The sequence below is a fragment of the Larimichthys crocea genome, chromosome XXIV (genome assembly GCF_000972845.2).
Source record: "Larimichthys crocea isolate SSNF chromosome XXIV, L_crocea_2.0, whole genome shotgun sequence".
Taxonomy (NCBI): Eukaryota; Metazoa; Chordata; class Actinopteri; family Sciaenidae; genus Larimichthys; species Larimichthys crocea.
In genome coordinates this window covers 4742123-4999904 of record NC_040034.1, presented here as the reverse complement: position 1 = coordinate 4999904, position 257782 = coordinate 4742123, and the positions used below count along the sequence as shown (strand labels likewise).

Genomic DNA, 257782 nt, shown 5'->3' with positions numbered 1-257782 from the left:
GGGGGGGCGGGGAAACAAGGGTGAGTGTCAAGGGTGTAGGAGAGAAACAGAAACAAGAAGAAGGAGGAGGGAATCGGGGAACCATGTGCGGGAAGCACAGGGAAGGAAGTCAACGAAAAAAAGAGGAAAAAGAAGGGGGGGGCGGGGGGGAAGAAGGGAGCGGGGCAGAAAAAAGAGAGAAAAAAAGAAGGACAGCAATGGTAAAAATCACAGAGGGCAATGAAGTTACACAAAAAAGGGGGAGCTAGTGAGAGCGAAGGAGAAAAAGCAGAGCGGGGGGGAAAAATGGCAGGAGACAAACAAAACGGAGCGAAACAGGGCTCTCCCTTCTCCTCCACGGTCTGCACCGTGTGTGATTATTTACTTTCCGCGTTGGTCAGCTGACCGCGCTCATCTCGCGCCACTGCAACCACGAGGTGGCGCCTGACACTGTTTAATATAATTAATTATATAATTATAATGTTTAAATTAATTACTATTAACCAGGCTCTGACACTGTTTAATAATAATTAATTAAATAATGTTTAAATTCAAATTATATATTAACCAGGCTCTGACACTGTTTATGAATATAATTAATTAATAATGTTTAAATTAATATATATATTAACCAGACTTGAACCACTGTTTAATAATAATTAATTATATAATTATTTGTTTAAATTATTATTACATATTAACCAGGCTGTAAGCTGTTATTATATTAATGATGTTTAAATATTAAATTATATAATGACACACTCCTGATCTTTAACTTAATATTACATAGTAACCAGGCTGTGGGAGAGCTGCAACATGCAGAAAGAAGAAACGAGCGGAGAGTCAGCAGAAGAGTCAGCAGTTTATTGAAGGATATTTAAGACCACAAATAATAACCAACAACAACTGTTTGTGTTTATCATCAGAAATTAATTAGTAGGAGAAGGTTGGTGAGAGCAGGCTTCAAGAAGACCACCCATCTGAACTGACTCAACTTATATTATATTATATTATATTATATTGTATTATATTATATTATATTAGATTGATTAGATTAGATTAGATTAGATTAGATTATAGTGTTGATTTGACGTCAGTGAGAGTGGAGATCACATCGGTTTGATTAATTGATTATTTTTATAAAAGTATAAAATATTCTTCAGACTTTTTAACGGAACCGACAGCTGAGCCCGGAGGAGGCGCGAGCCCTGCAGAAGGAGAAGACTGCTGTGGTGGCCAGGTGAGTCACGTGACACTCAGACAGCTGTGGTGGCCAGGTGAGTCACGTGACACTCAGACAGCTGCGGTGGCCAGGTGAGTCACGTGATACTCAGACAGCTGTGGTGGCCAGGTGAATCACGTGATACTCAGACAGCTGTGATGGCCAGGTGAGTCACGTGACACTCAGAAAATAGAGTCTTAGATCAGTCTCAGGTCAGTCTTAGGTCAGTCATGTTAGTCTCAGATCAGTCTTAGGTCAGTCTTAGGTTAGTCTCAGATCAGTCTCAGGTCAGTCTTAGGTCAGTCATGTTAGTCTCAGATCAGTCTCAGGTCAGTCTTAGGTTAGTCTCAGGTCAGTCTCAGATCAGTCTCAGATCAGTCTTAGGTCAGTCTTAGATCAGTCTTAGGTCAGTCTCAGGTCAGTCTCAGATCAGTCTTAGGTCAGTCTTAGATCAGTCTCAGATCAGTCTTAGATCAGTCTCAGGTCAGTCTCAGGTCAGTCTTAGGTCAGTCTCAGATCAGTCTCAGATCAGTCTCAGGTCAGTCTTAGGTCAGTCTTAGATCAGTCTTAGATCAGTCTCAGATGAGTCTCAGATCAGTCTCAGGTCAGTCTCAGGTCAGTCTTAGGTCAGTCTTAGATGAGTCTCAGATGAGTCTCAGATCAGTCTCAGATGAGTCTCAGATCAGTCTCAGGTCAGTCTTAGGTCAGTCTTAGGTCAGTCTTAGATCAGTCTCAGATGAGTCTCAGATGAGTCTCAGGTCAGTCTTAGGTCAGTCTTAGATCAGTCTCAGATCAGTCTCAGGTCAGTCTCTGATCAGTCTTAGATCAGTCTCAGGTCAGTCTTAGGTTGGGGTGGTCACATATATGTGTGTATATGTGTGTATATGTGTGTATACACACATATATAACTGCAGTTATACTGACGTCACATCAGAGAGTCACACACACACACACACAGATCACAGATCTCTCTGACCTCTGACCTCTGTGGTTCAGGCAGGTCCGCGGTGCCGTCTCTCTGTCCCGGGAAGCTTCGGGTCGGCAGCTGGTGGAGGCGGTGCCCGGCGAGGAGGCGCTGGCCCTGCAGGAGGCCGACAGCGGGGCGGTGCGTCTGAGAGCCGGAGACCCGTTCACGGAGGAGACGAGCGCCCTGTGGCTGGGAGTCCAGAGTCTGGGCTTCACGCTGGTCTGCGAGCCTCACGAGAACCTCCTGCTGGCTGAGGGGACCCTCCGCAACCTGACCCGGCACTGCCTGGAGCACCTGCACATGCTGGGCCAGGGCAGCGAGGTGAGGCCCGGTTCATGCTTTCAGATCACTGTGTACGGTACTGTCTGTTCAGATGGTTCTAGACCTGCTACTGACATGGAACCTTCACCAGATGTTGGTAAGAACCCAGATCAGGTGATGTGTAACCATGAGAGGTGATGACCACGTGAAGAGACGGCGCTGACAGAGGAGAAGGATGATCAGAGGATTGTTTCTACCACCGTGTCCTGTGTGCACGCTCACCATGAAGTCTGCTGCACCATGAAGTCTGCTGCAGAACATCTGGACACAACCCCAGGTCTGGGTCAGTCTCAGTCTGGACCTGGTCTGATGGGGTCTAAATGAATCACATCATCTTTTCCAGCTGTGAAGATGCTGTTGATGATGTGTAGTAACTGATTACATCCTGTGCAGAGGACAAAGAATGTGTGTGGTCGTTCTTACTGAGACCTCTGAGGAGCTTCAGCTTCATCTAGAGCTGAAGAACGAGCTCAGTGTGTTTGTAACAGGATGGATCTCTGATGATCCTCCTCCTCTGTGCCACAGAGCCATGAACACACACACTGTAGTTTATTCAGAAAACACTCCCTGCACCAAATGTGGATTAATCCGCCGCTGAAAGTAGTCCCCAGCAGATCCACTGTTTACTGTCTGTTAAAGGACAGTGTGAGGATTTTACAGTGGGCTTGCTGTCAGACACTAAGTGATACTCCTGATCCACGTCTCTGCCTCATATTTCTCGTTTGGAGCCATGACAGAGTTTGAACCGTTAGTTTGACCTCACCTTACTTTCTTTGTCACATCTGAGATTGTGTGTGTGCTGTGAGCAGAAGTCCTGATCCATGACCAGTTCACCTTCTCTGGTCCTGTTGGTCACCTGGCTCAACATGCTGCCCAGCTCCTGATCCAGGCTGTGTTCCTCTCTAACCTCCTTCAGATGATCCAGAACGTGGAGGCTCGCTGCTCACGGAGCTCCTCAGTCGACCTGCAGCAGCCACGTTAAACTCAGATCTCTGACACTGACTACAAAGCAGTCTCTGGTTCCTGAGCGTCCTCACACAGACAGATGTTACCTCCTCCTGGCTCTGCCACCTGTCCTCTCAGGACAGTCCAAACTTTTCTGTCTGTTGTCCCCCGTTGGTGGAACGTCCTACCAGTTCCTACAGATCAGGGGCGTCCCTCTCTACCTTCACAGACCTCCTGAAGACCTCCAGCTCTGCAGAGAGGACCTCCTCTACAACACTACCAACAGCTGGACATGACACATCTGTCCTCTACAGCTGGACATGACACATCTGTATTTGTACCTGATAGATCCACATGTGGATTCTCAGCTGTCCGTTGCAGCTTTAATGAACCTGTTGCAGGTGTGTGGAGTCTCCACACGTTCAGAGACAGTTCAGCTCGTTACATTTCGTCGTCTCTAACGACTCTAACTCTCCCTTCAGGTTCTGCTGAGGAGCAACCGCATCGACGCTCTGCTCAGCCGCTTGCTTCCTCACGGGCAGCTTCTGTTCCTCAACCACCGCTTCGCCCAAAGCCTGGAGAAGGAAGTAGCAGCTTACATGGCCAAGTGAAGTGTGTGTGTGTGTGTGTGTGTGTGTGTGTGTGTGTGTGTGAGAGATCAACTCAATGACTGCTAACTTTCAAACTCCCAGGCTGATGTTTGTTTACCCTGGGTGACATTTGTGTGGCGGCAGGAGAAGATGGTGGAGGACGAGCGAGCTGCAGCTGCAGCTTCAGATTGCACGAGGCGGTGAACACATGGAGAGGTAAATATCTCTGCAGCTCCTGCTGACTGTTTACTGTGTGGGAGGCTGCACTTCAAATCCTGTTTGTCAAACTGAAGAGTGGAAAGAGAAATGTGGCAGATTTTAAAAAGTGCAGCTGAAAAGCTTCTCGCCAACACCAGAGACGGACGTTCATCTGATTCACTGCAGACCAGAGGTCACACCGTGACCCTGAGGAGTCAGGCTCGACCTTGTTTTTGAGGTGAAGGGGGCGTTATCACCTCGACGGGGCTCCTCATGGACCTTTGTTCCCGAGGAGGACACCAGGAGGAGATGGAGGACAGAGTGTGATTCATTTCACAGTGACAAACAGCAAAGTCAAATCTGCTTCATGTTGTTCTGAACCCAGAGTGTCTCAGCAAGAAGACGCAAGAAGACACGGAACAAAACGGGACATGACGACGACCAAGTGGATGTAATGTAGCTCCCCATGAAGCCAGACTCTCCTGCTCCTCCAGAGCCAGACTCTCCTGCTCCTCCTCCTCCAGACTCTCCTGCTCCTCCTTCAGACTCTCCTGCTCCTAGTCCTCCAGACTCTCCTGCTCCTCCTCCAGAGCCAGACTCTCTTGCTCCTGCTCCTCCAGAGTCTCCTGCTCCTCCTCCTCCAGACTCTCCAGTCTCTCCTGCTCCTGCTCCTCCAGACTCTCCTGCTCCTCCTCCTCCAGACTCTCCAGACTCTCCTGCTCCTCCTCCTCCAGACTCTCCTGCTCGTCCTCCAGAGCCAGACTCTCCTTCTCCTCCTCTAGACTCTCCTGCTCCTCCTCCAGAGCCAGACTCTCCTGCTCCTCCTTCAGACTCTCCTGCTCCTCCTCCTCCAGACTCTCCTGCTCCTCCTCCTCTAGAGCCAGACTCTCCTGCTCCTCCTCCAGACTCTCCTGCTCCTCCTCCTCCAGACTCTCCTGCTCCTCCTCCTCCAGACTCTCCTGCTCCTCCTCCTCCAGACTCTCCTGCTCCTCCTCCTCTAGAGCCAGACTCTCCTGCTCCTCCTCCAGACTCTCCTGCTCCTCCTCCTCCAGACTCTCCTGCTCCTCCTCCTCCAGACTCTCCAGACTCTCCTGCTCCTCCTCCTTCAGACTCTCCTGCTCCTCCTCCTCCAGACTCTCCAGACTCTCCTGCTCCTCCTCCAGACTCTCCTGCTCCTCCTCCTCCAGACTCTCCTGCTCCTCCTCGTAAAAAGCCTGAAACATTTTAAATGTGTCAAAATCAACTTTTTTCACGTTTTCATCTGCTCCTTCTTTCTCTGTATTAAAAAATAAAACTATTCTCAGTGTTATCCAAGGACACACACACACACATACACACACACACACACACACACACACACACACACACACACACACACACACACACACACACTCTGACTGCATTGTCCTAACCTGTTTAATGTTGTAATGTTTTATTCTCTGATAAACTTCATGGTTCTTTGTGTTAGTTTTTTGGTATTTGCTACTTTTATTGTCAGGTGTCCTTGGGTGACAGAAAGACGCTTATGAAATAAAATGTATTACACACACACACACACACACACACACACACACACACACACACACACACAGACGCACACACACACACACACGGTGGGTTTTTCCAAAGACGAGGCACCGGGGATAGAAAGTGACGAAACACAGGAGAGAGGAGGATTTAGAGGGAATGAAGAAAAAACACAAACTCGACATCAGCTGGATTAAAAAAAAAAAACACCTGCAAAGGTGAGAAACAGAAACGATCAGCAGAGGGCGATGTTCTGCCAAAAGTGTGTGGACATCTGAAGCAGGTCACATGATTTCTTCTTCTAACTTCACATCTTTCCTTGACCTCGTGACTTTTTCCATCAAGGTCAAGGAAAGGTGTTTAGGAAAGGACGTAGGAGGTAAATGTGAGTATTCCACCGTGTGTTTGGACAGACTCAAACTCGACTGGGCTCGAACCAGGAACCTTCTGGTTGTGAGGCAGAACTTTGTACGCAGTGTACGCTGATCGTCAGTTCACTTAAATAAGAAACAATTAAAAGAACAATACAAGTTTCCCATATTTTCTAATATTTGTCCTGTCTCCTGGAGAAAGTTTTAAAGTTTTACCTTTAAGGCCTTCCTGCCACAGGTAACATTTCCTGAAGGCAGGTCACCCAAACAGTGAGACGTCCACCTGCACCAGAAAAGGAACCTAATAATGGACCAGAGCAGAAAACATGAAGATGATTGCATGAAGCAGTTTGTGGTCTCGCTGACCTCGAGCCCATCCAACACCTTCAGGATGAACTCGAAGACTTATCGTCCGACATTAGAGGCAGACTGCATGAATAAACCAAAGCCTGTGAGCTACTTCAGGCTCTGCAAGATACACCCACTGCAACCTTTCCATTAGGCTGATGGACTCAGGCTGTCAGTGCTCTGCTCATGCTTTCTGCTGCACACCTGCTGCTCCATCACTCACCTGAAATTTAAGCTGTCTCCTGGCTGCTACTTGCTTTTCATTAGCTGCAGCATCCACCTGTAGACTGCAGCAGGCGGGCAGAGATGTTCAGGACACACATGGATTAATGTTTGGGTGTCTGCATGTTCATGGTCATGATCGCACACATTTCATTCAAATATTCACGACCTGTCTGATGCCGTCGAGGTCCTGACCCATCGAGGCCTGGACTCTGTGGACTCCCTGTGGTATCTGGCACCAAGTCCTGGAAGTTGCGAGGTGGTCCTCCATGGATTTGGACCTGTTTGTCCAGCACGTCCCCAAAGATGCTCGGTTGGATAGAGATCAACACGATCAACACGTGATCTGGTTTTTGTGTTCATGGAGCATTTTCTGAAAGAGGCCGCCAGTGAAGCTGTTTCCATGAAAGGAACGGAGTCAACAATGCTCAGGTAGGTGGTACGTGTCAAAGTAACCACATGAAAGGCAGACCCTGAGGGTCCCACGTGACCCGAACCCAGAAAGAAAATGTGTGCAGCTCTGATGCTCACGTGTCCGCTGCCGATGGTCAGCATGTGACCCTGACTGCAGCAAACTGTGATGCACTGTGTTCTGACGCCTTTCTATCAGAACCAGCATGGACTTCTTCAGCTATTTGAGCTACAGCAGCTCGTGGGCTGGTCCCATGACCGAGTCGCTGGTTCACGTTCATGAAATACTTAATGTCAGTCGGATGTTTGAGCTTCGCTGTGCAGACAGACGTGTGGAGACATTAGAAGGTCTGTCTTCACATCTGTCTGCTGACGAGGGGACACCGATGTTTAATTCTTGGACTCTTTCGGCAGTCACCTCAGCAAATAGTCTCTATAACATGCATGAATATCTCTGCTGTCCAGTTACTCGGCTTCACTTGACTTCAACCTTCACATCAGATTGCAGCATCAGGCCTCTCCACCAGGGGGCACTATGCAGCCAGGAGTTGTGGAAGCTGCAGTGATAATGAGACAAACAGGGACAGAGTCAGAAATGCTGCTGATGCTGGTAGACATCAAACAAACAGCGGCGAGATCATTTCCATGTGTGTGAAATCAGTTTGTAATTACAATTAATTACTGATGCACAGACGCAGGAAGTCGATCTCTGCCTGCAAACAGCTGTCTGATAAAATGACTTCATGTCAAGTGCAGATTAAAATGACTGCTGCACACGTGTGTGTGTGTCTGTGTGTGTGTGTGTGTGCGTGTGTGTGTGTGTGTGTGTGTGCGTTTGGCTTTCATCCTCTGTGGTTGTAACCACGTTTCATCACGGCGTCGCCTGGTTTGTGGGCAGGATTATCAACAAGGACGTGTGACACAAACAAACACGAGTGGATTAGAAAGAGGGGAAGCCAGCAGGGTCGTCAGGATAATTGCAAATGGAGAATGGAGCGGTGCTGCAAAACGCTTAGTTTAGTCGTCTTCACTTTGAAAATGTGTCAGAGTTAAAAGATGAAATGAGATGAGGTGATGAAGAGGTTCTCACTGACGCCCGAGAATGTGTCCAAGTTTTCTATTCCAGCCGAACGCCGCAGCTGATTACTCCCTGATTAGCACGCGGTGGAAATCAGCTGCTTTAATGTGGAGTTGAAATGAAAACCTGAACACTCGCAGGCTTCAATAGCACTTACACAGGGAAGAAATTGGAGGCCATTAACTGAAGTGCATAAAATTCTCATAGCAAAAACAATCTTGTACCATTAGCCAACTTTGCAAAGTGGTTTTTAGCAGTCTGGAAAAAAGGAACCAGATGGAGAGTCGGGCCAGATCCTCGAGGGAACCCAAAGGTCAAACTGCACCAGTGGATCAGAGATGTTGAAGCTGCTGACTCACTGAGTGGAGAGGGAACGTTCCTGCAGAGATACTTCAGTGTAAGGCAGCGGAGGATCGAGATGTGAACCAGCAACCCTCAAGGCCGTAAACTGTCTCCTCCAACCACTTGGCAAACCATTTCCTGCCTCTTGTCCTCCTCCTCCTTTCTTCTTCTTCATGCCCTCATCTTCCCTTCATCGTCTGTGCAGGCTGACCGGACCGAAGCCGACATTGTCACAGCACATTTTAGTCACTCGCTCAATCTCCTCCCGTCAGCCCGGAGCGCCAACAAAAGATTTTCTCATTGAATTTAGAGAGCGGCCGTTGAATACGCCGACTCCTGAGTTTAAGGATTTTCCTCTTAATATTTTTTCTCCTGCTTCATTAGACGTCTCCCTGGCTATTGTAAGGCTCATGGTGAGAGCACTGTGGGGAAAATGGGCTCGGCTCCAGCCGGGGATACAATATGAATTTCAATGTAAGTTGACGACTTATTCACTTTAGCCTCTGTCAGGGCGTGCGGCGTGAAATACCTGAACACCACGGCTCCATTCATATACATTAGGCAGCGTTCCTATTCCCTTTCATGAGCACATCGCTAGGATTTCAAATATTCCCCTCACGGTTAAAAAGCTAAGTGTGATTTCTGAGCGGGGCGGAGGTTGAGGAATGTTCGGCGAGGACATCGAAATGCCACAACAGATCTTCATGATCCGTAAATTTCTACTTTCTCCACCGCCTCTGTAGGACGCTGATTATATGTTTGAAATACAGCATGTAGGCGGTGACATGCTTGAATGAATGGCTTGGATGGAATAATCATACTTTCTTCAGGCTGGTTCCTCGCCATAATTCTGCAAATTATACCTGGAATTCACTTAGAACACACACACACACACACACACACACACACACACACACACACACACACACACACACACACACACACACACACACACAGGGAGAGAATTGCCTTTTCCCGGCAGTCTATCAAACATCAGAAGAGAGATGTTCTCTCTTAGCATCTCAAATCGTGTTAGATTTCCAATTTCAAGCCATTTATTTCATCTTATTTCACATTTCAACCAATCAGCACGAGGCGCTCGCCGTCTAAAGGTAAAGCTGGCAGCGTGAGACTATCACAGCACTTTGAACAGCTTAATTATTTGAAAATATAAGTCAATTATTTCTTAATTAAGCTGTGTCTGCAGCGTGATGCCGTGGTTTACAACAGCGTTGGTTTCTGTGCTTCATATCTCTGATTTCTTTTTGTTTTCCACCCACAAATTGATTTGTTGATCTGTGAATAAGCGAAGTGATGAAGAAGTCTAGACTGGAAAAAGGCCACATGCTCCAGACTCAGAGGGGATTATAAGGCAAACGTGATCCCATCTGCCTCTGCACGTTGTTATTCCTCAGCATTATTTGTTCAAAGATTGACAGGAATAAACTTTCACGCTCTCCTGTCTCAAAAATACTGCGAGCAGCTTTGCCTAACGCAGCGAACTCCACGCTCATTAGTAAAACACACTCATATTTTTATCACGCAGGAAACCGTCTGCTTCTTTATTGGCTGCAATTGGTCATTAATTGCAATTTCTGACAGTAATTAAAATAATGGCGCAGAGGTTATGGCTTGTTTGCTGTAAAACACATCATCCAGGATCATAATCTTAACAGCTCTGAGCAAATGTGATCATATCCAGCACAGAGTACCGGCCGTAAAATGTTACGACCTCCACAGTAAATTTACATCCGAGCATGTCTGACTCTTTTATGGTGGAATTACAGTGAGACTGTGTCACTGTATTTTATTCAGGCCTTCAGGGTTTAATGGGTCATACCAGTTTATCACACAAACACTCCCTTCCTTCTCCTCCCTGCTCCTCACACACACACACACACACACACACACACACACACACACACACACACACTGGGTGGTGTGCTATAATAATATGTTCAGTTCATCGTGATTCTCTGATGTAATTACCTTCAGAGTGTAAAGACGTGTATGCTGATGCACAATAAATACATTTGCATGATTAAGGACTGAAGATCAACTCGTTATTCGTGTTTCTGTTGATGCATTTTGAAATGTCACATTAGAAAAGTTGTTTTGTTCTGACAAAACCCACAAACTCAGATCTCTGACACTGACTACAAAGCAGTCTCTGGTTCCTGATCGTCCTCACACAGACAGATGTTCCCTCCTCCTGGCTCTGCCACCTGTCCTCTCAGGACAGTCCAAACTTTTCTGTCTGTTGTTCCCCGTTGGTGGAACGTCCTACCAGTTCCTACAGATCAGGGGCGTCCCTCTCTACCTTCACAGACCTCCTGAAGACCTCCAGCTCTTCAGAGAGGACCTCCTCTACAACACTACCAACAGCTGGACATGACACATCTGTCCTCTACAGCTGGACATGACACATCTGTCCCCTACAGCTGGACATGACACATCTGTCCTCTACAGCTGGACATGACACATCTGTCCTCTACAGCTGGACATGACACATCTGTCCTCTACAGCTGGACATGACACATCTGTCCTCTACAGCTGGACATGACACATCTGTCCTCTACAGCTGGACATGACACATCTGTCCTCTACAGCTGGACATGACACATCTGTCCTCTACAGCTGGACATGACACATCTGTCCTCTACAGCTGGACATGACACATCTGTCCTCTACAGCTGGACATGACACATCTGTCCTCTACAGCTGGACATGACACATCTGTCCTCTACAGCTGGACATGACACATCTGTCCTCTACAGCTGGACATGACACATCTGTCCTCTACAGCTGGACATGACACATCTGTCCTCTACAACTGGACATGATACATCTGTCCTCTACAACTGGACATGACACATCTGTCCTCTACAGCTGGACATGACACATCTGTCCTCTACAACTGGACATGACACATGTGTCCTCTACAGCTGGACACGACACATCTGTCCTCTACAGCTGGACATGACACATCTGTCCTCTACAGCTGGACATGACACATCTGTCCTCTACAGCTGGACATGACACATCTGTCCTCTACAGCTGGACATGACACATCTGTCCTCTACAGCTGGACATGACACATCTGTCCCTCTACAACTGGACATGACACATGTGTCCTCTACAGCTGGACATGACACATCTGTCCCTCTACAGCTGGACATGACACATCTGTCCTCTACAGCTGGACATGACACATCTGTCCTCTACAGCTGGACCTTTGGTTCTGTGTGATGAATGTTGATCATAATAATAATGATATTCTGCTTTGGGCTCCACAGATTCACTCACTGTGTTCATTTTAACAGTTAAGCTCTGATTGGTCGATTGTTTCTCTAACTGGTCAATGAGCAGCACCAGACTGGTTTGAATCATTTTAAGATGTTTCTTCACCAGACATTTATTTCCGGTGGTGAACCGTCGTACATCAGTGAGCGTGATGATATAATAAATGTTAGAGGTGGATCAAATCTCCAAAGAGCTGCAGAGTTGGTGACAGATCTCTGGATCTCAGGTTCAAGCCTCAAATCTTCACGTCACATTTTTCTGACCATCAGGCTGCTGCTGAGTTAAACTCCTTCAGATTCTGAACATTCTGTATATCTGGAGCTTCTCTGCCCTCACGCCAGCAGCTTCACATTTGCATCACATTGGCACGTGAGAGCCCTGAGTGAGGAAATACTGAGCGAAAGTGCCTCATTACAGCTGCTTTCCAAATTAAATGGAGGAGATGTATTATTCATCTGTGGAGAATCCCCCTGTGTCGGAGGCCCAGCAGGAAAACAGGAAGCGTCTCTGCCAGCCACTTAGCAACTGGTTGATACACCCAGTTCTGCATCCTGGACCCAGGAGAAGGCATGCAGCATTCAGCTCACATAAATTACAGGATGTCCAGGAGGCGTCTTCTCTAACATCTTTTCTGTGTCCACAACATTGTTTTTTCCCACTAGCATGTCATGAATAACACTCGTGGCCTAATTCAGCGTCTGGATCCTCCAGCATCTCTAGGCTGGGATAACAAGTCAATATCTGCAGGAACATTTCAAAGGAACACGGCATTCTTTGGCTTGGTGGACGATATATGCAAACCCAGCATCCCTCAGTCCTTTGTGCACCTGCAAAGCTGAGTTACTATATCACATGATCACACTGTACAAGACCAATGAAAAATGATGAGTTCCCTGTTACTGACAGTACAACAGTAATACATGCATATATGTGGATAAATAGGAAACATACAGTTCATGGTTCTCCCCCCAAAAATGGTGGATTGTTCCCTCCAGGTTCGGAGCGAGTTGCTGCCCCACGCGAAGCAGTTCAAGTATCTCTGGCTCTCGATCTTCCAGTCCATCTACTACGTTCCATCTCTCACTGATGGTCACGAGCACTGGGTAGTGACTGAAAGAATGAGATCAAGCGGCCAAAACTCACTGGAGGGACTACGTATCCTGTCTAACCTGGGAACACCTCGAGGTCCTCCAGGAGGAGCTGGGATGTGTCGCTGAGGAGAAGAACGTCTGGAGCTCCCTGCTACACCTGCTGCCACCACGACCAGACCTGGATCAGAGGAAGAGGATGGATGGATGGATGGATGGATGGATGCCACAGTTCATACTGTTTTGGTAACTTGGACATTTTGTGGACATTTCCATTCTAGTCAAAGGGTTGCCTGTTCCATTCCCAGCTCCTCTAGTCCAGTGTGTCCTTGAGCAACACAATGAATCCCAGACTGCTCCTGATGTCTGTGACGTGAATGTGTCAGTGTATGGGGTGGAGCTCCATCAGCTCGCCGAGCACACCTGCTGTGTCTCCCTGCATGTCAGCCTCTGGCATCAGTGTGTAACGTGTGTGTGAATGTGTGGACGGCTGTAACATGCAAAGTCCATTCACCATTTTGACTTTACAAGAAGATGTCCCTGAATGCACCGTTAGTTTTGGTCCCCGGAGTCAGACGGTCTCATTTGGGGAGGTCTGACTTTGTCTGCAGAGCCCCAGAATTAGCACACAGACAGACACACACATATATCAGCATAGAATAACACTGTAAATGTGTATTTGATTGTGTTTTAGGGACTAATTCCCCGTGCATTGTGCGCACGCTGCAGTTGACTCGTCCTTTGTGCCAAGTAATACAGTTTTAAAGAGGGAATTGCAATTAGAAAGGAGAAAGTGGGTCACTCATGACACCGGGGACGTGCAGCAGAAAGTGCTATGAGCTTGTCGTGTCATCTCTCACTAAGCTGCAGTCACTCAGGGGCGGCCCCCGGTGTCAGAGCGTTAGTCTGTGCAGGTTGAATCCACTCTAAAAGCGAGCCTGTCCAATTTCCTCCTCACTGGCCGTCCCCGTCCTCAGCGAGAGCCTCAAATGTTTTGGCTGACAGCTGTCGTGTTTCATGCCGCCCGGCGGCTGCATACCTTTAAGGAGATTAGAGCTCTGTGAGATATGAACTCTCATCAGAACATGCAACATTTGGAAACTACACAGTGTTTTTAAGGATTAAAACATTTTTTATTGCATACATGTCATGGATGTGACGTCTGGTTATTTGAGGATACGCAGCTCCATTCATTTGCAGTGACAGCTTAATAATTACCTGCGTCTGTGTGTGTGTGTGTGTGTGTGTGTGTGTGTGTGTGTGATAGTAATTGCTTTGAAAATATCTTTGAAAGTAGCTGCGGCCTCATTTGAACACATCACAGGTTGACTGATGCCTCTTTCAGAGCCGGTCCAGTCTTTTATGATTCGTGTACAATTTATTCCAAATCAGCGAGCTGAATGGATGCAGCTGGATCTCTGCAGAGTTTCTCTGTTTCCCTTTTTCATTTCTGCACATTTTACAACAGAGGGGAACATCTGGGCACGCTGTGTGAAAACTCTCTGTCCTGTTAGTTACTGACCAATCACTGGCCAGCATCTTCAACAGAACATGTGGAACCTGGACTTTGATTCTGTTCATCATCTTACTCAAAACACAACACATATTTATAACTTTACATTTAATAACCACACATGGGAGCTCGTGGTGGAGGTCCTCCTCCATCATGTTGGGTCTGTAGAGGTTTACAGGGCGACACGGGGGAAATAAGTTCATCCCCTCCTGCCTGGTCCTGATTATTTTCTTTTTCGTCCCATCCCAGTGGAAAGACTTCAGCCTCCTCCTTCTGTCAGCTCGGGTCTGCAGGAAGGAAGGCGTGACCCAGGAGGGAGTTCCTCTTATTTTCAGGTGATTACACACCAATGAACACATATCTATGAATATTATATCCAAGTTCTGTCATGTTCTGTAAATAGAGCCCTCTGAATCTGTTTGGTCCTCTTCTGTCACTTTGAGTCTGAGCTGTCTCTGATGAGACCTCCACAGAGGTGTGAAACATTCCTCACTGGTCCCAGGATTCTGATATTTCTGATCCAGTGCGGTCACTATAACAAAACCCAGACGGTCAGACGGTCAGTTTTTGCTTCACCTCACATGATGCATGAACAGCGATGGATTCATAATTTGTGGAAACAATAAGGGCGGCATCCGTCAGCCCCGAACAACCTTTTCCTGACGGCGATATTTAATATCTCGTTGCTCTTTACTCTCAGTCCTAATGAGGAAGATTTCCACCGTTCAGCTCATTACAGCCTTCAGTGTGTTGACTCACTCTCAGACACGAGTGGCAGTCAGTGATCGTCACAGTTCCTCAAACACCACCGAGCGTTTCCACCGTTCACCTGCTGCTCGTGCTGTTTTCTTCATTTCATTAGGAAAGAGACGTTTCCTGCTGCTGCAGAAGCTCGAACTATCTTCAGACACGTTTTAGAAGATCAAAACAAATTCTGTGCCAAGCGTCGACGTTAATAATGAAATATTACAGGACCAGATAATGCAGCGTTTGACATGCGACTGAGAAAACTGTAAAATGTTTGAGCCTGTAGCACGGTGACACTGACTTCATCATTTATTTGCTTTGAGTTTATTGTATAGCTCTGTGAGACGGATTTTATCAAGGGAGACGCTTTAGTGCTTTGATTGCACAGAGACATCCCATAGTCCAAGTTTTCCTGTAAATTCTCAGCAGTCTAATTAGCTTCAATCAGCAATTTGGCGACAGCAATGCATTTCATTCCAACCTCCCTAATGAGGTGCCACAGATCTGCCCTAATTTTCATATTAAACACTGAGATCAGAGAAGAAGACAAAAACAGTTCGAGAGAATGCAATTCTAAAATAACGTGTTCAAACAAAGGAACAGAGCCAGCATGGTTACAAACCAGAGGATCTCATGCAGGGTTATCAGGTCAGAGGTGACGGAACATTGGACCCTGCGGACAGAACAACCAACCATTAAAAGGTTGCTGATGTGCACATTCAGCTTTGTGCGTGCACATTAATCCAGATTCCAGAAAAGCCGGGTTGATGATGAGGATGATGTAAAAAGTAAATGTAGCCCAGAGGACACGACGTCCATGAAGGATGGACAGACGGAGCATCAGTGCTCGGACCTGGAGAACTCGTCGATGTTCATGCGTGTCTTTGTTTTTGCAGATTGAACTGTGTCTACAACCTTTAATACACTGCAGGAATGTTCAACACGATACGACCATGAAACAAAGGTCGGTCACTGTTGTAACCGTGTGTGACGTCTCTCATGCTCTGTCCATTCTTTATGCTGGCAGTGGTTGCAGTAATGGAAATATAATTTTAGCCAAGAAGCGTCATAAAAATTCCTTTTTATTATCTCACATTTTATGAAGTGGCCTTTTGCTACATAACAGATAAGAATGGCTGCATGCAGCTCAGTGCAGGAGTCGCTCTCTCACACTGAGTGTATTTCTGTTATTGCATGAAGGCCTGAGTCAAACATTCATACATTTTATTATGTCATTATGTCAAAATATCAAATGTTGTTCTCCCTGTTATGTGCTTCAATAGTTTGTTATCCCCTGAGATAACGAGGCTTTGTTTTCTCAAGATAACGACATAATTAATGAGATGTTGAGAAAACAAAAGGATCATCTGCTGTTTTAAATCATTGTAGAAATGTCAGATGTTGCAGTGATTTCATATTTTAACTGTAACACAGTTTAAGCCTGTAATAACTTTTATATTTATTCAGTTATGTAATCTGTATGTGTTTATGTTGATAGAAAGTTCAGGCAGAATTATTATTATTATTATTCTCTATGATTCTTTTTCAGCTTCAGGATGTCAGACACTTCACTGATATGATGATGAGCGGTGCCTCTTCTGGACCCCGTCCGGGTCACGGGCCCCTGCTTGAAGACCCCTGGTTTAGACTAAGCTCAGTTTAATGACGTCGTTAACTCAGGATAAAGATATTTGTTATTTCCAATGAGACATTAAATAACTTGATGAATGTTTGTTATGTAAATACTTTGAATTTTATTTATTGTATTTTTTAAATGAACTCTGTCTGTTCATTTCTTCATTGAACCAGCTGCTGCTCTTGAACGCTCCCCTCCTGTCAGGTGTTTGCTTCACCTGGTCATCACCTGCTTGACCAATCAGCTCAGTTAGTAAACACGACGACGTCACATCCGTCATTTGAGAAGTCGGTTGGCTCGGTCGTGCGCGTGCTGCTCGTTTGTTGCTGAGGCTCGTGCGCCCACGTGGTGACCTGTCTGTCGGTGTCGATGATTGGACGCGGGACACCTGGAGGAGGGAAGTGACGTACAGATGACGGAGTTCCACCTGTGTACACCTGCGGGGTTTGTTTCCGGTGGGCCTCGTGAGGAAACCAGGTGGATGAACCTGCACGTGAGCATCATCCAGGTAAGATGCAGGTGTTACAGTAGACTTCCTGTGTGTGTGTGTTTAGGTCTGATGATTTTCACAAGTTGTTTCACCGTAAAATATTTAAAGCTCACAGAGGATTAAAGAAACTTTTGGAAACATTTGTGAGAATAAAATTTAATAATTTTGATTCAAAATGAATAAATTAAATTATATCTAGTAAATATATATATATATATATTATATATCTTATATTATATTATTATATATATATATATATATTATGGAAACTGGTTGCCAAGAACTGGGCAGTACTCCTGATCTCACTGCTCTTCTTAATATTTCCTGTTTGGAGCCACGATTCAGTTTTTGGACCTGAATGGACCTGGTCTGATCTGATCTGGTCTGACCTGGTTTGATCTGGTCTGGTCTGACCTGGTCTGACCTGGTGTGATCTCTGCTTCCTGTCCTTGTTTTAAATGGCGTCACAGTGACCTTGTAGTTTGTGTCTGTTGATGGTGTGTGTTCATTTTCAAAGTGCTGCTGCAGGAAGGTCACGTACCACCAGCAGGCCTCGTACCATAGTTTGAGAAGCAGTGGTGTAGTTCATACTGTGACTGTCCATCAATCAGTCAGCAAAGACACTTCATGTGCTTCTTCTCCACCTGAACTCACATTTTAAAGTCTCTGTCTAAATAAAGGTGTGTTGGCACACCTGCCTGACCTGACAGGGACACACACACACACACACACACACACACACACCTCTGGTCCCTGTGTCTGTGTCATGTACTGCAGGGTCCATCACTCGTGGACAAGACCCCGAGATGCATTTAACATGATAGAGCGTCTCCTCCAGTCTCATCTGACTGTACTCAGTCAGGTCTGTGTGTTGCGTGTTGTTGTATGTGTTGCGTGTTGCGTGTTGTTGTTGCGTGCTGTTGTTGTGTGTTGCGTGCTGTGTGTTGTTGTTGCGTGCTGCGTGTTGTTGTTGTTGTTGTTGTGTGTTGCGTGCTGTGTGTTGCGTGTTGCGTGCTGTGTGTTGTTGTGTGCTGGCCCGTGCACAGCCTGAATGAATGCAGTCTAAGTGCTGCTTATCCACAGTAATCACTGCTGCTCCTCCTCCAGCTGATCTCTGACCGCGGTGCACGTTCCATCAGTCGACCCTCCTTCACCCGACTGAGGGCCACAATTATCCAACAAAGGTAATCTCAATCAATTTCTATTTCACCTTTTGTAGAGACGATTGAGAACACAAGGGGTTAATTATTCCTCTGCAGTATTGATTGGTGTTTCTTGCCGGCCCGTTAATTAGGGTGACTGATTTGGCATCAGGGCTGGACTGAGAGATAAATAAGTGGCTGCAGAGACGAGCGTGGAGGAATTCCTGCCGCCGCTCGACACTCCCGAGCCTCTTTTCTCTCCTCGGGAATCCGGCTGTGCTTTCAGCTGAAGATGATTCAGTTTTATATTTTCTCCTCCTCGTTATGTTTGACGAACCTGGCTTGATGGAAGCATTTCTGCCACTCAGGTGCCAGACGATTTGCATATCACATGCTATTTACCGGAGAGGAGACGCGCTGCGATACATAGTTTGTGTCTTATGTATTTTTCATGACGTGCTGCTTGCAGAAGACGGCATAAAAGCTTGTTCTCTGATCCCTCTTCCAGCTGTCTCCTTGTCATGTCCCGTTGATGGGCACATGATGTGGAATGAATAGAAGCTTTCTGCAGACACCGGCCGGACTCCTGGCTATGCTCGGCTACACAGGTGACAGCGTGGCTTAGCTGTGAAGCGAGGCGGGCTGAGCTGCACGGCCAGCCTAATTGAAATCCCCTCCTATGTGAGGCAGAGGAGATGGAGCTGTAAAAGGGCCTGTAATTACTGAGGCCGCTAATGAGAGATAATTAGGTCATATGGCAATGTCTCTACCGGGGCGCTGCTGTGAGAGCGGTTAGGGAGAAAAAAGGTGGGCCAACTATGAACTCCTGTTGCTCATCAGCATCACAAATGAACACATCATTAGTGCTAATAAGTCATCACTGAGAAGGCCGCGTTTCATTAGAGATATTACAAAGGGACGTGAACACAGAGCCCAGTCCCTCGTCCCTTTTAATATCATATCTGAAGGTTTTTGTCTTTTATTATAGAGAGACGGACAGCAAAGGGCTCGAACCTGTGACACTGGACACACATGGGGTGTTATAGATGTGCCAGGCCTGTAATGTTTCATCATAATGTTTCAATGTACTCGTGAAATTTGATGATTTTTATTTGCACTTTCTGTAAAATGGTGACTATGCTTCATTTTCTATCAAATAAATGAGAACAGAATATTTATTGTCATTATGCAATGCACAATAAAGTATGAAACATAGAAAAGGAGCTTTAATAAACAGATCAAACAGCACCATGAGTTATTTCCTGAGGCTGTCTGGGTCTGAATAGGACGGTGATTATGTAACTATATTTGTATTTTCACATCTGCAGACTTCGTTTCAAAACTATTACCTAGTTTTGTTTTGGAGGGAAGAATAGACGAGTGGTTGCAAGATGTATTCTGAAATATTCCAAATATTCCATTTTAATGTTTTGTTGGGCGTTTTTTAATTATGCAGTTAATTCTGAGAACCAATCATAAAAAACTCTTTCACCTTACTAAACACCAAATCCAACCGCACACTAAATAAAAGTCACCAACACGTCTGGCTGGTCTCGTTTGGTCGATTCAGATAATAGACTTTGACTTTGTCCTGATGGGCAGTTTAATTTCTTATATTTGTAAGAATTCATAGTTTCACCAGATGTGCAAAGTAAGTTTTGAGAATATGTGACATAAACACAGTCAAAAGTATATTTGTAGAAATCTTCAGGTGCTACACCTCGAGCTCTGCAGCGTGCACGCTTGCATTCATCGCTGTGATTCTTCGCTCAGCGTGTTGGACATCATCGATTTCTCTTTCTGCATAAGTGGAGCAACTCGTTAGCATCGCTCCGATATTCAGTAATGCACAGACGCCGTGTTTGATGCACATTCATTCATTCTTCCTTGATTCCTCGTTAAAGCGTTTGGTTAAACAGCACTCATGCATAGATAGATGTAGACGTAACTGGGATGTTGGTGGAGTATGACGGATACAGGAGCTGCTGATACGAGGGTCCCGGTCACAGCTGCTGTGCATGAATGAATGAAAAAGACTTTGTTCCTCGTTACAGCTGTAGATATCGACGTTACAGTTCATGTTTCTCAGGAAACATTTGTTTGCTTCACGTCTCTTTACAGAGCTAACGTGAACGTCGATATTTGTTGGATTTGTTTTGTGTGCAGCTTCAGTTCGTGGAAACATTGATTTGTTCTTTGCTGTTTTTCTTTTAGCTTAGCCTCATGCTGGAGGATGAAGTTCCTCCATGGCTTAGACAATGTGCTCACACACACACACACACACACACACACACACACACATGCATGAGTGCACATGTTCTTCAGGCTGGATGGAGGTAAAGCGTTTAACAAAGAGGCCAGCAGCCTCCGTGGAGCAGAGTCAGTCATGTGTCTTCTCTCACTGGAGAAATCCACAGCGGACGAGTTGTGGGTCCGTCTTTGGAAAAGCCTAACGAGCTTCTTCACAGCTCTTCAGGATAATGACCTCTTCAGCTCGCCGACCGTTTAAGTGATCTCCAGTTAATTGGGCAGGAACCTCAATCATGTCGACGTTTTCCCCCCATCTGACCCTTTTTATCCATTAGCAGAATTTCTGCTCCGCACGAGTGCCTGAAGAGAAAATCATGTGCAGTGTTTAAGTGCAGTCTCCTGTCAGTGTGCAAATATCAAATATAGAAATAATATCTTTTTTTTTTTTTTTTTTTCAAAGCAGCACACAGATTCTTTTAATGCGACGTCCTTAAAGGAATGTTCAGGACTCGTTAATCTTTGTTTTCTAAAATCTAATTGTCACGTTCTGCCCAAACTTGAAAAATGTTCGATCAGCCATTGAAGGATTTTTATTTTCTTAACGATGGGTGTAGGTTTGATGATTTCAGTGAATAAATGATGGAATAGAAGAGAACAGGTTGATAACCTTCAAGAAACAGAAGACACATTCATTAGTCAATAAATAAATAACAGTAAATATTTTCCCTCAAAGTTTCTGGATTCTTGACCAAAGTAATTCAAGTTATCTTAGAATCTCAAACCAGTTACGTAAAGTATCATCATGTCTTCATACACTGAACTACAATTCCACAGAAGCTTCGAAGCTTTGTGCGAAAAAAAACACGTGACATGACGTCCGAAGCAGAAACTGCTTCGTTGGCAGAATGAATCACCTGACTGGTTCACGGTCCAATCAGGTCACTGCCTCGCCTGGATTCAGGTGACAGGTGGAGACGGTTTTGAATTCGAGCGCCTTCGACACTTTGGAACAATTTTTCTGCACGCCGGCCTCATCAGTTCCATGTGTGTGGAGAAACTGTGAGCAAAAACAGAAACCGACAGAAACCTGTTCATCGTTTTCATTTCATTCACATTCATCGTCTCATTGATCTTTATTTCTGAATAGAACGTAATAATCAGTGTGTGTAGTTAATTAATTGATTGAAAGCTTCCTGTCCACCAGCTAGCTTCACCAGGAGAGGTCCCTGTAACTGAAGCTTCGAGTCATGAACCCACTCCCAAACCAAAGCTTCACCTCCCCGTCACTACGTCACACATCCACATCAAACTTGTTTCTTTCCTGCCAGTTGCGTCTCTCAGATCGATCAGGTCCTTCCAGGACCAGGAGAAAAAGAAATATGGTCCCACTAAGAGTTCCTGCTGAGAGCACCAGCATCTCTTATGTGTGTTCACCCTCTGCAGGTTTGGAGTGCAGGTTCCCTCTTGAAATGAATAGAGATCTGACATAACACTCATTGATAAATTGAATCTATAACATGCCCGTCATAGTTTCCTTGAACTACGCTCACCTCCAACCAACAAAGAGAAGAAGGAAAGCAGCTGACCTGGCAGCATCGGAGATATTATGGCTACAACCTGCTTCTGTTGTTGATGAACGTCATTAATTCTGCAGGAATCAAAGATAATACATCATAATACTTCATCCTGTCGGGGATGTTTCACTCAAAGCTCATCTCTAGTTCGTCCTTCAGGGATTATGAATGTCTGTGCAACATTTCATGACGATCCATCAGGTAGTTTGAACCAAAGAGGTGGACGTGCAGACACACAGAGCCGCTGTATGATCCGAGCATTGATGTGCAAACTGTAATGGAGGTTAACGACAGATTGACTCTGTGTCTTAAAGCTGTGTTATTTCTAGTGGCCAGCAGGGGGCAGCTTCATTGGCTGCAATAAAAAGGTGTTCTGCAGAAATGATGTTTCCTCATCAGTTCACGGCCTCAGTCGTTAGTTTCTTGTATCAGACAGGTGATAAAGCAGGTATGCTGCATGCTGCAGGGCGGGGCTACACGACTCATCCTCAGCGAGTGTGTTCGGCTCCACACACCAGACTCACATCCAGTGTCAGTCGAGGTCGAGCTGATCAAATCTGAATCCAGATTGTGAGTTACTGTCGGCTCCAATGACTCTATATGTTTTTATATGTCTGCGTTTCTAATGTGAGTGTGTGAAGTGACGTGAACAGCATGCATGCTAAATATTTACTGAGCTGTTTGATTGACAGTCCTCTCTGTGGGCGGAGGTTAAACGGCTCCAACAGACTTCAGGTTTGATTGACAGCTGGTGTCACACGTCGTAGAACTTCCTGCTCGTATAAAATGGTAAATGATCTCACAGATCACACCGTGTACTGATTACATACACATGTTATTATATGCATGCAGTATTTGGAATAATTGAAAACCTGTTTCCTTTAAATCAGACATTTATTTTCTTATTTACTCTTCTTCTCTGCTGCTCGAGTCGTGCTCCGGTCTGCGACGGGCAGCCGGCGTGGACGCCGTCATCACTGTCCCGGAGTCCGAGCTCCTGTTTGACGTGGCTCAGACTCTGGTTCAGACTGAAAAAGCTCGGCGTGCTCGGTGTGTGTGGCTCCGTCCTCGGCCTTGGCTCAAGAAGCCTTCCTGTGGGTCCCGTCTCGCCCATGACAAATAGATGGTGGCATCTGTGGGCTGGAGGCCTCCGTGACACGCTGACTGGGGACAGGCTGGCGGGACGGCATGAATATTCATCACAGGAGCTATTTCACCCCATCAGCTCAGTGCCGGCTGTTCCCCGCCCGCCGATGGAGGCAGAAAGGCGGAATGTGGAAGAGAAAATGTGACGATAATGTGTGATGAGAGTCGTGGCCGAGGAGGAAGTGAAGCAGATTGAGGGGAGGAGAGGGTTTGGCTTTGAGAGATGCTCTGACCAGACGAGAGAGACAACTTGGGAGGGTGGACGTCGGAAAAAAGGGAGAGCCTTGAAAAGAGGCACGGCAAAGGATTGCTTTGGAAAGATAACGAGACAGCGGCAGACAAGGGAGAAAGGTGTAGGAGGTCTGAGAGAGAAAAATGGTGTGAAAAGGTGGGTGCTCGGAAAGGAACGTGGAGGGGATTGCTTTGGAAAGATGACTACATTAAAGCGGAGTGAGAAAGTGGCGAAGGATGTGGCGGCAATTGGAGAGGAGAAAAAGGATGACTCGAGAGAGACAAGTAGACGGCGTGAAAGGAGAGGAAGGTGTGGAAGTTTGGCGTCGGTGTAAAGAATGATTTATCCCCGGATGAAGACAGAAGCCGCCCTCCCTCCACGTCTCCACCCGGCTCGTCCTGAGCGCTGCTGCTCGCTCACCTGTGGACGGGCCGAGGGATGAGTAAACAAGGCTGCTGCTCGCAGATGGGACTGTCTGAGATGGATGGCCTTGTCTAACACACACACACACACACACACACACACACACACACACACACACACACACACACACACACACACACACACACACACACAGACGAAAAACGGAAAAATCACTCTAAGCAAAACAAGGCCGAGTTTTTTTGCCTGAGGTGGTCGGCAAGGCCGCAGAGACGGAGACGATACAGGTTTTGTTTTGTTAGCTGTGTGTGTGTGTGTGTGTGTGTGTGTGTGTTACCTTCACTCTCCCTTGTGTGTGTGTGTGTGTGTGTGTGTGTTACCTTCACTCTCCCTTTTAGCGTGTCAGCCTGTCTGTCTTGTGTCCGTCTTGTTTGCATGAGAACCTGTAATCTTCCTGGGATGTGGGCTGCAGTAATAATGAGCGGGTACCGAGCAGGGCGTCTCTAAATCACAGGAGGAAACGCAGAGAAACAAATAAAAGAAGTCGTCATCAGCCTTATATTTTTCATTTGTCAGCGAGGCAGGAGCGTGACGCCGCCGCTCCACATGAAGAGCAGAAACCTGAATGCAGAGCTTTGCCACTCCGAGGCGTCAGGCCAGCCGGCTCCACGAGAGGAATCCATTAAGTCTAATGTATTCTAATGCACCGAGTGCCAGGTTTCATCACAGTGAAGAGTATAATACTCCAGGTTTGTTAGCATTAGTATGTATGAAAGTTCCTGTACAGTGTGATCTCTGTGCAGCTGCTAAAGATACTGTGTGATGTCTGCAGCAGCGTGATCGTGTTTTACGGCTGACGGCTCCGTGACGGATGCCAGCTCATGGACACGTCTTTAGAAGTTCATGAAGATAATCAGCACTGCACAGAACTCCAACATGGAGCTGCAGGAGCCGTGTGCATGTTGATGCTGCACGGCACACCTGCAGAAAGAGAGGAGGGAATGTCAGGTAACAGCCAGCTGGAAATAAGAGAGATCAGCTGATTGATTTATCTAACAGTGAAGTGAATATCTTTAAACATTTGACGTCATCTTCATCAAACATCGATTAATGAGCAGATCAATCAATAAACAATCATCAGTTTGATGTATTAAGAAGAGAGACAGACCAGATCACCATGGCTGTCGTCTTTATCGTGTCATTCCTGGATGTCTGAAATATGAAGAACAACATTAGAACTGAAGATAACTGACTTTATTATGGATTAATCTTCTTAATGAAAGAAAATGGTTCCAATGATCCCTCACGAGTCCCTGAAGCCCGAGTTGAGATATAAATGTTTCTCACACCTTTCCAGTTGTCTTTATTTTGGTGACTTACAGGTGAGTTTCCACTCTGAGGTGATAATCTCCTCTGAAGACGCGTTGACGTTGGGTTATTATAGTTATTCCTCCTTTAAAGTGTGTGCAGTATTTATGTATTCACGCTGTGATCGTTCTGTTTTGGTGCTGCAGTAACTGATGCAGGAGTTCAGCACGCCGTGGCGTCCTCTCCTGCCAATCATCAGGTTATATTGAAAGCATGTCTGCTCCTTCACATGGACTCTTAGATCTCCACCCTGTTAAACTCACAGGTCAGAGTCTGCAGAGTCTGCAGAGTGCACCTCTGACTCTCTCTCTGCCTTTGACCCAGGTCTTCATCTGAAACGTCTGTATGATCTGTGCAGGTTTGAGCACTGATAGAACTCCAGATGTTACCCAGGTATCTTTGGGTCTTGCATCACAGAACTGGTACTGAATGGTGTGAGGTAAGATCCCAGTAACAGCCGTCACTTTCACATGATCCTAAAGAGCCTGAAGACGATTCACACGGCCTCGATCGGCAATAAATGGATGTAGACGCCTTCAGTCTGCAGAGAGGAGAGGCAGGACGTGTCTATATATTATAGATCAGTGATCGCTGCAGATTTCATCATCACAGCTGGTCATTTCATCTTTCATGCTCCCTCTCTGATGGAGACAGTTTCTGTCCTGATTTAAACTTTCCCTCCTCGTGTGACACAAACAAAGTTTTTCTGTATTAGCTGGATGCAATCGTCCTCAGAGGAAAACTCCACGCTGCTTTAATCAGTGCTGGTCGGGCCAGAAGTTTTCAAATCAAACATCTGTGGGAGCTCGCTAGACGAGCGCAGGCTGCTTTTAATCTCTGCCTGAGTAATGTTGTTACAGTACAACATGTCAGGCGGGTTCTGATCCAACAACATGCAGCGCTGTCAATCAGACAACCGTCGCAGCATCTCTGAGATTCCTCATGACGATTGAAAGTGACACAGAGAGTCGACCTGAGCTGAACTGTCAGTGTTTTACTTTATGTTACATGTTCTGTCACGCTGAGCTACAGGGACGCAGACTCAGCCCTCCATGGCTGCTGAGGGACTTCCATGTTCATCTCCATTCATAGAACCACATCATCATGCATGAACTTCTAGGTGGAACAGTGAGTTTGACACCTGAACACATCAGGCTCAAACATATTGGCTGATCTTCTCGGGATGATTTGATGACAGTGTTTCTGTATCGAGTAGATATTTGGAAAATGGATAAGAGACATCTGGCCCAAGACTTCCTTTTGTAGTCCAGGACATGAGATGTTTCGGCTGATCTGTCGTCAGCTGAAGACTTCTTGGCTTGTATTCCGGCCCATGCGTTCCGCCTCTTTGGGGACTGGTGAGTGCTACTCGGACTACAGACAGAAACCAGAGCTCTTGCAGTTGCCTGCAGAAATCTGTTAATTGTTCGTTAATATCTGAGTGGGCGCTTTGATCGCCCGCATGTTGAAGCGTCCTTGAGAAAACCCTGAACTCTAACCAATGAATGGCAGCTCCATCGTGTGTGAACAGGTGAATGAGGTCAGTTGTGAAGTGCTTTGTCTGTTCCTTAAGTGCAGTCCATTATTCCCTCTGGAGATCATGGGTCACATGTGAGATGTTGGTCGTGGTGCTCTTTGTCTTCTGTGTGTTGACTCCGGCTCTGTCCTTGATGAATATCCATCTATTCATCAGTGTTGATACACTCTGTCTGAACCACATGAATATACATTATAATTTACATGGGACTTGTGTATGAACACTTGAATTGGAATAATCAGTGTTTCCATGACAACAATAGGCTAACCACCTGTCTTCCTTCCCACAGTTTTGACACCGCTAGCAGCTTGAATGAGTCATGTTCTGCTTTATGGAGCTGACTGACATTCAGGGACTGAACGTGTACTGCACCTGAAGACTGTTTGAGAGAGTTCACAGGAAACGGACAGGTGTGTAGTCGAGCAGGTAGCTTTAAAAAAACAGGTGTTGTTTGTTTAGCTTACAGCGTCAGTCCGTATGTGACCAGGTGTGGGTTACACCGCCCAACAGAGATTCACGAGATCGTCACAAATCAGACGCCAACGAGACCGAACCTCAACGTGGTTTACCTGAAACCACAGACAGCCCCTGCTTCCTGCCTTCCTTCCTTCCTTCCTTCCTTCCCTCCCCTCAGACAGCTTGCGTTCGTGGGAGGCCGTCGCCTCGCAGCACACGCCCAGACTCGCCTGTTGTTGCTTTTTAATTTCAGGAGCCGGGGTGACGCCCGACGGGAACATGGCAAGCTGTGAAGTGACAGTTTACTGTGTGACGGCGGGGAGGTGTGTGTGTGTGTGTGTGTGTGTGTGTGTGTGTGTGTGTGTGTGTGTGTGTGTGTGTACTTATTTATCCTCAGTTTTAAGGCGTATTTCAAAGGATGCATGTAGAAGAATTCATTCGTTAGAATAACGTTAATGGTGGGAAATGAGACGCCATGACACAGACTGAGTCAGCAAACACTTTGGGAGCAGGCCTTCACTAACATGCAACATTTTCAGCCAATAATGTTGACACGAAAACATCTTGTGTTGTCAGACTGTTTCTCTGAGATGCAGCAGAACCCTGAGAAGCCCAAAGACAGAGCGCGGCGTCTTTCTGTTTGAGACTCAGTCACACTCGATGTTGGACGTTTACCTCACAGGAAGTGATGAATCATTATCATGGATGGAGCTGAGGCGGCTGGATGACGCCTGGTCGCTCAAACTTTGTACCAGGCTGTAAATGTTTATTTCTGCTGTGAAGTTGGACATTTGGACATTTGGACATTTGGACATGGGGACTTATGGACGTAGTGAAACATTTAGCAGCTGAAGACACAAAGATCAAATATTAAACTCCTGTTCATCACCAAAGGAATGCTGATGTCCATGCCAACACATCCACAATATAAACTTTCATAATAAATGAAGCGATGCATGTTCCCTCGTAGCCACAAGTAGCAGCTTTAAATCTATGGATTAGGTTTGGCAGCTCAGAAGATGGATTATTTCATCATTTCTCTGCAGACTGTCACAAAGTCCAGACTAATATCATCATGTTGCTTCATTTTATAAATCAAAAGCCCAAATATTGAAAGTGCACATGCTGACATCTGAGCTGGTTAAACAGCCACTTCTGGCTCCTTTGCTTGATAAATGACTTGCAGTGATTAATAGATGATCAAACTTACTTTTCTGTCTAGTTTGCAGGAAAGCTGTGAAGAATGAATGAATGCAGCACCGAGCCCATCGTGACCAAACTGTAGCAGCCGTACCATCACATCTGAGGCTTTTCTTGTAACCTGCAGCTTACCACAGTGAATCCATCTGAAATGAAATGTTGGACACATTTCAGGCGTCGTGCAGAAAGCTTTTGATCCTGATCCGTCCTGTTACTGCGGCTTCAGGCAGCGGCTGATATTTACTGTGTCTCCACTGCTGTAACAAAACGGCTGATGAATTATCACCAGTCCTGCTTAGTTATTTCTTATAATATGCATTTCATTGTTGATCTATAACCATCTATTCCCTAACAGGATTTGTTGTACCTAGAGATACATCGGCAGCGTACGTGCCGTGGTTTTGGTCCATGCGACTTCAAACCCACCGGGAGCTTTGCAGAAGCATTCAGCTCTCCAGACTTTGTTTACTGGCTCAGATTTGGCCATTTCCCGGTGTATGTTCTTCTAAACGTGCTTCTACATTCTAAATATGCTACGTAGCTTTGCACGAGGTATTTTATTTTGAAAATCTACTGGCTTTTCTTAGTTTCTGCCCGCTCAAGGTGCAGTTTGTAATACATGTAACAAAGAAAAAACATCGGGATCGGCCCAGAATTTCACATTGGTGCATTCCTAGTTGTACCCAACTGATCCATCAGGAACTTCACCGGTTACTACTACTACTACTACTACTGCTGATCCTAATACTGATCCCTAAACTATTACTACTATACTGTTTCTACTGCTTCTCCAATGGCCCGTGTTGCCACTCGCCCTTTTCTGCTGCCGTACACCGACAGACCCGTTACCTGACAGCAGTTGGCTCTTCCTGCTGTAAACACGTTACAGTTGAAATCTTTGCAGGTTTTTAGACTTCCTCTTTTTCTTTTTTTGCCGTAGCAGACGACGTTTCAACCGTTTTTCATCTTTTTCTAGATAACTATTTGATCCGTCTGCTCGTGTGCCGACAGGTTCGCATGAATTCTTAATCACAGCTTGCTGGATGTTTGTGTGAGACTGAGACAGACTGAGCTACCTTACAGTGTTTCTATACACCCACATACAGCATGTGACATGTAGCTGGAAACAAACTTATTATATATTATTATGTCTTTGTTTACAAGTGGATCATTTACATGCAGCATCATAATGAGCTCAGGCTCATGTTCAGGGTTTCTGTCTGACTCTTTCTTTCATTTCAGGTGATTTTTGCGACATATGGACGAATCGTGTAACTAAAATCTTTTTACTATTAAACACAGAAACCCTGCGAGCACATACTGTAACTGATGATATAAGATGGAAGGGTTGCTCAAATGAAGCCGTGTTAATTCAAACTTTTGGGATGGACTCCAGATTTCTTCCCTCGTGGACTCAGTGACATCTGTGCGTTGGCAACATAACAAGCATCAGCTTCATGAATATGTTCTTGTTCCTGCAGCATCATAGATCACTGCTGTCCAGACTGCAGGCGACTTCTACTGAATCTGCCTACAGACCAGTGAACGTTTGAAATGTTGACAGACCTCGGTCAGGGTCTCTCTGCAGTGAAACATTGTTCCTGATAACAAAGCTGCAGTTGTAGAGTCCATGCTAAAGCTCTGCTGCTTGGACTGAATGCCAAAACCTTCAGTGTATCACACGTAAACACACATGACCGTCGATTCATTCGTCCATCACACACACGGACGGACAGATTATAAGATGCTGAACCAAAGGAGAGGAAGAGGTTCTAGTCATGTGTGTCTTTGTAGTGACTGTGTGTCTCTTTGTTTGACTTCTCTTTGTGTGCCGCAACACACACACACACACACCATGCATGTCACTGCTCGTTCTCGGAGACGTTCCTGCCTTTAATAAATACGTCTGTAAAGTGGCCTGCATGTTCTTCAGTGCCTCGTACGTATCATTTAAATGCGGCTGTGATTGTTCTGTTAACACCCGCAGCCATTAGCTCACAGCCTCCTCAATTATGCACACTTACCATTATTAAAAGATTCTTTCAAACATCTTTTGTGGCATCTAATGGAACAGACTACACCTAATGCATTGCAGCGTGCGTATCAATCTGCTGTTAGGAAAGCATCTCATTTTCTCTCGGCGGCTCCACTCTGCCTCACGTAGAAGCATGAATACTAATTTCTTTAAAGTTCTATACGGCAGCCTGTTCTGATAATCGGTGCTTTGAGAATTTGTGCGTTTGTTATGCCCCAGTAACTTTCTGCTTAGAATAAGAGGTTCATTAGTGTCATGTGGAGAGTGTGCACCAAAAACGTGATAATAAAATAGTCAGGCTCCCTCATGCAGTGAATCTATTCTCCAGACTTCAGATCAGTCAGTTCATCCACAGGAACGCCAGCGTTGTTGATGGTAGCAGTGTTACCATGTTCTGTTCAGGAAATGTGGAACTGCACTTCCTCCAACTTCCACCTGACTCAGGATTAAGAGCGTGGACGCTTTGATTGACAGCTGGGCGTCATTACAGATGCCTTGTTGTCATTCAGCCGCCTCCGCTCCACCGATGATGCACGTCTTTGCTGAGATACATATTAGCCGAGAGGAGGAAGCCGTCTGTGCTGTCCATTCTTGCCTCTGTCATTGACGCTTTATAAACTGGATGATATCGAGCTCCTCTTGTTGTCACTGGTGCCGTCTCTCTCGGTCCATCCTGGTGGACTGTTGTGTTTCTGGTTCACTGACATGCTTTCTGTGGGCTCCTCCCTCTGTTATGCTCCTGAGTGAGCTGTATGACGACATGCATGTCTTTCTTCATATATGATCGATGCTTACTGCCTCGCTTTGGGCTGCATGTCACTAGTCCATGCAGATCCGGGTCTCCTCAGGAGGCCAGAACATGCTGAAGGGGTGTATAACCCGTCTGAACAGGGACAGCTCAGGATCCTTCAGGAGCAGCTACAGGACACGGATCAGGAAAAGGACGTCTGGACTACGTACTCGGAAGAATGGACGATATTGAAATCACCATGACATTTCTTGAGCACATTCTGCTGCTTGATTTTAGTGACTCATTAACACCTTACATCATGAAGCAGAACCATCAGTGTGTGTTTCAGCATTTTATATTGTACAGTGTAATCGTATAATTACTATATCGGCTTATTCTAACTTTACTCAGCATCTCTCTAACGTGTCCTCTCAGTTCTCACTAGTTTAGATTCAAACGCTCCATCTGAGAGTTGATCAGGAGTCAGCCAGTCAGAACTTTGGACTTCTGCAACGAGTTCATCTGCGTGTTTCATAAACGCAGCTTTCAGCAGGACGGATGAAACAAATCCCACGTTCTGTTGCAACTTCCTTCCTCCAAGTGAGCGAGATCTGTATCAGTGGTTTGCATCCTGAGTTTTACCTTTAATAACTTCCACATGCTCCCAGCTCCACACGTGGTTACTGAGTGCTGGCTATCCTGAATCCTGAGTGTTAAATCTCTTTCCCCATGTTGTTGTGTTTTCCTCCAAAGGATTTTATTGAAGGAGAGCAGCATGATGGATAAGGTCTATTCCCAGGATCCCCGTGCCCAGGGAACGTATCCTCAGTGTCAGACTTTGATAGCAACTCAAGGTGATGGGTGTCAGGAGCTGGAGCGGCAGTGGGAGGACGGAGGTGTGTGATCGGAGCCGTGATGGTGTCCTCATGATGAGCGAGTCAGCCTGTGGCTCGTCATTCGCTCTCTCTGTGGCCGGACATCGCTTAAAACTCCTTTTGTGTCGGCTGTAATTAAACCGAGAATCTGACGCCTTCGATCCAGAGTGACCTCCACGCAGACAGTTTGGTGTCTCATCTGAGGACACTTTGAAGGCTCACAGGCTGCAGCTGCTGACAGATGAACCTCATGCTGCTATGTAATGGTTTTTATGGACGCCTTGCAGATATGCTGAGTGCTAGAAAAACATGAGGAACTAAAGATAAACATAAGACGAGGACTGTGTCCAAGTCGATCACATGTTTCTGTCAGCAAAATAAAACTAAATAAAAACTCATTAATATTAACTAACTGATAAAAACTGGGAGGGAGCTTGGCCGGTTCAAAATACGGAGGGTGGACTGGTAGCTGCCGAGGTTCCCTTGAGCAAGGCACCGACCCCCCAACTGCTCGCAGGGTGTTTCTCAGGGGGGCTGCCCATCACTCCACCATCTCTCTCCACAATTGCATGTCTATGAGCCTTTGTACTGTGTGTGTTTGTGTGTGTGTGTGTGTGTGTGTGTGTGTTCTAACCTTGAAATAGATGAGGAAGACACCGGTATCCATGGCAACTGCACACAAACAATGATGCTTATGTAACCAGTGGAACTGATTAAATTAGAGTTATCAGGAGAAGGTGTAGGTTTGTTAGGAGCATGAATATCAGCACAGACTCAGGTTCAGAGTTCTGAATGTGGACCCGAGTGCAGACAAGAAGACACGGACACGAGAAGGATCTTTAATTATCTCTGCAGGCTTGAAACACAAAACACACTAAAGGTGGCCGATGGTCGCGGCAACGATACAAACGAATATCCAACGGGAACACAGTGAAGGCTAAAACACACAGAGCCGATACGTTTCCATGTTAGTCAGTGTGTCAGCTCTCACAGTCTCCGTCCTCGCTCTGGACCGCGGCGTCTGGCAGCCTCCGCAACACACACAGAGCTTCTATTGTTCACGGACGCCGGAGCACGGAGCATAAACTCAGCACAGAGCAGACCGTGAGGGGAAGGAAGTCAGCTACAAAATAAAAAAATGCAGAAAGAAGAAATACAAGACACAGAGAGGAGAGAACTACAAAATAAAACAGGAAGCACAAAACAAAACCACGACAGAAAAAACAAAGCTCACCTGCACTGACGCTTCCTCATGTGACTCCGATGGAAGTGATGATGGACAAAACGTGGTGACCTCTCTGTGCAGGAGTCAGAGCTGATGTCAGGCCTCAGCAGTCGGACAAAGCTCTGTCAGGGCATGTTTGTTGTTTCTATGACAACAATGTCTTGACAATTTGTCACAAAGAACAAGGAGACAGGAGAAGGTAGAGTCTGAGTGTGACCATGCTTCTGTCTGGCCTTCAGACCAACACGGTCAGAGCGATGGTGACACCGGCGCCTTCACGAGAAGTTGAGAGATTTTAACTCGCAGCATTTCTGAGCAGCGGCACCAAACCAGGCGGAGGGCTGAGAGAAGATGCTGGCTGCAGCCAGTCTCTGTGGGCGGCCACATGCTCTGTGCTCATTAAGAACAATTGAACAAAGATCGCTCAGACAAAAATGCTTCGTGGACACGAGCCCTCTGCCGAAAGAAAGATCTGTGCATGCTCACAAGTTGGACTTTTTGTGTTTAATTGCCTCTGTGTAACAATCGGACCATTGTGGCTCAGCAGGAATGTTCTGCTAAAACGCCTTTACTTTAACTTTATAGACGCCTACTTGATCTGAATGAGTCAGAGCGCTGAAGGCTCACATCACCTCCAGCTCTATTAAATATGTGTTTGAACAGAGCGAGGACTCATTCCCTACATTTCTTAAATTGGACCTGCTTTAAGAACCTTTGAGCCACTGAGAACTGTTTCCGTGCAGGTGTGAGGGTGTTAACTTAATATAGACCTAATATAGTCGGTGTTCAAAGTTCATTGGTGACCATGGAAACAAGTCCATTTGAATTAATTCAGCAGCTGTTGAATTAGAGCCAGCGGGAGAGGAGCGGCCTTCAAAGTGCTCGGAGGAAAAATTTAAATCTGAAGCTTGATGTCGTCCAACTCCAACCGACCAGCAACCAGAGCAACACAGAGACCTGCTGTTACAACTCTGTGACAACCTGACAACCTTCATCTGAGGATGAGGACCATGAGATGTGATCGAAAGCCTTCGACTACTCAAAGATTCATCAGGTTTCTGATGGTGGTCCTCCTCCTGTGCAGAGATGTTTGATTCATGGCTGATACCCAAACAGAAAGTTCAGCGAGTGGTCGGATGCTGCCCGTGACCTCCAGAGGATAAACCAATCCGCTCTTATTATTTTTACAGTTAACTTCCAAGACTGAGAGTTTTTGTTCAAAGCAGATGTTGAGAGAATGTAAAGTGAGAGAGGCTGAGGTCACCGACTACAACGTGAGTCCTCACCCTTCAGGATCTGTTTCACTTTGTCTTTCAGCTGCTCCCGCTAATTATCAGACTCGCGTTGTATTAACGAGGAAGTCGTTTGGAATAGTAGCAGCTGTTTAGACGAAGACGACGGACCTCCATCACATCCGTGTTTTATTTCCACACGTGAAGCTGCTGGACGTTCGTTTGCAAAGTGTAACTGATGTTGAAAGTTTCAGATTGAATTTTGGCGTCTTGGACACGTTTCAGGGAGTGAATGATAAACAGTCTGTTTTCAGAATTCAGATGCATCGTCTCTTATTGTGATTCAGACAGACATGTCCACTGTGATGCCGGCTTGTCTCAGTCAATCTGTATCAGGCTTCCGGCTCTTGGAAACTCTGTTAGCCTTAACTGATCAAACTGGCAAATTGCTCTTTAAGATCTTTTGACAGCAATGTCATTGAGCAACTTTCCGGAGCTGCAGCGGGGCTCACTCGGCTGCCCTCATTGATACTGTACTCTGTTGGTGGGATTAGCTTCAAATCCTCTCCCTCTCTGAAATCCTCTGTCGGGAGCTGCAGTCATTGAACCTGCTGTAACGAAGCTCTCTTCTATTTTTATGCCTTTTTGCTCTTAGTCAGCCTCGGTGCGAGAACATCAAAGCACATTTGTAGATCAGCAAAAGGAAAAACCAAACCTCTCATTTAGAACTGGTTCACAGCCCAATTAATTATTCATTCAGATTACCGTTCACCGACGCCAACAACAGGAAGAGAGGAGACACACAAACATGCACAAATTCCCTCAAAGTGCTTCAGAAAAGTGAAGGGCAGATAATGAAAAACTGCCCCGACAGAGCACAATGCAGAGGTTTACTCCAGTCCAGCTCTGAGGTGTGTTTAAGCAGATTAGTAGGTGTTTGTAGCAGATAAGCATCCAGATTAACAGAGTTCCTGTGCAGCGGAGTCGAGAGCTAAAGCCTTTAGTGTCTCTGACGGGTAATCGGGCTTCTGGCAAGACAAACAACATCATACAGAATCGCAATCAATGAAGTACCGATATGCAAACACATTTAAATGAGACAATGCAAAGTGCTACAGATGGAGTTAATGGGGTAGTATATCAGGGGCATTTAAACAGGATTAAAGCACAAACACACACACTCCTCAGTGACGTTTGACCTTTTCCTGCACAAGCAACTTCATTTAACTTCTGGATGCTGCCGCTGCAACATGAGATGTGGAAATGGTGAAATGTCATGGGAGCTGTGAGAAGAGCTGGAATAACTAGTCACCGCCTTGTAAAGAGACCAGGTTAACACTTCTTGCAGCTGTTTCACATTAAATTCTTTGCAGTGGTTTGTGGTTGGAGGGCTTCATGAGGACCCTAACCGAGCATGCATGGACCAGAGCAGTTGAAACTGACTGGAATAGACAACAAGGATAATTAGATCAGATCCACCAGGATGATGCGCCACAGATTTAAGAAGAGCTTCAGTCAAAAAGAGCAACACCACATGCAGCTTCACGGTTTATACTGAGCTTCAGAAACGACCCAATCACACACAGTGCAGACTGATCGCAGGTTTGCTGGGTCCACTCTGCTATTCCACCTACAGACTCAGACCTGAAACTAAAGCTCGACTTTCATTTGATAAATATTCTTTGGAGATCAGTATTAACTGAGTCCGTGTGCCGTGTAGAGTAATCACAGCCTGTAGTCTCATGATGCTCCTGGACAGCAGAGCTTCGGCTGTATTTATGTTTGCTGGTTAGAATAAAGATGTTTTAATGAAGCGTTAAAAACTTGTTTGTTTGAATGTGGAGGCTGTTTTAACTGTGCTGCTCTGAGGTGACTGCTGGTTACTTTGTGAGTGTTGAATATTTGTTTCACCTTGGAAACTATCGTCGACCATTCGTCTTCTCTGTGTGACACCATGAATAATTCAAATGCATTTATGTAAAACACTAAATACTACAAGTATATAGGAACACAGTCACTCAGTTATAAGTCAGCACTCACCCACCAGTTATCGCCATGTTCATCGAGCTGCATATGAAATGCATTGACTTTCCATGTCAAACATATAATCAGTCATAAACCACCAGTGAATTACAGTTTTCATGTAAAGTCTGTACCACGGGCACCATGGCGTCTTCCTTAACGTGATGTCCTTAATTCACGTCAGGGTAAGACAGAAGATAATTCTGAATAACAGCCGAGGTGACAGAGGATTCACCAAACTTTGTGATTCCACGAACATGTCGAACATGTGAGTGCAGGATGAGGCCACATGACGGCTGTACCACTGGATTTCTTTTGGGTTCGAATCTAAAATCAGAATCAGGTTTTTAACTTACTTAGATTCTGTGTCTGTGCTTCAGTACCAATAACTAAAACTTCATCTTGTCCTGTTTGACCTGTAGTAAAATTCTCTGCCATCCATAACTTGATGCCATCAGGAGACGTGGCAACGTAAAGCGCAGTATCATCAGCATAGCTATGAATATTAATGCCGTGTCTGCTATTGTAAAGGTTAAAAAGGCTAGGTCCTCAAATTGAGCCTTGGGGAACACCACAAATAATTTTCACCTACACAAAACAATTCAAAAAGAAAGGAAACAGTTTGAGTTCTGTTCAGTTCCCCACCAGCATCATTAGAGTCCTGCGCGGCTCTGACTCAGTTGACTGACTGGTTCTGGTTCTGATCACTTATTACTAATGACTCGAACTCGTGTATTTAACTGTTGTTTTGGCCAAAGCTGCTCAGTCAGCACCGGCCTGGCTGAACATGTGTAACCTTCACCAGCTTCCAGCTTCCTGCCAGCTCTGAGAATGAAATAAACATGTTTTGGTTATTATTCTGCCGCTCTATCTTGGCAACCTGCAGGCCATGTTACATAACCCAACACACCGGCACACCAGCACGAAGGCGGCAAAGACGTGCCCAGATGTGCATGGCGGGGGAGAAGCATGCATTATGTTTTCAGAGTGTTTCCAGCTGGTTTTTGGCCGTCGTTACCTTTAAATGCACCTCGACTGCCAGAGTTTGCATCTTATCAGCTGTTTGTCTGATATCCAATGACTGCAGAGCATCTAATGCAAGCACTGGACTGTTTCCACCTCTGTCTGTCTGTCTGTCTGTCTGTCTGTCTGTCTGTCTGTCTGTCTGTCTGTCTGTCTCAGTCCATCTGGGCTTTGATCATGTTCAGCTTTGGGATGATTCAGACACGAACACGCACCGATGCACAGCCCACACAGATCCCATACATGCATTCACACCACAAACACACACACACACACATGAAGCTCAGCACGGATGCTGCTTTGCTTCAGTGCTCTGCCTCCTAACGTGTCTCTCCACCTGGTGGGCAGGGATGTAAATATCTCCGGCTGTAAGTGTCTCGTTTTTTAATGAAATCCTTTAATCCGTCCGTCACACGTGTGCGCTGTGCCGTGTTACTAACACGGCCCGAACACTAAAAATACGTAACACTGCCAGCAAGACGCACTCCTGTGTGCGCACAGGACGTTGTTCTCCGATCATTTATTCTTAGTTCAGTTTGTAAAATGTCTCCAGCGCCGTGTCACCGAGCTCTCATTGAAATGTAGGAATACCGCCTGATATGAACACCGTCAGGAGGAGGTGGAGGAGGAGGTGGAGGAGGTGGAGGAGGTCACCACCTCGCTCCAAATAAAAGTCCCCAAAGCCCAGATGTGTGGCTCAGGGAGTTTAATCTGAATTAAGAAAAACCTTCAATTAAATTAAAGAATCCCGTTTTCATTTTCTCAGCTCACTGTACCTGAACAAATTCTACCATCATTTAATTACGATTAATTAATTAACACATTTTTTTTTTTATGCACTGATTTCTTTCATCCGTACATGAGTTCATTTCAACCGCTGATCTTTAAATAAAATGAATCAGATTAACTCTGCATGTTGGGTGATGCTGTGTCATGTGTTCAGGCTTTGTTAGGTTATTGTACTGGACTGTGCAGAAAGACTTTCTGCTTCTGCTCCACGACACGACATGACATGGAATATCAATCTTTTTATTTGTCTAACGTGTGCAGTTAGTTTGCACGTCATAAAACTCAGAATCTGTTTTCCCTTGTTTGTCCTACCCGGCGCTGGTGAAACATGAGGCACGTGTTTCTGCATGAAGGCTCAGGCTGGATGCTCAGGTTGTAGCCTCTATGGACATGATGGCAGAGGAGAAGAGAGTGAAGAGGACGCTGACGGAGGAAGCTAAGAAGAGAAAAGGAGAGAGTGAGCGAGCAAGAAGCCGCCGGACAAGAGTAAATGTGGGACTGACTTTTAGTGGTTGGTGAGAGCTTGGTGAAATAAAAGGCTGAAAGACAGACGCCGAGCTGGGCTGACTGCTGCTGGACTAGGCAGTGAGATCAGCTGCTGCTGGGGACCTGGATGATGATTGGCTGCTGGGGACCTGGATGATGATTGGCTGTTAGCACAGTTGTTTTACTAAATCACATTCTTCCAAAAAAGGTTTTCAACATCCAACAATGATGATTTTCACAGATTGTCTTCACGTGCAGCATTTAGAGCGAACTCGGCCCCTTCAGGTGTCTGCTTATTAAGTCGGGCTCTTGTGTAAAGGATGAGAAGTGGGCAGGCAAACCCACGGGGAGTTCTCTCTGGAAAAATCCCCTCCAAAGGCTTCTTGGCAGCAGGTGACGGGCTGCTGTGGTGGATCAGGAGCCAGAGATTGGCTCTGTGAAGTGGTTTAAACTGGCTCGCTCCCTCCATCTAAGAGGAGGCGTCTGCCATGCTAATGAGAACAGCCTGAGGTGAGGCGTGTTCGCAGTGTGACAGCTGACTCTTTAAAAAATAACTAAACATCATCATTAAAAGCCCATAAGTCTTCTTCATGTACTGCAACACGTCAAGCTGGAAATGAACCTGGCTGTTTATTACATTTTCTATTTGGAGCAGGAAGACTTGGTACATGGAGATCAGACATACTCGGACAATGAAAGTCAAAGCTGCATGAACCTTCTTCAGGTTTCAGGATTCAGACTTTCTGATTTAACGGTCCAGAGTTCAGGATTTAGTAGTTACTGACTGCATCCCCTTCGCTTCACCCTCTCTTTCCATGGGGCCCTGAAATATGAGTGAGTGAAATGTATTCAGCATGCAGAGCTCTGGTGTCATCTGTAGTGATGATTCAGTCTGCCTGTGCTGCTCATCCAGTGTCTGCCGTCATTATTTAGGAGAAAGGTGAATTAGTAATCACCTTTGGGCCAATTAAAGTGTGTTCTGTTTAAATATGAAGGTCTGGGTGTTGGTTGGTAACATGACGCTGACAGGAAGAACGAACACGCGGCGCTGTTCAAACTGCAGCCAGGCGCTTCCTGCATTAAAAAAGAAACAAGCCTGAAGTGTGTGTGTGTGTGTGTGGTAAACATCATTAGCACACCAATCACTACAGTGTCTCCCTCCGTGCTCTTCCTGTTTGATTGTGAACTGAGACAAACTGTCTCTCAGCGTCGGTTCACGTGGACGGGACGTCCCATTGTGATAAAGCTCTGAGCAGGACGAAACTTCTCATGATGAGTTCTGCCTCACAAACAGAACTGTTCTGAACAGTCTGTGTTCACGTGCACGGTAACAGACTGCAGGCAGAGATTACAACATGCAAACATCTTTGTGATGCTGCATCAAAGAGGAGGGAAGCTCACCTGAGTCCTTCTTCCTGCAATGAAGTGAAACACAACCTGCAGTTCCTCTAACGTCCACCTGAGGCTGGCTCCAGAAGTGAGTCAGTCTCCATAAGTCCCCATGTCCAAATGTCCAACTTCACAGCAGAAATAAACATGTTTACAGCCTGGTACAAAAAACAGTTTTGGTCTCTGTAGCTAATTTCCCCGTTCATGACAACTGTACTGAGGGTGAATTTATATACAACTCACCTGTTCACATTATATTAAGGCTTAAAGTTATGCAGGGTTAAGAGCGGGGACGCTTTGATTGACAGGTGGGTGTGGTCACAGGTGACTTGTTTGAACACCTTTACAGTGAATGGACATCGTGCTCTGTCCGTCCTTTACAGCCTCACTGAGACGTGCTGCTGTTTGGGGTCGGCTCTGTTTTTAAAATGTTTAGACGCATAATTTTAATATTAAAACTATCGCAATGTGAAATATTTCTTTGGGTGTTTGTTAGATCAGATGTTTGCTGAGGGACTGAAGCTTGGAGTCTTGAACACATCAGATCAGGTCTGTGGCCGTGTGGTTCGAGGCTGCTGACGTTTAGAAGGAAGTAGCTGCCTGTCGGGGAGCCGCGCTGGCTGGACGCCGGCTGCCTCGCGGCGTGAGCTTCATATTTTCCTCTGGGGCTCTGAGAAGCCGAGGCTGAATTAAATGGTTATGTGCGAGCTAATTAAATGCTGTGTGGGCGGCTGCAGGGCTGTGTGTGTTTACACTGTGATGGTGCAGGGACTCGGTGTGTGTCGCGAGCTCCAGGGGCAGAACTGTGAGAGCAGTGTGTGTTTGTAGAATATGAAGATTTCAGATGTTTGGGAGGATCAGTACGTGTGCTTCCTCTTTATGTCTGAAGGAGTCAACCAGCACCGGGCGTCTGACCTGGAAGATGTTACACATCTGTCAAACAAAAAGCATTTTCTTCTCCTGCTGCTCTTAATAAAGACAAATTATAGATTTAAAATCCATGACGGCTTCATGTGCAAAACTTTCCCATTTTTATTTGTGTATATCAGAGAAGCAGCCTGTGTGCTGAGCTGGTTCCTGGATCACCTTTTCCTGGCCCTCCGTGTTGAGGCCCCCTGCTGTGCAGTCTCGTTGTCTCGTTGCAGCCTCCTCGCTCATTTCAAAGTGTGAATAATGTTTGTTGCATACTGATCTGTGTAGTATCAGGATGTAACGAGCTGAACTCCACCTGCAGAGCCGACCCGATGCGTTCCTCTGAGTCCGATCCGTCGCACTGAGTGAAGAACACGACGCCACAGAGAGAAGACATGAAGCCGACAACCTGAGCTGAACTTCATCGTCTTCAGGCTGTCGACGCGCTCGCTATCAGCTGCTGAGCACAGACTACAGTCTGTGTGTGTGTGTGTGTGTGTGTGTGTGTGTGTGCATCATGTTTGTCTGTAGGTGTGTGTCCTTGTGTATGTGTACTTCCCTGCGAGTAAAACCTTTTAGGTGACCGTCTGTTACTCTTCACTTACATCTGTGTGTTTTCTGCTGCGTGTGCTTTTGTGTGTGTGTGTGTGTGTGTGTGTGTGTGTGTGTGTGTGTGTGTGTGTGTGTGTAGCTTCCCGTGTTGATTTGTGTGCTGCTCGATCGTGGTCTGATAACAGAGCCCGGCCTCTCAGAAAGCCGAGCCTGCAGCTGCTCCGTCTCTCAGCCCGTCCTCCGTCTTCTCTGTCGTACTCAGCAGCTTTTATGGAGCCGATAAATAACCTCACACTGTCGCCATGTTTAACTTGGTTTTAGCAGACGGTGCCTGGCAACAGCACACTTTGTAAAACTGGGGTTCATCGGGGGGTCATCAGAGATCTCCAGAGGATTGCTTCGACATTATGAGAAATCTGTTTTTCATATCTTTAGGTAAGAAGATCGATACAGATCCAGTTTGTGTGGATCTTGTTTAGCCTGGCTGTAAGAGCACAGACTGCTGCTGTAGGAAGAAACGATGATAAATAAACTGCATGCTTTCTCCAGTATTGGTCACATAGTCAGTGATTTAGACTTCTGTACATCCACGGCTGCAGGAATGGCAACAAATGCAGATGACACTGTAACTTTAAAACTGTTTCAAATGTCCTGAGAGATGAGGACTGCTGGTGGAATGGATGCTGCTGATTGGCTCAAACAGAAACAGGCTTGAACTTGATCAAGATGCATGGATGTGAAATGAAATGGAAACTCGGTCTGATTATAGGAAACCATCGTTGTGAAAACGTGGCAGTCCCAGCTGCATTGCTAATTCTTCATTTTTAAAATCAATCTGGTCATTTTTTCTGTTTAATTGGACGTTCGTCTGTAAATTGGTGAAAAATGTTCGTCACATTTTCTGAGCGCCCAATAAAACCTGTTCAAAATATCTCCCTGTCACATCGACTGAAACAGCTGATCTCGACCTGAGAGGCTGGAACTCTGCGATTGGCATTGTTCGCCTACCGGCTCAGCTCCATCTTCCCCACAACGGTCCGGTACAGCGTCCACAGTACTGCAGACACGCACCAACCCGCCGGTCCATCTCACGCTCCAAGACCCCGAGATACTTGAACTACTTCTCCTGGGGCAGCAACTCGCTCTCAGCCCGGAGGCAACAATCCACTGTTTCCCAGCAGAGAACCATGAAGCATAGACTCGGAGGTGCTGAAGGTCACGGTCCATGATGATGCCAACAGAACCACATCATCTGCAAACAGCAGAGCTGCAATCCTGATGTTCCCAAACCGGACACCGGAGTCAGGCAGGCCGTAACTTTGGATACGGTGCCAAAAAAAGGACATTTCCAAATATAAGTTAAAGTTAAAAAATCTGTTATTGCAAATGTGCTAACCTGAGAAATGTGCTTATCTCAGTCTTTCTACGTGTTGGCGGTTTGTAGAGGTCCCTCTGGATTTCATGAATCTTTAATGAAGTCCCTGTGTGGTTCCCCTCTGAAGAACCCCTAAAGGTTCCTCGAAGGCCTTTACCTTGTAAGAGACTCCATTAATCCAAAATCTAAAACAAACGTCCAGAGCGTCCCCGAGAGGGACCGGTTCATACGGACTCACCTGGGCTAAGTGGATGAAATGGGATTGAGAGAGATCAGAGGCGACTCCCATTAATTGTGATCTATGTGTGTTTTAGCGAGGATTAACGAGGCAGATGAAGGAAGCAGCGTTCGTGGATCTGAAAGGCAAACACAGTTACCACACTGACGGACCACGGCCCGGCGTCCACGGAGACCTTTCAGGACTCGGTCACACTGTGGACTGAAGCCGGATGAATAAAATGTATCGCAGCTCGATGAAGTGACAACGTTATTAGCCCAGGTTTTAAAGTGACACATTCATTTTGCATCACTTCACATAAATATTAATGTTACTGCTGCACTTCTATGAATCCAGCTCCTGCCCTCTGCACTCCTCTGTCCATGCAGACGGATCATTTCCATTCATTAGTTTCTCCTGTAGCCCTATGTAAATACACACACACACACACACACACACACACACACACACACACAGCAGCTGTATTAACTTACAGCGGTCTTAAACATCGGCCTTCTCACCTTTCTGCTGCCTTCAGATGTCCCGACTTGTTTTCCTCTTCTTTCCTTTCATTTCCTCTTTTTTTGGGAATCCACATTTATCTTTGATGTTGAGGAAACGGCATCGAGTTCACAGTCAGCACAATTATCCACGTCAGGTCCTGATCCAGCCCGGACAGGTGCAGACTGAACGCTTTGTGTCTTAATGAAGGAGATGCAGGGCTCCTCACTGTTTACTCCTCCATTTTAATTGCCTTGTGTTCCATACATATTAGTTTTTCTATCAAAGGAAAGTTTTAATTTAACATACTGAATAATAATTCACACGTGGGATGATGACCGTCGGGTAATCACATTTTTGTGAAGCGTGAGCTGTTTTTGGACCAAACCTCGTCCCCACGAGTCGCTCTGACTGGATCTGTTTATTTTCTGCAACATTCACACCAGGTACACACACACACACACACACACACACACACACACACACACACACACACAGACATAGTTCGTGGTGCAGGACGAGGCCGTCACATCCTCTGATGACATCAAGAATCCAAACCCTCCGCGCTCCTTGTCTTCTTCAGAGCGCTGGCAGTAACGTAGGCGGCTAATTATTTTCTCTCCCTCTTCAGAATCAATTGATTGCACGTCTTTGAGCTGGTCTGAAAGCAGCCGAGAGGATGTGCTGTCATATTCACATCATAAATGTTATTATTCAGCGCACATAGCGCGCAGACACAAGGTTGACATTTTCTAATTAAACGTTTCCTTAAGCTGTGTACATCTCTCTGGGAAGTCTGAGCGACGCCGACGCCCTCGCTGCCGAGATGAAAGAACTCATTATTTTCCCTTGCCCACTATCGTGCTCGTGTTTCTCCCCTTTTTATCCAGATAACAGAACTATTCCATTTAATCAGTGCTGCCTGCTAGAGTACAGCCGAGCGGCCGCGGTCAAGAAAATGCACCTCAACAAGTAAGCATAAAATTCAATTCTCCCCCCTGCACCCAAAACAAACAAGCACCGGAGCAGCGGGGCATTCATCATCGCTGTTTCTGCTCTGACAACTCGCTCTGTTTTAGTATTACAATCATAAGCCATGAATTGGATAAGGGCAGCAGGAGAGGTTGAAAAATGGAAGTGCAATGGATTTGGCCCGCCACCAACAGAAAGAAAACACCTTTCCTGTGCGGTTGGAAACGATAGCTCTGCACAGATTATATTCTAATCCTCAACTCACACTTTAGTGACTCTGCTGGGATGGAGCCCACAGGCATGGTGAAGGAATACGGAAATGATTTAACGAGCAGAAAAACGGGATTCAAACCTTTCCTTCCTGTTCGCCTTGATAATAAAGGTAGGATCGGTTATCTCGACGAGCCAAACACTGCTCAGCGTTCAAACACATGGAGGATAAATATTTCAGGGCTGAGTTTCATCAGAGATCACACTGACAGACAGACAATCAGCGATCTAAAGCCGTGTGCTTGATCTGTCGCTGCAAACTGTGCAGCTGCTCCCGCTCAGAGAATCACAAGAAAGAAAGTTGCATCGTGTTTTGCAGACGGCGAGCGTGCAGTTCTCAGATCAGTCACGTTTAATCTGAGCTCTCAGCAGGAGCAGCCGGGATTAAACAGATAGCTGTTATTGCAAACATGTTGGATATCATCGTCACATTTTATTTTAAAGAGCTGAATCTGTGAGCTGATTCTTACGTGGTTCACTTCAGTTCACTGACCTGTAACTGCAGAATTAAGAACAGATCTTACAGGTGGACACAGACAGCTGCAGGTGATGATGACACGAGGTGAGACAGGAAACCTTTATCAAAACTTTTCAGACTCACCTTCCAGCCTCTATGAACACTTTGTGCTGTACATGAAATATTGATTGCTCTGACGTTTCATGATGATGATTGAGACGTGGCTGTAATGACGGCGTGCAGCTGCATGATGGACACATGATTGGATTAATGGCACGGCTGCTATTAACAGCACGCCGTGTAATGAGAGCACGTCTTAGTTCGAATGGACGATGGAGCCATGCATGAAACAAACAGGTGAGAATCAGAAGTGGAAAGCAGGTGAACGTGCACGGGCTTGTGTGTGTGCACGTTAACTGAATTAGATATCAGCACTTCCTCTTTGTCCCTGTGCAAAGAACATTTTTCTTTCCTGTGATTTCTTAGTGGATTTCTGGACATGCTGAAATGTATTTGTGACAGTGTAAGTCACACTGAATCTAGAATAGTGTCTCTCACGTCTGTGTGTGACTCAGTTATTTCTCCGAGGAGTAGCCGACGATGATATTTGATGCAGAGTGCAGCTATCGGGCTCTGAGTGTTTTAAAGTACCTTTAACAGCGGCTCCACCTGCCAACCACGTCGATAAGCAGCCAAACTACTCGTGCACTCGTCGTGCACTCGTCCCTTCTTTGTTTCACTCGTCGAGCTGAAACTTTTGCCCAATCAGCTGAAGTGACGGCGCCACAACAGAATGCAGGAGGTGGGAAAAGTGTGAGGCGGCTGCAGGGATGCACAGTGTGCAGGAAACAGCTGATAAATGTGATCCAGGTTCAACCAGAAACCACAAACCCACATGAACACACTTCACTCTGTTATTGAAAAGGCCGATCGCAGCGGAGACACAATCAGGACTGACTCTGTCTGTCCTTAGTCTCATACGAGGTATTTCACTCAGTGACAGGGTTCTGCACTGTAATCTGTTTTTATGTTTCAACTCACAGAGCAAAAGAAGAACAGTCTCAATAAAACGCTGACTCAGCGCCAGCATGCGGCTCGCAGGTCAGTGTATCATCAGCTGACTATCTGTGATGTCGAAGACAGGACGTCATCTTTGGTGTGAATAAAAGCGTTCAGGGTCGATGCTCGTCAGCAGGGAAACTTAAAGATGTGATGCAAAACAAGGAGCTAAAAGAGGCTTAAAGGTTACGATAACTACAGCTCCTTTTTCACTTTTAATAAGACAGACAGAGATTTCATACTGTTTTAAAAAGAGATTAAAACTTTAATAATATGATCCAACCTTCACTTCTCTGAACGAAGGTCGCTCTGCTTCCTGTAATGAGTCTCTCGGCTCGCTGCAGACCTGATCTAACATGATCAGTTTACCTGAAGACAGGTGGAAATATTTTGTCAGGTCGTTTAGAGTAATGAAGCTTCACCGAGCTGCTGCTGATCTCAGTGCTGCGCTCATCCAGATGTTTCTGCAGGAGATGATGTCACACCTTCTGCAGGATCCTGTGATTTAATGAATGTTAAAATCTTTTAGCACCATAGCAGCACACTTTTTTTTTTCTTTGCACCTTTCTTGTCTTCAGCGTGAACCGAAGACTCGAGACTCGCACTCTGAAGGTGAAACTTGTTCCTGCAGCTCGGCTCACGAAAGATTTTCCCGCTCGCTGTGACTCACAGGACTCCACGATCACATGATGTCTGTGAGCTCTTTGTACTGAAGCAGGTGGCATTTAAGCCGTCAGGAGGTCTTAATTAGTGTCAGCCAGTCGATCACAGCGAAGACTGAAGTCATCTGGACACTCCTGAAATGTAAATGTTGAGCTGACGCCAGAGGAAGTGGACAGACCGCTCCCGTCTTTGTATAAAGGACTCTAGAGATCATTGAACTCGTTACATCAGTTTAGGCTCCTCAGTGAACTCACTCAGTGTTCTGCTGCTCCTAAAAACTTTTAGCTCGAGCAAAACTCCTCCTGAAAATAGTGCTGCTAACGAGCTAACACAGTTTAATGAGGAACCTGAAAGCATCCAGATATTTTAAATTAAAGAAGAGAGAACAGCGCTGAGCGATCACGTGCATTCAGTGCTCATATTCTTTTATAATGGGACAATTCAAATGGTTTGATTCATCGATTACTTAACAAATATTTTTATTAGCTTTCATACTTTTTCCAGCCTCTTGAATATGACGATTTTTCTTTGTCATACACGATGGTCGATCGTTACCAGACGTCTGTATGTTTGTACATCAGACATGTTTGAATCAGTTTCTCATTCACAGCATCGTGACCAGACGAATCTGTGATCTCGTGCTTTGTTGTCTCTGGCCTCCATCCAGCCAATCACAACCATCTCTCTAACGCGCACAGAGGAGAGCGATCTTATTGGCCGTTGATGCATTTTGTAAAGGACCAATGGTTGCCTCTGGTGTGGAACAGGTCTGAGTTCAGCGGTGAAACATGTTGTATGTAAATGTAGTGCACAGAAACACAGTGGACTGTCTGTGGGTCAGGAGCGGTCAGCACAGTTTGAAGTCATTTAGCTTCGCCGCCTGCTGCAGCGTCTCCGTGACCGATCCGTTCCAAAGGCAGTAAACGTTCACGCCTCCCTCCCATGGCGAGCTGCGAGGGACCTGCTGCTCTGGGATAGCTTCATTCAGTCTGTGTGTGTGTGCATCATGTATGTTTATGCACCCTGCCCACTCCTCATGGGTTATGTATGTTCTGTGTGCAGCTTCAAAAACCACAGTCATGAAATATGGGCCAAGGGAAGAAGCTGCACAGCTGACTGAGGCAGTCAGTGTCTTCCCTGTTGGAAGAATGCTTAAGACTAAAAATGATTCAGACCTGCCAGCATGGCCCACTCTGTGTGTGTGTGTGTGTGTGTGTGTGTGTGTGTGTGTGTGCAAACATGGCCTCACACACACAGCTCGGCACAATCCGGCCAGTGGAGCTGCCCCTGGAGAAATTAGCACATAATGTTCTCAAATTATAATTCATAATGTTCTTTTAAAGGCTCGTTAGCAGCGTGCTCGGCCTCCACAGAGAGTTCACATGCAGGCCGGTTAGTAAAGACGTACCTGAGGAGGAACTGATGTGGCTGTTACACAAACTGAATCTGGACTTCTATAATGTTCACGTGTCAGTGTGAACATGCAGACAAAACTTAATCAGTGTTGCTGATGGAAAAATGTCTGGGAACATTTCATACCTGAGTGTTCTTAAAGAGGAGAAACAATCATGCACTTATCACTGAGTCATAAATGTGTTAATGGACTGAAGGAGTCTGAGTCCATGCACAGTAATGTATTTCTCCAGCTCTTCCAGATTGCAATTATAATATGTAATGCCCATCCATAATATATAATGTGTTTTAATCAGGCTCTGAATTATGAATGTCCATCACGAGCACACCTCTCAGAGCTTTCACCTTTTAAAACTTCTGGACTGTCGCTCAGTGTGTATAATGTTCACACACACTGTGTGCACAGAGGTGTGTGTGTGTGTGTGTGTGACCCAGAGTCGAGCTAACCAGATCTGAGATCTGCTAAAAAAGAGACAGCGACCAGGTGAGCTTCAGGACAGGACGTGTGATAGAAACTGAAGAACTAGTTTCTTCTTCTGAACCTTTCTGCCTTCAACTTTCCAAAAACTTTTTGTGATGACTGAGATTGAATTCAATTAGATTACTCCTGCCCTCAGTATAGCTCTCGCTCCCTGAAGGATATTGTACATAACTGAAACTCCAGTCAGCAATATTATCATCTATTTTTACAGCCAAAACTGATAAAACGGAGTTCTCAAATAAATCTTAAAGCAGAGAGGCTCTGACAGAGCAGAGACGAGGGATGTTTCCTCCGTTCCTGACGGGTCAACTGTCAGCTTCTTTAACAAATGTATCTTCATGTGTGTTTGCAGAAATATTACTGTGAGAAATGAAATCAATATTCAGCAAACACAAACAATCCCCGTGCTAATAATGTTGTCAGCGAGTGGTTTCATTAACTCTGGAGGTCACCAAACCAAAGACACAGGCTGCCTGTGTGCTGCTGATACATGAAGTGAAAACTCGTCTTTGCCAGGAGAAGAGTTAAAAAATTCATCACCATCTGCCTCAGAAATTTTTAATCACTGGCATTGCAGTCGGGGAGGAGAACTTCCTCAGTGCTCTGCAGCTCTGCAGCCGAGGTCCAGAGGTCTTCACGAGAAGATGGAGACTTTCTCAGCACTCTAAATATCTCTGTGACATTTCTCTGCATGTCGAGTAAAGTTAAATACACAACGCGTGGAAAACACAGAGCGAGCTGAAGGAGTTTATTCTGGCTGTTGTCCACTTTAATTCAGACGCTCGTGTCTCACGGCGAAGTCTGCGAGGGATTCGTCTCGTTCACACAGTGAGGAAACGTTCAGAGGATCCAAGAGTTCATGGATCACCTTTGATATTAAATCAAAACACACAACCACGAGGCCACGGCAGTTGTGACAGCCAGACCAGCCCGTCCAATCAAAATGCTTCCATGAGTTCAATAAGTTTCAGGTTTGTCTCTCTAGTCTTTAACCTCCTCCTCCTCCCGCTGTCTCCTTTTCCCACCCCCGACTTATGAAATCAATGAAAGGATGACATGACATCCGAGCCGACACGAGCTCGTTGTTCTTGGCCCGTGTTTGGAGTCAGAGACACCAACAGAACCGTCGCCTCCCCTTCGCCTCCCACTCTTCAGGGTGAAAAATGTAGAAGCGTCTCTGAATCCTCGTATCTGCTGGAATGACGATGAATCAGGACGGTTGTTGGGACTGCAGGGACGGCGAGGACGCGGTCACGCTCCGGCAGGCTGGATATGTGGGTTACATCTGCTCAGTGATGTGGTCAGAGACAAATAAATAAAAAAACCCAGCCCAGCTCAGAATGTTATTCCATCTCTGGGTTTCTGATGTTTTTCAATTCCTTCCCTGCAGACAGAATAATACACTGTTTTCACATTCAATTATGCAGCAGCTGAAACCGCTCCGGAGAGGAAGAGGAGGACGGAGCATTATATATTAGACTGAGAGGACAGCACACTTATCTCTGCTGGTAATGACAACATGAAACTCCACTGATACCGTTTGTTAGCCTTTATTCTCTCCCTTCTGTGCGCCTGCCATGGCCCGTTACATCACATATATTTGAATGATGATGTTTCCCTCCTGCAGAATGTGTTGTTTCTCCCTCAAACCCACTAAGATGTATTATTTACTGTTTTCTGGGAATCCTTGAAGGCCCTGAGCTCCATGTGCTGTGTGCTGAGCGTCTCACTACAGAGCAGTGTTTAGGCAAAGCCCAGCTCCAGTTTGGATGACTTATTTATGAGGCAACGTACAAAATGCACAGAGCCTGCCGCGCTGCAGGACCAATGATGCTCTGAAGTCAGATGAATCCTGAATAATGAAGCCAGTAAAAAATAAAACAATAAGTTATGCTCTCTGTTATTTCACTTCATTTGGACGGCCCTCCTCCTGAAGCATGATCGGTAATATCATTGAACACTGACTTTAGTCGGCTCCAAAGAGCAGAGCAGAGTCCTCCTCCCGTAATGAGGCAACACAAAGTTTTCAGAATGTTTCGTGTGATCTGTCATCGACAGGAAACCGTGGGAAGTCTGCTGCGTCTCACCAGATCCATCTGAATGAACAAACTGAGAGCTGAACTGTCCCTGCAGAAACATTTCACTGCTGCTGCTTTCCTCTGTCAGAACGTCTCTGTGAATCTGCTGAAACAGAGCTGACTTTATGTTGTTTTATGTTTTTAATGAGTTTTTAATTTATGATATACTATGCAGTTTTTCTCTTATACAGCATCAAATCATAACTTCAGTCGTATAATATATAACATGGATTCAAGTTGTCCGACTTCACAGAGGTCACATGAGATCAAGTGTTGGCTGACTTTCATTGGCAGACTGTCACACTCTACAGCCAATGGTATCGTTTACAGCGTGTGTGTGACCAATCACAGTACAAAGACCCGCACAGGGCGGGATCTAAACACGGAGCATCGACCCTAAAGTTTAGCTGCTTAGCTTAGCACGGACTCTTCGTGCTGCGACGTCACCAATCAGTTTCAGACAGCGTCACACAGCTGTGATGTCACACAGCTGTGATGTCACAGCGCTGTGATGTCATTCAACACGTGAGAACTCGTCTGACACAGAAAGTCTCCATGACGTTTGAATCGACAGCTGTAGTCTGGAGATAATATTATCTACAGATATACATTATAATAATATTATCTACAGTTCCCACCAGGAACCGAGAGGTTCGAGACACTGATGCAGCAATAAAACAATAACTGTAACTATAACTTTAATGGTTATATGACTAAAGGTATTAATAATAATATTAATATTAAAAGTAGTGGACGTCAAGCAGGACCACAGCAGCAGGCTCGACTGATCGCCGTTCTCGTTGTAGCCACGATCCACAAGAACCTGGTTCAGATGGAGGGAAGAGCTCAGTGCATCATGGGAAGTCCAGCAGTCTGTAGACCTGCAGCAGCAGAACTAACGGACTCTTCAGGATCACCGGAGCCAGCTCAGACTGTAAACTTCAGACGACTCCTAAATGAGGAGAGCGGGTCTGAGCCGGGAGCTGGATTCACAGGAGAAGAGCTTGATAGCTCTGACTTGTGTTCTACTTTGAGAGACTACAGGAACCACAATGCAATGCGGGGTTCTTCATTCTGAGTGTGTGTGTGTGTGTGTGACATCAGTGACTCTCACAAAGTTCAGCTTTATGCAAATCAGGCGTGATGCATTGTGGTGAGTGACAGGTGAAGGGCGCTGTTAAGGACTCGGGCTGTAAAAACACTTTTTGACTTCAGAGTGTCAAAAATGTGAGAACAGGTGATTAATCAGCGAGACCTTCGTGGGTGTAACTTCATATAAATGTGTCTGATTTCCTTTAAAAGCTTTGCAGTGAGATCTGATCTGAGGACAGTCGGCTGGAGCAAACACACTGTGACTGTGCTGAGGATGGGATGTGATCATGTGACCATGTGGGCTGTGCAGCTGTTGGGTTCAAACTGTTTCAGTGTGCAGGAGCTGGAATCACCTCCTGATGTTTAATGACTGCGTTTGGAAGTCAGTGTGTCCAGATGTGCTGCACAGCAGAGTCAATGCAGGAATGTGTGGAGAGAGACATGCGGGAAAGATCCGCAGGTCGGATTCGAACCCAACATGTGCTGATGGACTCATTCCTGATCCTATCCATCTTGGTCCCTCCCAAAGAGAACCTCAGCATCTTCATCTCTGCTACCTCCAGCTCTGCCTCCTGTCTGTTCCTCAGTGTCTTTAGACCAAACAGCATCGCTGCTCTCACCTTTCCTTTCATTTCAGCTGAAACTCTTCTATCAACATCACACCTGACACTTTCCTCCACCCGTTCCAACCTGCCTGCGCACGCGTCTTCACCTCTTTACTGAATAAATACCTTTTAACAAACCGAGTAAGTGAAGATGTGTCAATGAAGTGACATGTATAAAAACAGTATCTAGTCTTTAGCAGGTCCAAGTTCTGCCCTGCATGGTCCGACATAACTCGTCCTGGCTTTAAAAAGCTTTAAACATGTCGCTCTCCTGTGTGCTCTTTCTAGATACTGTAATATTTGTTGACTCTCCTGACTCTGGTGTCTGGGTGTTATTGGCACATAGTGTTTAGTTGATGAAACGTTAAAGCAGACAGTCCCGCGCTGCCGTCCAGGCATCGACTGTCGGGGGCCGCCCCTCCTCCACGGTGGAGGTAACAAATGACATTTTCTCTCGTTAGTAAATGGCTTAATTCTTCCACCTGACTGCTCCTCCAACCTTCAGGAAATCAGCCTCGCCTTGAATAATTCACTCTTCCTGATCTTCTGGAATGGGCGAATGTAATTAGTTAACACCCGAATAAGATTGATTAACGAGCTCAAACCGAGAGACTTTGCTGGCAGATTAAAAGAGGGCCGCACATAATCTGTGCACAGTCAGTGAGGAAACACTTTAATGAAGCATACCTGCAGGGGCAGAGGAGGATCCAGCACTGAGTGTGTTCAGGTTTCATTGGATAACATTACTGCAGCTGAGAGGAGCGGCTCGCTTTCTCCAGGTGTCACATCAATTCATTTGCTGCTCGTGTGCTGGGAGCACACCGCCCTGTGAAGAATCCTCGGACCCTGCGAGATGTGATCATTAGCCAGGGAGACGTTCATCGCTGCTGCTAATTAAATATTTTCCATAACAACACCTCGCCACCTCGCCGCCTCGCCGCCTCGCCGCCTCGCCGCCTTCCTTCTGCAGGAACACACACGCTCAGTGAGTTGGCTCAGCGGCGGCAGCTCGTCGTGTTGACCGTGGGTTGTGTGCAGTCGCTGCTGATGCACTTCCTGCTGCTGCTTCCACTTCCTCAGGGAAACGTTGAAACTGAGTCAATATTTATGAGGATTGCTGCTGCAGGCTCTTCCCTAATGGCGCACAGTGTGTGTGTGTGCTTCATACTGAACATACTGACCTTTGTGATGTTACAAACCTGCTTCTGTTTGACCTGAAGCATCTTCCTCTTACACACCTGACCCATTCATACCACATGTGTGCAGTGACCCTGATCCCTCACTGGCTTCCCACACACAAACACTGCTGTCATATTCTCTCTGGGCTCCACACAAACATCACACATCAGTTTAAAGTGACACAATAAGCAACTGTCATGACCGTGCACATGAAACCGTGACCTGCAACAGAAACAAATCAATCCAAATGAATGCAGAGCATTAGTGACAGTGTGTGAATCACACCTTGATGTTTGGGTCTGTCCGGGTCTCTATCCTCTACAGTAGTTCTGTTGAAGGGCTCTGTGGCTCGCAGATGTGTCAGTAGAAGTTCTCCAGGTTCTGCAGTGTGAACTGTACTGAGCTCACACTCCCTCACTACAGAAGAAGTGCACACACACTGTGATGAAGGTTTCTTGTCTGTCGTCCTCGAGCTGTGGCTCAACGTTTAACTCACAACATGTTTATTTATGATCTGCTTACACTAATGTGTAACTAAGTGGAAGTGGAAGCTCGTTATCCATAATTATATCTTTGTTTTAGATGCTAATGCAGCAAACTAAATATGTATATAAGTCTTAAAATCCTCCAGAACCGTCTGATGTTTGATATAAAGTCTGAAGGTAAAGCTCTCGATCGTCGAGTCTATCGATGTTCCAACGCTCACCGATGGTCATGAACTTCTTGAATGAAATCGAGGATACAAACAAACAAAATAAGTTTCCTCCGCCTGGTAGAACTGTTGCTCCTTCATGTTGAACGGATCCATCTGGTTCAACATCTGGTCAGGATCCTCCACTGTACCTTCCTTTGGAGGTGTTCAGGACACTTCAGAATGGGAGGAGACCCCAGTGAGAGACCCCCAGTGCAGACCCAGAACCTGCTGAATGGACTACATAGACCATCTAACCTGAAAACACCTCGAGGCTCTCCAGGAGGAGCTGGGATGTCTTTCTGAGGACGCTCTGCTGAACCTGCTGCCACCACGACCAGACCTGGATCAGAGGAGGATGGATGTACAGTATAAACTGATATTGATGTACAGTATACACTGATATTGATGTACAGTATACACTGATATTGATGTACAGTAGCACTCATTCCAAACTGAGTTGAGCTGTAACTGTATTATGAAGACGTTCTTCATCCTGTAAACGCAGACTGGGGATTCAGGGAAGGTGCACGGAGAAGAGAAAAGCTCTGAATAGGTCAGAAACAGCAACAACATATCTGCCAGAAGCTGAAACGTGTTGCTCTGACAGGAAAGTTGTTGCTGGAGCTTTGACCTCTGAAGCAGATATCCTCACGATGATCACCAACTCAAACTTCACCTCGGAAAGCAGATATCCTCACGATGATCACCAACTCAAACTTCACCTCGGACCAGTTACTCCGTGTAAAGACACCTCGAAGAAGCTGTGTGTGTGTGTGTGTGTGTGTGTGTGTGTGTGTGTGTGGTTGTCAGGAAACAGAGACTGAAAGTTTCTCAGACGGACACCGTGGCTGTCGTCTCTCCATGTTCTGCTTGTCATGAAGCATCGTCGCTGCCTGATGGACTTGATTGCAGCCATTGTTTGATTCAGACGCCTGTAGAGTTCATGTTGTGTTGCGTTGCGTTGTGTTGTGTTGCGTTGCGTTGCGTTGTGTTGTGTTGTGTTGCGTTGCGTTGCGTTGCGTTGCGTTGTGTTGCGTTGCGTTGTGTTGCGTTGTGTTGTGTTGCGTTGCGTTGCGTTGCGTTGGGTTGCGTTGCGTTGCGTTGCGTTGTGTTGTGTTGTGTTGTGTTGCGTTGCGTTGTGTTGCGTTGCGTTGCGTTGGGTTGCGTTGGGTTGTGTTGCATTGTGTTGCGTTGTGTTGCGTTGCGTTGTGTTGCGTTGTGTTGTGTTGCGTTGCGTTGCGTTGTGTTGGGTTGCGTTGCGTTGTGTTGTGTTGTGTTGATCACAGCTGTTGTCTCGTGGATGCCTGTGCGTGCGTCTCCTGATTGCAAACCTTTTCCCCATATTGCTCGTTCATTAACTGCTCAGGCCTCGTTTGTGTTTGGCTTTAATTAGAGCTGCGTTGGTCTTACAGCCTCGTATCGATCGTGGCTATTTAGGGTTCGATCACACCTACAGTTTACATTTTTCAAACCACAGAAGAAGAAGCAGTGCACTTTTATAACGAGGTCCAAGTGAACAACACCTGTAATTATGGCGGCAGCAGCACGAGGGTGGAAACACATTTCACTGCCTGCAGCATGACGGCCTCGTCTGCATGCTCTTGTGTTCGTTCATCAGTCCTGACTGCACTTTGCTTCAGTGTGAGCCTAAACTAGAGCCAGGCTTTGGTTTGTCCATTCAGGGCTCCTGTAGAAACATGGTGTTAGTTATGAATATTATAATCTGTTCCTAACGAGCTCTACATTTGCTCACAGTGCAGTGCTGAAGTTTAGCTGGTGTAATGTTGACCATGTGTTAAATATCCTGCCTCTGTTCTCTCTCTGATAATCAGCCAATATATGAAATCAGTCTAACTTCAGTATTTGGTCATAAAGATAAAAGCTAGATTAACAAACCTAGTGCGAGTCTGCTCGGTGCATGATATAAATATTTTCTTTTTATTTATCTTTCACCATCAATAACTCGACCTGCTTCTCTCCAACATGCCAGCAGAGGGCAGCACACAGAGTGTTTGATTTATTATTCTTAAAGCTTGATGGACGGCTAACTGTGTCGTGACGTGATGAACGTGCGGCGCAGTGGTGCAGCGGTTAGTTTCCTGGTTTGAACCCCAGCTTGTTCTTTCTGTGTAGAGTTTGCATGCGGCTTCCTCCCACAGTCCAAACACGTGCAGGTTAATTGGTGGTGGCCTCTCACCCAGCATCAGCTGGGACTGGCTGCAGGGAAACATGATGCACGGACAGAAGTCTGAATAAATAATAGAATAATATCCAATCGCTCATCACTTCATCACTCACTCGTACTGAGTGTTACTGTGTGAGTGCTGACCTACACTTTGCTGCAGACTAGCAGGACTGATGACTCTCTCACACACACACACACACACACACACACACACACACACACTGACCGTGAGATCATGAAATTCACACTTTTTAACTGACAGAGAAGACGGAGCAGCGACTCGTTCGGACCATCAGGGAGAAAGTGAGAACCATCAACCGATCTGTTGCACTAATTTATTCCCATACATGCTGCTCGGGGTCAGCCGCTCGCCCTCTGCTCGTCCCTCCAGGCTCTCTGACAGACAGTTACTGTGCTCGGGTTCACAGAGTCTCTGCTCTGAGACTCTTTTTATGTTGGCTGTAGGGTTTGGTACAAATCTGTGTCTGAGACTCGATCATGACTCAGTGCTAAGATCCAGTAACATAATTCTACATTTTTGGTTTGCAGACACAATTATGTATGTTAAAGAAGTTCTCCTGTTTCCAGAGCTCTCTGCACACAGTGTGAGGCTTCATCTGACACACACACACACACACACACACACACACACACACACACATCATGTTTCTCTCTTTGATTTCACGTCTGTGACTTTAAGTGGAATGTTCATCATGAATCCGACATCTAATGCGATTAAGACAGGTTAGGTGAGATTAATTAGGCTCACTGATAACGTCGCCCTAGAACCGCCCGCGGAGGTGAGTACTACTGCTAATGTGAAAATCAAATTATCATCGTGCATTGATATTTCTCCTCGCTCGTATTAGTCAGACAGTGCCGCTGCTTAACAGCTTCATCCAGCTGCCGTGGTGTCAGCAGATGAACTGTCTTTGTATCCGTAATGTCTGAAAGAACCTCCGACTCAATCCATAATAAGAATGACCGATCCAGACAGAACTCCTTCCTTCTCTTCTAGTTTAGTGAAAATAAAAGAATCCTTCTCATTGACTCTCGCACTGTTTGTAGATACTGACACTGTCCAACCCTCCAGACTCTCCTGAGGGCCCCATGTTTCAATGTCACCTTCTCTTCTCTCTGTCCTCCACACTTCACATTCCTGCTCTGACGTCTGCAGGTTGCAGGTCAGCTGATCAACCATGATCAGATGATGATTGTTGACTTTTCATCTTAAATGACCTCATCTTAAGGAGAACTTAAATATCTGTATCACTGGTTGACACAAACGTCACTGTGCTGTTAGCACTAGAGGAGAAGGTCAGGAGAGCATTCATCATCATCATCATCATCATCATCATCGTTGATGCACGGTGCTGTAGTGTCATGGTCTGGTCTGACACAGTACAGCAGATCATCGTCTCGTGGTGTATGTCGTCACATCGTCCAACCCTGCTTTGAATATGTATTCATATTTCCTCCCCGCTCGCTCTCTGTGGTTTGTCTGTGGAAACATTCAGTCACTTTATACATGAGCTCTGCCTCAGCCCAGCGTTCTCTTTATTAAAGCGGCTGTGATGAGCCGGCTGAATCACAGACTCTGTCCCTCTCTCGTTAACAGCCAGCAGAACCTGATCCACACTGCTGCTGAATCACATGTTAATGAGCTGCTGCTGTTGACACAGAAGTATAGCGCACTTTAAATCTGTGTGTGTGTTTCATCTGCATGCTCTGTAGGCTTGTACATGTGTGTGTGTGTGTGTGTGAGATCATTAGCGGAGCACTGGCCTGATTCTCGGGCCGTCCTCGCCTCTTTTTATTTGTATTCATATTTTGGAGGAGTGAACCTGAAAGCTTATGTAAGCACAATGAGTCTACATGTATTGTGTAAAGCGAACCTCATTATCAGCTCGGGGGAAAGATGCACACGCAGAATTTTACATGCAGATAAAATGGATTTTTAATGTGCTGCACTTTTGAACTGTGAGTCTGTCATCAGCATTTTGCTTCTGCACTCCTCTCTGTCCACTCACACAGTTCACAGAGCTCTACACTCATTTATCATTCGACTGTTTCAGGATGTCGCTGTGAAGCCGCGGCACAAACTGCTAAAGTAACAAACACGAGGAAGAGAAAGCATCAGCCATGCTACTCTGATTACTTCATTTACTCACCAACATGGTCACAATTCATTCTTCAACATAAAAGAAAAGATCACTGCACCTTCAAAATAAACCATCACTGAGTATTTATCTGAATCATTTTATCAAACATCCAATATCCAATCAAATCTAAGAACCAATCCGGAGCTGCTGTCCAGGCTTCTTCCTCTTCATGGTACGTTCAGGCTCGACCTGTCGTGTTCTGATTTCTAAATCTGAGTCTGACTGAAATTTACGCTGCAAAACAGAAACATGAAGAAGTTTGATCTGGTTTGTGAGAGAGAGGAGCCGGTTACATTCAGACACAGAACACGACCCTGATGAAGGTACCCTGACTCTGTCTTTGATTACATGTCTAAGAAATAAACTTCAGATCTGTGTCTTTCTCCACAAAGAAAGAAAACTAGGTGAGAGATGCATTCATTCCAAATAACACAAGCTAAATCTGCTCATCTGCTCTTTATTTGAAGTGAGTGCTGCATCTCATCATTTCATTGTCTGTGAGAGAAAGAATGAAGATGAATGTTTAAGTAACTTTCCAGGTAACAGCTTCACAGGAAACCTGCAGACGGCGTCACGGATACGACGCCCAGTTTCAGTCAGTCTGAGGTTCAGAGCTCAGCTCGAGCGCTGAGGCCTCAGCTGGGATGTAAGTTATGAAGTGTGGCAGCTAACATGGCACCAGGCTGTGTTCTCCAGGGCTGACCCCAGTAAATGGAGGATAAGAGTCGAGTCTTGACGAGCAGATGAGGAGCAACAGCATGTCAGCCGTTACCGTCTCAAACTGAGTCTCAGAATGACCACAGAGCGACCTGTGATGGAAGAAACAACGAGAGGCCGTGCACGATGGACGTCAGTTAAAGAAACTTCCTCTGCGTCCGTCCATCCTGATCCAATCAGAGGCTGACAGCTCTGTCAGCAGCCGGCAGGAGAGGCGATCCACGGCGCGCTGGGATTCTCCAACACGGGTTTGAGCAGGATACTTCTACTGTGTGGAAGCCTGGTGTGTTCACATGAAGCAGGCTAAAGCCAACAGCTCACCAACTTGGACACAAACATGGATATGAGTCTGACAGCTCTTTCGGTGCCGTTTGTCACGTTCTCTGTAATTATTTTGAACGATGATTGTAGAATATGAAGTTTCACGAGTCTCCACTCACCTCCCGTTTATCCGAGCGTCAATAAAAACACATTTCCTGTCTCGCCATCCGTGTGCACACCTAATCTGCACAAACACTTTGACACGCATGTTTCATTTATCAAAGTGAGTCTCCAGCGCTGCATGGCTTTCATCAGTCTGATAAACAGCCTCCATCGTCCCTGAAGAAACTCCAGGATAGACGTGTTCTTCAAAGCGAGGCAGGAAGTCCTTTCTTTGAATCTGAACACGACCTTTGTCACATGTCACATTTTTAGCTTTTTCATCTTTCCACCAGAGATGATCAAAAAACTCTGCAGCTACTTCATCACTGAGGTTAATCTGCATCAGGGAGGAGATGACATTCTTCTCTCAGACTATTTGGTCTGGTGCTTCCTTCATATTTGAACATGTTGATGATACGTATACATTTACTCTAATGATAGTGGCCTACATACAGGAGCTGTGCTGCTGCATTAAAGCATAATTAGTATGAGAAACTGGAGCAGCAGGGGGATACAGGATCCTGGTGGGTTAATCGGGCGCTTACATCTTCCATCACTGATCTGTATGTGACTGGATGTCCTCATCGAACTGTGACGTTCAGTGTTGGGTGTCAGATAACTTCAGATTCAGAGTGTAATCTCACTGTGGTAACTATGTTCAGCTGTACTCGAGTATTTGACACAGCAGCAGCTGATATCAGTGACTAGTCCAGCAGCAGTCAGCCCAGAACCAGAACCAGAACCAGAACCAGACCCAGCAGCAGCTGATCTCACTGCCTAGTCCAGCAGCAGTCAGCCCAGAACCAGAACCAGACCCAGCAGCAGCTGATATCACTGCCTAGTCCAGCAGCAGTCAGCCCAGAACCAGAACCAGACCCAGCAGCAGCTGATATCACTGCCTAGTCCAGCAGCAGTCAGCCCAGAACCAGAACCAGACCCAGCAGCAGCTGATATCACTGCCTAGTCCAGCAGCAGTCAGCCCAGAACCAGAACCAGACCCAGCAGCAGCTGATATCACTGCCTAGTCCAGCAGCAGTCAGCCCAGAACCAGAACCAGACCCAGCAGCAGCTGATATCACTGCCTAGTCCAGCAGCAGTCAGCCCAGAACCAGAACCAGACCCAGCAGCAGCTGATATCACTGCCTAGTCCAGCAGCAGTCAGCCCAGAACCAGAACCAGACCCAGCAGCAGCTGATATCACTGCCTAGTCCAGCAGCAGTCAGCCCAGAACCAGAACCAGACCCAGCAGCAGCTGATATCACTGCCTAGTCCAGCAGCAGTCAGCCCAGAACCAGAACCAGACCCAGCAGCAGCTGATCTCACTGCCTAGTCCAGCAGCAGTCAGCCCAGAACCAGAACCAGACCCAGCAGCAGCTGATATCACTGCCTAGTCCAGCAGCAGTCAGCCCAGCTCGGCGTCTGTCTTTCAGCCTTTTATTTCACCAAGCTCTCACCAACCACTAAAAGTCAGTCCCACATTTACTCTTGTCCGGCGGCTTCTTGCTCGCTCACTCTCTCCTTTTCTCTTCTTAGCTTCCTCCGTCAGCGTCCTCTTCACTCTCTGCTCCTCTGCCATCATGTCCATAGAAGCTGCTGAGGCCCGGTACATTGCTAACGCTTGCACCCTGGCTCCAGTCCTTGTCTGCGTTACCATCCGCCCTGAGTCTGAAAGCCTGCTCTTCCTGGTGGTTCAGAAAGCTCGCAGTCTGGACTGCCTGGCTAACAAACTGAGCTAACAGCAACTACAGCCCATCCACAAGTCCTTAGCACGTTAATATATGCTACATTCCTCACTCTCCATAATCATCTAGGAAACACACAAACTCCCTCTGTCCTGCTGCACAGCATCCACCCACAGGCTGCTGGTGTTTAACATATTAACATCTCCATGTCAACATACCTGAGGTCAGAGTTCATAAACATTTCAATCATTAGCTCAAATACACGATGCACATAACTGGTACGTGTCCGATTGTTAGTGTGTTCAGACTAAACACAAAGAGACTGTGTGATTGTGTGCGAAGACATGTGTACCATTAAGCTCCGAACAAAGTGTTTACAGCGATCATACAGATGTGTGTGTGTGTGTGTGTGTGAAGGGGCCACAGAACAAAAACCTATAGGAGGAAATAAACTTAAAGTGCTCACAGTCGTGCTGAGAAACTCCTGACTGCTGCTGCTGCTTGTTGGTGAGAAACTTTCCCTTACAGAGGCAATATGTTCCTCTTTCACCAGTGCAATGATGGAACGCTCGGGCATTTTGAGTGTTTTCCATTAGTCTGAGAAATACTCAAGAGACATAATGTACCAGTTGAACACCTCCCCTTGGAGAGTGTGTGAGACGGAGAGTGTATTGCAATGTAAGTGTTCTGGAGAGTTGGAGGAATGAGATGGAGGCTGGGAGAAAGAGAGAGAGGAGAGGAAGACAAGAGGGCGAGAGTGGTGGAAGAGAGAGACAGAGAGAGAGAGAGAGAGAGATCAAGGGAGGACGGTGAAAGGATGGAGAGAGAAAACATCTCGGTGTGAGTGTGTTGGTTCAGACCAACAACCCGTCGGGCTCCACGGGGCTGACGTTTGATTCCTAACGCAGCCTAACAGTTTTATTTGAGGCTCCGGAGACGGAGGAAAGTTTTATGTAACGCAACTGCTTCAAGCTGTCCAAGTTCCCAGGACAAAGGTGCAGATGACAAGGTGTTATCTGCTGAGGCGAGCATGAATGAGGCGAGTGAGCAGAGATCTGTAGACAGGAAAGTCCAGAACGTTTATTTCATGAGTCCAGCATCACAAACCATCAATCACCTTCTGTCCTGGTTTACAGCGTCATGTGACACGTCATGATTGTGTCTCATCGACTGTGAAAACATCGTGGCTTGTTGTTATTTTTTATTAATTATTTTTTAGACTAATAAAACAAAATAACAGTTTAAAATTCAGTTTACGGGGCTTCGTTAATTTTACAGTTGATTTATTCCATTACAGATCAAAAAGGTCAAATATGTTTTAAAATTCATCATCGAACTGCAGCAAACAACCAAATAATTAACACATTTAAATAATTCAATTATTGTAGAAATTAATGAGAAAGAATATGACACACACACACACACACACACACACACACAGTCTGGTGTTATCTCTCCCTGAGGTCAAACGTCTTCGGTGTTCGTGGTTCTGTGGTTCATGTTTCCATGAAATCCATGGACTAAAACAAAAACACCACTATAATTCTGTGATTGTTTATTTAGCCACCCGATCCTCGGATATCTCAAGAAGTTGGGTTGAACACTTTCCTAGCCGTTAGCAGGCAACAGAACCGGGCTCAGCGACTGGACCAGGTTGACCAACAGGGAATAACGTTACAGTACCGAGGTGATTTACAGAAGTCATGATGGAAACATTGATCAGCAGAAGACTGGACACTGCTGGTTCAGAGGTTCTGTTGCTGTGTTCGCTGTTAGACTGGACACAGCTGGTTCAGAGGTTCTGTTGTTGTGTTCACTGTTAGACTGGACACAGCTGGTTCAGAGGTTCTGTCGCTGTGTTCGCTGTTAGACTGGACACTGCTGGTTCAGAGGTTCTGTTGCTGTGTTCACTGTTAGACCGGACACTTGCGTTTCTCCTCCAGACTTTGTGGACTGGCTCAGGTTTGGTCATTTTCCTGGTTCATGTTCTAAACATGCTTCCACATTGTAAATCTGCTACGTACTTCATTAGTTCCTCTGTGTGCACACGCTGTTTTAGTTCTCTGTGCTGTTTCTTTGTAAATTGACGCAGGCTGCTCGCAGCGTCCGTCAAAAATAGAACAGCCGCATATTCAACGCGTAGCCGAGCATCTGGGACGCTTCTGAACCGGATCCGGCGGAGCCAGTGGGCTTTGAAACATTGACTGGAACGTTGGCGTATCACTGTGCCCACCACGACGCGCATACAATGCTGCATGCCCGCGCACGCTGGAGTCTGGGGGTAACTCGTATTCACTACAGGCTGCTGTCAGTGTCAGTGTCCACGTCATGTCTCCTCATCTGCCGTGAAGCAAACACGACTCTGCTTCTTTGTTTCATGGAAATCTACAGCTGTTCAGTAAAAACACTAACAGCTTTCTGAAAGTGTGAGCTGCTTTCATTATTAATTATTCAGTAGATTATAAATAAATGAATATAGATTGAACAACACTTTCTTACAAACCTTACAAATGGTCCAATCAGACTTGAGCTGGGTTTCAGGAGTGATAGCTCTGCTCTGTGGTTTGTAGGTTTTACTGTTTGCTCCTGCACTGAGTTTTGCTGTTCGCAGTGGAAAAGCAGCAGCTCGTGGTTTGTGCAGGTATGAATGTAGTGTAACTCATCATTTTGAAGCAGGGTGTTTCTGAAAGGAGAATGTGTGCTCAGCAAACCTTTCCTGGATTCCAAACCCAGAATAAAAATGTGTCACAGTCTTGCTGATCTGATACGGAGCGTGCTTCACATTCTGTGTCGTCCTGACTCCACAACATAAATTGACTTCAACATAAAACCCACAGCGGCTCGGTGGACGTACGCGAGCTGCTGTGTGATCGCTGCTAAATATGCCATTCTTCAGATTCTTTTCTGATTGGATCAGAGAGACGCTGAGTCGAGCTGAGGCCTCCTGTCCTCACAGAGGCTCACCTGATGTTCAGGTGTGCTGCTGATATGCAGACGCTGCATTTCTCTTTGCCTCAGTGAGTTATCCATGATGAACTCGTCGTACATGGCCTGTCAGTCAGTCAGCAGGAGTTCATGTAGCTGAGCTCTGCAGCTGCTTGTAGCATGTTAGCCTCATTATGATGAGTGTGTTTACTAAATGCAGATTTACACATCAGCCGGCTCAGGGGGCCAAACTCTCAAAGGCCTCTAAAGCCCCAGATTCATTAGTTCACTTTAGTAATTTGATTAATTACATATTTGTTTAACATCCTCCCATTTTGTCTGACAGACAGTCAGAATCGGTACCAGCTCGGCTTGGGATCCTGATTATGTCACACAGTCCGGTATTTACGGCAACACGAATCAGACAAACTAAATTGTGCCTGATCTTCACGGACATACGTCTGTTATCTAGTTGCTGTTACTACAGCCAATCACAACTCTCCAATCTCTGCTGTCCATCAAGTCGTGCTCGCAATTCGTTGAAGTTTGTTTGACGTCAGACGCTGCCAGCTGGAAGTGTTGCATATTCAGCTAGTAGCTGCCGTAAGAGATGAAATATGATCGACACATTTTATCTGAATTACTGAAACAATATGCCTGTAACGTTTCGCCATGACACCAGATTAGTTAGTTCGTTTTTCTGTAATACCTGGCTCAGATGTATCGCTTCTCTAAAGCTCTGCTCAGGTTTATGCTGCAGCTCAGTTCAGTCAGTCTTCAGTTTAAAGCGAGCTCAGAGTTACTAATACATTTGTAAATGGTAATGGTAAATGGACTGTACTTATATAGCGCCTTTCTAGTCTTCCGACCACTCAAAGCGCTTTACACTACATATCTCATTCACCCCATTCATACACTGATGGCATTGGCTACCGTGCAAGGTGCCAACTGCTCATCAGTTTAAGGATCTAAGCATTCATACACATTCATACACCGATGGCACAGCCTTCGGGAGCAACTTGGGGTTCAGTATCTTGCCCAAGGACACTTCGGCATGCAGATCGAACCGCCGATCATCTGATTAGTGGACGACCCGCTCTGCCTGTGAGCCACAGCCGAGAAGCTATGTTGGTTAGAGTGAAAAGAGGGTTTCTGGTTTCCAATCACTGCTTTTGAACTAGTTCCTAATAAGTGAAGGACTTGATGTTCAGACTGATTCATACCAGACTCTCTGTGTTTGGATCAGCAGCGGTACAAACAGTAAAACATTTATTAAAGTCTGTGCACGCTGATGAGTCGGGCAGAAATAGCAATGAAACTTTAAATTGTTGATCTCGCACCACGGCTTTGTTGGTCTTTGAAACACCCAATTTCAGTTGAATGAAGACGGGCCGAATTGGATTCTTCGTTGTGCCGGTGCCGTGATCGATGGCGGGCCTACGTTGGCCGCTACAGCCTCTTCTGGTGCTGATCTGATCTCAGCAGACCCATGGGGGGAGAGTTAATGGCCGTGCTGTGGAATCAGTCCTGTACTGCCTCGCGCTCCTGAGGTGTTCAGTCATGAAGGTCATTACCGTAATGGAAAAGGTTTGTTAGGCTCCACTTGCTGTGTGCACTACATGAGTGGACACAACCAGAGAGGGGCCGGGCTGGGCCAGATGGGAGCAAGAAGCCGGGTCAACCTGAAGCCTCTCACTGCCTGAAGGCAACTTCATGTTCCCGTCTGCTGCTCGTCACCTTTCTCCTTCTCTGTGATACTTTGCTCTGTCTTTGTTAGTTTTTGATGTATCTACATTTGATTTCTTTCCAGCTGATGTTTGCAGCTGTTTTCTGTAAAATATATTTAATCTACATCAAATACACTGTGCACATGTTTCAGGGTGTTTCTGCTGCACCAGTGTGAACCACACTGAATTTATTGCCTCCTCAGAAGCATAAAATAAGTCCCAGTGAGCTTTGATAATAGCAGAAATCATTCTGCCCGCTTGGCTTTTATCTAATGGAAAAGCTCCAGCAATGCAAGACTATTTAAAAAAACCTGAACGTCTGCAAAGCAATAACCCAAACAGTATTTAGCAGGACTTAATTTGACAGTCAGGAGTCTTCAATCTCCACACAGCGTGCTCAGGCGTCTGCACTCGGCGACTCGATGAATCCTAATGAGTCACTTTCTACCAGCCACGACAGAAACAATGGCCTCCTCGCTGTTCATTTGTACCTACAACAGCAGCTCTGCTCCGCTCCTCCGATCACTTACAGACGCATGAATATTCCTTATTGCAGATTAGTGTCTCTAATCAGCATTTCATCTGAGACGTGCAGCGCCACTGTGATTCATCCACACATCCACCTTCAGGGAGGACTTCTGAAATCCATGTGATAATAAGAACCAGCTCCCTAAATAACAAACGCATCCTCAGAATTCAACAGTCTGTATATGTAGTGTGGATGTTTGTGATGGTTCGGTGGATTTCCCTCATGAATATCGCTGAACAAGAATCTATATCACTGGGAAATAGTGAAACATTAATAAGCGTATGTGCACTGTTAGGAGGCTGGGCTGAGCGCAGACCTTTACATGATGAAGACCATGAAACACACACACACACACACACACACACACACACGACTGTGGTTTCAACGCCGTCGTTAGTGTTGGATGAAAAAATCACAAGCCTTTCACAAACAACAAAAAAATCATTTCTGTTTGTTTCATTCAGCTCAGGACTTCAGTCCGACTGGAGTCGACTGGTTCTGGGTCGTGTGTCACACCAAGTGGTTTCCACTGTGAAAGACGAGGGTTCAAACTCACGGGACTGTTTCTTCAAGGCTTCCACGAGTCTTGTATTCTCTGCTTGGAGGGTAACACGAGCTTCATGTCTCCTTGCTGTGTATCGTCTGTCCATTGAGTTTGAATTTCAAGTCTTCAGCCTCCATGAGTTCCTGCCTCTCTGTGGTCTGTTTCTCTGCTTCAGCTCCTCCACCAGTTCATCGCGCTCTGACACCATGTTTTCATTTGAAGGGTGTCATTCGTCCTCCAGTGAGCTCTTGATAGGTCTCATGCAGCATCTCGAGCTTTCTGAATTTCACGATCTTCTTCTGCTTGAACCAGGTTCCTATGTAGTTCCTTTCCGTCTGTGTAAATCTGGTTCTTTAACTTTCTTGCTGCCTGAGAATTGTCCATTTCTTGCAGGAATGTAACTGTAACTCTTGTTTCATCTTGTTCTCACTGGACTCCTGTTCCAGGTTTCTGGAGATCTGAGAGGCTTCTGGCTCCTGACGGGAATCGTGGTGATTTGCTTCTCTGAGCTCAGTGTTGAGCTCCTTCACTTGGCTCTAAGGACTTCAGTTCTTTGTCTCTGGCCCAGTTGTACAGGACTTGAATTGTGTTGGTCGCAGTTTTCTGAATTTGTAGTCTGTCTCAAAATGACGTGTCACGTTAAACGTGTCGTGGTTTTTATTAGCAGGTGATTAAACCTTCCTTCCTGTTACACTCTGGACCTCTAAGTGAACTTTTACTGAGTTTGTTTTGGTACGTGACAGAAATCCATTGTTTCAGCATCAAACGACCTTGGCAAGAGTTCCCGGAAAGTGAACAAAAAAAATGAGAAAGTGGAGGCATCAAGAAAGGTTAGAACAGCCGGAGGAGACCACCTGTGACTCGCTGCACTACTTCCTTCAGTTTTACTCACTGCTGGCAGTGTTGTTAGTGTCAGCCGGCTCGCAGCCAAAGGAAGGAGCTACAGCCCGAAATACCCCCCGCAAGTATTTCACAAGCAATAAGAGAGCTTCATCCACAGGCGGTGAGAGCAGGACGCCCACTGCTGCTAACGAGGAAACTTCTTGTAGAGCAGTTTCTGTCTGTCTGTCTCTCTCTGTCTGTCTGTCTGTCTGTCTGTCTGTCTGTCTGTCGTCTACACATCCATGATTAGACTCATTTTTTATTGTTTTCTACACTTTCCATAACCCGACATAAATGATCAAACCGTCAGAGCTCCAGCAGGAAACCCCCCGTCACCTCCTGTGGATGTAAATGCCGTCAAATTAAAGCTGAGAGTCAGAACTTCAGTCTCATAGTTACTGTGGCATTTCAAAACCACTGTGTGGGAGTACACAACAGATATAAAAGTGAAAATATCACTGTCAAAATATTTCCAGTCTGCACTGAACCATCTCCCAGTGGCAGCACTGAAGCTGCATGTTTGACGCAGGGAGAGGTTCGGCCCTTCAGCACAGACACAGCTCTGTTCAGCCCCTCAAAGGAAACAGCATGAAGAGACTTCCACTGGATCCGAGGAACTAACGTCGTTACTGGAGCGATATGTATGTTTGTCCCTGTAGTCAGCACGCATGAGCGGCCCTCCCTGGTTCACTGCTCCTAATATCCTCGGTACCTGAGCTCCACACGAGGAGACGCTCTTCAGAACTTCTCCCCTGGTGGACGACAGGAAATGAAACGAATGGGAAAACAGACACACACACAGAGAGACAGACAGGCACACACAGACACACACACAGACACACACACAGACACACAGACAGACACACAGACAGACACACTGTCTGTCACGCATGCACACACATAAAAGCAGACAGACAGGCTGACATGTAAACAGGCACAAGCATCACAGCAGCATGAATGCACAAAAACACACACACACACACACACACACACACACACACACACACATTTAATCCCTCACCCAGCCAGCACTTGACAGTGACGCACAGCAGGCGGCACCAACAACCAAAAAAAATCAGCACAAAATGCTGCTAATATTAGACTTTGTAAATTCTTTTATAACACTCAGGAAAAAACACGATGAGGTTCTGATTCAGGGAAAAGATGCAGCAGCTGTGAAAGGCCACAGATGCTGTTTGCTCTTATTGTGCCAATCTGTTTCCACAAGTTTCTAATATTGACACATGTTTTGTGATTACGCCGCACACAATACGTTTGACAAGCTGCCACACACAGGTCCCATTAAGACATTTTTAAGGTTGAATAAAGTGTCAGTGCCGCGTGAATGTAGAAATGAGAAGCAGTGCATTCATCAGCTAAACGCAGCCACACTTACACAGGACTCACACAGGAGGCGTTACGGCAGCGTGACGGCTGCACCGCGGTGTAGCTGCATCCTCTGCCCGGCGCCAACTCACACCGGGCGCGTCAGCCGCGTTACGGCAGCGGAGCGAGCCGGCTGTATTCACACGAGAATCCTGGACGTACGCGAGATCCCGTGATAAACAGTGTATAAAGAAAACAACAAACAGCTGACGTAGAGGAGATTCTAAAAAGCATCTGTTGTGTCATAAAGGATTGTGTGTTGTTCCATGTCAACAATTAGTCTCTCTTCGTTCATGTTGAGACACTTTGATCGATCTTTGATCACCTGGTGCCACCGGTCATGACGTAACGTTGATGTGAAGTTGTGATAAGCTACATGGACTGCGTATTGTGTTTTATTTTGAAAGGGGGCGGAAGTTTATTACGTTGATTCTGTGTCGGATTTCCTGTCTGATGCGATCTGCTCTGTTGGAATTTCCGAGGTTCAGCAGCGGCTCGCGTCAAAAATAGAAATGCTACGGAAAGCTCGCGCCGTGGTGTAGAGAGTTGCTGCTGAGACGCTCCGCGACGCGTCCTGTGTGAGAACTCTCATTGACTAGACTGGCAGCGATCAGCTCCGGTGTTAGTCGGCCTTTACAGAAGAAAACTTATATTACATGGAAACCAGTGACAGTCAGGTGGCTACTTCATGACACAGGTGATGTTTGTGCTTAAAATTCATCAACCCACACGAGCAGATTTATTGCTGTGCTCATAGATGTCACCATGCGAGCAGCAAAAGTCTTGAAATGCAATGTAAGTTGAAATAACTTTTTTCTGTAATGAGTTTCCATTTCACGTAAGCATTCGCTGCAGCAGTGTCATTATTTTCCAACAGGGTGTTATCTCATTCTCCAGAAATTTTTATCTGCAGCCGGGCAATAATAATGAAACTGACATTAAACTTAGTCATAAAGGGCTCGCAGACAATGAAACATTAATAAATGAAAAGAGCAAAAAGATCCATAATGAAAAACAGAAACATGTAAATATACACACACACTGAAAACATCTCGGCTGTGATTGATGGAGTGTTTGCAGATATATGCACTGTTCATTAGTCATTAATCAGCAGGTTAATGATGGAACAAAACAAACAGATCAGTTTAAAGTCTCCGACATGAGTTTGAATTCTAGAGTCGGCTCCACTTTGCACACTTTGATTGATATCACATGCAAATGTATGCGAGGCTCGTTACGTGGCCGGGTAATGACGAGCATGTCTCACTGCTCCGTCAGGCGAACGTCCGTGTTGAAGGTGAAAGGTAACGCCTCCGTGGGGAGGAAGGTGAGGGAGAAGGTTATTAGATTAGTGTGAGAGAAGTGTTTCCCCAATGGTCCCCGCAGGGCAAAGTGATTGAGCTCTGAAGACAGATTGTGTGCAATTACAGTCCATTTGTTCCAGGCCGGCCTCCCCTCCCGTTACAGAGGACCTGCTAATGGAAACGGCTCGCTGGCTTTTGGTCTGCCTCCTGTTGTCTCTGACTTCTTTCCTCTTGTGTCTCTATCTCCTTCCTCTCGTTTCTCTCACAGTCACAATCACTTTATCCTCCAACTTCAATAAACACACTGAAGCTCCCGTTCTTTAATTCCTTTCTTTACCTCTTCTTCTTTATCTCCCCTCCTCCTCCTTTACCTGTCCTTTTTCTGTCTCCTTCTCCTTCTTTCTGTCTGGCTGAGGCAATTATTTGCCTCCCAGGTTCTAACTGAAGGCCTCTCCGAGGACCCCCTTGTCCCTGTTATCCCACTTGGTTTCCTCCAGAGGACCCAGGGGAGTCTGTCACTTGCAGGAGATATTGAGTGGACTCTAATTAGATGAAGCTTGTGACACCAGCAGATGCAGAAGGGCCTCACAAGCAGTGTCAGAAAAACATATTAACAGTACGATCCAGTCAACATGTAGTGAGTAACCTCTGTCCTTTGTCCTCGTCCTCTTCTTTATCTTTCTGTCTGGCCAAAGCAATTATCTGCCCTGCAGCTCTGCTGAAGCTCTTTCCTTCCAGCGGTAACCCTTCCCTCCTTCCTTGTATTTCTTTGCCCCCCCCACAAAGCACTTCCATTTTCTGCCTCGCTTACATCCTGCGAGGACTCGGTCTCCTGGGTGCACCATTGCAAGATCCAGAGTCAAGCACAATTAAAGGCAGTTGTGTTGAACAGTACAAAGCAGAGTGCAGCACTGTTGTTCATGTGCAGCGTGATATTTCTGTCTGTTTAAATATTGTCTCTGCTCTCGGCCAGTGCAAACACAGACTTCCTTCTTTGTCTCTATCTGCCCCTGTGCACGCTGCTTCATCTTCAGACCTCTTGACCCCCTTCAAAGTCCACGTCGTGCTATCAGGTGGAACTTGATTAAATAAGCTTGGTGACAAAAACATGCCAGTTTGATCTCTCAAAAGACAAATGAAATGTGCAGTTCCTTTGATAGATGTGCATAAATTTGAAGCTAATTAATCATCCATCCATCCATCCATCTCTCCATCTCCTGCTGCTTGTCTGGCTCAGGGTTCTGGTTTTAGCGTAACCCACACGCCATTTTCTTCAACTCTTCCTGGGATATGTAGTTCGGGGTCTGTCCTGGAGTCTCCTTCTAGTTGCCTGGAATTCCTCCTGGAAGCATCCTGATTGCCTCCACGAGCTCCTTGCAACGTGAAGAAGCAGCTGTTCTTTTCTGAGCTCCTTCTGTAACCTCGTCCCTGAGGCCAGCCATGCTGTGAAGGAAACGCTCATTACCCAAAGCTCACGACTACAGGAGTGGTGAGCGGAGCGAGGACCGGAGCTTAGATTGACTGTTAGAAACTATTCTTTGGTGCACCGCGACTTTTTCAATCCCAGGTGTTTTTGCTGCTATTAAAAATGTGCCATAACACGATTGTATAAAATATGAATCATGCAGAAACAATGGCTGGAATAGTTTTCAGTTGACTTCTGTCTTCAGTGTCTTTGCTCACACTTGAGTGATGTTGAAAACAAATAAGAATAATTAGGGTAATTATGTCCAGAACCCAAATAAGCAGTCATGTTGCTTTGTACGCATTTTGCAAACCGACTCAATAAACTGACAAAACAATATGTATCAGTTATTTGAATGTGGACCGCAGAGCAGCAGAGGTTTCTAGCTGTGCTGGACGGTGACGCTGTTTCAGCCTCATTGTTAAAGTTAGTTTGAAGTGATGTCATGTCAGTCACATGGTAACTTAGACTGTCCTGGCTGAAGGAAATAATGATCGAAGTCATGCTGACGTGAAGAGCGGTTCTTGTAAATTTCCAAAAGTTACTAATAAATATTCATTGGTGAGTCAGCGTTAAATCTAAATACACGAGCATGTTTAATGTGGAACTTTTCACCTTCACTGAAACTGAACTGGAAAAGTACTCGAGTACTTTGAAATAATGAATGTATGAGTTTGTCTGTGAAGAATTGTTCTGAGTGGATCACTGGGAAATAACTTTGGCAAGACATTCGAGGTGTTACGCAATAAAATTATTATATATTTTAATGCACATTTAAATTGAGCATCAGAGCATCATTTTTGAGAATATGTGCTCTGTATATTTTCTCACTTTGTGTCTTTCTCGTTGAACATTTATTGGCCTCGCTCTTCATGCATCTTGACCCGCTCCAAAGGACCTTATAGAGTTCACGTCTTCGGGTCACGCTCACAAGATATCGAATGGAACCTAATTAGATGAAGTGAGTGACATAAATTAGTGCAGAGGGAGTCCACGTGGTGTCAGGACGTGACCTGAGACAAACATCTAGAATTATCAGCGTTATGTTATGAAATGAAACCGCTCGGTGCTCCATGCACAGCCTCTCATGTCCTTTCTCACAGTCTTTGTCTTCCTTATCTTTTCTGACTGACCACAGCAATTACCTCGTATCCCAGCTAAAGTCTTTTCTTCTCATTAGCAGCACCACAAGTCCTTCCATCCTCTTCCTTTGGCGTCTCCAGAGCTTTCCTAATTCAGCACCTCTTGGCCCCTCGAGAGGACCCTGTGGATCGGGTCTCCTGGGTGCGCTGCTGAGTAGAGCACAATTACATGAACTTCCCCACAGGCTTGGCGGGTGTCAGAGATCACGCTGCTTCAGTTTTAGGAGGACAGGCGCTGTCAGAGCGGTGCCGTCAGAGGTAATTAGCTTCAGATTTCATGTTGTTCCTCTGATGCCGTGTTGTGACAGAATCATGTGATCTGTGTGTCTGAACACGGTGAGGAAGTTGAGGACCGAGGAGGAAAATATAACCTGTCAGAGATGAACGTCCACTCCCACACCACCACACGTTTCCCAGGCACTTATATTTCCAGACATAAATTTTCTGACAGCCTCATCCATCACATCAGAGTCGCCTGCTGGTTTTGGTATTAACGACCTCACTGCGCTGCTTTATGCAGAAACCTGAGGACTCACACACACACACACACACACACACGACCTGCTCACAACTTTCCTCGTAATACCTGAAGGGTCGGGACGTGGTTGGACTGGTGGACCAATCGTAACTCTGATTTGTTGTCTAACTGTAAATTTCAGCTGTGTGTAGTCGTGTACTGCGTTTGTGCCCAGTAAGTTACTGTAAAGTATTTCACAGAAGTACACAGTGTATTCAGTCAAAAACTGCAGTAATCAAAGAGTTACTGTGAAAATGTCAGTAAGCGAATAATGTCCTGTTAGTTACAGTAACAGTTTACAGTGTGTCGGCCTTCTGATCCAGTCTCAACACTTGTTGTAGTCATGTAGTCTGGTGTGTCGTACCTGTACGTACCCGCTGAGATCACACCTGGAAACAGGTTGTCACATGTGCAGTGATCAGCTTCTAACTAATCCAAAGTATTTTCCAGCCTTCTTTGTTCACCCTCTCTCTCTCTTCACGTCCTGCAGCCTCATAATACTCGGTCTGTTTGCACTGCCCATCTCTCCCTCCGCACTCCATTTTTATCTCTGAACACCTGCTCTCTGTTGGTTTTTCAATGTCTCTGTCGTCCTCGTCCTTCTTTGTTATGGACAGTGTGACATCACTCTCTCTCTCCTGAGCTTGTCCTCTGTCTCTGTCTCACCATTTCAACAATATATCGGCGCTCTCAGCGAATTTGTTAAAGTCTGTGTAAAGGCAATTCCATGTTTTCTTTCAAAACACAACAAATATGTTGGACAATAGTTTCTGAAAACACGTGAAAAGACTTTGAACGATATGTCACTGAAATGTGGAGTTGGAGGTTCAAACTGTTTTTCAGTCCAGGATTTTTTGGCCGGTCCTAAAACGAGACATTTTATACCAGACTTACCTTCTTCTTCTTCCCTGGACGCCGGAATGTGACAACACCTCCATCACTTTATTTAAATTTCCAGAAAACGAAGTGATGAAGAAGAAGTGGATTGTAATATTATTGGAGCCCTGAAAATAAATCAGTAATTAAACATGATTGTACACGGTGTAATCACGTTAGTGTTTCTCATCATGTTCATGTGTTATCTCATGTCAGTGCATGTAACGTGAGACTGCTCATGTCCTGAGAGGAAAACACAGCCACAGACACGGGACGTCTCCTACAGTATATGCAACAGCATCTATGAGGGAATACATGGAGTCAGATCTGAGTTCACGTGTGTCGGTAACAGCGCACATGGACGAGAGACACCTGCCCAGGTGTGAACACCTGCCAGGTGCCGTGGAGCTGAGAATTCCTTTTTACTTGATTTTACTTGACCCTAATTTAATAAATTTCTCGTTATTTTTAATCATTCAAATTTAGCTGGGTGGTTAATAACTTTCTTCTTTAGTCTGACAACATTTATTTAAACCAATAATCTGTGACATTGTCACATTTTTTTCCCTCATATGAGAAACTGGATTAACAGATTAATCAGCCTGTGTTCATCATGTGTCTGATGATACAAACATTAATGGTGCCCAGACGATAACTCCCTGAATAATAACCATCACTAGCAATATGCAAACATGCTAAACTCAGATACTTCCCCAGTGTGCAGCCTCAGATCCAACTCTTCCATGGCAGTTCATCTAGTATTTGTTCAGTCTGTTGGTTGGTCGATCCGCTGTTTTGGTCCACACTTGTTTTCATGGTAAAAACTATTCACACACATTCACACGCTGATGGTTCAGCCTTCAGGAGCAGTTTGGGGTTCAGTATTTTGCTCAAGGACATTGGACATGCAGACCGGAGGAGCCGGGGATCAGCGATGAGCCGCTCTGAGCCTGTAGTTGTGATGCTCCTATCACAACTTAAACCTCTGAAACAGCAAATGTAAAATGTTCCTTTGTTACAAACACGACGTAAAGAAGTTCAGACGAAACCAGTTTCATTCTGGCTTCACTGAGATTTGAACGCTCGCTCCGATCGTCTGCGGGAAAACAATCCTTCAGATGTCAGAGCTCACGCCGGCCAGCCGAGGCTGTTTACTGTTATTATAATGACACCTCACATTATTCTAGTGATGATGTATTGATGTGAAACTGGTACATGTGGCACCTCCAATTATGCATAAGTCATTTTATTTAGACTTTCATGCTCTGCTCTGTTTGCCGCCACATAAACACGTCTCTGCTTTTCTCTGGCTGCTTTGTTAAAGCTACGCTCACTGTTTTCTTCTAATCGCTCCTGTTTTCAGAGAAATACTCGAAACACTCGACTCTGACATTAAAGAACATTTCATTAAAACACTTCTCTGTCACAGCCCCACAGCTGAGTTCCTGGTGTGTTTTGATCGGACTGTGTTTGGGACGGTAATCTCCTCCACCACCGGTATAATCGGTCTGGAACAAGGTCCAGGTGCAGCTCGGCGGGAGACCTCTCCTTCCCCGGAAACCCAGTGATTACAGGACAATTAAAGTAAACATTAACAGCTGAGCTTCATCCCAAACACAGCCTTTATCAGGCAGCAGCCCGCCTCTCTCTGGGCTACCCTGGGCATTTATCTCCACAGACAGACGGACGGATGGACGGCCCCTCCGGGCTGCACACTGCGTGGTAACAGCTTCACTACACGCTCGTCTTAAAAAGCTGCTTCACTTCTTTTCTCTGCTTCGGTTTCAGCGTTGTGAGAATTGTAAACAAAGGTTTGTGAGTTTGTTTCCACGGCGAGCGGCCCGAAGAGTCCACAGGAGAAAAGAACGTATCCAAAGGAAATCTGAGTGAACCTGAACAATGAGTGTTAGCACTGGAGGCAGCCGTGCATGCAAGACTGGAAATGATTCATAAATCACTGACTGTGTGTGTGTGTGTGTGTGTGTGTGTGTGTGTGTAAACATGTTTACATTGGCATCCTGTGGATTATCAGACCCCTGACGGGGGAGGCAGCTTCTCACTGCAGATTTCTGATCAATAATTAATGCTGTATCAGTGTTTATCTCTGCAGATGTGCGACCATGCTCACAGAGCCATAGAGAATACAGAACCAAGCATATGTGTGTACAGTGTGCATGTTACTGTATGATATGACTGCCCTGAATAAGTGAGCGTGAGCTGCAGTCCAACCTGACAGAACTTTGAGCAAGAATGATAGAAAACAACAACCAAGGGGATAATAAGTAGATCTTCTTCTCGTCTATGAGGATTAATAGATGGACCATTAACCATCAAACTGACGTCATGTTGTGATGCGGTGCAGCTCGCAGGGGAACTTCAGACTCAACGTTTGGTTTAATCACTTTTTGTCTTTGTATCGCAGCGTTGGCCTCGTGTGTGTTGCTCATGTTTCTCCTGTTTCTCCTGTGAACCCCGACGCTGAAATCAAGGCTGCACAAATAAAACACAAATATTATATAAACAGCAAGCGTAAAAAAAATGTAATATTTACCACTTTGAGTCTGCCATAAGGAAATTTGCTCACAAGGGGAATCTTGTTTCACACCACAGTATCCAGGCTGCAACTACCAATCAAGTAGACTGCCTAAACTTCCTGTTTCAGAGCCACACACACACACACACACACACACACACACACACACACACACACACACACACACACACACACACACACACACATTTTTGAGCAGTCTGCAGGCAGCAGTGATTAATGTGCACCTGAACACATGTTTAGCATCAGGATTACATTGACATTCTCAGCGGGTCGTCCTGATGTTGTCCAGCTGTCCTGCTGCTGGCCAATCACTTCTAAAAACGAGCCACTGTAATTTAGGTTAATGACGCCCATTCACTCTGTACGTGCATGTGTGTGTGTGTGTGTGTGTGCATACTGTACATGTACTGCATGTGCTGCATAGCCATGAGCAAAGACGACCTGAAAAACAAGGACGACACACATCCACTGTGTGACTGCGGCTGTGTGCATACTGCCTGCACGCTGCTCACTGATTGTCACACTGCTGCCTTCTCACAATATGTGATGCTGCACACTGTGTGGCCCCGCCGGTGCTTTTCATTGCTGAAAAATCAGAGCATGAAAGTACGTGATTCCTTTCATTTCTCTGGACCAGAACAATAGATCCAGTGTTAACTTGTGCTGTGGTGCACCTTGTTATCTCAGCGTGTGTTTAGAAAAGGACAGATCTGTTTTCTCTGTTATTCACAGAAGGGGCTAAACGTCCTCACATTTTGTAGCTATACCAACACTTCAGTCATTGAATTAGAGAGATGCTGCTGTAAGTAGTACTACTGGATGTAGTTTGCATTCTGACCTGCACTCAGCCATCACACACCTTGAAAATAACAACACCTCCAACTGAACGTGGCATTCAACACGTTCTGCCCCATGAAACTGATTGGCAAACTTCTGGGTACTGCACTCTGCAGCGGGACATTGGACTTCCTCACACAAAGCCCACAGACAGTTTGGATTGGCAGTCGCACTCTCTTCACTCCAATGATCATCACCGGAGTCTCTCCAGGGGTATGAGCTCAGCCGAGGGGGTTGCAATCAGCAGCTACACTGTTAGATTCAACTCACACTGCTCCTTTAACCTCTCCCTTTACTGCAGAACAAGTTCTCACAGTTCTGGGCACACCCAGCATCTGTGCCTGTCAAACCACAGCGTGGTTTGGACGTGGATGCAGTCTCCGTGACGTCACCCACAGGTTTCCAAAGAGCTGCTGCGAAGCTCTGAGCGTCTCCATCTTGGCAGTCCTACCTCTGCTGGCTTCCAGCAGATATGACGTTAATAATAATAACGACGTTAATTATAATAGGTGACGTTATAGATCGTGGATGGACCTGAGGCGGCTGAATGACTCAAACAAGCCACCTGTCAGTCAAAGCGTCCACGCTCTTAATCCTGCATAACTTTAAGCCTTAATATAATGTGAACAGGTGAGTTGTATATAAATTCACCCTCAGTACAGTTGTCATGAACGGGGAAATTAGCTACAGAGACCAAAACTGTTTTTTGTACCAGGCTGTAAACATGTTTATTTCTGCTGTGAAGTTGGACATTTGGACATGGGGACTTATGGAGACTGACTCACTTCTGGAGCCAGCCTCAAGTGGACGTTAGAGGAACTGCAGCTTTTGAAGCTTCACTTCACAGACACAGAGGTTGCTTCTTGTGTCCTGTAGTAACTCTGAACAGAATCAGTGAGTACACTGTCCTACTTGTTAACCAATCACATATCCAGACTGGATCACCTCCAGAGGAAGTTGTGAAACCTGCTCACACATAGATTCTGACAGTTTGACTGGAATCCATGTGGAACCATTCCAATCTGCTCATGTATGCTTAACCCAGGGGAACAAGGCACTTTATTACATCCTGGGTGTGTTTTCCACGGCTCGCCCATCGGTCCATCACTTATGATAACGTGTTCTCAAAGCGTGGCTGCATCACTAATAACAGGTGTAACCGAGCATCCAGCATGAGTGGTCAGGCAGTAAACAAAGCCTCCGTCAGACTGACTTCCAGCCTCAGCTTTGACCTGCCTGCTGTAGGTGTGCCCTTGCACACCTTTCCTGTGCAGAATAGATGCATACAGGTTGTTTTAACAGCTTGTTGGATCTATTTTTAGCAACCGCATTGTGAGATCCCAGCAATTACTGTTTTTATAACTACCAACCCATGTTGACCGTGTGGACTGTGTAACGATGGACACCTTGCTTAGTTAATAACCACAGCTTGACTGCAGGCTGTCTACATCGGTGACTCGAGGCAGCCTTTAAGGCTTCCAGTCATCCTCTTTCCCTTTCGAGCTCCCTCAAAAAGCCTCTGAAAGCACAGCAGCATGGTGGCTGAACAGGCTGCGGCAGACAGTGAGCAGGAATAAATAAATGAAGGAGGAAAGAATCCACACATGGTCCAAACTGAAGACTGCTGCTGTCAGAATACACATGGAAAATAACAAGCTGACGTTTGTCGTCCGGCCGCAGCGTCCTCGTGGATTCATGCTCGTTACTCTGCCGTGCCCCGACCTTTCCCCTCAGGACTGAACCTCTTCCAGGGTAACAGGGACCTTCTGACCACAGTCTGCTCTCTGGTCCATGCATGTACTGTTCCCCTCAATTTTACTGGACAGACCTGTTTTACTTGCTCATGATCTTTGCTGCTGACTTGTATAAGATTCCTCAGAGGTGAGGACACTGCGTGCAGACCTCTGGGATGCTTCGTCTTCGCTGCTTGTTTGTAATTTCAAGTTGATTTTTAGCAGTGAACCCTTCATCGAGGCCGTCAGGACAGCAGCATCACTTTGCTGCTTTGCATGTCAATTTAAAATGTGCCAAAGCTTTCACTGCTTCCTTTGAATGCCTCGTTTTCTTTTGGGCATCACATTTGCATTTTGTACAAACAGAACGCCGCGGTGTGGATTGTGATTTCCTTTTGATCACAGTCAACTGGCCAGGCAAGAAAACAAATGGGGTGTCTTGAAACTGACACAGACAAACATTACAGCACAATCAAAGCTCTGATCTAAAGCGCTGTATTTAATGTCAGCCATTCATGTGCTGATTTGAAATTGCTAACAGCACCATGCTGAGCCAAGTGTCTATAATCACAGTGACAATATACAATATTCTGGCCCGTGGGCGAGAGCTCCCTCTCCAATTATGTTTCCCTTGGCCTGAGATTGAATCTATTACTGTGTAATTGCCTCTATATCTCCAACTATCACCCGGGGCAGTTTGACAGATTATTCACACGTATGGTGAGTAAATGTTTGGTGGAAATCAATGCTATTTTAAGGATGTTATTGATATTGAAGGAGCTGTGTCCTGATGGCCTGTGTTATCTCACATCATTTGGTGACCCAACATTTTCACTGCAGTGGAGTGGAAGTCATTCAGAAAAGTACAAGTGACCTAAAGAATTTTAAAAAAGCCAGAGTCCTGACAAACAAACTGACATTTTTGAGCATTTTCTCCAGTGGCTCCAATTCACGTCGATCAGGCATCAGTGAAGCTGGAGTTTGACTGAACGTTCCTGTCAGAGTAAAGATGCAGAACTTCATGCTGACCCACAGCCACTTTAATTAGATCAATGGTTAATTCATTAATTCCAAATGAATTAAGACATTTAACACAACTATGTGTTGCCGATTATTAATGCAAATATATATATTTTCCCTCTGGTAACACTTTGATCTGTTTGGCCCCCAGAGGATGAACCTGAATGTTTCTGACAGCCTATTTCCACGTCTTCACAAAACATCTGCCGTGTTGGAGCAATACATTCCCATCACAGTACATTAGTGACATTCACCATATGCTGATCTTTGATTCTCATTTAAGGATTTCACAGCTATGATCTTACACCCACATCACATCTGGCAGCGTCCTGCTCGGCAACATGTTTCACTTTTTGGATTTGACGTCACCGCGGTAGCTGAGTGAAGTTTTCGGTTTCACACTTTGCATAACGTCGCTTCAGGTTTAGGTTCATGTTTATAGAGATGTTCTGAACTTAGCACTCACAGACTGACTGACTGGATCACCTGTTCATTAAAAACACGGTAAGCACAGAAGGAAAGTGACGTCTGTGTGATTCTCTGCCATGCTTCCCCTGATGCCCACACAGAACAGCAGTAAATATTAAAGATGCATGATGTGCACTATGTAAACAGAGCAGCTCTTTGTGAAGAGTAGAAAACATCATTATGTGGATTCACAGCCTGAAAATAACGCAAATCAGCCCGCTACTCTAGGTCACAGCAATCCTACTAAATGATGTCTGGTCCTTCAGGAGCCTCGAGCGAGCTGGATCAGAGTCTTCTCTCATGGTTACGATGCTGTAGGTGATCATTTGTTTTTGAACAAGCACAAACACATGCTGCCTGATAATGATGGTGCAGTGTTTGTCGGCAACAGATCTTTTGAATGCACGGTGTGGGCGCGAATTCCTGAAAGATGCTTTCATGTCGTTGATGGAACGAAATGTATGAGAAGATGATGGTGTGTTGCATCCAACACTCACCTCTGGCCACTTACAGTAAAGAGGACACGTCTCAGAGGAAGACACAGCAGCAGCTAACTGAGGTCTTCTGAAGCCCTCCTTACAGGAAACGGCTCTGCTTTCAGTTTCATGGGGACTTTAATGTTAGAAGAAATATACTTGGTTGTCGATCAAACAGTGTGCAGAGTCCATTTAGTTTGCTATCTGATTGTCCTGGCTTTGGAAGTGGTCAAATTTGTCTGATGGACTTCTCGTCCACGTTGTCCTTCTTGACCTTGGAACACTCTCAGCACAAGGTGTGCTTCGTCCAAATGGACAGACAGACAGGAGATCATAGCGTCCCACTGACTGATGCCTTCAGGGCGGCGGTATATATGTGAGGAATCCCATTCTTTGTCCCACGCAGCATCCAGCTGCCTAACAAGCTCTGATCACAGAACAAATTTGGCACTTTGTTGTTGTTGATGTCCTCTATCAATTTCCCAAAAAGATGCTTTTTTTATGATGTCTTTGTGATATATTTTTATGCCATATTATGTTCTGTCATGTATGGGTGTTGATGCTCTTTTGATGTTCTATGTGCTTTTTTGTGCAAAGCAAATCCCCTCGGGTGCAATAAAAGAATTCATTTATCCACATGAAGTCTTTAAAGTGCTGAGAGGAATGGAAATTTGAGCATCGACAATCAATTGCAAAACAAGGTTGTTGAATTTTTAAAAATGCACAGCTTCATGTGCTTCTGTGTGGAAATACAGCTGACTGCTGCTGGATGCATTCGTGGGCTTTCCACTGATGTTTGTGACACCTGATTGATTTATTCGTCTTCACTGGTTGTGCCTTGGCCAGCAACTGAACGAACACTGCTGCCGTGATGTGGCATCCTGACAGAGGTTGGGGCTTCGTGGTGATAAATGCTACGAGAACCCTGCTGCAGTTTGAAAGCGTAGAAAACCTCCAAACTTCAGTCCTGGGAATTTTCATGTTTACACAGAAAGTGAAGCGTTATTTATTTATTTATTTCTGGGAACGTGTCATGACCTGTTCTATAACTTTATAAAAAATGTCTGTCTAAAAAGAAGACTTCTTGAAGAAGCAAGGATTGCATTTGAGAGCGGTGCACAGCTTGAAGGAGTGCTGCTGAGGTGCTTATCAGCTTCTTGATAGGCCGGCAGACTGTGTAACACTAAATCTGTGCTACCACCTTTCTCAACACACAACAAAGGAGAGAGAGTCAAAGCAGGCAGCAGGGGTTACGATTTTCTGTGGAGTAACAGACCTGGGTAAAAGCAGGTTAGAATATCTTTGTGCTTATTTTAGACTGGATTTAAGAGCCTAGATGGGGCAAATGGGACAATTAAAGCAAGAAAAGTGAGGCAGACTATAAACGTGACGAGTTCAGAAGACCTAATACACAATTGGATTTCCCACGTCCTTCACACAATACATTATTTGTCCATGTCCTTTTGAATGTCACGTAGAAGGTCAGCAGGATGTCTTCTGAAATTGTTACAAATCACAGTTGAAAAATAATAAATCAGTTTTTGAAGATCTGGTCAGACACAAACGCAGGTTCAGACAAACAGTTGAAGAATGGCGACTTTGTCAGGAAACCTTCATCGTCATGTTGAAGTTATGGAACCATGGTGATCCGTCGGTAGGAAAACGGGGAACAAGCAGCTGTCTTCCACACATCCATCCACCCAGGCCTTGTTTCTATGCAGACTGTCGCTCCACTACACCGTCGCCTGACTTCAATGTAAACACGTTGTCTGGGGACACTTGCTGAAACAGCGGCGCTGCCATTCTTCTCAGTAAGTCTGTCTCAGTTTGACAGCTGATTCGTGCCACGTCCTTCCAGGAGCTAATCTATTTTTCTGTGCTCCCGCATGCCATCGCAGCAGCATTCAATACATGAAACATTTCCCTCAGATGACACCAGGTGAACTCTGCAAACGACAGCCAGCACTGAATATGAAACTTCCATAGCGTCGGTTTAGATCATTTCACGTGAAACTGCTTACAGCATGTTTGTGTTTAGCGTGACTGCTGCGTGACGGTGTAGATTTATTGTGAAACCAGTTTTTTACGGATTTGTTTCAGCTTTTGATAGTTGGTACAATCCACAGTAGACCAAGCAGAAGCTAATGTTGCAGGTACAACACAGCAAATGATGATTTTTTGAAGATTGAGAGAGACCATGTGAGGAACCTTTGAAAGAAATAGTTTTTCAAGCATGTTCTCTTCCTCACTTCTTCACATTTACAAGAAAAACTATTTCCACTTTGTATTTTCGTAGCTCCAGGCTTCAGTTCTGTTCAGAGAAACTGAAGTTTCACGTTGTAAAGACTCATCTCAGTTTATAGACCAACTTCCCAGTTCAACTTTCACCTTCTGAACTTGCTGTCATCAACCTCGAGGTTTTCCTCCTCAATGATGGATCATTTTATTATAACTGTTGGCTTGTTTACCACCTGTACTGTTGTCTGGATGCCAGTGCTTCTTGCCTTGTTGGACTTGTGGTGTAGTTGCTGATTGCAACCCTGTTACCTCACCCTCTGCTTACTATGAATGAGAAAGTACAGTGGCCACAAACACATGTGAAGAACTTATCTAGAGCCAGAGTTTAGTGTAGTCTGTCCATATAGGCTCCTGTAGAAACATGGTGGACTCCATTACTGCCATGTGCTGTAACAGAGCCCCCTAAATCAGACACACCTTTAATATAACCAATATTACCAAAGACTGCAATCACAAACACAAAACCTAAGTTGTAATAAACTGTAGTTATTATTTCAATGAGTGTGTAACATCTGCACGTCTTCCAAACTCCAAACGCCCTCCAAAGTTTGTAGCACCAGCTTCCTGTTGGAAGTTCTCCAAGCACAGTATACAGCTGTTTCCACAGACTGGGTGGAACGCCCCACGACTAATAAACTGATGTTGATGAGTTGAATCTGTGGAATACTCCTTTGCTTTTACCTGAAGCGTGTCTGTTTCAGCGTGAGAACCTCCGACATCAACCTGTTGGAAATGCCGAGCAGTGGCCTGGTTGCCACTGTGATGAAGTAGCAACACGTCTGATTCAATAACAGTATTTTTCTAGAACAGTAGCTTTTCTGAAAGGTCCTTGTTTACCGTTATAAATGTGTGAATTTGCCTCGGCAGCATTGAGAAGCTGGAGCGACCCACAGCTGTTTGTGCCTAATGAGGTGTCTAATGTATCTGAGAGAGTCGCGCTTTGTGGTGCCAGCACAGGTTTTTCATGAATCTTTGTCTCCAACGCACGCCAAGTATCAGAGGATGCTGCAAGTAACCATGTGAAGCTTCTGGGAGGTAACAGATTACACGTCGAAGCATCAATCACAGTCTGAACGCCTGAAAACTGACTGTCAGTGTCTCTACAATGTGAGCCAAATATAGAGCCGTTTGACCAAACATAGTAACATGAACGGTCCGAACCCTGACCCGGCCACAGAAGTATTGTTTACATCTTCTGTGTGAATTCCCAATGGGAGGGACTCACAGCTACAGAGCCAGGAAAAGGCCGTTTGCTGTGTATAAGTGAGCGGAAAACTGTTTGATTCACTCTCCTTTTACAATATATGGCTGTTTTCTTTTATACTCCAGGTACAGTAGGTGGTAATACCCCCAGGAGTATATTTTCAAAGACACTAGCTATCACTTTGCTCTACAATTTATACAAGAAAGCACCAAGGAAGGAAATATATGGATGAAAACTGTCTCAGCTCCCAGTAAAAGCTCTTATTTCATTAGAGAGCCTCGGCTGCACTTGTCTGGGTAGCACTGCAGGGATCTGCAGGGCTCTTCAGTGCTTGCCATCTGCAGTACAGCAGTTTTACTGTCCATTGTTATGGACATTTTGTTTCTGAATGTTTCTGTGAAAAGAATACAGCCGACCTCCAGTTTATCAGTCTGTCAGACTACAGTAGCCTCAAAGACAGAAACAGCTTTGATGCCAGCTTGAAGCAGGGGAGCTGTGTGTGTGTTTGTGGTGACGGCAATGTCATGCCATTGGTCGGTCTCGCCATTTTAACCGGGACTGAAATAGCCCAACAACCTTTGAATGGATTGCCATGAAATTGGGACTTTTCCTCGAGCTCCACCGTGAAGTTCACATTTGTGGTTTAGAGTCAAATAACTTGACAACTATTGGATGGACTGCAGTGAAATTAGTTCCAGATATTCAAGCTCCCCAGAGGATGCGTAGTGACATGATGCCCTGACTTTGTTGTAGCAGCTGCTCGGTCACGTCCAGGTTCTGCAGCATCATCATGTTTAAGTTGCTTTATAATTTAGTGATGCATTACAATTATTCTAGATATATTGAAGCAGCATTGTCATCGTATCAACTCCTGCACTGTGTGACGTCAAGTCAACAAGTTGTTGGCTCAGTTTAGCACACGCCATGAGAGTTTGCCTATGTTATATGGTTCGTTTGTCTAATTTAAGGTTTAGTTTGATTGAAGTTATGCAGAATTAAGAGTGTGGATGCTTTGATTGACAGGTGGGTGTCATTACAGATGGCTTGTTTGAGTAACCAGACATAAGGAGGAGGGAGTCCGGACTACAGCATCACATATTTTAAGCTTCAGAAACCTGTGCGTGACGTCACGTGGACTGTCACAGGTTTGAACCAAGGTGAACAAACCAAACTGGACAGTTGTTATATTTAATGATGAAAGCTGATGCATGTTCATGCGACTTGCTGTCTTTCCCTTTAAACATCTAAAGTCACAAATCCGTCTCTCTCCCAGATCTGCTGTGTGGTTCCCCCAGGCCGTAATGCAGTAAATGAGACTGTGTTCTTAGTCAAGTTGCCGTGCTAAATAACAGTTAAATGTACTGTAAGTCAGCGTTTTCCAGACTCGTGGATTTCTGCTGCTGTGGTCAGCTGTCAGAGACGGGCTGTTCTGAGATTAGCTGTGATGTAAGCCACCATTAGGCTGACCCAAACTGGGCCCTGGAGGAAGCAGCGCCGCCTCCTCTGCTCTGCAGCACTGTGTCCTCTTTATTTGTTTAAAAGTCTCCATAAATAAAGAAGTGATTATTTCTTGTGTCTGTGCAGCTGAACATCTTGATAGAATTGGTGATTTCTTTGGCGAGTAGCTACCTCGCTGCTCAACAAGGTGTCATGTTATACAACAATATGACAAATGTCCTGAGAACTGTCAATCCCAGACGTAACACTTCAGCTGTCAAATTGCCCAACAGAATTGGTCTCATTACGGCATAATATGCATCAAATCCACTGAATGGTTAATATCCTCCTTCATTGTGAAGTTCCCTTTCTGTTCCACGGGCATGTCGAATGTGGCTTCAACAGAAGTAATGAAAGAAAAGCCCCCCCCTGCAAAATGCAATTATACTGTGTGAATTATGTACAGTTAAACCCCGTAATGATTCTGGAGCCAGTGGAACAATTATTTATTTGTAGATACCATCGCCGCGAATACGCTGTGATTTGACATTTTCAGAGCGAGAGGTTCATCAGGAGTTTCTCTTTTATTATTCCAAAGGGAGCGGGCGAGCGGCTGAGGACGCCTCGCGGGAGGAAAACTGATAAACCTTTGTGAGGAAGTTCAGTCAGAGTTCATGAAGACTTGATGAAAAGGACCCTGAAGGAAACGTTTCCCCGGAGGATGACAGCAAGAACAGAGTGACTGTAGGTACATGTATCGATGGAGCCACCGCATATGTTAAGATGGAATAAATCCCATGAGCAGACCGAAATCAATAATGAACCTGTTGTTTCTGTATCTGAAGCCTGATGTCAGCCTGCTCATCAGAGGCTTGATAATCAGTCAGTGGAAAATAAAAACACATGAAGCATTGGCATCAGTTCTTTGTGCCTGACCACAGTGTGATGTGCTTCAACCATATAAAGGCTGCAATGATCTTTTCTTATAAAACACTTCATATTTCAGCTGCAGGTTCTCCGAGGTCGTACATTTTTAATTTCAGACTCTCCTGTGTTCTGGCTCGTGTCTCGAAGTCTAATTTGAAGACTTTCCTAATACGCTCTTATAGTTTTTACGTCTCTGTAGCATTTTGAGTTTCATAATTTCTCTGGAAATATATTTGATTTAGCTCGACTCTATTTAAGGGTTCCTCAGAGTCATTTTGCCGTGTAGTGTCAGGAACTCTGATCGGCTGTTTGCACTTTCTCCTTGTGAGGGACCCTCGAGTGCTCCTCGACTCAGAGCTCCCGATGGACGCCGAGATTTCAAAGTGTACAATTGCATTCTGAAGACGTCGTGAAGCCCTTTGACCTCGTGGAGCAGAAGAATAACTTGGCATATGTCTTTATTTTGGTTTATTTCTCTGAACTCACCTCATGTGCAGACAGATGTCTTTGCACCTTTTTAACTTTGGATCACAAATTAGCAAAAATACAAACACCAGCAGCGTAACGAATGCAAACGCTTGAAATAATAACGAGGTGGAGTTCAGCTCTGGATTATTCATCATCTTTTTGCTTCAGAGATGCCTAAAGAAGCTTCACGTGGTATCTGGGGGATGAAAGTGAAAAGAAGGGCCGCGATGTTCCTCGGTCGCTCCGACCTCGCACTATCTCAATTAAGCTTTGGCACTTTATTTGTGTGCAGATTTGCATAATTTATGAAGTGCCCTGAGGAAGTGCATCCTCGTTACAAACCGTGTTCTTACACTCGGGTTGAGAATCTTTGTGTGTGCTGCCTGATAACACAAAACCAACTGATAGGGCATTGCTCTCTAATGTCTTCCACTGACTTTGACTTTCTGTGACTTGCTGAGAGAACTCTGTCACCTCTGCTTCAGGAGAGTCCAGTTTGAAACAGCTGATTCATTTGTGTTATTATCACAATATTACTGGTCCGTTTGCTGCTCTGCTGAAAGGAGCCGGCGGTGCTTTTATTCTTATTATTAGTATTTTCCGGCTGATTTTCATGCATAAAAGCGCAGCCTCCCCTCCCAGTTGTGCTTTGACTGATTGTCCCTGGTGAAAATGCCAAAACACATCTTAATTTGGCTGCTTGTGTCGAGGGGCGCAGTGTTACTATTCCCCCACACGGATGTTATTTACACAAGCTAACAAGGTTAGGACAGGATTTAGACTTCTGAATGTCACGGTGGTTTTAAAGAACCAGAATTTAATAAGCTCCCCTGTCAGGTTGGGTTGCAGCAGAGCATTAATATGCATGAATATGTATAAGCATCTCTTCCCCACATTTATAGGATTAACAGCAGCGTCTGTTACCTGTTTTAGAATTGCCGTAGGAGGAGTATTTTCAGCTCTACCAGGGGTAGAATTATTTATCATCATTATTATCGTGTGCTGCGGGCACGCCGTACTCAGCTAATGTCGATACTTAAGGCAAAACTGGCTTAAAATGCTGCACCTCTACGGCCCGCCATAATTACTTGATTTCAATTTACATATTATGATAATCTGCGAGTCATGCGGAGCTTTGCCCGTTTACAGGTTTGTGTTAATAGGCTCTGACTGTCTGCATGGTTCAGGGTGGAGGTGTGTGTTCTTGACCCACTTCCAGGAGTCTGTGTCACCGGCGGTCCATTCAGCTGAGTCAGGCCCGCCACCCACCACCCACCACCCCGCCCTGCTGCCGCCTCCCTCCTCACTATCCCGTTTATATGCCCTCATCATCCGCAGACCGATACATCCCCATTTACTGTGGCTGACAGTGTATGAACAGAGCCGCAAATAGCTCTGGATCATTTAATGAGGGCAGGAGCGACCTGAAGGTGAGGACAGAGGGCTCTGCTGAAAGGTTGCTGGTTCAAATACTTTGGAGGGTAAATAGAGAATGTGGTAGAGATGACAGGATGATGTTTGACCATGTTTGACTATACCTTATTGTAATTATTAGAACATCTTCAGATATTTTCTGTTTTTGATGAAATAAAGAGGAAATATCAGCAAATCTGCATGATGGCAACATTTTCATCTCATAAACGACTTCACAGTTATTTCATATCCAGTTGTTTTCCTCCTTTTCTGCAGCCTTAAAAGCTGAAATATAATTTAGTACTTCACGAGTGTCAGGATGTTCTGTGAGTTTGTCAGACTAAAGAAGAAAGTGTTATTAACCATCCAGCCAAATTTGAATGAATAAAAATATCGACAACTTTATGAAATCAGGTCAAAATGAATTCTCAGCTCCAGGACTGTGAGGCTGCTGTTAACACTGCGCTGTGGGAACGAGGGGAAGCTTTACCTGAAACCTTCCACAAGGTGAGGAACAGACTTTTCATTTTCCAACATGTCGAAGTGTTTAGCTCATATTTAATGAAAAGGCATCGTGCATTCATTCAGTTCATTGGATCACAGCTTACATAACTTGGTAGCCTGTTAACAGCTGGAGGTATTGTTTCACTTTGAATGTTGGAAACGTCTCGCAGGTTAGAAACCTTTTAGAGTTTCTTCATCTCCCGTGTTAAAAAGATCCGAGGTTCGATGTCACCGTGGATTATTTTAGGCATCCGTTCCGTTTCACGCCGCAGGTTTTATACGAGGGGTCAATGCTGCACGTGGCACATCTTCATGTGAAGCCTGCTGTCAGATCCTGATATGGATGTTGACTGCTGACGCTGTTGAGCAGGCAGTTTTTATTCCACCCTGGAGAATTCCCATCACACACGAGTTTAAATTTGACTGATCTGTCATGTCGTATCAAAACTAAAGTTCATTAGGAGAACAAACAGCACACAAAGCAGAACCTCAGCGGAGGCCGCGGCAGTGACAGACAGACTTGACATACATCTTAAAAAAAGCTTCAGATCAAACGAGCGAGTCAGGTTTTCTGCTCACGGCTCACCTTCTGCATCCTCGCTCGCTTTGGTGTCACTTTAAATCGATGTTGCCGCCTCGTGTCAGCCTGCTGGACTCGGCCAAAGCTGCTGTTTCTGCTGACGGTCAAGCTCCTTTGATCGAGAGGCACGGTGCAGGCTCCTGCAGGCCCTCCTGTGACTCAGCAGATATGACTCAATGAGGCAGAGATTAACCCGAGTCAGCTGAAAACAGAAACCCTCACTGTCATAACAATAAGAGCAGGATGGGAAATGAAGTGTTTCAGCTGACCGACCCAGAGGAGAGGCAGCCAGGGCGGCGAGGGTCACACAGCCACAGGCTCGCTGCTCCCGGGAGGTCGACCCCTTTGGACCACACGGGTTATCGCTTTTGTCACATGTTGGCAAAATACATCAGACCTGGAAAGCTAATATGTGGCTACAGCCTAAAGACTCACACTCTCATCATTACCAGCAATACCTAATAAGAATACAGCTTCAAACGTTCAATACGCAGCGCCATAAACAGACATTTATGAGAGAGAGAAAAGATCCAGTGTCTGCCCAGAGGCGATTGAAGGGAATCGGAGGATGAACCGAGCGTGCGAGACCGAGAGGAAGAGTAAAAAGAGAAGGGGGTGGCTGAAGACCCGGCGGTCAGCAACAAAAGCTTCACAAGCAGAACCACAGACAGCTGTGCCTCAGGATATCAGCTAATGAGCAGGAAACGGCTTTTCTTTTCAAGAATCCGAGAGCACACCATGTGACGGCGAGGCCATGGGAGCTTCGGTTGATGGTCTGTGGCAAATGAATCCTTTATTATCCAGGAAGGAACAACATAAAGGAGCTGATAATAATTCTGTAAATGAGATGAAATGCATTTTAGGAATGTTTAGTTTCCTAAAAATGATCAATCATTGTCTCAGCGCGTCAAACCCAGTTTCTCCAGTCTGAGTAATGCCTTCACTTCCACGCCAGTAATGATTTTTGTGAGCGCACGCTGCAGGTTAAGGTCGACTCGACTCGGGGGAATTGAAATTTTGTAATAGCACATCACTTCTTTTCTTCAGCGCGGGGACAACAACACAAGCAAGCGACAGTTTCATTTGGATCGTCGGGGTCACAGCTCGGCTGGTGTTAGTCTTTATTCTCACTGTTTCACAAAACCAACAGTCTGAGTTCATACTCACCTTCCTCACCCTGTGTGCCCTCAGGCTCACAGTGTATCTTCATGTTTTAATTCAAATAAATCTCCTGAAGCAGCCGCTCACTGTCGTTCTTCACAAACAGGAGTAAGTAGTGCGTCTGTTGGGGACTATTTTCAGCCGCAGATTAATACACATTAAGCGCTCTGGTTTGTATTTATGGCAGCGGGATGGCGTGTGTGGGACTGACTCCAAATAAACTACTGTGCCCTTGTTTATTGTAATGGAGGAACATGTCACCCAGTGCAACAGTGTGGCTCATTGATGTTTTTTTAATAGGTTTTGGACAACAGTGGCTTGACAGCACAGAGGAGGAGGAGGAAGATATATGAGCTTCAGCTGCACAGACCATACTCGTTAAGGAGGGTCACTGTTTGTTTTCATGTGAACAGAAAAATGTGGAATATTAACAGATTTATTGGTGGTTTGCTTCATACTGCAGCATATAAAAATGATAATCCATCCTCTGCCTGCAGAGCTGTGACTGTCTGTGTTTCCATCGCTGCATTCAGGTGAGCGTTCCTAAATGGAATCTGCTCATTATGTGTTTGACTGCAGCGCTCTAATGGCATTAGCAGAGGTTAATTCTGTTGCTCCGACAGCTGTAATTAGCTAATTACAGAGACACAATCGTACAGATAGCATTTATTCATTCATACTGCAGATAGCAGGTGAGACTGGCAGACGAGCTCGCACTGTTTGAAATGCTTCAGAGCTGTGTTGACTCCATGCTGGGATTTCAAAGCTTCCTTGTGTGATACGAGTGGTAATGAAATCAGCTGTTTTCTGCTGAGCTCTGCTGCTCAGGTCTGAGTTACACTGCTGAGGACTGTTGCACAGCACAGTGACACTAGTTGTACCTTTGCTGCATTCGCAAATGACCGTGTAAAACATCATTCGTCTTGTGTCTGAACACAATGGATTGTCTTGTTGTGCAGCCCTTTGCACTCTGTTGTGTAACTAGGTAGGCTTGCGCACACAATGCCACCAGTTCTCATAAATTCCCGGCCGAGGGTGAAAGCGAGCGTTGACGAGGCCCGAGCCTTTATCTGAGAATGATAAATCCCCCCTGCACTGCCACACAGAGGATCGCTGAGGAACCTTGAGCTGATTTATCTGGCTCAGAAAAACAGGGAGAGTGAGGAAGCTGTCCTCTGGCTGGATATCGCTGCCATTCTTCATTTGGGTGACGTTTCACTCAGCCCTTGAAAAGAGTCCCAGGGAATACTGCTCTTTCTGTTTTTAAGACGATTTTTACGGCTTCTCTGCTTCATGCGACGGCGTTTAGGGACAAAACGGGGACAGAGGTGTGAGAGACGTGGCAGGAGGCCCGTTGAATTCAATGACATTGTATATTTTCACGTTTATTCTTGATAACGGCAAGTCACATCAAAGTCTTCAATCAACAGACGGCGACGCCTGTGCGACTCTGAGCCGTCTGAATTATTGAGGCTTCTCCTATAAACATGCGCTCCGGTCACACCAGCAAATGAAACCAAAAAGTTTGAAGTGTGAAATCTCTGTGGTCAGTGTTGGTAGAGTTTGTGTTTGCATGATTTTTTTTTGTATCAGGTTCAAATCTACGGAAGCGCATTGCACTGACTGGACAAAAAAAAAAAAAAATCGGACACCTTGAAAAGATCTTGTAGTTATGAGATCAGGGAAGGTGCCACATTGGCAACTGCACCTTGGTAAAGTTAGAAAGATAACGGCATCAAAAAACTCTGAAGTGAAACGTTGTTAAAACACAAAACATGTAGTAAGACAGACAACGAGCTACAACCTAATGTTCATCACAACGAGCTACAACCTGACGAGCTACAACCTGACGTTCATCACAACGAGCTACAACCTAATGTTCATCACAACGAGCTACAACCTGAAGTTCATCAAAACGAGCTACAACCTGACGTTCATCAAAACGAGCCATCCTCGGAGCCACACCTACCTAAGTGCCATTATCTTTCTAACTTTACCAAGGTGCAGTGGCCAATGTGGCACCTTCCCTGATCTCATAATTACGAGATCGTCTGATTTTTTTTTTGTCCAGTGAATGCAATGCGCTTCCGTAGAAATCAGCGCTGCAAGCCAAAAATTCTGACCATAAAAATCATAATGCAACGATATCACGATGTACGGTATCACACCATTCTTCATAACATCATAATATTATGTCGTGACCAATGACATTAAATATTTATTTTTAATAACACATATGGTAGCATTCAATACCAAAGATAAGCATGATAATATTCATATCGTGTACATACCATGACACTCTAACACTGAGGGGACACGAAGGACACGAAGACAGGGATGACAACGACGACACTGAGGGGACGCTAAGGACATGAAGACAGGGACGACAACGATGACACTGAGGACACGAAGACAGGGATGACACTGAGGGGACGCTGAGGACACGAAGACAGGGACGACAACGATGACACTGAGGACACGAAGACGGGGATGACGGGGATGACACTGAGGGGACACTAAGGACATGAAGACAGGGACAACAGGGACGACGCTGAGGACACGAAGACGGGGACAACAACAACGTCACTGAAGGGACGCCGAGTACACGAAGACAGAGACGACACTGAGGGGACGTTGAGGACATGAAGACAGGGACGATGAGAACGAAGAGGGGACAATGAGTTGTCGTCTTGTTTTTCTTTTGTTTGTACATTTTCTTTGTTCTGGGCTTTTATTTTGATATCTTCCTGTAATTATACTTCCTGTTGAGACTCTCATGATACCATGACAACCATAGTGCAAATATGGACATAGACAAATAATCTGCAGCTCATTAGCTGTTTGTTGTTTAACCTCCTCTGCAGAAGAACAATCAATGGTACAAATGGAAACTGTGTGAACTGAGTGGTTAGCTCAGCACACAGCTGTGCTGCTGTCTACTGCGACCAGACTTTAAGAAGTGATCATGAACCGCCTCTTTCTGAAGACATGCAGTAGTTCTACAGGGAGAAGCAGAGGGGCTGACTCCAGCCTCCACTGTAGCCTCAGTAAACCATGATGCAATGCAGCTACAAGAAATGAGACAAATTCCTGCTTTCCAATTTTCCTCTATTGCTATGGCTTCCACCGCCTCCGCACGCAACCCACAGCAGAGCCAAACAAGCGCACATCCGTTCTCTGGAGGCTGTCGGACTGAAGCAGGCGAGGCAGGTTGAAGGACACTGGGTACACATCGCAAGACTTGACTACAACACTTCATCACACAATCAGAGCCTCCCAGAAGGCAGAGAACATCACAGATCTAACAATGCGAGAGCACTCGAGGTCAGATATTTCTTTTATAAAGGCAGTGAAGTTTTGCAAAATCCTGCTCTGCACTCATTGAAACCTGGCAGCCGGCCAGCACAGGCGGCCTGCGACCAAAGCAGACTCTCCACTAAATAAATCATTTTCTGCTGTATGGAGGTCTGGATGAATCCCTTTTCTGGGTTGGCTGAAAGATGTCCATTAAAACCATTTTTCGCCATGGAGGAGAGTTTTATACTGTCTCACTGGACAGGGAGTAAATCTTTTCACAGACGACTGCACAGTTCATAACCATTGTAAATGAATTCCTTTGAGCTTCTGCTTATTGCTAAAGTCGTGACGGAGATGGGTCGACAGAGATGTTTCCAACAAAAACTTTTGGTTTTAATAGCAGAGGTCTGTGAAGGTTCTTGAAGTCTGGGGCAGTCTGATGTTTCACCTCTCATCCAGGAAGCTTCTTCAGTTCTTGTTATATTTTGATTGCTGCCTGGCGGCCATTGAGGCAGGATGACTGACTCCAAGCCGTGAGTTTTGTTGTGCATTATCCTTAAACTGTTCTAAACTGATACACTTGCCTCGCTGCTAAGCAGCCTGTGTAACCTTAGCAACGTGTTTAGTCTTTAAACAAATACAGCTTAAAACTTTTGCTTCATAACGTTGTAAAAGACTTTTTAACCACGAGAACTCACACCGTGTGTGTGTAAGGATCGCTGAAGCGTCACTGTTCTTTGTTCGATTATAGTGTGATCACTAATACCTGACAAACCAAAGTCATTCATTCTATGATCAGTATTAAACTAAAACACATCCCTCCTGTAACATTGTTGAATACTCCATTGTCCATTCTTTATACTGTCATTGGTCTGAGCGGACCACTTCATGTAGCCACTGTTGTATGTAGTGTTGGACTGTGTCTGCGCTTGGTGAAACACTGTCTACTGCACAGGTCACTGATGGTGCACCGCTGTCCGGGTCCAGATCCATTCTCTGTCCGGGTCCAGATCCATTCTCTGTCCTGTCCAGATCCATTCTCTGTCCGGGTCCAGATCCAGAGCCGGAAATGATCGTTGAGTTTTATTCAGGTTACATTTTGAGCGGTGACTCTTTTTTCTACTCAGAGAAAGGGACGTCCTACCTGTCTCTGATTGGCCGGTACTCGTTGCCTTTGTGGGTTTGAGTTGGTTGGGTTTAGGCATGAGGAGGACTGAGATTGGTCAAGGTGAGGGCAAGAACGTCAGCCAATCGCAGGCAGGGTCGAGCATAATGCAACTTTAACATGATGATGCTGAAGCAAAGTTTCTCTATCCGGACCTCCTGAAATCAGAACGGACAGCTGCTGACTCAAGTGACATCACTTGAGGTAATATATCAGATTTCGGAGCTTCATGTAACTTTTTAAACACATGTAGTAAAACTAACATAACACCTGTAAACAAATCAAAGTTCTCGGTGTAAACAGTCGACACATTTAAACTGTCTCCTAAGTCTCCTCGGGGGGTTTTATGATCACCTTGGCTCTGATTGGAGGTCTTGACACCTCCAATCACAGGACAGAGGGCGGTACCTCTGCACCTTTAGACCCCCATCTTGTTCCACATTGAGCTCCGTCTGTCAAATACACGTATCACCCATCTGCCTCCAGCTATATCAGCCGCCGGTCATGTAGCAATGTTGCCAGTTGTCCCGCCAATCAGTGCGGCCCCAGTGAAGCCACAGCTCGCAATCATCTGTCTCAAAGTGGCCTTTGGACAGTAGCACAGTGATGTGCAGTGAACTGACTGAATGGACGGATTCACGGACAGATGGACGGATTGGGTTTCATTTCACCACCCAAACATAACTGTTGTATTTCACTCATGCATTTCACAATCACACCGTTTTATAGGTTCTTTCATTATTCATTGAGGCAAAAACAAGTCTGCTATTTTTAATGCTAAACTACTGGTGTGTGTGTGTGTGTGTGTGTGTGTGTTTCACTCCCGTCCCTGAAACATGGAGGTTACACCCCTGAGTGATCTGCACTGAGCTCTGAAGTTCGGGAACGATGCATTGATTTATTTGGCCTTTCATGCTCTGTACAGTGTATCCCCGTCTCATTTCTTCAGGATCAGGTGTCGAAGGGTGGATTTCTTTCTGTCATAAAAGCAACCACGTAGCAGTTATTACACAGTAAATTAAGTGTTGAGTGAGTTTTCTGGGCTCGGGGACCAGCTCTAAAATCTATTGGGGAATCTAAAATATAGTTCCTGCAGCAGGTGCCAATGGAAAATGAGCATTCTTTGAAAAGCATATGTTTTTTTTTTTCTTGGCCTGACAACAGCGATTTGCTCAATTTTCAGCCACACATCCTTCCTGATGCGTTTAGCGGGCGCTTGAGTAAGACGTGGAACGAGCAGAGACAGGCAACAAGAGGCAGCATGAGGAGTTTCATTTCGTGGCAATTGAATCTACCTGCATGGCCGGGTCAGGCCGGAGCGTCGGGGCACGCCTCACAATGACCTTCAGTGCTAAACACGTCTGACGCCTCAATGTCCGAGGCAGACGAGGAGTGTTCGTCTCTGCAGCTGTCTGCGGCATGGCTCAGTCAGCTGATCGCTCTATCTGACTTCCCCACAAGACGGCTGCAGGTGTGACCGCTCTCCTCCAGCTGTGATTGGCCAGAAATTGAAATGAACCTTTGCTGAGCCCTGCTCCTTAAATAATGTCACTGTGTTAGTCCAGGCGTCTTTGAGCCCACTTTAGGTCCATTCAGTTGAGGTGGAAGAGGCGGGACTTCCAACACGTGTTGCATGTTTTCAGCTTTGTCACACACGCCGTCGATTCTGTTCATGGTCAGTGATTGTCACACATTTCTGTTCTAGAAATATTGATTGTAGACTATTAATAGCTGACTGTAATATCATACATTTTGATTTGATGCAAGTTTGGCTTGAGTTGTTGGATTGTGTTGAAGGGCAGAACTCTGAACTCTGATGTCAGTGTGCAGTACGTGTACAGTTTATGATCTGTGCTATAGGTAAGAAACGTTTGGAACACGGAGAGTTGCTCATCCTTCTCTTGAGCATGTTCAGACGTCCAGAGCTTGACTGACCTTGCTTTGCCTAGATACAGTTGCTAAGCTACTACTGGACTAGCAGAGGATCAGCTGAGGAAAAGTGTATTTGCATTTTCAGGGTTGCAAACACAAGCTGCAACCAAAACCGTTACTGCTGTTACTGTTGATCCGTGTTGTTGTAGCCGTGCCGCCTCTCCCCTCACAGTCCCGCCTTTTCTTCCCATCGTTTTCACAGGTCAGAATTAAACAAAGGTGATCCTTGACCTGCAGGACGTGCCGCCTGCCACTTAGACAAATGGAAATGCATTCTTTTGAATGGACGGTGATATGAGGTGAAGTGAACGTCTGCAGAAAGTGCTGGAGCCGGTCCATGATCAGACTCTGCTCTTCATAAACTGAAGGTCTGAACTGTGTTCATGACCTCAGTGCAGCTGAATCAAACTTAATCTGTTCTTTTCAGTTTCACTTACTGCCTGTGGCACAAACACTCAGACTGTGTCAGCGGGGGTTTGATAAGGTTATTCATCGATATCATTTACTCTGTCATTACTCCATCAGGGGCCACATGTATAAATTGCTCATATTAGTCATTATGAAAAAACACATGCAGTGAGATGCTTTACAGCAGAAACACACCTCAGTGAGTCAGCCGCCACCAGCCGGAGTGTGAGGTCGCACTGAGGCGAAAAGATCAGAGGGAATTTTTCTTTTTCAATGTTTAAAGTCTCCAAAGATGTTTGTCACTTCTGTCCCTGTGGTACCATCACACGCTGCATAAATCAGTCATAATGAAATGAAGCTAACAGGATGTTATGCTTTGTGCATCTGTGTCAACGTTCACAACAATGTATGTTGATGCTGTATTAAAGATTCAAAGAGTTAAAGTATGAAATGTAAAACTTCAGTTCAGCCTCGAGCATGTTGGCCTGGCTGCCTTACCTATACGTTTGGCACAGCACTGTTCATTGTCCCTGAATGCATCAGCTGCAGCTGGTCAGAAACATCTTGAAGGATGTTGGAAATATTCATGTTGTTGTTTTGGCAAAGTGACATACCACAGATCACAGAACAGTTGTCTTTGGACAGAGTCTCAGCTCAGGGTTTGGAGTTTGACAGATGGTTCCAGGAGTTTCTGTAGTTTGTAAAAAAGATATTTCTCGTCCATGTTTGCTTAAGAAAGAAGAAACAAAGGCTCATGTTTGACCTTTAAAACAGCAGAGAAGAGCATCGTTCCACCTCATGTTACCTTATGTTGTGTTAGGGTGTGCAGTTCATTTCACCTGGAGCAGAGCGTCCCTCAGAGGAATATTTCTGACCTTAGGCCAAAACAATGAGCGGCAAAGCCGGATCAGCAGTTCTGTCAGATATTCACTTCAGACGTGTGTCGGGTTAAAGTCCGCCCTCGCTCCTCTCACCATATTTCAGAGGCTCCAACAGCAGAGGCGGGTGACACGACCATAACATCATTAAACTCCTTACCTTACTTCTTACGTTCTTATAAGTGCAGTATTAATATACTATCTATCTATCTATCTATCTATCTATCTATCTATCTATCTATGACGGCTGGTTACTTAAACAAAAACTTCACCCTCAGTACAGTTGTCATGAACGGGGAAATTAGCTACAGAGACCAAAACTGTTTTTTGTACCAGGCTGTAAACATGTTTATTTCTGCTGTGAAGTTGGACATTTGGACATGGGGACTTATGGAGACTGACTCACTTCTGGAGCCAGCCTCAGGTGGACGTTAGAGGAACTGCAGTTTGTGTCATTGGCTGCATTTCCCAGACATGGAGGCTGCAGCTTGTTTTAAGCAGAAGGTGTCAGACAGGTTGGCACAGGGATCACTGGTTTGCTGTGACGTCACTTGCCGGCTCTTCTTCTCAGGTGTTGGATAGTCAGCCAGCTCTGTGCTGATCAATAATGAATAATGCCTCTCTGTTTATTTGCCTAACTCCACTTCCTCTCTCTCTCCTTCTATGTCGTACTTGCAGTTTGCAAACGGTCCCATCTGGCGAGGACTGTGGAGAGTCACTCAGTGAACAGACGTCGAGTCGCAGTGAGTATACAGATATTTGCTCACAGCACTGTGTTTGAAACCAGTTCAGCAGCAGCTTCATTTCGTGCAGGCTCAATTTCATTTCTAATATATTGCTGCCTTCAGGAGGGAGCAGAGCTGTTGATTGGCTTTCACTGTACACCCAAACCAGGTTGAACCGGAGTGTTGGACGTGCATTGGATGCTAATTGTGTGACTTGTTTAGAATAAAAGGCTGTGATATTATCACGGCCTACTTTCACTTATCCAATGAAGCCTCTGTGATAAATCAGTACCCGGCGTTTGAATGTCTTTTTATAGTCCAAAAAAAGCAAATCAAGTCAAATCTTCTCAGCATTTCATCTCCGTAATGTCCTCACTACACATCATGAGTCACATTCAATCTCAAGACATGAACCCATAAGCCTGTTATGCACCGCCGCCGCCTGAGCTCTTCAATTAATTGTGGCGTCTTTTGTGAAATCAAATCACTAAAATTAAATGTGAGCAGATACGCGGTGAAAATAGTGAGCAGAGCCTGGAGCGGGGCCTCCGTTTGCATTTCATGATAACGCCACGTTTTTCCTTGCAGCACAGAGAATTACCTGCAGTGTCATTTTCACTGCATGATCTCACATATTTTCCTATCACGGGTTTATCTTTGCCATGTAGTGGAACTCACTTCAACGCCGATGCTCCTGTCAGCAGTGCAAACAAAAAGCTGATTACAGGGCAGAATTATCTAGATTGCCTGTCTCGTTCAGCATCCGGAGATATCATGGCTCCAAAGAACAGAGTGAGGCACTCGCCTGGCACGCACTTGTTTAGAAGATAATATCTTTTTTTACGATAAGTCCCCTTCTGAAGCTCCACCCCAAACAATATAAATGTATATGAGGGAAAACTAGGCCAAGCCTGAATCTGAATTTCAATAGAGCACAGTTTTGTTTAGACTTGCAATTTTGTCCGTGAGCAGCAGAATATCAATCAAACGCCGATTTTCTCACGTCGTGTTTGAGTGATACAGTACTCAGCTCAGCCGGAGTGGCAGCGTTGAAGACATCTACAGTAATGACTGCACACACACAGGCAGATGTCACAGACTGACATGAATTGTTTGTGCCACCTTCCTCCTCCTCTCTCCCACACTGCTATCAACACCTCGACATTTCCAAGTCCTCCGTGACCCCTCCGCACATTAAACACCAACAGGAACCGCTGTTCTCGCCGCTGATTCACTCTCAGTTTTATTGCAACGATGCTCAGAGATGTTTGGCTGCAGAGGCCAAAAATAGAAAGAGGCCGATGATGGATCGTAAAGTGTTTGGTATATTGGACTTAATGGAGCTCAGTTTATAGGTAGAATAGTGAACCACAAAGCCCTCGGCTCCTTTCAGAGCGCCGTGCGAATGCAGGAGGGAAGCTTGAAACAGTGACGAGCTCAAATGAAGCTTCTGACTGTTCAACATCTGAATTCATTGTTATTTAAGAAGTGAGCAGATTTCTGAAGATTTTAAGGAATTCTTTTCTTTCTGTCTCCTGTGGAAGCGCCAGAACTTGACGGACGTACCCGCCACCTACAGTTGCCTCAGCTTGAGTGATGTGAATAAAAGCTGAGAGCTGCACAAAGACGTGCGAGTGTTGAATTGGCAGGCTGCACAGGTTCGCCCGCAGCCCCTCTCCGAAGCACATTTTAGCCCTTCCAGCTGATTGACTCCTGGCTCAGCCTCATTAGGGAGTCCAGAGAGGAAAGTTTCATGCAGGTGGGGTGGAAGTTTCATAGAGCATGAAGGCCAAATACGCCGCTTCCCATGACAATACCAAGGACACTGTGCTGCCGACAGCAGAACCATGGCGGAGTCCTTGGCTCATCTGAAATCACATAATGGGAGCAGGCTGAAAACAAATAAAGCAGCCTGATAATGAGGCTTTCCCTCAACTTCAGAGACATTTCTCCAATAAGAGTCATCTGTGCTTTTAATAGACAACAAACATCTGTGCTGCTCGGAAACACACAGTCTCATTTGTTTGGTAATTGTTGGCTGAGCACAGAGTGAGCTAACCACGCTTTTTGTCAATAGCTATTAAAGTTCTGGGAGATATAATGAAATGGTAATTCATTACAGTATGCACTGCTCTCATAACTCAACTGCTCATGTAAGAAGCTCCACTCGTTCCAGCTCGCTGTTTTCTTTTTGAAATATTTCAACAACTGTTTGATTGTTTGCCATGAAACTCAGTGCAGACGTCCAAGGACCCTCAGGATGAACTGGAGGAACTCCAGAGATCCCTTACCTCACCTCCAGCACCATCATCATCTCCAGTGCTTTGGTCTCAGCTGCCCTTTGTGTTTAGTGTTTGAACTAAATAAGGTGGCAGTCATGGTAAACATTACCGTATACATACAGGATGGTGATGGAGGAGGTGAGGATGCACTCAGTGATGGAGGTGTAGAATAGCACCATCATCATCATGGGCAGGTTGAACTTCTTCAGCTGGTGCAGGAAGTTCATCCTCTGCTGATGTTCAGATGATGGAGAGTCATGCAGCGTGATGGCGGCAGGCTGAGTTCTGTCTGTCCACAGCTGTCTCCACTGTCTTTAGGTCGAGGAGCTCCAAGTTGTTCTGGCTGCACCAGGACACCAGACGGTCAATCTCGTCTGACGAGAGGACACACCACCACCACTGGACTCATCTCTGATGGGTCCAACATGGCTGTAGACTAGAGTCATTTTTCTGGTCTAGTTTGCAGATAAATATTGTGTCAGCACCTTTTTCCTGGCAGATCTTTGAACGTTTTATTTAACCTAGGCATCCACGAGACTCAGCTCAGTTTTAACGGAGACAGCGAAGGTTACTTCCTCTTCTCTGCGAGCTTTACTGTACCTTTCAGAGATCTGTGATTTTTCCATGGACGCTGATGAAGGCAGGATTAATTTGACCGTTTCCAGACATTCATGTGCGCTGTCTGAAGTACACGGTGAGAGATGTCTGAAGTGGTTTCTCAGAAAAAGGAAACAAATCAATGACCAGGAGTTACATGAGTGCAAACACACATTTGAAGATGTGTGTGTGTGTGTGTGTGTTTAGACACGGCTGTAATGTATTCAAAGCAGTCGCCGTCACTCCAGCAGCACAGAGGTTTATTCAATTAGCCGCAATTCTGATGCTCTGCTAAACAGAGAGGAAAAATAATTATAGTCAAACGACATCGTTCAGGGACACCTTTCCACTCGGTCTGATCGCAGATGCACAAATGAAAAAAGATAGACCCTGACCACGGCTAAAAACTCAATCATCTCCTGTGAGTCAGAGAAAAACACGAGCCAACAATATCACGTTCACTTGGACCGGAGTCCGTCTGTGTGTGAAGGCTGACAACCTGTAATGTTTGACCCACAGCTCTCAGCTGCTTTGTACTTTAAGAGTGTCCTTCCACGCAGAGATGTTTGGAATGACAGATTTACTCACAGAGTGACTCATTGTAGAGAAATAGGACAAATTACAACATTTTTCAAGAGATAGTAGGAAACAGACGACTATGACTGACTGAGGAGATGACTCTGATTCATGCAGACAAAGAAACAAAAACAATCACCAGTTTTCATGTGATCATCTGTATTTATCAGTATTCATATCAAGGTGTTGGCCCTCGTAATTCGACACATCGTGGTGACGTTTCTCTGCAGGAGAAAGTCGGTGGCTTTCCTTCTTCTCATCCCCTCTCTGTTGTTTTGGTTGCTAAATTGGGGCTTAATTGCGAGACCACAGCCGGCACAATAAAGGCGGAGAGGTGCTGACACAGGTAGGAGGTAAAGTGGAGCATAGATTGGACACTGCTGGGGCCGAGCTCACACCGCTGAGAACGAAATAGAGGTCCCTCTCAATGACGGCGGCCGGGGGGGAAATGGTGCTTGTGAAGAGGGGAGTGTGTCGGTGTGTGTGGTGTGTGCGGTGTGTGTCTGTGTGTGTGTGTGTGTCGGTGTGTGTGTCAGTGTGTGTCGGTGTGTGTGGTGACTTCTTTTTAAATGCTGATCATTTTTCAAATCACAGTCTTTTATTTTGTAGAAGCTGTGGAGGTCAGAGACAGAAAAACAAAGGATGGGTGGAGCAGCACCTGTTCGGGTGGAGCAGTCCCTTTGTGGACATTTAATAGCATGAAATAAGAATCCTGTTCTTTTTCAAACTTCAGGATCAGGCCGTCATAGAAACTGAACCTCCAGGTAACATATTTCTAACATCTGCCTAACCATTTGATGTGACTGTGAACTGAACGTACAGTATCTCTGTGCAGCTGATCTGTTGTGTCTGTTTGAGGCCGTTCGTGCTCACCACGCAACTTTTTACTATGAACTGAAGCTCAGTGCAGACAGAGTTCTCCATCACTAACAGTCACATTCACAGTCAGTGACATCATTAACTAATCTGTGATCAAGTATTTGCCACAGACGTTCACGTACCGGGTCCCACACCTTTTCTTTCATCCTCTCATCTCTTCTTTTACTGTCCTTCACTGTTTGTGGGAGTACAGAAAATCCTGAACTGTTTGATTTTATCATTGTTTGATGTACAAACAGTGATGGGATGCAGCAGCTGCTCTCATGTATTCTACAAGGGACAAAACAATATTTCCTCCCAAAACTTTTACACATCACTTCATTATTATTATTTGTCCCATTGGGGGGAAATAAATGTGACAAAACTCTGTGGTTAAAGTTTGGATTACCCTGAAACTCTGGTTCTGGTCCGTCCTGCATCGACTTCAAACCCACCGAGGACGTTTCAGAAGCGTTTCTCCCTGCAGACTTTGTTACTGGCTCAGATTTGGTCATTTCTCTGGTGTATGTTCTTCTAAATATGCTTCGACGTGTGGAAATATGCTACGTAGTAAATTTGTTTCTTTTTCTTGTTTGTACAGGGTGTTTTATTTTGAAAATCCAGCAGCTTCTCAGTGCTCTGTGCCTGGCTTCCTTCCATTAAAAAGCTGTTGAGCTCTCTGCTCATGAAGGTGTGATCCAGCTCTCTTTCCTTCTGCAGTGAACCGTGTCGTCCTGCTGCTGCTGTCAAAAGAAGTTTTTCTCCTCTTTATTGTTGGAGGAGCTTCAGCCGAGCCGTGGCCTGACTGCAGAGTGTGAATACAGTTAAACATGATGTGGATTACCGGGTCTGTGCTTAATGATCTAGATTGAAATGTAAATGTGAGTCACTTGAAAGCAGCTGGTTAATGATGAGTCTGTTTGTGCTTTAACAAGGACGTGGAGTGAAATGACCTTCGGATGCTTTTCACGGCCGTCTCAGCATTTCAACACATTTTTCAGATCCTTTAAAAAAATGTGATTCGTGCAGCTATGTGACATTTAACTGCTTTTTTTTTTTTTTTTTTGTTAAGACAGAAAAAAGCAAGTGTGTCAATTAGAGCCGGAGCAGAGAGAAGTCCTTCAGTCTTTAAGGTGTCTCCGTGAAAATGAAAGAGCGAAGCGTGGGCTGTTTGTCTCACTAATGTCACTCATTTTACTTTTAAAGCAGGCGCATTTGGAAAATGTGCTCTTGAACTGAACCTGCCGTTAATGCAAGCTGTGTTGTCGGAGGTGGAGGCCTGCAGCCCTCCAGGGATCCTTGATAAAAAGCCATTAGTCTCCTGTGGGCAATTCCTGCTACTTTACAGTATGTAATGGACTTAACATGCCGGCCGTGTAGCTCTGTGTTCTGTATTTTATCCATCGTACTGGGATTAATCCCTAAAGGCTGATAGATGCTAAATGAATATTTATGACCCCAAACAGTGAGGGTGAGTACTGTAGACACACACACACAAACTACAGCCTACCACAAGTGTGTGTGTGTGTGTGTGTGTGTGTGTGTGTGTGTGTGTGTGGCGACATAATCAGATCCTCATAACATACTTTTGACCAAAGCACTTTCCTGTAACCTGAGTTTATGGATTTTCGGGTGGTTGAATGACTCATCCGTCTGGCAGCGTGACAGCACGTTCATGCTACGAGCAGCTTCGCTGAGTCAGCCCGAGCTGAGCAACCGTACCCGGTGTGAGGACGCCGGCCGCGGGTTTTCTGTTGCTTTTTATAATGTTCCACTGCTATGATTAGCACCGGAACAGAACCTGCTCAGCCACTGATAAACAGGAAGTATCAGTCCAGAATAAACTGCTATAAAAATCTCAGGAAAGTGACACACACACACACACACACAAGTACATATCGAAATATGCTCAGCATGACGTTTGGTGGATGTTCATGTTCTCCAGAGGATGATGCCCAATCGATTTGAATGATCCAGGGGTGAGGCTGAAAATCACTAATAATCGAGAATCTTGGTAATTGCCATAAACAATCAATTCAAAAGCTAATAATAAATCAACTAATCCATTTGTTGATTGGCTAATTATTTTTTGCAGGTCAAGCAACATAACCTAAAAACTATCCAAACAAAACCAGTGAATTCAATTCATCGTCCCCAGAGGATGAACCCTGCACACAGTGTATCTTTCAGGTAGATTTCTGAAAGTAACTTTCATCCTGTTTAGGTTGTAAATATTAGAGAAATATTCCGTTCTTCTTTTGGGCACATTTGTATTGTTGCATATTAAACAGCGCAGCCTGAAGCGACTTTCATTTTGTAAGCAGCACACGAGTAAATCATGAGGCGTGAATATGGAGAAGTATTTCGGGAACGAAGTCCTCGTGTTGATGCTTGTTTACTCACACAGTGTTATGAGCATTGACGTGGCCTCCGTTAAGTATAAATCACATAGAGTGTGAGTTGCGAGTGGTTTGTAATCTTCTCCTGCGTGCTGCATGAGGACGTGGAGGTTTGATTGGCTCTCGACGTCTGAGTGTGGAAAGTTTACAGACTGTTCCTGGATAACGAGCTTGTTGAGAACGCTGTCACAGGCTGCGCTTCTTGTTTTCTTCATCTCCATAAATGAACTGTCGTTCACCACAGACTTGTTGATTATATTACTTTCAGTGTCAGCACAAGGTTTTTATCGTCCTCCTGCTGCCGACTGAGCTGCTCAGAAAATGTCTTTTTCTTCCCGTGGAAAGTGAGTCACGCTGTGCCCATTGAGATATACATGACCACAGAGTAACCTGACAGCCCCTCTGATATGCACTACAGAAGCTGCCATGGCTGAAACTCTCCCACATGACTGCTCTGTGGTTCAGGCTCTTCTTTAAATGATTTTTGCTGCAGTGCAGTTCAAACCGTCGAGCTAACTTGCACGTTTTTAACATCAGCCATTTGCAGGAAATTGCAAATCAGCGGCTGGCGACGTTCTCTGTCATGTTTGCAATGAGGAAGAAGAGGAAGCAGAGCCGGTATCTAACACCTGCAAATGAAAACTGTCACAGCGTGATAACAAACCTGAGGAGGCTGAGGCAGAACAAACACTCGCTCTCTAATGCTGCTGCTTAATGAGCTTTTCAATGATACAACTCAGTGAGATGGAAAGAAGTGTCTGGCAGTAGTGAACGTGATTCACACGGCGAGCTGCAGTGACCCCGGCGTGGATCTGTAAGTCTGAGTGGCCATACATTCCCCGCTCACGATGGCCGAGGTCCTATAGGATATCATAAAAGGAGTCACCGCCACGGCTCGGCGCTCGGCTCGGCTCTGATTTAGTGCAGAGAGAGACGGCCAGAGACACCGACGCAGCCTTCCATGACCGGAGGCAAATGAAACAGGAAACTGACCACCTCATCTTCTCAAGGGTGTGCGTGGAAGGTGGGAGGACGTTCAGGTGGAGCGGGCAGGGGTAGTAAGTCTGTTTTACTGATGAGGACACACCTGCATTCACCTGTGCCTTTCCAAACAGACATGAGGGACAGAAATAAATCATACGGATGAACCAGAGCTTCTTACCACATGACTCATGTTGGTGAAACTCGTAACCTCTTCTGAACTTTGGAAAGGAAAGAACGCTGAAGTACGATGAGGCAGTGAGAGAGGTGCTGGATTCTTTACACCTCATTAGCATGTGTGAATTATTCACGTCATATCAATACTTCATGTTTTGGATATCGACCTGACGATGTGTCCGGCTGGGATTGGCTCTAACTCCCTGTGACACTGATATGGATAATCGGTTATGGACGGGTAGCTGGATAGCTACATCCAGCAAAGTTAGTTAGTTATTAAAGATAAATACTCTCTCCATATAGAGGTGTATATATTTAGTGTGACACTACAAACAGCCAAAGATCAGCCTGGTTCCAGACCAGCTTTGAAAATGGTGTCAAGTTAAATGAATGAACTGATCCAAACTAACTGGCTACATATCCAGCTCGCTGCACTAAAGACCAACACATGGATGGATGCATGGCCTTTAAAGGTTTTAGTCACATGGTAACTCTAATTTATGAGAAATAAATGTGACTATCTGAAAACATCTCACGGCATTGCCAGATTTGAGTTCTGCGTGAAGGCAAATAAATAGTTTGTGGCATCTTGCCCCGTCTATTACTGAGCAGCACCGTTGACCTTGATCCTGTCAGTGAGACTGATCTACCTCCAGGTCGGGAATCACCTGTTGAGAAACGCTGCGATGTGGGAAGTCCGCTAAGATGTGAAGGTTTCACATCTGTTAGGAGAGCGCTGATGTATGGATGATGGAGGACGACTGCGTGCTGAAAGGAGAAAATCTGAAAGTAACGTTTTACAGCGTCTGCAGCATTTCTGCATCAGAGGCATTTATCTGAGACTCTTAACCAGGATGACTGCGAGTGTTTCTCAAGGACGCTGTGTGGAGCATGGCTCTTCTGTGGATCTAACCTGTGATCTTTTAATAGCACAGATATCTTTGTGAGCGCGAGGCGAGCCTGCCACCTCTCACTCCTTGTGCCGTTCACGGTTCACTAGTCCGTAATCCATTTAGGTGTGGGAGGCATGGGCTTCATTACAAATGAAATGGTCCGTGTGGGAGGAGTGCAGGGTGGTGGGGGTCATATTAGCAGAGTGAACTTCATATTATACGCTGTCACTTCGCTGCCTTGAGACGTAGTTTGACATTGACAGAGAAAGCCTTCGTCTTCATGGTTCAGTGAGTGGTCCCAGTCCATTATATGTAGCAATGACAACTGAACCACAGAATACCAAAAGTGCAAAGGATGATTTTCCAGCAGTCTGACTGGGACTGAATGCTACTGTTCAATGCTTTCATCCAAAGCTGTGCTTAAGCAACGCTAGAAGAATCCCACATTCACTCCAGGCATGTTTGAATGATGGATTCAAGGTCTGCCTTCTTTTCTTCCTCCTTCAGCTCGCATCCATTGGACAGGTGAGAGGAACGCCGCTCAGTGTGTGCAGGTCAGGAGCTCTGACAGCGAAACACAAAGCAGCAGCAGGGAACGATGCCAAAGTGCACTCAGTCTTTGTGTTAGAGGACACGTGTTGATATCTTATAGTAAGCACATCCTGCAGAGAACCAAATGAAGTGAGGGCAGTCTGCAGGGACGCTCCATTTCCAGTTGTTCTTCCATAAATTTAAAAAATATTTCTTCGACTGTGTCTCATATATTCTGTATCCGCTTGTCACAACACTTAATCGAAGCTGCAGTATATAATGCTGACAGTGAGTTAAGTATTCACCCAAGATACTGTGTTTTTATGGCAGCAGCATTACATCATATTGAAATATTTTGGATGTCTTGTACATAATGTTATGCAAATTCGCCTGGATCCAGCCTGACGTATTTGCATCCCTGGAAACCGGCGGATCTCCTCGCCAGGATTCAAGATAAAGTCTGGCAGACTTGTGAGAGAGGGTGAATCATGACAAAGCGCACAATCATGGTTCCCTAAAGCTGCATGGATCATTCTAAACTGTTATGGTGCGGTTAGTGTTAGGCCACTGAAACATGTGGTTACTGTTCACGTGTTGGCATTGGACACAAATCATGACGTGCATAAACAATATAGATGTGATTTCCATGGAGACAAACATGCATGCACTTTTCTACTGGTTTAAAATTGAAGCTACATTTTATTGTGAAAATCTCGGCCTTCCTGCCTTCCTGCCGTTGACCTATGCAGCTGCACACCTGATGAAAATAAACACTTTTTAATTTCCCTGCGATTTGTGACAAATCATTGTGAGGTTTCACTTTTACAGGCACGTCTCTGGACCTGACTCACTATGACTGTGGTCAGGAGTTCATTATGAAAACAAATAGGTGAGATTAGTGTGGCGACACTGATAACAAGCTTCTCTTCCTCGTCGTTCTAATGAATGGAGTAATCAGCTGTGAGGCTGCTGTCGAATGGACGTCAGCTCTAAACCATTTCTCATCCACACTTCTCCCCCGATGGGCTCATTAGTGTGCTGCTGAAAGCTGCACACCACTGCGATACAACATATTTATTATTTAGTATCATTTCTTCCGTACTCGGTTTGCACTGCATCCTCCAGCACACGTCACACTCAGATCAAACCAACGTGACGTCACCACCGTCAAATGTTTCCAAGCCCAGTCAGTGCCATGAGGACAGAATATTTTATATCTGAATCAGCTGAACACTTTGGGAACTCTTTAATGCATACAGTACTTTTTAAACAGACAAAGAAATGTATGAATAAAGTCCTCATATTTAATATGCGGCTGCAGAAACACTGCAGCAAACACCTGGTGTCTTTGTTGCTGAAGCTCTGCCAGCTCTGAACTGAAGCCATCTTCACTCCTTTCTTCACTCCGGTCTTCAGAAAGTGGAGCTGGATCGCGTCCAGCTCGCTGACTTTGCCAAGCAGCAGACTCATCGCCAGAGGAAAGCAGAAGGGGCATCTGACAGAATATTTTTATTTCTTTCAGTGACACGTTTGGATGAAATTCAAGAGACCGATGGAGAATATGTTCTTTCGAATGTTGTGATGAACTGTTGCACTTGTTGCACCGTGACCCAAGATTCAATATTTTCTCCTGATTGCAGTGTATATGGAAAACATCCACACTGTAAATGTCAGTACAGGACATTTATTTAGCTTGCACAGAAAACAGTTTCTTAGACTAAAATGTAATGCTGCATCTGTTTTCTTGCACTGAATAACACCAGGGCTGCCTCGTCTGTACAGCATGTTACTTACAAACTGTTCAATGCCTTCACAGTAAAAACTCCAGATCTGTATAGAATATATAAATATATATCAGATAATATCATGTCCTGTTTGACCTGAGACATGAAAACAGCCGTAGTTATTTCAACAGACTTTATTAATACTGAAAATGGGAAGAACATTCTGGAGCTGACCACGTATAACCATTGTAACCAGTGTTATAATCTCTATACACACACACACACACACACACATTTCTATTTTTAAAATGGTGTTGTTGCAGGTGCAGGTGTGAGTGTCTGTGTCGAGTTCCCCCCTGAACAACTGTGTGATTCTCCCAATATCTCAGGTCAGATTTGACCCAGAACAGCCTCAGTGTGCAGAAGTATTTTCATTATTTTCATTATTTTCATTTTCTCGAATTTCGTAGGATTTATTTTATTTTTTATTTTTTTGCTGCTGTCAAAGCGGGTCAGTTTGACCTGAGCAGTACGTTCAGGTCAACTAAGCCTCTGCATATCTGCACTATAACTACAGCACACTGTGTTTTCACATTATTGTCATCACTTCAGTTTAAATCCAGTTCCTGTTCTCTTCACATCAAGTACCATTACTCATGTACAAATTTAAGATACTTGTACTTTACTTGAGTATTTCTAATTTATGTAACTTAACTTACACTTTTATTTTTATCCTAGTAGCATGTGTTCAGGATTTCACAGTGTGGTGTGAATACTTGAAATATATGCAATCCTTTGGTTATGTCATTAAACGATGGTGAGATGTTCCAGATATTAAGCTCGCTTCACATTCTTTTGATAAAATATGTTTTGTCTACAAGTCAGTGATTAAAATAGATCTTAAGGCAAATTTTTCATTGCTGAAATATTTCCCCAAAAGCTTTGCGGGCTCTTAAAACGTGATGAATGTGTCAAACGTTATGAATGTCTTAGGACTTATTTTGTGAGCCTCATTCATCTGCTGCTCCAGAGCGCACTCGACTGCAGTAATCCCTAAAACTGGTTAGGAGCAACTTCACATGCATAACTGTGCACTCGCACGATTTTACAGGGCACTGAGGCCGACCTGTGTTTCCTTCCATACATACAAAATGTAGTATTCACAGAAAGAGCACATCAGATCTGTAAAGGTTGATTACTGAATCAGGTTTTATTATTCAGGAGTTATTGATGTTGAAGTGTTGAGGTGAGTAATTCAGCAGCGAGCGTCGACGTCCCCGTAACCACACAGCTGCTCGTGTTCACAGCACGATGCTGTGGTTGTACTGGGAGACACCGGCTCATACAGCACATGCATCCATCAACCTTCACTGCATGAATAAATTGGGAGTGATTAGTGTTAGCATGAATTTGAATTTGTCACCGTCAAATTAAACTGTTGATTTAAAGAAAATAAATCAATTCTAAGATTGAATTTAAAGGAAAATTAAAGGCAGCGATCTCTGTCATAGTTTGTGTCTTATGTTTGTTTGTCAAATTGGTATTTTTAGTTTGGCACTGAGTTTATGATCTATACTGCAACCAGCCACCAGGGGCTGATGGAGATGTTTGGTCATGTCGTATCATGTGATCTACATGTATCTGATTGCTTTAGTTACTAGTTACTTTTAGGTTGAAAAACACATAAACTTATGAAACACATCGTTCACACCGTTGATTTGCCTCGTGACCCTTGACGTGTGATCCACCTGTACTACTCCTTGATTTATGGAGTATTTTTAGATTTTGTTTTGCTTGACTGCTTCTTCCACCATAGAGTTCATCAGTCAGACATGTTTATTTCTTCCTTCTTGCTTCAGTATGAGCATAGCCATTTTAAATATATATATATAAACAAGCAGATAATGATGAATGACCTGATTATGAATAAACAGTTTGTTGTTCATCTAACCCTGATCATTTAAACAGCAGTTCAGAACACTGTGAAGAATAAACTTTCTGTTTGGTGAGTTAAGTTAATTGCTGTGCAGATACAGTATGTATTGTTATACAGTGTTATATTCTTTAGACTGAGCTTCACTGAACCAGTGAACAAAACTGTCAAATGCTGCGTAAAGAGAAAAGACTCACTGCCTGAACTCTCCTCTGGTAAAACTTAAATATTAGTTTTCGTCTGTCCCGGAGGAGCAAACACTGGAAGCAATAATTCAGTTAAGAGGCAACATCATATTTTACCACATCTGCCTCTTCAGGAGTTTAGCACTTATGTCTCCTCTGGGGACACCGGGCCTCTTTAGCATAGGTTACCTCATAAAAACCCAGGCTGGTAAACAAGCAGATGTAGAGGCGGCAGTATTTCTTGCTTTCTAATTCTTCCTCTTAGTAATTATTGATATCAAGAGCAGGACGAGAAACTTTTATTGCCTGGAATGACATCAGATCCCCTCGCAGAACATTTAGGCTCTGTTAATGTTTACATGTGTGTTCTGACGCCGTGGTTTCATGTAGTAACCTCTGCTGTGTGTGTGTGTGTGTGTGTGTTTCAGACTGATGATATGAAATCAGCACAAACTGACTCAACACAGTGAAATCTTCACATAATAGCTCTGAATGTATGACTCGACGTGCTGGAGAGGATTTGTGGACAGACAGTGGATGATAATCATCACGTCTGTTATAATTGGAGGTAAAAAGTGATGAAAGGCTTCATGAGTTTAATAAACGGTGTCAGTGCCATTGGCTCACATGCATGAATAAAGAAAAGTCTGTGTAGTTGAAGTTGAAATACATGGAGCTGTAACAAAAACCTCCAACCTCACGCTGCACAGACTATAAATAGACATTCAGCTGAACACAGGCTGAGTTTGGAAACAAAATGCAACAAACTGAAGTGATGAGACGTGTGACTCAGTCTGAGAGGTAAGTCTAGATTATTCTATGAATATTGTCTCTTCATGGTCGGTTAGATTCTGTTTCTGTTGGTCAGTATCTGTTGAAGGTGACACCACTCTGCAGCGTTTACATGCAGGCTACAACATATTATGATATTCACAGTACAGTGTATCATCTGGAGGATCTTATAAGATGAAACTGAAGGAGGGCAGCACTGAGAGAAAAAGCACAATTACAAAGTGTTTGCTGCTTCATGGATTTATCAATAGCACAGTTAGGCTGCCGGGGTCGGGTCACAGATTCTAACTTGCACAAACCTCGGTCAGATAATAATCAATGAGCCAGGCTAACGTGTTCAGCTAAACACTGCAGGAGCAAACGTGCAGAGACGGCGTTCATTTGATTCAGTCTAACAAACGAGCAGCGTTCATAACAGATACACTTGATGTATTTGAACCCTCATCGTTCTCTGTAGTTTGATTTCTTTCATGCACAACCGCAAAATTTGTTTTCCACATTTGACTGGCTCGTTTAGGCGTCACATGATCAACAGCGCCATTAAATCTGTGTGTGTGTGTGTGTGTGTTATATGTGGATTATTGTTGTGTGTGTTTGTGTGTGTGATGACGACTGACTCAGCTGGAGAGGGCAGACAATGACAATGATGATATTCAGTAATACTCATAGCAACTGGGGCCTTAATTTAGACACGCTGCAGTTACCAAGTACAAGGATATTTAGTTCCACACGTTGGCAGTCTGCACATCATTTCTGTGCATTTGGCAGATTTCTCCTCGTGTGCACGTGAACATCATGCACTAATCTTTTCACATTTGTATTTTTCAAACAAACCGTTCATATTTCAAAGGCCGTCCAAATATTTTCAGGGTTTGTTAAAAACACAAATTCATTAAAGGCAAATTTAAAAAAGGGAAATGATTTGGTGTGTGTCACTGTCATAACGAGGCTCTCTCTGTTATTTTGGGATCTCGGTAATGACTGGAATAATTAGGTCTGTGAGGATACCGTCGAGTGAACGTCAGCATTAAACCATTTCTCATCTTGACTTCCTCTCCCCAGATGGCCTCATTGATTTATCCATTTCCATGCATCCTTGCTGTGCATCTGAAATATGTCGCTGCAAACACATCACCAAAACAGCCGCAAATTGCCAAGGGCATATGGCTCTTTTAGCTTTTATGCCTCTCTCTTCTTTTTGGACACATCCGTCTCATCACCTGCCCACTGCGATGGCCAGATATGATTATAATTACACCACGGGCCTTCCCTGAAAATCCCGAACACGCTACAGCCTCGCTTGGCAGCCCGTCTTTTTTTCCCCTGCCAGTTTCTGGTTACAGCTCGAGCCTGCAATGAGAGCAGAAAGTGATGCCGCAGTACACTGGTTCACTGCAGAGAAGGCTTCTCATATTCAGCTTCATTTTCAAAGGCTCTTCATTGTTGTTGGAACAGCGAGTGACAAGCTGGCCCTTTGATGGCATGCCCTGTGCTACACGCCATGTTGTGATCTCTGATCATCTGCGTAGCTGGAAGCCGGGAACCTCGGCATCATCCAAACTTAAGGATGCACGCGAGACACGAGCCGTGCAGAAACAGAAGGAAATATGAAACAAAATGTGCTCAAAGTTTGAGTCGTGGAGGTTATTCTGAAAAATGTGCACAGTCATTGATTCATATATATATTAAAATAACTTTCACACCAAACCCAGTCGAACATCACAGAAACACTCAGCCTAAAATATGATTGGATTTTATTTTTTTAGGTACAGTCACAGCAAAAACACTAATATTTCACTTTTTTCATGTAAATACACCAAAAATTACAAATATGACTCCTCCTCCTCCTCCTCCTCCTCCTTCTTCTTCTTCTTCTTCTTCACCTCCTCCTCCTCCTCCTCCTCCTCCTTCTTCTTCTTCTTCTTCTCCTTCTTCTTCTTCCAGGACGGACCAGCAGTGTAACAGATGTTGAGTCAGTGGACTGAGTTAATGAAAGTAAAGTTACAATATGGAGAAACACTAAGATTGCAAAAAGAATATATGAAGATTATAAACTTGGGCAGATGTTGATGCACCTTCCAGCTGGAGGTGTGGAGAGGATGACACCTGAGACAGGTAAGAAAAGAGGCGCTTCCTGTATCTGTGTCACATGGTTTGGCCTCCGTAGCTGGGAACTAAAGCCACTGCAGACAAACCAAAAAAGTCGAGCAGTCGCTTGAGGACTTAACCTGTTAGAAGTCCCTGTTCATGACAACTGTACTGAGGGGGAATTTATATCCAACTCACCTGTTCACATTATATTAAGGCTTAAAGTTATGCAGGGTTAAGAGCGTGGACGCTTTGACTGACAGGTGGGTGTGGTTACAGGTGGTTTGTTTTAGCACTCAGGTGTCATTCAGCCGCCTCAGGTCCAACGACGTTAGCACTCAGGTGTCATTCAGCCGCCTCAGGTCCAACGACGTCTTTGCTGATCTTTAGATTATCCGTGAGGTGGAAGAGGTAGGGCACATATTTTAAACTTCACGTCACACATACGCTGTTCATTTTCTATACTGTCTTCAGCCACTGACAGTCCTCTTTAGAGACCCACATCAGGTTGACTCTGATGTGAGCAGTGAACATGAGCTCAGATTATGAGCCACAAATCTTTGGAACATTCTGACAAATCTTTTTTTATTTTCAGACAAACAGGTGTACTTTGTTTGAGATCTCTGTCTCAGCAGCCACACAGGCGTCGTCGTTCTACAGATGATTCTAAATCGTCTTTGGTGAAATCAGACCAACACAACCTGTTTAACCACGGCAACACAACATCGAAGTGTCTTTGGTGCTGCCTCCTCAGCTTTAATGTACGTGTTGATGTTTCATTACAAACTGAAGCACATGACTGGACTGAATGTAGTTTTTTACTTTCCATCTCTCTGTATGAATTCATGAGCTGCAGTGGTTCAAAATGCAATGCAGCAAACATCCAGAGATTTTATTGTTTTACGCTTTGCATAGAATTCTATCAGCTGAGACTCTCTCACCTAAAAAGACTCGAAATGAGACATGCTGAGTTTCATTCTACTCAGATCTCATATCGCTGCTCTTTAAAGGCGATGATACACACAGAATGTTGTGCAGCAGTGTGGCTTGGTAATATTTCCCACAGCAGGAACAAAATTTGCAAATGGGGCAAAATCAGTGTGACGGCCAAGAAAATGCCATCAGTCCAGACCTTCAGCCGTCGCACCACAGGCCTCGATTTTGGCTATAATTCTGCTGAAGGAGAGGAAAGTGTAAAGTGTTATGAACTGCACAGAGCACCACAACCAGCTATTAAAAAGCATATGTTCAAAAATGGTGTGCCTGTGAGCGCAGCTGGTGTTCAACACCACCTAAAGTGGGTCAAGGCAGGTCGAGGCTCATGCACATAGACATGTGTTCAGGATCTATAGAGCTGTAGATCTATGAAACTCTGAAAATATGATTTCTGTCTTTTACTTGAATTCATATTTGTGCATTAAGGGGTCATGGTGAAGCTTTAGAACATTTGCATGTAGCCAACCCCCCAAAAAACAAGTTTTTCTGTTTTTTACAGTAATAAATAAGGTAGAATTTTTCTAATATTACAGTAAAAGTATATCAGTACTGGTGAGTTGCCATTTTTATTCCATATTTTAAAATGTCTGTAGATTTTACGTTGAAAAACAGCCAAACCATTAAATGTTACGGTGTTTTACCGTTTCATTAATAGTGTCTAATATAGAATCCTACTTTATTCTGTATAAATAAAGCCTTTCCATGAAATATGTTATAATTCATGATGTATTTTACAGTGTTTTACTGTCATGGTTTGGCTGTTTTCCACACTACAAACATTTTATAGCCTATGCAAAAAAATGAATATAAGAATACGTATGGCAGCTATCTTCAATTAGACACATCTAACAAATCGATGCTTGCAACTAACAGTTATTATCAATAAATCAGTTAATTGTTTGGTCCATAAAATGTCAAATCCCAAAGGTGACGTCCTCAAACGTTATTCTCATCCAAGAAAATCTAAAAAATCGATCAATCGATATCGTATCTAGTATTTATGTAGTATATAGTATCAAAATATTTGGCAACTGATCGATGAATCCACAAATAGTTCAAGCTTCAGAATCCATCAGTACTTTATAAATGATGTGAACACAGAGGCTGATAATACATGCGGCTGTTTCTTTCAATGCTGACGTCTTTAAGTATTTTCTTATGGCTCGGACAAGTAGTGAGTAAATTATTATTATTACATACATAAGAAAACATGTAAATGTTTTGTGTAAGACGAGTGTGAGACAGACAGGTTGAAGATGACAGACTGAGAGCAGACTGTTGTGTTGCAGCTGCTCTTGTGACTTCATCACGTGTCCGTATCTTCATTGTCCACCAAGGCTTTATGCGCTGCGGCCTTGAAAGCCTTGAAAGCTGTTTCATGGTCTGGCTGAGGTCCACTGCTGCTCAATTCTTCTCTGTCCTCCTCCACCTCCTCTCTCTAAGTTCTCTCAGCATGTGCCAGCGAGATGACGTATCAGCAGGCAGACACAGGAAAAACACTCAGGAGCTGGTATTAATTTAAATGTATTAACACCTCTTAATCAGCCCATGGTACGATTTTCATACCGCTTCATGACCGACTCAGCGGGAGCCTGTCCCACTTTCTCTCCTGGCTTATGACATCAGCATCAGAAATATTACAAGAGCGCAAGTCGGAGGAGCGGATGAGGAGGAGGAGGCGGAGGAGGAGGCGTGAACGCAGGAGCAAAATCTGTGGAAGGATTCGATCCGAAGCAGGCAGGGGCACGTTTGATTCACAGGATAGAAGTGGGAATCAATACGCCATCTTTCTTGGCACGCACACTTTAATTCAGGGTTGCTGTGTGAAGGGTAACGCTGAGTTTCATGACCTACTGGGAAGACCTGAATACGGATTGATCTGCATCCCCACAGCAACTGCAGCCAGTTTGCCCTTGAGCAAGGCAGTTAACTACCAGCTGCTGCTGCTGTGGAGCTACAGTGTGGAGCGCTGCCAGGGTACAGATCCAAACCCCAGACTTCACTGCTCCTCTGGTGTCACTGTGTTCTTTCTTGTAAAATCTGAGCTCGCCAAGAATCTTCTGAATATTCTTGTTTTAACACAGAATGAGGCAGTGACAGATAAAAGCGTCGCGTGTATTCATCCGCAGTGCTAAAATAAAAAGCTCTGTTGTTTTGGAGCGGACACGTTTCTATTCAGAGGAAGTGACGAGCTGAAATTTAAGAATGGAATCCAGCCTGTCAGCTATAAACTGCTGTGAAAGAACACGCCGTGCCCAGAAAACTAGTGTGACCAACTATAGATCTTTTTACTGTCTGTACACAGTAAGCATGTGTGAGCATGCTGCGCGCACTTTACTGGCATTACATTACATTGTTATAGGAATTCACTTTTATTTTTATGGCCCCTCCCGAGCTTCCAAATGCTCTTTATAGCTGAATTTCATCTCTTCATACACGACCATAAAACTCAGGTCAAACCCTCCACACTGTCAGATTAATGGGAACAGTAGTTAGTAAATAAATGTAAATGGCATCATGTAAATAGAAACTGGGTCAAATGAGTGTGATTGAGGAGTTTTATTTGAAATAAACTCTGTGTGCCGCTCTCAGAGGGCCACATAAATCAACATACAGTACTAAGCTGCAGCTGAGTGTGTCTAATAAAGAGACCCAGATCTACAGCAGCCCAGATGAGCCGTACCTAGTCTGTAAATCAAGACCAGAAAACAGGGCTGCACATTTTGACAGATATTATGATTCCAATAAGATCAGATGTGACATTGTTTGAGCTCAGGTGGTCGTCTGCTGATCGGAGGGCTGACACTTTGATTCCCCAGTCCAGTCCCCGTGTCCCTGAACGAGGCACTGAAGCCCGAATGGCTCCTGATGGCTGAGACATCACTGGAAGCACTGTATCACACCTGATGAGCAGCCGGCAGCCTCTGCCATCAGTGTGTGAATGTGTGTGTGAATGTGTGTATGAATGTGTGTATGAATGTGTATGAATGTGTGTATGCATGTGTATGAATGTGTGTGAATGTGTGTGTGAATGTGTGTGTGAATGTGTGTGAATGTGTGTGAATGTGTGTATGAATGTGTGTATGAATGTGTGTATGAATGTGTGTATGAATGTGTGTGAATGTGTGTATGCATGTGTGTATGAATGTGTGAATGAATGTGTGTGTGAATGTGTGTATGAATGTGTGTGAATGTGTATGTGAATGTGTGTATGAATGTGTGTATGCGTGTGTGTGTGAATGTGTGTGAATGTGTATGTGAATGTGTGTATGAATGTGTATGAATGTGTGTGAATGTGTGTGTGAATGTGTGTATGAATGTGTGTATGTATGTGTGTATGCATGTGTATGAATGTGTGTGTGAATGTGTGTGTGAATGTGTGTATGAATGTGTGTATGAATGTGTGTGTGAATGTGTGTATGAATGTGTGTATGAATGTGCGTATGCATGTGTGTGAATGTGTGTGTGAATGTGTGTATGCATGTGTGTGAATGTGTGTATGAATGTGTGTATGCATGTGTGTGCATGTGTGTGTGAATGTGTGTGTGAATGTGTGTGTGAATGTGTGTGTGAATGTGTGTAGTAATGTGTGTGTGAATGTGTGTATGAATGTGTGTATGAATGTGTGTGTGAATGTGTGTGTGAATGTGTGTATGAATGTGTGTATGAATGTGTGTGTGAATGTGTGTATGAATGTGTGTGTGAGTGTGTGTATGTGTGTGTGTATGCGTGTGTGTGTGAATGTGTGTGTGAATGTGTGTGTGAATGTGTGTATGAATGTGTGTATGCATGTGTGTATGAATGTGTGTATGCATGTGTATGAATGTGTGTATGCATGTGTGTATGAATGTGTATGAATGTGTGTGTGAATGTGTGTATGAATGTGTGTGTGAATGTGTGTATGAATGTGTGTATGCATGTGTGTATGAATGTGTGTATGCATGTGTATGAATGTGTGTATGCATGTGTGTATGCATGTGTATGAATGTGTGTATGCATGTGTGTATGCATCTGTGTATGCATGTGTGTATGAATGTGTGTATGCATGTGTGTATGAATGTGTGTGAATGTGTGTGTGAATGTGTGTATGAATGTGTGTATGCTTGTGTGTGTGAATGTGTGTGTGAATGTGTGTATGAATGTGTGTGTGAATGTGTGTATGCTTGTGTGTATGAATGTGTATGAATGTGTGTATGCTTGTGTGTATGCATGTGTGTATGCATCTGTGTATGAATGTGTGTATGAATGTGTGTATGAATGTGTGTATGAATGTGTGTATGCTTGTGTGTATGCATGTGTGTATGCATCTGTGTATGAATGTGTGTATGAATGTGTGTATGAATGTGTGTATGAATGTGTGTATGCTTGTGTGTATGCATGTGTGTATGCATCTGTGTATGAATGTGTGTATGAATGTGTGTATGAATGTGTGTATGAATGTGTGTATGCTTGTGTGTATGCATGTGTGTATGCATCTGTGTATGAATGTGTGTATGAATGTGTGTATGAATGTGTGTATGAATGTGTGTATGCTTGTGTGTATGCATGTGTGTATGCATCTGTGTATGAATGTGTGTATGAATGTGTGTATGAATGTGTGTATGAATGTGTGTATGCTTGTGTGTATGCATGTGTGTATGCATCTGTGTATGAATGTGTGTATGAATGTGTGTATGAATGTGTGTATGAATGTGTGTATGCTTGTGTGTATGCATGTGTGTATGCATCTGTGTATGAATGTGTGTATGAATGTGTGTATGAATGTGTGTATGAATGTGTGTGTGAATGTGTGTATGAATGTGTGTGAATGTGTGTATGCTTGTGTGTATGAATGTGTATGAATGTGTGTGTGAATGTGTGTATGAATGTGTGTGTGAATGTGTGTATGAATGTGTGTATGAATGTGTGTATGAATGTGTGTATGAATGTGTGTATGAATGTGTGTGTGAATGTGTGTATGAATGTGTGTGTATGAATGTGTGTGAATGTGTGTATGAATGTGTGTGAATGTGTGTATGAATGTGTGTTTGAATGTGTGTGTGAATGTGTGTATGAATGTGTGTATGAATGTGTATGAATGTGTGTGTGAATGTGTGTATGAATGTGTGTATGAATGTGTGTATTTATCATTCACACATGTACCTTGATTGAAAAATGGAGCTTCTGCCGTTTTGATTTTGGACTTTTTTTTTTACCATTTTACAGTTTGAATAATATTCAGTGTTCCACCATGAGGCCACTTCATGAACACGGTGGAGAAGTTGGAATTTATTTATCTGAGTTGCTGCAGACATGATGAAGCATTGTTGGTGACATGCCAACACACTCTCATACCTTAATGATAAAGTAAAGTAGGTTGTTTGTCAGACAGTCTGTAGGTGTGACATCATCATCATCATCATCATGTGACAGACCCTGCACAGGTGAGCTCTGGCAGCTTGAATTACTCGTCTTGTGATTGTGGTTAACAGAAAGCGACACACCTGTTTTGAATGTCAGCAGCCCGTTAAATTGTTGTTGTCTCTCCCATTATAATGCCAGAATGTGCATATCATAACGATTATCGCTGATTAACATCGTGTTGGAACACGTTCCCATTCCGGGGACACATTAGCAATAACAAATATGGAATGCCCTGTTATCCTTTCAAAATAAAGCTTTGGTTAGGTTGGGTACCAGGCTGTAAACATGTTTATTTCTGCTGTGAAGTTGGACATTTGGACATGGGGACTTATGGAGACTGACTCACTTCTGGAGCCAGCCTCAGGTGGACGTTAGAGGAACTGCAGTTTTTGCCTAATGTATTTTTTTTCTACAAGCATAGAAGGGAGAGGTGAGGCGAGGGTGATTCAGTTAATTGCAATCTTCATCACTAGATGTCGTTAAATCCTACAGATGTGTTTTCTATTGAAGTCATTAAGTTTGACACGATGGATCACTGAGTCCAACCAAACAAACCAGGTTTAATATTTAAATAGCAGACTACTGGAGTCAACAAGCTGCTTTTTGTCTCACTGCACCAGAAATGTTAAAAATGAATTATTTTATCTTCAAGAGAAAAACACCGAAACAAAAGAAAACCCACATTTAAAGCAGAGCACGGTGAAAAGCTTCAGGAAAAAGTCTAAAAACCTCCAGCTTCTCTTTCTAGCTTACGTTAATAAGAAGTCATGATAGCAGTTATGACTGTGACATCTCCAAATGAAAGTTAAAAGGACAGTTAAGAAGGCGGAGAGGAGGAATCATACAGAGAAGCTGCAGTGACCTCTGAGCTACACATGCTGCTGGCCTTGAAGACCAGCTCCATCCAGAATCCTCTGAACCTTCCTCCGGTCTCAGTGTTGCCACAGAGCAGCAGACTGCCCACTCTCCTCAGGATAACACCAGTCTGTAAATGTCTTAAAGGTTGTGCAGCTCAGAACCTGTCCCACGTTTCCCTGAGTGTCAGCCTTTTTTTTTTACTGCACAAACAAGGTTTTGGATGAAAGTGTCCCCGAGATGCTGTGAAAGAAATATAATAATAAATAAATCAAAAATTATGCTCGAGGAGGCAAAACAAGAAAAAATGAATTTCTCATGCAGAGTGTGATGAACAGCGTGTTCAGGTTTACTGTAAGCATGAAGATGTTGGATGCATGGCAAACAAATTTCTTGCAGATTGAAGTAGGCTATGTCTGGAGATAATAATTGTGTAGACCGTCAATCAGGCCCTGTGTCCCCAAAACCCAGATCCAAATAGATTACTCTTTGTTCTGTTGTGAAAGCAGAGCAGCGTGAGCACATTAGACAGCAGGTAGCCTCAAACAGCTCATGCTGGCTGCAAGATGGTCTCCTCATTTTCCCATGAAGAGGCGCAGACACTGTGTGAGTGAGTCAGCCTGGCTCTGCTGAAGGGCCCCTCAAACCAACTGCCTCCAGATCAGTGATCTCCGTGGTGTGTCTCTGCACTGAGGTGGAGGGAGGATTACCTACTTTCGGAGTGTGGATGTGGTCTACCCACCCATACAGACTATGCACCATTTTACGCAGGTTTATTGTTTCCATTTGATGGCGGTATGAAATAGACTATCGATTTCACTTGTCCTATTTCAACTTTGGCCAAGATTGGATTTTTAAACGAGCTGGGCTGGGCATCTCCGGCCGACCCGCCTGGGAGCAGAGGATCACAGGGGCTGCTGGGACTCGCAGGTCGGAGTGCGCAAAGCAACGCGCCCCTGTGTGTGTGATTCATCCGCAGTTTCCAGACGGTGCGCAGGTGGAGGCGAAGAGGAGAGGGAGCAGCCGCTCAGGACGGACGGATGAAGCGGACAGGGATGTTCAGTACGCGCAGCTAAGGAACGAACTGTTTCTGTCCTCCTCCCTCCTCCGCTGCCTTCATTTGGAAGCAGCGGCTCGGTTTGGCGCAGCTGGAACCCATTTTTCTTCCTCCACGACAAAAGTTTGACTGTTAAAAAATGATGCTCTGCTGCGCTCCTGCTTTTTCACGCAGTGCTGTGGATTCCGGCGTGAGTGGCCAGTCGTCACTTGAGAAATAGCTGCGAATCTGTCGGTTTTAAATTCGGTGCCAGTTTGAACAAACAGAGGGCTTTTATTCCCGCACACCATCATCATCATCATCATCATCATCTCGCCCGGGATTGCATCCGTTTGAATTCATGTCGCACTCCATAATGGACTTCCTCGGACTGTACTTCTTGCAGCTGGCTCTCATTGGTAAGTTGAACAACACTTCAGATTCATTCTCGTTGAACTTGTGCGGAATGGATGCGTTATGTCGGGGTTCAGTCCGAGCTCCGGAGTCTCTAACGGCTCCTCGTTCGGTTGCTTTTCGTCAAAGTTGGATGATGCCACATTTATTTTTCAGCCAGATGTGTTTCATGATGCGCACACCGTCCCGGTGCACAGCACACGTTCTGTTTTATTACCGCAGAATATGATGTGATGGGTGACTGACGGTAATGAAGCGGCGGGATTCTGTCCGCTCAGAAGATGCTTTGGTGTGTGTGTGTGTGTGTGTGTGTGTGTGTGTGTGTGTGTGAGACTGCAGGCTGAAGACACAGACACACACTCCCTGTTTGTTCACATGATGTGAGAGCAGAAACCATCATCATCATCATCATCATCATCATCACTTTGACTGCGAAAATGCCAGTGCAGACAAGTGTGTGTCAAAGTGTTTGTGTGGTTAACCGTGCGCGTGTGCGTGCGCGCGCGTGTGGCACGCGCTTGTGCACCTGCCTTTGCAGGTGAATTGTGTTGTCTGTATGTGCTGAGGGCGCGAGCGGGGTGACAGGCGGTGTGTGCGGTGTTTGGCGCGCGTGTTGTGCGTGAGAGAGAGAGAGAGACTGAACGCGCATTTGTGCAAGTGTTCATGTGCACAAAGTGTGCAAACAAAGTGACGTGCACGAGCAGATCAAACACATGAGTGAAGACCACACACACACACACACACACACACACACACACACATGAATCATGTTACCTGTTCACCTCTTTGTGCCAGCTGGTGCAAGTCATTTCTAATTTGAGTGTGTGTGTGTGTGTGTGTGTGTGTGTGTGTGTGTGTGTGTGTGTGTGTGTGTGTGTGTTTGTGCTGGTCTAATTTTAAAATTCATCTGTGGTCCAAACTCTGACTTTTCTCAATCTGCTGCACTCTGTTCTGCAACATTCCCGCCCCACGGAGAGAGAGAGAAAGCAGAACCTTTCCTTCCCGCAGAGCGAATGCAGGGCTCGAGTCAGGACGTGCGGACGAAGGATTTGTTATTTTCTAGATTTATAGCGTCGATGATGACAGCTCTACCTCTCAGACTCCATTTCCTTTTTGCTGCAGCCACTCATGAGACACACTGAAAGCAGCCTTGCATGCTGGGAGAACACTGTGGCTCCCAGACAAGATGCTCGAACCCTGAACGCAGCACGCACTTCCCTTAAACAGAGTGATGCTGTCCTGTCCTCCCTCACTTTTCACTTCATATGTAAAATGTGTCAGTGTGCTCTGCTGCCACTCAAGACATGAGCCGGGCGGGCGGGTAAGTGAAAGCAAAGTGAGGAGGGGGGGGCAGGCAGTCATCGTCTTTTCTCCGCAGATGTTCTCACCTTGTCAAACAGATGTGTCAGAATGGCAGCGTGTCTCACCCTGGGCCTCATGATCCGTCCATCAGCCACACAGGGAGGCAGACGCAGAGGAGGAAGGAGGGAGAGAGGGGATCAAAGACAGTGAAGCAGCTTTAGCCTGGAGGCTCCAGAGGCGAGGAGGAAGGTGGTCGGTTTGAGGGGAATCAAAGTAGGAGGAGCAAATGAGCCTTAGAGTGCTGTCAGGAATGTTAGAAGTCGAGTGCACCTCGGCGATTCTTGGGGGAAAGTGCTAAATACAAAACGGGAAGTTTGAGTTCCCGAGACGTGACGATAAGGCGCCGGACGGGATGTTCGCCCAGTCGATCCATGTAAGACTGATTTATTATCGTATGCTCATGTTTGGCATTTTCTGTAAATATTTTCCAGAGTGTGTTGCTTTCGTTTTTTGTGATGCACTTTGTGTGTCGGCTCATTTTTCATGCAAAGTTGGCGCAGCACCAGTTGAATTTTAAGTAAAACATCAAACGCCATTAAAAAAAAAACCCTCTCTCTGATTAATGGGTTGTGTTTTGTTTATGATCTCCAATTAAAAGCACTCAAATGTGGAAAAAAGTCACATTTACAACTGAAATTGGAGTTTTCGTGGAGCACGGTGGAGCACAGACGGTGTGTGTAGACTGGTTTAGCCATACTTTTGAAGACCTAACACGGGACGCACGGCCCTCCTTACGAGGACCTGTCGGTTTAAAAGGACGTGTTGACTGTTGTGTGTTTGCATGCAGCTCTCCTCTGCGAGCTCCTGCTGCTAATGAAAAGATGCTCCTCTGACAACCTGCCAGGCCAAACAAGGCTTTAAAAAATGCCTGTGGCTGCAGCGATGGCCGCCCGATCTAAGGTGTCTTCCTGATGGATCGAGGTGCATGAAGTGAGCGCAGGTGAGATTAGCATGCTGTGGTTTTGCCTGTTGTTAATGTGCAGCGTAAACTCGTGCATTAGAAACCCGCCCCATGTGCAAAGGCTCGTCCTCGCTGTGGAAGCCGAGGGTTCGAATCCGACCTTTCCCCGTCTCTCCCTCCACATTCCTGTCACTCTCCAGCTGTCTCTGTCAAAAAATAAAACTTGGAAAAGCCAAAAAAAATCCTTTAGAAAATAAAAAACAAGCCTCCATTTACTTGAGATTTAAATCAGCATATTTACTGCTCAGTCTTGATGCTTCAGTGATTATCTGCCCGCACGGCTCTGAACATTTTGCAATCATTACTGTAATTAGTTGACCAGGTTCATCTGCATATTATTTCTCTCTAAGTGCTAAGCAGTGAATGAACGTAGCCTACCTTAACATTTGCGACGTGGTAGAGGGTTTGTGCTGTTTCTCACATGGCGAGTAGCATTTTATACACGACGGTAATTGCCTGACAAGAAGTAATAATCATAAACATAAACGACTCACTACTCGAGGGTGGTATGTATGTTTTTCCCAGCATGACTTAGTGGTGATTGGTTCCTCACAGGGACAGCAGCCGTGGAGGGAAGGTGTGAACAATTTGAGGATGCGTTTAACTGCAGGGGCCCTTCACAAAGGCAGCCCGCCGTGGGGGGCGCAGTATCACGTCCTATAAAGAGGCCCCGCACGCTGTAAAGGGCATCCACTGCCGATCGTCCTGTTTGGGCAAACAGCTGATTGTGTGTAATCTGTTTCAAAATGGTGGCCGTCATCTGTTACATTCAGAGGGGAAAAGGACACGCTGATCAAATTTCAGATGCAACAATTAAATAATTAGTTTTTGAATTGTGAAAAGAGAGGAGACATTTCATTATGAGTGTAAAATGATTGGATGTGATTCGTTTTTCCATGACTGATGATTAAAAAAGCAAAAGGAACAAGTCAAACTAAAGGTCAAATATGACCCAAGTATCTTGATTATTCCTTCAGAACAGTCACCTGATTATAATGAAATGACTGGTATTATTATTATGATTATTCCTCGGTCAGTGTACTGTAGCTAAGCACGGGTCGGCTGTTGATAATGTCAGAGAAGTGTTTTAAATCACTGATTGGAACTAAAGAGCCATTTTGATTTCATATTTCGAGGGCTCTAGAGCAAAGTTACCCAAAAGTAATTACAGTGTTGAGACTACAGCACTGAGACTCAGCTGACTGCTGATTACCATTCCTCCACTAGCTAATTATTTACTGATTAACTTCCCGGTCCAGTTGCATAGATTTTTAAAGTCCATACTTGTCTTCTTATTATTCGCTGCAGTGGAATGATCGGCTTCAGATGTTTTGTGACTCTCCAGGTGACGTGTGCGCTCTTACACTTTCTCTCCAGTGTTGACATCTACCTGCATTTAAATGTGAGCTTCACCAGCACTCACGACGACTAATAGCAGTCAAGGATTTTCCATTTGAGAGAAAAAAGTTCTTCAAGTCGCAGCTTCGTGTCAGACATGGAATAAATTCTGCATAACTCTGTTTTCATTAGTGTATAATCATCTGAAAATAAGAAATGAGTATTTTATATCTGCAGTGTGCACCATGTTGACAGCTTGTTTCTACAATAGCCCAGAATGGACAAACTAAACACTGGCTTTAGAGGAGGCCTGGTGTTGTTTCTCCTTTGTGCTTGGAAGGCGAGGGTGAGGTGAGGGGATTGCATTTACACCTTTAGATTAGTCTAATATTCACACACACACACACACACACACACACACACACACACACACACACACACACACACGCACACACACACACACACGCACACACACACACAGTGGTACGTTCAGCACATTTATCAGAGCTTGTTTGCTAAATATGAGTCCATGAGACTGAACTCTACATTAAATGTGAACTGAAAGAAAAACAACAAGCTAAAAGGGTCTAAAAGAGAAGAGGAGAAGGAGCAGTCGTTTGAATGAACTTTGAATCAATGAGTATTAATGAATGTGTCTTTAAAGTACATGTGTGAGAGTTTCTCGGTGCAGATGGAGGGGCAGTGACAGGCTCTAACAGATCAGACGAACTCAAACCGTTTCCTAATTAACATCCCTGCACACCGGCTCACACGAGGCCTCCCGTGTATCCGACCCGCCTTCTGTCGCTCTCAGCACTATTCAGCCTCATCGCCGTGCTTTGTGTGGGAATGAATAATTTGCTTCTTGCATGTTTGGTAACCTTGAATTGTGACAGATATTATTATTGGTTTTTGCAAGTATGCGCTTTATGCATTTATTCTGACAAATCTGAAGCCCACCCCCACATCGCCACCCTCGACACATGTTTAATTCATACCCCCACCCTCCACCCCTTTCTATCTCACTAGGGTCCCCATGGCTGGTGCAGTGTTGCACAGCTTCTTGATACTTCTGTGTGCCTTCAAGTTCCTCTGACAGAGTGAAGCGAGAGAATAGTGTCGCAGAATTACAGGAGCAAACATAACAGGAAGAGGAAGAGGAGGATGTGAATGTGAATAAGCTGCGTGTGACAGCGAGAGAGGGGATTTATTTTTCCATGAGGCTGGAGCTGTCGTCGGGCATCTAAAAAAGAAGGAGATATGTATCCTCTGTAGAGTCTCACCCGAGCTGAGCTGCTCTTCAGATGCTGCCGTGCGTCAGCTCAGCTTGGAGCCTCACATTTCGCGTGCTGCCCCTTCGAATCTCATTTACGCTCCTTAATGTTGTTTATGCAGCACCTGTTGCTCCACATCCCAAAAGTGGAGATGGTGGAGATGGCGCGCCCCAATCTGCATCCACCCTCTTCACATTTGCAGATATCTTTTTTGACACTCAATCCATCTTGTCTGATTGATTTATTGATTTAATTTGTCACCTGTCTCCTCACTGAGATAATGCTAAAGCGGGTTTTAGTTCTTTTCTGTTGTGACTCAACAGAAAAAGTCTAAACATAAAGTCAGATAGCTGCGGGTGTGTTCACTGGTGACTAGTTGACATTTATAGCCGGTTGTTCTTTGCTGTCTCGCTGGCTTCTCACTGCTTTGTGTTATCTCTGCCAGGACAAGTAACACTGTATGTATAAAGAGCAGATGGAAGCAATTACAGGCCATCGGCGGTGAAGAAAAGAGCAAAATGGAGGCTCTGAGATGGAGATAAACATTCTCTGGAATGGAGAAAATCAAACTGCAGCACTGATGCTGGTTGGGAGGATTTTGTGGGGTGAAACCAAAGTGACAGTGCTCCTTATTATGTTAAAACCCTGTCATTTCCACTGGCTTTTGTTGAGGGACGATTATGCCACAGAGACAATTACCCTGCCCTTGCCGTGCTGAAAGGATATGGCATTTACTGCCACTGTATTCCAAAGCCCGACGTTTAACTTTGTAATGAAATGGCTGCAAAATGGTCCAGACTGATTGTGGGAAAGCCTAAAAGGCTGCAATTAATCAGAGGAAAAAGTTTTGTAAATGTGCGGCATAGAGCTGGCTTGGCAGAGAGAATGACAAGTGGTAATGAAACAGGCTAGCAAGGCTTCAAGGCCCTTCATCAAGTGTGCTCAGTACTTAAGGCCTGTGAGTGTGTCTGTCATTGTGTATCTAAGCATAAGGAACTTTCAGCGCCATTATCCAGAGCCGTGCGATAAAGGCTCATTTCACTCTGCAACAGATGAAGCCAACAGAAATATAACGCTGTGAATCACACAGCCTTGGCTCCCATTCATATATGCATTAATCACACACACACACACACACACACACACACACACACACACACAGAGCGTGCAAAGTTTAGTGCGCTTATAGAGAAATGTCTGTAATCCTCAAAGACTGTGACGAGCTGCTTTTCTATTTGACATGTTTTATACTAACAGGAAATTATACATTATTTGTGGGTCTCAGTCGGACTGCGGCTTCACAAGACGACAAAATGATTTCCAAAAAAACGACGCTCCTTTTTGTTTTCTGACATGTTTCTGGAGATGTTTCACCACCTTACATAATTCTGTGGCTCCTCCGTCCCTTTTGTGCGTTGCATTTGTTGGATGATGCTCAAACATTTTTTAATTTATGTACTGACTGTTCTGATTTTACTGGACTTAAGTGGGTCACGTTTCCAGGAAAAACACTACGACACCAGAACCAGTTTGAGTGGGGACACAAACATAGCAACTACACAGGTATGCAGCTATCATTTAACATCTTCCATCTTTGTTTGGGTCAACAGAAAAGACAGACGACGAGGCGAATGCTGGGATTAATTGTGATGTTTGAAGAAATGGGTATACAGTTGTCCCTCGCTATAACGCGGTTCATCTTTCTCGGTCTCGCTGTTTCGTGGATTTTTTTTGTTTAATTTTGCATGCTTTTTTTTTTTACAGCGTACTGTACAGTGCATTGTGTTCGGCGTCCTGATTGGCTGAGGGAGAAGTGTTAAAATAAGAGAGAAATGTGAGAAAATGTTAATGCCTGTCTGAGAACAGTGTATAAAAGTGTGTGGTTAGGGATTATGTATAATAATTGTAAAAAATAAAGCTGATTACTTCGCGGATTTCGTTTATTGGGGGTTATTTTTACAATATCCCCCGCGATAAACCAGCGACCACTGTACCTTATTTTGGAAATGTCTGCAGTGTGTCACCCTAAAAAATGTCCAGTGCCAGAGTTTTCCGCTCGGTGGACATAAATTCGTAACGAGGAAAGCTTCACTCGACTTCTTCATCACAGGCATTGACTGTCAGTTAGGGGCCAAAGTGTCCATCACGAGAAGACGGAAAACCATCTGGAATTCTTTCTGTCATCCAGAAACAGACTCGCTTTGTGAAATTGAAAAGTTTGTGAGAATTAAAAAAAAAAAAAAGTAGTTTTAAGCTGAAAGTTTGATGCACAGCTACCGGAGTTTTTGTTTGGGCTCAGACTCACCTTGTAAACCAGGTTAAACACTGTAAGCCTGACAGATTATTGTAGTGCATTCATACTGATTATTGTTGTCTTTGAGGATTATGAATGTGTTCAAACAAACTGTAGCTTTTCTCAGAGTCACTTATTTCACTGACTCACAGTCACAACAAAGATATAGCACATGAGTGAGACGAACTGGGGCCGAGGCTTATCCGGCTCTGCCTGCCACTGCTTTGCATCTAGGTTAGGTCATATTAAAGGAGGAGCTCCTCCGCTCCCTCGCTGTCTTACTTTTCCCTGAGAACTCCCAACAAATGAGAGCAGGCCAGCAGGAGGCAGAGAGGAAGCCGAGATCCCGTCCACAGCAGGAGTGAGGCGAGATGACATCTTGCAGCCTCTTCTGCAGGGGCCCCGGGATCTGGGGAGCTAATTGGTTTCTAATCAGAGCTGCAGTTTCTGCTGCACTCTTCCACTCAGCGTCTCGAGATAGAAATAGAGGAAGAGTGTGAAATCGGCACTCAGGAATCAGGTTTGGTGCCAGGCAGTCAACTGACGAAGCCAACAGGAGGTGGAGGAGGATGGGGATTGTGTAGAACGGGCCAAAACGCAGCATGCGATCCACCCAGCCTGTCTCAGATATGTGCCAGATAACATTTATGGAGGCTAATACATGCTTTACACTCTGTAGTCTGTCGTGGGCCGCTCAGCTGATTGTTTTTTTATGTTCCACGTCATCACCCAGGCAGACGGAAAAAAAAAAAACGTGAAAATTTGTAAAATGTTCAAGATTTTCTGAAGCTAAGAGACGAAGAGCAGTTTGTTGGCAGTGACGATCGCGCAGTTTGTGTCTTGTCTTGTTTCCCAGAATATTTATCACACAGTCTGATTTGACTACTACGCTTCAGTATTCAATGTTTTCGCATTCAAATTATATTAAGTGAGCGCCATATGCTCTTCATATTGGTTTGCATTTTTCTGTGACCTCGTGTCTACTCAAGTAAATCACGGCATGCTGCTTAAAACTGTCTTTCAGTGATGTTCAGGACATATTAAAGCATATGGAGCGATGGAGTGGGTGGTTTTACCTCAGAAGAATCGTGATTCCAGATTTATAACAGTCCTATTTCTCTGGGTGGCTGAATCAAATAAGCAACAAACTGCAATGAAACAAAGTCATGTTCTTTGATGAAGTCTGTACATTAAATGCATGGATGAAGTTAGAAATTAGACTTTTAAAAGTTTAAATCATCTCACGTCTCGGCTCTGTAGATGAATTCGACAATCCTAGTTGTTGCTGTTGGTGTGTTGTTAGTTCTCGTTGAGTCACAGTTCTGATTTATTCCTGTCTTTGGTGTCTGGTTCCTGAAGCCATTTGTCATTCATGATGTTACATAAAAACTTTTTCTATCTAATAGTGTTGACTGGGGGGAATCACCTCTAATTCCACATGTGCAAATGTGATTATCTTTGAAAGTGGCCAACAAACAGCACCATGGTGATGAACTGCAGCCAGCTTTTGAAAACTATTCTTTGCAGCCTTGTTGTATTGTAAACGGATCACACTGACTGTGAACGCTGATGGAAAACAGCATTTTAACAAAGGCAGACAGCAGTAAGAAACTAATTAGATTTCTGCAAAACAAGCTGTAAACACAACATGACCATATTATCAGCTTGTTAAGTTGATATGATGAAAATGTTTAGTTACAGGATAAATATGAACATTTCCTTTGATGCATATTCAGTCATTTTAACACCAAAACTTAAGGAAAAGCTAACAACACTGTGGCTGGACACTGGTCGTCTGTCTGTCGTTTGGTGATGGGAGGTTCATCCAAAGCCTTTTCACTGCAGAACTGGACCCTGGAGCTGAGGCGCTGGACTGCAGAGTGATGAGTCTTTGTGGATTCATCGATACGAACCCTGTCTTCATTAGTCGTTTGACCCGTGGTTGATATGAAAACGTTGAAGCCTCGAGCCTTGAAGTAGCACGTTGGAGCTTTGAATAGCAGAGAATGCTAATAGTGGTTTTAAATGGATGTTTTCCAACTATCAATACATTTCTGGCCAGCAGGCCTCAGGATGGATTGTGAATCTGTGAATATCATGCCCGGCTTTTTGCGGGTCTCCAGTTAAGCTCAGAGTAAGACGGGGCAGCCCTGTCCTATCTCTGCTCAGTGGATCATCTCCCTTCAGCTGAGCTGATAAATCCTGCCTTCAAGCTCTTTTTTTCACAGCACATATAAATACACTTTTTTTCCTTTAGACTTATTTCAAATGGGATTTTAGTGATTGACATGCTGCACACAATGAAATAAGGAATTAGTCGCTTTTCTTTTACAGGTGGTGGGATCGCAGATTTCTCTCTTGTGGACACATGGATGGACACATGGATGATTCTCTCATTGGTATTTGTGTTAAACACATGGTCAGCCAGCCTGCTGCTGCTGCTGCTGCTGCTTTATGTATGATACATGTAGTTAAGGATTCAATAAAACTCTCCTCCAAAGCTGAAATAGATGAATCTCAGCGCTCTGATCATGCCGTGCAGAGACCTGAAGATTAGTCGAGCCAATAAAACAAAGGTAAGGAAGCTTAGTAACACAAGAATGAATGTAAATAGAATTCAGCGGCATGAAAGGTACAAAGTGGTCTAATTAAATCCCTCTCGATGAGAATTCATTTTCCCCAGGCCTCATGGCACGTCAGTGACAAAGAGAGCAGCCGCTCTTTGTCTTCCTCCGAGAAAATTCCAATTAGATAGTGGGTGTGTGTTGGTGTGCCAGTCAATCTCAGTCAAAGCCTGTGTTTTAAAAGATGATGACAGTGGCAATATATCGAGCGCAGCCCTTTCAGCGCCTCTTATTTGGAACAATAGACAGTTAACAGAGATATCGATTTTTCTTTATATGCTCGTTGAGTGGAACTGCCGCTTCATTTAGAAACTGGCCACTTGCAACTGCAAAGCGCTCATCGCTCAAGGGTTTCTCCAGAATATTGATAACAGCCGTGCAGCCGTTTGTTGCGTGGCGGGTTCTCCAGCCAATTAACACTGCATCCACTACTAAAGTGATTTTCATCTCTTCTGAAAATTGAAAATGTTTTCCCCCGGTGCTATCCCTCTCAGATCATCGTGGTATTACAGTCCGCCGAGCCCTCGCATTTCTTTTTTAGTAACAATTGTTCGCAGCGTTATGGATGACAAAAAGGGACGAGCAACAAAAGCAAATGCTGGTGTGTAGGAGGACAGTCAACACCTACACCTGTCTTAATCCGATTGGGCCTTTGGAACAGATGTAGAAAGAAAGATAGACCATGAATACACACACACACACTCTGGTGTTTTCTTCAAATCAAATCACGATGCCTGTTGCGATGGCCGGTGTTGGCACGGCCCCCGTCATCTTCAGCGCTCGCTTCAGAGAGCCTCATTTATTTTGAGAGGACGTTTTTTCAAAGACACGCTCCCTCATGTGGAACGGTGAATATAAGATATAAAACCCGTCTGCCGAGTGACTTTGGGGCGGCCGTGGCGACATCAAACGACAGACTGAGGGGGAAGAGGAAGTGAGAGATTGAAAAAAAAAAGAAAGAGCGAGGGGAAAATGTCGGAAGTCTTTTCCAGGCGACCGTTGGCTCGTCCTCGTCCCCTCGGTCACTCGCGCCTCTCATCTTTAGGTTTAATTTGCTGCTTTTAACTCCGTCCACCCCCCTTCCCCCTCTCCGTGTGATCCTTGATCCTCACCCTCCGTGGCCTTAGGCCTTGCTACTGAGACCCAACCCACCGCCATTGATTTAAGGTCACTCGCCATCACGCAGGTGACCTTTCACGGATTTCAATTATTTGATAATCCACCGCATCATCTATCCACCAGATGGTCAGGTATTAGATTTTTCACCAGTGCTCAAGTAACCACATGAAACACAGCCTGTGGCGTTTTCAAAGCTCTCGCACTTTTATGAGGCTTTTTCACAGCTCCTTAATAGCGCTGCTGTCGTGGAGATGAAGGATTATGAGTAGATAGCCTCCGAGGTCAGAGTCACTTGACTTACTTAAGATACCACTCGATGGTATCTGAGTAAGGTAATGGACACGGTTTCCCTAAAAGACAGGAGAGGAGGTGTAGCCGAGCTCGGGTGGCACTGCAGTAGATCCAACATGGCAGAAGATAAAGTGAAAGCTCCTCCTCCGCTGTCAGCCGCTGCGACCTCCTGTCTGATCAGCAGCCTGAACAAACCTGGGGTTACGTGTTCACACCGTGGAACACGACGCCATCCCATCTTGATAACCACCAGATTGGATGAAAGCCATGGAGCCGCAGAAGAATGCTCCTCGGTGTAGTCCGGCCTTCACGGGGTTCAGGAGGGTTCAGCCCCCATCAATATCGTTTAAGGACTTACAGAGTGTACAGCTCCTCCAGTGTTCTGCGCGCTGTGTTGTAGTACACTCCTGAGCGCAGCCCAAAACACATTACAAGACCAAGAGGCTGGCCTCAGACACTGAGCCAAGAATCTGCCAGGGCCATGGCCGTGATAGATGATGAGGCGCGGCGAAGGTTTTATTGAGGCTGTAGCGCGGCTCGTCGTGACAACCAGGATGAATGAGATCCTTGGCATCTGTGGGCACCGTCACCCTCTGGTCCCATTTTTATTATTACTTATTCACGTACGGCAATAATGTGGGTTCAATTTCTTCCACTATCAATTTGCAAACTTGGCTGTTAAACTGTGAGTTACACAATGCTCGGGCGGAAAAACAAAAAGGACGGCGGCTCATCAACACGACTGCTGAGGATATTTACAACCTCTGCCGGCTCCATGCCACACTTGTGGATGAAACATATGGAACGATGTGAACACACATCTCCACTGTGGCAGTTCTCCTCTCGTCTTCTTGATAATAAATTCTCCTGCTATTCACAGTTTGATGATATTTGCATAGAGTAATTATGGGTTTCTCTTTTAATCACTGTGATATCAGCCATGCACTGATCATTTCATGGCAGAAATATATGTCATTATGGAGCGGTCTGTTTGTCTACAACCTAATTTTATTACATTTATATTCATCTGCACCGTGTGTATGCTGAGTTTATATATATATAAATATATATATATATATATATATATATATATAGTATATGTACTGGCCTTCCACTCATATCAAATGGGAATTCTGCATTAGTAATTAATGGAGTTTATCTTGTAGAGATTTCCCAGCGGGTCCGATACATCTTCATCTCCTCGGGTAGATGTTTTGTCCAGTAAACAAATCCGACAAAGCTGATTCCATGAGGGCTGATTACAGCAACTGTCGGAGACCAGTCAGCGTAGCCCGCAGTGAAATGTACTGTAGTGGAAGGCTAGCATGCATATATATATATATATCTTTGACTATAATGATTCGATCAGCTGCCAGATAAGTTATTTAATGATGACATTTGGTTGACATGTGGTTCCACAGTTATACTGTAGCTCATTATTATAATAACGTTGGTTCCACAGTTATACTGTAGCTCATTATTATAATAACGTGAAGAAGGTTCTGCAGGGATGGTTTCTTCTCGATTTTTGGTGCAAAATGTTGGTTCAGATCTTGAGACTGGTCTCTGCACTGCAGAGACTTTCAAACCTTCAGTAACTGATCACAGCGTGTTACACATTTGAGTGGGCCCTGAGTAGTAGTAGTGTAGTAGAAGTATAAAATGGGAATACTCAAGTAAAGATGAAGTATGTCAAAATCCAGCTAAGCACAGTATCTGAGTAAATGTATTTAGTTACTTTTAACCACCAGCATTACATTTCCTATTATTTTTTCTCTGCGTCACGTTAACTACCCAGTTTGTTGCGTGAAATGTTTTTTTATTGAAGAAACAGTCCACATGCACTGAAATCGAATCGATGCAGAAGCTTTTTTATTTCTCCAGGGGAAAGTCATTTTTAGGAAAAACTAATTTTGACAGACGGCAGGAAACACTGGAAACACTCTGAGCTCCTCGGGATCGTTAATTGTTCCGCCGGTCTTCGATAGTAAAATCTCAGAATTTATTCAGATGAACTGTCTTCACCGGTTTGGCTGTAGTTCTACTTCCTGCACAGTGAGCACAGGTACAGACAGGTGTGTGAGAGATGTTCTAGTTGGTGTCTGACATTTCAGTTTTGAGCGTGGATCTGGCTAACCGGCTCAGCATTCCTCTGTGCTCCCCACTGCCCCACTACCGCTCCTGCCTACTAAATCCTCCGACCAGAGTCGTGTCACACTGATCCCCAGCCCAGTCATTAGGGCCCATTGAGATCGGCTACCATGTTCAGCTACGCCTGACTGGATGATTCCCATTCATCCCTCCCTCCCTCGCCGCTCTCTTCGGAGACAGGAGCTGCCAGCTTCATCTGTTTGCCTGTCTCCGGACTTGTTAGAAGCCTCTGTCAGCCTTGTTACTGAGCCCGCTGATCCGTGGCCATAAACCTGTGCAAAGGTGGAGAGGTATTAACGAAGCAGGGCTTTGCACAGCTGTCGGACAAGTGGCGGAAAGCCCGACATCTCCTTCAAACCGTGGATACATTCGTTATCGACGCTGTTAGCAAAAGCTGAGCTGCCATCAACCCACAATGGATCAACAGATCCGCATTTCCTCGCCGACTTCCACACGCGGACAGATGCTCAGTCTGTTTCATTTACTATATTGGATTGTATCGGAGTCATTTTGTGTAATGACCCCAAAGTAATGGTCTTTGTCTACATTGCTCAGTAAAAGCAATGAACTGGTGCTGTTCCTCAGCCCTGTAATCTCCCACTGTCCTCCAGTATCGCGCTTTATTGCATCCAGGTCTGCTGGCTTTAATATCCTGCTTTGTTAAATCAGTACATTTCACTGCGGGCTACGCTGACTCGTCTCCGACAGTTGCTGTAATCACCCCTCATGGAATCAGCTTTGTCGGATTTGTTTACTGGACGAAACATCTACCCGAGGAGATGAAGATGTATCGGACCCGCTGGGAAATCTCGACAAGATAAACTCCATTAATTACTAATGCAGAATTCACATTTGATATGAGTGGAAGGCCAGTACATGTTAAACATGCTCTGCACATGAAAACATGATTATTTATTTTCACGTGTGTTTTGGAAGCCTCTGCACTTCATCGGGTGGCAGTAGCTCAGTCCATTGGGACTTGGCTTGGGAACCGAAGGGTGGCCGGTTCAAGTCCCGCGTGGACCAAAATATGGAAGGTGGACTGGTAGCTGGAGGGGTGCCAGTTCAGCTCCTGGGCACTGCAGAGGTGCCCTTGAGCAAGGCACCGATCCCCCCAAAAACTTTTCAGAGGGGGTTGCCCATCACTCCACCATCTCTCTCCACAATGCATGTCTATGAGCCCTTGTACTGCATATGTGTGTGTGTCTGGGTTAAAATGCATGTAACATAAGATGTTACCTGTGGCTGCCAAGGTTTCTTTGCTCGGTAACTTTCATTAGCAGCATGTATTTGTGAAGACAGCAGCAGCTCTGTGTCTCTCTCTCTCATCTCCCGTGGTCTCGCTAAATTAAAAGCACACCTGGTCTGTAAATAGGCGGCGTAAAAAAAGAAAAAACCTCCCGTCATAGTGAAGTGACCCGGTGGCAGGAGCTGGATCGTGCGGGCAACTGTGAAGAATGCAAAAAAAAAAGTGTGAAGATGTGAAACGCAGCGTTGTGTTTCTTGTCTCAGGGCCTCTTGAGTAATATCCCTGCTGGCCCTCATTCTTAATGCTCTTGTCTCTGAGACAGAAATAGCAAAGAGGGGACACTGAGGGAGAGCTGAGCGTCGGAGACGGAGGGATGAAGCGAGGGAGTTGGCTGTGAGAGGGATTAAAAGGTGACGCTGAGGGTGAACAAGAGACAGAGCGACTGCGAGATGAAGAAAGAGGGAGTCGAGAGAAAGTGGAAAGATTAATTAACTTATTTCCAACAACAGATCCTATTAAAGTTGCTGTCAGCACCACTGAAGCAATCACTGACTTGCAGCATCTTAAACTGAATTCTTTATGAGCTCTGCGTGTAGACTCGCTCATATGTATTCAGCATATACCGATATATGTAAATACAAAAGGCCGAGCAGCGTCCGGGGTTTCTGTCTGTTGCTATGCTGTTAGAGAGAGCAGCAGATAGTGAAATGGCAGGCGGGTCTGTAAACAGCATCTGAGTGATTCAGTGCAGCAGGGTCTGTGATGCCAAAGAGTGATGGAGGAGGAGCGTCCGGGGTTTCTGTCTGTTGCTATGCTGTTAGAGAGAGCAGCAGATAGTGAAATGGCAGGCGGGTCTGTAAACAGCATCTGAGTGATTCAGTGCAGCAGGGTCTGTGATGCCAAAGAGTGATGGAGGAGGAGGAGGAGGAGGAGGAGTGGGTGTGTGGGGTGAGACGCCGATGAAAGATTGATCAAGGAGGCCGATGCCTTTTCAAGGTGAGATCTCAGTTCTGAGGGAGGGAGGGACCTCGTGCTCACCTCCTCTCCTCCTCACCTCCTCACCTCCTCACCTCCTCACTTCAGCTTTCCACTCCCGTTTCTCTCCTCTCTCCCTCCCCCCACCGCCTCCCCCATCCTCTATTTTCGGTGCTCTGGGAATGGAGAAGGATCTCGGAGAAGCGAGCAAAGCCGAGCTGAGGCAGCAGGACGTCTCAGATTAGGGGAGTGAAGCGTTGTCTCTGGTGGACGGGACTAAAGCTCTGAGGCGTCTCACGGCACTTTTTCAAACACTCTGCTCCCTGTGGAATATTCTGGTGAGCGGTTATTTCTTTTTTCTCTTCCCGCGGCCTCGCCGAGGCTTTTTAAACATTTGTAGAACTCCATTATGTCTGTCGGCATCATCAAACACAGCGACAACAACACCTCCGGGTGTTAATCTTCTCCGTCCCTGATATTCACCGCAGCAACCATTTGATCTTTTACGTCACACACACACACACACACACACACACACACACACACACACACACACACACACACACACACACACACACACACACGCGGTTTGATCCCGCGATGACAAAGCCTCTCTGACACTTGAAAGGCGTCTCCCCACTGTTCAGCTCTCACATGCATTCCTAACAGCGAGCAGGGTCGTTAGCAATAAGTGCTAATTTCACATAATTGATTTCCCTCTCAGTTCCATTTAACAGAATGTAAAGACCTTAATTGGAGCTCTGTGTCATTCTGCTCAGTGTTTTTCACTTTCCATTATATCCTCTATAGACGCTCGAGGGGGGAGAGACGGAGGCGAGAATATGTCTGCTTCAAAAATTTAATTCATCGAGCGTTCGGCGGGGCGGCGGTCGTAGTTTCTGTGATTATAAGTTTGCAGGTTTGACTCTGTGGGCATCTCTGGAGGTGGCGCATAAATTAGAGACTCTGTATCTTCCTTTAAGGGCTGTCAAGGTGCCCTTAATCAGAGCACTTAGAGGAGTAACACCCCTCAGACTCTATTAGTCTGTTACCTGAGAGTCCAGGAAGGACTCAAATCTTTTATTCCCACGTCCTGGACTTGTTGCTTCCAGCTGTTGGTTGCATGTGTGCTTAATGACGGCAGTAACATCGCCAGCACCACAGGCCTGAAAATGACTTCCTTACAATTAAAACAGACCCCGCCACTGTGTTGCATTCTGGGTTATTGACTGGCTATCAATATGAATAACTGTTCACATCAGTGCAACTTTAGATGAGATTATGTTGCCGTGTATGTCGTGTTTGGAAGGAGCGGGTGGAATGAGATGCTACCAGATCCTTCACACTGCTCCTTCAGCATAACTCCATGGTTACACTGATTCATATTTAAGGTTGATGAGGCAGCAAGATTGATATCAGCTGCTTCATTCATGCTTCATCATCATTGGCTCTTTCACCAGCTGTTTGTTCAGATTCCTGCAGGAGCAGAAACCTGACCCACACCTCGTCATCACTCCTCCGCCAGCCCGACCTCCCCGGCAGGTTCTGATAACGTCGATTCGAGGGAATGTTCATGTACGTCTTTACTGGTCAGTTCTCATTGCTGCCTAGATTCTTTGAGAGCAAATCTGTTTGTTATGAATAGTCAATTCCTTGACGTGTCCTTGAATTCCTGGAAATATTTCAATGCTATGTTGTCTACGTTTAACCAGCTCATTGTTATGCTAATAAAACAAGAAACAGAACCGAGCAACAAATGGAGACAGGACTGCAAAGTGCATCACCTGTGGAAGTCTGAGCGACGTCTGGATGTGTCTCACGCGTGTTCGTGTGGACCAAAGTTTCCTTTTTCCAGCTCGATCGCACCAAACCGCTCTTCACCTCGTGTTATTTTTATGCCTGAGAAATGAAACAAAAGATTTTGCTCCTCAAGCTGCAGCTGTGGTAAAAAATTCAACTGTGTTTTTTGTGCATGTTGCAGCCTTTGTTCCATTTTCTCCTCCCAGAGAAGGTGAAGTGTTTACCTTGTGAAATCACTTCTTGTGTACATGTACTGAGGCTATGGCTGATACAGGAAATTGCTAAGCATCAACAAAAAACCCGACCACTCATAATTTAAATGCAAAAAGGATTTCTCGCCCTACAGCCGTGACATTTGCAACAATACATATATGCGATGTGTACAGTTCTAAAATTGGTTGTTTTATTGCTTATTTCACGCTACACGTGCTCGGTCACACATGCTGATATTTGAACACTGACATGCAGGTGTAAAGTTCATTCCAGCAAGCAAACATGCATGTGGACATATCCCTAAAGGTACACACACACACACACACACACACACACACACTTAACAGACGTGTGGATGAACATATGCTCTACACACCATAGACACAGAAATACACAGTCACACACACACACTTTTAAATAGCTGCCAAAAGGAGTAATGGTGTGACACCGGCAACAAAATGGCTTTTCATTTACACCCTGCAGAAGCATCACACATGCTGTATTCATTTCCCAGACTAAGTGGGACATCCACCATTGTGCGTAATGTTCACTGCTGGGCCAGGACTGCAAATTTGGTGTTTTTCCTTTTTGACACATGAATGGAAGTTTTGCATTTGGACTCATTTGTTAAGCCGGTTATTTGAGTTTCCTTTGGAAGACTTTGCAGAAATGCATGTTTTCTGTCTGAGATCATGTTTCTATCACAAACAAGCATTTTGTGCTTGGACACGAACACGAAAGCCGCAATGCCGCTTTTACTCCCACGTGAACCTCCAGCAGGTAAATCCAGGACTGTAGAAAAGCCCCAACGGGTGCAACCTTGGTGATTATCATGCCTCCTTATGCTGCAGGTGTATATAGTTACTGTCTGTAGCCATGGTAGAGCAAATGTCACGGAGGTGCAGGAGCTATGAAATCCATTCAACACCTCAGCGAGAGGTTACACAGATACTCAGCTGCTAATAAGGAAACAAGCATTTTAGTGAGAGGGTGTTCTTGGTGAGGAAACTGTACCTGCTGCTGGTGTTTGCAGTTCTGATGAAGGGACAGTCGGGGGCAAATCCACCTAAAGTCGGTTAACTGGTGTTGCTGCAGATCCTGGATACCACCAGGAGAGCTTCGTGTTTATTTTGAGGGCAGATTTATTCAGCAGAAGGCACAAAATGTCATCATTCCCACATGGAGCAGATCTAATGCCCTCGTTCTGATTAATTGAAGTCAACATGAAACAGTCTGCTTCCTTGTTTTGCTTGATTCGTATCTTTCTTTCATTGCTTTGCAAGTATAATTTAATAATTTGTGCGAACTGCTCATAAATTAACAAAACATGTTCTTGAATTACAGCCATCAGCGATGATGATAATTTGTTGAATTTACTTTGTTTTTATTAAAATAGCCTGACATTTAGCTGAAAGAGACAGATGATTAATTGAATGATGAACTTTGGTGATTTAAATTTGAATTTAGAAAATAGGAAGCGATATCTCAAGGCATTTATCTGCTGGCTGCAGTGCCACGCCGAGCAGGAGACAACACACAGAAAAGGGCTGCAAACATTATCGACTAGCAGGGTTTAATATGGATGCAATCTGAAAGCAGCTCCAGAAATCTGCTCACCTTTCCTCCCTGCATGCAGCCGAGTGCATATTTTATATTATGACTGAAGCAGAAAGCAGCGCACACAACAAAGCACAGCAATATCTGATATCATAGTAAAGATGTTACAGATCGATTAATGCTGGAATCAGATTACACCCTATCAGTCTGGTTAATGGCCCCGGCCTGACAGATGTGGGTGCTTGTCATGACGCAGCCTCACGACGTCTTTTATGCAACGTGTTTGTGTGATGTCGACCAATAGGAGCGCTGCACGCTGCTCATAGAGGGAGTGATGTTGATGTAGCTGTCAGGTGGAGCGCTTCCTTCCTGACCACATATTGGCATGACGCAAGTTAAAAAAGATGGCAAGTTAAAATTGGTTGTCGTCCAAGGTGTAGTCTGATATGTATCTCTCCCAAGTCATCAAGTATTTATGACTCTCTGATTGCCTAATCTGACTAAATGAAAAAGGATCATGCAGTCTGGGCTTAATTTACTATTCGGGATTGTAATAAGCTCGGGGAGTTCGCCCTCTGTAGTCAGCAAACCTTCCTCAAAGTGCCAGAAAACAAACACATATTAAGCACGGCTGACTTTCACCATGTGCACTCAGTCAGAACACAGCGAGGCTTCGTATACGTGCTCGTCAGATGGTGCTGAGTGAGTCATGTAAAGGACAAGTGATAGAGGGAGGAAGGTGTTGAGGATGCATTTAGATCCTGAACTTAAAGGTCCAGGGTCTTCAGGAGGATTTGTTGGAAGACCATGGCAGGAATGGAAGCACGTATAATCAGCTGAATTCTCGTATTTCTGTTACCTTGGAATGAAAATGCTGAGAACGTGGGTCCTCTTCTACGCCGTCCACCATGTTGAACCATCATGTGTCTGCAGCAGCTGAGAGCAGACAAACCGAACACTGACTGTAGATGAAGCCTTTAGTGTTTCAGTTGGAAGGGGAGGGCGAGGCGAGGGTTGTCTGATCTGCACACAAACCTGAATCTGATCCGAGGTAACTAAAGCTGTTCATTTCTAACAGGGGGTGTGGCACAGTGGGGGGTAATGGGTAAGGTCAGGGTACTCTAACAATGATCACTCAGCGTGTTTCTATGATCGTCTCGCTCTTCCACGATTACATGCTGCTACGTAGTGTAGAGTATTTTTACTTTGGAGTTTGGAGAATATTATAAAATCCGAAAATGTGCAAATCCAAAGCTGTCTGCTGCTTCAGGACTCTGGGTTTATCAGAGGCACACATGCATATACTGTTATTTCAGAGCCGCGGGCGAGATTCTACCTGACACAAAGCTCCGTCAGGTAAAGGATCAATAAGACTAGACTCACATATTCAACTAAACGACCTCTCTGCTACAGGGCAAAGACAACAATGGGGGGCTCTCACTTGTAGTGCAGTAGGATTAGATAGTGGCATGAAAAGAACAGAAGGAAGGCTCAGGTACTTGAGTAAATATACTTAGTTACATCGCAGCACTGGTCATGATCGAGATTACGCAATCCTGGAACCCATCAGCTATCATCTGTGAGGGCAACAGCTCGATGAGCGAGGACGATGATAAAAGACTCGTTAATCGTTACAAACATTCATCTGCATGTGGATGCAGGACGAGCTGGACTGTCAGACGATAGCTGTTCATTTCCACCGGTGCATTGTGTACCTGCTCACAGGTGTTGGTGGAGATCAGGGATTACCTCTCCCATCACTAGCTGATCAGGAGTCTGCTCTGGAAATCTGACCTGTGTGGGATTCGTCCTTCATCTCACTCCAGAATCTGTCTTGAAAAAGTCGTGTCTCTTAGCATGCAGCGTCGCCGTGGTTACACAGAAATCTCATCTATTCACTGTGTGACTTTAAACTCACAGCAGCGAACATGAAGCTTCAGCATACAGACTGTACTTATGTTCTGTTAAGGTTCTGTATCTCCTGTGTCTGACAGAGCTTTCAGCATGTCTGGGGTTATATAGAGTGTACTCATCTTCCTATCTTGGTCCCTGAGGTTGGATAAGAGCACTCTCTTTCTTCCTCTGTTATATTACAGTATGTTCCTGCTCTCTGTCTTTCCCCTCAAGTTCCATTATCTGGCTCTTCCTCCACTTTTTTGTCTAATACTCTCTCTGCTACTCATTATCTTTCTCTCTCAGTTTATATGAAGTACATTCACCCTCTCTTCCAGTACAAAGGTGCAGGATATTAGCAGTATCTTTGTGTCTCCCACCAATATGAAGCAGTGTGATGTTAAAGGCTCCATTTTCACTTGAAGCTACCAAACAAAAGAGAAGCGACACTTTCTTTCTTCCAGACTTCTTTTAGAGGCGCAGAAAAGGAAGGATGAAGACTGAAGCTCTGTGGTCTGACTGATTTTCCACGCCGCGCTCTCAGAAGCTGTTTGAGGTTTACTCAAACAGCGACTTGTCCAACGTTTGTCTTGTAAGGCAGCTTCAATCGAGGACTCTGCAGCAAACAGGACACCTCCCGTAGATGCTGTACAATAAAAAGCTTCGCCGTCTGTTTGGAACTCGACACCGATCGCGTTCACAGGCAGCGACCTTATTTTGGAAGCACGGCGTTGTCATTTTTGTGATAGAAGACGCTCCTAGAAACCCAGTTAGGCGGATACACGGTCAAGAAATCAAGCGTCCCCAGGAGAAATGAAGCTTCTCTAACCTGCTTTCCTCGACCAAAAAAACATCTGTGTTCTCTCATGTTTAAGGAATCAGAAATATGGAAATGTATCTGGAAGATGAATGACGCCCTCTGAATAGACATAAAGTTGGACTTCCTCGTCACCTGTAACTTTCTGTCCTCTCTGCACATCACTTGACCTCTCCGTCCATCTATTTTTATTCCACTCCTCTTCTTTCTTCGCGCCGTCTCTCCCTCCGTCCCCTCACGTTGAGGAGATTATTTACAGTAGTTTGAGTCCATATCTTTGACCCTCCGAGCAGTGATAAGGTTATGGACTTTCTCTGCAGCTCGTGGCTGCTTGCCCACCTCCACTAAAACCGCACACAGACACACACACTCAAACACACACTCGACTGCTTGTCCACTGGCTGTGAATCATGGTCTGACCTGGAGAACAGGGGACGGACCTGTAATTAAGCCTTGGAGCTATCATTCCTCCTCTCACCTTTAGTCTCCTCTTATTCCTGTTTGTATTTCTTTCTCACTTTCTCTCTACGACCTTTCTTTCCATTTGACCTCATCTTTTTTTTGCCCATGGAGTCACCTTTTCCTAGTTCTGCATTTATGTACGCAGACGGGATGCTGCTGCAGATGCAGTGTCATTTTTAATGTCGTCATTACCCTGACGAGTCGCTGAGTCTTTAGACTGGACGTATGCAAACGTATATTTACATTTCTTTGACACATCAGACAGGAGATCACATGACAAACGTCAGATCCATGGTGGGTCTAAGTATCTTTAATAATACTGTATGCATCTTTTGCTTTGATTGAATATCTACCAGAAACAGATGAGCAATAAAGACCGGATTCAAATTGGATCAAACTGGATTTAACCCAGATTCAAACCCACAGAAGCTTTCGCACGGTACACACCGGACCACCCAGTCTGTGTTTCATCTAAAGGCTTCATGTGACTTTAATGTGAAGATTTATTTAGATTTAAAGAACCCAAAACTATTTTCCAACTCTCATGTGTCTGGAAACAGGGAAAATATTTTTCAATTTGTAGGAAAATTTTTCCTGAAATAATTCATTTAAATGAAAGATTTCTATCTTGAGTACACAGACATGCAAGAAGTAAATAGACACCTTTAATTTAATTAAAATAAAATTAGAGGTGTCTATTAAAATATTTGATGAAGTGATGCCCAAACACTCGTGATGAAGCAGGTGTTCAAACATATTTTGTTGATTGTTGCTTATTTAATGTTTAAGTCTGGATTATGAGGCTCTGTCTGTCTCTGTGATCAGCATCATCACAGGACGTGACGAGGTAAATCTAATCTCACCTGTCATCACCTGTCAATACTCAGATGCTGCCTTCACTGTCGCCTTTGTGTTCACGTTGAGATCAGCACCGTGTGTGAAGAGCTGGATGTGTGAAGCATCTTCTGTGCTTTTCTTCGACTTTAAATCAAAATACAATCCGACTGTTATGAGTTCTGGAGTTAGCGCAGCTCTTTAGTAGCTTCATCTACAAGCATAATCTCCACTCTTATGAAAAAAAGTGACACCATTTACATATCAGAATGTCAACAGGAATATTTGCATATTTTTCATGAACACTGCACAATTAATGACTTTGCTGCGAGGCTGTAATGGGAAAGACCCCCTGCTTAATATTGATAAGTAGCACGAGCAGCACAAGCAGCCGGCCGTGCTTAATCATCGAGTCAATTCAAATGTTTGCAGCCTGATGATGGCACGAGTGCAGCCTAATGCTTTTTCAATATGGATCGCCGTGACTGATACGACTCCGGATTGGATGATGGCCGCGCGCCGATGGGAATGATTCAACATGTATCAGAGCTGGCAGAGATCAACAGGAGAGGTTTGCATAAATGAGCCCGCGGTGCCGAATCCATCTGTCTGTAGGTGGACGGCTTGTGAGGGAGCTGCTGAGCGTTCACGTGGGCGGGCTGGGCCCAGCTCATTAGCATATTCACTTCGCAAATTTAGAAGGAAAGATGGCAGCCGCGAACCCGCCTCCGGTCTGAATCGCACCTAGAAAGCACGTACACAAGCAGGAAGCACACACACACACACACACACACACACACTCAAAACTCACATTCACATCTCACAGTCCTCAAGTGTGCTGTTTGATAAATCTTCCCCTTAAGTCTATTATCCATGGAATACTCTGGTGGCACGAAAAGGCTGCTTTGAAGTCTTCTTCCTGCTTATTCTTCAGTATGAACACACACACACACGCACACACACACACACACACACACACACACACAGCTCAGCTGCCTACTTGCTTCCGATGCACAATATTCTGCTTGAAGAGTTCATTTTCAAAGTGCCAGATATGCATTTTGGAAATGGTTCCAAAGCATGTTATCTCCTGTGTAAGGGGGAAAAAACATAATTTGTTTTAGTTGTTCGGGAACAGAGTGGGTGTTATCTCCTTTCTTTGTGATGTTGAAAAAGGCCGTTTTATTTACTGCAGGGACACGCACAGCTGCAGAGAAGAGTATGAACATTATGGCCAATACTGATATGCACAGACTGAAGTCGGCTGTAAGTAGCAGCTGGATATCAAACTTTAATACGTGTTTTCATCAGCGTCTGCAGCCGCGAGGACAGAAACCTGTCAGAGGAATGTGACGGGGCGTTTGACGTCCCTCCTCCAGGTCTGAGTGTCATCAAGACGAGAGAAATCCTTAAATGGTGTTTCATCAAAGCCAGAGTCACAGTATTAAACAGTTTGGCACATTTAGTTAAATGAAGCACGGCGTTAGTAAAGAGCAGCGGAGTCGAGCTTTCATTAAAGTGATCGGTATCAGCTGCTTCATTCACGCTTCATCAGCTGCCGAGCTGCCAGCTCGCTAATAACGCGGCATTCATACAGGTGACCCTGCTGCAGCAACACTGAAGCTCAGGTATCATATTCTGAAGACTCAGCTCAAAGTAAGAAGACATGACAAGTATTATTCACTCTTAACCAAAAATACTGTGCGAGGTGAAAAGTACAAGCGCTCTGAGAAATCTGGAAGTTGGTTGTTGCAGTAAATCAGCAGCAGCGTGGCAGCAGCTGTGATTCACGACTCATGGAGGCAATTAAGGTTCTTAAAGCAGCAAAATGTCGGGATGGTTTCGATACCACAGAGCGACGCAGCATGAACTCCACAAACTAAAGCTGGAAATATGATGCACGGTAACATCACCTGGGTTTACCTGGAGACACTCAGGTGACTAATGATGTGACCTACGCCCCCCAAACGGAGACTTAGGTGGGGGCGGCGTGTCCATGACCCGCCGTCTTTACCGTCGAATTTGAGGTGGGCTCTCTGCCGCAGTATTCACAGGGATTTATCTGCATTGTTTCAGCGCTCTTTGCCGTTTCAAGCAGAAATCTCTGCGATTAAGCGTGAGCATGTGAGTAAAGTGTTGTAACTACAGAAAGACTAAAACGTGTCTGTGCTCTTTGATAGACATGTAAAGCACATTAAAGATAAAAAGTTGCTTCATGAGGCCGTTTATTTGACGTTCTTGGATATTAGTCCCAATATGATCATCTCAAAAGGAGCCTCCGTGTGGCTCGGCCCTGAAAGGACTTTGCGTTGAGTTAAAAGTGTGTTTTCAGTTTCTTTATTGTTGCACAGCTGACAGAACAACACACACACACACACACACACACACACACACACACACAGGCAGCAGCCAGCAGGATCCCTGGTTTCTCTGTTTAATGGAGGCTAACAGACACTTGGACAGAAATGGAGACACTGATATGATGAAAGCTCTTTTTTTTTTTACCACTCGACGCAGCATGAGGGAAACGTCACTGTGAATTTAAAGTTTAATGACATCTCCCTGATGTCTTTTGTGGAGAACGCGGGGACGGCGAGCACCAAAGAGTACTTATTTGTCATTTCTGAATAATTAACGACACGCTCTTGTTAGAAAAAGCTTTTGTTGTCTTGTAACTGCCTCTGAGGCAATCTGAGCCACCAGACCTCCCCACGGCTCCGAGTGCATTAAGCAATCACTCTCCCAGCACTGAAACTGACTCACTCATGCATGCTGATGTCTTTATGCAGGATTATTGGGTGTGTGTTCTTACGGAGCAAAAACACTCACCTGAAAGAAAATTAGCAAGTGATTGGAAAGAAAACATGAAGTGAAGCTTCTTCTTGTTGATTTTCATCTGGGAACTTATTTCCATCTACTGAGAGCCACACATTATTGTAGACATTCAACATGTATGCTATCATACTTTGCAACTGTTGGCCGTTCAGAATCTTCTCAGCCGAGCGTGACTGGCTGGAATTCATAAAAGGGTTTTTGTCCTGTGCTGCCTGTCGGTGGTTTGGGGAACACTACTACTACTCGCTCCATTCGTCACCGGACATCGGTGTGTCATGCTCATTAGCTACTGTAGAGGCGGGAAGACGTCCTGAAGTAAAAAAGGTGAGGACGATGGTCAGGTTTCTTTCTAACCGAAGCCCTGAGAGGCAAAACATGGTCTGAAAATGTTTTTCCTCGAGTGTTTATGACAGATAAAAAAGTTGAGTCCATTTGCAGCTGGAGTGTTTGTTGTTGTAATACCAGTTTCAGACACAAAGAAGTTAAAGGTCCGGTGTGCAGGATCTCTCTTACATTTATTTCTCTGAAGGGGTTAAACTCTTTGTTTCCGCTGAGAGAACTCCTTCACACGCCTTTGAGCCGGCACAGCACTCTGCAGCGTCACCACCAACCTTATTAACCTCCTGCAGGTTTTATACAGACATTCAGGTCTCAGAGACAGTAACAATACCACCTACTGCTCCTTTAAAAGAGATTTGATGTCACATTTTATAAACGGCAGAGATCTCCTTTAGCAATAAAACTGTTCATGTGAAACCCAGTTAACTCCAGAGGTTGTAGGAACACCTAATCTGTTCACCCTGGGCATACTGGATCAACTTTTGCTCACTGAGTCAAATCTTCTCCCCCAAAGTGCCACTTTTGTGGAACATTTCCTCCTTGAGCTCCCTGTATATCAAGATGATGAGCGTGAGGACAGGTTAGAGCTCCGGCTCCGCCTGAGGACTTAATCTGAGCTCTGGAAATCATTAAACTTTGAATAGAAGTTGCTATCAAAGCTCAGTCTCTCCCTCACAGTCAGATAGTGCATGTAAGGATTTACAGCGAGCACTGAAGGTCACTCACTCGTCCCTGGATACTGCATATCCTGCTTTGTCCTGCTACTAAATGATAAGCTGTGCAGCCTGATCCAAAAAATATCAGCGACAGGCACAAGGCGATGAGAAGCAGGTTGGACATCGTATAGACGGACGAGGCGGGCGCGCAGGTGAACTCCAGAAATGGTAAGAAGCCAAACAGAGGACACGTCAGAGTTTTACTCACGATGACTTTTCTCAGATGGATTCTTAAATTCCTCGATCAACAACATGACAGGCCGTCAGAAGGAAGGACCTCGAGGGTCGACGCGACAGAGCAGAGAATAGAGACAGAATAAATATTCCAGCGTCCCTGCATAATAAAAGTGAGGGTGAAGATGGAGGGAGGCTTTTTCTCAACACACAAATTAAAGTATTCAGATTTCCATATCTACGAGACAGAAACACGTGAGACACGTGCATGGCGTGTAGACAGACAGGCTGAGACATCCAAACAGACAGGTAGGACGGTTTATAGACGAGGAGACGGACGAGGAGACGGACAGAAAGACAGAGAGAGAGTGACAAGGCTCTGAGGAGGAAACACACACACACACACACACACACACACACACACACACACACACACAGAGACAGACAGCAGACAAGCCGGTGTTTTCATGGCTCATTCTGCAGGGATCAGGGGAGGGAAACGGCCTCTCAGCAGATGGAATATTTATCACGTCTGGCGCCGGATTCGCTACCCAGTCACAGCTGAGAAGCAGCGAGACGGTTGGGACAGATCTGGGCTGCACAACACACGCCGAGCGGATTGGGACGTGCCGCCATTCCGGGCTTCCTGTGCCCATGATGGTGATGAAGGCCTTGTCACCAACCTGTCACTCGGCAGCCCGGCCCCAGCAACCAGCCAGAGACTGCACAAAATGGCCCACTAATGAATACAAGGCAGAGCTTAGTGGTTTACTGGCTGCTGGGTACAAGTCTGAGGCGTAGCTCCAGGAGCTTTTCTTACAGATACACGTGGTCCAGCCACGAGCCCGTGGGCACTGAGACCGGTCTGTCTTACTGCCTGTCAGCCAGCATTAAGAATCTTACTGTGCTGTCTGTTGACAGACATCAAACCAACAGAAATGACCCGCTGAAGGAAACAAGCTCAAACTAAACATTTCACTAATGCTACGCCAAGTTGTCTTCAGTGCTGCCAACTCAGCAAGAAAATCAGGAACAACTTTAACACAATGAAACCTTTGTGAGAAAGACGGAAGCCAGACGGAGGTTTCAGACCTCAAGGCCGCCCCGCGCTCACATTGTTGTCTGTCTCTACTATACCTGCAGAAATTCCCATCAGCCTCAGCTTTGTGTCTATCAGGGCTGCAACTAACGATTACCTGCCGCTCGTTTGCTCCATAACATGTCAGAAAACTGAAAAATGTGGATCACTGTTCCCGTCCTCAAATGTCTTATTTAGTCCACGACTAAAGATATTTTCACTGTCATGGAGGACTAAAGGTCCCATAAAATATATAAAAATAAATAACTTAGCAAAATAGTTGGTGATTAATTTAATAGTTCATAACTGATTAATGATTAATCCACACTGTTTCTTGATAGTTTGAACATGTTAGAAGGTTTACGTGCAAAAGTAAGATGGTGAACAAGTTGAACATTGGTATACAAAGCTGTACACCGATCAGCCTCTCGTGACTCTGTAGCTCGATGGGTTTGTTGCGTTGATTCATTAACATACTCTGCTCTGACTGGACGGTTGTGTTCTGGCGGAGTTGCTGTACTTTGCGTAGTCTGTAGAAGACGCCTGATTATTGTCTGCGTTGTCATAAAGTTAAACCTCTCTCAAGGCAGCCTAGCATCATGCCAGCATGCTGCCCTTCCACTGTAAAGCTCCTTTGTTGGAATTCACCATCCAGTTCAGCCGGTAAACTAATGTGCCGTACCAGCAGCTTCTCCTGAGAACAGCAGCAGACCCGAGTTGTGGCTGTAAAATTGAAGGTTTGTGTAAAGAGGTGAAGTTATTTCAGATGTTGTGTTGTGTAGAGTTCATGTGGGCGCACACACCTGTCAGCCAGGTCACCATGTGCAAAATGTTTTAATGTCAGTGAACACAGACAGATGTTAGTAGTTTACCTGCTGAGTCTCTCAGCACGTTCAGAATAACAGACGCCTGTCGGCTTTACACTTTAATTCTTATCACTTTACTTTCTGTTGTTGGCAGCAGAGAAATACATTTACCTCGACGCGGCTACCATTGCAGGTGATATAAAAATACAAGATGTGCTTCGACTCAACATGAGGAAAAGTATCAAAGTCCTGGAACTCAGCACCTGAAGATGAGTTTAAAAAGTATCAAAGTCCTGGAACTCAGCACCTGAAGATGAGTTTAAATTCACATTTTAACACTCGTCTGCCACAGTACGGCGCGTTAGGACCGGAGGATGAAGCAGCAACGATCCAGAATCTGATTCAAACTAAGTTCAGTGTTTAGTGATTCATTTCCTGGTGTTAGGTTAAGAAGAGCAGTTTAACGGGTTGGCTAACAGCTCATCTGCAGCCAGACGGCATCTCCTCCTCCTCCTCCTCCTCCTCCATTTTCTTCCTTGCTCGCTTTCTTCTCATTCCTCCAGGGCTGCACTGGTCAGCCAAATCAGTCCAATTAGAGGGGCTCATTTGGGGCTGTTGGAAAGGCTCAGGTGCTCTAGTCTCTGTAAAACCCGGATCCTGCTGTTCTCTGCGCATTAATACCCGCCGTTCCCAACCCCCACTGTTATCAAGGTGAACACATCCAGGGCTTCCCTTCCTGCCTCTGTTCTCTCTCCTTCCTCTCTATTTGCTGCAGAATCAGGGCATCACCGTGCCGGCAGTCTACCTCTACCCAGAAGCGAGGTTAGCGGACTGAGTCTGGGCCAGCTCGAGCCTGTGGATTATCCATCATCCTGTCATTGCTTTTAATTCAACAGTGCAGACGCCTTTAAGGGGACTTGACCTGAATAAGTTGTTGTTTGTGTTTTGATGTAAAGGTCAGTCTGTTTACTAATGATGCATTGAGGGACTGTGATTGGTGCTCGCCTTGCCGTCCTGGGGTTCAGAGGCCAGGTGTACTCTGGTAGGGCGCCCTGCTCTCAGACAGCTGGGCTAAGCCAAACAGGACACGACAGAACAACAGCCTGCTTCCCTTTAGAACACATGTATCTGTTTGGTGCAGAGCAAAGAACACGGGGACCTGGAAGTGTGACTCCCCACAGCTTACAACACTTCAGAATCGATACTGTAATCGAAACAAAACAGCATCCAGCAGTCGTCCTGAGCTCGAGAAGGAAATAATGAGAACACAATACAATATTTCTGCGTGTGCCATTTTGTCTGCTGCAGGCTGGTCTGTATGCCAGCATGTGTGTGTTTCTGCATATGCAGGCGTATAAATCTGCAGCACGCTCTCTGTATGCTGTGCACATGAAGAGATATTCATGTGTGTGTTTTCATGAATATTTCATTTGCGTTTATGATCATGTGTGCGCCAGTAAGAACCCAAGGATTCTTATTTGCCCTCCGTGTAATCACGGCCGAGATGAGCTGAAGGGAGCAGGAATTACAATGGAGGAGCCGACGCATCAGGTTCGGCTAACAAGGCCGGCGCTGCCAGCTCCACCGTAACACGCCCTCCGCTGGGAAAACCGCCCCCCATCCACAAGACAACAGCTGCACAGTGTTTAAGGCTGGCAGTGCATTACATCAATGACAGACATCCATCTCCCACACATGTGCACTTGTTGGCGCTCGTGTAGTCATCAAGTTTCAGTGCACAGTGAATTACAGCTCATAATAACTGCATCATGACCGTATGCACGGATGCTCTGTGTAAGCAAATGTCTTTCTTCTGCATCAGTGATTTTTTATTGTCAAATAAATTACTGATAGATTTATGGAGTTTTATCTACGTTAACTTGACGGATGTGTCACTTTGGTTCAGACATACAGACGTTGGTCCGAATCCTCCAACTCTAGCCACACCATGAGGTCGGCATTAGTGGTTGTATGTATCTCATATATTTACCAGGACTTTGAAAAGTACAGTCAAATACAGCTGTGACAAACCTGACCACAGGCTGAAATGTTTTCACTCATACAGTGTGTACGGTGAATCCTGGACCATCGTCCCTTTAAGGAAATCTCCACTGTGAGTCTTCATGTGTTTTTGGGAAGTCTTACCATGTGTGAGATATTCTTAGAGAACCGCGCAGTGTTATATCCTATAGAAAAGTATACTGTGTGTCTGTTTCCTTCATTTATTTTTAATGCTATAGATAGCCAGACAAACTGCAAGCAAAGAGATTTGCTCTTTTTTTATTTAACCCATATTTTAACAGGTGTGACCCATTGAGACAAAAATCGTTTTCAAGGGCGAGCAGCACGAAATGTTTCCAGAAACAAGAATAACCTCAAAAAAACACAGAGACCGTCTGAGAGCGTCTCTAGTTCCCCGTTGGTGGAACGTCCTACCAGTTCCTACAGATCAGGGGCGTCCCTCTCTACCTTCACAGACCTCCTGAAGACCTCCAGCTCTTCAGAGAGGACCTCCTCTACAACACTACCAACAGCTGGACATGACACATCTGTCCTCTGCAGCTGGACATGACACATCTGTCCCTCTACAGCTGGACTTGACACATCTGTCCTCTACAACTGGACATGACACATCTGTCCTCTACAGCTGGACATGACACATCTGTCCTCTACAGCTGGACTTATGTGAGTAGAACTTATTGCTGCGCTACCGTGTACCTTGATTTTTTCCTTTTTAAATGAAATACGTTGAAATAATTAAATGCCTATGATCAGTACGTACCGATTCCTTGGTTGTCCAAGCTTTAAAGAGAGACCAATTCTCTTGTTTCAAGTCTTTATCAAGGTTGTTGTTGAGCGGAGCAGAGCACGTAAAAGCTTTTTTTACCAGTTCAACAATACAGTATCTAGTGATCTCGAGTCAGATAATCAAAGTAATCAAAGTACAAATGTACAACCACAGATCCAAGAAAGGTTTATTCCAGAGGACACGCTGTCGTTTCTCTGAATGCTCTGAGTTCACAGTCATGTGAAGCTTTATTTCCGGTTTGTTGAATGTTGAACAATCCTGCAGAGCTCCCTTTGCTCATGCTCGCGTCCTGAAGCTCCCCCACTCGGGAATATTCTGCTCTTCATTGTGACTTTTGTGAGTCGAACAATCCGGCTCTGCTGTACTTTTAAGGCAGCGATACGGGCAGACGTGTTTCAGACTGCATGTGCTGGAGCTCACAGGTATGGAGACGTAGAAAGCTTTGATTGACATGCTGGAAGAAAAACAGAAATTCATGCTCAAGTTCCCGTGGCAAAAATAGACTCGAAACTTCCTTAAAGAGAGCGTATGCTTGTCATTTAGAGTTGATAGACCCAACAATATATGTTAACCAACATCTGGCAGTGCATACATGGACAGTTAGCAACGAAATACATGGAGTTTTTGAGTTTGCAGCACTCGTGTTACGACTGTTTAAGCCCGAGCCACGTCACACACACACACACACACATGGAGTGATGGGCAACAACGTGGTGGTTTGGGGTTCGGTACCTTCGGGTCGTTCTCAAGCTACCAGTCCACCCTCCGTTCTGTCCATGTTGGACTTTAGGGCAGAGTGAGAGGTGCACAGTGATGTGAACATGACAGGCAGATATTCATTTACTGTATATCCAAGTTTAATTAACTGTGAGACAATAAGTACTTCAGAGTTAACAGAACAGATCAGATTTGTCCTCTATGAGTTGGAGCCTTGTTGAGGTTTAGGGTAAATCCATGTTTCAAGATGTTTTTGGTGAAATGATGATGCATTCCAGCTTATTTGGGATTATCATGATACTGCAAGGACAATTAATATAGTCATAAAAAAGGATGAGCTTTTTTTTGTTATCTCACCACAGCACTTAGGCACAGTGGAGGGGATTAGTGCAGTGCGAGCCTTATTTTAAGGGTGTGATTACATTTTCAAGGGCGAAAATCACATTACGAGAAGTGACTCAGGGAAGAGCCGAGTCCCTGACGTACTGCACAGCCGAACCCTGTGAATATTCCTGAGGCCTTTGGCTGTTTAGAGATTTGTAAGGTTTTGTCAGGAAAACAGTTTATGGACGGCAGAACACCCGGACGGTCACAGTCTCCTCGCCCGCTGGAGTTTTTTTTATCTCTTCCTGAGATCCTGCAGTCAAACGGCTCTATTATGTGAAGTGCGACCGGCCACACATCATCCATCTATCCAGCCATGCCCATTTATCTGCACATCTATCCATCCAAGCTCCTCTGATCTGCTGCCTGGTCGTAATCAGCCAGCGCTCAAAGGCAACGCCGCGTCTTTTATCTCAGTCAAGCATTCTTCACTGTATGTGTTCACCCCGTCGATCCAGCCGAGCATGGGTCCGCAGATGGTTGCATGTGGTTGCGTTGTTGTGGTTGCATCCACAGGTGGTTGCTCGGCCTCGCCTTCTCTTTGTGCCGCGGTGCTTTGATGAGGCAGGAAGATGTTTTTCGCAGAGACCTGCTGAGTGAGTGCTGTAAGGCGTTTTGTCTCTGAGGCTTCAGGGTAATCACTGCATGGCTCAGAGGGTCAGTTCAACACACCTCCCAAAGCAGAAAGGATGCAGTGCATGTGTAAAACAAGTGCCCGCTTTGTTTTCTGGCTGTGCAACTTACTGTGACGTCAGGATGTCGTGGGTTTGAGGCCAGTATTTATCAGTGTGTGCATTCAGAGTGAGTTTGCAGATCGAGTTCATATTTCTGGTAATTACAGTTAAAACTAGAATCAAATGCTTTGGTTTGAGATGGATAATGTGTGAAACATGAAATCTGTCCTGGCACGATGCAGCGATCATCAGAGTCATCTTTACATGTTGCATCTTGTGTATTTATCATCTGGATGGAACTCTTCTTTAATCTTTCATAATGTGTATCATAGTGAAGGTGAAGTCACAGTTTGTCTGCTCTGGGTGTGGCGGACTCTGTGGACGGTGACTTGTGGTGTCTGAAGATATAAAATCATTTTAAGGTCCCATCAGTATTTGTCTCTATGTGGTCTGTGATGAACTGGCGTCCTCTCGCCCAGTGTCAGCCGGGTCTGACGCTCTGTGACCCTGATGAGGATAAGAACTTTGTGACGAACACGAACAAAAACCAGGACATGTTGTTGGCTACTTCATTCTCCAGCGACGACACAGATATGAGACGAGTTTAAACTGAATGAAAGCAGTTTCTGTCCCACTGCATCTATTGTTTGTACTCAGCTAGGCCAACAATTCCCCGGACAGTCTGCCGGCTGAACACACAGAGATTAAATTTATCTTCTGCTTTAACTTCAGGTAAGACGGCAAACAAGCGTATTTCACAAAAATGTCAAAGTATTCCTTGAAGATTTGGGTTAGAGGAGTGAGCACAGTGGATGGAGTTGGAGCATTAAAGTGTGTGTGTCAGTACTTGCATATATGTAGGTGTCTCTGTGTCTGTGTCTAATCCGGCCTGCTGTGGGAGAGCGACAGGGACTCTGCACCCTGAGAGCTGCAGGGAGATAATTGGGACCTTTTCTCAGGTGATTACCATTCAGAGGGAGTTAGGATCAAAGCCAGGGCGCCCTGGCAGTCGAGGAGCGAGGGCAACGCCGCCGTCAGTAATCTTTTCAGATAAAGTGCTCTCCCTGCCCGCCTCCCCGCAGGGCTCCGGCCGGCCCATTCCTTATACCTGACTGTTCCTCGCTGCCGCCCAGAGGTAGATCTCGGTTACTCTTGCCAATTCGATTAGATTTGTAAGATTAGATAAGGATTGCGTGATATTGGAGTAAATTTAGGCTTGAATCAGAATCAATGTGCAATAAATCCTGTGTGGGAATTTACCTCTGGGACGCGCTCACAGTGACAACATTCCTTCATGGTCACAAATACACAGCAGGTCACTGAGCGGTAACATTCCCAAAGAAATGATGGTGCGATGAAATCAGGCCAGTAAAAACATTAAAGTAACATCAGAAGAACATTTGTAACTTTGAATATTTCACGTTCACAGAGACGCGAACACGTCTGGTACTCCTGAGAACATCTGAACACGTTCATCACGCCCTGTGAATGTGTCGCTGGTGACTGAGATGTCGTTCTGTCAGAGGAACCTGCGATAATCACAAATCACGGAGATTATTAGTGCATCTTTTCATTTGATATGTGGAATTTTTCAGTTACAACTCAAGAGAACACATCGTAATCAGGACGTAAAGTTCAGGGAGAAAAGAACGATATTAAATATATTAAACAATAAGCACAGTGTTCATAGCGATGAACCAGAATTCACTGACACTGTTAATTAATTACACGCGAGCATCACTTCCTGTGCATGCAGAGATGTCACCGATGGAAAAGGTGTTTCGTCCTTTTCCCGTTTCAAATTGAAAAGATGAGTTCAGTGTTTTCTCACCACGTAAGATAACAACACCTAGAGGCCACCGGGACATTTCCCATCTCCATGTCTTTGTCATTCTTATCCTCCTGCAGAGCGTCTGCTCACATACAGAGAGCCGGCGGGGCTTTGAATGTAAATATCTATAGAGCCTGTTTCAAAGTGTGCCCCGTTGATGGACCTCTGGCAGTGCAAGAGAAGCAGGCTGCATTATTCACAGACGCAAATGAAACTGTACCCCCCTGAGAGGAGCCAAAGCGGCAATGAACACACACACACACACTTGACCTGGCCTTCTGTTCATGCTGTTTCCACATCTTTTGGCCCCAATAAATCTCTGCATCACTGTAGAGGTGCATACTGAACAAGTAGCCACGTCCCTGCGGAGTGCTCCGGGCAGCTCAGGTTAGTTTGTTTAGAGACAGATCCGTGTAAAACGAAGACAATAAAGGCGAGCGCCAGCTCCTTCGCCGACGTGTCGAGTGCCCTTGACGTGGTCGAGTTTCCCCTTGTAAAGATCTCACACACAGATAGTTTACCAGCAAACATCTCGCCAGTGAAAGCTTTTATTCTCCTCGCCACAACACCAGACAACAAAGACATATATTATTTTCATCTTATGTTTGGAGGAGTTTCGATTTTCTGTGATGGAATTGTGATACCAGCAATGGGACGAGAAAACAGCAGAAAAGGGAAGATAAATATTAAATAGTGTGCTGAAATATTCTCTTAGTATGTATATTTAATAAGAGTAGGTTAGCACAGAGGTTATTCAGTGAGCACAAAACAAATTAAAGTCTGCAAATCAAGATTTAAAAGAATATCGGGAGAGATTTCCATGTGCAGACTGAAATCTACAAGAGATATCAGACCCAGAAGACCCCAAATTTACGTACGCCTGACAGTCTGCAGTATCAAATACTGTCATCCCAATAACAAACTGCAGGGCAGACCAGGTTACATGGAGCTCCATCGATCAGACATTGCTTGTGTTGAGATTTCAGTCACTTCCTGCTGGAGAGCTGTTTTCTTCTCTCACAATGTCCAGACCTGATCTGACTCTGCGGCCCTTCATACACAGAGCACACAACAGGAAATCGTCCCGGTCAGACTTCCTAAAAATACTCTGTTTGGTTTAGGCGAGGTGTCGAGCTGCAGAAATCACAGAGTGTGCGTCAGTCGCTCCTGATGGAAGCGTCATCGGCACCAATCGGAGCTTGCAGGGTAAAGTCTGTTTAATGATCAGAACATTTGCATTTTGCATACAGCTCCTCTGGGTGCTGTCTACATGAGTTCAGGGTGGCAGCGCCTGTGTGGAAAGGAATTCAGCTTGTGAGGCATTAAGTGAGTTACAGAGTCAGTGAGTAAGTGAAGAAGTGAGGAGGCCGAATGAACAAGCTACAAAGACACGCAGAGTCTTAATAAGCATCTCCTCCCCGTAGTGAAGCCACCAAACCTCCAGGCTCTCGCCCTGGGCCACGATGTGCTGCTGCAGTGCGACCCTCTGGGAGACGAGGGCAGCAGCTCCGATCCTGATGTGAATGTGGAGCTCGAGCTTTAGTCAATAAATCACCGTCCGTGACTGATGTGCTTGAACATTGAACCTAAGTGTTTGAAAACCTGGCACATTTTCTTTAGAGTCACATTGAGACAGTTCTGTCAGCGCTGATGGACTCAGTGAAACCTGTATGTCAGATTAGACCTATAAGCACACATTAGATTCAGTCACCAGAAATATGATTGCTATATTTAAACTAAGTCATAGTTACACTTCATTTTATCCAGTGATGAGTTGTTTAATTAATGAATTCTTAATGAAAACGCAGTAATGTGTTTCAGGCTTTTCTACCTTTAAACACAGAAGGTAGGGCAGGTCACTCCGCCTCCAGCAGCTGCTTCCACTATTCTATGAAATCAGATTTTGAATGCAGAGTTTTGTCCTTTGCTGCTGTTACACGAGAATAAATATCTTGGAGAAATGTATTATTTATTAGGTGTAGATATCTATATATTATTTCATATGTATAACCCTTTCACCTCGGTTCTGACATGTCGGTATCAACAATATAACACATGAAGTATTAATGGGAGCTGGCAGCCGATGGGCCATTTTATGTAGCTGCAGTCTCAACATGCAGCACCGATATACGAAGCCCTTTTAATCTTTAATGTATGTATTCATCAATGCATATGCACGCCGTGTCCAGATGGTGTGTGTTTAACTGCAGAGTGTCGTCCCCGCTCGCTCTGCCTCTTCAGCGCTCGCACAAAAAAATATGATCACTCCAACCAAAGAATACTAAATGTTGAATATCATGCGTGGGGAAGGATTTGAATTGCAAAGAGGAAGAATTCTAAATAAGAAGTGACAGTGACTCTGACTGGGAATGGCTTGAATGCTGAAACATTTGGATTTGTAATTACGTCCTCTTTGCAATTCAAATGCTTTCCCCGCTCGCTCAGCCTGACTCTCTGTAACCTTTTGAGCGTGGAGACCCGTTAACGTCCGTATCCGGGCTGTTTGCACTGGTCTGGGTCCTGAAGACTGAAGTCTAATATACTTCAACACTTTGAAGCCAGGCTTGCAAGGAAGTTATTGATTTGTAAGAACTACAGTAAGAGCAACAAATTGAAACAGACCTAGCGCTGCCTGCTAGCGCTAATTTCCCTCCCACTGAGCTCAGACAGACGAAAGATCTCAGGTCCAGTTCTGCAATAATTCTCTGTCAGCTCATTGTTTTTGATAAATGGTTCACAGATTTACATTTGGACTATAGACAGCTGTTTATTAGCCAGAACAGACTCTGTGCTACCTGCTGATCTCAAACAGATATTTGCATATGAACACAGAACCTGGAACACCTCGGCATCGTCTTCTGGGTTCTGGTTGTAGTTTCAATAGTATTGACCAATCACGTTTGAGCGGGCTTTGGTTGCATGCAGGTAAACAGTCAAAGTTCATTCATATGCAGATATCTGTGTATGCAGATTGGCTTTGTGTCTTTCTCTTCATTGTTGTGTATTAAGCTGGTGATTGGAGTATAGACGAAGTCTTGGCCTGAACATCCGCGATTTGTTTTTTTTGTTTTGTTTTGTGGAAATTTACTGGCATCGCTGGAAGCCTCGTACAGACCGACCCAGAGGCCGAGAGACTGCTCACCACGTCACCAACAGATGGACAAAGATTTAATGACAAGCCGAGAAGAAAGTCCAACACCTACCATGCATGTAAAGCACCAGATGTTTTTCTCTGACCGAACTAAAGAGCTAAACGTGTGAGAGTTAATATTAGACTTCGATTCATCTCGACTCCAAATAACTCAAATTGAAAGATAATGTTGCTGCGTGGCTATTTTCATAACAATAATGTGTCAGGTGTGCATAAACATGAGGAAGCTTCTTCCACTGAGAAAACAATCTGAAATAATCTAAAAAAGAAATGATCTCTGCAGTGACAGACTCGTAGAAAATAATCAAACATCTCTGCACTGACACAGTTCTGGTGTTTTTTAGCTTCTTTAAACTTGTTTTTCTGGTTTCATACCAAATAACTTTTCCTGTTTGGTTCACTGATTTCATCCACCCTGTTTCCATCTGCAGCCAGAAGCTGTTTCCAGAGGAAAAGCATGGCTACATTCACTGTACGATACCCAACAGCAGACTCACAGAGTTAGTGAGATGCTGGTGAACATTGTGCATTGAACAGATAGTTAGATAGTTCCTCCTGGTGTTGATGGAGGTGACGAAGAGTCACAAAACAAATGTATTCTTGTTGTCTCCCTGTTCAAGGTGATAATACATGAACATTGTGTTCATAGTTTGTTCTACAACCCCTAAGTGACCAAAAAATCTATTAATAACTGCTTTAAAAATGAACTTGAAAGGGAGAATGACACACCGTCATCTAATACTGAGAGCTAATTCTTATCTTTCGAGAGACCGATCACATTTGTCAGCCCTGCAAACGCTCGGTAAACTGTGAAATGCTGCTAAATTATGAACTCGTTGGAAAGCCTCGACATGCTCAGATAATCTACTTGTGGAAAATGAACAAGGAATGAGTCAGCCCTCGCTGCAGAACTCCCATCAACGTGCCTTTGAGCAGACTTTAACTTACAGTTGCATGAGTTGTAATTGTACCGAGCGACTCCCGAGGCCTCGGCATGTACATATGCTTGAATATGAAGCAGGCGCTTGTTGCAAATGAGCACGCTCGGCAAACTCGCCCTGGAAGAAAATAGAAAAATTGAAGATTTTCGAAAAATAAATGGATTTCCCGGTATTAGACAGAAACTGAGGATAATGTATGAAGGCACATGACGCCATTTATCATTGTTTACAAGACGTGTCCTCCCCCCAAATCAAGATCTGATAAGTCGGTCCTGACCTGCAGGATAATTTATCACAGCAACGCAAGCTGCTTGATGTTTATGGTGATACATGCCTGTGGGTATTTCTTATTCCTCATCATTACACTGGCCTTACAAGCTATCATTTATGAGGTATTACCCTGTTTGAGCTGTTTGAAGCTGCCTGTAGTTATGAGCTCGTGAAAACCAACTCTCTGGATTCCTCTACATGTCGTTTAACACGACTCATAACCGTTCTCTTAATGACAGCAGCTCACGTATGCACTGATCTGATTACTCTGCACACACATACTGTGTTTCTACACATACGTGGACTCTCTTTGTGTAAAAGTGAAGCAGTGCGAGCAGCACTGCTGAAGTGATTTCACTTTGTTGGCATCGGCTTGTTTGCTCAATAACATTATCGCTAACGCAGCACTGCGATTGGATATGTTACAGCTGTTTTTAGACTAACAGTAAATGATGTGATGAAGGACGAACTCAGCTCGAGTAGCTGTAGTAGTAACTGTTGCTGAATCTAAGCTGGGCTTGTCCAGCTGACTGTGGCCCGGCTGTGACGTGGCTCTGGTGTTTTCTGGTGGGTGATTGACAGACTATCACTGAGCCGACGGTCCAAATCAAATGTAGGAACGTTACAGGTTGTAGGGTTAGTCTGTGGCGCACAGGATGGTACAATGGTGAAACTTTCTTGTACAAACATCAACTGTTTTTTTCCTCTTCATGTTTTTAGAAATTGAATATTTAAACCGGAAGACGCCGACATCAAGACAGGCAAACTGTGATGGCTCGTTTCACTGCTTTCTGATATTATATCGACTAAATGATGAATTATTGAATTAATGATAAGTTTCTGCAAGCTATCACTCAAAAGTATTGGACGTGCATGTCCCTCAGCAGATTTGGAGACTTATACTGTCTTACTTTACACCTATAACAAAATGACACCCACACATACATACAGCAGAATTCTAAAAACACATTTCCTCCCACAGACATTTCACTTGTCCACCTTCACTTATCAACTACTGCACAACACACACACACACACACACACACACACTCTGTCACTCTACAGTTGACATACACACAGACTGTTTCATTGTCATCATTGCAGTCCTTGACAGCGCTGCTTCACTGTGTGATGAATGTAAAATCCTGCGTCAGCACCGACTCGTCTCGCGGGCCTGTTGCTGCTGACATGACGTGTCAGTACTCATCACCTCCTCTGGACCGACAGCTCACCACTTCTCTTGATCCCACTACCCATCACAGACCTCCTGTGATGGGCTGCTTCTGGGTCTGGCCTCCCTCTGTCAGTGTGTGGGGAACATGGCGAGTAACTAACTGTAATTAGTCCACTGCAACAGTCTTTGTCTGTGTTGTTAGTCCTCACCTGCACTCAAAGCGAGGCTCTTCTCATTGGACGACTGAATGGGCCGTTAATGGGCTGTGCTATTAAATGTACCAATGACAAAAAAACACTTATTTTACTTATGAAGTCCAGATAGCACTCAGCTTTAAAATAGCTTTGTTAATTTGTGGTAACAATCAACACCTCTGCACTGAGTTATGGATTCACACCCATCAGAGTCAATTTAACACTTTTAGATAGTTTAGAATATTTTTCCCAGAGCGGTCCTCTGAGTGGACAAACCAATCAACACCTTTCAACTCCGAATGATTTTCCAAGAAGAAAACACACTGGAAAGTTTGCTGTGCATTACTGACATGATGCTGACACGTTCCCATCAGGAAAACAAAGGCAGGGAGTACACTATACTTTCTGTTCACTGTATCGGTCCAGACTAAAACACCAGTAACTGCTGGATGGATTCACATGGATGTGGTACAGATACCCATGATGCCCATGGAGGCCTTGGCAGTTGATCTCGATGCGTCGCTGTAGCTCTTGCTGATATAGAAAGCTCATCATCTACACTTGGCTGCAGGTTTGTTAGGTGAATTCGAGTCAGTGGGGCCAACAAGATCCAGATCATTTTGGAAGAACCTTTTAATATCAGTAACAACCATGTAAAAACTCACTGGGTCACCCATCGGTTTTAGGACGTTTGCCATCTTGGTTTCTTTGGAGTCTGAACTCTCGATACAGACTCTTACTACAGACACTTATTATATACAGTGAATGGTAGCAACAGTAGGTGCAAATGCTCCCATTATTGTATTATTGTTATTGTCTTTCTGTTTCATTACCCATACCACCTCCACAGGTCTTTCTCAGCCTCCCTCTCCCACTTTTTCCCAAAAGAATCCTCATTCAAACCATCTTTATTTTATTACGAGCTGATGCCATCAATGCTCAGAGGCTTAATAGAAACCAGGTCAGTGAATTCTCCGTGGAACACATGCACAGAGTTTGGTTCATCTATTTTAGAAGGGAATTCATCGAGCACCTATTTTTAGTTGCAGGACAGTCACTTTATTGGACCCAAATCTGTGTGTAGAAGAACTGAGCACCAGCTGCCATGTCTGAAACCCAACAGAAGGATTCCTTTAACATCATTTCAAAGCAGAATGTCTGTGGGCTTCTTTCAAAAGGTTAAAATCGATTAAAAACCATCTGTTACTGATAACACAACAGAATCAGTAACTCACACTGTAATCCTGTTTTCCCAGATTTGGAATTTAACACGGCAGCCAAAACTACTAAAATGGTTCCCAACATAAATGATGTATTATATATTGTACATGTTGTACATGTTCATTGTTGGGATGTAATGACACTTGTTGCTTTGCACATCCTCCTTGTGTCTGCATGCTCCAGTTTCCTCCCACTTTCCAAAGACATTTAGGTCAGATGCACAGGAATCTATGAATTACCCCTAGAGGTGTGACTGTGCTGGGTCTTATTCTTCATCATTATTATTATTTACCCTCGCTCCATACCTGAACTTTTACAATAGAGGTTGAAGACAGGTTAGAGTCTGACGTTTTTTCTGCAAACATACTGTCTAGACGTCACCATGGGCAGGTTGAAGAGCTGTGGCTGGTTCAGACATGACTGTAACAATAGCAGGAGAGATGTTAGATAAGCTGATTGGAGGAAATGGATGTGTTGCAAATATCTTTATCTTTCTTACTTATTCATCCAGAAAAAAAAGAAATGCCACTGTGGCACGTGGAGCCATGATAAACCTGTACGAGGTGTTGCCCTTCGCTTCATGACCCAAAACTGAACTGTAATAAGTTTTACACAAAATGATTCGAGATGCAGAAACATGTCAGAACAGCAGCACTGTACAACAGGTGAAGTATTACTCTGTTAAACTATAATTTATTTAATATAATTAAAAACACGTTTTTAACCTGACACAAAGAAAAACAGCTGCTACCTACAAAAATAGAGACTAACACTGTGACATAGAGGGAACTATGGGCACCTGGGAAATCTTGAACACCTGTTACCTGGCACTTTTACCTTGCCCTGTAATGCTACGACATACGACATACTGCTGGTACAGTGGCTAAGCTGCAGCGGTCTGGTTCTTTCTCCTCGTGTCTACGTGGGTTCTCCAGACATGCAGCCCAAAGGTGTGACGAACTGGCGACCAACTGTATCTAGGGTCAGCTCCTCCGGTGATGCAGATGATGTCTCTCACCTGCACCTGTCCTTCAAGCTGCAGGCTGGAGCTACCGTACCTAATATTAACGTTTAAACGTCGTCTCCGTCTTCCTCGTGCTGTTATATTAAACATCAAACACATTTTAAATAATATCAGCAAACTTCTCACTGAGAAACTTTTCATCTTTTTTTTTAATCCACACAAATAACACACAACTGCTCCAGGCTCTTCATCTAAGCCTCACTGTTCCTGTCCTTGACACAACGAACAAACTCAAATAAAAGTTTGGATGATGGACAGACGGATGGATGAGTCTCCTGGGCCCACTTTATACTTCCACTTTTGTCAAACGTCCCCATGAGGGAGGATACCTGCATTCATTTTGTGGCAGCTCACGTTTTTTGCTTCAAAGTGGAGGAACAGGAAGTGAGCTTTAAAAGCAGAAGTCTGGACACCTGAGCGCAGCGAGTAATGGAGTCATTAGCTGTGATCAATGGGCACATCAGCCACTCGCAGATGTATTACACTCATTTTGTAGTCCAAGCAAAGGAAAAGTTAGTGAAATCCTCTTTAAGAGCATATTTCCTGTGAGGCCGCCCACATGTTGCAAATATGAAACTTAAACATGAACAAATCTGGCTGCAGTCGACTGAAGCTGATCAAAAAAACAATTAAAATGTTTGTTTCCACGTTACATGTAACCCTGCACACTGCAACCATCCATCAGCCACCGACCACGAAGCTAAAGCAGCGTCTGCTCTGCACAGCCCCTGATTACCACATTGACCCGACTGCTCACATGCTAAATCCCATCAAGGAAGCATTGATTACATTTTGTCTTTCCATCTGATCCCGCCGAGTACATGATCCGTTAATGTTTAAATCAAAATCAATACATAACTTAATCATTCAAACTCGTCTCTAATTTGTTTGTCACAATCGATTGGCTTGGCCTGAGCACGCTGTCTGCCTCTCTCCCCGTCAATTAAGGTTGTGATGTGAGCAGACTGCAGCTGCTTTTCACGGCCGGCCCTGCTGACATTATGATCTATCAAATGTTATGACCCCGGGGATATTAACTAGAACTAATATGGAGGCAAGAGTTGAAATGAAAGGACAGCAATGATTTTTCATCCCACGCATAGTTGTGCATGTTCAGGGGAACATGGATATCACTCATTTACAGCAGTGCATTTATGTGTTTTAATGCATTATCCCACATTCAGCTGCTATAAATTTAAAATCTCATATAGAGCGCATGCATTCTGTATGAAGTCGACGCTGTGGATAGACTTAATCTGCATGCACGATAAAAGGAAGCAGCAGTTTCTAAAGGGATCTTAAGACCACAGAGGGAGTGATGGCAGAGAAAGGAGCGTTCAGGAGCTCAAACACAGATGTTGATTCAGATTCTATTTTTAAAAAAGTCATTTACATTAAGTATCACTTTGCAAGGCCATTGGAAGGTTGGGCTGAGGAGCTCTTTAACGGAAAGCAGTTTACAATGGATGTTACTTAGACTAAGCCTCAGCTCTTAGATTAGCAGCACGATACAGATTGTACAACTCAAATCCACTCGACAGTAGATTAAATAAATATCAGAACAGCACCACTCCCTATTGACAGCACAGATCCTTTCATCTGCACCGTTCCCACGTGAAAATCCTGTGTCAGCAGTAGCGAGACGTTGAGAACCTCAGGCAGTAATTATGGTTCACATAAAGCCAAAGCATGAAACAACTCTTTTCTTTTCTTTTTTTTTACTCTATACATTGACTCAATGTTGCCCGGAGGACACAGCAGTAGATTATCTTATGCCAGGCTATTGCAACCACTAAAGAACTCCACCTCATTTCAGTCACAACTCTTATTAGTCCCTTTGAAACAAATTAAATGAAAACCTGTCTACGTCGTTGAGGTTTGCAGGTATCAAGGTAGTCTCTTTTAACAGCCTAGGTACTGAAAAGCTGAGTGCGGTGTCAGTGTTTTGAAGGCTTTGAGGGATTTCACTGATTCTAAGTTGCGGTGTAAGAAAGAAAGAGCCGTCAGTCAAGGCGATTTCTACAAGAAGATGGTCTGTGATCATATTCTTTCTTTCATGGGACTTTTAATTAAAGGATTACATCTTCTGCCTTTTAAGAAAATCTACCACCTACTGAGCTTATCAAAATCTATTTCAACGCACTCTGGATGAACTCAGTTACATTGTTGTCAACCTGAAAACAAAGCTCTTCTTTTGAAAAGCTGACAGTAGAGAGATTCAAGGTTATCACCCAAGAGTGATGACATATACCACCCGCTGAACTCTGACCCCATAGCCCCAAACTTCATTCACCCTTCTACCAAATTCAAAGGCATGTAAAGGTCTCCACAACCACTGGGTGGAAGTAATTTGCTTGAAGTGCAGTCATAAATCCAGCCAAGCGTGGAAGCGTTATGAGGAATGTTGGGTTTATTGGCAAAGTCAGGAGGGATCTTTTTTATCTAAACTTTCACAATACACACACTGCACACACTGTCATGAGGTTGACGGTGTTGGAACTCGCTGCAGATTTAGGAGTAATAAAGGTTTCATCGTCAGCGTGAAGCCAGTGAAGAAATGCTCTGTGAGCTGATATGTTACTTACTAACATTACAACCCAATGAGATCTGAGCCCATGGTGCCAAATGTGAACTTATGTGCCCCAAACTGTATTTAACCTGATGAAAAATTCATGTATCCTAAGCCTTTAAAATATCTGTCTCCACAGTATTATCTGTATGAGTGTCATATCTTCCTACAGCACTGTGTCAACTCAACACTTTGGCAGTGAAAGTACAGTTGGGCGCATAAAATCTAGAGAATAATGTTCAGTGCCAGAGTTCTCTCTCAGACATCATTTTTAAAGAAAAGAGACACGTTAAATATTCAAATACATTTTAAATGTTTTTTTTCCATTTCCCGAAAAAGCACCAGAATCCAGGTCCAGATATGAAACCTGAACCTGTCTCTGAAACCAGAACACTCGATCCCCCATCTGCTGCAATGAAATGCACAAAGATGTAAAATAATATGCAGTTTCAACATGCACTGTTTCATATATTTTTCTTCTGTACGTCTCTTTGTCAGGCACAGACACTAAATCCTACACTTCAGTAATTGATTGTCAAAGTTGGTTTGTTATCGTGTGGTGCTGCAGCTCTGAGTAGGACTGTTGCGATAACCGCAATCATAAAGTTCTGCATTATTACCTGCGGAGGATGTCAAGCAACCGCCACAGCCGCACGTGACGTCGGTGGAAAAGCTTTGCAAAGCGGCCGGGCTGAAAAGAGGCGCTGTGTAAACTGAAGGAGGATTCTCTGCTACTCAATATTCCCCAAATTCACAGAATCACAGGCACAATGGTGGATTACAAACCGCACAGGAGAATGTCACAGAGCCTCCACCTCGCTCGCTCTGAAACTCCCAACTGGAATCGCCGGCAGCCGCCCGCTCTGCTAATAGATAATTATCCCAATTCGACACAGCTGTGGCATTTGCGTCCTGCAGGCTCGCCGGTGTTTCGGTGTAACGAGCGACCCTGTTAACTGACGACTTTCAGCTGAATAACAGTGCGGTGGCAACAATGGTACGCGTTTGGCGGAAAGTTGGCAGTTAACAGGGTCACTCATTAAACTGACCCAGGAGGCGGGAGAGAGCACGAGTGCAGATTAGTACAAGCAGGCGCTGAGATGAAACATGAAACATTATTCTGCTGTACTACTTACAAAAAAAGGACTGTGCTCGGTGGCCATTCAACAACGCTCTGACATCTGAATATCGATTTAAGGTGCCAGTGAACATTATGTTCACAAGCTCTGCTGTTCAAAAATCAAATCCATAAGACAAATGGATTTCGTGTACAGGATAATGTGACTTTGGTTGTTTCTTGCTGTAGAGAGACGGCGTGCGTCAGGTATCAAATGTCCGAGTGCCCTTGAATGCAACAAGAAAACAATCCCAGCTCGTGGAGGCATTTCCACCCAGCAGGAGAGGTCTGAGCAGTATAGGTCAGCATTAATGTAATATATGCATGGTGTGCAGTTAATGGACTTTAACGGTTTGGTCTTTAACATGCTCACGGTGCGCTCACTCTCTCTATGATGTAGAACTCAAACGGATGGATCTAACAGAAATGATCCACTCACAAGGTGACACCGACCACAGAATGTTCCGTAACTGGAGACAGATCTTCTCAGCTGCTCTTAGAATGGTGTGTATTGCTGGGACCTGTACAGATAAAACATTTTGTCTCTCTCTTTCCACTTCTATCAACCCCCAAAGCCCATCTGCATTCAGAAGGTGACGGCGATATGGTGAGTGAAGTTAGGAACAGGGCTGGCAGGACGGGGAATGAGCAGCGGCCTTCGTCTTTGAGTGGAATCGATTGCTTGTACAAGACGAGGGAAATGAGAGAGATCTGACCACCCTCGGATTGGCTGGAGTCAGTCACGGACAGAATCATAACGAGAGAGAGAGAGAGAGAGAGTGTCTGTGTGATGGATTGATGGTGGAGATTCAGTCCTCTTGTCTCTTCTCATACCTCATTCTTCTTCTTGTCTCATTTCGAAGATAGAAGTGAAAGTAGTGTTTGCCTCACCATCGAGCTCACACCAGTAAACAGATCTATGTTCTTCAGTAACGCTGGGACATTTAACATGTGAGCATGCTTCAAACAAAGTCTTCGATGGCTGGACAAAGGCCATTTGAAACATTTTCTTCTTTCGAATTGGTGAAACTGCTTCCGACATATCGGCGCTGTGTGTGAGACACACATTGAACATCTGTTCAGATGACGGACAGGTGACCTCTTGTGGTTGTGTAAATGATGACTATCAGTTCTTAGAGGCAAAGATGGAAGTCGTGTGACGTTAACGTGACACTTGAAAACCTCGTGTGGAGAAGGTTGCACTGAAGGATTGGGCGTACACAGGTTTTGACTTCATATACAGTCAGTGCTCTTGACCTTAAGCTGTTCGTTCTAATTACCTAAACTAAACCTTAATCATGGAGGTGGCAGATCAGAAATCACTTGTATGAATGTATTTCTCCTCCCGACAGTCAGCGGTGGTTCCATGACAATCATCTTTCCGTATTTTTGAAGCAGTGGCAGATTAGAAAAATACTTGTGTTAATCATTTTAATAGTCATATGAGTCATTGTGGAAAATGTAAATGAACGACATCTTACTGATGACCTTTTCCTTGTTCAGTCTTTTGCTAGTTTGGTTAGTAAAAAACCTTTGAGCATCATGAACGCTGTCACCAGCTTCAACAACATCCAGCTCTGTCAAGGTTCAGCAGTTCAGGTCACTGGCCATTGAGTTGGTACTTTTGAAAAATACTTTATGTACTCAACACTTCTGTTATATATATATTTTTTATTTATTATTATTATTTTTTCCTTGTAAGTCACGTTGTCCCCGAACACGATCATCACTGTCGATGAACACCTACTGAGCGGCTTCATGGAAGAGGATGAAGATGTATGCATGTATCAAATGAACACGTGCACGTGGGTGAGTTACTCTGTGGAAGTTCATTCTCAGCTTTTTCATTTGTAATAACGAGCACAAAGCTAAGAACAGTCACAAGTGGTAGTTTGAACTGATTCTAAGCACCATTCAAACAGGGCTAATGCTTGCAGAGCTCAATTTAAGGAACTATCAGAGCCGAAAGGGCTTTCATCCCTGACCGGGTTAGTAGAAGGGCAGAGATTTAACAGAAGGAGACGGAGGTGGGGGGTGGGTGTTGGAGGGCTGCTGGGGTGGCTTTGCTGGAAATAGAGGCCATAGATCTGTTTGTTTGGGGATTAGGCCGGGATTAGGCCTCTAATTCCCTTCCCTCGTGTGCATAATTGAAAAATGTGTCTGCCCATCGAAGGAAGATGAGAGCCCCTTCGCGGCGCTGCGTTTTTGGGCTGACAGGCTCCGAGGCAGAGTTACAGAGTGAAGAGGAGGAAGTTTTAACAATGAGTTTCAGTCAAACCAAAGTCCACAATTGAATTCTGCTCAGCTGTGCAGAGCCGGTCTGTCCCTCCGTCTGTGTCTGTCTGCGAGGGATGAGCTGCAGCCACAAAGCGACAGACAGCTGCATCCCACTGACTTTCTGTTCCTCGGCGTGAGGAGAGACTTGCTGTCATTGTAGTCTGTAATGGACTGTCTGTCTCCTTGGATTCTTTGTGTTTGTCACTGTACTTTCTTCCCAGCTGAACCCCTCTGCACTAAGCTCAGGCATGTGCTGGAAGTTTGCTGTATGGACTTTTGATGCATGACACCTCATAGGTGGAAGATCCGTGTAATTGTATGGCTAATGCAGAGATCTACTCAGCTCTGAGGCTCTGAGTCCACTTCAGGTGTCAGAAATCCATTGTAATTGTGTTTTATATCCCTCTGCTCTTTGGATACATCTGACGCTGAAAGATTGCGTGGCTGGCAGGCTGGATGATGAAGCGACCAGACATGTATTACTATAAATCAGATCAGATAGTGCCACAGAGCTGCATTAGACATCTTTTATTTGTCAAACGCACATGTAAAGATCTCCCTGATGACTAGACGGGGGTTATATGTTTGAAATGCGACCATAAATCCAGCCCGACTGTCCAGACCTTTGTGAGAAATGTTGGCTTCCTCCGTGATTTCTCTCTTTCATGTCAGTCCGAGTCAGATTCATTCTGGAATCATTTCTGTCTTTTATCTTTCCTCTTGACAATACACACCGAGCGCTTTGATGAGGCCGATTGCGTCGGAGCTCGCCGCAGATTGAGTCGTCACTTTTTTCTCGGGCCGCTGAAAGCTCTGTGTAGTGAGATAACAGATACGATTACTCTTTGACTCTGACATCCAGATGCTTCTCATCTCAGGGCCAAATAGACTCACTCATCTCTAGTCTGAAAAGTGAGGACAAACGATAAACCACAAATGTATTCCTCTGTTTTTAAAAGTTATCTCACTGAGGCAATAAAGTGTACGGAGTTCCTGGGATGTGGAGCTGTGTTCAAAAACCTGATTTTAATGGTCAACAGTATTTTAAAAGACAGAAAGGTCTGGCTGGGTTAAATAATTAAACATTTCCTCTCCTTCAACGACTATTTTGGTGGTGCCTGTGAGCCTGCCCTGCTCGGTAGCCAAGACTAAAAGCTCTCACAGCTCCCTGTTATGAATTTATGGCTAGTAACTGTATGAATATAAAATAGGTTGCTGATGAAAAAGACTGTCTGCCCAGCAAACGTCCCCTGGTTGAAAAAAGGTTCAAAAACACTCGGGCAGAATTTTTTGGCTCAAACTGGATTAAAATAATCTTTTGATACTTTGGGGAATCTAAACAAGTAAAACTATTGATCATATCATCTCTCCACTGCGCCTGCTGAGATAAGAAAGGTGTGGATACGATATTTGATCTCTTCTACAGTTAATTATGAGCTAGGCTATTAAATATAGCGTTTGTATTCACTCAGGCCTAATTAATTACATGCATTTATCCACTGAAGCGCAGACATTTAATTGAAAAAGTGAGTTTGTCGGAATGGTGAGAATGTTTTCACCTTCTGAAAGAGTCTGAAAGGCGTGTGATTAGATAAAAGAGCGAGTGATGACCTTTTTTGAGTTTCCTCATACACCTTAATTAAAATTCATCCTCTGAGGCCAAAAGACTTCTCTCATTTGGGTGAAATATTCCCTTGAATGGAAAGGCAGATTAAATGTGACCAATGCTGCATTTAGGGAATGAACAGTCAGTCCTGTAGTTTTACTTGGTTCAGGGTTGTAGGGAGCAGCAGTGTGAGTGCATAGAGAGCTGACTGCATATGAACTCAGATTTGAAAGGTTAGTCAAACCAAGGATGTGTGTGACTCTGTCACAATGTAACACACATAACGGACTTACATATTTAAAACAAGGAGCACTTTCCATATAGATATAAGAGGTTCAGGGTGATGTCATTGGCATATTATCACATGGTAACACTGATTGTCTTGCGTGTTGGAAGACAGATGTGACATAAGTTTCAATGTAATTAACACCATGGAAGATCAAGCGGTGTGTGACTGGAGAATAATGCGGTGATATTTATCACGTGTTACTCGTGTTAGTCTGCTGTTAATCAGATTGCACAGAGGTGTTGCTGAGAATTATGGCTCTCTGATGAAATGTCCCCATGGGAACGGAGCACGTCAGACCATAAAAAAGACGTTTAACGTGGAGTTTGTGCAGTCCGGCCCGGCTCGGGGCTTTGTCCGTCATTACACTTTACGTTAATAGTCTTTCCTCTGGCTCGCTACACGTCTTGATTGCTGCTGTGATAGGGAGGTAGATAGTGTGAAAGAGCACACAGAGATTTTCTCCAGCCTCCACTTTTAGGTCCCTTAATCTTTTCTGTATGAAATTTTTGCAGGAGTGTTATATATTTTGTCATATTCGGAGCCAGCGGAGAGAGCTGCCAGAGATCAGGGCTGATATGCAGTAAAGATCAGCAGATGCTCGTCGTCCTGAACCTGCAGGCCACACCAGGATGCCCCATTTCTAACATTTTGAAAACACATGGACGATAAGCGTGAGCTGAAAATTATACGAGTCACATAGCTCTGATATACTGTGCTTTATTATTCACACGTTTTATTATCGTCCTCGCCTTAATCGGGGTGGTGATGTGAGGATATTTGCAATTTTTAAGTGCGATGAATTAAATATTCATGAGGTAAACAAACACAAGATAACATTATGGCAGTCATCATTCAGAATGTTAAGATCAGTGATAATCTGTGTTTCCTTTCAGAGAAAAGACGAATGACCAAGTTTTGTCTGCGTACATTTATTCCTCTGTGTTATCCAGCGTCATTGTTGTCCACAAACACATGACTGAGCCTTTATTACCATAAACACACACACACACACACACACACACACACAGGTTTCTTCCAATATGTCACCCTGCTGCTGTAAATACTTAGCAGAGTAATGCATGTGCGCAACAAATGCACTGTTTCCTGCTGTTTGAATAACGTTGGCTAAAAACTTTAGTGTCCAGCTGTTTTAGGAAAGTACCGAGCCCTTTTATCAAAATGAAATTCTATATTTACGAGCAGCTGCGGCAGATTTCTCTATCGAGTCGAGGAGCTTCAGGCGTGATCAGGAAGAGAGACCAAACATTTTGTTGCTTTTGGATTCAGTAACATGAAAATGAACAAAACAGAATATTTAAACACAGTACTCCTTAAACTCCTTAAACACAGTATACCCAAATGTGTTGCATCTGTTTTACATTCATGAATAGCCATAACTAATTTAATGAAAATCTGCAGTTGACCTCAGCACATCTTCATTAGATATTCTTCGTTTGAGAACTACAAATGTGATCCAGTGAATTTAAAAAACCTCGGGGCCTTTAGAGACACACTGACTCTCTGCTCGTAGTGACTTGCTGTTACTGTTCACAGTAGATGAGAGTGAAGTACAGTAGCTGAGTGCGTGACTGTATGTTTCCCATACCCCTGACCTTCCTGCAGTGTACACACTGTGCACACTACGCCTGTATTAAGCCGATGACAATAGACACAGTGCATGATGGTGGCTGCCGGGCTGCTGTAATTGGAATGGACAAGGGCAAGTGCGGCACTCCCAGTTTTGAAGAGAGCAGAGTGTGCTTTTCTCCCGGCCTAACTATGATGCCGACACATTCTGACATCTGTTGATATGATACCGCGGCCATGCTGCCAGGCAAGTATCGGGTGATTGCGGGTCGGTGGCGTATAAGTCTTCTCTCGGCGGAAAACGAAGCGGACGTGTTTGCGTCCAGGGAGCTGGAGAGAAGTGTGAAGTGTCTTAGGTGAGAAAACATGTTTACCAGGAGTGAGGAATCAGGAGGGCATATTTCATCAGAGATCATAGACTTGAAAACATGTTTACTCAACAGAGCTGTTGTGCTGGACTGATAAGGCTTTTGCCTGAAACTTAATTGAAGGCATCAGGGACCCCGGGCAGGTTCGCAAGTTGGCGTCAGGGGCCCCTCACAGTGGTGATGTGAAATTCTCATAAACAGGTAGCTCATGTTTACATCCACTCAGCGTGCCTGGGTTAAGATAAAAGTTCACACGAGGTACAGGAGGATCTAATATCTCGCTGTCAGAATGATTAGTATTCTAAGAAAAGGCGGTGTGACGCGCAGGCTTTCTGAATTTGCATTATTCATCAGGACTTTGGAAGCTTGCTGTGGGAAGCCCCCGTGTTTGTTTGGAGCCCGTGGGGAAAGGCTTCCCGAGGAGTTCCCGTTAGGAGAAACTTTTTTGCTTGCAACTCCTAAAAACAAAGTGCTGTCTCTTCAGAAATCACCTGGACGCTTTGGTCTCAGAGACGAAACTTTCAGATCAGATCAGAGAAACTGTCACATCGCTGAAAGGTCAAAGATTTCCTCTTTTTACTGTAAGTCAGCACGCTTTACCTGAGATGGATCAGTCAGTTTTTAACGTATATCAGAAAATAGGGAAATCATTTCATCCCCCTGAGGTTTAAATCTGCAGTGTCTGCATGTTTGTTTGTGAAAGTAACCGAGCAGTCCAGATTTCCAGATTTCCAGATTTCCAGATTTTCGCAGCAGACCGACAGTAGCTGTGCAGATAGATATGTAACAGTTTTGTTTCTCTTCCCGCCGGGCACAGCAGCAGCCTTTTAAATCCATACAGGATTTTTTTGGCAGCTGTTGGTGCAGCTAATATTTCTTTGGCAAAGAAACAGAAAGAGACTTTTTTCTTTTTTTTTTTTGGGCCTCGTCGATGAGGATTTTATAAATAGACACCTGGGTTTAAACTATTTTGTAAAAAGTGTTAAAGATTTGGCAGCACAGTATCTCACCTCAGCGTATCGGTGTGAGGACGCATGTTCTGTTTCATTAAAGGTCCAGTGTGTCAGATTTAAAGGCTGTATGTTTCCATCAGTGCATTATCACCTGAAAATAAACAGAAGAACTTTTTTTGGTACCTTAGAATGAGACTTTTAATTCTGCATGTTGAACCGCCGTGTTTCTACAGGAGCCCAGAACAGACAAACTACACACTGACTCTAAATAAGGCCTTTTCATTGCAGGTTATTGTAGTTCCCCTTTCATGCTATGTAGCAGCTGTGCTGAATATAACATTGTATGTTTCACTATTACAATATATTAAAGGACAAAGCTGATGTTCTGTTATTAATTACAAACAAATGCCACTACAGACGTGTTAGCCCATCTCTAAATACTTTCAGATTTCCCTGTTTTTTATGTGGAACTCGGCCAGAGTCCATTTCCTTTCTCTCTCTGCTGAAGATGCGAATCGACTCGTTTCATTTTTAAAGGCACGACTGTGTTTTTTAGTTACTCAGACAGGAGAGAGCAGTGAATTTGTTGGAGACTATCATGCAAAAAAAGTCCCCAACAAATTCACTGCTCACTCCTGTCTTAATTAATACACATTTGGTGCCCTAGTGAGTGTTTACAGCAGCAGGACAGCGTGTGTGTGTGTGTGTGTGTGTGTGTGTGTGTGTGTGTGTTCATGCTAATAAAGGAACAGCGGGGCAGTGGAGGTCTGTGGCACAGAGGACGTCTTTGGATACAAAGACAAAATGTGTTAGTAGGATCAGTTTGTTGCTGCTTTTCTTGTGATTTCTTAAAAAATAAAAAAATATCTCCAGACCTGGATCCAGTTTTCCTCATAACTATACTCACGACTAATGTGACCAGCCAGTGAAGTGTTACTGGAATACAGCATGCTGGAAATAGATCACACAGTTTACTCACCTTGGCATTGCTGACCCAACCGGCTCTGTCTGCAGACTATAATAACTCCATCTACAGTGAACCAGCACAAACACCAGTTACCTGCATGTACATACTGTATGTTTATTTGTGGCACAGTAAATGTGTGACGTGCACCACCTCGGGTCAGTAACACTATCCCATCCTGTGATGTGCTTTGTGATGCATTGAATGTGTACATTTCTGGAGGATAAGATTTGTGCTCCATTTTTTTTGCATTTTTATTTATTTATTTTTGTCGGATTTTTCCCGGATTGTGACTCAGTGGAACGCGACGTGCTGGATACCGTGGCAGAACACAATCTTCTTATTGTCACATTGTAAACAGATGGGGAAAGGGAATGAAACATGACAAGGCATCAATAAGCACAAAACAGCCTATTTTAGTCCCACGTTCTCGTGTCTCTGCATGATCTCTGCATTGCGGGACTCTATTGTGCTGCGGATGGGTAGAAATAAACAAGCAGGACCGCGGCTCTTTATAATGACTGTTCTCTCAGGAGATTGTGCACGGAGACGTCGTGGGGCTGCGTTTAAAAAATAAAGAAATAAAAAAACGTCTCCACTGGGGGAATTGGATATGACTGTTTTTTTTTTAAACCAAGAGGTATTAAAAGTAATTATACCAGCAAGATAAACATAATTAGCACAGCATGAAGCTCCATGCCTTTTCGCTTGAATTTTCCATTACTAATTATCTTGGTATGCTTCAACAGTTTGCTGGCCGTCCTCAATAAAGACCCATGTCCTTGTGGTTAATATCTCTTTCACCTAACATTTCTTTATTTACACCCTTCCATCAGCTAATAAAAATTGCCACTGGAAGGCCATTTACTGTCATCATTTATTCATCAGAGTTTACCGCAGATGACAAACTCTTAGCCCTGGATCTTTGCTTATATGCTCCTGTCACCACGGTGACCCTGGATGCTGCAGAGATTTTAGTAGCACTTGACATTGTTTTGTTGCCTCTCAGGCTTTGGATAGTTACAGAAAAGTACGTGGCTGGTTTCCAAACTTTCCTCTCTAGCTGCCTTTTGGTGGTGACAGCCAACAATGTTTCCTGCATGTCGGTGACTTCCTCACAGAGTCGAGTCACATCTATTTATAAAGTGCTTTTAACCACCAGGTTTGTCACAAAGTGCACCACAGAGGGGTGAAATGACAGAGAGCGAGAAAAAAGACAAGAAAAGGAACAAGTGCATCACACAAAGGATGATGGGAGATTAAGGAGAGAGGGCGGTGACATCCGTGTGTGTGTGTGTGTGTGTGTGTGTGTGTGTGTGTGTGTGTGTGTGTGTGTGTGTGTGTGTGTGAGCGTAAAGTGATGGAGGGGAGGTTAGTGTGGTGCACGCAGAGGGTTTGTACCTGTGTCACGTCTCCTAGCAACCGTGACTGTCTCCATCTTAGAGGTCACTGGAACCAATGTCATCCTCACCTGCAGCTCCCAACACTTACAGATTAACTATAAACTCTCTAATTTGTCAGTATATTATATTTTCATCAGTTTAATCTCAGCTGCATTCAGCAGAATTTATATTTGTTATAACTGTAATACATGACAGAGCAGTACACACTGCTCCACCACCTACCAGGAAACATGTCACAGTTAGTTAGCTGGAAATTCCTCAGACTGTGTCCTGACTTCTTCTTTCAGTCTGAGGAATCAAACCAGCAACTTTCCAATCAGAATTCTTTAATCAGGGTTATATCTCTGCAGGGTGCTACCTCCATTCAACCAAAGAACGTCGGTCAGATAAATGAAGATCAGGTAGACCGTGGTTATGACAAAAACATTATGGCTGAGGGGAGTCACAGTGTGTGAAATGTTATGTTTAAATATGCAAATGAGGCCAATTAATAAGGCTGTAATTAAAAAATACACACGCTGCATACACACATGGTCACAACAGGAATCGGATCGCTGATGAAGTCAAAATGCTTGTTTCATTTTTTCTTTTTTTTTGACATGTTAGAGTCAAACAGTCACAAAATCCTGCCAACATTCATAAAAAATCCACTTTCACCTTTTTAGGGATACAATGTTGTAGAAGCATCGAATGATGTACGAACAAACTCCTCTGTAGAAAGAAATATACAGATTCACTCAGTTCAGACTGGAAAAATAACTAACATGGCCTTTGATGGATTGTAACATTCCAAACTTTCTGCAGACACACAGGTGAATCAGGTAAAATAAAAGTAACTCATAGACATCAACCTGAAACAATGACAAGTTTTGACATTGAAATATGCAAATGAGTCATAATCTAATGCTAACCTTTGGTGAATTGAGGAGACAAACTGACAAAGTGAAGTCAAATAAACACTTTAATTTGGAGTTTGAGTTTTTTCTTTCGACTTGCAAAACAGTCTCAAAATGTACCAGTGCATGGAAACAGTGTTTTTACCTGTGCAGGTATGAGTGACACAAACCTTGTATTGGTGGATTGCCGTGTTCAGGTCTGAGCTGAGGATGACACATCGTGTCAAACAGACGTCCTGTTCTAATTTTGGAGAGTGGGTTTGTTACAGTTGTTTGTTCTTCTGATACATGCTGTGTTTGTACCGTGATGATAGATTCATCTAACGTGACACATTGAAGCTGTCACATCACGGAGCCTCCAGTGTGCACGCTCGGTTTTGCTTGTACTCGTGGTGAGACTCGAGGGGGATGAAGCACTGCAGCATGAAGACCAGAAATTTAAGGCGTCCACTCTGTTCGACTGCCTCTGAGTTTCCACTGCTGCTTTCACGCTCGCTGGAAATGCTGTCTGCTCCAGATAAAGCTCCCCAATCATTCAAAGTGTGAAAGGCTCTGAAAGCATTTGATACACAGGCTTGTATATTTCCCCATTTCAACTCTTTTTTTTTTGAGTCTTGTCAAAAGCTCGTGGTTCTAGGCAAAGCTTAAAACTGTGTATATCAGGGTTTGTGAACAAAATGAAAGTGTAGAGAGTTTGTGGACTGAGCAGCGCTGAAACAAGAGAGAGGTGCTGACATCACCCACGTACAGCCGCGTCATTTCTCGGCCTGTGAGAATGAAGACGGGGGACAGAAGAAGAAAAGGTGTCCACAGTGCGTCCCAGTGCTGCTGCCTCAGCCTCGTGTGTCACCGAGTGTCAGCTTGATTAATGAGCCCTCGGCTCCCATGAGTCCCCCTCGCAGGGACAACGCAGATCAATACACAATGAAAGCCGGGCCCGTCACGGCCGCTGTAGGCTCTTTTGAGACTTAGTCAGGTGATTGAAACGTTCAGACAATAGTTCTGTGTGTTATTACATCGACTCACAAACTGTAACAGTCCAAAGCTCAAACAGCAATTGAGACCGTGTCTCTCAGGAGACGGCGGACATACGCTGTGGATATGAAACGCAGCACAGTGCATGCTTTTAAACTGAAGGGCCCCACGGCACAAGCTTGGCGCCATCTCAACAAAGAGATGGCGAGCTCTTAAGAAGCATGTCAGTGTGTGATTCAGCCCCTCGGACTCTCACTGTCTCACTGCATCTTTTTAATGAACTTTTTCTCTTTCTGCTGTTTGTATTGATAACCCCCCACCCCGTAAAGACAAACCATTGAAGGTCTCCAGGGGGATTTAATTGCTTTGGCAGGAGCACAAGTCTGTCTCCTGCTCAGATTTGGGACCAGTCCGGGTCGATAGCTCGGGGTCGATATTGTTTTGTGTCAAGGAGAGAGTGTGTGGGTTGGTGGGGGTGACAAGATCGGTATTTACAAGCCTGTATTGGAAAAGGATTTTAAACGGCAGGATGATTGTTGATATTGAACTTCCGTGCATTCCTAACAGGGTGGTTTTCTCGCAGCTATTTCAGGGACACAAAGTGATGCCAGCTGACTTCCTGCTCGCTGTTAAAAGGCTGTTTCGCCGCAGGCTACGGTCAATGGAGTCTCCCTGCATCACATTTATTCTGAGCCTCCCTAAAAACCCACAGGGGTGAGGCTGATCACATTTTCTGCATACAGGTCACTGAGTATTGTTAACCGTGCACAGCTCATAGAGATTCTGGGAGGGAAATTTATAGACAAAGAACGATTGAAGTTTCTGGACCGTCACCGCTCACAGGTATTTGAAACTCAAGCAGGCTGAAAAAGTGTCTGCTCATATTTGTTCTCGCCTTGAAAAGAAATAAATCCAGAGCGCCTGTTTTGATTTATTTCCACAGCTCTTCTCTCCGATGATGATCTCTCAGTGCTCGCAGCCGTATTGTCAAGACTGCTCAGCACCAGCTGATGGAAACTTTGATCATGTTGGAATTCGATCATATTCCTCCTTCAGAGTTGAAAACCAGTCAGAGTGATGAAAATACACAAACTGCACATTTTTTATGACGACTAGAGAAAAAAAAGATTTTTTCTTTATTCCACATCATTTTTCATGAAGTCACAGCATATATTAACACCTATAACATCACATGCTGATGTGCTGTATTCTCAGTGAAGTATAAGAATGTATGCGTAGAGAACAACATGAAGTTCTGTTCCGGTTCTGGTACCTGAACCTGAACCATTCTCAGCATTTCAATCTAAACTGAGCTGGTTCAGAACCTGAAATGTTTCCCAGCTGGAACCAACTGAAGCCGGCGTGTCATATTCTACATGTGCATGATGCAGCGGCCTGCGCCGATGACACATCTTTGATTACAATGGTGCAAACGTACAGTAAGCTGCTTCACATGTTCAGCTGCAGAATACAGTGACGCTCACAGACATGCAGCTGTGGAGATGGAGAGAGATGGAGTGGCGTGCCAAGAGCAGTTTGGGGTTTGGTACCTTGCAAAGGAAGTGAACTGGCAGCTCTCCATCTACCAGTCTGTTCCCACCATGCCAGACCTGAAGGCTGCACAGACTGAGCTTCTGCTGCTCGACTGCATCAACGTTCCAAGAATCCTGAGCTGGTGAGCATAGCAGAACATTTAGCAGCTAAAGAGCCGGACACATCCATCAGGAGTCGAGTGAAAAATATGAATGCTGATGTTTGTCTGTGTCCTTCATGTGTGACATGGCAGCTGTGTGCTGACATGAACCATATCAGCTTTATTAATATGACAGCTTCTGTTTTCTGCTGCCCCAAAAACAGAAAATATGACAATTCATACGTCTACGTGAGTCTTAACGTCTTAACGGAGTGGAGAGTGAAAACAATGCTACACTCTTTCTAACTGTCTCTAATTGCCTGTCACTGAACACTGAACGTTACCTAAGTTGCTCCTTGATGATAATTTGAAGGAATAAGGCATGAATCTAGAACATCCCGTTCTACTTTTGCCGACACGAAAAAGCACAAAGTTAATTTAATAAAATGCCTCCCTGTATTACAAATCGCACAGACAGTTACAAGCAAACAGAGCTGTGCTGACAGAGAGTCCCCAGCGGCAAAGAGTACACATGCCCAATCATCTGGAATGGTAGCCTCGGCGACAGAAACACCACGACACAGAACCTCGCTGAAATTCCCCGATCTCCTCCATATTTCACCACCTGATATATAATTATCCCAACTACCGCGCAGAGTGCCACCGCAGTGCAGCAGCTCATTCTTATTACAGCCATATTACATCATGTGTAACTATGTTTGAGCTGAATGCATATGTCAGTTTAAGGCTCACACACACACACACACACACACTGTAAATGCATACACTGTTCTATCTGACCACAAACTTTTCTTCTGCCCGCTTACATCAAAGTTACATATCTCTGCATTATATAACGCTTATCCTCGCCCGTGGGACTCCTTTGACTGAGCCCGTGGCAGCGCCTCATAGTAAAAATATTAACTTTCAGCTTTATCCGGGTCAGTGGCAGACAACATTTCTTTTTTTGGGCTGGGGGGGAAATAAATAAATAAGCATAGTGCACATTTAAGAGCTTATTTCTGTAAAGTCTTTGGGGAACATTTTATCAGCCTGCCGTGCTAACTCTTCTAAATTGAGTGCATTAAATCAGTTATTTTCCTCTGGAGCTGAAAGTGCAAAGGTTCTAATATCCTCAGCAGGGGGGAGAAAAGAAGCATTATGTGCAGCCGCAAAGCCCTTTGTCTCCTTTTTATTCAGAAACCGCCTCTATTATCACACAAATGTTTTTGCCAGCCTCAAAGATGAACTCTCATGAAGAGCCACTGTTCTTCATACGTTTCCTGCAATAAATGGAGTTCATTTGTCACAGCAAACAGTCCAATGCTGTGAAGTCTTATTTCCCTTTTCATGAAACAAAACCACAGCAGCTTACATGGACCTCAGTGTAACAGGATAGCAGAAGCCGCTGCAGTCTGTTTTTATGTATGTATCAGAGACTTAATACTGAAAGTGGATACACGTTTGCATGAGGAAAGATAATGCGTGTTGATTTTTAGCATATCCTTAGAAACACAATGCTTCAACCAGCAGAATCAGAGTCTCTGATGTGGCGATATGAATCCATTTAGAAATCATATAGAAAGACGTCAGCTCATGTCTCGGTTTTCTTCAGTCTTTTTTCCAGAATGTAAACAAAGAGGCTCGAGGCCTCTGGCTCTCAGACTGCAGAGGATCCTGGAAATATACATTTTTAATGAAATAAATTTAGTTAGAAACATTTATACTGTCAAGACTGTGAATGAAAATACATTGAAAACAACAATCCTGTAACATTTGTTTCAGTATCATCCTGCTCCATAGTCACGTTCCGTTCATAAATCCATGACGAAGTTCAAACACAGAGGGACTCCACACATTAGTGTCTATAAAGTGCAGAGGATGGAGGATGCATAGCCAACGCAAAAAAACAACAAAACATCCGAACTCCACGAGAACCAGAATAAGTTCCTCGTTGAATCAGATTCATGCAGCCTCCAGTCTCCTTCCTCTGCTGACATTCAGTACAGAGGAGTCAGTGTAGGAGAGGGTGACCGGGGTTAAACTCCTGCTTCATCTCACAACCAGAGCTTGACTCAATGTGTGGTTCCCACAGGACTGCTGGCATTATAATGCTCCAGCTCACATCTTAGTCAGAATTGGTTATTCAGTAAAAACAGGCGTGCACATGGACTCTCATTATTTCCAGTCTAGTTTCTGCCATCGTAGATTGAAGCAATGATTTGAAAAGCTCGAGTACGTTCTGTGTTTGGGTTGACTTTGTGGCCTTCTGGCTGAAAATATCCAGTTATGATTAAAACATGCACATGCAAAACTTTGTTCTCTCTTGATAATGGTGAAACTACTCTGCATGCAGATGGGACTACATAATTCCAAGCTCATGAATCGGTTCCATGAGGCATCTGCATACATAAACTAAAGCCTCATCCACAATGGAAAAGATAATCAAACTTTTATCTCGCGTGCAGAAGGCGATCTTTGCTGTTTAAATATGAGCAAATCTGATTCACTGCTGCTTCAGATTCGGGCTGCTGATTTTAAAAAGAAGTCAGTTTCCATGTGATCTGCCCTTCTGTGCTCGTCCAGGAGGATCAGATCTGCATTACAAAGAGTTCAAATCAGACCTTTCTGCTCCTGCTTGACTCTAGTCCAAATTGGATGTTTCATCGCAGCCTATTCCAGCAACCCTCAACCAACAAATAACAGGTGTTTGCTCTTTTATTATTTTTCCAATTGCTCCAAATCTCGGCTGGATATAGAGAATGTTTCATTGAGAAGATTCCTATTATCTCCACCTGAGCTCTAGTGCAGACACAAGGGCAGAATAGAAAACCTGAGGACTTGAATACTTTGAGTTATCTACAGACAAAAATGAGTCAAATATTGAAACCTCTTAAGAATTGAAAGTCAGCATTAAAGGCATCGTACAGTTTCTGCTCTGCGGCAGCAAATAAGAAACATTTAATACTTTATGCCTGCAAAGGCCGGACAGCTATGATCTTTGTCAGAGACGTGACTTCACTTGAAATTCATTCATTCATTTTCATTTGGAATGACTCGATATCTTCCCGCAGCCCAAAAACGATTAAATGGCGAGTGTGCTTCTAATCAACTTTTCATTTTCCTGACAATAGACGTGTTTTTGGCAGTGCACGCCATCTGATAAACAAAACATATCTCCGATCCAGCAATGCAAGATATTCAGCTCGTAATGTGCAAATGATTGCAGCATGTAAACTACATACCAAGGCACGCATGAGCATTTAACTGAAGCTACCGTCAGGTCAGTAACTGACGTCATGTCTCTGAAGAGCCCGAGCGCTCTGCCGTGCATTATTAGTGAGCTTACATAATCCAGCTTCAACCCAAACAGACGTCTAAGCAGAGCTTAAAAAAAGAGTTGTTGTGTCAGAGTTTTGACTTTTCGAACGTCTGAAGAGGCCCGGTGGTGATCACTTGATTAAAAGCTTGAAGTGGATCCATGAGTCAAACTGGACAAACACCAAACTTCAGCGGTGGGCTGGAAGAGTCTGGCGTCAGAAAATGTATTTTCTTAAACAAAGTTCTCTTAAGAAATATAATCGACAGCCTACAGCATATTTAAACAAGCATGACGTGTGCTGTGGTAGTTAACGCTGACGGCTCCTCGTCTCCTCGTGCTCCACGCCTCTCACCGATGTCGGTCAGCAGGGATCTGCTGCAGTCCTCCCACAATCATAAGCAGTTATAGATTGTTTGTATTTAGTACTGAAGTCATTGTCACTGACAGTAGAATAGATGTAGTCTGCGTGACGTCATTGTGGAGCTCAGAGCGGTGTTGCCATAACTCAGCAAAGACGTTGATCTTTGATGGAGCTGAGGCTGAATGACACCAAGCAAACCATCTGTAACGACACCCACCTGTCAATCAAAGGGCCTCCTGCTGTGAGACACTGTCCTTATTAGTGTATACTTAATGAGGTCTGCTCGTGATGAGCACAATTAAAAATATGCTTAAAGATGGTGCTCTATTCTATTATTATGTGCACTGCATAGGGTATTTTTAAAATGTGGCCGAACATATCACCAGAAATGTTTTATTATTTATTATCAGGATGTTTCCAAAAAACAGCTAAAAATAATAACTTATTAATTAATTACTTGGCGTCATGTTTTGCTTTAGGTGTTATTGCACCTAATTAACACATTCTGAATGAAAACATTGTTTAATTAACAGGTAATGATCCACAGCACATCGTGTATAACAGCAGAGTTATACCTGATATAAAGACCACAGAACGTTATTTAATCTGTTGATATTGGAAAATGAAACATGCTTCTGTCTAAAAGTGACTCAGCTTTTCTGGTTGAGAAGTAAACTTCATCAAGGCGTGTTGATTAAAGTTACTTCACTCTAACTTTTGCTGTTTGTTTCATACATATCTGATTTAAACGCTCTCAGTAAGCAGTGAGGTGGCACAGTGCTCTGCCCTGCCGGCTGCAGCTGCAGCAGCAGCTCTGCACGCCTACACACTCACATCCACGCCAAGAGAAAACTCACTTCCAATTCCTCTGCTGTGCTGCATGTCGAGGAGAGCGCGGACAGGTTTGTCTGCTGTTAGTGAATACTCCGAGTACGCCGCTCAGTCCAGAGGAGCTGACACCTCACCTGACAGTCTCATCATTACTAGATAAATAGTTTTTTTTCTTCTCTGCAGATGCTGCTCTGTGAATATCATTAGCACTGTTTGCAGCTGAAGGTTTCACTGTCATGTAGTTTCACAGCTCCGTTACAGACTTTTGTTTGTCATGGAAACAGATTTGTGCCATCACACCTGCGATCTAATTCTTTCAAGCCACACTGTTTAAAACACGGCGGGCGGAAAGTGACGGTGTTACACGTCATGTCAAGTCATTGATCGCTTGTTAATTGGTGAGGGCAGAGTTCCCTTTAGGTTTTCTGTTTAGTGAGCAAAGGTGTCAAAATATAAAATATGCATTTCTTTGTTGACATCACATAGCAACAAAAGAGCAAAGAGCTGTTAGTCACTGTTGGTCGTTGCACTTCATCCACACGAAGCTTGATCAGTTTGTTTTTGACTTGAGAATAAATCCTTCAGACTTTATAAAGTCTAATCCATTCAATCTCCATTTTAATCAGGATTTCTTTCAGATTAAGTTCTGGCTCTAAAAACCAAATACTTGGTCATCTCTGATCTAATCATGAAGGTCGTCATGATAACTGTCTGTCTGATAACTATCATGTAACAATGTGTTCCTGGAAGCAGTCGAAGAATTATTCTTTCATCCTTTATTCAGATGAAGGTCACAAAACCAACAGACCAGGATTCTGGTTCCAGTGTTACATAAAGGAGCAAATGTGTTTATATGGTTTTATATAAGTGGTTTAAACATGTCATGGTAGTAACGATCATTAAATATTGATTAATCTGATGATTATGGATGATTTGAGTCTTACGAAAAAGTCAAATATCTCCATGATCATTCCTCAGAATCTCTTTGTCTGAAACACTCAAATCTTTAAATATGTAACGCTGAATAAAAACAGCAAACGCTAAATTTAGTTTGATTAATGATCATAAATAATGAATCCGTGAAGTGAAGACAACGTTTCTCTGCAGGGATAATTCAGAGCTAATGAAATATATTTAAACAAACCAAGTGCAGGGTTTGTGTCGTACATTTCATCTTGTTTCATCCAGCTCTGCTCGCCTTTATCTCGTGTTCAGTAGTCTAGGATGCCATTTCAAGGTCTTTTCCAGCCCGGCACCAAACGTTCTGGTGCAGATGGTGGCTCTCGGCATGTTCATGCGAGTGATCGTGGAGAAGCTTCTCTGTGTGTTGGCAGTCTACAGTAGGCACTTTAAATTGCTTCTGACACAAAGAGAACCTAGCTACTCATTTATGTCTGACTTGATCTGTCTCTGCAGGGCTCGTGTATTATTCGTGTGCGTGGGATTCACTGTCTATGTGTCACCGAGTGTGTAGTACGTACGGAGAAACACTAGGACGGAGTACTGGCTCGGTCCTGGCTTGTATCAGGTCAGCTCGCCCCTGTCACAGTGTCCCTCTCCCTCATTAAAAAGATGCCTCTGGCTCCAAACTCATGACCAGAGAGCTAAACTGAGAAAGCTCGCCTCGAAGTGACAAGGACCATATTAATACTGTGATGCCCTCTGCTCACTATACCATATTAGGAGGAGATACTGACATAAACAGCAGCAGCAGTGGCAAAAGAATGGAGAGGGAAACGGCCAAAATTCAATTTCAAAGCCACTCTTGCACAGCGCCATCAAACCCAGCCAAAACACAAAGCACTTCCATTGGATGTAGCCAAAAGATTCAAAACGATAATTTCCTCATGCATAATGATTTTCCTGTGAAAGTGTGACAGAGCATAAGGTATCTGGGGAGAGAGAGAAGAGTGAATCTGTCAATACACATTATCATTTCATCCTGATCTCACATGGAGCGTGATGCTCTCCTCACTCAGATAAGAGGATGCCGGAAGGCAGTGGTGCATCTTCTAATCTGCTGCCTTACATAATGAACAACTGATCAACTCACCTCCTTGCTCATCGCGGGTCATCTCCCAAGAAGTTTGTGACCACAGAGCTTTGCCAAGCTCTAACATTAAAGTCCTGTCTGTTTTTATTTTTGGAACGATGCCATTAATTAGCATGCATCCACAATCAGTAATTAATGCAGAGTAGATTCTTGGCCAGCGAGGGCATCTGCAGCGGAGAACAAAAAGGAGAACATAACTCTGTAACGATGCCGCTGTCTCAAAGCCTTGAAACCATCTCACTGAACAAAGAGTTCCGTTTGTCAGTTTCAGGGTCAGTTTTTCCTCTTGTGGAAAAGTTTTTTTTAATGTTTTATTCCAGTCTAATTGTCTGCTGAGCTGTGCCCTCTAGGTTAAAACATACATTTGGAGGGCTCTTTGTAAAAATTATAATTGGGGGTCAGCGATGCATTCACATCCCGGGCTCGCAATCAACGTGTCCTTGTCACGTCACTTTATCTGACCGGGCACGAGCAGAGCCACACACACACTTTGTGAGCAGTTGCATGTATTTATTGTGAGATGCATCCGTGTGTGCTCGCTCATTTCAATGTTAACACAATGAGCCACATCTTCACCAAGAAAGACCCAGGATCCACCAGCTCTTCTGGAAGGGATGGCCACACCTCACCAGCTGGAGCCAGTTAGGAACAGTGCACACACACACACACACACACACACACACACACACACACACACACACACACACACAGCTGGCTGAGTATATACAAAAAGTTACACATAAGTGTCGACAGCAGCTGTAACACAAATTATAAAACATTTTGTCCAGCAAGGTCAAAAATAATTCTATGCAGTCAGTGTAGTCCATGTAAATGAAATACAGAAGGTGTGTGTGTGTGTGAGTGTGCGTGTGTGTGTGTGTGTGTGTGTGTGAAGGTAACTTTGAACAGAAAGTAATTTAATGAGTTATGTAACTAATTACTGTAAATTACTTACAAATAATACATAATTAATTCATTACATGTTCTGATTCAGCACCATGGACAGAGGAGAGTGTATAGAGTCATAACTATGACTGTTATCAATACCCAATAATCCATACACATGTTTTGCAGTGATGGAGCATACATCGAAGACTTGAGCCCACATACCTGGTGTAACAATGTACTGATGGTTAACACCTTTGTTGAGTGTTGCAGAGCGTTTATTGGTTATTATATTTACTACACTGAAATCAAACTGTGCCTCTGACATTTGAAAATACTGCCGTGGTAAAATTCCACCTTCAAACCAAGAGGACGTTCTTGTTACTACTCAAACATGAATGTTTAACACACAGATCACAGTCAGTGTCCATTTAAAGGTCCGGTGCATCAAATTTACAGAATCACCTGAAAATGAGACTACGTACGTAGATTGATAGTTTTTTATTTTTTTTAAATCTACTTTTATTTATTATATGATCAACAGCAGAGAGGTGGCAGGAAATGAGAAGAAATATAGATGTGGAACAACAACAGCAACATCCACCAGCTGTCACATGAGCATAACACCAGACCTACTGCAGTCACAGAACAGATGTGGGCGGTGGATGAGAGATCTAAAAGCAGGAGACTGAGAGTTAGCTGAATTCTGATAAACCTGCAGACTTTTCAGAGATTTGCACCACAACCTTCTACTGAAAGAATGAAATATATAAATATATATGTGTGTGTGTAGGCTACACTGCAGGAACTCTGCAGGGATGAACCTCGTTCTCTCAGAAGATGAAGTTTGGTGATGGAGTGATGTTTAACACTTTGAGATCTGGTGATCATCCTCATTAAAACCATGCAGTGTATATAAGATGTGTTCTGATACAACATGGAAGGAGCCAGCAAAAAGTCAAATATTCAGTAAACTTCCTGGAATCTAACCGCATGAAATTATTTAGGTCATCGACTCACTCTGGTTGAACTTGTGTCAAGAAAATCATACCAGCCCGGAGCTGTCTAGGGTTTGTCAGCTAACCTGGTGGCCTTACATGATAATAAGTCTCGAGGCAAAGATGAATAAAAAAAAAAAAGGATTTGTGGAGAAGTTTCTCTCTTTGTCACTCCAGTTTTCCACTTGCAAGAGTTCAGAGCAGCTTTGTTTCTGCAGCTCTGCCTATTCGGGATTAACTCAAACAATAAGATTATTTCCACCCTCAGAAAAATGTGTGTACACAAATATTTGTGTAAGAGTGTGTGCTCACACACACACACACACACACACACACACACACACACACACACACACACACACACACACACGCACACACGGGTGCTGTAAATAGATAAACACGAGGAGGATGCTGACAGGACGACACACACACGTTTTCAGTTAAAGAATGTAATTCTCAGCCAACACGAGTAAGCACAGACAGGTAGAAACTCACATTCATGTACACACTGCTCCTTCTCTCTGAGCTACACACACACACACACACACACACACACAGCATTAAAGGGAACCCTGGGGAGATGAAGTGAGGTGAGGCTTCACCACAGAGTCTGTTTGGGCGGATGTGTGAGGCGTATTTGTGTACCTTGGTGCTCGTATTCATACTTTGCGTGCATGCAGCAGAGAAAAAATATCATTTATGAATAAGACTGTGTGGTTGTATGTGACGCTGTACATGTGTGTTCCATATTAACACTGATATACAATACTGAAAGATACTGTAGCTTTTTTAATGTTATTGTCTGTGTGTCTTCATGCCTCAGTGTGTCCTTACAACAGAAACACAGGGAGAGAGGAGACGATGCAGAAGGAGGAGGGAGTGAAGCTATTTTGGCATTTGTGAGAGAAATAAGGAGCTTAAATACTGAAAATGTTCATAGAGCCTCCAACTGTGCTCCAATCAGGTTTTATAGTGCTTTGTCTCCAGAGGATAGTAAGGAAAATAAAAATATCTTAATTATATGGCCACGCCGCCAGAAAACGATATACAGTGAACGTGCCAAATGTGGGAGCTAACAGGTGTTACTATAGAGAGACGTGGAGAGGTGGAAGCTCGGAGCGCTGGGAGGCGCTGTCTGCAGAATCGTTCTGTTTTTGTCACCTTGGAATGAACCGTTTTTATCTGCAGGTCCTTTTCCAGTCCACCATGTTTCTACAGCAGCCCAGAACGGACAAACTAAACACTGCCTCTGCATAGAGCCTCCTGCGAGTTTCACGGTCACCATAGTTTCTCCTTCGTGCTAGGAAGGCAGATTGCTTTTAGAAACTGCTCTGCTAGATGCCACTAAATCCCCCAGACTGGTGTTTCAACACTGCTGAGGTCAGGAGGCACCAAAGAACTGAGATGGTGAGCGGAGCAGTGACGGAGACTGCCAAGCTGCAGGTGGATATTTTCCTGGTTTCTGTAATGTTAGTTACAAGCATGCTACCTGAGCGTGGCATCGCTGCAGTTTGGAGAGGCCGACTCGATTCGATCTTTTGTTTGATTCAAGAGGCAGGGAATTCAGTTTTCTACACGTGGACAGGACGGAGAATTGGATCGAATTGTTGAAGGACTGTTTCGCGTTTGACACAATCCGTCATGATGGTTCAGAAATGGAATCATTTCAGGGTTGGCGAGCATCTCTTTAAGTCACAAAGCTCCTCAGTGAAGATTCATGCTGCATATTCTTTCTTGGTAAATCGGTGCAACATCCTGGAAATGAGACTGCAGAGTTTGTCACGGGTATGGACACATGAGACGTCTTTTAGACTTTGTGCAGGCTGCCTCCCAAATTCAAGCTCTGTTTTTTGGCATGATTGTTTCCAGATTGATTTTAAAAAGTTTCATGAAGTGTGAAAGTCTGGAAGTCTGACAGATCTGATCTGAACAACGCCTTAGTGTATCAGTGTTGTGAGTTACTATGAGTAAAGAACGTTAAAGGGATTGTTCCTATCGCTGTATTTACACTCATCAACATATTTAAGATATGAAGGCACACGTGAGGCCTGGTCCAGTTTGATGGCATATTTGCAGATGATGGTGTGAGAGCAGTGGACAGGGGCACTGACTGCACTGACGTTGGCTCTGCAGCAGCAGCAGCTGTTGAACGGAGCCGGTCTGAGAAGCAAAGCTCTCAATTTACTCGTCAATCTCAGTTTTGACACTCACCCCTGTTACAAGCTTTGAAGCCATAAAAGTGGGATCACAGCTACATGATATCGAGATGAGCTTTATCTGGAAGGTGGCTGGCGTTTATTTTTAGGAGGAGTTTAGTGAGTTCAGGAGGAGCTCAGTATTGTCCCCGCGGCACCGTCACAATGAGAGGAGCCAGTTGAGGTGGTTCGGCTCCTCTGGGCCTCCTCCCTTGAACAGTGTCCCAGTCATGACCTACTGGGAGGGGATCGCTGGGCAGGCCTCGGAACCACTGGTGTGATTATATCTCCCAGCAGGTCCAAGAGCACTTTGGGATCACACAAACTGGAGCATGTCACTGAGAAAAGGATGTCAGAGCTGCTCAGTTTGCCCTGCACATGCAACACTGGACAGATGGACAGACGGTTCTTCTGCCATTCTCCACTCGTGCTGTATCTATTCTAGCCTGGAAAAGCATAATGCAAATAATTATTATTCCTCAACAGTATTCACTCAAAAAGTAAATGTCAGCTCACTTTACTTCAGTCCCAGTGGTGTTTTCGGTACTTTACATTTGAGCCTGCGCTCTTATCCACAGGCTTGCTGTGGGAATAAGGTTCAGATTCGACATTACAAGCAATCAACAGTAAAGACTACAAGTGTCAAATCCACTGTGCTCAAATAAGAGTAAAGATTTTAAAGGTCAGAGTGACAGCGCCCAGACAATAGATGAAACGAATAGCCCTGTTTCCCCAGATTGTTCTCTAACTGGGACAATTGGCCACAATTACATCCAGACTGACATTGGACTCTTATCAAGTCCCTGGATTTACTGGTAAAACAGAAAATCAAACATCAGATTGAAGAAAAAAACACCCCCCCCCCCCCCGCTCTCTCTCCTCTCAACACAGGGTTTTACTCACAAGCCAATGACATTTCAAGTGTATTTTTCTGCCAACATCGGGGTCGACAACAGTTATTAAGCCCCATTTTGCCTCCAGTCCATCTCAACATTGACAAATAAGAGATGTAAACACGTGTTCCGCTTTGTGCACTTGAGCCGCGCATTAATACAACTAAAGACGGGGATAACATAATGAGAGCAGGGGATAATAGGACGTCTTGTTGACAACCAGTTGTTCTGTGTTCAGGATCGTTGTCATCGTGTATGACACCCTCCTCTCGTCTCTTGGCATGGTGCAGCATGGGCGCAGCTGGCAGGGTGGACGTGGTTCAGCATGCTGTCAGCTATGCCCTCTAATGGGCTCTGTGACCGGAGCGGCCAGGGCCAGGTGGATCCCACTCACTGTGGAGGAATGAGCCTTGATTAATTCCTCAATTAGTTTCTTATTAATTAGTACTCTACTTGTTTCACTAATTGACTGCACCCTGAGGATGAACCCTAAAGATCCTCTAGAGGCACCACGAAATATCTCGTAAACGTTTGGACGGATTGTCTTTAAATCTGGTACAGATGGTGTCATGGTGCCCAGAGGGTGAACCCTCATGACTGTGGTGACCCCTTGACTATTCATTGAGCAGGACCAGCAGCAGGATGAAGAGTTTGGGGATTGTTGTTCCACCACCAGGTTGACATTTGTCAGACTGCGATTAGACGGGTCACTGCCATGTTTTGGCACATATCGATTCATAAATTGTAAAAACTTTGATGACTTTTGCTTGGAAAACATTAATTTGTCCAATACTTTGGTTTATGCCTTCCCATCAGCCTCATCATCTTTGTTGGTATTCAACTCAAAGCACTGATGTGGAGCCTCACTGAGACTATTTCTTTTTTGTTATTGTCCATTTTTATGGAAATGTATTTTGTGACAGAACAACATATATCACACAAAAACATCAGAGATCCTCACAGCATCAGTCGTTATGTTCTTCCAGACTCGAACACGTTTCATCTTTAACTACATGTGTTTGGACTTCACTGTAACAAGAGGCTCAATGCTCATTTAAAGTCTGTAAGAAACTGGGATCAGGAGAGTTCTCAGATTTGTTCATCTTACAGTCGGAGAGACTAAACCGCCACTTGACATGAGACAGATCTGAGATAGAACCAGATTCAGAAATGTTCTGAAGGAGGCTTCACCTCTCCGGTGTTTGAGCAAACGTCCAGGAGAAAGAGGAGGAAAGAAAGAACTGACCTGCGTGGAGACGAGGAGACTCACCTCGTTACCTTTCACCTCTTTGTACTATCACACTCAGTGTTAGGGTGGATCCCACAAAATAAAGCTGTGGCAGTAAAATTACATAACCACTGACCATTATTCTTCGCTTCCTGCTTCTGTTTAGCTGCTCAGTGCCAGATGCTGCTCATCTTTTTTATTATCACAAGCTGTTTGGTAGCCTCAGTGCCAGGAGAGGAGGAGGAGGAGGAGGAGGAGGAGGAGGAGGAGGTAAAGAACCTCCCTGGTGTCAGGTTTTGTTTTGGGGCATCACTGCATTTCACATAAATGCACATTATAATCATAAGGAGGAGGCAAAGTGGAAGGAAAAGTGCTGATGTGCCTCAGCAGCAGCAGAATAAAAGTTTACACGTAAAAATCCTGCAGTCCGATTTTTACTGTGAGACCAAAGAAGTTTTCATCCTGAATGTTTCCAAAGTAAAGTTTTCTCCTTCTGCTGACTCATTTTTTTCTGTTTTGGGGATTTTAAAGTTTTATAAATTGACATTATAATGATCTGAAACTGAATCACAGCCATCACTCCCCCTCATGATATCGCTTTAGTAATTTGTACTGAAGTACGTGTGTTCGGTTAGTGTTGAATATTTTTATCATCTCACCTCCAGGTTATGTTCACATAAAAAGTCTTCATCATCATAATAACCAACTCAGACCTTTTGGAGTTACTGACTGAAGTCTTTGTCTTTTTTATTTCTTTTCAGATTTAAACTGACTTCAGTGTAATAATCATTTCATCCACACCATGAGGAGCTCAGTCGAAAATCAATTTATTATCATGCACAACATAAACGTGATTTTCTCACTGAGCTTTCTGAAATCCTAACACTAGTTTTTTTTTTTTTTCCATCAAGCTTCCAGGTCTCACATACATGCACCTACACACACACACACACACACACACACACACACACACACACACACACACACACACGCACACTTTTAATTCTAAGAAGACAAAGAAAAATGTCCAAATTGCAGCTGCGTGGTTATTTTGGACCAGCTGCGGGATGATATTGACTTTCTTCGGGATGGATTAGTCACTGAGGAATCCAGCAGGGAAATTAGTATTCTGCATCACGGTCACACTGGTCTCCTGGATCTCCTCTAAATTTCATTGTGTTTTGCTGAATCGATGATACAGACCAAAAGGACCCGATCACAGCGGATTTTTAAGGACCAATTATTGTCCAAATAAATCCTGCTGCAAAGTAAATTCATGGAAAAGTGTGTGAGAGTTTTTTCACTGCTGTGTGTGTGTGTGAATGGATTTACACCAACGTGTTTGCTCTTACACACTGATGTGTGTTTGTGTGCTCACATTTAGAGGAAGAATATTGCTTTTCTGTTTTGGCACCTCTGCCGGGGAGAGGAGAGGGCGTCATTAGTCGCTGTGCAAACAGACGACATAGCAAAAGAAACCCCAGCAGACTCAGTGAGTCTTCTTTGGGGAGGCACAGTTAGCTAATAAGGAACTACATATACAGTAACAAAAGCACAGTCCCTGGGTAGTGCTGTCAAAGCTTTACCAAGCAATCCCAGAAGCTGTTATCTCTAATAGGATTCATCACACTGGAGTCACTCGGCCGTACAGCAGCTGATGAAGAGAAAGATCTAATCAAGAAATCATAAAACGAGTTACAGACAATGCAGCGCAGTGCATGAGCTTAAACAGAGAAACAAACTGAATGAAACAAGAAAAAAAAACTTCAGATCTTGGTTGCTTCAGTCGATATTGTGAACTTAAAGTTGCAACTTGGAACTAAAAGTTGCTGCATAAGCATCGATTTTTAAGAGTTGACTGAGGGGATTTCTGCTGAATGCAGCATTGTCTTTGTCCCGCCTGGGAATTGTCTCTTTAAAATCTGTGTGAAGTCAGTTTGTTTCACTGCCTGTTAAAGTACATTTCATGTGGAGCTCATTTGTTTAGCTCAGTATCACGTACGATCTAAGCAGCCGCCTGACGTCGCTCCACTAATCCTGTCTGCAGGTCAGTGTGACTGCATGTTTAACAGCAGAGTCAAACTGATTAAAAAAGTTTCCAGAAAATTAACTTACCATCGAGTTTAAAGGCCCAAAAAACTATTTTTCAATCAATCAACCTCATCGTCGAGCAATCTGCAAAACATTGACTAGCAATATATTTTTTATGAGAAAGCAAATCAAAGCAAATGTTTGAAAAAGATGAAGAAGCTCTGATCTTTCCCTGACCTCAACCAGAGATGTCAAAGACAAAGCAGTGTGTACACTCATGACCTCTGAGAGCGCCCCCATGTGTCCAAAGTTTTTGTTTTGTCCAACAAAACTGCAAAATCCAAATGTACAAATTAAAATAACCTAAAATGGAGAAAAGCAGCGAGTCAATTCAATTATTAAATGAATTATTAAAGTTGTTGTTGATTGATTAGACTCTCCATATTTGACCTTCATGAACATTAAGGTGTCAGTTCAGCTCCATGTTTCTAAGTACTCTTACATTGTGTCCAGTAGTAGTCGTAGTAGTCATAGTAGTAGTAGTATTAATAGTAGTAGTATTAGTAGTAGTAGTAGTAGTAGTAGTAGTAGTAGTAGTAGTACTAGTAGTAGTAGTAGTAGCAGTCGTAGTAGTAGTAGTAGTAGTAGTAGTAGTAGTAGTATTAGTAGTTCTGGACTTCATTCTATTGAGATTTGCTCTCAGTATTCATCTCTCCTCACGTCTGAGCTTTCAGAGAATAACTGAACGAACTCCAGAACAAATGGAAACAAGAAGTCGGATGGAGAAACTCGGCTCAGAAGAAGTTACAAGAACTCACAGAAATGATGAACACAGGGATTTATAATCCAACACTGCATGTGGAATAGAGCCTGTCCTGTCGGGAGCTGCAGAGATAAGAGCTCTAAACTTGTTACTATTGTTGTTTTTCTGGGATATGGACTCATTAAAAAACGCTGAGTCAGGCTGTCGTATGCAAACATATAACTCATTTTATCATCGCCATCGCTCGCTCTGCTCTCACTCCAGTTTTATCATCGTTGTTCACTCGTGGAGGGTGAAATCTTATTGAGCTTCCTTTAACGGGCACACGGTGCTTCCTGTGGAGCGGCTTATAGATTTTAAAAGGAGCTTCCTCTCGTCTGGCTGATAGCGAGCGGCTGATGGCAGTGACTGATGTCCGGTGGCTGAGGAGGAGGAGGCCGGTGTTTAGGTGGGAGGCAGAGGGACGTGAGGAGCCAGCCGATGAGGCGAGGCGAGCTCCAGTCTCAGCATCCCTCCACCTGTTTGCTCTGAGCAGAGAGCAGCTCGTTATGTCTGCAGCTGCAGCTGGACATCAACATGTTTTTATGCTCGTCTTCATATTTTTTTCCTGATGCTGATTTGGACGGTCACACATAATCTGCCAAATTCATCCGGGCTGTTTTTGTTTCCATCTGCGAGGACGGAGCCGAGATTACAGCAACGAAAAGTGAATTCACTTTTGTTTCAGGCTGTCCCGTTCCTTGAAAATATTATTATTATATTTCAGAACCCGCTCCTTGAACCGTGGCAGGTGTGTTTGTTTGTTTGTGTGCGAGGGGTGGAGGGAGGGGTGGAGATGGTGGATGGATGACGAGAGCAGAGAGGAAATCGGAGGGAAACAGAAAGAAAGAGGAAAGGGAACAAAAAGGCGGAGGGAGGGAGAGCCAAACAGATTTACTCCAGCGGGAGAAACAGGAAGCCGCATAGGATGGAACGAATCTGAATGACAAGGCAGCTGATTCCTCTAATTGGTTTTGACTGTGTCTCTTTGAACTGCCGGTGTGTTTCCAGGCAAACAGATATCTCTCTCAATCTGGAGTGCTGCTTCATTTTCTCAGACGAATATCAAACCTCTCTACACACTGGATTAGTTGCAATTTAATAAGATTTGCACTGTAGCTGCTCACCGGGGGTTTTTCTCTTCTTTGCTTTTGCCTTGAAGCCGTGCAAAGCCAAACCTGGTTCTTCCATGCTCCACCTTCCAGATCAAGACACCCACGCAAACCGCCCACGAATCTGCCCCCACCTACAGCTTCCACACACTCGGATAAAACGAAGCAGAAGAAATCACTCCAAATATTGTACCGAGTGCGGGAAACCTACCACAGGGGCGAGATAATGTCGTGCATTTCCAATGCAAATCTGCATTCTGAGAGTTTTCTGTGAGCGAGTGAAGTATCTTGACATGAGGCTGATTCCTCCAATTCTTTTCAAGGTACCATCACTTGATCCAAGAAAACTCCTGAGTGGAGCTGATTTGCATCGAAAACGAATGACATTATCTCACCCTGCAGCCCCCCCTCCTCCCTGCCGTCGCTTTGCTTTACATAAAATAAATCAGATTTTAAGACACTGAAGTGGAATACACGGCTTGTTGAGGGGGATTTTTTTTGGCACAGTAAATGCCGCCCGTCAGACCTCGGCGAAGACGTGCTCTTCACTTGAGTGGCAGATGCTTTCTCTCAATAGACTCCATAAACACCCCAAACCCACAGCAACACGCTTCCTCGCTGTCTGTCTAGACTGTTACTGACAGCTGACCGCTAGATTAGCAGAGTCCTCAGGAAGGTGGAGAAGTCTCCTGCTGAGAGCATGACAGTTAACCCTTTGTCTCCACACGCACTGGATTGAGTTTTCATCTGATCATCTCCAGAGTCATGCAACCCTGAGACCGAGAGTTGCTCTGAGTTGCAGACGAAAACGTAGAATTCTGACAGTGTCGTCAGTCAGCCGGTGGAAAATTAGCGAGCTTCTGCCGTTATTGGGACACCGCCTTCGCTCCTTATCACTTGATTGAGCTGTGATTGAATCAGATTTGATTAAGACTTAATTAGTGAGCCGATTCGCTGCACAGAAAGTCTCACCGAGTGCGCGGTGACACAGAAATGCTTTTGGACATGATTTCCTGGAAACTGTCAAGCAGCGGATAACTAATTGTTCTCACTTGTTCAAAACTATCTCTATCATTTTAGCTGTTTTCTAAAATTCGAACAGCGCAGCGGGAGCGGAAGTATTCTAATGAATATATAATGAACTCTTTAACATGCAGTTTCCCCCTTTTCCAGCCGGTCTGACAGTATTTCATATATATTCTGTCTCAGCTTGTTGCAGCTTTTTTATTGAAGCTATTTGATGTTTACGCTGGGTGAAATATTCAAACCCAAGAGTCCATATTTTTATGGCAGCACCATTCCCTCTCATGGAAATACTCCAGATGTCTCAATAGATGTGCATCATTTTCTGCACATTTCACCAAAATCCAGCCTGACATGTTTGGAAACTTTCCACTAGAGGAGAAATAAAGTTCTGTGGGTTTGAACAAAGTTTGGCTGCACAGTGTAAGTTTGTACCGGCTGACCCAACATTAGTTTGTGAGTCTAGATTGGCAAACATTTGGATTACCATGAACACTGTATGCTGATGCTAACCTTTCCTCTGTGGTCTGCAGCAGGTTGTGCTTTTAAGTGAAATGGATTGCCATGAAATGTGGTCGACCCCTTCAGGATGGATTGTAATAACTTTGGAGATTCTCCATCCGCACTGCCCAGCCCTCCTGATTGTCATTCATTGCCCTCTCCTCCCGTTGCACCATGCAGGCTCTGAGTTTGCAGCTTCAGCTAATTATAACAGATGTGCTCTGCTGTAGGCACGCTGCAGCTGACGTGGTGTGCAGAGGTGTGCACAGACTTTTTAAGAGCCGGTTTGAAATGCGGAAAGCAGAATTCTGAAAATGTAGAGATATTAGCTCATGCTGTCGTAGTGCGCGGTGTTATTTTGATATTTTCATTCTTTGAAAGTGACGTGAAGTCTCGAGGTTGCAGCTTTGGTTTATGTCCAAACAGCTCCAACACGAATCACATTCAGCCTCAGCTGTACTTTGTGTTTGCTGCTAATAAGACTGAAATAATATTGTGAACATGGCAAACATTATAATAAACATGTGCATCCATCCAGCCTCGCTGAGCTTCTTAGATTTGTACTTTGAAAATAAAATAACATCGTGGACGGATTTTAAAAACATCATTTATAAGAGTCAGAGAGGTCTCAGACAGCTGAGAATAAAAAGCATTCGCTGTCCTCAGAGGAGTGAAGCTGCCATGTTATTAGTGCCACATGAAACAAGACAGCAGTAAACACAAAGATGCAGCCTCTCTGGACCAGCCTCTAACAAATGTGACACTTTGTTATGACTGAAGCTCAAATACTTCAGTGTAATTTCCAACATGCCAGCATGTATTGCTGCGATGCATCTAACCCCCGGCTTTCATCAAACTCCGGCTCGCGGTGTCAGATGTATTCTACTTGACAACTGCATGAATTCATGAATAATATAGCACCCCCTCGGGTTTGTGAGTGTAATCTTAAAATGCTGGAATACAGTAGTGAGACGCATCGTTGACTTTGTTTTATCGCTGCTGACAAGCGGTGTGGAGTTTAATCCAATTATTAAATTTAGCAACGATTCAGTGGATCATAAAATCTCACGTTCATTCATCAGTTTGTTGGGTTTGATTAGAGCAATCCGCCCATTTTACACATCAGCCAGTTAACTTGCAGAGTGAGACTGTGAAGTTAGTGTCGTTTTTTCTGTGGCTTTGTCAAAATGTGGAGAATTACCAGGCATGGCCCAACAGGATGCAAACGAGCTGCATGATGAGCTCGACACGAGGAAACAGTCATACCTCGTCTTCAAAATGCAAAAACTGCTTCAGTCAATAATTAAACTTTCATCTTAATTGTAATAATTGATACATTTTAGAATTGATCTCCCAAACTCTCACTTAAAAATCTATTGGCAAGACATTTGTAACATCAAATTTATATGTAGAATATTTAATATACAAGAGAAGAAGAAAAGTTGTAAAAGTTGAAGATTCCTTCCTGATGGATTCTGTTCTGACGTCGCCTGTATAATCTCAGGATGTGTCACTTTATCCATTTACCTGTCTTAAACAGAAATCAGCCATTGCTCAGGTGTGAGGCCGATCTTTATGTAATAGTATTTTATCTGTTTTTTCCCATCATGCTTTCTTCAGAGACATCACAGGACTTCAGAATGATTGGGTGCCCTCTCGGGTCATTTGGCTGTATCATGCTGTGAATGGTTTTCTCTGGTGCACTGGATTAATACTCAGCGAGCGCCTCTGCACGCTTCACTGAGATACAGATAATCAACAGAGCGCTCATCATGGGGGACCACAACATGACACTAACTCGCCCTTTGTCCGTCTTGTCTTGCAGGAGTCCCACGCATGGCTCTGTCTGCAGGCGGGAGGGACTGCCTGCGCGCCGGAGACACCTGCTCCAGCGATGACACCTGCAGCCCACGTCTGCGCACCCTCAGGCAGTGCGTGGCGGGGGACGGGAGCATGAAGCTCGGGCCTGGAGCGCGCAACCAGTGTGAGAACGCCATGACGGCACTGCTGTCCACTCCTCTGCACGGCTGCCAGTGTAAACGAGGCATGAAGAAGGAGAAGAACTGCCTGAGTATCTACTGGAGCCTGCATCAGTCCGTGCTGCACGGTAAAATGAACATTTACACACTTTTTCCTGAGAGGTGGGCGGGAGCAGGTACAGTTTATTATTGGGATTATCAAGTGTGTGCCGCCAATTGCACATGATTTAGGCTCCCGCCTCCAGTCAGCTCAACAGTACATTCCAGGAATGAAAAGAGTGATTATTGTGTCAAAAATAGTTAAAACTGAGGCTCTGACTCTTTTTGTTCCACCCACACTCATTGTGTTTGATCACTTTTGTGCTTATTTCATAAGCTGCGCACTAACTTTGTCATTTCCTGCGTGGAATCCCATTATCTGTGGTTCTTACATTGAAATCTTGCCATTTATTATATTCTGTAACAGTAAGAACATGAATAACAACATCATGAATGTTCTGCAAGCCGAGTGCAGATGTAAAAGGCCTGACATGGAAATAATGAAGTAACGCACACAGTAAAGCTTCACTTTCATCAGCCGTCATTATTTCCAGAGTGCTGAGAACTTTCATGAGGACACATGGTGCGGGCTACATAAAATACACGCTTCATTAAAAATGTGTGAAACAACTGGAGCAAACTGCCTTTTTAAGGTGGCCTATATTAAGTTCCAGGCTGTTTAGCAGAGTTAGTTAACCACCTAACAGCAGCTCTTCCTCCACAGTAAACACTGATTTGATCGCAGCCCAAAAGGCATCGAGGAGTCGAGGTCAAAACCAGGTTCAGTTTGGTTACAAAGTTCCAGTTATGCAGGAAAGTCTTTGTCTCTGCAGGGAAGTTTACTGTGTTTGCTTTGGCATTCATGATCTCATGCATCCTGCAGCTTGGACAAAGATTACACGGCCTCTTCAGTCACCTCATGCTGCTTTAAGAACCAGCGTTTTTTAAAGTGCTGATTGCCAGACACGTTTTAAGGCAGGTCAGTGATTTTTAGGTTTGTAGCTGAAGCTTCGGTTCATTTACTTTGTAGTTTAACTTCTTTTCCATCCATGTCAATTGGTTTTCTTGAAAAAATATTGATCTGTTTGTAAGTGAAATGAATCAGTATCACATGAGAGGGTGTGCTTGACCGTCATTATCAGCACGACAGTGACCGAGCTCTGTACGCATCACTGAAGTTCCAGTAATGAGGTAGAGCTCACGCGTGAATTTAATATTCCAATTAAACTAACTAAATCAAAAAATTCTAGATTCTAAGATTTGTTTTGCTTGTGTTGTCGCCGTTTCCATAGAGATACGTGATGGGGTCTGACTAATAACTGGAATCAGGCATGTCATATATGTAATGAAAAACAGTTTACTAGGAAAGACCGGTTTAACGAATGTTTGAGCTTTCTGGAGATCTGAATAAATACGACACACTAAACCGCTGAGAGAAATATTTTACTTTGCTGCTACGTTTTTAAGCTCGTAACACCGTGTCATCCACAGACCACAGCTGACGTGATACAAACATTTCCAATAACTCCATCGATGCGATCATTTCCAAAATTCACAGCATGATATATATCACGGCAGAACTACAGAAACTAACCTCTCTCCTCTGTGTTGGCAGGACTCAGCCTGGTGGAGAGTTTTCCCTACGAACCAGAAGAGAGGGGCTCTGACTACGTCCGTCTGGCCTCCATTGCTGCAGGTGACTGGGCAAACTGCCACTGCTACAACTGTTTCTGTGCCTCTGGCTTCAGTTACTGCGACAGAGCAGGAATAAAAAAGTCTGAAAGCATCAGCCGAGTGATGTGTCAAAGAAAGAGCAAACCCAGATCTTTGCTTTATGTATTTTGATGGCGTAGACGGGTGGATGTGCAGGTGGGTTTGTAAAGTGTTTGATGAATAACAGCCCACACTTTGCTTCTGTCTTGCCTCGGAGCCTGTGGGCAAGCCGCAGGGCTGGTATGTGCTGCTGTTAGCCCCTGAGGCACAGATTAATTACCTATTTACTTTAATGCAGCTGGAAGCAGCCACACTGAGAGAAGAGAGGGAGGGAACAGAGAGAAGAAAGTTATGATAAGAGGTGAGAGAGGAAATGGAAGACGGTTTGTTTACTCCAACATTTGGAGATTTGAACAGAGACAGGCTGCACACAAATGAGGACGCACAGACGAGTGTTTTGTTTTCTTCGACGGCAATTATACTCAGAACTACGCGTGAAACTTAAATAATGACTTCAATGCAGAGATTAGTATGGGAGGCATTCATGCATGTCACACGGTATAATGATAAAGGTCCCGCGCACACAGAAAAAAAGAGTTTAAACAAGTGGATAATGACAGCTCAAAGCAGAACGCTGTTAAACTGAAACATTTAAATACAGCGACGCAGCACGGCCTCGAAACTCCTGAGAAACAAAAGACGACCATCAGTGTAAGGACACGTATGCAAAGTGTACATGGGAGGATAAACAAAGTCACTGAGTTTGCTTCTATATTTCTATGTTGGCTCCTATTTGAAATTAAGAATCAGCCAAAACTCGATGAGCTGTAACATTACGACCGCTGACAGGTGAAGTGAGTTATCATGGCATTTGTCAGTGTGTGGGATACATCAGGCAGCGAGGCAACATTTTGTCCTCAAAGCTGACGTAGTGGAAGCAGGAGAAAGGCCAAAGACAAAGGCCAGACTTTGATGGCTGGGTCAGAGCATATTGGCATATTTACAGGAAGACTTCATTAAAAGTCTCTGTACCTGTGAGTCCTCCATCTTTCCTTCCACAAGTGCAGTACATATCCATATATACAGATTTAACACATCTGTATTCACACACATGTATACAACCTACATACCAACTTTATATATGTGTACGTCAGCCTTATGCCTTCAGATAGATACATAACCAAAGCAGCCCGCATGTCCACGATCCCCATCATGAAGAGACGAGGTGTGGTCCTCCAAGAATAAGTCTATATTTCATATATATTTCATACCAACCCTCCAATGCCGAGTGTTACTGGATGAAAATACAAACTCTAGTGATTCAGGGCCTGCAGCAGCTTTGTGTTCGTGGCCCAGATAAAGAGTCTTCTAGTTCAGGCTGGTCAATACCGAGCTTAATGTTTTTAGAAAAGCTGCCATTGATCCATGTTGTCTCAAGCACGTCAAACTAGTACTGCAGTGTTGTTGGTCGAGGACCATAAAAACCTGAAAATGTCCCTCAAAATCTTTTCAGAAAGCTTTTTTCTTTTTCTTTAATATACGAGATCGAACAAGCATTGAAGGTTGATTTCAGGATTTCATAACACTTCTGTAGGTTTGAAATAACGAAGTCTGGAAGAGTCGTCCTGTTTTGTAAAGACTGAAAACTTTGTGGAGTCCTCACCTTATCCAACATTCAGATCTTTACACATTTTATGATTTCAAACCTGAAGTAATACGAGGTGACATCAGCAAACTGCACATGATTTTTTTACATCGGAGGGAGAAGAGAATGATTTAACAGTGGAATAAGTTCAGGAGAGCGCTCGCATAACAGCCTTGAAGGTAAATTCAGGTTATGCTCAGGTTACACGATTCTACTCATCAGTATTGTAAAGATCAGGGCCATGACTACTCGACTCAGCTCAGCTTCATGATAGAGTCTATACACAAAACCTGCACAAAACGTTTCACCTGTCTCTCCGCTGCCTTTAACACTCTGCTAAGCAGCTCCCACCAAAGCCACATGTTCGAACTAAAGCAGAAGGAGTTCGTTGTCCCGTGGAACCTTGTTGGCCCCGATCTCCATGACAGGAGCTTCACCAACACCCGGGTCCCACCCCTCCAGCACAGAGCGCCCCAGGCTTCAGGGGCAGCTGTGACACCATCGAACAGTGGGATGAGAACCACTCTACCCTCTCAAAAGTTAATCCCCAGTCTGTCTTCACGCCTCTTTGCCACTCATCGATACAAGCGCCAAGAGTCATCGAACAAAACGAGGACATGTTCACGCATGCTTTGACTAAATGTGTGCTCTCTCACAAGTTTGAGGATTTTCAGCCACTGACTATCCGAAGGGACACGCACATGCTTCTGCATCTGTGGAGCAGCCAACAGGCTGAACGCCTTTTCTTCAGTACTATCTGTAACGTCGCCCATAGCACTGCACAACTTGTGCACACAAGCCATTTATAAATGAATGTTTTTTTTTATTACAACTTAGATTTAATTTCATAGATTTAATCATCATTTTTACTGATTCTGATGATATTACTCACCAAAGTAATTACTGAGATCATTGGTGTGTTTAAAATAAAGTCTGACGGGGCATGAAACACGAGCAGTCAGTCACGGGATGTCGTTTAATTCCTACGTTATTAGATTAGGGAGTGCATAAAATAGTTCATATCTCAAATTCTATTCATGCTAAAGACATAACTCTTGATGCACAGGTGCTCCGTGGTACTTTAGTGCTTAATATAATGAAAAACACCTTATCGATAGTGTAGATCATGACAGACTCTAAGTGACTTTGGAACAATGCGGTTTCAGCCAACAACAGGCGTTACAGTAAAAATATATCATGATGTTAGTAAAGCACATTCGTGTTGCCGAGTGCTGACAGCCAGAAACAGGCTTCCACTTCTAACTTTGTTCAGTATATTTAATATTTTAGCAGCTTGCAGCAATCAAATTTCTTCAGCAAAATCACATTCTAGCTTTCTGTGGGCTTGTTGCAGACCGTCCTCGCCTGTTTGTGGAAGAGTGCACGATGCACACAGAAACCTGGAGAAAAATCTAATCAATTAAGATTTAGCGGACGTCAACTTTAACGTGCTTGGTCGTAATATTTTTGTGACCTCATACATAAGCGGACTTATTAAAATGACACCGCTGGTTTTAGGCTGCTTTGAATTACAGCAGCAGCAGACCGGCACTGTACAGCCTCCTCGTAAATTTCACTCCAGCGACTCCGCAGGAGGTCAAAGTTGACATCCTTGCCATGCATCTCGACAAGCCGACTGCCAAAACAACAAAGACGTGATTAATGGATGTTTTTCCGCCCTTATAGCATCTCTCCCTCAAACAGAGTAATGACCCTTTTCAAAGACGCAAGCCGGAGCCACAGCTCATCATATTTTGAGGAGTATTCAAACAGCAGTGTACTTCACCCTTCACCAATTAATCAGTTAACTACAGTGAAGTCAGCGGCGGCAAAAGTGCCTCTGTTCAAACACATTAGAAGAATGAAGCTTCTTCATGGATCACTGGCCTCAGGAAGGGGAGAACTCGTCTTTCCTTTACTTCATGCACCTCGGCTAAAGACAAACATGTTTTTTTGCTTTGGGTTTTTTATGCAACAGGCCGATCACAAGCTTGAAGAGCAACGAGGTGGAATGTGTTCAACAGGACTATCAGGGTTTCAGCACGGTTATCAGACTAACATATCACAACACTTACAGTCTAAGTATATTTATACTGACGGAAATAACTCAGTATGTGAAGCCACAATAAATATGTGTATGCATACACAGTATGCAAAGGACTGACTCTCCAGAGCCGCCTACAGGTTTTATATGATGCACTAAAGGTTGATTATCAGATGTAAAGTTTTAACAGTGATCATAGCGACCATGTTGGATGAACTTCAGGAACTTTAGCACACAGTAGTACAAAGAAATAGTGTCTGCATTATTCAAATTAACAGTTACGGTTGTGTTCAAAATGTTTTTACGAACAGTAACTTCAGTCCCAGATTGACACGTAACACGTCCTTTAAAGTGTAGAGTCAGCACTCCAGTCTGAGACATTTTTCAAATCCACCGTGCCAAAACCAAAACAACACAATGTGTCACTTCCCCACTGCGGATTTAAAATTTAGATCTGTGATGATGAATATTACAGAACCAGGCCTGCACTGGACCTCCAGCGCCTCCAGTCCTCGGCACTGTGGTGGTTTTACTGGCATGAATGTGAAGCCGGATGCACGCTCAGCTCGTCTTTAAATAAATAATATCTTTGAAAGAAACACAATGGCAACATAGAAATATGCATCTGTTTATCACGCATATGATAAACAGTGATGTTATCCCGCCCCGTGCCGCCATCAGGCCCTCCCGTCCTCCCCCCGCCTCCACCTGTTGTCTGGTTAGCAGTTAAGTTGGGAATAACCTGTGCTTTGTGATGGGTTGTTAGCATGCTCTCCAAGGCCATTCATATTTTATATGACAGCTTGGTGAGAGGCGAACTCACCAGGAGACACAACTACAGGCAGTTTACAAACTAATGAGCAGCGCGATCTGCCAGAGGAGCTGAGCGTCATCACGGCTGTATTGACTGCTAGGTCGCTTGGGGAGAAAACACACACATGATGATAGAGTGGGGAAATAATGCAGCCAAAAAAAGCTGGTTATGAAAAGGGTTTCCACCACAGAGATGGCTCATTACCGCGGGAGTCAGAGGGAGTCAGAGGGAGTCAGAGGGAGTCAGAGGGAGCATGGGCACTGTGGGAGGCAGAGAGACAAAGTTTAGAAAGAGAGGATGGAAGAGAACGGATGGAGAGCGTGCTAAATGCAGCAAGGGAAGAGACAGATGGAGTCTGAGGGGGGAGGAAGGGTGAGTGGCAGGCGACACAGCGAGGAAGGAAGTCGACGAGGGAAGGAGGGAGTCAGGTGAGTGAGGGATGGACCCAGATGTAGGGAGAGAGTGTTGGAAAGATGGATAGATGGATGAAGAGGAAGGAGCAGTAATTACAGGCCTTGTTGTGCGGTTGGAGAGATGGAGGAGACGCTTTTTCAGCACTGCCACTCTGCATTAACCCAGCAGAATGAAATATTCAGCCATTAGGCCTCAGCTGAAACACATCCAGTGCCCGGGCTCATGCAACATTTAAACACCATTCATGTTCTATTCATTACAAGGGGGCCTATTACATATAATCATCATTTTGGTTTAGTTTGTACTTTGTACACACACACACACACACACACTCTTTTTTTTCCAGCTGTTAATGCAACACTGCATCTGAGTGTAGAGGTGAGAGTGGCAAGTCAATACCAACTCCAATTAGGCCTTGAAATCATTGGTAAACATTGCCTGGGATTTGATTTTCTCAAACCACACATAAGGATGAGATGCTCACTGCCTTGCATGTGTGTTTTATTCTCCTTCTAGAGTCTGAAGTAACGACGGTGAACCGCTGCCTGGATGCTGCCAAGGCGTGTAACATTGATGAGACGTGTCAGAAGCTTCGCACGGAGTACGTCTCGGCGTGCATCCAGCCGTCAGCCCGCTCGGGGCCGTGTAACCGACCAAAGTGCAACAAGGCGCTGAGGAAGTTCTTTGACCGCGTTCCCCCTGACTACACCCATGAGCTGCTGTTCTGTCCCTGCACCGACACGGCCTGCGCAGAGCGCCGCCGGCAAACCATCGTTCCGTCCTGCTCCTATGAGGACAAGGACAAGCCCAACTGCCTGGCTCAGCTGCGGAGCTGCAAAGCAGACTACGTGTGCAGGTAGAAATTCCAAATGTTGTCTAACATGCTGCCTGCTGCCAAAAACATTTTACACTTAATTTCCTGAGTTGGCATCAATCGACTCACTGAACTGATTATTTGCAGCAACTGTGGCTTCTGTTGAAGGCTCACAAAGGTGTTTGTGCATGTTTCGGCTCAGTTATTGAGCAAATTACACAAAGCATAGCACAGTTCTCAGGTTAGACACGGCGTCTTGTGTTGCTTTGTCTTGTATAAAATCCATAAATAGGTAGGAAAGATAAGTAATCCATAACATTGGATGCTGATTGATGTTCTGATGTTCAGAGAGAAACGAGCTTCGATGACCGATATCAGCTTATTGAGTTCTCATGTTTATCTTGTTAACAAACACCTTCCTGTTATTGACACAGCAGCATCTGGTTTGATCTGAGTCCTGAGAAAACCTCGTCTGGCTCTCTTTGTCTTTTTCTTGTAAGATATTTCATCAGCTTCACCAGCCACTTGTTTACTCTGGCTCTCTGCTGGTTCACCGTGGACGTGTATTTGTACAGTTGACTTGTGCAAGCTTGAGAATAAGTGTGTGAAAGTTGGAGTAACTCAGCTGTACTGACTGCCAAACCAACTCAGACCTTTAAACCTACAGGAAGTTCTTGAATTCTCGATGTGGCTGGTAGGTTCTTACATTGAGTATTTATGGGTGCCTACTCAGACATCCTGCATGTTTTCTTCACCTGTAGGTCGCTCACTTTGTTTGAACCCGTGCAGCTATTATAACTTCCTGCTGCTGATGAGCCACTGAGGCTGGACCAGGACAGTAAGGTGCTCTGAAAATGAAACAATGAGTTAGACGAGGCTGAAAATGGTGAAGTTACAAGCTCAGTTCACGTCTACGAAACATCATATTTAATAGATTTCTTCTGGAGTCCTTTCCGTTGAGTTTGACACTGTTGAAAAATAACACTCCATCTTGACGGTGCTGAACTTTGAGGGAAAGGTGAGGAAGCTGTTGTTCCTCAGCTGTCTTGTCAATTCACCTTCATTTAACCTCTTTTCTCAGAGTATTAAGCGCTCCACAAAGACCTTGTAGACAGAAATCAATAACCTGAGGACACCTTTCATTGAGCAACCTAGCTTGCAAACAATTGGTACAGGTGGAAATAGTTTGCTAACTTCCCGGATGCAGACTGTGAGTATCAGGCCACATATTTGGCATCATCCCCTTCTGCTATCTGAGAGTTACCAACCTCAACAACAACCCCCAAGATGGTTCATCGACTCGCCGTAGCATGATCTCTTCTGCCGTGCTAATATCAGGAATTTATTCTCAAGTGTCATATTTTGCAACTTGTGTTGCAAAACTTGTGTTGCATACTGCAAAACAGCACACACTCTCCACTTATAGACCTTTCATTTCCGTTGCCAGAAAATTAATTAGTGATAAAAGCAAACTGTGGTGCTGCCTTCAACACTGTGTTCAGTATGAAGTGCTTTGTTGATGTGGTAACCATGCACACCCTCAGGACAATAAATGGCATTGTGTATCTTGGAAGATAGGTCTGGCTGGTATGATATGTTCATTTAGATTTAATTAATTCAGTTGTTATCCTCATTAACTGTGTTTAATTAGTTCAATTAAATTCTGCATTTATTTTCTAAAGGGAGCAGCCAGGCAACGAGCATCCGTGTGAGATAGTCGTTATTAGAGCAGCCTTTGTCATTCGGGATTCACACATGACTTCCGAAAATATTTAGAGCCGAGACGTCGCAGGATCGGCGAGAAGTTTGCAGAAAACCGACCTTCTGCTCAGGATCAGCACATTTATTCTGTGTGTGTGTGACACACTCATCAACACAAAGATTTTATTCAAATTTCAATTGATTGTAAACGTCCAATCAATCATAATGTCTTATGAAGTCATTAAAATTCAGTGTGAGTCACTGGAGACTGGAAACATGGAGTTCTCATCCAGTCATCCTCCTCTCTCTGACAGCAAATAGTCGCCAGCGTTTAATCTAGTTCCTCTTCAAATGTCAGGAAGACAAAGGGCTTCATCTGTCATGGCTATCGATCAGACATTATTCTCCAGCGCCGCCTCGATGAATGGAGCATCTCAAGGCCCCTGCACAGCCCTCCAATCCTGCACCAGTCAGCTGGCATTAACCGGCAGGCTGCAGAGGATGCCTTCACTAAACGCACAGCCTATGAGTTCTACACACATCATTATAATGACATGACAAATGAGGGGAGAGCAGGGAGTTGTGGTGCCCTGAGGGGATCCCATTGCAAATGCCAGTCAATGGGGGCCGATGATGCGATATGATGGCTACGATAGCCTTGTACTGTGATGATGGTGATGAGGCTAGATGTCTTAGCGGCTGGCAGGAAAGGTGAAGGAGGGAAGTCAGACCGGCTGTGGGAGGAAGTATTTATATGGAAGATCCATATTTGTCTAATCTCCTCGCGGCCAGGCCTGCCAGCCACTGCCCACGGTATTTAGAGAGCACAGCCGAGGCCTATCTTTGCCCCTCATTGACTCTTTACAGCCTGGCAGCCTTCCACAAGACAGCTCACTGGAGAGAGCGGGGAGGGAAGAAAAAGAGGGATGAATGTCACCATGGGTGACTTGAGTCGAGGTTGAAGTGCTGCAAAGAGGGAAAAGGATGGAGGGAGTTGATGTAGGAGTATAGGTAAGTGTGTTGATGAGTGTTGTGGGTTTCACATGCACATCCTGTCACTGAGAGAAAGCACCGGAGCCGGCCACCCCTCAGTGACAGGAAGTGTGCAGCAGCCAAGCACGAGTAAATGATGGATGGCATGTTATTGCCCCCACAGGTCTCGCTGGGCACAGTTCCAGTATGATTGCCAACCTTCCGAGCAGAGCGCCAGTGGCTGCAAGCAGGAGAACTACGGAGCATGTCTACTTGCGTACACCGGCCTGATGGGTAAGAACTAAATCTTTCTGTGCCAGCTCCGGCTCACACACCCTCTGTGATGGATCAGGAACAAAAAGGTTTTAGAGGGAGAAAGGCGGAGAGCGCACAAGTGCACTGAACAGGACTCAAAAGAATGAATCAAGGATTGCGATGAGAAGCTTGGTTCAACGATCGATGGGGCGCTGATTAATGTTTCTGCAGCCTGCCCGGCCAAGTCGTTGGCATTATAAGTAGCACAATTACAACTATTGACCGCTGTTTTGAGAGAATTATCCCTGACGTGACGATGAGTGGGAGCGAGCCGAGGCGTACAACACAGCTTATTGTACTTAAGATAAAAAACAGATCCCGTAATGCACAAACGGTTGTTAAAAACCACTCAGTCTAAACATGTCATTATAGGACAACAATACCACATTTAGCCGCCGCTGCTGCTGCAGAAAGCTTCTGTAGTTTGTGAGGAACTGAAGGAGACACAGACAGAACGCTGTGCAGCAGTGATTGGCCATTCTAGACGACTGAAGGAGAAGTGAGACACTGAGGTGTTGTTGTTTGGAAGTCTGGGTCCTAGAAAATCGATGGAGCTAAATCAGAACTTTTTCGCCACACTGCCTCAAAGTGCAGCAATTCTATTCCCCTCCTCTTTTAAAAATACAAGCCACGCGGCCGTATTACCCTTACTGAAGAATAACTTCCCAATCATTTCCCGAAGAGCTTTGAAGAAAGAAAAGAATAAGAAGAATACATCTGAGACCTCTGTGTTGGTGCCTGGACTTTGCACTGCGTGCCACCGCACTTATCAGAGTCCACCAAGCCGCCTGCCCTGCTGGATATATATGTGAGCAACTCAGAAACGCTGCAAAACAACTTCTGCTGCACTTGTTGTGTGGACTCCATCTGTTGTAGCACCGAATAAGACTCAGTGAGAGATCAAGAGCACGATGCTGTGTAAGCAATCAGCTCTTTAAAAAAAATACATTTATATGATAAATACATCCACAAACCAAATCTAATTTCAAAATAACTGCCTGTCACAAAAGATCAGAGTATCTTAACAAATGTAAGCTGCTTTCCAATCCTGCACATATACAGTACAACTTTATTGGCTCCGTAATGTGGAGTCCTGTCAGGAAATGGGATTGAAGCGGTCTAACATTTGATCACCAGGCTGCCGGCTTGAATAACCTGCCAGTCTGTGTCGGTGTCTCTGTTCACTCCACTTCCAATCTCCTGTTTTTATAGATTCCTCTCAGTTTCTCTCAGTGAATCCATTTACGTGCAAACTAATAACCCAGTCTTAGCCTAATTAGGCGATGTTGTGATGATAGAAATTGCCATGTAAACGCCTTTATGTGATTATCATAATCAGGGTAAGGTCATAATCAGGCTTAGATAACAAGATTAAATCAGCCAGAATTGTGCTGAAATGTTCAATTTGTTGGGGCATTAAACGCTTTAGTCTTTTGCCTGTAAGGAGTTTACAAAAAAAGTTTGATTCAGCTCAATTAAAAAACTTTTATTCATGAGATCGTATGTTCAGATTCACCCATCGTGAACCTGGAAACATGAAGAGAAGTTGTATGTCTTCCTGTGCCTGCAGACATACAGACCTGTGATCTCTCCATCTCTCTGCAGGAAGCACAATAACTCCCAACTACCTTGACAACTCCACATCCAACGTGGGACCGTGGTGCTCCTGTGCAGCGAGCGGCAACCACAGGGAGCAATGCAATGACTTCCTGTTTTCTTTCCACGACAACATCTGCCTGAGTGAGTACCAGCTGCAGAGAGAGATCTCATAACAACCAGGACAAGTGTGACAATTAACAGCGTGTAATCGATGATACGTCCATGCTGCAGAGTCGCTTTTAGTCAGCTCAGACTTTACATGTGCTGCTGTCACAGCTCTGATCTGTAGGTTTGCATGTGGTTCATCTGTGCACAGATTAACAAAAGGTCGCAGTTTAAGGACACTTCATTCTATTTGTTATCAAACCGTAGCCACTGTCCTCTTCATCAGAAAGAAAGACGTCAAAGTCCTTCACTCGTCTGACGCACAAATCTACTCGTAACCAACGCTTTGTTGCATTTTTCAGTATGGCTGGGGAGCGATGGCCTTCACGACAGTAAAGACTGCAGTCACTCAAGCACCATGTGTTCACTTCAGTCGATATAGATTCATATGTTTGCAGACTGAGTGACGTTAATGAAACAGTACAGCTGGTGGCACGCAGTGACGGGTTACCACAGCTAATATCTGTTTGTTTGGATTATGATGGGAAATTATCGCTGCAGAAAAATCAGTGATAACAGAAACATGTTTTTTTCTTCAGTGAAGCATAATTAATAAACCAAATCAGTCACATGAGTGACATAGACTGCAGCTGAGGTGAGCTGATGAGGATCATCCACCAACCCTCTGTCGTCTTTTACCTTTTTGTTGTAGCTTTTATTTACGACGACAAAACCGCTGCGATGATGGATCATCGCTCCGGCTGAGCGATCACACCAGTGACATCAGACTGACACCGGTGACAAAGTAATACAAACTGAAGACACTGAAGTTTATTCTGGGTTATTAGAAAAGAAGACAAGTTCTTACAAAGCTGTCGTATGAGACCAATGACATGGTGACAGTACAAAGCTAACTGGAGCTGCTGTCATGTGGTGACAAAACAGAATCCACTAAGCTTATTGTAAGGTTCTGAGAAATGAAAAGAAAATGAAGCATCAATTGAAATTCACACATGACATCACAGGGTAACTGAACCACAGCACAGTTTCACAGTCAGATGTCTCCAACATAACTGTCCCTCAGTATCTATCATCATTTTAAAACTGCTTCATAGCTGCAGATATAAAGTTCAGCCAAATGTTTTTGTCCTCGAGCAACTAAGATGAACACCATATTTAAAGAATAAGTACTTCCTGTCTAAAAACTTTTTACAATGTAATTTCCCAAAGTAATATTTTCACAATCATAATTTTGTATTTATGATACCATAACTAATTTAATAGCAATAACAGAACTATTATCCCTTTTTCTTTTTATGTTTCCGTCTTGTTACAAACTGCCAAAATGTCTATGCAGTATAGTTTTATTATCCTCTAATACGTACTATCCATAGGCAAAAATGATATACCTATTGAACTGAATTTAATTTATTCTAACCCCATCTCTTCTGTTGTATGTGTCTCAGTATGGATCGTGTAGGGACAGTGTTTTATAGATATCTCTCATTAAAGTGCTCAATAATTCCAAAGTAATTTGCAGGCAGGACCAAAATTCACTGGTGTTTGTATATAAATGCTGATATCCATTGTCAGCGTACTCACATGCTCGATTCTGAAAATACAGATATAAAACTGCACAAGGGAGTGTCCCCACATTGATCATAGAAAGTGGATTTAATGTGCTTGTCAATAGTAAATGACGTGCAAACACCTCTGAACAGTGTGGCAGCTTCAAAGCAGACCGTGAACATGACGCGACATGATCCGTGCAGGAGCATGTCGAGAACTCGTCAAGTGTAAAGACCAAAATATTTGTGTGTATGGAAACAGAAACAGATACAACGTTTACCAGCTTGGTGGTTAATCCAGTAATAAGCGTAATAATCCAGTAAGCAGCGACAAGTCTTCAGCATTAAAGATGGAGACAAAAGCATAAAAACAACCATCTGGAGGAGTAGCACCAATAAAAGACAGAGTATAAAGGACAGAGTACGAGGAGAAGATTTCTGAGGAGCAACAGACTCAAATTTCAATATTACTCATTAGAAGCTTTATCTGCTTCTCCAGTGACAAAACTCTCTGTACAGTAAATCACTTGTATTAATTGTGCTCCACAAAGGGATCGCTGCACGACGTGCTGTAATGGGTTTTATTGAGTTAATCAGTGATTTAAACTGGCTGCTCCCAGTTCCCAGAGCATCAATCCCTCATGGAAAGTTTTCCTAATGGGCAGGCAGTACTATCTCTGACTAAGAATGCTTCACTTCACAGCACAGAGCTGAGACTGGGAACTTTAAATACTTTGTAAGAGGTCGTCCTTCAAGAATTCAAGATCTCCTGGCAGACACTGGATTATGACTGTCTGGACTAAGTCAACCACGATCTATTCCTAATCATATCCAAGTGTTTATTAAGCCGTGATGACAAACCTTCATTAAATTAGTCATTTAAACCAAAACTACGATGTTCCCTAAGTACACGTCATGTTTCATTAATCCAACAAAGTCATACTTGCACCCTAATTAAACCGTAACCATCTGATATTATATAATTTATTAATGGATTAAACACAAGACACATATCATAAAACTAAACAATAAAATCAAATATTGCACCTCTACACATTAAATAAGAAACACTTTGGAAGCTTCTTGAAGGAACAAGGTGGTTTATTTTTCAGCAGTGATTTGTAATGATTTTAGAGAGGCACAGACTAATGACGTGTCAGGTCAGAAAACGCTTGTAGCTGTTGTTCTAGAGGCCGGTTACAAACTGTATTTTTTGTTGTTTTTCATGTCACATATCACAGTTATTCCATCGACCAATTGAAGTCTGATAACTTCACTACGGGCCTCCATGTGATTCAAACTCAGCTGCTGTTGTTGTCGAGTCATTTAACAAAGTTTGAAAGTTACGATGTCGGAATCAGAGACGCTGCACTTGAACATTTTTGTACATTGTTCATTCTTCACCCATATCTGTCGCCTTTGGTGGACCACAAAGTGCAACACTGAGAATGCTTTAAAGTCAAGAGTCCAGGCTATAAAGATACAAAGAATCCTTGCAGAGGGTTCAGGGAGTTACTGTGATGGAGAATAAAGAAAGCTATGACAACAGCTTGTTGACTGAGGACACGCTGTACGTCCTTTCAGAAGAATCCTGCCTTTACTGTAGAAAACATGCAGGGTATAAATACACAGATATGTCAAATCTAGACAGATGAATATCTAAATACATGAACAACAAAGACCTAAATGCAGCAGACATGACTAACAGCAGACAGAGCCAAATGACTAATTTCATCTAGGGACAAAAAGTTCTCCGTTCAAGCTATTTACAGACGATTACAATGTGTGTATCCATTTTGAAAGGTAGTTGCCACCTGACATGCATCGCACAATGAGATAATGACATTTCTGTGTAATAGTCATAAAATGTACATTATCCTGCAGTGAGTTAAACCTCTGAGCGTAGTCACATATGTTTTTCAACTGCTTGATGGATGTCTTGTTTTTCAATGAAACTTCTGGTGTGCATCCTGCAGCCAGAACTCAGAACTGTGCTGTTTACTGTAAGCTCCTTAGAGACCCAGAAAAACAAACCTCAGACTTACTGGCCTCATTTCCCTCCATCTAAGCAAAAAAAAGCTTCTTTCCTCCTGCCTGAGCAAATGGCTGAAGCCAAACGGCGCCTACAGTACGTGATAATAAGGATGAGCAAGTTTCTAATGGGAAAGGCGGTTCATGGTCCAGCGGTGCACGTCGTGCTCTCATCTCAATTGGAGTTCAGTCTTGTTCAGACTCACAGTTCTATTTTGGGGAGAAAGTGTGCGTAATGATTTGGCAAGGAGAGTCTGGGCTCGAGCCAATAATTGGGAAAATGAATCCACCCTGGGAGCTGCTGAGCGTTCTTCTTCCCCCCCGTGTTCCTCGTGTAATCACAGTGCACAGAAAATGAATTGTTTTTCATCCTGACTCCAGTCAAAAGTCTCTCCTCTCTTCCGGTGATGGTTCTGTTTCACAAGTGGACAGCACCGTCGTCAATTAAATGAATCCTCCCGGTGTCTTTTGGTGCTTGCATCTTTTTTTGCGACTGAATTCAGCATTATATAGCATGCTGGCCTCCCCACTGTGCTGCTGCACTGGGGCCGGCTTGCTGAGACAGGACTTCAGATGGCCTTTGATGACTTTGTAATTGAAAGTAATTTGGTTTCCTGCCTCCGAACTAATGAGGTGGACAGAGAGAATAGTGGCAGGGAAGAATACAGTCGTTTGCAGATAGGGGGAGGGAAAAAGTGCAGTAAAAAAATCCCTCTCCGGAGTGAGCACGCTCAGGTTTTAAAAACAGCTGTCACCCTAACTTACCTCTTCATCACGGCGATAATAATCCCATCACGATGCTGAACAGCAGCTCCGGACTTCTTCGTTCTTTGAAAGCTGAGTGTGTCAGGGAAAAATATAAGAGGACAGATGGAGGTGAAGCTAATTTATTTCTGCAATTATTTCACATTTTTCTGGCAGTTAAATTAGCAGTGAAACAAGAAAAAAGTGAGGGTAACCAGCAAACATGTCAGGGAGGTTGGGGACAGGATGTGCTCTGCAGTGTGGCTTCGGGGGAACCTATGAAGTCAGTAAGAGAAAGAAAAATAAGCCCCCAGGGAGAAACTTAAAAGTCAAAGAGATGCGAGGTGGCGGTGCTTAAACAGCCGTGTCCAAACATTTACAAAGGAACTGTCACAGCAGCTTACCACTGAACGTATCAATTGGCACTTCATCTTTGCGTGACGGTGGGTGGCAAGGCACGGTGGCGAGCAGCTGGAGTTGCACCCCCAGCTTCTCTCATCCGTCAGCTTGCCAGCGCGGCTAACTGCACACTCTGAGCGCCGCAGTACACTTCCCCACCTGTCCCACCGACGCTAATGGCCCACAGCGCCATTAGCTGGTCCACAGCCTCTTCTGCGAGGTGCTGATGTATACACACCATCAGCCGGGCTCAATCTGTTTCCCTCACTATTGACTCGTTGCTGTTCTGTTGCAACTTGCAGATTCCCTAATTAGCTGCAGAGCTGGCAAGGAGCATGTGGGTTACCCATCCACCGCCTCCATCTCTGTCTAGTAGTTGAAGCTCAGCATTGCACCAGTGGAGGGTGTCGAATCAAGGCCCTGCATTGATTTCTGCAGAATTGTGTTTGCAAAGGTAACCTACCTCAGGAGGATGGATCAATTTGTTATGATCCTGTGAGAAATCAATGTTTGTGTGTCACACGCTGATTCTCCGCTGAAGGCTTTGAAAACCCCATCACTAATAACCAGCGAGACGTTCCTGGAAATCGAAGGTTTTCGCTCGGAACGGACGGAATAATGCTGCGATTTTCATTTCTAAGCACCCACATCCATCTTACAGTATAAGCTGTGGATATTAATTGATGAATCTCTCATTTCATGTCTTCATTTGAACATATTTTAATTGAAGCGACTTTCATGCAAACGTAATTGCTGCCGAGTAGCCCATTAGCTGAATGAAAATTAATGCTTATGGAATATTAATTATGGTGTGATTATAAGTCATTCTCGTTGTGTTAAATCCAAGAACTTGATGGAATGGCTGTCCTTATATAAATCCAGCCGAGTGCAAATTATACATAGTACAGAATGTACATATTATAATATTCCTCCCAGTCGCAACCTACTTACTGTAAGACGCCCATTTAAATATTGACCATGATCATTATATCGCACCATTACAGACATCTGAAAGATGAAGAGTGAGAGGCTGTCTGATGTTTCCAATCCACTCCAATGTTACTTTTCTTTTCTGCAAATTGGGGTTAAAGTTGTGACTTTTTCCACGCTGTGATAATTTCACCATGTCAACGCTTAAAACCAGTGAAAGGAAAGGCTGAAAAGAGCAGCCAGGCTTGTTTGCTTCTGTCTCACACACCCTGAATCATCTTTGTTATAAATGTGTTTTCAGCGCAGACAGCAAAGGCGTAAACCATTATCTGTTTCAGTCAGCTGAGGATTCAAACCCAAAACATCGAAAGCGTCTGTTTGTTTAATTGAATTACATCCAAACTTGAACATCTGTTCCTTTAACACCTGCGAAACAAGGAGCAAGGTCTCCAAAGATTCACACTCCTCCAGTCTTTATTGTAAATATGCAACTGTTCCAAGGCCTTGAGTCAATGTTGACTATTGTAATAATGCATAAGCAGTGCTAACAGGGTGCTGTGTAAACATACAAGCAAACATCATATATTAAAAACTCTTGCTCGCACCGTGGGGCGGCAGAGAAAGCTGAAAACACAACATTAACTCCTAAACCTCTAAATGTTCCATGATGTGCATTTAACCTCTAATCTCAGCCGTTTAGTTCTGGGAAGACTCAGAGCTTATATGTAGAACAGCAAGACTGTACAATGTCCTTTAAGCTGCTCTAATCAACGTATTTATATTAACTTATACAATTATGGCTTGTGGTTCATCCTGATAATTACAATATGACTTTGTAGTTTTTAGTTTTACGGAGCTTTAAGCTTCTTTCAGCTCAGACAGTGTTAGCAAGTAACTGGTGGACAACACAACTGAGCATTTTTCCTCTAATGAGCGAGCAGTGATCTGCAAGTTTATTGACTTTTTGCTGATATATATATTTTGTGTTTGCAACTTTGTTTTGCTGCCCCCAAGTGGCCAAAAAGTTATTGCATTTAAATAATTTTGTAGAAGAAGAAGCAGATTTATTTAAATATGAAGCACAGTGACTAGATTAAGCATTAATATTAAAATATAATTGCTGCTGCTTGATTGTTAAATTATTATTAAATGTTATTTTTATTAGTGTAGTGTAGCGTCACTGTGAGCAGACGTTTGACACTGTCGCTGGTTGCAGTGGAGTTAACTTTAAAAGCTTCACATTCAGATACTTTAATCTATATTTCTATTCATTTTATAATCTTCATGCAGCACACGAGTCACATCAGCGTACTGAGGTCAAATGTGCTCTGTATATTTTGTCTTCTAAATTGAAGTAGAGGATAAATATAAAGTAAAATGAAATGGAAATAATAAACGTCCTTCTTTATATGTGAACACTGTATATGACATTATACAGTGTAGCTTGAGAAGCAACAATCAGGAACAGAAACTTTCCTTTAATAGATGACATTTTCTATTTTTTTCACATGAGTGATGAACGATGTGTGGTGGATCCCACCTGCTGTATTTGCATTGCCTTTGAGAGCCTTTACCACCTCCTTCACATCCCATCCATCAAACATGCTCTAAGAGTTAAACTCTAACACCATGTGGAACGCGTTGGAATATAAATGAAATCAGCTCTGTGAGTGAACAAACAGCAGAAATATAGGTTGTGATTTCACAAAGTGTTTCATTAGCTGCAGAATGAGACGGCAGATCTTTAATTTGGGGGCTTTTGTTGAACATAATTGTTTTCTGCTGTTGCTGGGCAGCAAATCAAAAATCTATTTAACATCTCCATTGTTTGGTGATTGGATGTTATGACTCAGCTACTGTGGTGCTGTAGCTATTAGAGTGTTGGTGTTTACACCTCTCCTGTGGAGTGGGCTCTATATTTACCACCTATGACCCGTCAGTGATGTCTTAGGTGTTAACGGAGGAAGGGAAACCTGCAGGCCACTTAATCACATTTTCTTACACGTTGGGCATGTCATGATGTTTCCTCCACTGAAAGGAACTCTAGACTACTGCAGCGGCGTCCAAGAGGTTTGTGCTGTTATTGTCATGTGACAGGTGTCCTACAAGTTTTCCTCTCACTTTGAATAGTGCATCCACTCACTGAGCATTTCATAATTAGATTTACTTTTTAATATTTCACTTCTAATAATGCACTAGAGGTTGCATTAGTTGTTCGAGTGCACCGAGGCTCTGCTGCCTGTGATCTAATCTCTTACTAAAGAGGGAAGCCCGGCAGGCTGAGAGGGTCTGAGAGCGGATGTCCTCGGTTTTCACTGAGTGAATGAAAGCACTGGAAAAATCCAGTATATGTTGAAAGCAATAGATGTGTTTGCTCTGAGAAAGTAAAGAGCTTTTGTAGAATACTTGATGTATTCAGATCATGCAGGTGATTTAAATAGAATAAAATGAACAATCTGTGGTTAAACAACATTTTCTCAACTTTATCAACACGTGTTGATCAAATTTAGCTCCCGGCGAGGTCTAATTACATTTAATGCTCCGTAATTCTTTAAACTACCCGAGTTAATAACCGCAGGCTCACCTCAAACACAGAGAAGCTTCTCCTCTTCATTTAAGGCTTCACTCGTTAAACCAAACATACTGTTTATTCTCACCTTTCTGTGGCTCGTCAAAGAAACGCCGCGGTGCAAATCAAAGCTGCGTGAATTCAAAGCATCGCAGCTCAAAAACAAAACATGGAAGTCGCCCGCTTCATCCAAAAATGACTACGACTTCAAAAGCATCGATTCAAGCTGCAGACCTCAGGACTGTAAACTCTGGCTCCTCACAACATTTACAAGCATGGTGACTGGATGCACCTTATGAGTCGTATTATTTTCTTTGTACATCTTAAAGTCTTTATCAGAGAACCAGATATCCTCTATCGTCTGAACCAGGAGGTTCTCAGATCGATCCAAGCTGTAGAGATGCACGTAACATTATCTCTTATTTCTTGAACCAGCTCCCAAGATAACGCCTAACCACTAAAATCAACTGGACACGGACATGCACAGCCACAGCGACCTCGAGCTTGCAGGAAGCCAAACACAGAAACATAGAGCATAGAGAATCCACTGGATTTTCAAAATAAAACACCCTGTGCAAACTGCCGGTCGTAGAAACAGACAAAGGCGAAACTAATTAACTACGTAGCATGTTTCCACAGAAGCATGTTTAGAAGAACATGAACCAGGAAAATGACCAAATCTGAGCCAGTAAAGTCTGGAGGGAGAAACACTTCTGAAATGCTCCCGGTGGGTTTGAAGTCCAGGACAGCGTTGCAGCTGCGACGTGCCCGGTTGGGTTTTGGGGTTAAACTTCTCAACTTATCTGAAAAAACACCCACTACAGTCGCACGGTAGCTGCAGTGTGTGTTTTCTGCCAGTAACTTGGAAACTTATTTGGACAAGCTGAGATGTGATGAGATGAGAATTACACGTTCAGAGCAGACAAACACTCGACTGTTCTTACCTACTCTCTCATGGGCACTCTGCTTTCACCAGAATACTGCTAATTATAATACACTGTCTGTCTCACTCATACACACCGTACCTCTCAAAGACAAAACTACTTTTTCATCTCAGACATCTCAGGTGTAGTACAGGTGTATTGGCATATGGAAGTTCTGCATAATCTGGCAACTGCACATAGAATTTACAGAATTTCTTCTATACATAATACATACACATGAATAGTGAATGGGGGGGCTGCATTTGGACGCAGTGTTAGTGTTGAAAACCAACTGAAAGGTCAGAAGTGAGTGGAATTGACTGTGTGTCTGGGAAATGTTCAGCTCTATCTTGTCATGCTGCCCTGCAGCTGTGTAGGTGAGCCGGTCAGTGAGCCGGCTGACCGGGAGCAGACTCAAAAAAAGGTCACTCACTGCGCTTCATTATCCTTTATTATTTGGCATTATGACCCGCGTTCACCTTTTGCCATTCAGTTTTGCCATTAAGTGAATCTGCATTATGTCTGACTTGCAGCAGCTCGTCTGTTTGTCCAATGTACATTTACAATTCATGAGTGAATCCCTGCTCATACAACGCTCCTTTCTCTCTTGTGTAATGGCGGGCAATGTTCAAGACTGCCTTAGGAAAAACATATTTAAACGTATCCCCCAGGCATATGAATAACATATGTTACTCATTTTAGGCAGTTCCTTACACTGGTGGCCCAGAAAGGCAACACGATGTATGAATTTGAAAAATCTGAGATCTATTATTCAGAAATCTGCTTTCTGTCGGCGGATGAGCTTTCACTGCTTGTTTCAGGGATGGTTAGTACTCTTTAATTTCTGATGCATCACACAAATGTGCATGCTTTCATTTTTGTTGAATGCAGTTTGAAATGAATGACAGTACAGGCACTCTTTCAGCAGCCCGATGATTCACTCTGAAAGGTTGTCTTGTCCTCTCATGCCATGACCACATCATAATTGCAGCCCCCAGTCCATAATTATAAAGTGACCAATCACATTACAAAGAGCCATGCAGGGACAGAAAAGCAAAAGGAAACTGGAGGTGATGGCTGATGTGAAAATTAGCATGTAGCTTCATTTCCATTAAGCCATCAGATAATGAGAACAACGTGGATGGTCCAGTCACGACAGGTCCCTGCTGTTTCTTGTGTTCCAGAAAATGCCATCGTGGCCTTCGGGAACGGGTCGGACGTGAAAACGGACGCCGGTCAGCCCGGGATGCCCAGTCCAGCGACGGACAACCAGAGCCCGCACTTGGCAACCACCGCCCCAGGCGTCTCCATGGAAACAGAGCAGAACATTCTGAAAGCACAGATACCTACTCAGGTGAGACGAGATGGACTGAAGACTGAAAATGTGAAGTACAGCCTTTTCCAAACAGAGAGGCACTAATGGAGACGGCCTCGCTCAGAACTGGGTCACACCACTCCAGATGACTTGGGGTGTTTGTTTCATCCTGCAGGGAGCAGCAGATGGGTGGGGTTTACATTATCTGCATAATTCAGACAGCATCAGGTACAAAGTCAGTCACACAATAACCGAGATGAAGAGAACTGAAGCCGTGTCCATTCGCACAAAATTCACTTCACGCCAGCTTATTCCAGGGACAAATTCTCAGTGAGAGATGTTTGCACTATGTAATTTAAATTTTAATTGTGCATATTTACGTTCATTTGGCAGATGCTTTTGTCCAAAGAGGCAATCCATGCCACAGCAGCTCAAAGAGAAGCTATCCAGATGCAATGCAATGCTTCTCCTTTCTGTAAATGTGCAGAATATGAGGTGTGTAAAACAGAAGTATTTAGTTACTCTATGCTTCTCAGTTAGGACAAAAAATAATGATACATCAGGACTAATGTAGAAACACAGTGGTGCAACATGGTGTACTGTAAAAGGCTCAGTGTAGGGTAATGAAAACACAATATTCAGATGATTAAACACTAATGAAAACATGAATATTATATTCCGTTTCTATCATTGGAGCCTCTCACACAGTTTAAACAAAAGTGTGGCAACAGTACTTTATTAGCAAAAAGCTGAGATGAAGATATGTTAAATATTTAAAATCAGCTTATCAAATATAAAAATGAAATATTTCAACAGTAAGATTCTGTATGAGTGCAAATAAGGTAAACACAGAACAAAGATTCACTCTTTTCTCTTTGTATGCATGCCGACTGACGCACGAGTATCGACTGATTAAGTCAGTGCATTGCTCTGGCTCGGCTGCTCACTACAGACTAACCCACTGAGTGTTTATCATGTAGAGAAGTGAAGTGAGTGAATGAAGGCAGCTCTGAAGCTTTAAGACTGGATGCAACTTTATTGATCCCAGAGGGATCATTAGATCTCTGCAGAACACAAAGTAGAGCATAAAACAAACAACATAATGAGAATAAAGGAGTAAAGACAATTAAGAGAAGCTGCGAAACACCATGTAAACAAATGTGTGTTATATAAGTTTAAACACGTTGCTGCAGAGAAAGATATGCGGATGAAATAGTTCAATACATCATGGCTGCAAATGTAAACACAGACTTATAAATATATACATCAAAAAATAAAGTAAATAAAAGTATCAGTGCATAAATAATGGTCTCGTTATGAATGTTTCTCAGCAGCCAGTGGTGTTGATATCACACATCTCACACAATCAGATGATTTTCATAAATGCTGCATCAACACCATAAACTGCTTCTGTAAACATCGTTAATGTAGCCCATACAACGAAGCAGTTAAGTAAACAAGCATTAAACACTGCTCAGCATAAATATTAATATGGATGGTTTGTTTGGCATTGAACATATTGAACATACTTCATTTTAATAATGAGGAGAAGATGATAAACAATTCACTTCAGGGTAAGGAAATGTGTTCCATGCATTAATGAGAAAAGGCTGCAGATAACGTAACTGACAATCAGTGACTGCAGCTTTTTGTCAGACTGTGTGTGTGTGTGTGTGTGTGTGTGTGTGTGTGTGTGTGTGAGTGTTTTCAAACCGCCGGCAAGATGGCGGAGAGGACAGCTTCTGAATCGTGGAAGTACGCACATTATTTTCAAGAAGAAGAACAAGAGCAACATAACGGTGAAATGCAGTCTGCGTTGGTGAAAAGCTTTAAAAACATTTAATTTAATTTAACACTTCCATTTAAAAAAAACATCTTTATCCAAGCGGACCGTCTTTCCTCTTCTTGTTGTCCTGCAGAGTTGGTCTGGTTGGATGACTGACGTGATTCATTGTCAGGACGTCTCGGTGCGTTTAAAGCAGACTGTGTCTGTGTCCGTTAGTGCAGCATGTGCGAGGCTGCAAACGACTTTTCATTTGTGGTAATGCATGAGTATTCTAACGTGTTACTTTTAATCATAGGTGACGCTGTAACGTAACGGATTACTTGTAATTGATGGTAACATTGTAACCTAATTAACTACTTTCCAAAGTAACGATGCCCAACACTGCTGCCAATCAGCCGACAGATATTAATAAACTTCACAAGCTAAATGTATAACTAGGCCACTTACTGAAGAAAAGGGCCAAAAGCCCAAATGACACATTGTTGCCTGGGGTCCTCAGAAGCCCCCATCCCACACGATGATTGTTCCAACAGTCTTTATCATCCTCAGACTGCGTCAGACTTCATGGCTCCGAGATAAAGCAAACAGGGAAGCGACACTTGGTTGAACGTGAACATTTCTTCACCCGATAGCCGAGCATCAACTCTTGATCAAACAAAGTGTCAACGAGTCGCCACCAGTCAGAGTTAATTAATCCAGTAAATGAGCTGCCTCAGAGTCTCATCATCACATGTACAACTCTTCAACAAACACACTGAAATAACTGCCACTGATGATTCACAGAAATTAAATTAACACTCCAAATATTGCTGTGCATTCCAATCACCTCTGCAAAGGCAGGTCAACTAACTGTAAGCAATAAACTTTGCACTTATTTCCACTCTTATTTCATGGAGCTACACACTAAAGAGGGTTTACTGCAGTTTTACAGTCTAAAAAACAACTTTATTTTTCAATTTTCTTACTAATGTCATTTTATTATTACAAACATCAGTTAAATCTGTTTAACCCCCGAGGCATTAGTGCGTCCTTCAAAGTGAGTCAAAATGAAACAAGTGGATGTACATCGGAGAAATCCTCCATGATGGTGAGCCGAGGTTTCTCTGGTCACATGCTGGAGGGCAGAGAAAGGTTTTTTGGTTTTCCATACGTGACCTGCTCCAACACTTTGACCCAGAAACACAGTTTGAGATTTGTGTATGTCAGTAAAGAGGGAAGACTTAGCTTCATGACAATAACATTATCAAAAATATGCTTCTGAGTTTAAAAGTCAAAATTCTGAGAAAAAAAAGTAGAAAAAAAGAATAAAGTCTGAACTTAAATACATTTTTCACATATTTCTGCCTCTTAGACTGTCCTCAGCCTTCCTCCCAGGTTCAGCATGCTACTGTGAAAGGGCAGGGTGATTAGACAACTGGATGCAGGTGTGCTAATCACCTCTCCTGGGTCAATTTTGAGAAAAAAAGCCAAAATTTGGAGGAAAAAAAGTCAGAATTTTGAGGGAAAATGATTGAGACAATAATAATAATAATAATAATAATAATAATAATAATAATAATGATGTGGCATTAGCTGTTGCCACCATGGGTTCTTCAACATAAACACACAGAGATGACGGTTCAACACTTCTTTATTGTCACATTACAAACAATATTTTGGGACGATTGTAGGCTCCTCTGCATGCTCGTCAACAGCCACGCTCGTCAACAGCCACGCTCTCTCTGCTGTCTCTTCACGTCTGTGTCTGTCTCCTCAGCCTCTCTCCCAGGTTCAGCACGCTGCTGGACCTCTGCTCTGCAGCTCCGCACCACGCCCAAAACAAGTGGTGAAGGGGGGCTGTCAGAATTCTGACAAAAGTCCAAAATCTGAGGAAAAAAGTCAAAATTCAGAGGAAAAAAAGTCAGAATTTTTATAAAAAAGTTAGAATTTTTATAAAAAAGTTAGAATTTTGAGGGGAAAAACAAATTTGAGGGGGAAAAAGTCAGAATTTTGAGAGAAAATAGATAATAGTAGTAGATAATAATGTGGCACTAGTTTTTGCCACCATGGGTTCTTTAACATTTTGAATTTTGAGGGGAAAAAAAGGCAGAATTCGGAGGAAAGAAAAGAATTTTCAGAAAAAAGTCAGAATTTTCAGAAAAAAATGTCAGAATTTTTAGGAAAAAAAGTCAGAATTTTCAGAAAAAAGGAAAGGAAAAAATCTGAATTTGAGGGGAAAAAGTCAGATATTTTGTTTTTTTAAAAGTCAGATCTTTGAGGGAAAAAGTCAGAATTTTCAGAAAAAAAGCCAGAATTTTTAGGAATAAAATCTGAATTTGAGGGGGAAAAGTCAGATATTTTGTTTTTTTTTAAGTCCGAATTTGGGTTCTTCAACATAAACACACAGAGATGACGGTTCAACACTTCTTTATTGTCACATTACAAAAAATATGTTGGGACGATTGTAGGCTCCTCTGCATGCTCGTCAACAGCCACGCTCGTCAACAGCCACGCTCTCTCTGCTGTCTCTTCACGTCTGTGTCTGTCTCCTCAGCCTCTCTCCCAGGTTCAGCACGCTGCTGGACCTCTGCTCTGCAGCTCCGCACCACGCCCAAAACAAGTGGTGAAGGGGGGCTGTCAGAATTCTGACAAAAGTCCAAAATCTGAGGAAAAAATCAAAAATCTGAGAAAAAAAGTAAAAAAACTGAGAAAAAAAGTCAAAATTCGGAGGAAAAAAAGTCAGAATTTTTATAAAAAAGTTAGAATTTTTATAAAAAAGTTAGAATTTTGAGGGGAAAAACAAATTTGAGGGGGAAAAAGTCAGAATTTTGAGAGAAAATAGATAATAGTAGTAGATAATAATGTGGCACTAGTTTTTGCCACCATGGGTTCTTTAACATTTTGAATTTTGAGGGGAAAAAAAGGCAGAATTCGGAGGAAAGAAAAGAATTTTCAGAAAAAAGTCAGAATTTTCAGAAAAAAATGTCAGAATTTTTAGGAAAAAAAGTCAGAATTTTCAGAAAAAAGGAAAGGAAAAAATCTGAATTTGAGGGGAAAAAGTCAGATATTTTGTTTTTTTAAAAGTCAGATCTTTGAGGGAAAAAGTCAGAATTTTCAGAAAAAAAGCCAGAATTTTTAGGAAAAAAATCTGAATTTGAGGGGGAAAAGTCAGATATTTTGTTTTTTTTTAAGTCCGAATTTGGGTTCTTCAACATAAACACACAGAGATGACGGTTCAACACTTCTTTATTGTCACATTACAAAAAATATGTTGGGACGATTGTAGGCTCCTCTGCATGCTCGTCAACAGCCACGCTCGTCAACAGCCACGCTCTCTCTGCTGTCTCTTCACGTCTGTGTCTGTCTCCTCAGCCTCTCTCCCAGGTTCAGCACGCTGCTGGACCTCTGCTCTGCAGCTCCGCACCACGCCCAAAACAAGTGGTGAAGGGGGGCTGTCAGAATTCTGACAAAAGTCCAAAATCTGAGGAAAAAATCCAAAATCTGAGAAAAAAAGTAAAAAAACTGAGAAAAAAAGTCAAAATTCGGAGGAAAAAAAGTCAGAATTTTTATAAAAAAGTTAGAATTTTTATAAAAAAGTTAGAATTTTGAGGGGAAAAACAAATTTGAGGGGGAAAAAGTCAGAATTTTGAGAGAAAATAGATAATAGTAGTAGATAATAATGTGGCACTAGTTTTTGCCACCATGGGTTCTTTAACATTTTGAATTTTGAGGGGAAAAAAAGGCAGAATTCGGAGGAAAGAAAAGAATTTTCAGAAAAAAGTCAGAATTTTCAGAAAAAAATGTCAGAATTTTTAGGAAAAAAAGTCAGAATTTTCAGAAAAAAGGAAAGGAAAAAATCTGAATTTGAGGGGAAAAAGTCAGATATTTTGTTTTTTTAAAAGTCAGATCTTTGAGGGAAAAAGTCAGAATTTTCAGAAAAAAAGCCAGAATTTTTAGGAATAAAATCTGAATTTGAGGGGGAAAAGTCAGATATTTTGTTTTTTTTTAAGTCCGAATTTGGGTTCTTCAACATAAACACACAGAGATGACGGTTCAACACTTCTTTATTGTCACATTACAAAAAATATGTTGGGACGATTGTAGGCTCCTCTGCATGCTCGTCAACAGCCACGCTCGTCAACAGCCACGCTCTCTCTGCTGTCTCTTCACGTCTGTGTCTGTCTCCTCAGCCTCTCTCCCAGGTTCAGCACGCTGCTGGACCTCTGCTCTGCAGCTCCGCACCACGCCCAAAACAAGTGGTGAAGGGGGGCTGTCAGAATTCTGACAAAAGTCCAAAATCTGAGGAAAAAATCCAAAATCTGAGGGAAAAAGTCAAAAATCTGAGAAAAAAAGTCAAAATTCGGAGGAAAAAAAGTCAGAATTTTTATAAAAAAGTTAGAATTTTTATAAAAAAGTTAGAATTTTGAGGGGAAAAACAAATTTGAGGGGGAAAAAGTCAGAATTTTGAGAGAAAATAGATAATAGTAGTAGATAATAATGTGGCACTAGTTTTTGCCACCATGGGTTCTTTAACATTTTGAATTTTGAGGGGGAAAAAAGGCAGAATTCGGAGGAAAGAAAAGAATTTTCAGAAAAAAGTCAGAATTTTCAGAAAAAAAATGTCAGAATTTTTAGGAAAAAAAGTCAGAATTTTCAGAAAAAAGGAAAGGAAAAAATCTGCAACTCCGCACCACGCCCAAAACAAGTGGTGAAGGGGGGCTGTCAGAATTCTGAAAAAAGTCAAAAATTCGGAGAGAAAAAAGTCAAAATTCAGAATTTTGAGGGGAAAAAAGGCAGAATTCAGAGGAAAGAAAAGAATTTTGAGAAAAAAATGTCAGATTTTTGAGAAAAAAGCCAGAATTTCGAGGAAGAAAATCTGAATTTAAAGGGAAAAAGTCAGATATTTTGTTTTTTTAAAGTCAGAATTTTCAGAAAAAAAGTCAGAATTTTGAGGGGAAAAAACTAATTTGAGGGGAAAAAGAATTTTGAGAGAAAATAGATAATAGTAGTAGATAATAATGTGGCACTAGCTGTTGCCACCATGGGTTCTTTAACATTTTGAATTTTAAGGGAAAAAAAGGCAGAATTCGGAGGAAAAAAAAGAATTTTCAGAAAAAAAAGTCAGAATTTTCCGAAAAAAATTGTCTGAATTTTTAGGAAAAAAGTCTGAATTTTGAGAGAAAACGTGAGATTTTTGCGAGAAAATGATTGCAACGACAATAATAATAATGTGGCACTAGCTGTTGCCACCATGGGTTCTTCGACATTTTGAATTTTGAGGGAAAAAAAGGCAGAATTCAGAGGAAAGAAAAGAATTTTCAGAAAATTCAGAGAATTTAGCTGTTGCCACCATGGGTTCTTCAACATAAACACACAGAGATGACGGTTCAACACTTCTTTATTGTCACATTACAAACAATATTTTGGGACTTTCGTGTTGGAAAATCATTTTAGGAGATGAGTGTGCAAATCTATCAGTGTTAAGAAGATAAAATGATAAAAATAAACCCAAACCTTACTGTATATACAGTGAACACATACTGTACATATGTTTGTCTGAAGTTTACCTGTCGAGACTGAAACCTGGAATAAAGGTGGCGGAGGGGAGCTAAGGGGCAATGAAAACAAAAAAGAAATAAAGTGTAATGGACGTGTGATGGAGGATGGAGCGGGCATAATGTAGAGATGGAGCTCAGCTGATTGAAGCGTTCATACTGAATATGTTTGCAGCCGAAGCATCTCTCGCTGTGAAATTGTGTCTGGCTGATAAGTGGCTGTGTCCTCGCCATCACTTGTCTTATTTTTCAACTGTGGATGTGGAAAATTTGGCCATTACATCCTTTCTCTCACAGTTTTTTTCCTGCCCGCTGCTCCTGCTGAAAATATATTCAAAGTTTTTATCGTAACGTGTTTGTTTTCTTTCAGGTAAATGAGAATGACAGATTGTGGGGCGACGAGGGAGACTCCACTCTTCCCTCTCCGGGCCTTTCGGACCGTGGAACTGAGCCCGTCCGTGCATCCCTGCTTCTGGGCCTCGGCTGGCCGCTCCTGCTGCTGCTCGCCGACCAATAAGAGGCCTCGCTCACCTGGCCTCCATGGACAAACCTCCAGACCCGGGGAGGGGAGGGTGGGTTTGTGAGAGCGAGAGAAAGAGCCATTTTTATGTGTCAAATGACGGCGGGGGAAAGGGTCGACTCTGCCCGCTCCCCTCTCCGTCACAGAAATCACACTCAATCTCTTTTTTGTGAACCATGACTCAGCAGATGTGTCGTGCAGCCCACGCCGTGAGAAAGACCGCTGGAGAGGGTGGGGTGAGGGTGAGGGTGGGGGGAGAAAAAAAACAGGAAGTACACACCTCATTTCTTGCTTCACGCCTGCCCAAACACCAACTGTTACACATGACACACACCACGCAGACTTTGCTCATCTGAAAATAACGTCCAAACTCCAGGAAGGGGCCCGTGGGTTCAGAAGGTGTACAGTGAAGAGACACTGGAGACACAGTGCCAGAAAACTCTAAGAAAAATCTAAAAAACAACAAAAAAAAGATTTTTTTGTCCCTGAACATTCCTTGGTGTAAAAGAAAAATATTAAATGTTAAGACTTTTCTCTCAGATGAACTGTGATGAAGTGTTACACGAGATTTAAGGTGGATGTGTGTGTTTGTCCACATGCAGCGCTCTGCTCGTTCAGCTTTGCTCTTTATGTTGATGCCACATTTTTATGATTTGAATTCTGCACACGTTATAATCGAGTCCAATCACAATGGGATTCTCTGACTGTTTGTTGTTGTGTTTTAAGTGGCAGGATGAAGAGTTCATTTCCAAATAAAGAATATATATAGACAAACTTAAGTTGTTAATTGAAAGGTAACATTGAAATTAAGAAGCGCTCCCAAAGTCTGTGAAAGTGTTTCATTTTGTCAAACAAGGACCTACATCACTACTTATTAATGTATTGTAGTTTGTTTTCATTTTAAATCTATAAGTCATTTTGTATGAGTAGATATCATTGGAAGGGAACTCTTCATATACAGTACACATTCATTTAGCTTTAAGTGTGAGGCCTTTGAGTTTGTTCCTCTTCAGAAATGTATAAAAAAAATATCCTGTGGTTATGGTGAAGCAACAAGAGATGGAAACAAGTTTATATTTTTTAAATGTATGTGGAGAAAACAGATATCTATCGACAAGTTTGTGACCAATCATGCTTTTCCGTAGTGGGAGGACGGGTGGGAAACAGAAGGGGCAGATTTTGATGCATGGACGGATGCATCCGTCCTTCCAGAGAGTCGTGAGATGAAGGTGGTGACCCGTGTTGGCCCTCGCTATCTGCTGGGACTCACTCAACATGAGACGCCGGAGGATTTACAATACGTACTGTAGAAGCACAGCTCTGCTTTGAGGAGCGGACATGTCTGTGGAGAACTGTTGAGCTCGAGAGGCTGAGGTTTCTCATGCGCCATCGATACTGCCATTGAATTCAGATCTCTGAAGAAACACCCAGTCGTCTCAACACATTATTAAACGACACAACACTGATTTTAACACAGAGACAGGAAATGCGATGAAGATGTCACATTCATGTCGGACCTAAAAAAGCTCGCAGTATGAGTTCAGAATGTCATAACGTTAATAATAGTTGTTGGATTTTACCCAAAAAACAAGTTCAAGTTCAAGAAGTTCACTCAAATCACAAACCAATATTTTCCTCAGCTAGTCATGCAGATACTTTTGCCCAGGTTTTGAGGTATTGTTCTGAAAATGCCGCTGCCATTCAAGTACAATAAAGATGATTGATTTTTTTTTTCTTTGAACTACGTTCTAGTGATGTTACTTGTTAAAGCTCAATGTGTGTGGTAGTTCCACCTAAAACAGAGACCAGGTCATGTCCAAGACCGGAGTGTATCAAGACCAGACACTAAAAATCCTACTTAGGTATCCAGATTTCACCAAATGAACTCTTTGTGGTTTATGTAGCCAGTTTTTATTGCGGCCATCATCTCCTCGCAGACAGCTGCAGCTTCTTCTCCGTCTCCTACATTCACTTCATGGAGTGCATGTGAAGAGGGTGGGTGGAGGTGACAGACCAGTTGAGACTAAGACTGATGGTGGATACTAACACTGACAGTTTCCACTGAAGCTGTGTGTAAAGTTATCACTGTAACTCATTCTCTGCTGTGTCCTGATACCGTTCTTTCCTTCCTGATTCGGATAGCTGAACTTGTTTTTGGGGCAAGTAAATGACATGACATTGGATCAGTGACTAGACCTCTGTACTCACAGTCCAGCATTTTAGGCTGTGTTGGAGGCATTTTCAGTGCTAGCATCAGGACTGGAACAATACTAAACACCACGTGTTGCCCTTAGTCACGCATGTCTCAGACATACATGCAAACGTGTATTAAGTCTTTTTCTAGCACCCAACATATGCAAGTCCAATTTCTCCATTAAGTTCTGTTTGTCTCGTCTCTGCTACAGCGGAGTGGTAAAGGTGAATTTAAAAGACACTGTCAGATCTTTGTGGGATCATCACTACAGGTTCAGCATCACGTTAGTCATTTGATGCACTAACAGTCTGTCCACAGTACGATCAGTTTTTCAGGGCGGCAGCAGAAGAGAAATGTCTCCAAGCTCGGGCACATGAACTTAAACATCTTTTTCTAGACAGATCTACATGAGCGATATTGTTTTGTGATTCTGGTGAACTGATTCTTAAGAAAATGACCAAACTGCAGTCGTGTGTTTCTGTGAGTGATACCTCGGGTTTCACAAAGTCACTGTCTCTTATCATGATGTGACACCAGCCGAGCTCTGTCGCCCCCGTTCTGATCCGTCCTGTGATTTATCAGTCAGCAGCGTCACTTCATGAGCTCGACGCCGTGAGGTCCCGGCTCGTCTGCGCCGGCAGAATCTCAGATGTGACACGTGTCACTTCCTGCAAATAAAGACCACTGTAAAAAAACGGCGGTGAATCCTGACCAGGGTTCTGAGAGGAGGCACTTTTTCTTTCCACCTGTGTAGAAATGTTTGGTCTCTTGACAAAATGTGACTCATTAAAGTTCAGCATCACCTCAGAGGAAGTACTCTGCCTCTTCCTCCCTCCAGCAGCACCACTGGCATCAAGTTAAGAATCACTGTGTCATCCCACACGGAGTGATTTGTAAAGATATTATCGTATAGTGTATACTACACAGTGTATACCATATATATGATGTCTATAACATTCATACATTGAATAATAAAAAGGGATTTATCTAAAGTTTTGTTTTTGATGTCAGACAGAAAATCACAGATTCCGGCATCAAAACTTTACAAAGCACAACTCTGAGCGTCAGAAACTTTAATAAACGAGACCCCTGGTGTAAACAAACCCAGAACAGATTTGTGTTTCTTCTGCTGTATACCTTAAGGCTACGGTGCAAGGGTGCACTTGTGAGGCGGTTGAGGTAGAGCGCGCCGCAGCTGGAGAATCTGTAGAGGGCAATAAAGGTGTGGAGCCATAAAAACACCGTGAAGATGTTATTGGAGTCGTAGTTCTTTGCAAAAAATAGATCCAAAATAGAACCTGGAAGGAACCTGATGTAATTCAAACATCACTGCGTCGGCCATGTACGAAGGCTCGGTCCACACTGTGGAAGCCCAGGGTTCGAGTCCGACCTGCATGTCGTTCCCCGTCTCTCTCTCTCTGCATTTCCTGTCACTCTTCACTCTATCAAAAAAAAGCTTGAAAAGGCCAAAAAAAAAAAAGCCAGTCATCCGTTTACAGAGTGAGACTCCAGCTGCCCATGTGCTACCTGTGCTTTGCATATGGCGGCTGTAATTGGTCCCGGCTTTGGGTCAGCAGCTATGTGGGACAGACCTCCTGCTGTCCCACATACTGTAGCTGCTGATTCTGACAGATAAAGGACTAAAGAATCTGACCAACAGTCTGAGATCTGAAACTATCGAGTGATGTGGGCTTTTAAACATCCATAACAGGGTTCCTTAACCTGGGACATTTTTAGATCTCCATCAATGAAATATTAAAGCTTTAAAGTTTGATCAGACTTCAAATGAAGCTCATACTGTACGTGCTGAAAAGATTATGAAACTCAGCATACGAGAAAATCAACAACCTTCTCATGTCTGATGCTAAAACTAAACATCAACCTTATAAATTCATAACTTCAACTTGCCGCGGGAAGTTTTTAACCTGTTATGAAACAGTATCAGTTTAATACAGATGCCTCCATATGACCTACATAAACAAACTAGACCATCAGCAAGATAATTGGTTATTTCTATATAGGCCTAGTTATTCTTAACACCTGCCAGCGGGTCGGATTCAGTCAGATTACCCTTGAAACAGCCGAAACAAGGAGGTGGAAACATGGCAGGGGCCGCCAGAATCAACACAAGTGGAAGTGTCTTAGCTGCTTTCAGTGCTTCATGTGCTAAAGGTTTGTGTACCAGTATCAGTGACAGATCTGTATTTGCAGCTCTAAACACAAAACGTGTCTCAAAAATCTACGATTGCACCTTTAAAACTAACTGGATGACATAAAAAGAAGCCAACGTTTTATTTCAGTACAAGAAAAGAAACTTTTAGCCACATCTGAGCCTGCAGAGCACAAACATTAAACTTACTGTGAGCTGTTCATTTCGATCCATTTGGCAGAATTATGGATTTTTCTTTATTGCTGTTATTGTTGAAACTGAAGCTCATGTTCATTTTGTAACATCAGAGTTGACTTAATGTCTGATCATGAAAGGATTTGTTGATTGAAATATCTCAAACAGTTATTGGATTGTCATAAAAGTCTGCTCCTTCCTTCACTCAGTGTCGGCCATAAACTCGGCTCTTTAGGACCTGTTGACATTTCTTTGCTCGTGATTGAAGGTGATTTTTGTTCATGCCAAAATCTATATTTAAAGAGTCCAACACCTGCAGGCTTTATTTAGTTCATAGTTTGTCTGATCTGGTATCATTAGCAATAATAATGTAAATTTGGCATAAATACTCACGACAGGTCACATGACTACAGCAGGCTGGTAGACAGGTGAGAGCAGCTGCAGCCGCCATCGTGTTCGCTTTGTGCAGCTAAAAGGAGGAAAAAGGCAAAATGTTTCTTACTGTGCTGCAAGTGTGAGAACGTCCTCCACACAGCAAAGGGGAAGAAATCATGAAATGCATTGAACAATCACTGCCATGGATAAAAAAAGTGTTAATACCTCCTGTCAAAGTGACATTTAATGTGTGAACGTGCTGTCACATGTCTGCATAATTAAGTTAATTCTTTTTAGAACATGTGGAAAATGCAGACGCACAGAGCTCACAGGTTCACACTGTGTTTGTCTCATTAATTCATATTAATAAGGAAGAAGAATATTTTATGGCATCAGCAGGCTGAAGTTAACCTGATTTACAAACGCTGACGTCACAATCTGATGAACTTTTCAGCTCGTTTCTCTGAGCAATGATTCAATAATAATATCATTTCTTTTCTTCACAAGCTGTAATCTGAAGGGAACTTTTACTTCTGATTAAATAAAGCAGATGATTTTAATTAAAGACTAATATCAAACCAAAACACTGACATGTCAGAATCACTGGTAACACACTCTGGGATCAGTCTATCAGTATGAAGATCATGCCATGATCGCACGCAACTCGATGGGCCTTGTGGTGTGATCGCTTACAGTGGAGTGAGTTTTGAGAGCCGGACGTCAAAGCTCCTCGAAAAAAAGAATTAATTGTCCCAAGAAAAACAACGCTTTGTCTTCCAGACATATTTCTTCCTATCGCCTCGGATGATGTCTGTAATTTTAGTCGACACCTGCGTTTGTTTTGGATCAGCAAACAGGATTTCTTTCCCAATATGGATTCACGGCAGATTATTTATGAGTGAAAGCCTTCAACGTAACAAGTACTGAGGGGAAAAAAACATCATCATAAGTCAGAATCTGACAGCTCGGAATACAGGATGAAGCGAAGGCGGACGGATCGGAGCAACTCCTCTGAGAAACGTTCACTAATTGTGATAATGTGTCTAATGCTGTCAAGCAAGACGTGAGACACACACACACACACACACACACACACACACACACAAAAGAAACAACCGCGACAAGAAAACACGAATGCAGCATTTCAGAGAATTACATTTCAGCGTGTAACCTTTGTTCAGCACATTTGAAAAGCGACGGGGGACATTTTTTACCGACGTTATTGCCCCTGACAGCTCTGCTGAAAAAGTGAGAGAATCAAAGCTGAGGAGACATAATTATATTAGACTGTTTGGTGAAAGCAATAAAAACCAGATGACCTGAAAATGGGCAGACGCATGTAAACTCTGCAAACAATCTCTGCTTACTCGGAATTAGATGATGAGGATGATGAGGAGGAGGAGGAGGAGGAGGAGGAGGAGGAGGAGGGATGATTTCATAAACAGCCTGGCCATAATGTGAAGGAGGGGAGGAAAAAATAAGAGCCTCATTATCAGCCGACTGCTACAGAGCAGCAGTGTGCGGGCTGTCAGGATGATCAGGATGGATTTAGTCAAAGACTCGGAATCAAAGGGCAGAACCTGATCATCTGTTTACACTGCAGAGGAGATCCTGAGGCCAGAGGGAGAGAAAAGAAGGGTGGAAGATAGTGGAGGAAGAAGGAGAAGGAGGGGTGAAAGTAAAGGTGGGAGGATGGAGGGACAGGAGGTGAAAAAGGGGAGAGAAAAAATTATGGAGAAAGTTAAAGAGGGAAGAAAGGACAGATAGAGAAAGAGAGGTGTGGGAGGAAGAGAGAGAGAAGCTAGAGGGATCAGTAAAGAAAAGTGAGTGGGCGAGAGAATAAAAAGAAAAGCTGAGATGAGAAAAGGAGGGATGGAGTGGAGGAAGACAGTGAGATAAAAAACAGAAGAGGACAAATGAGAGAGAGAAAGAAAGAAAGAAAGAAGGTCAGATAAGGTAAAAAAGGGGAAAGGAAAGGAGAGGGTGAGAGAGAATGATGGAGACGGGTAAGAGAAAGAAGATTCACCAAGTGATAACGGAGACAGGAGAAGAAAAGGGGGAGAAGAAATGATGGAGGAGATGGAAAGAAAGAGAATAAAGAAGATAATGTACCAGGAGGAGAAAGAAGGAAAGAGAGAGAAGAATGGAGCAACAATGCGAAGAAGTGATGAAAAATGAGAGTGGGAAAGGAAAGAAAGAAACAGGGAGGAAAGCAAGAAAGAAACAAAGAGGAAGATAGCTGAGAGATGGAGATAGAAGGATGGATGGATGGATGGATGGATGGATGGATGAGGAAGTGGTGTATAGAGGACAAAAGGAAAAACAGACAGGATGGAACAGATGCAAAAGAAGAAGGATGGAAGGATGGCAGGAGGCAGGAAAAGAAAAGAAAGTTTTAATGGATGACAGAGAAAGAGGGGTGGATGGAGTGATGATGGAGAAACAGGGAAAGGAGGAAAAAATACAGGAAGGAAAACGTAGGAGGAAGCTAATAAAGGAATGATTGATGTGAGCGGTGAGGACGGAAGATAGGGAAAGTGAGAGGAAAGAAGGGAGGGAGGGAGGAGACGTGACGAGGAGAGAGTCTGACAAAAAGATGAAGAGAGGTGAGAGGTGGAAGACCAATCACAAGGACATGAAAAGACAGAAGAGAGAGGAAGATTAGAAAAGAAATGGAGAGATAAACAGAGAAGGATGGGGTGAGTGGGAGAAACGAGAGATGATGGGGAGGAAAAACCACGGAGCCAAGAACGGAGGAGGAACAAGAGAAGGAAGTGAAGAGGGCGCCAGACAGAGCAGGAGAAAGTGAACGAGCGAGAGAAGAAGGGAGGAAACGAGAGCTCAGAGGCAAAAGAGAGACAAGGAGTGAAAGGAGGTGAAGAGAGGAACACAGAGAGACGTGGAGGGAGAGAGGGAGGGAGAGGTGGGAGACAGAGAGATTAAAGGGAGAGAAAGAATGAAAGAGAGATGCAGGATGACTGCTGATGAATAATTGCTGGTGAGAACATGGCGGCTCTCCGACACTCAGCCTTCTCCTGCCGCTTGGCTCCAGGGCTCCGAAACATCAACAGCTGCATTAAAAATAGCAGCGATTATTTGAACAGCCGCCCGGGGAGACGCGGATTTACCAACAATCATTTCAACATTTGTTTCATGATAACTCGGAGACGATGTGTCACAATGTGACGACGCAACGTGGGAGAAAACTTTCACTTTTAATCCGTGAGCGAGGCCTCATGACAGCTGCTGAGCAGACTGACGGGAAAGTCGACTCAGATATTTATGATGAGGATGATCCCGAAAAGATCTTTGTGACCCTGTGGCCTTTTCCTACAGCGTCACCATCAGGTCTAAGTGATCCCCAGAGGATGAACCCTAATGATTTCAGCCACCTTTACTTGTTTCTCTAGATAGTTCAACCCCTACGAAAAAACCATCAACAGGAGAATACCATGAACACTTGTGAGTACATTCATGCTCCCCTGAGGAATAACTGTGGCCCCATCGACTTCAACAAAGTCAGTCAAAGGCAGCTTGAGGTTGCCGAGCAACCAGGGTGAGCTGCAGGTCAGAGCAATTAACTGCAGCTGTGCTCTGTCTGTGTGTGAGTGACTGCTGAGAGACACAGAAAATCTCTAAATGAAGCCCCTCCAACTAGTGGACACTAATGCCAAACGGTAGGTGGTATCAAAAAGCCCAAATGACCGTGAGCATCCTCATCTTGTCGACCATGTGAATGCTGAATTTCAGTGTGTGAAGTTAAAAAATGTGACCTGGGGAGAGAGAGAAAGAACAGGTGCCCCGTGCTCCTTTGGGAAATTTCTCCTCTCCAGTTTACATGGGAGTAGATGGGGCTGTCGGTGGGTGATCCTGGAGCATCAGTGCGTCTCCCGCCAAAACTCTAAGTCTGACAGCTGCAGCAGTGATATCACTGCGTAGCCCACGAATTTTCCTACGTTTCTATGTAGAAATTATTTCTGTAGAGTGACATTTGTGGCCACGAGAGCCGTTTGTATTTTTTGACATGTTTCTCTAGCTCTGGAACATTCTACCAATACACACCCATTGTAAATGTTGGTGTGGTTTTTGGTGATTTTTGGCAAAACCATTTGGTGAAACTCTTAGAAAAGTCACAGCTCACCATTCCCGGCTGAGCCGGTTGATTTCATACCTTTTTTGTGTATGTGCGACCAAAAGCCGGTTGATTTCATACCTTTTTTGTGTATGTGCGACCAAAACTGAGGGAGTAGCGCGCTGAAACTCCTGGAATACGTCAGAATAATCAGTATGTGGACAGTGAATAATAACAGTCAGTTACTGTACTTACTTTAAAGTCTCCAACCAGACACTGTGCATGCATCCAGACAACAGGCCTCCGGCTCTCCCGGCAGATACAAACAAGTTCTACAGGAGAAGTTTGAAATGAGATAAAACGCAGCAACAGGTGGATTTTCACATTTAATAATAGACAAAAATGTTCTGTCATTCTTTTTATGTACATCAGTAATTACAAGTTCAGTAAGCTATCATCCTCAAGTTTACACGTAGTTTCATCAGCTTCTAGTAATGCTTGTTCATCTTTACACTGCTGCCTTACATACAAAATATGCTATGTACTGCAGTCACATTTATAAAAGCCTGGAGAGGTTTGCCATAAATGATTTTTAAAACCATTCAACAAATGTCATTCACAATACTTTCTCATTATTTACAAAGAAAAAACAGGAACTGCTAAATTATACATATTAACAAACTACTTCCTCAGTATATATAATGCCGCTATACAAAGAGAGACAAAGAAAGAGAGAGAGGGTAATGCCACATTTTACAATGACCTTATTCTGATGCTTTAACCTGCGTATCAAAGCATTTTAGATACATATTAATGCTGCCAGTGTTTGTGTCTACTTGTAATGTGAATATTAGGGAGATTTCCAGTAACTAATCACACTTTATAAATATGTATTTGCTGTACATTTTCATCAGTTAATACAGAGATTAATAAGCTGAAATAAGGCCACTGTAAAGTTAAAGTGTTACCCGGTCGGTAAGTTTGAGGCTTAGAAAGCAGGTGAGATAGAAGGAGTGGATCCAAACTCATCTGAATGAGCGTACAGGGTTCCTACACATTTCTCTACGCCATCTTCCGCGCTCCATCTCGGATATTTTGACCAGCTCGGGGGACCCTTCACACTTGGGCGGCTCCAAATAGTGGCGAGTGGTAGTAGTGTGGAATATCTGAACTTTAGGACACAGGAATTCTGTAATCCAACAATGTAGAGTATCTAACGGGGACGAATCAAACGAGTTACCGTTAGTGAGCCCAGCCTTGTCCGGACAGAGTGCAGGTTTGTGTTGTGCTCTTAAGTTTCTATTTGTCACTTCTGTGGGGTCTCAGTTCAGAAGGCTGGAACATGCCGCTCTATTGAAACTAGAAAACATTTTTTCATTTAAAGTCGGAACTTTTCGAATTAGCTGTTTTTTGACAGGGCTGCAGATACCTGCACTAAGCTGACCGTTCAAAGACATACTGGCACAGTGGAAGTGTTTCCACAACACATAACAGCATAAAAGCCACCCATCATGTGTTAGTACTAGTTCAAACTGCAGAACAATTTATGTTCCTTATTTTGTTCCTATTGCTTCACAATAAAAGCACCCCACTGGTTAGCTGGTGGAAAACATTTACCGCGAAGCAGCAGCAGGAGTTTTTGACCAGTAGTGTGCACCGTGGTGAGGGGAAACATCCTGCCACTGATTTCACACCATTCCTCTGATTTACAGGTGGTGATTGTGTATCTTACCGCTAGCAGGTAAACACTGATTTAAACAATGCCGGATTTAAAATCTATTTTAATATAAAAAAAATTTGATCTTCAAAATTAGGTCTTCACAGGATGTGCTGACGACACTAAACCAGCATGTGCTGGACACCGACTAGGGATGGGAATTGAGAACCGGTTCTTGTTGAGAACCGGTTTCGAGTGTTTCAGTTCCATGGAATCGTTTGGCAGTTAATCTGATGATTCTCTTATCGATTCCAGAAAGCACGTACGTCACATAACTTCCGCAAGAAGTTACGCACGCTCGATTCCAGCAAGCATGACTAATTACACCACGTAACTTACGCAAGTTTGGCACGTGCAGTGCAATCAGTAGTAAACAATGAAACATTTGCACACACAACATGTAATATTTAGAAATGAATGTCGTGTTTTTGACACGCTTCGGACTGGAGATGAATCTCAACCTAGCAGCAGCGGCAGCAGCCAGGCTGTGAGCACCTCTGTGGTTACTACAGAAGGTAAATAACACACTGCCTACCATGTTAGCGCCATGTGCTGCTTTGTGAAACATGCTGTAACAGTTCACATTAAACGAATGCCTTCTGCATTACATTTAGAAGATGACCATGACGAGAGTCTGGCTGGCTCAGCGGCTGCAGCTGTACTAGTACTCGCTCCAGTTTACTACCTCCTCTAGATGATGCTGATCAAACTGTTTGTTCTCCTTTTTTCCCCCCAAATGAGAATCAATAAGAGAATCGATAAAGAATTGAATCGTTAAGCAGAATCAATAATGGAATCGTAATCGTAAAAATCTGATCAATTCCCATCCCTAACACCGACCAACCAAATGTGTGCGAATGACCTCATTTCACATTCAATTAATTGACCTAATCTCACATAATTACTGAAAAAAAACAACAGCAACCAATAACATTTCAACCATTCAGTGGATAATTAGACCAAATGAATCTGGAAACATGTTGGTCCAGCTGGACCCATCATAGACGTGATTCTGCAGAACAGGTGGAACCAAATTAAAAAAGAACGCACCTGAAAAGATGTCAGATCAGCCAAAAATAAATAACCGTGTGCGTGGGTGGACCAGGTGGAGAAACCGCTCAAATAAAATGCAGATGTTTTTTTCATAATATTCCTAATCACATTTGATGCTCTGAGACTCGGCAGACATGCGTAGGAACCCAGTGTGAGGCTGCTGACAACAGATCTGGGTCAAACAGCGTTTACAGATGATAGACTTCGCCTTTCCATCGGTCTGCTGGTATTGCAGTTTGAAATGGGTCAGACGGGCCAAATCAAATAAATAGTCGTTTGTCAAAGAAACGTAAAATAGATCAGGAAGAAACTAAACGCAGACCCAGGATCTGCTTCTGTGAACCATCAAGCAGAAATGTTTTGCGAGGCAGGTCACAGGCCTCACACCTTCGTTACAAGTCCAGTGTCTTTCTCGATACATCTTCAGCAAGGCCAAACCAGCTCTTACAAGGTGTGACCCGTGACCTCTCAGGTACTGTGCTGTCTGTGTTAACCACTGAACCGCCCTGTCACCTCAGGCCAGAGAGGAACTGATGACAGCAGGCTGCTGGGACTTACAGAGCGCCGCCACGCCCAGCGAGCTCCAGTTTACAGATCCACCGTGGCTGCACGGGGGAATTTTCATTTTACATTCATTTACAAAAAGAAAACAATCTTCATTCTGTGTAAAAATATTACTACAGTACATCTGAATCAGCCCAAGAACAGATTCATAGAAATGAGATCTCTGCTTTGTGGGGAAACTAATTAAAATTTGCAACTGAAGAAGTCAGCGGTTTTACATTTTGTCGCTGAATATTGTTACCAGAGAACGCAATAACGTGATCTTCTAACAGTGAGCGTCATGAACAGGTAGTGTTGTTTAATGGAGAGGGAATTATACATCTCATGAGACGCTGTCTGAGCTCAGAGCTGCTGCTGATGCTGATGCTGCAGGTACACGTACAGCTCAGTGCATGCACTGAACAGCACCTCTGCATGATGGGGGTTACCTGCAAAACAGGCTGGTAGTGTTGACGAACAGAGAGTGAAACACTGGAGAAGAGGCAGAGACAGCCCGTCCTCACTCTCTGCTTTCACATGGACTAAAACGTTAAGAAAACATTTTAGGGAACTCAGAAGGAGGATTTTTTTTTTTGGCAATTTGTAACCAGGTGCTTCATTCTGCCAGCCACAGGCCAAACTGCCTGCAGGAGTGAGAAAAAGAAAAGAGAAAAGAGCAAAACCGAGGAGAAGTGAAGTGCTTAGAGTCTGAACAGAGCTGACTCCTTAACATCGCAGAGCTCGCCGGGTCACAGAGTGGAGTTGTGAGCACATCCAGCTCTCTATAATTACAGAATGTCAACTTCGTTCATGCTTTCCGCTCTGACCTTTTCCCAGTGCTAAAAGTGTGCCCTTTAACGAGGCGCTGAGCAGTTCCAGTATGCCGAACACACGTGAGGGCCCCCGACTAAATACAACATATTCTTTAGGGCCAAATGCAAGTTATTAAATCGTTCTATTAGTGTTCTTCTCAGAGGGTGGCAAGTTAATAACACTGAGACAGGAGATATATTTTCTATATCGGTGCTGCCGTCAGTCAGAGACCTGCAGCCGTACTTATATTTTACACAGATGACCAATGTGCATTAATTAAAGCCAGCTCTAATATTCAGCTCTGAATAAAGTTGCCGTGACCCCTCGACGCCCATACAAAGCACAGAATGATGTTTCAAAGAAACGAGCAGAGTTTTTCTTCCTGTGTTTCTTTTCTTGTGTTTTTCACTCTGTGTGTTTTCCCTCATTTTCCCCTGGTTGACAAAAAGCAGTAACGTTTCTTTAAAAATGGACCAGTGATTTCAGATAAGACCTGTGGAAAGAGCAGGTAAGAGCGGATATGAAAAGGAAAAATAAAAAAGGACTGGCTTAGAGCGACCCGACACAAAAACAGAGTAAGCCCGAGAGCCGAGGCAACGAGACTTTCAAGAGACAATTTTCCGAAAAAGCAAAACATGTCTTTTTCTTTCTCGTCTGAATCAATAGCCGAGGTCTTCCATGAGACGCCGTCAATTCAAAGGTCCCATTTAGGAAAAGGTGCAAATAAGGAAATAAATTCTGCTCACACTGCTAGTGTCTGTGTGTGTGTGTGTGTGTGTGTGTGCTTTGTGTTCTTCTTAAGAGCTGTCGTCCCCGGTACTGTTTAAATGTCGGAGCATTAGCATTGCATCAATATGAACACAGGCGTCACTGCTGCAGGAGCTAATTGAGCAGCCGTAGATCGCTCAGGGACACGGAACAGTCGCCATCGAACGGAGCAACGCGCTTTCTGGCTCTGAGGGGGAGATGTGTTGCATTTTTTGGGGGGTACAGGAGCAGCAATTAGACGCTATGGATTTCTTAGGCAACGATCACAGAGGATGCTGAACCGTCGCCCGGATCCGCTCACGCAGATCAGCCTAATCACTTCAGTCAATCAGAGTCAGGAGATCTATAGGAAGGCCTGTTTGACATGAGCTCAGGGTGCAGCGCTGCCAAAGGGACAATCGTTAAACACCACGGACTGAGAGATCCCCGTGTGAGCACCTGTGTGTGTGCACAGTCACTGGCTTTCATTGCAACTGGCTGAGGAATTAGCTGGAAAAGTTTCAATTGGAGCTGGCTTACAATGCAGCCCGCCAGAATGAGATGTTGCTGTGGTCTTGTTTCCTCGCTGGGAAGGCCACTGAGAGAGAGAGAGAGAGAGAGGGAGAGAGACGGGTGGAGACAAAGCTCCAGACAGAGGAGATGGCGGCAGAAGTCACAGAGCCGATTAGAAATGTCACAGACTCTGTGGATGGGCTTTGGCTGCACGGCCGGCCTCCTGCAGCGGATCCTCATTAAAGGGAGACTCAACATGCTGTTAGCTCGCTCGGAGGCCGGACTGCGCGGGACTCCGGCGACACCGGCCCTCAGTGCTGAGCTGTGAACATGACAGCAGGCGACAATGGGCTACAAATAGGTACAAGAGCCTGGAAAGTTTTTGGACCTGTGTGTGTGTGTGTGTGTGTGTGTGTGTGCATGCGCAGTTGAACATGTCCAGTTTGTTCCTGCCTTCAAAATAAAACAATACAGAACAAAGAACAACAATAACTTAAGTAAAAGGAGAATATAGAGGGTTGCAAAGTCTCAAAGATTTTTCAGAAACTACGAGACGAGGATCTCTTCTAGCAGCAAGCCGTGGCCGCCTCGACTCTAACGAGGCGGTGTCGACAAATGTGAAATGTTTTTTTCTTTTTTTCGAGAGGAAAGGGTGAAGTCAGCACCCCCTCCCTCCCTCCCTCCCTCCCTCGCTCCCCCTCTTTGTGTCCAGTTTCTGTCGTTCAGTTCGTGGGGAACCCGGAGCTCCAGCAGGAGGAGAGGGAGGGGAAGCCCGCTGTGCCTCCAGACCAGTCGGACGACTCGGCACCGCACCAAAAATATAACAGTTCTGTGTCCCAGCATGCACCTCTCCCTGCCAGAGCGGAGCTGGCAGAAGTCTCTGAAGGATGGGGCCGAGGCGGGGAGGGCGCTGATGGGAGAGCATCGGGTGGCGGGGTGGTAGAAGAGGACGGTGGGGCGGGCGTGGTCAGATACAGGTGGAGGGCTGTGCGGTGGGCTGCTGTTTGCGGTTCCTCAGGCCTCCGGACTTCTCCTTGTAGCCCACGCACATCTGCTGAGAGACGTCCACCAGCGCACTGGCTACTGCCAGACCTGCACACACACACACACACACACACACACACACACAAATATTAGAGCGATTATGTAAAAATATGTGTGACATTTCTTTTCTATTTTTCTCTCGATTTTCTTCGACCACCTCCTATTCCTTTTTTGCAAGGCATTGTGGGTAAATAATGGCCATCAGCACGGTCACGTTTCCGCTATAAACACCCTCGATGCACAAAGAGCACTGAGAATTAACGTGCAGTGTAAAATCGGCGCACACACACACACACACGAGCTTGACATACACAGGGATGAGATCACAGACTGGCAGTGCAGGCAATCATTAGCTCATAGCACACTTCATTAACATTTATGATTACTCTCTGAGCCATGAAATTCCTATAAACATCCAATGATGGATGCGTTTAGCCCCCCGATCAAATGCACACAGCCAGCGGCGAGATCTAAATTCTGCGGGGAGCAGCAGCTGCTGGGATCACGTCCTCAGTCTGATCGTCCTCGCCGTCAACAGGCTGCAACTATTAGCTCGGTTCTTGATCCAGCAGTGGGAGCAGACGAGCTTCAGATCCATCAGAGATGATCTCCAGCGCCGACCTCCTCATGGCTGTTTGCAGAGGGCGGCCATTTTAGAGAACTGTAAACAGATGCACTGTAACGTCCTGACTCTGACGCTGGAGGTCGGCTCGAGGATTCCACATGCACGCACGCCGGATGGGAGACGAGTTGAAAGCTTTGTAACGGGAGACGCTCGCGGGCACGAGGAGATCGCGGGAACGCAGCTAACGCGGTCTCAACAAAAGCCGCCCGAGGGAAAGCTCCACGGAGAGCAGAGGCAGTTTGGTTACGACAAAAGGACTGTGTGGTAATTAATAAGGGCCCGGGGCTTACTGATGGTCCAGGGACCGCAACTGTGGGAGGCAAAGAGGCTCTAAAACACAGAAAAAAACAGCCAAGAGAAATCAAGTCCAGTTCTTGTTCGAGTCCTTGAAGGAGACGGTGGAAGAAACAGAAAAAGGGAAATAAAAAGAAAGTGAAGCGCTCAGTCGTGAGTCCTATCAGACTGTCTTGAAAAAGAAAGATAAGGAAAACAGATGAAGGACAGGCGGGAATGTAAAAGAGAGTGTGACAGAGCAGAGGACGAAGCCACTAATGGGTTCAATTCTCAGCGTTATCAGACGGTCAAGAAAGGAAGAAAAAGGGAAGAGAAAGAAGGAGGAGAGAGCACGGAGAGGAAATACAATGAAAGACACAAGGCTGCTCTTTAAACTCAGACCTCACAGACGAGAATGAAAGAGAACAGAGCTGCAGCAGAGACATGACAGGAGGCGAACAGGAAAAGATGACGACGGAGCAGAGACGAGAGGAAACGGCACTGCAGCATCCTCCACGATCACTACATCCCTGTCACATTAATGATGCAAGCATGAAATAATCACTGTAAAGGAACGAGAGCGTGGTCAAGGTGATTCATAGCCTCTGAACGCTAAGACCACATATCCCATAATCCTAGATTCTTCTCTGAGGCTCGTCTCTCCATTTCACTGCGACATGAAAAGAAGAAAATATGTATTTCAGAAGTCTGTGGTTTGACGTCTTTGTGCACGGCTGGATTAACCAGTTAGGAGGCTTCGGGGTAAAAACAGCTGATTGGGCCCCCTCTGACCGCCCGCACTCATGAATGTACGGACCATGCAGCCTCCGAGGTCCCATTAAGTTCAGTGCAAACAGCAGCTTCATTATGTGCTTACACACAGACCCACCCTCAGTCAGTTACTTTACAGTAATCTGATTTAACAACTTCCTCTTGGAATGCACAGAATATGAACATCCTCAGACTTGATTTGGACACGGATACGTTGAGCTGAATTATCGTTGGATTTCTTTTTGTTACTGCTTTGACCTTTGACCCCGCGTTCAGCATTATTTTGTCTGATTGGCTCTCAGGAGTGGACGGATGTGAGATGCAGCCTCTCCAACGTGCTGCAGAGTTATTCAGCTTCCTGTCATCTCGCTCATTGTTAATGCCAAAATACAGCTACTGATAATAACACAGATTCATATGTATTTGTGTTATCAGACAGGAAACTGATTTGATTGTTGGACTGCAGCTGCGGCACAGAAATGACTGTTTACCTGGTTAAAGGGTGGCATTTATGAGACGCAATCAAATCACTGATTTATGTTTGTGGCTGTTTGTCAGACAGATGATGTGAATCACAACAACTAAATTGTGTGTTCGGCTAAGTTGAAACCACTTCAGCTGGTGGAGAAGCACTGAGACTCCATGCATGCTGTCCTCATCAGACAATGAGTGCTGTTTGCTGTTTCAGTGAGGAGGTTTGTTTTCTCCACCTTACCGTGGGCACGGCGTGCAATTCTAATGAAAGAAGGTAGAAGAGGCGAGTGTGGGGTGGAAATCTGCCTTTAACTAGAACAAAACCTGTGTGAGACAGAGGCAGGACGGCGGGTGGAGGGAAGGATGTGAGAAGCAGTGAACAACCATCATACAAAGAGTGATGGATTCGGCTGCGTCTTACCAGACTGTCCTGGAGGTGGGATGCCGCCGGTGCCCCTGGGTAACCGCACAAAGATGGAGAGCACGGCGGCTTTGTTTCCAAAGCAGGGCTCGAGGGCGATGGGCTTCGGGACAGACTGTGGAAAGGAAAGGAAAAAAACATTAGACATCACAAGCCTCCAGAATCCTGGTGAACACGCGTCCTTTTCAAAGACTCGGATAACACAGGCTTTGCTGTTACTGCTTCTTGTTTGTGTCAGCAACATGCACCGAGGGAAGCAGAATAAAAAACCTCTTCCATCCCCTGTAGAGATGCACATACTGATCTGCAGACACAAATTGGATCCCCGGCCCCTCCCAAAATCCCCTACTGTGCACAATTTCATGACAATGCCGCCTGTGTGCAGCACGGGCCGCGGCTGGATATCAAGAGGCGACGCTGGGAGAAGAGATTTGTGTCGGCGGCACCGGCGGTGCGCTGCCGGCGCCGCAGGCTGCCTGACACACCTGACTCTCTAATACCAATATCTCCTGTTTATCAGCAACTCATCCATATGTGGGGATGAGTTTTCCCGCCTGTAAACACTGGCCGATCAGGTGCCGCTCGTACAATATTCATGGGTTTACCACGACGGAGGATATGGATATGGAGGATGCCGCCGCATACAGATAACGTCCTATCTCTCTCTCTCGCTCTGATTTTGAATTCCTGAGCCGGACAGGAAACTGGGCCATGGCATGGTTTCACACACAGACACACACACACACACACACACACACACACACACACACAAGTTCAGTCCCTTCCCACGCTGGTCTTTATACTCTGGGGAGTTGAGCTCAATGCCCCGAGTGGAAATGCCGCTGGAGTGTGACACACACACATATGCAAGTTTATATACACACACACACACACACTTGTCGCCTTTTCACGCATAAATTCACACAGCTTGTCTTTCTCTCTCTCTCACACACTCACACTCACACACACACACACACACAGTGTAAGTGTACGCATGCACACGTGGGGCAGTAATGATATTCAGGCTCTGACCCATTTTACACAATTATTCTCTGCTCCATCTCTCTGAGGCTTACCTTTCATACCAGCAGGATATACAGGCTGTCACACAGGTAGCTGGGGAGGTGGCACAAAGACCTGAATGCCTGTGTGTGTGTGTGTGTAAGTGTGTGTGTGTGGATTCAGTGCAGCTGATGTTGGAACAGAGGGGGATTCTGTGTTTGTTTCTGCCTGTACAGATGTGGTCTGCTCATGTATAGCAAATGTGTTTTCACGTCTGACCATGGAGAGCATTCTGTTCTGCAGGTGAGTGGATAACCTCAGCATGCACTTCACTCAGTGACTTTACATGTTGCTGCCGCCGCGCACGAACACGACCCTGAAACAGTTTCCTGCAGTCCTGAGGCGGACGCCACATCACAGCTGTGCAGCTTTCAAAGGCTGGAACTCTGCTTCTCAGAAGATAGACGAAGCCTTTGTGGGTGCACAGAGAAGGGCGTTATGGGTAACTGCAGGTCACGGAGGAGCCTCCCAAAACGAGACAACATCGGCATCGTGGGGATTTGCAGTGAATGTACACTTAAAGCTGGAGCGTGAAAGACACAGCAGGGACGCTCCACATACAACCTGCAGAGAGATTTCTCATGTTCAAAGTGTTTCATATGCAGGAAGGACAGAAACTAAAAAAACGTTTCTGCACATTCTCCACTCTCGTCAACGCCGAGCGCTTACAGCGTGATTATCTGACATAATGCTTTACATACGAGAGCCATGAGCAGAATTTTACATTCCATCTGATAAGTGATTAAACAGAAAATTTATGAGGGAATCTCGGGGGATGAGTAGACTAGTGAAGTGATGGCAAACAGCTCTGTCTGTCAATCACTGTTAACGGCTGTTAATCACCGCTGAGGCCACAAGTTAAGATATTTCCATTTTGTCTTTGCTTCAAACAGCTGACAGTTTAATGATCTACATTGGAGCTGCGTGGACTCTGCAGGTTTGTGTAAAACCCGGTGACCCGTGTGATCCGAGCACAACTTGACAATGTTCCAAAGAGCTTCCTGTGATGTTACAGAACACGCCGGGCTCTCTCAGTCTTCAAGTGCCTCCATAAATGTTGTATCGGGTTGAAGTGACCTTGGTGGAAAGTCCGTGACAGCCAGGATTAGTTGGTCTTCTTTAGTTTTCAAGTACATTTACATTTAGTCATTGAGCTGACTCTTTTAGTCAAACACACACTGTGGCGAGGACGTGTTAGTGGAGGGGACAGATGTGTCATGTCCAGCTGTAGAGGACAGATGTGTCATGTCCAGCTGCAGAGGACAGATGTCCAGTTGTAGAGGACAGATGTGTCATGTCCAGCTGTAGAGGACAGATGTGTCATGTCCAGCTGTAGAGGACAGATGTGTCATCTGTCCAGCTGTAGAGGACAGATGTGTCATGTCCAGCTGTAGAGGACAGATGTGTCATGTCCAGCTGTTGGTAGTGTTGTAGAGGAGGTCCTCTCTGCAGAGCTGGAGGTCTTCAGGAGGTCTGTGAAGGTAGAGAGGGACGCCCCTGATCTGTAGGAACTGGTAGGACGTTCCACCAACGGGGAACAGACGAGAAGAGTTTAGATTTTTGTCTGTAGTCAGCATTAGAGATCTGAATTTAATGCGAGCTGCTGCAGGTACACAGTGCAGCTCGATGATAACATGCATCACAGTGGGTTGATCAATAGTTCTTGCAAAGCTTCGAGGTTTGTTTGTTTGGGCTCATTATCCTGCTGCACTCCTTCATAAAAGATGCAGACCAGAGGGTGTAGCATGTCCCTGTGCTACTTCTCCTTGGTCAGGGTGGAGTCAATTTAGTGCAGGTGTCCAACTCCTACGTCAGCAAAACACCCACCCAGAGCACCATGTTTCACTGTGGGTTTGATTCCCTGAGGTATCGTTCTCTCTACTGTTCACCTCAAATCTTCAAACTTGGACAGAACTTTTGTGAAATGCTCCAAGTGCTTGGCTTTGATTCCCTGCTAACACTGAAACACCTTCTCGTGGCTGATTGGAGTCTTTATTTAATAAATTCTCTGTCTGTGATGAAGTTGCTTTCCAATCTCTCAGGGAACAAACCTTCATGTATCGATCCTCTGATGTTGTGCACTCCTGATCTGCCTGGCCGTGCGTTTTCTGCAAAGTAGTTCAGAGCTCCACGTCCTGCCCCCTTAGAAACCTTCATGATTTGACTGAGAAAGCCTTTGTAGCTCTGCTTAGAACAACAACAACACGACGATGCAGAGAAATGATCCGATTATTTCCAGGACTCTTGGACCCCACTCTATGTGT

The 257782-nt window shown here is 44.3% G+C and overlaps 3 protein-coding genes across 7 annotated transcripts in view; 2 read left to right on the top strand and 1 right to left on the bottom strand.

The window, feature by feature from the left end:
* Positions 1-1151: 1151 nt before the first annotated feature.
* ap5s1 (adaptor related protein complex 5 subunit sigma 1) lies at positions 1152-4616 on the top strand (the record flags this gene model as incomplete). Its single annotated transcript, XM_010754318.3, has 3 exons — positions 1152-1219; positions 2198-2489; positions 3917-4616. Coding segments are annotated over 3 exons (489 nt in total), but the record flags the coding sequence as incomplete, so codon positions are not given.
* A 12489-nt stretch (positions 4617-17105) lies between these two features.
* Positions 17106-238212, top strand: gfra4a (GDNF family receptor alpha 4a). Of its 5 annotated transcripts, none has more exons than XM_027274741.1 (10): positions 17106-17316; positions 18406-18482; positions 100815-100879; positions 205830-206111; positions 207638-207718; positions 213169-213508; positions 216324-216433; positions 218060-218194; positions 228507-228676; positions 236328-238212. In XM_027274741.1, the coding sequence occupies exons 1-10, from the start codon at positions 17221-17223 to the stop codon at positions 236472-236474; spliced, it is 1503 nt and encodes a 500-aa protein (XP_027130542.1). In that variant the 5' UTR covers positions 17106-17220; the 3' UTR covers positions 236475-238212. The 5 variants fall into 5 exon arrangements, with proteins under 5 accessions (XP_027130542.1, XP_027130543.1, XP_027130544.1 ...); XM_027274743.1 differs by lacking the exon at positions 18406-18482 and adding an exon at positions 88002-88147 and having other exon boundaries at positions 17215-17316; XM_027274742.1 differs by lacking the exon at positions 18406-18482 and having other exon boundaries at positions 17214-17316.
* Positions 238213-248130: 9918 nt separating this feature from the next.
* The window catches only part of atrn (attractin), a 104093-nt gene continuing 94441 nt past the window's right edge, over positions 248131-257782 (bottom strand). Inside the window, exons 28-29 of the mRNA XM_027274791.1 lie at positions 254457-254571; positions 248131-251940 (exon numbers count right to left, since the gene is read on the bottom strand). Coding sequence (XP_027130592.1) covers positions 251816-251940; positions 254457-254571 — 240 coding nt within the window. The 3' untranslated portion in view covers positions 248131-251815. The remainder of the gene's footprint in view (positions 251941-254456; positions 254572-257782) is intronic.

What these genes read in the sequence shown, in the direction of transcription:
- gfra4a (XM_027274741.1), top strand. Translation starts at nt 17,221, where the DNA reads ATGACGGAGTTCCACCTGTGTACACCTGCGGGGTTTGTTTCCGGTGGG. An exon ending in GCCACAATTATCCAACAAAG is followed by an intron (nt 18,483 to 100,814) that starts GTAATCTCAATC and finishes TCGTACTTGCAG; the next exon opens with TTTGCAAACGGTCCCATCTG. An exon ending in TGAACAGACGTCGAGTCGCA is followed by an intron (nt 100,880 to 205,829) that starts GTGAGTATACAG and finishes CTTGTCTTGCAG; the next exon opens with GAGTCCCACGCATGGCTCTG.